The sequence below is a fragment of the Pezoporus occidentalis genome, unplaced genomic scaffold (assembly GCF_034315485.1).
Source record: "Pezoporus occidentalis ecotype Australia unplaced genomic scaffold, CSIRO_AGI_Poc_V1 ctg21, whole genome shotgun sequence".
Lineage (NCBI taxonomy): Eukaryota > Metazoa > Chordata > Aves > Psittaciformes > Psittacidae > Pezoporus > Pezoporus occidentalis.
In genome coordinates this window covers 2,368,603-2,594,860 of record NW_026913964.1, presented here as the reverse complement: position 1 = coordinate 2,594,860, position 226,258 = coordinate 2,368,603, and the positions used below count along the sequence as shown (strand labels likewise).

At 43.7% G+C, this 226,258-nt stretch overlaps 3 protein-coding genes across 9 annotated transcripts; 2 read left to right on the top strand and 1 right to left on the bottom strand.

Moving 5' to 3' along the window:
* Positions 1-33,364: 33,364 nt before the first annotated feature.
* On the bottom strand, positions 33,365-106,508 carry DCAF5 (DDB1 and CUL4 associated factor 5). Its single transcript, XM_062619201.1, has 9 exons — positions 106,252-106,508; positions 95,861-96,004; positions 91,961-91,997; positions 90,258-90,397; positions 85,920-86,049; positions 67,013-67,226; positions 53,166-53,232; positions 41,677-41,804; positions 33,365-35,198 (listed from the first exon to the last, which is right to left on the bottom strand). Exons 1-9 carry the CDS (start codon positions 106,463-106,465, stop codon positions 33,396-33,398), a joined length of 2,877 nt encoding a protein of 958 aa, XP_062475185.1. The 5' UTR covers positions 106,466-106,508; the 3' UTR covers positions 33,365-33,395.
* A 614-nt stretch (positions 106,509-107,122) lies between these two features.
* EXD2 (exonuclease 3'-5' domain containing 2) lies at positions 107,123-128,330 on the top strand. 5 transcript variants are annotated; one of them, XM_062619212.1, is made up of 10 exons: positions 107,123-107,506; positions 108,215-108,329; positions 117,752-117,893; positions 118,810-119,066; positions 120,090-120,213; positions 121,003-121,328; positions 124,254-124,360; positions 124,570-124,705; positions 125,451-125,807; positions 126,951-128,330. In XM_062619212.1, the coding sequence occupies exons 1-10, from the start codon at positions 107,395-107,397 to the stop codon at positions 127,165-127,167; spliced, it is 1,893 nt and encodes a 630-aa protein (XP_062475196.1). In that variant the 5' UTR covers positions 107,123-107,394; the 3' UTR covers positions 127,168-128,330. The 5 variants fall into 5 exon arrangements, with proteins under 5 accessions (XP_062475196.1, XP_062475197.1, XP_062475198.1 ...); XM_062619213.1 differs by lacking the exons at positions 107,123-107,506; positions 108,215-108,329 and adding an exon at positions 115,999-116,152 and having other exon boundaries at positions 117,486-117,893; XM_062619214.1 differs by lacking the exons at positions 107,123-107,506; positions 108,215-108,329 and adding an exon at positions 116,582-116,677 and having other exon boundaries at positions 117,486-117,893.
* A 22,049-nt stretch (positions 128,331-150,379) lies between these two features.
* GALNT16 (polypeptide N-acetylgalactosaminyltransferase 16) lies at positions 150,380-223,535 on the top strand. Of its 3 annotated transcripts, XM_062619198.1 has the most exons (16): positions 150,380-150,846; positions 185,561-185,733; positions 188,848-188,946; positions 194,835-194,902; positions 197,318-197,383; positions 198,356-198,477; positions 200,565-200,652; positions 201,377-201,461; positions 202,497-202,600; positions 207,002-207,128; positions 208,067-208,159; positions 210,141-210,224; positions 211,247-211,388; positions 212,743-212,859; positions 219,710-219,849; positions 222,278-223,535. In XM_062619198.1, the coding sequence occupies exons 1-15, from the start codon at positions 150,643-150,645 to the stop codon at positions 219,845-219,847; spliced, it is 1,710 nt and encodes a 569-aa protein (XP_062475182.1). In that variant the 5' UTR covers positions 150,380-150,642; the 3' UTR covers positions 219,848-219,849; positions 222,278-223,535. The 3 variants fall into 3 exon arrangements, with proteins under 3 accessions (XP_062475182.1, XP_062475183.1, XP_062475184.1); XM_062619199.1 differs by lacking the exon at positions 150,380-150,846 and adding an exon at positions 150,874-151,012 and having other exon boundaries at positions 219,710-223,535; XM_062619200.1 differs by lacking the exon at positions 150,380-150,846 and adding an exon at positions 153,614-153,789 and having other exon boundaries at positions 219,710-223,535.
* The last annotated feature ends 2,723 nt before the right edge of the window (positions 223,536-226,258 follow it).

Here is a 226,258-nt window from a genome sequence, read left to right as displayed (position 1 = left end):
TGGCAGTGGCCGTGGCTGAGGCTGAGTGATGTTGATGCTGAGTGGTGCCGGGCCGTGGGCCCGGGATGGGCCGGGAACCTCAGTGACGCTTTCGGGGCATTTTTGTCCCAGAAGCTCCGCGGCGGCAGGACGGGGCGTCGGTGCGCGGTAGCGGGCCCCTCAGATCCGCTCTCAGGGGCTGAGAGGCGCGGGGGGTGGCGGGTCAGGGCAGCACTGTGTCCCTGTGAGGATGTTTTCACGTGGCACAGCTGGTGGCCCGTCCTCTAGGCCACAGCCTTCCCGTCCTGCAGCCACCCCACTCGGAAGACAGCTTGCTCGTGGGGTCATACGGGTGTGTTCGCACCTAGGGTGCCAAAAATGAACTTATTTTCTCTTGTTCTTGACAGGTAACTGGGTCAAGGTTAGGATTGCCAGCACTGCCGGCCAAGACGTCACACCCGCAGTCAACAGCGGTGCACCCAATGAGACTCTCCCTGCGCCAGGCCTGCCAGGCATGCCTGCGCTTTCTGCCCACGGAGACCCTGTTTAACAAGAGAACGCCAAACGACAGTGCAGTTGGCTCATCTAGTGGCTTCCCAGGAGAGAGACAAACCGTGAAGGACTGTATGGATGCACAATTGTTTCACATGGGTTTCTGTCAGTTAAACTGAGTGAAGGGATTGAAAAAAATACAGTGGCATTATTAGTTTACCCCTGTAGTCTCGCAGACAAGAAGGATTGTATCAGTCACAAAAGTGAGAGGAAGCCCAAAGAAATGCCTCTCCACAATACCATCCAGGGCAGAGTGAGCTCGTGTCCCAGTTCATCCATATTCAGAGGAAACGGAGTTTGTGGCCCATGAATGTGGGAAAGAGAGGTGCTGAGAATCGACGGGAAGAGTGATGCAAAGCATCAGGTTAAGTTGAGCAGAAATGCTCAGCATTACGCAGGATTTAGACCCAAACTACACCAGTGAGCTCCTCTTCCAAAAGAGGGAAGTTCGTTTCCTGCTTGATACAAACACTGGAGGTGAAATTGGACATATTCTTTCACTTCATGTCATAAATAACTGCGCAGGCCATAATGGGCAGATGATCTGTATGGTACTGTCTTCATGTGTCATATGATGCTCCTTGTGTACACTTTGAGACATCATAAACACAAATACAACTGTCAGAGTTGTTCTGCACCTTTCAGAGACTTTGTATTTACCCTATCATGCATCACTTGGGGTAGAAATATTATTTAGATATGCAAGTACGGTAATAGCCATGATTTTCAAAAGTGATGCAAGATGTCTCCATTTTGAGAGCATCTGGGAAACCAGGCCACTCAGGGCATCCCAGCTCAGGGCAGCCAGAAGCAAGGAATCCAGGACTACCGGGCACCCTGGAAATCCTCCTGGATGCCATCCATGATGAAGTGCTGGGGAACGTAAAATAGTCCTGTCACTCTGGAGAGGTGGTAATGGACTTGAAAGAAACTTCCCTTGCTGTTCTGCACTGCAGAGAGGGGTGGATGATGGTGCTTTTTGAGAAGGAGAGTGGAGGACTTTACATTAAGGAAATATGTAAATCATTAGGGTTTGAAAAGAAACAGCCAATTTCTTACAATCAGTTGATGAACACCCAGTTACAGAAATTATGAACGAACAGCTACAGCCTGATCATGTAACAGCTTAGAGACAACAAATGTATCTAAAACTTTTATTATCTTCCTGTTTTTCTTATTTATCAAGGCACTTCCAGCTGGCGGAATCTAGAAGAATAAAAGAATTGGCAAGCTCTGGGGAAAGAGGGAGGAAGGAATTAAACACATTCCCTGTCCTGAGCTTTGTATTTTAAGGCAGGGGGTCCTCCTGCCTCCCCAGTCTTGTACTTTGAGAACCCACTATTGAAAGCCACTTTTCACAGCTCCGCAGATGTGGGGAGAGGTCTCAGCTGCCACTCAGTGAGGGAGGATATTCAGCATTTTCCAGGAGACGCTCAGCACCATGGAGATCCAAGCCCTGAGACATAGGGTAGGCTTCTGTGAGGCTGAACCTTCAGGACCCTGCCTATCTGGTTCCTTGGAGTTGAGTTATGAAGTAACTATTCCCATAGTTATAATGTTACTATTTTTAGCTGCGTAAAATACACCTAGTGATCTCTGTTAAGAGAACCTGGTGGTACTATAATGATGTTGATAATTGCCAATACCCCATTAATTGACATATTCCTTCCTGCACAGGACAGAGGATGGATTAGATGATTTAATGTACAACATCAGTGCAATAAAACACAATGAAATCAAGAACAACTGTGAGGTTTCTAGTGTGTTAGAGCCTCTCTCCTAATTGTCCCTGACATTTATATTTTTAACATCACAATTCTCACTTCCCAAAATTCTTACTAAATTTCTAGGAAATATCTTAATTTTTCTCTTCTAACACCATCCCAGCTCTTAGCTTTCCATGGACTCCTTTACAAAAGCAAGAGATTGTTCTTGGCCAGAGTTTCGTGAACTCATGGGCAATAGTGGAAGGGCAAGCAGGGGGAAGATTGTTTCTAAACTTGGGATAGTTCCCAGATCCACTCAACCATCGCCCTTGCAAAAAAACTGTACCAGCACCATGAAGGGGAAAAGACAAGCTCACAATGGGAGAAGGAGACACAGCAGTGACAGGAGCTACAGAAGCCAGTGCTGCTAATGGGAGAGATGCCCATGGTCATCTAGGGATAACAGGAAATGAAGCAAAAAAAGAACAACCACAGCAGTACTCTGGTTTTCCTTGTTTAGCCTCCTAGAGTTCTCCTCTGCACAAGATTGCTGCTGATTTCCTTGGGCTGTTAGTCAAACCTTGCTGGACCACATGGGTCACTAATATGGTCTTCCCAACCCAATGAAGGGAGAGTGGGCTTTTTCTAGGACAGTGGGCAGATCACTGTGGGAACAGTTGGATGTACATCCTACTTCTTCAGCCTGTAACAGATGAAAAGAGGAAGGACCCCAAGGGCATTGGGATATTTCTGGTTACTGTTTGCTGCTTTTTACTCTTTGTTCTTAGCATATTAGCTACAGGTCATGAGGTTCCCTGGGGAGATATCTGTTTTCTTGCCAAGAACATCCATAAGCTTCTGTAATGAGGCCCAGCAGGTGAGCTCAGTCACTGTACAACAATGAACAAGGCTGTGTTGAAGTGGCCCTTGACTTTTGTTTTGGGAAGCCTCACAGCCAAGTTTCAGCACTTCTATTCTGCAGATACTCAAAAACTTTTTAGCTCTGAGATTTAGCACTGGTTTTGAACTGCATGTTGGGCTCCTACTGTAAAAAATTCAACGAGTTACAGTCTTTCTCATAGCTTTTATTTCCTCAGTCCAGGACACATTACTAGTAAAAACTCAGTTCCTCTGAAGTGCAGATGTTAATTTGGTGGAGTTCAGTGGGGTATATTCCATGCTTCATGGGAGACTAGGGAGGGGAGTAGCTCGTGCCCAGAGACTGGGTAAAACTTGTGGTTTTAAGTGGCACCAGCGATAGCTGAAAATGAGGCAAAAAAAGGAACAACCAAAGCAGGGATGCTGTGTTTGGAGGAGAGGAGAAAGGGGCCTGAATGAAGCTCCCACTTACAAAACATATTCTCTCTCCTTCAGAGCCTCTTCACCTAAGTTGTGTTCCTCTTCTGCTGTGCCTTCACCATCCTAACTTCTCTTTCCCTTAATTTCTTCTCCCATTTACCTGAACTGCCAAAGTTGGCTCCCCAGCCCTGTACCCTGGCAGTAACACAACTTCTGGAACTGCACAAGTACCTAAAGAAGGTTTTATCTCCTCCTTCTGCTGTCTGGGGTCAGCCATGCTTGTTCAGAGCACAAGCTTTAAGGCGCATAGTAAGCATTTGTTAATGTTGTTTGAAGTGTGTCATTCCGAGAAAAAGATTTTTTTTTCCTCCTGTAAAAACCTTGATTTTACTTTTCTAGCAGACCAGATTGCTCCCTTTGCTTTGACATTGTCACTTGAACACTTGAACAATAGAATCTGGAATTATACCTCCAGTTCCATATTCCTGTTACCACACCCCCATTGTAACTATTTTCATCCCACAAGGCAAATTGAGTACTTGACCAACATTGCCTATGTACTTCCCTTTGTTTCCACCCTTCACCCCTGAAGGGGAAGGTGTTTGCTGCTCAGAAGTGCACAGGAGCATCATGTGCAAGTGAAGCAGGCTCAACTTGGGCAGCTGCTGAGCTGGTTCTGCAGATGGATGTAGAGGATAAAATCGTCCAGTGGTTTTACTAAACTACACTGCCACATTAGATGCCCATGAGACACACTGTGCAGTGAAATTACTGTCTCAGTGGGGTTAACATCCTTGTTCTATGGCATGAGCTCAGATACTTTCAGTCACCCATGGTTAGGGCTTCTCATTTTCATGTTTTACCTACTAGTTGCCCTGTACTGAGGGGTAGGTCTCTGTAGGCTTGCTTGCTCATCCCTTTCAGTTTTCTGTGTCAGCCTTTAAAGGACACCCCATTTCACAGCCCTGGCACTTTCAAATGGTCAGCCTCTGTCTGTCCCAAACAATAAGGAGGCTTGAGGAACAGAGATTCTAAAACCAACAGCGTTTTACTTGTTCCTACAAGAAAGAGGGAATAGATTAAAGTGCAGAAGAGGGCACACTTCAAATCAGAGACCATAAGCACACAAATCCCTGACAACTGATATATCCATGTACTAAACAAAGGCTTAATCTAGGCCGTGCTCAGTGCAGACTCTCCTGTGGAGGCAACTGAAGGGGAAGGGGCTGTCCTGAGCACAGGGGAAGCCATGGTGCAGCAGTGCCCACCTCCACAAGCAGAGCTCCGCAGGGCAGAGCCAACCTGTGCCTTTTCACATGGCCAAGGCAGCTGTGAAAGAAAGCAGAAGAGACTGTTTTTTTTCTGGAGACCGTGGGTGAAATCCAGGCTGGCTCATTCCTGGTGCCACCAAGGGGGAAGCTCAGATCTCAGTGTCTTGTTCTCACTCTCTGCCTGAGCAGAGCTTGTCAGATGATGTGCCCATGGCTTGCAGAAGCAAGAGACAGCATTTGTTGCTTCTCTCACTTCTTGCATAGCTACCTCAAATTAAACTTCCTACACACCAAAACTGCCCATGGACCAAGTGTGGCAAACTTTGGAGGCAAGTATTGTGAAGTCTTTCTGGAAAGAGAACAGCAGCAAGATGGTAGCAGGAAAGCAAGCACAGGGGTTGGTCTCTTTCCAGCCCCACCTTTGCACTCACAGAAAATCTTTTCCGAGAGAGTCGCTGAACTCTCATACATGTCGCTATTTAGCCGCAGCTTAAAAACTTCACTGAAAACCCCTTCCCTTCACTTTGACGTTCTCCATAATTGTACAAGTTTTGCACAAGAGAAGAGCCCCTGGTTGGAGACTCGCAGATTATGTGAAGCAGCCATGGGTCTGCTGCAGTGTACATTAAGCCTGCCAAGGATAACACCACAGAAATGGATTACCAGAGGGCTCAGTGGTCTGGTCACACAGCCCCTCCGTCCCGGGCAGGCTATGTATGCAGAGAATACAGAGAGCTGCTGTGAGTCCTCATGGTGCATGAAGTGTGTTTGCTTGCAATTTTTGCTCCCTCATGCAGGCCCAGGATGATCCCACAGGGGGAACCACAGAGGGCGAGGGGTGGTAGGAATCTGGTACAAAGCAAAATGTGTTACGAGCAGGCCAGGCAGCTACTGCCGTCTTTGATTTTAGGTGGAGGAGTTCACGGTGTGAGACGGCGTAAGTTTGCATTGCTTTGCTTTTAAGGCTATGTTAGTTATATGTGGCAGAGCAAACACAGAAGGAACAGATATCAGGATCTGGAGCAGGCTGTACTGTGTGTGGCCAGGAACGCCATGTGACTGCTGCAGCATGGCAAGGGATATGTGCTATGCAGGCTGATGTAATGCCAGGGCTGCAGCTCTCAGGCCTTCCCCTGGAAATCCATGCCCAGAGGTGCACATACACAGTGGTGTCATTTGTAGGACATGAGAATGAAGCCTTCTGTTCCCCTCAGGATTTGTAAGGCCATGGATGGAGTTCTGTGTCTGGCTCTGTGTGCCAGGTTTTAAGAAAGATACACATCAGCTGGAGAGAGTCCAAAGGAGAACTAACAAGAAGGCTCAGAGGTCTAGAAAACCTGACCTTTGAGGGGAGACTGAAAGAAGCAGGCTTGTTTAGTCTAGGGAAGCAAAAACTGAAGTGAGACACAGTAGCAGACCTCAAATATGCTAAAGTGTACTGTAAAGCAGAAGACAGTACAGCCATTTGCCACAGCCACTGGAGAATGTGAGAACAGCCAGGATAGCAAAGCAATTGAGGAGGCCACTGAAAGAAGCTGCTGAATCTCCACTGCTTGAGGCTTTAAAGAACAAGTAGAACAGGCATCAGAAAGGGTAAACTTCAAGGACAACTAATTCCACCATGAGCCCAGAAGAGCTGGGATCCCCTCCAGCTCTGCTTCATAGCCCTGCAACACAGCTTCAGAGGGTAAGACAGTACTACAAAGCAAAATCACATGATTGCAAAGAGAATAATGATGGAAGAAAAGTGTTTACAGCTTCAGGGATGTAAAAATGTAAAATCAGACATATGGAACCTGACCTAGACAGTTCCACCAGATGCCCATGTATAAAGCACATTGCAGCCTGACTGCAGCAGGAACTTAGCTGAGAGAGGTGACTATGGTGAAAGGGCCTGTGTGAAAAAAATACAACCACACTTTTATGTACACTTGCATGGACAAAAACTGCTTTAAATCCACTTTCAGCTTTCTCATAAAGGAAGTGGCAGTTCTCCTTTGTGTTACAACTACCAGCTAAATTCACCACGAGCACTCCAAATGCTGAGAAGGGATGCTTCACTCCTAGTTTTAGCATTGAAATGTACCTCTCATGGCCTCTCCACGTCCTCAAGCTTTTAGCATTGATTGTTTACATCAGTAGCAAAACAGGTCACAGTGACATGGGACTGCAAACTATATTCACAATCCATGCATGGATATGAGGCTGCAATGACACAGAGTTCATAAAGGGCTAAGAAAATGCAGATCCATATGGCTGAAGGGAGGTTGACCATAACCATTAGTCCACCAACATAATACAAGTGTTCTTAAAATTAGGGTTAGTTTTTACCTGCTAGCTGTGGTAATATCATCTGGTGCTCCAAAGGCTGCAGCTGAGCTTCAGGTGTTTGGCATCTTCTGTACCACACCAAGCCACCCACCTTCACCAGCAGCAGAGGTGGCACAGCTCAGCACAGTGTGCTGCAGAGAAAGAGCTTGCTTCTTTCAGAATAGCAGTTGATACAGCTGATATTCACACCAACAGCCTTTGAGGTATGCCAGATTTTTCCCAGCATATAGTGGTGCATCAGTGAGAGGTGAATATGATGCTGAGGCAGCAAGGCTGGGATCCAAATTCACACTTGTCTCAGAAGCTGAGCAGGACCCACACATTGAGCCTGAAGATGCAGCTCCATTCACTTGCCTTCCCAAAGTACGCTCGCTGGAGCCTAAAGCTGTCCATGGTACAAGGAGGGATGGCTGAGGGCTTCCCTGAAGAAGCCCCTTCATTCCACTTCTCTGGAGGGTGCAGGGAGCAGCTGGTGGTTGTCAGCATCCACAGAACAGGTTAAGCTCTTGTGCTTCACAAGCAAAAACTGCTGTAGAGCAATGTTTAGGGGTCATGTATACTTTTGCACACAAAATCATCTTGTGCTCATTATGCTTGTCTCCTAACTGGCTCATTCTCTTTGCTGTTTCTTCTCTATACAGTGGGAGCAACTGTGCACAGCTACCTCAAATCAAACCACACACAGTGCAAAGTTACCTCCTACACCAGAAAGCTTCTTATTTGGGAAGCAGCAGCAAACCTTATACCTTTATACTTTGCAGTTGCTCCACCATCAGAAAGGTCACATTTATGGAGCAATATATCCAGGGCTGTAAAATGGTGTTTGGAGAAGACACACACAACAAGCAAAATGCTGCTGGGCCACACCAACAGCACACAGCAGGGATAGCCACTCAGCAAAGCAAACTAGATAAGCTTCCTTTAATGTCTTCTTTTGTGGGATTTCCCCCTTCTCCCCATCTTCTCACATAATGTACACCTGTGATTTTGCTCGTAAGAGGAGCCTCCAAACCAGCATTGCAAGTTCTAGGCTTTCTGGTAGTCTTGTGCCTCTGTTGGCTTTTCTGAACTATGACTACTCATTGTGCCTTCCCTCTAAGCCTACTATAAAACTAGCTTTGAAATATCACAAGAGGATTATGAAATGCAAAGAGTGGCACTTTCAGACCAAGAGAAGGAGGCTCCCAGCTGCTGACTCTATGCACACCCCACCTCCACTCTCTGTGGCTGTAGCCCAGCAGTCATGGCCAGGGCTCAGAAGTCTCTTCGCTGTTCAGAGAGCTTGGCCCATGAGCAGATCCTTCCCTGTCCCCAAGAGCTCATCCCAGGGCATCCTGCTCCCCATTTATATATTCTGCTTCTTTAACTTTATTTTTCTCCCTGAGAAAGCTCCAGCTACTTCCTCAATAGCAGAGAGGGAGATGAAGGGGCTGAGAACTAATAAATAACATGAAGAGGTAGAACAGATCTCATGTTAAGCCTGAGGTTCGTCTGTCAAGATATCACTCTCCTATTTCTTTTGTTGGGCCAACCACAACCCCTGTGGGCATGTTTCCTTCCTGACCTTTAGGAGATGAGTAGAAAAATCTAGAAAATGCTGCTTTGGCTTTCTCCTGGTTTTGGCAGGATACATGTCAGCAGCCTTCCCTGCAGCTGTGCTCCTGCCATGGGAAGGACAGATGTGCTCCCATGAGGAATGCCTGGGAATCAAATTGTAGGATTTTATATGACTTCATTTGAAGCTTTAAAAGGGGGTTTAGTGCAATTGCTGTCCAGCCGAGCAGCTGGTGACCTGACAGGGTTCCCCCTGCCTAAGCGATGCACACAGGCTGGATCACTGCATTACGTGTGGACTGCACCCACAGTTACCCGCTCCCTCTCTCCCTGGCTCCAATGGTGGCCAGCACTTGCTGTAGGGACAAGAGCCAAACGCCCCTGCTCATCCTGAGGGGCCATGCTGCCTGCCCACCCCGGGTTCCCCCCGCCCTGCGCTGAGCCTGTCCCCAGGAGGTTTATGTTCACAGCCATGTACGGTAAGGCAGGCTCCGCGGGCCGCCCCCCGTCCCGCCCCGCTCCGCAGCACGGCGGGGAAGGAAAGGTGGAAACCTTCCGGCCTTGCACGGAGCGTGGGGGCAGCGGGGCAGCCCTGGAGGCTGTTAGGACCAGAGCTGAGAAACTGAGAGCTGAACGAAAACCAGGCGCAAGAGAAAGAAATACTGAGCGGGGAGCTCGGGGTGGACTGACCGCCCCAGACATCTGTGCTGTTTAAGTAACTGTCTAGGTAAAGATGTGCTGCTTTATGTGCCCGCCAGCACACAGGCAGAAAGCGGTGCTGCTTTACTCTCTGGAAACAGAAAGCTGTCCTTACAGCTCCCCTAGGCCTTCCCCTGCCGAAAAGGGAGAGCTACTTGTTAATATAAAGGAAGATGTGGTTTCCTCTTGAGTTACGGCCAACAGCAAACTCATCATAACTATTCCTGGCCAAAAATACCCCTAACGTCCCTACCCTACTCTCTTCACAGGGCAGAAATGAATGGGGTTTCAGCACTTGCACTTTCAATGGACTGGAGGCAGCCTGTTGGGGCCACAGCACTGGCTTTGGGAAGCAGAAGGCACATAAGCATTCGAGAGGAAGAACAATCCTGCCATGGCCATCAGCAAAATCATAACCATTCATGCTGTATGAAATAGAGGGTTTTAAGCATAAGAAATGCACCTCAGGTTTCTATTATCTGTGTGCCAGAGGCCAAATGCAGCACGTCTCTGACCCTATATATTTAGTGAGAGCAGTGCTGTAGAAGAGCTTGGCAGCTTTGTGGGTGCAGTGGGAGCCCCATCATAGGTAGAAGGGTTCAGGCCGTGGGGCTGATACAGTGGGACCCAGTTCTGTCTTGTCCTGGGCAAGTGAAGGCCTTGGGAAGAGGTTGTTGCAGCCTTGGCACATACCTAGCGCACATCCTCTGTCACTGAATCAGTGGCCCCATCTCATCTGGCCTACATAAGCTTACACTGGGTGGCAAACACCTGCCTTCCTTCAGTCTGCAGAGAAGAGCTGGCATCCATTTCCATGAAAATTGTTAGAGAAAGGCTAATGGTTAAAGGCTAAAGTGTCATCTCCTTATCCCCAGGTGGCAATGTGCTGCCTCATGGGAATCCTGTATTCCAGATGAAGGAAGGCCAAGCTGGATGGGGCCTAGTCAAAGGCATCCCTGCCCATGGCAGGCAGCTGGAGCTAGATGATCTTTGAGGTCCCTTCCAACACAAACCAGTCTATGATTCTATGAATGAACCTTACAGAGAGAGAGACGTGGCAGCTGCCTGTCATTTGGAAGAAGAGAGAAAGCCTCACATGCAGAGGTGGACTTGTGGCTGTTGTGTATCCTGATGCTTGACCACAGCCCTTTTCTGCTCTAAGACAGTTTTCCAGCCAAGATGCTTGTTACCAAGGTCTCCTCCTCCATCTTAGCATTTTGGCAATATGCAGCCTGGTATGTCATGCTTATTCCACAGCTCTGAGAAGCTGACCCCAAGCAGGCACCACTGACTCAAAGTCATTGGACAAGAAGTGAGGACATTCGCATCCAGGGAAAAGAGAAAGAAGAGAATGAGCCACAAGGTCAGTGTGCTGGCCTCTTTCTCCTTATCACTCATCTCTAGCTTTTCTTTTTTTTAATTACCTCATCTCACAATGTATCTGTACTGCAGTAATTCCTGCAATAACTCAGGTTGCAGGTATTTGGAAACACAGTTATAGTCGGGTCCAGCAGAAACCATCAACCATCTCCTATTGTTGATGGCAATGTACAGATCCTGGGGCAGAAAAATGGCATCAAGGCTTTTTCTCTTGCAGCAATCGTTGTGTAAGTTATGTACATTGTGCTCAAATGGTTACAGTTGGAAAAGTCAAGATAATGGAGCATTGTGCCTTGGAAGGTTCAGGTCGAAGGAGGTGATCCTGCCTCTCTACTCTGCTCTCGTGAGACCTCACCTGGAGTATTGTGTGCAGTTCTGATGTCCTCAACATAAAAAGGACATGGAACTGTTGGAACAAGTCCAGAGGAGGGCCACGAGGATGATCAGGGGACTGGAGCACCTCCTGTATGAAGATAGGCTGAGAAAGTTGGGGCTGTTCAGCCTGGAGAAGAGAAGGCTGCATGGAGACCTCATAGCAGCCTTCCAGTATCTGAAGGGGGCCTATAAGGATGCTGGAGAGGGACTCTTCATTAGGGACTGTAGTGATAAGACAAGGGGTAACGCGTTCAAACTTTAACAGGGGAAGTTTAGATTGGATAAAAGGAGGAAGTTCTTTACTGTAAGGGTGGTGAGGCACTGGAATGGGTTGCCCAGGGAAGTTGTGAGTGCTCCATCCCTGCCAGTGTTCAAGACCGGGTTGGACAGAGACTTGGGTGACATGGTTTAGTGTGAGGTGTCCCTGCCCATGGCAGGGGGGTTGGAACTTGATGATCTTAAGGTCCTTTCCAACCCTAACTGTTCTATGATTCTGTGATTTTAAGATTCCTTGTACTGTTATAATAAAGAGCCACAGTCACTCTCTACCCTGCCTCTTAAAGCTGAGCTAAAAAGAACATCGTTCAGGTACTGCAGCAGCCAGGGTTCTGAAAAGTAGTGATGAGAATAAATAGAAGCCTGGGGAGAAAACAAAAGTGACCTGGTCTTACTGTAAGACTAAGCATCTCTGGGGCTGAGTTTATGGCACTACCCTGTTCTTCTGAACACCCTTCCAACACCAGATGTTGGACACACTGTTCACAGTGCCGCAGCCTGGCAGAGAGGAATTGGAGGTGCCAAGGTACTGAGATTTTGTGAAATATCCTGATTATTTCTTATGAGGTCCCATTCCACATCCTCTGCTATCATAGATGAACTTAAGATGGTCCTGAAGATACACCACAGGCAACAGCCCTAGATTATAATCTTTCTCCAAAGCAACACCCACATGAAAGAAAAACCCTTGTGGCATAGTCTGCCTATCTGATTATAAAGGCAGTTCTTTCCTTTTGAATGGTAAGCAGTTTCTGAAGGGGAAAATGTGAAAAAATTCAGAGGGCTGCCAGTTGTGTAAAGTTAATTGACAATATTTGTATGTGAAATACAGTGAAATATATTCTTTTCTACTGCAAACCATTGCAACTACTAGTGTGCACAGTTCTGTGCTTCCTAGTGCTCATGGACATCTCAGATAAAGAGCCAGAAATATGCTTCTGAGAAACAATTCTAGTTCTCTGCCAATAGACCTCCACTCGCAGTGGATGAACCATATTTTAACCCCTCTCTCTGCTTCTTTCAGACACAAGTGTACCGTAAGTGTACCTCAAGTACCTGCTACTCTGACGAATAATGGGAATCAAAAACTAAAAAAAAGTGAGAATATCTGACTATGAACCTAAGGGATCTCACATGCAAATTATCCACTTGCAAACTGCTGGCAAAGCAGTGCCATATGCAGCTGTAGCACCGCACAGATACGGACTTGGTTGATGAAGGGTTTTTGCTGGAAAGTTCTGTCCTGGCAGCATTTTGTTGGGGCACCACGTGATTCTTAGCAGACAAAACTGGGAAACAATTTCCATCATAGTTCTGTGCACAGACTCTGTACCACACACTCATAATTTCTGAAGCATACAGCTTTGGGATTAATAATGTTTCCAGACTCTTTATTCAAGGAGGATTTTCTGCTAAGCAAAAAAGTAGTCAAGCTTTCCTCTCCATCCCCCTTGATTCCTCAATTGCCATTCTTTGAATGACAGACAATGCAAAAAAGTACACAATTGACATGGTAGAAAATAAATATAAATACTTCCCTATGACTTGAGCCAAGACAGACTCCATTTTGGATTTTGAAATGTACCCAGGTCTCTCTTGTCCTAAGTTCAGTTCAGCACCACTGCTTGACTTGAGAGGAAAGCAGAGAATATATAGGCTTAAGGTTATTGCAATATCACTTATACCATGCTTAAATAGCATCTGCTAATAGTAGAGCTGAGCAGAGCTCCCAGTGTGGTGGCATCTACATGCACACCTCCTCCATGCAGGGGCTTAGGCTGGGGTAAAGCTGCTGCAACAGGCTTGTGTGGGTCTTGCTGAAATATATAAATAACCTCACTCTTCTCTGATCCTGTTTTCTTAAACCGGCAAATTCACCACAAGTTACGTTGCTTTACCTAAAAATTAAATGTAAATGTCATGAGGTTGTCTGCAGGTGTCCGGTCTCTTTTTTGCCTGACGCCTGAGATCCCTGCAAGTGAAATACAAAGCAGAGGGCACAAAGCTCCCTGTTTTCTCCATGCTTTTGTGGTTTGTTGTCTCTGGACATTTGTCAGCACTGCACAATTACTGTGCTTCCTCTCCAGGGACAGTTTCCTTGTTTGCCCAGCTCTTTCAAACAGCTCCAGGGACAGAAAGCCCAACCCTTTCTGTATGACCACCACAGAGGAGAAGCGAGTCCCAGTCCAGCTTCTCTGAGTATGACCAAGGCTGACAGTGCCAGTGCTTCCTTTGCAGCGCAGCCATGGCACACCACCTCCGCTGATGCCAGCTGGTCTGCAACGAGTCCCCTGACCCTTCTCAGCACGACCCGTCTCAGGGCAGCTGCACCCCAGCCTTGGGCATTCTCTGGGAGTGACTCCCGTTTGCATCACAGCGTTTGCACTCAAGTAGTGGAAACGTTCACAAGGGAAAAAAGCCTGCACACAACACTAGTGGTAATTATGAAGAGAGCAATTAAACAAAGAGAGAGGGAGAAAGAGGTTCTGGGCCCAGTCCAAACTGTGTGTGCCCAGTACCAAACCTACCATTACCTTGAACAGGACTGAGTGCTGGCGTCTTTCTGATTCCCAAATAAAGGTGTAGAAGAGGCACACCTAGGATTTACAATAGCATTTTCTCTTGTACCTGCTTATCTGCTTTGTTCATTTATCTGTGACTTAGCATCTGTATTTACAAAATTCAGCCCATCCAACAGGTTTCTGGGAGCATAGCCACAGCGTCCTGCATACCTGGAGAACACCCTGAGAGAAGAAACCAGCTCCAAGAGCTTCTTAAACATCAATAGACTTAAGCTCTGCCAGAGCGTTGGTGGGAGAAATTAAAGAAGGGTGCAAACGGCTAAGAAATCCTTGCCACTGCTCTCCAGCCTGGCTCTGCAGAAGTACCAACCTCCTTGCAGCAAACTCACCCCTCCGGTCAGCAGGTCTGTTTCCCCGTGGTCTGAGCCTGCACAAGCACCCCAGAGACCCCCACGGCTCAGTGGCCATCACAGATATGGGTGTTTCAAGGCAAGTACTGTGGTGTCTCCTGAGCAGAGCCCCATGCCACATTTGCTAGCACCCTCTCACATTTGCACCATCCCCTTTTATTAGGCACAAGATAGCATTCAGAACAACCTGGTCCTAGCATAGGTCTCTATTTTCAGGTAAGCCTGGAATGGATGCTCTGCAGAAGGAACAGGGCCAGTGTCTGCCTTCCACCTCTCCTGGAAGAGCAGGAGCAGCATTCACTCTACACTTGTTCCTGCTGGGAAAAATTCAGGTCTTGCGTTTTAATCCCTCGCTAGAGACATGTCTCTCACTCCTTCCAGCTCCAGTAGGAAGGCTTGTAAAGAGCTACCACTGCAGGGTGCTGCCCTCAGGGGGGATGTGCACATGCATGGGCAGCGGGGTGGGAGGAACTGGCTGAGCCACAAGGCCGGGAGGGTTGGCTGGTGGGGAGCTGTGCACCAGGGGAGGCCCTGAGTGCTTCCCCGTGCTTTTCTTAAAAACAGAACCAGAAAACCACATCAAGTCCTGGGCTTACAGTGAAAAAAGAGCTTGAATCTCATTCTGGTTTACTGTTTGTGAAAGTTCAGGGCAAGTTTTTCTGCAGACCAGTAGGATTCTGTCCTTCTTGAGTACCATAGGTTAATCCAGGTTGGAAGGGACCCCCAGAGGACATCTCTAAGCAGCTCAGAGCAGGGCCAATTTTTATCAGGTTACTCAGGCCTAAAAAAGCATGATTCCAGTAACACTTGCTTATTCATCCTATCTGCTGTCTTGAGAGACTGGATGGTGTTTTTACCACATTTCAGTCATGCCATAAAAGCAGAAACCACTGCAGCTTTGCCCAGCTAAAGAGACATGTTCCAGTTTATTTTTCCCCCCGGTTTATGTAAAAATGGCAATTGGTAAGAGCCCAAACCGTCCTCAGCTCCAGCAGCACAATGGTCATCGTTCTGGGAAAAAGCAAGTCCTGCTGAGCCCCATTATGCTACTTCTAGTGGCCACATTGTCTTTGATAAAAATAACCCAGGGCTGTTCTTTAAAAAGCATGCTCTGAGCTCCTCAGGAAGGACAAGGTCACTTGACAAAAAACTGTGTCTGAAAGACAGTATCAGATATAGCACAGCCTCAGCTAAAATACTGCTGGTGGCTTCTGCTTGTGATATCTGGGGGATCTCCTTGTCAGAGAGTGGATCTTTGTCTTGGGGAACCTCCTGTCCAGAGAGTGTGCTTGGTCTGTGCTGCCTGGGGACAAGGTGAGCTTCTGGTCCTCCCTCACAGCCCTCTGGTTTTCCCAAGAGTCCTGTGTATTGTAGCTGCTTTTGCTGGAGTCCATGGACAGGGCAAGAGAAGCTGTGATGCCTGGCTTTCTATCATGCAGTGCTGGGTGGGGTTTAACAGCATCTGGGCCAAGCACTGAAACCAGGCAGAAGGCAATGTAGGGAGAAAGAAAAGCTGCAAAGAACCAGAGACAAGGAAGGAGGAAGGACATACTGAGGCCATCAGGTCACGTGCACCCAATAGGAAACTTAGCGGTGTTTGGGTCTGTCTGGTTTTAGGAATCCAGTCTTGCCTTCTCCATGGAAACTTATGACTATGTGGAAAACATCTGCTGCTTTGAAGGGAAATTTCTTGCTCTCAGTGTCACAAGTAAGATCTGGGTCTCTCCCCTGAATGCCCAAAAGGTGGATGACATTTCCCTCTGGTGCAAGACTGGTGGCCATGTGTCCTGCTGGTGGATTGGGCAGGGAAAGGGGCTGGCAGCTGCATCATGGTAAACAGGTAAAATGACAAATATGCAGAAGCAGTGGTACGAGGAATGGAAGCAGGAAAGTTTTGCTGGGAAGGATACCCATGGAGCATGCAGAGAGACACTGCCTAAAGTGACACGTCAAGAGAAGCTGATGACCATACAGGCTTCTTACAACTGTGCAAAATGTTTCTAGCCAGGCTTTGAGATGGGTATGGAGGAAGTAACTGGAATTTAATACTAGGCATGCCTGTATTCTATACCGAGAAGCAGCATTTTCCTCTTTGCTTGTAAACAAAATAAGCCATTTTAAAACAAAGGTTTAAATGATTGAAAAATCTCTTGTGGGCAAACTTTGTGGGTTTCTGGTAAAAGGAAAATGAACCATTTTAATAGCACAGCGTCTTTCAGCACTATATTTTAGGAGGCATGGAGGCTGATACTTTCAGGGAAAAATGCCTGAAGGAAATGATAAGTAACTGATAGATTGAAAGGCTTTTGTCAAAGTCCTCCCTCACTATCTCCCAGTTCAATGTCAAACAGAGGTCAAAAACAGGGCTGGCACCCTTTGAGATTCCCAAAGTCTTCAGGTTGTGTTGCTTTGCTCTACTGTCGGCAGATTCAAGCTTCCAGTCAAGTGCTTCTAAAACTGATGTTGTATTGATGTCAATACAATCCTCCAAAGCACAAATAGGACACACTCAAGCAAGCAGGCAGATTTCCAAACTGTCTGGCCCCTCTACACCATTTCCTCCTCATAATTCATCCTGCATGCTGTACCGCTGCCTTGCACATCTCCGGCTTCCTTCCGATAAGGGAGAAATTCTTCTTGCGTCACATGAACCTCAGTTTTATCGCCAATCTCTCAGATAAGAGGCTCACGTGAAGCAATCCTTGCTGTGCTCACATTCCAGCCTTCTAACAGCAGAACATGGAGCTCCCCCACCTTATAAGGATGAGTTTCACTGCTCATTCAAAAAGTGCTGCAAGTGCTTTAGGAGATTTCACAAGTATTGCAGAAGGAAACACACCTGGTATCCGCCCTTCTGCATTAGCTGGCAACCTGGCATTCCCTGGGTGCTGCTTTGTGAGCCTGAGCAAAAAGTATTTGGAAGGCTGTATTATATACTTCTATTTCTTGTAGGTAGTTTTTTGTCCCTCTCCCAGCCTAAGCCAGTGCTGACAGCAGTTTATACAGCAAGTCAGGAAATTTCTGCAGTGAATTGGGAATTTGTTTCGTAGATGGGAATTCACTTTCCCCAAAGTCTGCTCTCCTCACTGACGATTGAATTCCAGGCTCTGGAAGCATGTCTGCTACTGGTGCCTGAAGACCAGGCACACTAATGTGCTTCTATCTAGAAGAACCCCAAAGCATTCCTTTTTTACTATGTGTGAAGAAAATTGGAATGTAAATGTATTAACAAAATAATCATTGGCATTTAAAATGAAGCAGAGAAACCAGATGCTCTGTCTCCCTCTTTATGCAAACCAAGAAGTAAGTCTCCCAAGAAATATGGAACGGCCCATGTCGTGTGTAGACCAGGCTGCCTGTTCAGACTTCTATGCAATAAAATGGACACTCATAATTAAAAATACCTGGGTTTGGAAGCCGAGCGCTGGGGAGGAGGGAAATGACACCCTCTTTGCAGCTTATTTGAACATCCGGCTGCAACAATGAGTGATGCGCTGTCGACTGTTTCATCATGGGCCTTGCTGTTCTCATGAGGCTTCCTATTTCTCACAAGCCTCCGCACTCATTGCAAGGAAAGCTCAAGAGCAGAGCCGCAGAGGGCATCAGGCTCCCCTTCCACTGCTGGATGGATGCTGAGCTGTGTGGTGCTGTCATGCAAGAGCTCAGCCAGTCCCTCCTTTCCTCCTCTCTGTGTTTTCCTTCCAGATCCACCCATGTTTCCCATGTAGGTTTCTCAGTAGGGCCAGTAGGCCAAGGACAGACCTTGAGGGGTTTCACCAAGTGGTAGGGAGGCAAGGGGGTCATCTTTGGGTGGGAGTGAGGGTGGACTGAAGAGGCTGGAGGCAAGTGTCTGACTCCAACTGCTTCAGCTGAGGCAGAGGTCAGGAGGAGAGTAGGTTATTTTTAATAAAACCAACAACAGAGAAGGATCCATGATATTGCTCTTGAATGGAAACTATTTAAAGGAATAAATCATCACCATGGAAACTGGGAGCTTTGCCAGAGCAAGGCAGGAAATGAAGTTCAGTGAGAGATACCCGAGGAATTTTCAGCCATGATAACAGCAGTAACTGCTCATTTTGGGGTTGCAATTTTGGGACAGGGGACCCCAAGTTAAGTTCCTGAGACCATGGAACATGAGGGAGTCGATCGACCCAGGTGCTTGTGGTGGGATGCAGCATCTCTACAAGGTTACCCACCAGCACTGTGCATACCTGAGGTGGGACATGAGGAAGGGCAGAGCCTGCAACACAGCCTGCAAAAGGGCTTTGGAAAATAAAATTAACTACACAACCATTAGACCAAAATGAATCTAGAGAGTTTGAAAGCCTTGAAACATGTTATCAGCCTGGCTGCTTCTCTAAGTTCTGATAAGATCCAAAGGCCTGTTCTTTATCTTGAAGTCCTAAGAGGCAAGGACAAGAGGTTAGCTGAAAGGCAACAATCCTTTCACGCCATTTAGGAGTTCCTTACATCCCCCACAATCATCCTACCACTGTAGGGAAGATATGAATAACTCATGCTTCACTGTTGAAATTGATCATCAAAAATAAGCCCCCTAATTGCATAGTATGGCTTATACAGCTTACACAACTTATCAGTATTCAGCCTTCCTCCAGCCTTCCTCCCTGTGTTGTCAGGGAGGCTGACTCCTGAGTACATATCTTCACTCAATATGTTTTTTGCCCTTTTTTGAGTCATTTCCATGTTCAGAAGTCCAACCTGGGCAGCTGTCATCTCCTCCACTGCACTTGAAGCCAAGAGGATATGGGGCAGCTGGTCCATGTTGTTCTTTGTTGGGTGCCTCTTCAATGCACTTCCAACCATGGCTCAGTGTGCAGGCGGAACCAGAGCTTAAGGCACAGAAAACCCAGAAAAGAAAAATCCAATTGTACAAAACAAGCTGGAAAACTGACAGAGGCAGTACTCCAGGTGTAGTGGCAAGAAGGCTTAGGGAAGTCTGAATGAGGAGCACCACCAATGCGAGAAGAATCAGCAGACCCCATCTTCACTTGAGAGCAAGTGCATTACTTGTCTGGCCTCCTTGACACTTATCTTACTATTCCATTGTGTGACAGGAAAGTGCATCACTTGTGCATGAAAACCAGTCTGCAGTGAGGGTGCTGGCAACCTCAGAAGTGACCTTGATTCAGTCACCTGCCTGCAAGTCAGCCTGGAGGCTTGCTGTCATGAACATGTGTCTGTAGGCACTTTGAAATACATCTTGAGCAGCATTTCTTGGGTGTGATGGAAGAATGTTCTCTGTGGTCGATGTTTTCATTGGGTCTGATGCCAGTCAGATCCGAGGATTAGTCCTCAGTAGATTTGTCCTCCAGGTGGACTGAAGTGGAGCTGGGGAACCAGTTTGTTAGGTGCCCAAATGCACGGGGAGCTCCTTGGCTTCAGTGATCTCACTGCGCGTCTCCTGTCCCTTTATGGGAGCAGCAGCCCCAGCAGCACCCTGGAGACTCACTACACCAGAACACCCACAATGGTCCCTGGGACAGCAGGGCTGCAGTCCTCAGACCCAAGCCAAGAAGGCAGCAGACCAGACACAGGCTAATATTACTCTTCCCAGGGGTTCAGTAGGTCACTGCTTCATCCTGTGAACAACTCCAAATTTCAGGGCAGTGAGAGAATTGTTTATATTGGCTACTTGTATGAATGCTGGGGGAAAAAAAAAAGAAAAGGGTATTATGAGACTTCTGTTCTTTAATTCCAGAAAGAAATCAAACATGTCTAGACTGCCGCATGCATGTGGCTCTCTTCCAGGCTTCTCCCACCTGGAGCAATAAGCAGGCTGGAAATCCTCCACAAAAGAGTTTTCAACACCCATTTAAAAGGGCTCTCACCCCATGCACACCAGCTGGTATCGAACAGCCAAATCCTATTAGGAGGCAACATCAGATAGGGCAAACTCTTTCAGGCGGAGGTCACAGACAGCCTCTGTGGTTTCCTTGCCCCCTTCGCACAGCCGGAGATGGAGGAAGCAGCTGACAGCTCACCCATGGCCAGGGCAGGGGCAGCACAGTGGATGTGGCTGCCTGCATTCCTGCAGGAGCAGTACCCATCCCAGCCGCAGGTCCATGCCCAGGGGTGCACCCCTGCACCAGAGCAGATGAAACAGGGATGTAGTTCGGGACAGGGGGGGATTTTGCTGTAATCTGGTGAACTCACAATTGCTGCTGACAAGCAATGTCAGACCTGGCTGTGGAGAAAGACATTTTCCCTTTAGCTGGGAAACTGCCCAAGTTCAGACTTCATTCGTATCAGCCCACCGAGGAGCCAAAGGTGGGCAGGACCAGCAGCCAGGGAAAGCTCTGCCCTTGCAGCCTATCCAGCCTGTCCTCTGTGATGGAGCTGACAGCCAGGGAGGTAGGAGGCTGTGGGAAACAGTTAGCAGAAGGGACAAGGGAATTGTCATGCTGATTGAAGCCGAGGCCTACCTTGTCTGGAGCAGCCCCAGCAAGGGAGTTCAGAGGGAAGTGGAGAACTGTATGATCAGGCAATCATGAGACTGTCATGTAGCATAAGTCAGTCTTGGCCTTTTGGCCTCACAAACACTGAAGCTCAACTACCATGACTTACGTTGTGTTCAGTCTTCCTGCCAAGGCTACCAGTCTTGTCATTTTTCCCCTTGTATTGCAGGCAAGATCCTTCCTAAAATCCAGCTGAGTAGATACGTGTCCAGCAGAGGCTGAGGTGAGACTCCAAAGTACCTCCATAACCAGTCAGAGATGGGAACAACCACAGGAGCTGGCTCCAGAGAATACCAGGGCTCAATTGCCTCCCTTTTCTTAGCAGATGTGTAGAGCTACCTTTAGCCAGCTTCCCTGCATGTCCTTACTCACAAAGCTTCAGCGCTGCCATCATCATCACCGTCATCCAGACTATCCAGAGCTGCCAGGGAAATGGGATTAGTGTCCCATGGAAAACAGGGCCAGGGAATCAGGCAGTGGCTTTCACGCCTCTCTAGTGCCAACAAGTCCATACCATGAAATTTTCTGACATAAAGCAGACAGATACTTGAGAGAGGTTTTGAGATAACTGCACCCACAATGGTGAGGAGCTTCTGAACTCAGACAGAAGGTTTGGTCTCTGTATGAAATACTGTTTAGTGCTGGTGGAACGTTACTACACAGCAGCAGGGTGGAAGTAGGTCTAGGTCAGCAGATAGGAATCTTTCTAAAGCTATAAAACCTGAAATGAACAGGGAGCTGGGGTCAGACTGGATCAATTCCCAAGGGCTGGGCACTACAAAGGAAGAGCTCCCTGCTTGGGAAGGGGTGCTGAGCCTGCCTGCTGGGAACGTGCTCTGCCTCACCCCACATGGAGCTGGGTTTGGTCTTCAAGGCTGAGGGCATCAGCCAGCTGATAGGTTGGGCAGCCTTAGTCCTGCATGTACACCACATGGACCTGCAGCTTCTCACACAGGATAACGGTAGAGGAGATCTCTGGTAGTGCCCACTGGCCACAGCTCCCTGCTGCTCTGGGGAGCCCTTTGTCCCTGTGGGATGCTCATACCCAGGCTTTTCCTCCTCCTTCAGCAGGGCCAGTTCCTCTGCTGGGATGGAGGCCACCCCAGTTTGGCAGCAACTGGGCTCTCTGACACAGGAGGAAGACACAGGCTGCAGACGGGCTGTGCAGGAGCAGACGTTTCCCATCTGGTGGAGCCGACAGCTCTTGGGCAGATGGATAACACTGTGGTTACACAGATATGCTGTGTCCAGTCAGCTATTCATGTATAATTTAAGATGTACGTGGTGACATGCTTTAAGCCCTATGGAAGAATCCAAGCCATGTATGAGATTACCAAATACTTTGACAGGTTATCCCAGCTCACTGCCTCAGCGCTAACCATATCCCACCTTCCTTTCAGCGTCACTTCTCTGCCACTGTGATTTTCCATGGTTAGGAACAACCTGCACAGAACAAGGCAAAGAGTGTGCAATTATCATCATCATCATCTGAAACAGATTTTTTCAGGAAGCTGAGTAATTTCATCAGATACTCCCGTCTTCTTCTCCTGACTGCCCAAGGGCCATGCACCAGCAGGTCATTGTCTTGTTAGTGTTACGTGAGTTATAAAAGGATGAATGAATGATACCCATAATTTGATTGCATTTCCTGCATGGAAAAAAATAATTAGATTTATTTAAGAAAATAAGAACTGAGGTATTATTCATCATAGAGTACTCCTCTGGGAAATGTTACAGAGAAAAGGAGAAAAAGCCAACCCCAGAGTCAGCTCTTGGAGTTAAAGCAGTAACATTTCTCCAGGAATATTCATAGACCTCTCACTAATGCTAATTCAGCCTGCTCTTCTGTTTATGCAATGCTGGAAAGTCTGAGTGATTAAATCAACTCCCCCATCTCACTTTTCATGAGAAGGGAACTTAAATCACTTCGGTTTGCTGAAGATAATCAAGCACCACCTTAAACAAAATCCACGTTTTTGGAGGAAAACCCTTAAGCTGCTACTTTTCAGAGATGAACCTGTAACGGTGCATAATAACCTTAGCAAACATCACCAGGACAGTTTAGTGAATTAGTTTACTATTTCTCAAAGGGTTTGAGTGCTATCGTGGAAGTATAAAACAGAACAGTCAAAATACCTGCATATTCCACCCTTTCTTAGTCTGCCACCATGTAGAACTGGACATCCCCACGGGTTGTTCTCCAGAGAGCTGTCTGTGTTCATAGATCTGAAAACAGCAGTTGAAGACTGGACTAACAAGAAACAGCATGGGTTCAGCACAGTGCCCCTCAGAGACAGGATTCAATGATGTTACGATCAAATTCACGCTGTTACTCGGTCCTTTCCCATCTCCTCGTCTGGTCCTCATTTAGCACTGGTAAAACTCCTGTTGCCACCTGGCTCCAGCTGCCCACAGGGCATGGGCTGAGCAGCACATGGGGTGAGGGGACAGTAGAAAGAAACTGTAAAAGAGGAAGAATCACAGCCTGCCTTAGTGAGAAAACGCACTGAAAGGAGCTTTGTCTTTGTACACAAGGTAAATGCAGCTTTTACCTTAACCTAAAAAGCAGGTAACTGGACCAGCCAGCCGCAGTACCTTAGGAATGGTGCTTTGTGGACTTAACGTAGCTTCTGATGAATGCAGCCTAGTTACCTGACGTGACATTTGAAATGCACCCTAGTTACCTGATGTGACATTTGAAATGCTTTTTCAGGAGTTCCTCTCTCTGCTTGCCTCTCCAGTACATCAGGCAGGGGCAGGCTCACCTCTGCAGAGCATTATGCACTGCACCATTAACCTGCAGCAGGAAATGGAGCTGTTTAATACAAGGTCTACAGGGATGAATGCCTGTACTGCTAATGTCTCTGTGGTACACCCACAGGGGAGTCAGCATCACGCAGCCACCCAGCCACAGCGCTGTGAGCTGACTTTGCTCTGTGTGAGAAACCCCCATGTCTGACTTAATGGGCTGAATTGAGGTGTGGTGCTCCCATAAGCAGCTCCCAGCAGCCAGTGCCATCCCAGGCCTTGGTTAAGAAGCCAACACAAGAGATAGTTGAGCACAAAGACACAAAGCCTTCTGATTTGTCTTTTACTGAACTGCTATTCTTTTTCCTAAGAAATAGGCCTAGGTTTGGTCTAAACGAGCACTTATTTGGTCCCTGGTAACAAGCAATATCCAGGTCCTTCATCACCAAAGACGCTTTCCTTCACCAGCATCAGCCCTGCCTTCCCTCCCTCCATCCCACCCAACCCACCAAGAGGCTGCTCCCATTTATGCTGCCTCAAGAGTCACTGCCATGCTGTATAAATCAGCTGTTTAATCTTTGACAGGCCAAGTTCTTCCAAATACCAGCTCCTTTTATCATGTCTAGGATATAAAAGATACAGGTTCCTGCACCCTGTGGGACAGCATGCAAGCACAGCAGTAAAACTTTTCCATACACTTTAGTTTCGAGTGTGAGGACACCTCTGTTCTCGTTGCTGTAAGCAGGCAGCAGCTTTGGGGTTTAACCAATACTGCTATGGTAAGTGTGTTTAAACGGAACGGCTTGTGTGTGGAAATGTACAGCTATACATTTGCACAGATATACACATGTACAGGCAAATGAAAACACTCCAAGCCCGTAAAATGATTTTCCACTTGTGTCTGCTTTCCAGAGGGCTGAAGCCTGTGCTGCCTTCAGTTCCCTCAAAACAGGCATGGTCTTGGGGGGCCTCAGCAAGGACACAACTCATGGCACAATGCCTCAAGCACAGTTGGTCCCTGCACCCTGCTCTCAGCATTCAGCCCCATGCCCTGGCAGTGACCTGAAACCCAGCCTGGACAGGAGGGCGATGGCGGAGGAGCCATCCTGGCAGCCTTGGGGTGTACCATGGTGGTGGTGGTTTCACTTGAGGGTTGGGACTAATGAGACCAAAGCTTTGCAAGGCTGAGCCTGGCTGCTGATGGCACCTCTGGATGTTCAGGACTGGTTCACTACCCCACGTGATGCTCTTGGCCTGTTGACATCTGTGTCCAAGTGGCATGTAGAGATGCCCAGGTCTTTTGTCCAGTTCTCATATGGACCCATGCATATCAAGATGGTCTGGGTTGACCTATGCAACAGAGTCTGATCTGGGGTGGGCTGCTCAGCAGGAAAGCCTGCAGAGCCCTGTCCTCACTGCGTATCTTTCCTGCTTGTGCTACAGGCTGCAAAGGATATAGCTACGCTTGTGTGTGTTGCCTATTAATAAAGATATTAATACATCAGTACCCATTTCAGGCTCTGCCGTCCACTAAAAGTGTCTCTAATGATTCCCTGCTTGAGGTTAGTGCCGGCTTATGCTGCATGCACTGAACAGACAAGTTTGCTCTAGTTTAATAGATAATGTTTGGACCTTTCAATACTTAAAACACCTTTCCAGGAGCCCAGGTGTTATTGTGACTTCTACCTCTATCAACCAAACTTGAAATCTCATACAATATGCTTAGCTCAACACAGTCCATTTTTTGCCATTCCCTATCAGTTCACACTATTAGCCATGAGAATATTTTCCTGCTTCTTTTTTAGCTCTTGTCCCCTATTAAGCCTTTTATCATTTTGCCAGTGCTGAAAGCAAGCCAACGGGACCCGAATTAGGTCATCCCATTTCCACGACTACTTCCCAGTTCCCTAGAGCTCCTCTGAGCTCCAAGGCTCATTAATCCCGGACACCCCCCCCAACCCCCCGCACACTGTGTTAGCAGTTCAGAGACCTCTCTATGTGGTTAGCTGAAAACTAACCCCACACAGCAAGGGCAGCTGCTGCCTACCAGCTTCCCTGTGGCGGGGGCTTCTCACCGAGGGACCCTGCGCGCTGCTGCCCACACTTTTGCAGTGTTACCGCAAATGCCACTTCCACCTCATCCTAGGCAAACAATGGGTTCCTTCTGACCTGCGTTTAAGTGAACACCCCTCCTTCCCCTCTACTGCAAGTTTTTCCTTAAGACCTTTTTCTCCACTATTTGCCCACATTTCCTCATTCGTATCTATTGCAGTGAACTTCCCCTTTTCACTGTTTGCTAACAATAAATATGTATTTGATTATTGCATTTACTGCCCCTGAACCCAAGCTCATTTACAAACCACCAGTACCCAGCTCTCTTGGTGCGGCTTTTGGACTTTCTAGGAAAGTATCTTAAATCGTTTTAAGTCGGAGCTGGAGGGAAAGAAGCCACAGCTACCCTGGCAGCTGCATTATTATGCCGCTGCCAGCAGCAGTGAAATGGGATTTTTACATCCTGAAACCAAAAGCAAGGCTGCCATACCAAGCGGTATCAGCGAGGGAGGGAAATGGAATCCTCTTGACTCCCTTCCACTCCCTCCTCAAGGAAGCACTCCTCCATAAGGCAACGCTGTTGGGGAAGAGCCTCCTCCCTTCCCACTCCCCAGATTACAGGAGACAGAGCACCCCTCTTCCAGCTTGGCTCCCACCAGACATTCAGCTGCTCCTTGTGTGTGAACAAGCACACTAAACCAGGAGAAACCTGACAGCATTCCACCAGCTTTGGAAGTTGAACCGCTTCCCAGCAGCATGGACTGCCTGCCTCCATCCCAGACAAGAGGTTTCCCTGCAGCAGCAGTTTGATGCTCACAGATGCTGCTCATGAAACCATCAGCATCCTTCTTACTCAGTTTGCAGTTGGAAATGCTGCTTTGGATTTCTTCGCCCGCCTGTACACAGATGAAATCCCTCCTTTGGGGCAGTGTGACTGCTGTCTAGCATGATCAGCTGAGGATTTCACTGGGTTTATTCTTCACAAATGTAATCAGCTAAGCAATATAATCATTTTCATCTGGCAAGAGGAAAAGTAAAGTAGACATGCCCTGGGGCTGGAAACAAACGCTGACTTTGGAAACTACAGCATGAAACTGTAGAAATATCAAAGGTATTTCAGGCTCTGCAGCAGGAGACCTCAAGATGTGTCACTCGGGCTGAAACCTTCCAATGTTTGTGCAGAATTTCAATTTAAGAGCATAGTGAAGTGATTAATGGGCCATTACTCCCGCTGTCTGCTGCAATTTGTGTGTCTCTAGCAAGGTGATCTACTGTCCCAACATGTTCATTAACTGCCGGGAAGTTGGAGTACAAAAGACCTGTATCTTTTGCATCTATATCATTAGTGGAGGGAATGAGAAAGTACACCCTGCTTGGCCAAGTAGAGGGGAGATGAAAGGTGAAGGAGCCCTGGTGATGGATGACAAACGGCAAAAGTTTTGACTTTAAAAGTATGTGTAAGTAAATAAAAATCTCCATCTAGGGCTGTAAATTGCCTCCAGTGTTCCTCAGATAGATTATCCTAGCTGGTCAGCCATTTAGGAATTCAAAACATTGCTACAGACATTCCCGGCTTAAAAATAAGTTTTGCCTATCATCAGAAACATGTACATGCTAAAAAAAGCCTCTTGATGGAAAAACTAGAGATCTGCCCCACTGGACATATTGAATCACCTCAGTTCTCCCCCTGAATTACAGGAAATTTGGGACTGGTGCTGTTGTCATCCCTGTGCTCAGGCGAGCATTGCATGGCAGCGCTGGCATGTGTGAAAGGCAAACCTGGGAGCACTGAGTTTAAAGAGCGCTTATGAACAGCTTGAAGCATGTACTTCCTCTCATTCCAGGACTGTTGAAGCCTAGATTGCCTTTCCTTTCTCTCCCTCCAAAACTTAGGTAGGTGAGAAGCAGATGTTCCTCCTGCTTTGGAGAAAACTGTATTCCAGGATATAATCCAAGCCAAGAAATGCCAGATCCAGCAGTCATATACTGGCAATGTCACTGAAGCAAGGAGCATTGTGACACCCTCGGCCAGTGACAGTTTCATTTTTGCTTTCTAGCCACCCAATACTGCAAGTTTTTCTAGGTCCTAGAACAGAAAAACGTACAGGGCTTCCCAAGGAGACCTAGAAACCTCTGGAAGGGGAAAAGCAAGTTAGAGGAGGCTCCTGCCTCACACTGCTCTGTTCCTCCTGAAAGGATCCATTAATTTTCTTTCCTCATTTTAATAGGCTGCATAAAGATCACCCTGAAATGTACCCCCAAAACCTCCCTCCAAGCTCCAAAGGCAAACATGAACTAAAACCAAAATGCCTTTCTCTAGGGATCTTTCTTCAGCACATCACAGACAATACGAAGCTAAACCAGACAGCTGTAGAAAAGAAAAGGAAGAACCAGCTGGTTGGAGTCAGGGACAATCTTGCTGCTGACAGCCCTTCATAGTGTTCCCTGCAGGCTGCAGATGAAGGGTAATACATCCATGGTCGGGCTGTTCATAGCATGCTGTGAGGCCAGGGGCTTCTTGGCTTTACAGATCAGTGACCTTCCCTGCCCAAGCTAAAGTGTGGTAAGTCACTTCGGTTAACTCATTGATTAGGCTTTTAGGGGCTACATTTAGAAGCTGGTGATGAACCTAATTGGTGTTTAGAGTATGGAAGGTTTGTTTCAACTCCTTCCCTCTTCCCTGACAGAATTCAGTTCTGAAGCTCCAACTGTTTCTTTCTGCCATACATCCACATTCTCAAGAGTTCAGAATGTACCTCACAAGTATTTAACCTTAAATGGCAAGCTAAAAAATGAAAATATGCATCAGGTTTTCCTTGAAGCAAGTTTTGCTTCAGAGAAGCAGAACTTGACCCTTGTAGTCTTTGTTCTGGAAGCAGGACACTTAGACATGAGACTTTCACAAAGAGCACATAGTCTGACCCCTTTGAAATGACCAGACTGCAAACCCTGCAAGTATGTAGGAGCTGGTGGTTTCAGCTGTTGTTTGGGGGGTAAACTGCTGTAGCAATGTGGTCCAGGGGCGAATGAGCAACTCCTGTAGCATCTGGTCACGAAAGTGCTACATCTATAGCCAGAGGCATTGTCTGTCTGCGAAGCACCTGGTCCCCCATCAAAAGTTCAACTTCAGGCAGTGTTTTGCCTGTTTTTAGGAACATATGAAATGTTTTTACTCATTCACACCACCTACTTCCAAACAGCCAGCGTGCAAACGGCAGCTTCAGCAAAGGAGCAGCTCCGATCAGCTCCAAAAGCAGTGACAATGCCAACCTACACCTGTGCAGAAACTCCAGAGTTGCTTCCCAATACGCAAGACCAGAACTGAACAGAAAAATACCCATGAGAGACAAAAGCTGAGCCTGCCAGCAGTATCCCAGGACAGCTCACTGTACCTCCTTGGCTTGAGTCAGGCAGAATATGAACATCAAATTCAGATTGCTTATTTCCTACAACACACCAACATCTCTCTTGAGCTTTCACTGCTTTTGATCTGCACAACCACTGAAGAAAACTTTGGCAAACCTAGAACCTGCCATAGCCAGTAGGTTTTTTTTCATTGGGGTTTTGGTGTGTTTCCCCCCACCAAGAACTGACATTTTGTCAGTAGGCGTTTGAAACAGCTCATGTCCATATTAGTAGAGCACTAGGCAGGCTCAGTAGTGCACCCCAGCATAGCTGCAGGAGTGCACTATGGTTTATAAATTACGTATGTGTTAGAATTAGCTGATTAAAGAATTCCTGAGGAACTGTGTGCATGTGCACATAGTAATTCAGTTCTTGCAGCTATTTGCATTACTCTTTAGTACTCTGCAGATGCTGCAGCAGCACACTGAGTTTCCCAGGTCTGGCAAGGATACTTTGAGAATCTGAGTGCGTGAAAATGAGAGAAAGCATTGGATGCAAAAGGTACCTCTCAATAGCAGTGCCTGTAAAAAGAGATGAAGACTCACTAACATGGGGCATTTTAATTCAACAAAGTAATAACAAAAATACTGCTCTTGTCCACAAATAGCAAAATAAATTGTAACTACAAATGAAAGCATCCCAAGCCACATCAGATTCTGAAGGCCACAGTGAGCAAGAGACCTCCATCTGTTCACTAGGCTGTGATAAGACAGGAAAGTACAAGACCTCAGAAGCAGACCTAACTGAACAGATCTTTAAATATTTGAGGAAGTAATTTTCTAGCTACCAAGTGACATGGCTTAAAACAGAGATTAGAAACAGCTTTCAATCACTTATTCTACTGAAACTTACAGGAGAAAAATCCACTGCAATCCACTTTTAAAGAAAAGGTTCTGAAATAAGTTGTCCTTCCTAAGTACTACACCAACGGAGACAGGCTGAATTTCTGTCAATCAACTGGTATGTCCAAGGTCAAAGCCCTGTGCTCTTTCCTTCTCAAGGCAGCTGAATCTTTCTGCATGTGCTTTGCCTGCAAGAGCAAGCAACTGCAAAGCATCACCACCACTGAGCCGCTCACCCTGGAGAAGGCTCACTAGCTTTGGCAAGAGGATCACTTGAAAGGTGGAAGGAAAATAGTAGAAGCTTGGTTGATAAATCTCATGTCCTCCTGCATCTTTGAAAGTAGTTAATACCCCAGCTCAGAAAAGCCTCATGCTGCCCTGCTTCAGTGAAGAGCCAGCTTTGACTATCTCACAAACTCAGGCTGGTCTGATATTAATGCTTTAAACAGAGACAGCTGAAATAAGCAAATACATAGCTTGTGAGCTTGCAGGAATCTAAAAAATAGTCTTTGAAGATCAATCTTTCTCTGTCCAAAGTGTTCGGATGAGACGTTAAAGCAGAGTTTTCCTTTTCCACTGTTGAGGTTTTCTGGAGATGAACTGTACAACCTGGCCTAGCAAATTTCCTGCTGTAACAAGCTGCATATGCAAATAGGCTAATGAACAAGGTAATTGAATATTTATTTACACAACCTTTTCACTTCTACGTACATGGCACAGATTATTAGGAAAGGTGAAATTTTGTCAGATAAACTTGTAAGACTTTCCACTGAAGAGGTGATTTCCTTTCCCTGAAACAGCGGATGACAATCCCAAGCATACAGCAACACTCAGATCTGGCAGCCAAGGAAGCTGCCAGCACACAGCACAGCTAACAAAAGCAAGCAGATGTACAGGATCAACAGTGAAGCAGAGCAGTCTACAAAGCACGGCTCTTCTCATGGCTGTCTATCTGCAGCAGACACGCTGCTGCTTGCTTGCCTTTTTTTTTGTCTTTACCAGATAATGCAGCTTCCTACTGCTGCTAAGAGTTACTTATGTGAGAAGGTGAATCCACTGATTTGGAAGCTACAGTTCTTGCGTGCACTGAAACTTCCTGTGAACTAAAGGTTAAGATCACAACCCACCTTCCTCCTCCTGCTTGACATAACAAGCATGCAGGCAGCATGGGAGGCTGTCACTGGGAAAACCACAGCAAACCTTTACGCCCAGAGCCTGTAGAGGAGTATTAGCACCAAACCTGGGAGCTTTTATTCTGCTTTTGAAAATAAACAGAAGAACCAGAAAGTGAGACCACAAGGCACTTGAGGTAAAACTGAGGAAAGATGACTGTGTCACAGGAGGGTGGAGATGGCCATTCACCAGCAATCTGTGCATTCTTCAGAGCAGGGCAGAAGTGACAGCTGGGAATATTTCACAATGTAAAGAACTTTAACAAAAAATAATGATAATAAAAAGATTTTGACTTGTCAACCTCAAGATTTTGGCTAAATGAGCATTTACAATAAGGTGTTTATACAACCAAGGAGAACACTTCCATAGTGATCTTGATTGCAGTGACCTAAAATAAAATCAGTAAAGGACAATTTTCTCAATAAGGTAACAATGTATCAGCTTGTTGTTATTGCCACTTTCACCTGTGTTTGAAAACATTCCTTTCCCTTTTAGCCATCTTACTTGCTTCTTAAATACTCCGTCGTGTGCTTACTCCAAGTTCTCACATAGCAAAGCTGACCAGGCATGAGCAAAGAGCCTATGGCACACAGCAGCTCTAAGGAAATTCTTGAGCTTACATTCTTCATTCCCCTTCCCATGCCTTTCCCTCCCAGCATCCCTTCTGAAGCCCTCCTTTACTTTCATCATGCCTTAATAGAGCATCTTCCTTCCCAGGTACCAGGTAGATGTGCACATGAAATTATTATTCTGAGACCAATGATGTACAGCAGTGTACTGCTAGAGTCATATAGGAAGCAAGAATCTCCTGTTCCTTAAAACAATCTAGCCCTTCCTCAGCACTGGGCTTGAAAGCCTGTGACAGTCACTAGGGTCAAAAGAAGCCTCTTGTCAGCACTGCAAGGCACACACAGGTTTTGTGCCCTTTATAGGTAGTTTCTTTTCCCTTCACACAGATTCCTCTTACCTTGTTGCTAGGGAAGCAAGTGCAATTCCACCACTTTCAGCATATCAGAACTGAGGGCTCGCTAGATACTCCATTAAGAACAGGTCCCAGGCCAGAAAGGACTCTGTCCACCTGAACAGTATGTCAGTTCATGGTAGCTGGCAGCCAGAGCTATACTCTTGCTCAGGTTCCAACTGCCACACTTGAGAGTCCCGGTGTCCTCACACATGGGGATATTTCTCTGAAGCTCTCCCTTACACACACAACTCTATCAAATCCATCTACCTACCCATCTGCAGTTTTAAGTATTTGCGGCAGAGTGGTGTAAAAGCAATCCTGGTCTCCAAAGCCAGGCTTTTGAGCTTTGGGCTAAGAAAACTGCTAAAAAAACAATTTTCAGACTTTACCAAGTGTTGCTGTTAACATGCATCAGTTACATTATCCATCGTTCCGCTATTTTCAATTTGGCCTACTGCCTCCCCAGAGTAAGCACACAGGGGAAGGGGAAGGCACAGTCAAGATCCCAACACTCAGAGCCATATTCCTGATAATAATAATAATAATAATAATGATGTATTAAGTTCACAGAGAGGCATGTTTCAGTGCCTGATTTTTAAAAGCCCATGGTTAGAGTGAGGCCTACAGCACAATCCCTTCCTCTCATCAAACAAACACATTTTAGTATCATAATGGCACCGTGTTATTCAGGTCTCTTCCTTAAAAAGACAAAAAAAACCTACAAAATTGAATGTCACCATGGGAACAGTCTAAAGGTGATTTTTGGAAAGAGGCTTATTTCCTACAGCTTTTCTGTTGGCATAGAAATAATGTCACCAAACTGTACCAGAAGCAAGCACTTCACAAAGTATCATCTCTAAAGATACCAGTCAGTTCTGAAAACATCCTCCCTAATGGCTGCATTTCTTTAGTTTCTGAAGCAGAATAAAGGGCCCAGAAAAGTTTCCTCAATGAGAAACACACCCCAAGCTACCACCAGTGTGATTTAATTCAATCACTCTTGAGCTTGAAATGTGAAGCAAGTGTCAGTACTTAAGGAAAAATTCCTTCTTAGAAGAACAATTAAACCTTAAAGCAGTCATCCTGTTTGGCTGGCTGAATAAACGACACATGTTCACACAAGAATAAGTCAGTCAACCGTCTTAATAAGGATTTACTTTAAACAGAACCTTGTATGGGTACACTAGACTCAGTCTCATTAAGGAGTAAGTTGGAATTTTATACAGCATGAACCACTGGCAATCTAAAACAGACCCACTGAAGAATGGAATGGAGAATCAAACGCAATGTTTCAGACCCAAGCTCTATGTGCCTTTAATACTTTTGTTTTCCTTTTTTTTTTTGAGAGAGTGCACACTATGACAGACATTTGCATTTATCATGTTTTTAACTTCTTTTCTAAGGATGAACTTTCTGAATCTGCATCTTCCAACTCCACTCTGTGTCTTTTCAGTCCTCCGAGAGATTCAGTGCTCTCACTGCCTGTAGGATGCAAGTCAGCAGTATCCTCTCTTGTGCTCACACTGTAGCTGTTGGAGTCCATTTCAGACAGGCAGCAGTCTTTGAGCAAGGTCCCACCCACTTGTACAAGGTTGCCATTATCAGCATTTGAGTGTACCTGTAGTCCTTGCGTCACAGCCTCCTGCTCTCCGAAACTCTGTCCATTGCTGAAGCATGAAGGGTGCAGATGCAAATGGCCATTACTGTGGTTAACACAGGAGGTGTCGAGGCTCCTCTCCTCATGGTCATCAGTCTGGTTTCTGGGGCAGTGACCTGACATACTACAGATGGCAACAGCAGAGAATGGAGGGACCAGTGAGTGATGGCTTGATGCTGGTTGACAGTTCTGACTATTTTTCTGTTCCACAAGTCCTGCAGTCTGAATTTCTTCACTACAACTGTTTAGCCCTTTACAGTTAGCTTTTCCATTGAGCTTTTTAGTCTCAAAAGTATGCTCTACACCTCCACTGCTTGTGTCTTCAGATGTGTTTTCCTGACCTTCCATCCATCGCTGATTGTCACATTCATGAGCTTGACCATTACTAGAGTTTTCTATTAAGCAACATTCTTTTAAAGTTTCTCTGTTGTGGCTTCCAGTAGAAATAGCTGGGGAACCCTGAGGAACTACTGAACTCAAGTTCCTAGCATCTTCCTTATTTAGCAAGTGTGCTGCACTGTGCCTTCCACTAGTTCCTGGTTTCCCTTCATCATTCTCTCCATCTCCTCTGGAGGATTCACCATCTTTATTAGCTGAATACGATATATAAGAATAATGAAGCCATTTGTAAGCTTTATAAATTTTTCTCTCCACTGACTCACTGTCTGAACAAAGTGATGTCCTTTCTTTGAGAACTTCTTTGTTGGCTGAACTCCTTTCTGGTGAAGAAGCTGGAGAAGAAGAAAGATCATCCACTTTGATCTGGGGGTAATCATAGATGTCCTCACCTACACAGGGCGTCACACTCTCTGTGTTAGTACTAGTCCTTTCCTCCTTTTGCACCTTTTGTCGGCGCCTCAGTGCATTACGTTGCCTCATAGATGTGCGTCGTTCATTCAATTCCTCTTCCTCTTCTGTACTGCTGCTGCTGCTGGAACTGCTGGATTCATTCTCCTCAGGACTCGGGGACCGTGGCCGTGGGAAAAGGTCTGTATCTAGTTCTGCCTCACAGGTGTTGTCATCAGAGTCAGACTCATTGGAGAGGGCCAGGAGACGTTTATCCTGATACTTTCTAAGCGCAGAGAGCCGCTGCTGACGGGAAGCCACATCTTCTCTGGCTGAGGGGGATGCAGTTGATCTTAAGGCCCTTAAGTTATAGGCAGTTTCATCAGACTCTTCAACCACGTGTGGTGGGGAGTGATGCAAAGAGGTGGAGGACTCCGACTCACTGTAAGCAGAGCGTTCACTTACTCCTGCATGGAGCTGCAGGATTGTGCTCTCACTGAGGTCGCTGTCTGAGTCAGAACTCCAGCCCTCAATCTCCCGGCGCACCAGGGAGTCAAAAAAGGCCATCATCCGTGGATCTTCCTGGACTGACTGGTTGGCATAATCATGGGACAGACCACTACCACTGTTCAACACAAGACTGATGTACTCTTCATGAGTGTAGAGGCAACGTGAATCATCCTCAATTCTACCATCCAGATCCCCTGTGCAATCAGGCTGCTTGTAAGGGCTCCAGATCTGTAACAGAAAGAAGAAGAAAAATCATATGATGTTGACTTCATAAACTATTATATGCACTTGAAACAGAACAGTAGTTCAAATACCCAAAACAACTGCAAGTTGCAGATTGTTTTTATTATTATTTTTTACCCCTCAGATCAACACTTAAAAGTATTCCAGAGATGTGGGTTTTTTTATTCCCCTTTTACAAATGTGTTTTTCCTGAATCTACTTCACACATCCAGAATTTAAAAGCTCTCACATGGCAGATTATCCATCAATATCTCATTGTGTAGCAATTTCTCTAAAATTGCAGGGCTCTATTTTTATATAATAGGACATGCTTACTCACTAACAGTAAGAATAGTTTGTTGCCTACAATACAGTCTTGGCACTAATGAAGGCACTTGTTTCCCAGGAAACTAGAGTTGCTTGTGCCAGTGATGTAGAGTAACATTTCATCCAGCTTCATTATCAGTCACACCTGATCAGCCCAAAGGGAGCTGAATGTATGGAGGTGAAAAGCAGCGCTGCAGTACTCCATTTAGGGAACAGTTGTGAAGGAAAAGAAAGCACCCAACTTGCTCTCAAGATACAGCAACAATTTTAGGTGAAGGAGAAGAGCTTTACTGAAAGCTACTTTTGAAGCAGAGAGAGGTTAGTAACATTGCAAAGTGTAACAATTTCACTAATAGCAACAGCCTTGACTGTGCTGTCCATCTAGCCTTCTCTCCTTTTTAATGGTGTGGGAGGGAAAGGAAATAAAAACAGCCCAAAGAAGATATACCAATATCACAAAGAAACTGGTAATCCATAGAAATAACAGTTGGATCTACTTACCCTTCTCAGTTTTACTCACAGATTTGGGGGCAATAAGATTAAGGCATTCACTGGACAACCACTATCATATTATTCTTTATTTGGTAGTTAATATGATGCACAACACCTAATGTAAGCAGAGCTAATATGTAGCTTATCCACCATAGTTCCCTAGTGTTATGCTTATAAAGTATCTGATTTCAATCACGCTGTGGTTTTACCATGCTAACAAGCTCAGGGGAAAAAACCTCTATGCCAGCTGTCTATACCAGGTTGGCCTTTTTGGATAGACTTTGGCAAAAGCATCAAACTCTTTTCCCAACATAAATTAGTCAAATTTTGTTCCAAGCAAACAAAACCAATAAGAAAAAGTGTTTTGCCTGTGTAAACGGTATAATCAGCACTCATCTCACAGTTGCATAGTTAACACATGCAGCATAATCTGATACTACCATGACAAGCACTGCAAAGAGAACTCAAGAGAACGCCCGTAATTCTGTATTCACAGATATTTTCAGCAGTATACAATAAGATCTTACACCTTTAATATCAGAAGTAAAATGTAATAAATTGTCTTGCAGCTACGTGTTCAGTACAGTCAAATTTAAGATGTACAGGTAGCCTTTACTCTGGAATTCTCCCAAACTTGAATGCCTTTATTTTGCACCCTCTGTAATTTACAGTTAACAGAGCTTCTGTGTATGATCTGGCTATGTAGATAAAAGAGACACTATTCCAAAATTAAAGTGGGCTGCAGATACACCTTTTATCTGTATGGCAACCATCAAGCTGCCTTTCAGAGCAAAGGCAAAGGTATTTTACATTGCATTACAGTACATTAGCCTGTTCCTAGGAGCATGCTTCAATGTCAAGGCGTATTGGCTATTTGCACTTAATTGCCATTTTTATTTGCAATACTTATGCAAATTCTCTTCTAGTACAGTTCATTAATCTAATACTTGAAACCAGACAGTCTCTGTTGCTTGGTTTAAGTACTGCACTTACTAGACACATAGCTCAAGAGACAAGCACCAAGTTTAGATAAAAATAACAAAACCCAACCTAAGCCCACTATGTATAGTTTCATCAACCATACTTAGCCTTTTTGAATTTTTCAAGAGAACAGAAAGAATCTCTTCTCATCCTCTAATTACTTCCCATGCTCCACTTCCTAAAGACAACGTAGGAAAGAGTCCTCTCTCAGTGGATGCATGAGAGAGATTGTTGATCTGGGAATATATGTTTTTAAATGAAAAAACAAGAACTCTATTTGCCCAATGGACTATTCTGCATTGCAGCCTTCTTGACAATTTTACTAGCAAATGTTCAGTACCCTCTCAAAATGTCAGCTCTTTTCTCCTCTTTGTTCCACTACTTAGCAGGTCAACAAGTGGATCAGATCTTTCTGCATTTAAGCAGCATATACTTTTTTGTAAACGCTTAATACTGCGTACCTGGACAAGCAGGCTGGCATGCCCCTTTCTCAAAGAGTCTTAGGAGAATCAGATCGATTAATTAGGTTTTAAACCTGCTTTCATTTTAAGCAAGAGAATTAGAAAATTCTTAAGATTCTGTACGAACCAATATAAATGGAGAGGTAGTCTGCTCTGAAGTCCCTCTGAGACAGGCTTTTTTCAATGAAAAGTCATCTAAAAAGGTACATAAAGTATGCACAGAGAAACTCCACATGCTTGCTAGTCTACCAGATCTTTCTCCTCACTCTGCAAGCGTAAGAGAAAATACAGCAATGTTTTATATTTTAAAGAGAGCTACAAAGAGTCCATAGTGAGGCTTCTCCCTTCCAACACAGATTTGTTCACAGAGGAGTAAATAATAAAGAGAAGTCAAGGGAATTCAGGATGAATCTGTTTGTACAGTATCAGACGTCTCTGGAGACTGACATTGCTACTTCTTAGACGTTTTGCTATGAAGGAGTACAAGAGCCTGCCAGAAAGAAATCAGACTAAAAATCTGTCCTTGCCTTTAAACTGGCAGCAACTGGTCCAGCACACTCTGTGGCATCTGAAAGGCACTTCTTTGTAAATGGAATAACTTGGCCTTTTTCTCATCCTCTGACTGACACCATGTTGGGGAAGAATGCTAGCAAATCGGAGAAAATAAGTTGGCAAATCATCCCACTGAAGCAACCATCTATCAAGAAGTTCTTTCCCTGTCAGAGGATTAAGGAGCTGGGTATCACTCACTGATGCCCCAAGTATGGATATAAAAGTAGGATAAAAACCAGAGGAGTACAAAACTGATTCTCTGCTTCAGCAGAGATACTTCAGAGAGTGTCTTTGAATTGCTTGTATTCCATGGTAGCAACCCCCCAGAATTTAAAACAAAAAAGTAGTTATGCCTGTAGCATGAGAATAATTAAACCCAGCTATATTAGATGATCTGATTCAGAAGAGGCAGCTAGCCACAATGACATTAATCTGTCACCATAGCAACACTGGCAAATAGACTTTGCTGTCTTTGATACAATGATGGTTTTTAAACAAATGGGACCTTCAACAGTGGTGCCTAGATACACTGTATTCCATTTCCAATTAAAATCACTATTTCTTTCTGAAAATCCTTATGCACTTTTCTCTATTTTATCTTTTCTGTAACTTTCCTCTAACTCCATAACTCTCCATGCTCCTCCTCTAAGCCCCACACATCAAAGGGAATGCCTCATTTATTTCTTCTGCAATTAGTTTTTCTGCCAGCGCATCCCCATGTCTCACACAGTTAACTGAGGGGAAAGTGCTACTTTTCTGTTTTACATCGCTTTAGCTCTCATGGTGAATGCTTACTGCAAATGATAATTTTAGTTCACAGCTGTGCTTTTCTATTTTACTGAGGTTCAGCTTTCTGAAATGCAGGGCAATGAGCAATTCATCTGGGCTAATGTGTCCAGCACACAATATCTGGAGTCAAGGCTTCTAGTATCCTTTATTAATGAGCTTGTTGAGTCTTACTTTAGGTTTCTGAAACCTCCTCACTTAATATTCACACACACCCTCATCTTATCCATTGTATTCTTAGTCCTAGCAGAAATCAAACCGTAAACCACTGAGTTACTGAATTGTATTCCTGCAGGTTCTTTACAAAAAAATAAAACTAAAGCAAAAAAAATCATAACCACAAAGGTCAAAATAATTTTTGTGAACACTATTTATTTCAGCAGGGCTAGGCCTGAGATGAATTTGTATCTCATTTGCAATCAGCATTAAAATAGCAAGTGTGTTGGCAGAAGCACGTGGAAATACTGAATGGCTTGTCTGTATCATGCCTTGATGCTGGTGCTATCAGTTCTTCACTTCTGGAAGTACTAAATTTATGCCAGCTAGTCTAAAAATTTAAGGCTCAGACAAACAGCTACTAGCACCCATATTTTTAATTCATCACAGAGTTTCTATGATTGAAGGAATGGAATACACCAACCAGCCACAGTGAAGTTATCTTCCGTTATTTAATTCCAGAAAGATTTTTTGGAGACACTTGAAGGACAGTAAAAGGAAGGCCACTGCTTAAGGAACTGATTAAAACAAACAAAACCCAACAAAAATAGGAAATCATAAAAGAACCTAAATATATTTTTTATTTATGCCTCTTCCTCTTGTCATCTCAACTTCTCCAAGCAAGCACATCAAGCATTAGTATGGGAGAAAGAAAGCCATGCAAGGGAATGACTTGTGTTCCCAGCTGGTTTTAATGCTTTAAATAGCCCCTAAGAATGGCTGATGTTGTGTTTCCTGTTTTGCCCTTCTGCTAGTGGCAGCTACTAGTCCCCTGCTTATCTGTAGGAGTAGCTGGAATGAAGAAAAAACCACTATTGTATGGTCACTCACAAACCACTGTTCACTCAGACAATACCTTTAAAGAGCAAAGTCATGAAGATCAGACAAGGTATGAGCCTTAAAACAACCTGATCCCCAAAGAAGGCACATTAAAAGCTGAGGCAAAATGACATACAACACAAAAGGGTAGGAAGTTCTGGCTTGCTAACAAATTTAATACATTAAACACCTTTCCCTTAATTTATTTCTAGCCTGCAATGTTTGGGGAATTCAGTTCCTTCAAAACAGCTACACAAGTTCCATTGCACATACTGCGACACAACAGGAATTCTCTTCTAAGGAAGCACTCAAGCAGAGATGTCTTTGAAAGAGTTACACAACCTGTGACTGACGCCTTAATCGAACTAACCTTTTAATGACTAGGCAAACAAACCCCACCAAAATCCTAGCAGAAGTACACAAAAGCAACACAGGGGATGTTTATACCAATGCTAATCCAACAGTCAAAGCACACTCATGCAGGAAGGATTCTTAGGGTGAAGGGTCAGCATATCTAAAATCCAAAAGGAAGAACTCAGGCTGCGTGAATCAAGTTCCCAAAGCAAAAAAAAAAAATAGCCTCTGGCAAAACTGCTGTTAAACAGTGTCAGTTTGACTGCTTAGAAATTGAAAAATCTGTGAGCTGCTAACACTGCTCAGAGCACTTTCAGTCAAACCTGTCAAGAGGGACACAGATGAAAAAGAAGTAGAAAAGTAAACTAAAGGACCAGTGGAAGCAGAAGAGAAGCTGAATTACAGCCAGAACCCAAATGCTGATAGCAGCTGTAATGCAGGTGATTCAGCCCGTCAATGGGCCATGGTCCAAGGGTTTTAGGCCAATGCTGGACTGTAAGTTGTAGACTAATGAAAAGTTCTGTGCAGAACCAGTTAACTCAGTCAACTTGTAGCTAACTGAAGCATTTACTAATACTCAAATGACCTTATTTATAGCCACATGCAGGTAAGATTTTTATGAAGTCATTCAACAAATAGACGCAGCTTCAGTTCTCATTATCCTACTTAAAAATTAAACGGTTCTGGTTTCTTTCAACTTTTTGATAGACATAAATTATAGCAAAATTTTTATGGCAGCAGAATACAAAGTGCATTAGAGTAGTATAATCCTCTGCCTCCCCGCTCTCAACCTTTGTAATGAGAAATAACAAAGTTTTTGCCTTGCTTCCACAATATTGGCTGTCTTTCTTTAAGGAAAGAAAGTTTCAGAACCTAACCACATTTGTTATCTCTTTACATTCCATATAAGAAAGCACACACTTTCTAAAAATACGGTACATTGTTAAAGGATTCACAAATGAGACATTGTGGAAGGTACTAAGAGTCCTGTTTCCTCTGGAAGCCACAGAAAAGTATGTTGAATTGACTCAATGCAGAAGTGTGTATAAAAATTTTAGAAGGGCTCCTGAGGCAGTATTAGGCTAAATTCAGCTAGGGCAGGCTAAGGCATAACAATAATCTCTGGAGAGATTTTTATTAAATTTCAGCTCAAAGTACCAGAAGTTTTAGGAGATCATGTCACAGCTGTGACCAAACTCTTCTGAGAAGGACTGTTCACATGATACTTCAGATATGTACAAAATGAAACATTACAAAAATAGTTCCTTTTTCAAAGTACAAATCCAGGGAATCCCTTATCTGTAAAACTTTTAAGACTGAAATGTAGTTTGATGTTGAAATGCTCAATTAAAAATTTGCATCTGTTTAGCCAGCAAATGAGACTTGACAAAAGCATAAGATGAGAAGACAGGATGGATGTGGAAAACAACGGTGAGCAAACCAAGCATTTCTTCCTGAAATACTAAATGAACACATTTTCTCATAAGTTATCTTACCTTTATAATCTTTTCAACGCCAGAAGAACAGATCATGTAAGTGTGAGGATTAAACCGGACCTGGTTTACAATTGACCGATGACCTTTCAATACCATAAAAGCACCATTTACGACCCTGCCAATGCCACCTAGGGGAAAAACAAGCACAGATTGGAACAAATAATTAAATCTTCATATTGCTTTCATTCACAATCATTTAAAGCCATATTATATTTGACAATGCACTCCAGCTTTATTTTGCAATACTTTAAGGACTGTGCTGGCTGCGAAATTCCGATTTTATGAGCAATGCCTCTATGAAAAGCATCCTTCCTGCAAATTAGGGCTTGGAGGCTAGCTTTGATTCATCTAAACAAACAAGGAAGGTTTTTGACCTAATATGACAAGTATGTGAATAAGAACAACATACATCCTTAATGAAATCACCAGTGAAACCGTAGTGCCTAAGGCATGATGGTACTCGGTTTGTAAATTTGAAGCAGAGACAAATAAAGAGCTTGACTTTTTTAAATAGCTATACTCTTTTTTAGCTTGTTTGGGGTTTTGTTTTGTTTTTTAATCAGCAATTCATTACTGTCACAGTTGACTCTGGTCTGGCAGATAGGTATCTAAAGTAGGCAATCTTCAAGGCTACTAACACAAGTCACTACATTACAGCTGGACTTAGCATAGCATTCCCTAGACTAGGATCTACAATGACTGATTTCTGTGAATCAGGCTTAGAGAGGGACATGAAACAACATATCTGACCAGAGGGTTATATCCTTCACAAGGCAGGGAATTTGCTGAAGTGAAATGCTTTTGTGCTAATGGTAAAACCCAAAACAAGCCAGACAACTCTTCTGCTTGGTCACTGACTCTCACTGGGTCTTGCCAAAGCAAGAAACTCCCACAGCAATTTTTTATAATCATAGATTCACTATTAAAACCAATAGAAAGCACACCTGTGCACCTGAATGAACAAGTGCCACTCAAGATTGGAGTGTGTCACTCTTGGAACAAGTCCAGAAGAGGGCCACAAGGATGATCAGGGGACTGGAGCACCTCCCGTATGAAGACAGGCTGAGAAAGTTGGGGCTGTTCAGCCTGGATAAGAGAAGGCTGCGTGGAGACCTCATAGCAGCCTTCCAGTATCTGAAGGGGGCTATAGGGATGCTGGGGAGGGACTCTTCATTAGGGACTGTAGTGACAGGACAAGGGGTAATGGGTTAAAACTTAAACAGGGGAAGTTTAGATTGGATATAAGGAGGAAATTCTTTCCTGTTACGGTGGTGAGGCACTGGAATGGGTTGCCCAGGAAGGTTGTGAATGCTCCACCCCTGGCAGTGTTCAAGACTAGGCTGGACGAGGCCTTGGGTGATATGGTTTAGTGTGAGGTGTCCCTGCCCATGGCAGGGGGGTTGGAACTTGATGATCTTAAGGTCCTTTCCAACCCTAACTATTCTATGATTCTATGTCACAATTACCATCTTTGGTGAAAGGACACAAAACTTTTAAAAGAGGGGAAGTAAAAACTGAAAACCACTTCAGAGAAAAACAATCTTTCTATTCACAACTTCAAAGGTCACAAGCACAGCTTACAAAAAGTTAAAATAATTTAGCTTCTGTGCTACTTACAATTATCTGAACACTAAACAAGCAAACTTTATGTTCTTTATGCAACTAGCGAGCATGTGTTCAGCCCCTCACCTCTTTAAAAAAAGCACTCTATCCCTTCCACTCATTATAGGTACACTGTGAAGACCAGACTGAAGTGTAATGTGGTGTACAAGCCACGATAAAGATTTAGAAATGAGAAGCCAGTCATCCAGCTCCTAAAAAGCCTCAGATGTTCTTACTGCTTCTGGAAAGTGTTCTGTTTGCACAAATCAATTTTTGCAGACCAAACTGCACTCTCATGGCGCTTTGGGACAGAAAGATAATGTGCCTGAAGAATGGAAAAGAGATGGCGAGTAACTCCAAAGACCAAAACACATGGCCACTTTAAAGGCTTCGTATACAGAATGAAGTCTCATTTAAAATTAAGAAAACTTGAAGACTATCACCCCAGTTAACTTCTAAATATGTGCAAAGCTGCACTGTGTCTGAGCTACCTGGAATGGCTCTCTTACTTGGGTAGACTTGTATTTTCTGTAAAGGTTCAGAGGTAAGTTCCACCACTGGAGCAAGATTTCATCAGTGTAAGCAAAATTGACCAAGAAGTAGCTGAGACTGAGAAGTAACTGACTGGAAAGTGACATCATTAAATGTCAATTGGGCTCTTTTGATTTCTCTTCCATTTTGTGAAACTTTTCATGTCCTTTCATTCTGCTCACCCTGCTAGACATACATGACCACATTTATGGCTGATGGCAAGCTGCCTTACTCCCACAGCATTCCTTCCAGCCCAATCACAGCTGTCAATCTGACTGCGTCTACCAAGTCAGTGCTAGGCAGTTACATCAAGGCCATTCTCAACATATTTATCTTGACCTAGCAGACAAATGCTCCAGGAAAGAGGGCCTCAGGAATGACAAGACAATTTGCTTAGAGAATGTTTCCAAGTCTGTAAGTTATGCCTAAACCAAGTTTTAGCTATCCATGGACTTTAGCTGCCAGTACAGAACAAGAAATATGCCCTATGTACAAGACACAGAAGAGACAGAAATTAGACACTGAGCAAAAAAAACAATTATAAGGAAAATAAAATACAAATTTAGGGCACCAATATCTTGGGCTGCATTTCCAAGTCAGTCATTGACTTCTTGTGGTACTGTTAGCAGGGTGAATAAACCCATGGTTATTTTCCTAGTAAAACAATGAAAACAGTTGTTTAATACCAGAACTGTCTTCTGGCATTAAAATTTAAGCATTTATCGATACACTAAGAGCACTGGATAAAATGTACACAGCATGCCATGTCTAGAATGCAGCTGTCCCTAGGCTGCAGTCAAATTCAGCCAGAGTCTGAAGCTCAGAAAGCCAATCAAATCCTGGGCTGCATCCAGCAGGTCAAGGGAGGCGATTCTGCCCATGTCCTCTGCTCTGGTGAGACCCCACCTGCAGTACTGCATTCAGCTTTGGAGTCCCCAGGATAGGAAAGACATAGACCCATTGGAGAGGGTCCAGAGGAAGGCCACAAAAAAATGATCAGAGGGCTGGAACATCTCTCCTACAAGGAAAGGCTGAGCGACTTGGGGTTGCTCAGCCTGGAGAAGACAGGGCTCTGGGAAGACCTTATTACAGCTTTTTAATAAAGAGGAAAATGATAAGAAATACACAGAGAGACTTTTACTAAGGCCTGTAGTGAGAGGAGAAGGGGCAACAGTTTGAAGCTGAAATATCAGATTTATACTGGATATAAGGAAGAGTGGTGAGACATTGGAACGGGTTGCCCAGAGAAGCTGTTGATGCCTCATCCCTGACAGCGCTCCAGGCCAGGCTGGATGGCCCTTTGAGCAACCTGGTCTAGTGGAAGGTGTCCCTGCCCTTGGCAGGGGTGATGGACTTAATGATCTTTAAGGTCCCTTCTGACCTTAACTGTTCTGATTCTATAGAGGAACCCCAAAACCTTCTGCTTTAATAATGAAGTTCCCTAAATTCCTTTTAAGCTGTTAACAATAAAATCGGAGCACGGTAGTAGAACATGCTTCACTCTTCTTAGAGTGAAGCATGTTCTTCACTCTTCTTAGAGTGAAGCTGAACCTCCCTACAAAGCCCCTTAAAACATCTAACTGCCCAGTTACAGAAAAGTCCCATAGAAACAGATTACTGAAATTACAAATCTTAGCAGTCAGTTTTTTCTAGTAGTACGGGAGGTTTTAATCATTTAAGCCAAAGAGTACTGACTCCAGCAATACTCTGATAATCTTTGTATCAAATATAACAGACTGCCCCAGAACCTCATTTTTTCCTGATTCAATTTTTGTCTACCAACTCCTGTAATCTTAAGCAATGTCTCTAAGTATGTGCTTAACAGAGACTCTTCTACATTATTATCCTGACAGCGGTCCCTTCATTTTATAGTAGCCCAGCAAAGTTGGTACTGTATTACACGAGTATTTGCGTGGCAGACATATGCCTGAATCCAGACTTGTCTGGAATACCCCTGGTCTCTCAGCAGAGGCTTAGTTGTAGCCATAGAGCTTCTAGCCATCTCACAGTGTGAGTTAAGTTCCCTCACGTCTGCTGGCAAAAAAAAAGAAGTGCATCTGTACATTAAATGAAGGTTGGCCATAAACTGCTCAAATTCCTGAAGCCATCTTCCTTTTTCTGCATGCAATAATTTCTATTTCTTTTTGCTGTCCTCACTTAAACTGGTATTTTTATTTGTATTGTTTCAGCAGAATTGACCTCTGCTATCCCAACAACACTCAAATTTTGCTTTTGAGGTTTGTGAGGGTTTATTTAGGGAATGGGGAGGAGAGAGTTGTTTGTTTGCCTTTGAATTTAGTGGCATGCACAGGTCCTACAACTGTTTTAATTGGCAGCTTTTACATTCTTAACACAGTTACCATGTGTATAAGCAGTGTTTATACAGAAGCCATTAGCTTACATATATGTTATTAATAATATATATATATATTCTTTAAAAAAGTCTTAAAGTTTTCAGAGGCTGATTATGCTGATTTTAGAAGGTTTCTGTCTGTCTAACCTCTAACTACTGGAGCGAAGGAATGGAGATATACTTGCTGTTTTTGCAATACATTCCAAAAATTGCTATGCTTTGAGACAGTTCTGAGTAGCGGCTTAGTGTTCTAGCTGTGTTGATCAGAGCTTTTTTGGTCTGCTTTTATTTGATACACAAAGTGACATGTCAAGAAAATCTTCCTCTACGCCCTGCAAACAAGTGCTCCAAAGAGGGCAATACAAAGTCTCAAAAAATTCTTTAATAAAATTGTATTCCAATATCTGACCAGATGGAAGAAATAACTTATAAAAGCCTAAATCTGAAGTGTACATTTTTAAACAGACCTCCCCTACATGTGTTTGACAAGAAAACCATGGCAACACGAGGCCTATCTACAGGCTCCAACACAGACAGAACAAAGAAATAATACAATGCTATGAAGCAAGAGCATATGTCCACCAAGTTGCCCAAGTGATTACTTCTCAGTTGGCTTTATTACTTTATGTTTTAAATATTATGCTAATGAGACCCTTGTTAATTATATGGCTTTGTAAATATTTATGCAAATGACTTGACATTTCACATATTGAGAACATTCTGGATGGTACATACCAGTACATTTTAAAAAACACTAGTAAATCATAATGAAGGACAGTGAGATACTTGGACAGCAATCTGACTTCCATGCGCAAGCTCCACAACATGTAGTAGTGTTTAAAAAACCCCAGAAGAATGAATTATTTGAAGGATAAGGTAAAAAGGGAGGTGATATATTATTAGGAAAAGAGCCCTAGAGGCAAAATCCTGTGAGAATGTAGAACAGCCTCCAAACTAATGGAAGCGGCGTTGTTCCAAACATTTAAAAAACTGTCAAAGCACTGGAGAACCTGCTGGGATAAGGAGCAATCCTCTACTGGCTCTGTAACAGAGGAATTAAATGACCTCATTAAGAAGAAGTCCTTTCTAACTAGGACACTGAAAAAGAAGAAGCCTCACTGATTGTTCATATAAGGTAGAAAGACGTTCAACAGACTAAAGCATAACTTCACACAAGCCTTGTGAATTACTCAAAGTGCTGAAAACTCCTGAGAAGAACCAGCTGCCAGCGTGCCATGGCATACCATTCCAGTGTAGTACTTGGCACTACAGTAGAAAGATCATTTAAAATTAATTTGGTTTTCATTAATAATAATCCAGGGCATATTTAGACCGTAGACAATTGCCCTGCATTTGAATCCTATGAGGTCATGATGCACTAACGGAAGAGAGGTACCAGATTTTGGAAAGCAAATGCACAGCACAATACAAGCAAATACGCATAGCACATAGGGCCTCTGCTTTCAGTGCAGCAGATTATCTTTAGACTCCTTAAAAAGTCTCTTTCTGGTCACTCACACACCTGTATTTGTTTTGTACAATACACATGTTTTGCTCCTCAGAGACCCATATGCAGAGAAACTAGATTTAAAAACACAAGCACTTTTGCCTGAGAGCACAGAGCCCTGCAGCACCCTTCTAGTGACATCAGGAATCTGACTCTAGCTCTGGCAGTAGTCAGGGCAACTTCAGGTCTTCTCAGCAGCACAGGCAAAACTGATTTGGTTGCATCATATATGGGGCAAGAACGACAAGGGCTGGCCAACATTTTTTCTCTTCCTGGCATGCTAAGAGGAGACAGTTTGGAAGTGGCAACAGGGGACTCCAGCCTAGTACTTCTGCTATTACATGAGAAAGCAAAAAGGTAGTGTCTCCCCACAAGAAAGCAGCTCCAACTCATCTGCAGACTGCTACCTCTGTCACCTTCAAACCCACCTTCCACCTCCCAGGTAAGGTAAAGGATCAGCATGGCCTTGCAGAGCTTTAGCATAAGTAGAGGGAGCAATGGGCTGGCACTTGCTTCAGGCAACCTGCCTTTCCAGGCAATCACTCACTTGGTCTAGACTGCGCCCAGAACCAGCTCTGTGGTGGTTTCATACCTCTGAAGAGGTTCCAAAAGCCAAAGTAAAAATTCACATTTAAACATCAAAAGAACATGCAGAAAGCTGTAGTGGTAGTGGCTATTTTTGGAAGTATATTTTCTCCCTTATTTTGTTGCTGCTAAGTATCTGCCATATCCATCTACAACTTATCTATACCAACCCTCCCACTGCTGTTATCAGCAGTAGAGTTGAACAGCAATATAAAAGCTACGACAAATTACTATAGAAATAAACTTTGGCACACCCTTTCCTCTGCCCTCTTTTCTGGTCTGAACAGATTGCTTTTCTGCTCTGTTGTATAGGTCACAATGATATTTACAATGTTATTGGAACCATGCAAATTACCACCAACAGCTATGCTTTCTGAACCTAAAGGGAATAAATAAGTGAAATTATTACACAACTGATAGAATTTTTTTTTTAATGGAGGTGTGAAAATTGCTTGCCTGTGCATTTATTTTGTACTGGTAGCTGCAAACATGCTCAATAAGAGAAAAGAGCTTTGGTATAATCAGGTGGCTAGTTGCTGGGGACTAAGGCTTCTCCAGCCACTCCCAGTGCTCAGTGTTATCTTCAGCTGTCTAGTGCTAAATTAGATATTAAATACACTAAGGCAGTGAGAGAAACTTGTGGACGCTGAATGTGTCTTCCATGTGGCTACAGCACTCCAATGCACCCAACACTGCCTTGTTTTCTGATAGATGCCATCTAGCAGGGACATTTCCACAGGATTCTGGTATTTCAATTCACATAGCATGGAAACCAGTCTAAATTCCACTGAATACAAGAACCTCTTTTACACTGCCCCATGACTTACTTGCTGTGATAATCAAACAACTATGGTAAACACTGACCTGAAGGAAAAGACAAACTACAGTCCTGAAAGTAAACCAGTTTAGATCCCAAGACCATACCTCAGAAAAAAATAATATTTTTAAAAATACAAGCCTTCCAGAGAATGCTCCTTGTTTAGCCAGATTCCCCCTGCCCCAGCCTAAATGGTATGTATATATGCATGTCTGCCCATACATAAAAACCTCAAAAATAGCTAAAGGCATTAAGAAACACTTAACCATCTATTATTCATCTTCACCTATCAGTCTGGAACTTTGAGAACTTAAACCACAAGCTGCCTCCAGTAAGATAACCCTGTTCAAATGTCGTGAAAAGATCCGTTGCTGAATTCTTCAAGCCTAAAGAGGTGTCTGCATTTACAGTGACCAATGAGGAGAAAAAAAAGGGAAGAATTTCATCAGTTCTGCCAAAAATTGGTGCAATTAGTTTAGTAACTAGACCACAATGACAGGCCCTTTCTTGCTAGCAGTTACAGTCAAAGCCAGAATTAAAAAGAGACTCTGAAATGCACTTTGCTGTTCTGATTTCATGAAGTTTTTCCAAAGTCTGGTGACAGCCTGCTAACGTAAACTGAAGGATCCCCAACTGTCTTCTCAATCACAAATAAATATCATACCCCTCACATAGCATCTTTGAGCAATATTTCAAAAGCAAGAGACAAGCTCTGAGTTGCAAAGATGACTCAGAGTAGTGGGTGAGGAATGTAAATTCCATTTTGCAAAACATTTGGCCTACTAAGCCCTCTATTACCACACAAGACATGTCAGGTTCTGTCTTGAACAGGGATTCTTTACCAGCTAAGAGACTGTGTTTATAGGAGTTAGGTTTAAATACTACCTGAAGTGCTTATATATTAACAGTCTTGCTGGGCAGGTCACATTGGGCTGATGCCTCTTCTCACTTCTTTCTTGCCTTGGAGTTAAGTAAAAGCTGTGGAAATGCAGGACTGCCTCTGCCAGGCTAATGTATTAATTTTTCTAGAAACTCTACCCCTGAAGAAAATATGTATTTCATGTGTGTGTATATATACACACTTTAAAGAGGAAACTGGCTAACAAATTCACCAAACAACTGGCAATTACTTCTGCAGCACAGTGGAAAACTAAGTAGTACTTGGATGGAGAAGAAAGTGGAAAAAATGATCAAATTATTCCATCTTCAAGAAAAGACAAAAGGTGGTAAAAGAGTAACCATCCTTCTGGCATAGGAAATCCTGGCCTATTTAGAATAATCTAATATTGTGGAGGGAGACCACCAATGAAACTCTTCAACAGAATAGGTTCCTAAGCAATCTAGGAAATACCCTTTTTCATAGACCTTCCTGCCCTGAAGTAAACACTGTTTAATAACTGGACTGAACCACAACACAGGCAGTTTCCAACTGAGGAGGAGTGACTCAAGGCAACCTACTGGGAGAACACCTCTAATATATTATTTAGGGGAAAAAACAAAACAAACCCTAACCCATAAAAACAAAAACAAACAAAAAACCCCCAAACCACCAACAAAAACCCCACCAAACAAAAAAGAAAATCCACAAAAAAAAAACAACACAAAAAACCCCCACCAAAACCCAGCAGATCTTTTCATTTTCTCGGCGAAATACCAACATAGATAACCACATTCCTCCAGCTTGAAACATGTTTGCAATTGTTTGACTGGTGTTTCTTCCCACTTTACTTACCATTTGTGTAGCGATGTTACTTACGACTAGATAGCTAGGTACTTGCTGCACCTGTACTTAAGCAAACTATTTCGGAGTTATTTTTAAGGATGCAACTCTGTGAAAAGGTTTAGGCTTGCAAAAATTTGCTATTTACAAACAGCTGATGTAATTTAAATAAATGCTATAAATAGCAACATAATGTCTGAATTCAACCGGAAGGTAAAAATCAGATATTTTTACTTTAAATGCAAACCATCAGTACTGGACATTACATCATCCTCTCTAGTTTGTACAGTATTTTAAATGAAAGACCACATTCCACCCCCTTGGATCACATACCCAAAGACACTCCTATTTTAAGCAAGAACATGAGAACAAGGAGTGTTCCATTGAAGCATAAGGTTTTCAAGGTCTCCACATCCCTACAGAAAGATTTCTTTTCCAAGAAGGAAGCACAGCAACCTCTCTAGCTGAACAACTATTCTGAGCCACAGGATGAGATTCAAGAAAGCTTCATCACATCCAAAACAGGCACAACCCTTCAAGAGGTGAATGAAGAAGAGCTTCAATAAGCCCATCAGAGGTGACTTGGATGGCCAGTGAGTTACTTGCTGAAATTTCAGGTTTATCAAAACAGATCTTGGTAAGTTTTGCTAAAATGTTTCAGTAAGAGAACTGCTCAAATTACAAGAGACTAAGACATACAGGTTCCTACTACAGGGTCTTCTGCTCCCATTAAGCAACCACTGAGGGCACTTGCCAAAAAGTAACTCATTTTGTAACTGAGATGTTGCAAGTTTGCTGACACCCTACCTCAAGTTACCAGAACCAGAAACAAGAAAGCTGACCAAACCACATACGATGTTGTTTTGTGGTAATTCTAGCTACCACTCCTTGTGCAAAGGTTCCAGATAAAGAGTTTGTCATCTGCAGCTGCCCGGGGAAGAAGTTTTCAAGTGCTCCACAGCCAGATAAACACAAAATCTCAAATCCATAATTTACAAATGGAGTCTGGACAAGTAAAGAGACATGCATAAAATATAACCCTACGGTCCACACATAAAAACTTAAAGATAAATAACTGATTTAAATGTATGTAACCTTTGTTTTAACTAAGAGGAAAATCCATAAGTAGTAGTAAACCAGTGTCAACTGTTAAAGAGAATCATACAAATTCAAAAGGAAAGCAGGGAGAAGTCTCTGTAGACCCTATGCAAAAATAAAAGCCAAGGTACTGGTGTAATTAGCATGACCATCTTCAGGACTTCTGGACTGCAACATCAAATATTGGTTAAATAAGCAATCCAAAATTATAATGGCATTTTCCTCAAAACCCTGCCATTAACCAAACCTTTCAGAGGCCAGTCATCCTCTCAGCTGTGGATTACACAGCTATGATTAACAGCCTTTGAAAATGAAACAAAATATTTTCATTTTACCTCTAACACAGCTTGTAATTTGCTCTCACTACTGCTAAAGCACCTGAGACCACAGGATAGCACTCAATTGTACTTAATATCTCTAAAATGTACAGTTTAAAGTGTCAGAGCCATTAAAAATAGCTGTTAGTACACTTCCTGAAGTCTTAACTCTTTAAATCAAGATTCAACACCCTTCTAAAAAGCCCAGTGGTTTGTTTCAACAGAAAAGATCTGCTGACATTGTACAGCTTAGAGTGTTATATTGCCAAACCCTACACCATACTAAACAATTGACCAACTGTGCAATCTACAACACTACTATTACATCCCACACACATTGGTGCTTTTCTTTAACACTCCTCTCCTATAGTTTCACACAGAGCTGAGCTAGTGCTATTTGCTTAGCATGTCTGCCCCAGCATTGGAAAGGGCTGGAAGTCAAAAGTGGTGATTTCCACCAGCTGACAGTGCTCTTCAACCCAGAAAGTGAAATAGCATAACTGCTCTGCATTAGAAATCAGGTGAGCGGTTGCTCACCTGTGAAACCAGCACCATTTTACATTGCAAGCTTCATTACAAGATGAAATTTCCTAGCAACAGATCCTAAGTTCCTTGGTGAACTAGCTTAGATGAGTTTAGAAGCAGCAGAGCTGGTAGACAAGAGGGAAGAAAAGAAACACCCTGCTCCAGCCACAGCTCTTTCCCTTCATCAGCTCATCTAGAAGACTTAAATGATCATTAATGAGACAAGAAACATAATCAGCACAATAAACTATTCAAATGGCATTGGCCACTGTTATCCAGAGATTGGATTAGGCATTTGTAAACTCTCTCCATCCACCTTTCCTCAGAATTACCCTAGATTCAGAGGCTAAAACCAGGTATTTTTCAAAAAAGCAAACCAGTACTTGTCAGACACCTGCCCCTCCTCCCCCATATTCCAAACCAACAAAACTTACCTGCTTCTGGATCTGGAGGAATTCTCCACATATACAAATTGAAGTCATCAGAGCCCGAAAGGATGTACTGTTAGGAACAAAAATAAAAGCAGTTTACCACAAAGCATCACCTGGATCATACTGCTGATCAAGTTTCTCCAAACCAAAAAACAGAAAAAGATGATTTGTATCATTCTTTGCACCTTGCTGAACAACTTACCCTTTAAGTGGGGGTGACATACGAGCACAAAAACATTGCATTCATATAAACGGACCAAAAGTCGAAAGCGTATTTCATGTATCTAATGCCTACTGCCCCAAGTGAATGCTTCCTTTGCTAAACAAGGCTGTGGATTTTGGCTGTCTTTAATACAAGCATGTCTAAATCAAACTCTCCTATCTTGCAGCCTTCAACTCTGCTCTTTTTTTAATGTAGATGTCCTTCATCCTTTATTATCATCTCCTGAGCTACCAAGTAAAACTCCATCAAACACATACCTAGGAGAGTTAGCATGTCCATTTAAAAAAGCACAAACACATCTGGTTCGTTGGTCTACTAAGTCCATCAGAAGTCAGTAACTGAGGATAATCTTGAGCACTGAACAAAACCAAAGTTAAACATTCACTGGCAGCAACCTCAAGTGGTTTAAAAAACCCCACATTTATCATACTATTCATTTTTTTCCTGGTTATTGTTACTCTTCATAGATGAAAGGCTGCCCTTTTTCAACTGTGCATGAATGATAAGCAATCTACTGTACAGAAGTTCAGGCAATATGCAATTTGAAGTAGCTCAATATGCTACAAACATGCACTAGAATGACAGGTGACATTTGACATGGTTTAAGTTTACACTTCTCAGTTACAACACAAACACACTGCGCCTTGTCTCCAAGTACCTCTTCTCCAATAAACTCTACTCCCTGTCATTTATTTCTTTCTCAAATTAGAGATGAAATGATACGTTACAGAACCAAGGGCAGATTTCCAATTATTCCAATTATACTGGTACAGATAGCGTGAATCTCTAGCCCTCAACTGACTTAAGGCTTATGCTTAATCAATAATTTTATTACTAGGGTAGATGAAAGAGAGAAGAAAAAAAAAAAGAAGAAATGGAGCAAGTTTGTTCCTTTCTAACCTTTGATACGAGACAGATTTTTTTTGTTTGGCTCAAATATAACTGGTTTCTGTCTTTCATTCTCTGGGGATACATAAACTCATCAGGCAAAGTAACATCAAGCAGTGAGGAGACAATTCCTGGAATAACACAGGACTGAGAAGCAAATAAACAAAAAATATACACTAACACAGAGGAAATTGCTATAAATTTGCATATATTCTGTTTGCAATGCTAATTACATTAGTGCAGTAGTTTTAGACTTTTCCAGCCACAAAAATGTAATAACCAACCATTAAAATACCTTCTCTGGTTTCCTACTATCACAATCCAACCATTCTTTTTTCTCTTTTTTAAGGATGTAGGATGTGAGCAAGCACTTATGAATGCACTCAGCTCATTTTCTGACAGATAAGAAGCACTGATCAAACAAAAGTTCCTTTAAAATCTTGTGCACACTAGTTCTGCACCACCCACAGACCCATCCTTTCCAGCTAGAAAGTAATTTCTACAAGCCAACATGCTCAAGCACTCAGGCAATTTACCCCTGCCAAACCGACCTGTCAGTGCCAGGAATATGCACTTCCCTTTCATTTCACTGCTCATAAATGTTAGTCCACTGCAGGCTGAGCCACTGTGCCAAAACTACACAGATTAGGGCACTGTCATGATTTAAGCTCATATAGGCAACCTCCCAGCAATCAGAAAGAAAGTACCTCTAATGTGTTTTGTTACAGAAGTGCTACATGGAAAAAAAAAAAAAAGTCTTGTTTAAAGCCATAAAAATGTTGCCAATTGTTAGCATTTATTACCAAATTGTGTGGCTGAAGCAGCAACCAAATTGCCTAGAACATGTGGGGAAAAAAATGGAGACTCCCAAACCACCTAGAAAGCTCAGTATCTTGAATTTATACCTGTAACACTCTTTTTTAACAAAAAAAGTTCTAACAGCTTCTCAATATAGAGTCACTTAGCACTTTACATTATAAATCAAAAAAAACCAACCAACAGTGACAGGCCCTAAAATGACAGATTTCAGACATCCTGCACCAGGTATGCAACACAGAAAAAGCACATTATGTACATGCAGGGAATAAAGTGTCTGCGAGCTTCCAGACTCATTTGCAGAGAAACACACTGTGAGTTCTGAAAGAATCAATGGCCAATTCTCTAGGAAACCTGGCATATCATTGCCCACAGAACTAGAACATAATACCTGCAAAGACCACTGACCTGAGTATATTCTGTCTTGCTTTGGAGATAGCAGTGATGCGGACTAATGGCAATTAGCGCAACCAGGAGGTCAAAGACAAGTGATTATTCCCCTTACCTGGCACTTTTTGTGGCCACATCTGGAGCACTGTGTCCAGTTTAGGTCCCCTGATAAAACAGACACTAATAAATCAAAGAGAGAGTGGAGGAGGGCTGCTGGGCTGAAGCCATGTGACCTGTGAGGAAAAGCTAAGGAACTGGCCTTATTTAGCCAGAAAAGAAAGTCAAGGGACAGACCTCAAGAGTCTTCCACTGCCTGAAGGAATGCAGAGCAGCTTAGGACAGACTCCTGTCAGAAGCATGCAGTGGATGCTCAGGAAGTCGTAAGTCACAGCAAGGGAAATTCCAGCTGAACACAAAGGAACAGCATGGTCAGGAGAAGCGTAACAAACACTGCGACTCAGCCCCAGAAAGGTGGTGGAATATCCACCATTACAAATCTAAAATTCACCTGGGCAATTCCCTGAGCAACCTGATCTGACTGTGAGGATGCCGTGCTCTGAGCAGATGATCTCCAGATTTTTTTTTTTTCCCCAAGATTATAAAAATAAAGAGGGAAATAATTGTCTTGGTGGATTGGGGTTGTTTTTGGGGTTGGGAGGCAGGAAAGGAAGAGGTGGGCAGTGTCAGGAAAATGCCCATCTGAAACCTTTACACTCCATCACCCATCAGAGCTTCATGAACACTACAATGGGAAGACAGACATAGGCCACATAAACAGAGGCATAAACTGCAGTTCAGTAAACAAACTTGCATAAATTCAGGTGGTCATATCTGGGTGATTTGAAGAAATAAATCGGCAAAGTATCTTAAAGTAGTTTACAGAATCACAGAATGGCTGAGGCTGGAAGGGACCTCCAAAGGTCATCTGGTTCAGCCACCCTGCTCAAGCAGGGTCACCTACAGCCAACTGCCCAGCACCATATGCAGATGACTTTTTGACATCTCCAATAGCGGAGATACTCAATCCAACTATCTCAAATTGAGATAACTGCTACTTACTTAAAAGCACCTTGAAGTCCTTCTGCTTTATTACCATTCTCTAGCCTAATGACATCTGCACCAATCAAATACCCTCTGCCAAAGTATTCTGGAGTGAATTAAGAGAAAATAAGTAGGGGTGAATAAAGCATCCACATTGCAATTGATGTCTAGCCAAGGAACAAAGCTCAGCTCAGGATCTGAACCATTCTGAAGAAGGACTTATGGGTTTAATCTTGCAACCGAGACAGCCATCACTAAGTGCCAAAAGCACTTATCAAACATTAATTTATAAAAATCATCTACACAAGTTTGATGTTGTAAGCAATGGGCTGCAAGTTGCAAACTTTTAATATAAATATAAATTCAACTTTTGATAGTTAGCTCTGCCAATAATTATCAGAAATAGATCACAATGCACAAAATATCCACTATTTGGTAACCCTGTCATTCCATTATTGCTGCTGTAGCAGTCAGAATTGTTTTTCACTCTTTCCCTGTTAGGATACCTCTAGGGTACATATTTTGCTGCTGTTCTCACAATAAAGAATTAAATCCCCAAACGCATTTCTTTGATCCTTTTCTGTAAGTTCAGGTGATAGGGATCTAAGAAGTAGAACATGGCTTTTCAGACAAACCAAGAGACTGCCAGAAGCACAACTTCATGGCTGCAGCTACTGCATGAAAAATGTGCCTACTGAAGCTTCAAGAGCAGACACCCAAACTGCTGAAGCCAGAAACATGTCTCTTCCATGACATTTGAAAAAGAAACTCAACTCCAATTAGTATTCTTTGCACAAGACAATGGGAACCCAAGGCCCCTGGAGAGCACAGCTGGACTGACATTACTAGGACATTTACATGATCACCTGTTGAAATTTTTCTTTGAGGTATTATTACTGTAACAATAGCCAACAGTTTTCCACACTAGTTGAAAGCTGGAGAATAAGGATTGAGAAAATGCAAAAGTCAGTCCTCACTACTGGACATTTTAAAGAAGTAATTGTTATGAATTGCACCAAACCCTAGTTAATAGGGCTGAACTCCTGAGGGAATGGAGTAGACTTTTTAAAAAGAAGGAACAGAAAGGAAATAAAAAAGAGTTCATGTAAGGCAAATGAAATAATGTCATGCTGTCTATGCTCAGACTCTACTTTAATTGTGGCCAAGCATTTTTGGACCTGACTGGATGTGAAAAATGTAATTCCTAGAAGAATACCTTCTACTCACTTTCAGAACAAAAGCCCAGATAATGAAACCAGAGACAAGCCAGCAAGAGGCAAAACCATGCACATTCAGAGAGACAAATAAACGGCTAAGACAGCGTGTACTTCCATTCCTTCTGCCCTCCCCCTCAAAAGACAAACTCCAAGCAGAACATAACCTCAAGAACCACTACAGTGCTGAATTCTGAATCAGATCAGACACTATGAGAGGAGCTCAGATGTCTGGGGGGAGAGACCAATATTAAAACCACCTGTTTAATTGTCTGCATTTTTTGCTGCTGTATCTGACCATGACTTCGGAAATCAACATTCACAATATTCACATGAACATCGGATTAGATAGAAAAACAGTTGCGAATAATTAATATTGAAGTTTTTTTAGAAGGGAAGAATCGGCTTCTATGCCTAGCTGTTAGCAACAATGACAGGAAAAGGCTTCCAGATGACTCCAAGCTGCTGATTCAGAAGTTTGCCTTAGAAGGAAGAAAACTCTCAGGCGTGGTTAGAGTCTGATGCTGGAGAAAACACAAATTCAGTCTGAGCTTCCAGTACACATAAAATGCTTAAAATGAACTATCATTAGGAATCTGGCAGAATTACTTTGCTCCCCACTCTTCTCAATTTCTTTCTCACCAAGGAAATTAGAGCAGTTGATATAAATAAATGGAGATCTAATCTGTTGCAGCTATAGTCTTGTAACAGTAGCATTAGCACTGTGTTTTGCAGAGTACTACCATTGGGGATTTTATTTTTGTTCTTACCACTGCTAGTTTGAAAACTTCCAAAATCTCACAAGCTGCATTCCCTCAGATGCTACTGAATATGGAGTATTTCAATAAAATTCTATCTAAATCAAACCTTATTTTACAGTTTCCAACATCCACATTTCCTGTTTCCATAAAATTTCCTCTTGCTTACAACCTATATCAGAGACGTTTCAAGCTTTTGGCCCTAAACAATGGACCAGGAGACACAGATCATTTTTCCAAAAGTATCAGCAAGTCTTCTGAATGGCCCTACTAATTTAGGAGAGAACAAGAAGAATGTAGGAGAATTTGCCTTAAAAGCTGAAACCAAAAAGCTTTATCACCATATAATTACAAATGTATGAATGAGATCATGGGTAACGGTACAGAGATGGTAACCATTTGAAAACTGATTGCTGCTAAGCTACTAGCAGAAGAATGAGAGACTCAAATTCCACAATGCTGCTTACCACTTCACTAACAAGTCAGCTCCGAATGAGACTAAACCTAACTCTCAGTTCCCACTTACTTGAGCATATCTGTCCTTTCCTCAGAGGGGCCAATGAAACTTGGGGCAGAAAGATCAGAGTAGATGGAATCTTTCTCAGGCTTTTAGCAAGCTGTCTCTTAGCTTCTTGAAGTAATGCAAAATTCATACGCTGGGGAAGAAGCTCAAAGACATCTAACTTTGGAACAGTTCTGCTGGTGCTTTGCACAGCTTCTTTAAGAGACAGGATGTACAGTCCCTCCATATATTGCTTGTAATATAATGTAACTCGATGGTGGGGTGTAGGCTTTTACTTTTTTCTATGACAACAGATAAAGAATCTGGATTGGTGGCAGTCTGCTAGGTTGAAATGTTAGCTCCTCTCTTGAGCTCATGAGAAGAGCTGCCTTGCACTTCTCTGTAGTGGGATATGCACTTAGGAAACCACAGTTTGACTTGAAGCATCACATAAATTTGAAAACATCGATTATTTGTGCAAAGGAGATTGAAATTCATAGTAATCAGCACTTTGGAGAAGGAATCCATTTACACAAAGAATGTGAAAACTGAACGTTTTTCCAAAGAGGAAAGGTTTCCTAAGGAAACAGGGCTTATGCTATTCTGTTCTTTGTGGTATCTGTCTCCAAGACCTTTCAAGCCTAATGGCCAATTTCAAATCTGATAGAGGACCTGAGGGTTCCAGAATTATGGACTGCCTAGAAATACTAATTTTACAAACAGGCAGGCATGCAGAGGAGAGAGAGAGACATTGTAAGTAGCTACTGAGACCAAAGCAGTACTATAATTTCACCCCCTTACTAAATACCAGGAAACCCAAATGGGATTTTGTTGGGCATCCTTGAGCCCAACAAAATCCCAATGATATCACTGCAATCTGCTTCTCATAAAACTATTTCAAAGGGGATAAGAAAGGAAACTATAAATAAATAAAAACAAAAAGGAAGAAAGGTCGCCTCATATACACATATATGCTTTGCGTGTATATAATATAATTGTGAACAGGGGTCTTGCTTTACATTACATATTTTGCATGAAAAATGTCTGATGGAAAACAACCAGGGTTTTTTTTTATAGCTGCTTCTGAGCCTTTTGTGATGCCAAAACTGCTCTACACATCTTCACATCTTCCTTATAAATGAGATTTCCCTTGCTAAATTCTCCATTTTTAAAAACTTCAACTCAACTTTTAAAAACTTCATTTAAATACTTCATTTACCATTTGATGAGAATTTAGTGTTAAGGCTACAGATAGAAAACCCACAGATTTGTTTCAAACCAAATTTCTACTGTTAAGACTAGCCACTGACCAGAGGGGAAACGAGGTAAGGACACATCTATTGAGGAGGTAAAGACTTCTTCCTATTCAAAAATCAGCAAGCAAACACACACAGTGGCAATCTGGTTCGGCAGTTAGAACAGTAAAATACCATACAAACTGCAATCAGACATTCAATACATTTCTTCTCATTTATGTATTTCAACCTTTCACCTTCTATAGGGGTCTGGTGGTGGCAGTACAGCACAAGAAAGCCAATTCTGAAATGTGTTTTGGAAAACTTATGGTTAAGAAAATAATTTGCTAACAAGAAAGGATACTTATATATTTTTTTATCCTCTGCTTTCTAATAAATTCTGGGTTGCAAATTGTGTCTTTTGTACAGTATTTAACAAATTCAAAGAGTAAGCTACTACTAGAGATCACAGCACTGTGGTATTAAAAAACATGTTTGCTTTGAAAACAGATGTCTTTTTTCATACTAGCTAGGACAGCAGCTTGCAACCTGTACTGTTTAAGACTGTTATTCAGGGAGGTTGAAACTGGCACAAAAAAAGAACTTAAAAGTTTTCCATCTCGGCCTGAGAATCAAGCAGTATGTCCAAAGGCTTTTTATAACAGAAACTTGTTCCTCAGTAGGTAGCATGCCTATCTCATGAAGTGGGAAAAGCTGTGACACAGCAGACTGGAAAAACGCTAATTACTTCTAGTACATAAAATTAAAAGCCAAAAATCTGTATTCCCACTCCCTAAATCCCTAATCTTATAAGGAGCCAACTCTGCATGGGGCAGTTTTAAATGCTTACAGAAGCATCATCAGGAGCAATCCATCAACATTTTTACAGCTGCCTTATTGCCAGTCAGAAAGGCCATAACAGCAACTTTATTCATGAACAAAAGCAACTTAGAAACCTTTACTGGAGATTTCTATGGCAAGGACAATACTCCTATTACATTCCAAACAAAGCAATAAGTTTAGCTGAGCGCATGAAGGAGACTTTTCTGTACATGGCTGAAACTGCATGTACCTCAATTGCTCTCTTTTGTCTTCTTCAGCCAAATGTTATTTTACTTTTTTAAACACACATTAAATCAAATATTCCCTTAGTCAAAATCCTTCAGAGTTCAGTCATTTTTTCAGTATCTAGACAAGGCCTAGTTTTAACACCTCAAGAAGCACTGTCAAGTGAAGCACCTTTCGTGTGTCATCTTCAGCAGTGCATTCCTGCTCACTCTTCTCTTCCCTCTCCCCAGTTGTGCAAGGGATGGTACTGAACTGCAGATCTCCTGTGATGCGCTATGAGGAACATGAAGCCTGCAGACTTCAAAGTCTTTCTAGTCAGGGTTTCACCCCAGCAGAATTTAGCCGCAGTATAGGTCCCTTCAGGCTAATGCATTACTGTCCAGAGGTCTAAAAACATCCCCCAAGGGCTTACAGGAATGCAGAAGAGACAGGAAATGGGGCTGGCAGGATGTCCCAGGGAATGGGGGAAGAGGCAACCAGAATTAAGAAGGGTTAAAGAAAACTCCCAGCCTTCTGTCAAGACTGTGACTTTGAAGAGACTTTTCAGTATGACCCTCCCATGTCAATTAACAAAAGTAATGTGGAATAAATAAATAAATAAATTTCATAGCCAGGGAAATTACTTGTGTATGTATATTTTAGATCTATGTAATGTTATGCATATAGCTGGGATTTAAAGTACAATTTAGATAAAGTAAAAAACCAAAATACAACTTCATCAGTAATTCTTAGAAGAAGCCAATTTAAGACAGTAAGACACTGATTTCCTTTTTATCCAAGCAGAGCAACATTTTCACTCTAAGTGCTTTTCATATAATAAGAAATGCTGACTGCAGTAAGCTACTATTCATATAGTCTTCTCTGTGCACAGGCAACTCACAATATATCTTTAGAAGAATAATTTACTTTTTTTCTATTTAGTTTTTAAAGCTAGACACAGATAAGTACTGCTTACTGAGATAAATGGCCGTTAAGTTAGATGACAAAAACCTAAGAACACAGAAGAAAAGTTTCATTTCTTTACAAACGCAATCACAACCATTTAAAACTCCTGGCACCTATAGAGCTAATCCTGTTCCGGGAAGGGTTACATTCATGTAGTAAGTCTGTCTTGCTAAAAACCGGGTTGTCCCTAACCGGAGCTATTTAGCACACAGACTTCAACATAATGAAGGCTGTAACTTTATAGGGAGTTGGAGCAGTCTGCAGAGCAGTGCATTCCTATACCAGCATAATGTCAACAGAAAAGGCTGAGTGGTGATGTAATGTCTGAGGGCATGCCAGAGTCAAGAGACTTTTTGTTTGATTCACAGGGTACAAGTTATTTCTCCCCACCCCCACCTTTTTTCAAGGAGGCAACAGGAAGTTGATTTTACAGCTACAATAATACAGTTATAGAGCTTCACATTATCTGCACAGTGAAAAACAGGAATGAGCTGTTAACATTCATCATCATAACACAGGCAACAATTCTTCAGCAAGAAAAGCTTTTGGTCTATTTTAGTTTGAAGGGGGAATGGTGGTTGGTTTTTGCGGGTCTTTTTTTGCTGCTGCCCATCACCATGGCCTCTAAGGCTCCTACACTTAAAAACGCATGTGGGTACCTGAGGTCCTTCAATACTTCCTGTATCCTCAGATCCAAGAAGATATTTTTCCATGGGAGTCTAGCAATTAAAAATCCTCAGTAATTAAATAACATTTCCCAAATTCTAATGCTGACAAGAAGAATAGGAACTCCCCCAGTCCACTGACACAACTTAAGATTTTCACTATTTTATGATTTGTATGTAAACAAACAATTGTGCACACAAGGGTAAAGTCAGTGGGAGTCAGATGCGTAAATAAACTGCCTTCAAAATTCTGGGCCTGGATCCCTGTACCAGAAGGATGGGTAAATTATGCTTTCAAATAAACCTCTACAGCCAACAGGGAGGGAGTGGGCAGCTGAGAGTCATGCTTGATTCATCCAGCCTATCTCACCCTTCCTTCCCTTCCACAGCTGTATGACTCAAGTGAACTCCTGGATAACGCACATGGCAAACAATTTTGAGTACGTTTATCTACCAGTACCAGAGCTCTCTTAAAGAGAAAAGTCAGTGTCATGTGAATGAGGTCATTACACTCAAGACATGTACAAAAGAGAGGAGCAAATGGAGGTAACCATAAATGGGTGCAAATAAACCAGCACTTAAATATTGCCTCTCAAGCTTTGGTATTGTAAGAATCAGCAAAAATCTGACTGTGGCATTCCTAGGAAAATTTCTTGCGTGTACTATTCACTGCTACCGCCTTCACACAGACTAGGGCAATAATGTTTCTAGAGGAAAACAACAGTTTTCCTCTAGAACAGTTCATCCTTGCGAGATTCCTGTCACTTAGCTTGTGCTACAACCCTCACATCCAAAATACCTGCAAAAACTCAAAACCACCTACGCATTTCAGAATGTGTTCTTTTAAACTTAAAAAAGTAAAAATAATTTAGTTTAACAGGTGAATCTTTCTGAGTTTTATTCCTTAAAGCATTAATGGTATTTCATTTTTCCTTAAGAGGTTTCAATCTACTTGCATCACAGGCACTCCAATAAAATGACCTGGTATGAAATCACTCCCCTCTAGAGTAAGGAGTTCTGGATACACGTCCTGTTGAGTACCTGTCACGATTTGTGGGTGCTAAAAGACAATACTGAGAAAACATTAGTATATGGAGCCTACCTGCCATCCACAGACAAACCAATCAAAGTGTTCTGCAACTAGTAGTCTGTGCTTTATTTGTGCAAAGAGATTGTATTAATTTAACACACATACCTTTGTCAAAGTAAGAATAACACATCTGATCATTATGGGAACTTATGTATTTAATTCCTTAAAATATGAGGGTGATCTCTAAGAGAACTCATAGGCTGTGCGCTTGCAGCTTGGAATCTGTTAGTTTTTGCCATATGAAAATCCAACAGCTTCATATAGAACATGGTGTTACTTACCTTCTATGTAGATTTTCACCACTATGTTACAGCAAACTTCTAAAGTCAAGTACTAAAACACTAACGGCTGTTGTTTTTTAAACCCTGATGGTCTTGATTTACCAGAAAACTTTGTGTAAGTAAACCATCTTCCCTGTACAAACTTCGTGGAAAGATTAGCAAAGGCCGTAGTTGTGAGGAGCTAAGTCTCACAGCACTGAAAAGCCACCTCTTGATCTCTCACCCACTCTCTGACACTTGCCAGAACCCTCTGAGTATCATGTAAGTCTTTAACCCAAAAAAAAGAAGTGAATACTTCTGCCAGGTTGGGAAATTGAATCAGTGAAAGGTCTTGCATCACCTCTGCTGGGTGAGAAATGCCACCCCCTTTCAGCAGTTCACTGTTTTCCTTAATGCAACTACATTCTAAGCACTGATGAGTTAAGGATTTCTAAGCATTGATAAAGTAAGGATAGCCCTTTTTTGTTAGGGTTAAAATATAGAATAGAAACACAACTTCATCAGATGAACTATCCGTGCAGACCACACATAACAGATTTTAAACACAGGAGAGTCACACTTTTAAATTACTATGCTCCGTTATCAAGTATTAAAACCTAACTATTTAAGACAGTTTAAAAGGGAAAAAAAACAAAACAAACCAAACCACTGAGACATCATTCTAATAAAGATTAAAAGAAAAATCGAAGACAGAAGAAAATCAGAGGTACAGTGATGGAAAATTTCTGAAGAAGCCTTCCTACCACAAGCGCCATTCGTAATCTGAACACACCTTTCCTATCTTTAGATTCCTCCAAATGAGCCTTAGCCCACACAAAGTTTTGATCCTACAAGGAAATACAAGCAAGGAATTCTATTAAACTTACTTTGCACAGATCTCAAATGAAAGACATGCGTTATCAAGGCAAAGCACAGCACTAGTAAATGGGAAAGGGGGCTAGAACCAGACTAAATTTGAACCAGATTTATTTCTTTTTCTGGTGAATTCTGATTTGCAGGGGGAGTCTCGTATACATTATTTCACACTCACAAAACTCACCAAAAAGCGGAAGTATTCTAGTTGTACAGAGGGGTACAACTCAAATAACATTTTGAGGTTTTTTTTACTCATCTTGTGTATCTTATGGCAGGTTCTAACTCTAAACTTCTTTTCTAGATACACCTGGAATTGGTTCTCTGTAAAAGACAATCCCTAACGACTATCCCCAGTGTTGACAATCTTAGTCAGCTGAATTTGAGTGTTACTGCACAGTTACAGACGCAGACAGCTGGGCCACATGTTGGCATTTTCTGTCACTTCATTATCTTTTTTCCTTTCGAGTTAGATGATAGGTACAAGCAAGCATCTAAATGTCAATTTCCATCATCTCTAATATTCCGTATTAAACTTCACCTTCCATATTAGCTTCTTACAGCATTTATAAGGGTATATAAATGCCTGCCTTTGCTCCAATTTCCAACTGGCTAGTAGTGTTATGTGTTGATACTTATCCAAACAGAAAGTCCATCAAGCCAAAAGAGTATCAAGGGGATTTAAAAAAAAAAAAATGCAGGCTTCTGAAGCACTGTATCAATCTAATACAGAACAGCCATATTCCTCCCATTAAAACAACACCATACTCATAAGAAAATGGCCTAGAAAGCACAACAACAGACATTTTTATCTTGACCTTCAGAAGAAGCTAAACTATGTGTCAGAATGTACAGGGGCCTATTCTGACTTCCAAGAGAAACATGTCATCTTTAGGCTGACTAAATAATGGGCCATAAGTCATCAGCAGCTTTCTTCTTAACCAAGACATGTGTTTGCCCATTCTTTATAGTAAATCATTCTATTTTTTAAAGATAGTTTTATTATTATATTTTCACACTCCTCCTGCCAAAAACTATGTAAAACTCTCAAACACTTCTCAAGTTCAGTGATGTAAATATATTTCCTACTTGCAAACTGAAAGAAGCTCAACTCTGCCTCCTGCAGCAGCAGCAGCAGCAGCAATAGAATTAATGACCAAATTCTAATGCAGGAATTTTACTGATGACAGCTAATAAGTTTTCAGATCTTAACTATACTATCATGGCTTAAAAATACTTTGTTTTGTCCTTAAGTAGAGTTAATGGTTATTAAATACAGCTGTCCAAAGACAATATCCAGTTCTAGAATCATACAAACTGCTGTTAGTCCCTTTATGTGACCTACCTGTGTTAAGTAGCAGACACAGAGTCCTGCCTCAGTGAAGTAACAAACTATTCCTTCCTAACCACCTGCCATCACCACTTACAAGATCTATAAAATGATCAAGTAATATAGTATTAAAAGAGAAACTTAACAATTTGAAATAAGAATCAGTAACTCTATAAATCCACAATATCTATGTTTTGTGGGATTGCCTCTACTGCACTAAGCTATAGTGAAATGCAAGGAAGATGCTTGCTTATCGTATGTAGATAATGTCTATCCATCCTTCTAAAATCATATTAATCTGACCTAAAAAGCCTCTGCAAATATTTTTCTTGTGATCATCACCTTTCAAGAAAGTACTGCATCATGTCAAATAGAAGTAAAATTTATCACATGCTTTGGTGTATGTTTTCCTTCTTTCAGAGCCTACATTGCCAAACAGTTCTGAGGTAAGCCTACACATATCCTGCCTTCTGCTTCATCTCCCAAGCAACTTACAGGTGTTTTCAAACACTAATGGAAACTCTGGAGACTGAGGGCAGTATTGCTTATTACCTGATCACGATCACCTGCAAAACAGCAGCTCTTCATAGTACATGAGTTGAAGTACCCTTGGTTGTCAAACTGGAAGACAGGCAGCCGACAGTGAATGTCGTAGAGGACTGGGGGAAGGCGCCGACGCAGTGCCAGCAGCTGGGTTCCGTTGCTGTTGAACCGGACACTCATGGCACTCTGAAGGGAGAGGTTTCCACCATAGCGGAGCAGCGAACTGGGAAAAGACAGCAGAAACAAGTGAGGTGGCATTAAAGACAAAAGAATCTCTCCGACCTTACTGAGTCATTCCAAACAAGCCCAGTAAACTATAATCTTACTTTGTGTAATCTTACTTTTAATTTCTGCTTCGAAGCATCAATTCCTGAACAAACTTCATTCAAAACCTGAATTGCAAACTATCAAAACACTAAAATAACAATATAAGGTCTTCAGAAGGGTAAATTTAAAGACTGTGAGTAGTTTTGTTAGCAACAACTACATTTCCCACATAGGGACAAAGTTTCGCAGAGTAACCTTAGCCTTAAAAAGACTGTTCCTGTACTTCTGGGACGCCTGCATTTGAGACTGACCCTACCAGCATCCATCTGGTGCCTGAATCCAGCCAGCCCAAACTTTTTTTCCTCTGCTCTGGCACCAGATGGCATTTTCTCTGATAGCAGATACTCTGACCATTGTATCACTTCTGCTTCTATTTACATTTCTACAGGCATAAGAGGATGTCTGAGTTCTACAATCAGTTCCAGGTGTTGCAAATAAAAGGCCAGCTTACTAACAAGTTACTGCAAGAAATGCTAAACCGAGTTACCTAGCTAATCTCAAACTTGCTTCGTCAAAAATATTGCCAAGTGAGCAAGACAATTATTCTACTATGTGACACCTAAAACCCTCATAGCTGAATTTGCTAGTCTCCTTGTCCCCATAAAAGGCTGTATGATCAGAGCTAGAGTATTTGTATCAGCTCTTATTGACATATACAAGACAAAACCAATGGGTCACAAATTTCCAGGCTCTCTCTTTAAAACTATAAAAGAGTATGGAATTTGTTCCATCCAGGAACCTAAAGGTAATCAAAGCGTACATGAAATTCAACTTGCATTGTATGGGCTTTCTGTTTTTTTCGAAGACTTAATTCAATTCCTGTGCTTGAAATAACTGTGTGTATGGAAAGGGAGACAATGAAGGAAGAAGACATTTTATCCCTTTTTTGTTGGGAAAAAAAAAAAAATCACTAAAACCTCCTTGAGCAGTACCAAAGCTTGACCTTTTGTTAACAGGTTTTGAGCAATCCACATCAAATATTGTTAAGTGCTGTGATTTTTATGCACCTTCTGGATCAGAAAAGGCACAAAATTTGCAGATCCTACAGGGACATTCATTCATGGACTTTTAATGCATTATACTTTCTGATGTAGCCCTCTGTCTCAACATTTGTCAGAAATGAGTCACTCAGCACGGATGGAAAGCCACATTCCATGCAGGTTGAAGCATGAATCCACTGCATGAGACACTGTAAAGTTAAAAACTATTCTTCCTAAGCCAGAGTTAAACAAAACCAAAAATAAAATAGAAAACTCTGCACAACAGGCACACTAAAAATAAACTGCTCTCATACACGTACACTTTCTGACCTGATCAGTCAAAGCCAGGGTGCTGCAAAAAAATCAGAAGTCACAGTTTCAAAGCCAACTAGTAAGAGCTTCGAGCTGGGCACCACAACTTATGAATGCCTTATTATCATGAAGAGTCCTGCGCTCTCACCCCTGTGTGCATTTTTCCAGGCAAAGCTGCTGAGCTTCTCTTAACAGTGTTCACAGCTTTTAATAAAAGCATGAGAAAATTTAATACTAGAAACTGTAGCCTTAGAGACAAGGATTTAGGATCCTCTCATCAGCCTAGTTTCTGTTAATCAAGATCCAGGAAGTACTCAGCCATCTCAAAACAGTCAGGCACTAAAAAAAAATAAATTAAAAAAATCCAACCCAAACAAAATCAAAACACACCTCCCAACCCACCCCAAACCAAAACCACCACAAAAATTAAACAAAAAAATCCAACCCAAACCCCCAAACCAACCAAACCTCCACCCCCAAAAACACGCAGAAAAAAAAAAGTATTGTTTTTCTATGAAAATATAAAGGTTTTCCATCATGGATAGGAATACCGTAACATGTATGTACCAACTAGACTTAATGTTAAGGTGCAGTCACTGCTGCAGCAAGGTTAAAGCCCTCTTCCTTATTATCAGTTCAACTCCTCAGTGTAAACCACAACCTGGAATTCTTTCCTGCCTACAAGTAAGGGAGCCTAGCAGATGCCCCATCCTTTCCACTCTTCAGGCAAAGTTTCCATGGTTACTATCACTATGCCCTGTCTGAAATATTCTGAGATTATATTTTGCAATAATAGTGGTGTAATATCAAATTAGTTTCCATTCTGTTTACAGGTGTTTTCATTAAACTCCTACAGCAGTCAAAGCTATCAAACACCTCTTGGAGGTGAATGCTATATTGTGTTTCAGTAACTTTAGTGTAACAAAGCTTTAACAGAATATTTTATTTCAGAAATTAAATGAAGGCTCGAACTTCAGAAATTATGGTCATACACACACATGAAAAGGCTAGAATTAAGGCGCTGTGCAGTTAAGACCCCTCAAAAGACCAACAGCTTTGCCTACCTCATACCCTCACTTCACACGATTCAGCCCCACAGGTAATGGAAATACAGCTTGTGCTGCAGTTCCTTGAATATTTGGCACAAAGGAAAAAGAAGTAAACCAAATTAAACAAACAAATGGAAAAACCCAAACAAAAATCCTGAAACAAACAAACAAACCCCACACTAATAGAAAAGTGAGCTAAGTTTGGCTATTAGAGAAGGAAATACTAAAATGGCCATTCCTCACTCATCAGACTCTATAGCTCAAGTACAGCAAAATGCTGCACTAAATCACAAGAGAGTGGTTTTCCCCACCGTGCTGTGTCCTGCTTGCTTCCTCTATGCCTCTTTGAAAGGGTTTATTAAATTAACTGCACTGCGTTTTCCTTTAACAAGCTATGGAAAGAGGCAGCAGGTAGTCAGCTGGGGGTGAGGAGAGACAAACTGACACCAGAACCCCCCCAACATTTATTTCCTGACCTAGAGGAGGGAGTGCAAAGGAGGGAGTGCAGCTCATGGCCCCATCTTGGTGAAAAAGCTAGGAACTTAGTTCACAAACAGAGGACATAAGTAGTTAGCTGACTCCAAGAAAGAAGCTAGGGGAAGTTATTTTTTACAGTATTATACCAGTACTACTACTCATTAGAACTAAAGAGGATGTCTGAATCAATAAGCTCTAAAGATCTTCAAACAAATCAGAACCAGTTTTGCTCCTTTTCCCTTTTTCTGGGGTGGGAATGGAAGAGGAAAGGGAGGGCTGCGTTTAAGCATGTTCAATGTTCAAATGACTACCTCCACTTTCTTGGCTGCATCTTGGTGCTGCTCTATACCTTTCTTTAGTCAGTGCTACCTTTGGATTTTTTCCACACAGGATTATGTGGGGCAGTGTAGACATGCTTGGATTATGTTGCTCATGCCACTTCTAATGGCTCCTTATTGCATGCTATAGCAAAGGAATTTCAGAGGCAACACCTTCTTGCACTTACTAAAAAGTTTACTGACACATCAAACTAAGTGCAGTACTCTCCTCTCAAAGACACAGGACATGACAGCTAGTGAGAAATCTGAAGACCATCTTAAAAGAACAACTATGAACAAGATGGGTGCCCCTCCTGCCAAAGGAATTATCCTTATGAATCCAGACCCAGACTACTCTGGGATTTTGTCTGCTTCCAAATTTGGCTCATCCAGCCAGCTGTGGAATGCTGATATTGTCTACTAGCTCTGGAAGCAATACAGAGAGAGAGGGAGATACGTGCACTTCTGAGTTTTTAAAAAGGTCATCTTGGGTGATTAAGAGAAATACTAAGTCCAGAGATGGAACAGTAAAATGCAACCAAACATGCTGGAGCTGAAGGGAGGCTGAGGAGGAAGAGAATCGACAGTTATATGCAATATGGTCATTTCTGTAGTTGGGTATGCTGCACGCAGGCAGCAGTCAAGTGTTAACTAAATACCAGCTCAGGCAAACAATGGAAGGCTTTCAATCCAAGAGTAGCACCACTAATGTAAATACATTTCTACTGGCAGCTAGTAGGGTGAGAGAAGAAGTAAGTCACGCTTCACTCAGGATGTGCAGGGAAAGTCTGTACCTGAAACAAGCGTTTCTCTCTCCTCGTTTCTTCCCTTTTCTAAACAAAAAAGCTTTTTCATCCTTTTCTGAAAAGTTGACTGCCCTACTGGTAAACACAAGTGTAACCCAGGCCATTCAAAAGTTAACTTGGCAACAGACAGTGGCCATTAAAACCACGAGATTAGTGTCTTGGTAGAAATAAAATAAAAGCAGCGTGAATGACAGCATCAAATAGAACCATTAAATAAAACCATTGAATAGTTTCTCTTGATAAGCTACAAATCTGACAACAAAAAGCAGCACAGAAACTGTCCCTGGGATATGAGTGCCATTTAAGAGGGAGAAGGAAGGAAGGAAGGAAGGGAGAAAGTGTCAGCATCAAACAGCAATGTGTGAAACTAACTTAATGAAAGAATGAACTTAAAAGGAAAAAATAAATTTAATGTTTGTAACTAATACACATCATTGCATACAACTGTTTTTGTCAGCATTTCTTTAACCACAAAATTGAGGAACTTTGAACTATGCAAAAAGAACTGGAATGAAACTTGGCAAACAGAATCTTGGCCTGGAAAACTTCAGAAAGGTTTGGGTTTTATTTGGAATAAAGTTATTCTCTGTGTGTAAAAAAACCCCACAACTCTTATTTAGTCTGGAGCAGACACTTAGAAAGAGCCAAATAACCAACTAACAAACTAACCAAGCAAGCACAGGATCAAAACATGGAAGGTTTTGAGATTTTTTTAAAAGCAGGTTACAAGTCTCACAGAAATCTCGAGATAGTTTCTTTGAAAAGCAGGTAAATCCTGGCAAAGCATATGGAGTTTCTCTACATGTATTCAGAAGTGTTAACAAATGTGAAGGAAGTCCATCAGTGTTCTTAAGATTGAAAAGGTACAGAAACCATGCTCAGGATTTTCTCATTTCTCAGTAGCATGCTCGTTTTCAATTATATCATCAGTATTTCTGATTATTTCACTACCTTTACAAGAACTCTGTTCAAGAACTACATCCCCCAGAATCCTTAGCAGGAAGTAAGGGATATTTGCCTGCACTTCAAAGAATAACAAAATAAAATAAAGGCTGTGCATTGTTAGCCAAACTGAACACCTTAACTTTCCTTCAAAGAGGACATACAAGTAGAATGAACTGCATGCACCAAAACTGGAAAAGTAGGGAATATGGGGTGAAGTTCTGCATGTTCAAGAAGATGTCATTCCTTCTGCTCTTTCCTGTTAGGGTCAGGATTATGTAATTTAGTATAAAAAGGAATCCCTCATCATTAATACATTTTCATGCACGGCAAGCTCTAAGGTGAACAGAAGCTTCACCTTCCCCTCCAAACCAGGAGGGCAATAATTTATTAGTTTTTGGTTTTTCTTTTTAATAAGATTCTTATCTAATAACTTCAGAATCTGGTGCCTTAAGAACGTCAGACATCACCAGATTTATGTACCCAGAGAAGTCAGACCACGTAACAGCAAAGGCTTGCGTGGTTTGGCCCTTATGATCTAATTGAATCACTGAATGCTAACGTTGCTTCACCACTGATCTTAGGCAGCTCTCCAGAAAGCATTATATTTTCCTTTATTTTGCCTTCATTCATGGGAAAAAAACGTACAGAATTTCAGCATTTTGAAGAAGATGACAAGAGCAAAGGCATAAAGTAAACTAAACTCTCCCCCTCATTTGTATTACTTTTATCCTTCTAAGACTTAAGGCTTTTCTGCCATTATAGCGATTAAACAGTAGCAAATGACAATACCCCCCCCCCCCCCCCCCCATTTGTTTGAATGTTTCAAATCCTCCTCCAGCTCTAACATTTATTTTGGTCTTATTACAGACCTGTTCCCAAACATTCTCACTGTTCTAGGCTTGTCCTCACTGCAGATCTGTGAGTCAGCAGGCACAAGTGTCCTGTTCTCACTCTCTGATTGAATCATCCAGGTGTTACTGTAACCTGAGTAATAAATGAGATCTTGTAGACAGTAATTTTGCAGGAAAAGAAAAACAAACAAAATAGCCAGGTTAAAAAATAAAAGAAAGTAGAGAATATGAAGTAAAAAGCAACTGTCCAACAACCACAAGTAACCTAGCAAAATCACCTGATCATTTTCCTCCTTTTCTAATCTGAATTCTACAGCTGGAGCCCATTATTCAGCCTGTTCAGAAATAGTACCTTGTAGGATGGAGTACAGACTGTGAGAGAACACTGCACAGAAGAATCCAGCAAAACACAAAGGAGTAGCTTCCATCAGATAACCAGAGAAGCTGCAAATGCAGCCAGACATGGCATGAGAAGATGACCTTTAAGTCAACAGAATGAACAGAAACTGTTTCCAAAACGAAGCACACACCAAAGTCAGTGTAACAGAAAGACCAAAGATACCAGAGAACCATAACTCAATAAAATAATCTGAGTGTGAAAGTTGGTAATTCCTCCTGAAGGGTAAATCCATTTTCACACCTTAGTGTCTCTGCAAAAGCAGCCACGTATCAGTACTGCAATCCTATGAAGCATTTTCACCTACACACGTTTCTGTGTCGGGATTCTTCTATTGCATTAGGAAAGCTGAGTAACGGCAGCCACAGGTTTGTTCTTTCATCCAGTAATATATATGCACTCACCGCCCTTCCTTCCCCCAGCAAAGCTGCACAGAATTTTAATTTAACAAAGCTATAAGGGCTGAAATTAAAGAACAGCAACATGAAAGTAGGCCTTTCTTTTGACAGGGAAAGTGGCAAGATCCAAGATGCTCCTGCAGAAGCACAGTCCAGTCTTGAATCTATAAAGTTTTTGCCTCTAACAGGTACAAGATGAATAAAAATTATTATATAAAGCTAAATGAATGCAACTGCACACACAACTTTGGTCTCATCAAGGTGGTTCCACCAGCTTCCCAGGGACTGATGTTTCAAAGTCTAATTCCTTTGTGTTACAAAACGGTTGAAGTAACATTTCATATGTTCTCCCATAAACGCACTAAAAGGATGCCTCCCTTGTATTCAGTCACCAATAATTTATTTTGTTTTACTTTTTAAAAGAAAAAATGGCATCTCTTAATTCTTATTTTAATTCCCCTCTCATTGAAATGAAGCATAAAGGTCATTAGTATAAGCCTAGTACGATCACAGATCTATTTCCTCAGAAAGCAGGCTACCAAAAAACCTTAGAGCTTCGTCTGAATGACAGATTAATACTTGATACTTATAAAATCTGCACTGCAAGGCCAATGCTTTACATTTCGTATTCTTGCTTTAAAAAGACTGCTGTGTTCAAGAATTTCAAAACTAACAAAAAGATTAAGCATAATAAGGCTTTTGTAGGAAGTATTCCCATTCCTTGATACAGGAAAAACTGAGGGCAAGAGAGGTCAATCAACAAACCTACCCAACACTGTGAAACAAAACCAGGCTTCCCGACTTCTTGTTTACTGCATGAAGCTACTCACGTTCTTGAAAACTGCAAACCTGAACAGCACTGCTGCTTCTGGGAGCAAGCTGGATCCCACAGAGGAAAGGGACAGTACCTAGCTTAAAGTGCCTGGCCAGAACCAAACCAGGCTAGTGTGGGCATGACGGTAAGTGCGAAAAAGTTTAATCTTCTAATCAGAAAGTCCCCATGCATATGATGGAGGGCTAGCCGCAATGGATAATGCGATTTTTTTTCTAGTGGTTTGAGAAAATTAGTAAATCAAGACAGGAAAAGCTGAACAGAAGAGTCGCTATAGCCCTATCTGAGGTCAAAAAAGATTTAGAAGCTAAACTGCTAACAATACCCATTTTCATTTTACAACTTGAACCTCAGTAATCCAAATTTCATTTGTGTGCCTGATCAACAAATCTGCGGATGCTGCAGTAAAGACAAAAAATCTTCCATTCTGTCATTGAAAAAAAATCAAAACCAAACAACTTCAAAGATCTTTAGTTTGCACATCAGTGAATTAACCTGAATACACTCCACTACAGGAAGGATACCAGCATAAGCACAAAAAAGGCTAAACTAAACCCTCTATCCCAAGAGAGGCTGACAAGGTTAGGCATAAAGCACAACTGCAAATGAGATAGAGTGTGTACATCTAAAACAGAAGCGAAGTGAGAATGCCCATCCTACAATACCATCCTAGTTAATTCTGCAATAAGGAGAAGACAGAAAGGTGGGAAAAAGAGACTACAGCACCTGCTTCACACACCTGAATACCAAGCAGCATTCAGCAGACTTGCACACTTAAGTATTTCCAGACTATTAGCTAGTGTTCACACCAACAACAGAAAAGAGCACTTGCTTCAAAGTAAAAAGTATCTAGCAATGAATTCACTGATTTACATCTTTCGCAACTTTGGTACATTTCTGTCTTTCCAAGGGAAAAAGAAGAGAAAAAAAAGCAAAAAAGCCTTAACTGGTTCAAAGTGGCAACCACAAAAAAGGAGGCCATATGCAGCAAAGTACTCTTCCCAGCAGAAATAACACTCAAGCCATCAGCATAACTAAAGGCTTAATGACTGTCACCATCTCTCTTTGCCCAAAGTAAAAAAGGTTTATTTGTGAATACATCCTTTTTTCTTCAGTGACCCCCTACTGGAGACACAGAGGGGACTAGGCTCAGATGTTTCTAACAACGGAAGAAGTAATTTGATTTTGGCTAAATCTGTGTCAAACAGTTTAGAGATTTATTTATGGTTACAATGAGGAAAACAAAGAAAAAAATACTGTCACTCATCCAGATGCCATTAGCATTCAAAAGTTCCTTCAACACAACCCAAAGATTTCCAAAAAAGAGTAAGTCAATCCCCATGAACTTAAGCAACAATAAGCTCCCTTTCTGTGACATTAAAGGGAACTTCTAAGAAATAATGGAAAACAAACAGTGGTGGTGGGGAGGGAATATCTAAGTTTGGGTTCTATGTTATTTGTGTCAAATAAGCCAAGTTGAACTAGGTCAGGAAAGCTTCAGATTCTAGGTTGAGACACAGATCAGTTGAGCTGCCTCAATAGCACAGAAGCAAAACTGATGAGGATGGTACGTGTGCAGGATGAGTTGTATTTCCTGACTCGCAAGAGAAGAAAAATAGTTATTTGAACTATTTCAGGTGGTGTGGTTGACCCATACTGGTGAGTGCCTAAACAGCACTTAAAATTTGTTATACTTTAACCTAGCCAAATGAGTTACTTTAATGAGCACAAAGTTAGTAAAAATTCACAACAAACGGTTCAAATGGGAAGGAAAAGAAAACAAACTGATAAGCTTGACAAAGAAAAAGTGGTTGCCAAGATACACATTTTTCCTGAACTCAACAATAGAGTGCTCTGCTCAAAGCAGGACTGCAGAGGTCTCCAAACAACCATGCAGCATACTTCTATTGCACTGAAAGAATTTGAACAGTTGGTTGCTAATTCAGTGATGTAGAGGGCTCCTCCATCTGCAAGGGCTTTGGCAATCCCAAAGCACAGGCATTAAAAGTGGTTAGAATCATGAGCTTCTTTCCTTTACACACAGTGTCAAAATGCAAAACAGTCAAAGAAAAACCTTAAATCTCCACATACTATACCTTCCATCCCACTCCTGTCACCATCATGTAACATCTTATTAAAAACCCGTAAGGAAAGACAATTACAACCAAAGATGCTACTTTGAGAAAATTTCCAATGCACCTGTTCTAGCCCCTAAGGAGCCCTGAACCTCACTAAACTCATTGTCAAGAGGCAAACCCTGTAGTTACCCCCTTCAGTTCAAATCCCCCTGCAAACAATCATCAATACTGGATCCCACAGTTGTGCTTCCAGAAGCTCAGTATTTCACAGTACTTCAGCCAACATACCAGACATCCTGGTAACACACAGATAAAATTAGGCAACAGCTACTTTTTAGAGGGAGCTTAGGAAGGTAAGCTAGAAAGAATAAAACTCATCATGTGCATGAGTATGTCTCAGAAAATAACTGCTCTGTTCTTCTGGTATGATCTTTAAGGATTAAATACCTTGAAGATTCAAGCCGGGAAACTAAAATCGGCAAGAGTTGGAGACCTAAATCTGTGGAATTAGTTATAATGCTGGTTTTATGACTTTAGAATACCTTATGCATCACTACACAGGTTTTCTAAAGTCCTCTCTGTGCAACAGGCTATAAATATCACCTGTGGTACAGAGCTGCAAATACTCATCTTCCGTTCCTCCCTTTCTCTTGCACTCTCACCAATCAACAACAAAAAAACAAACCCAACAATATAAACCCTGCCTTTATTTAGAGGTAATACTTAGCCCTCTCTTGCAAAGATGGTCAATTTGACATGTAGCTAACTAAACTGTGAAGAGCTATTCTCAAATTGCCTGTAGTTGTGCCAGCTACCACTTCTATCTCAAAACCGACAAAGGACTTGTGAACCTGAAACCTACGTTTTCCAGTTACACATCATCATGTCTACCTAACATAAGCCCCTTTGCAAGACTTCTACATCCTGAGATTGAGTACAGAGATATTCCATATCCCTCCATAGAAAGAAGTCATGTAAACCACATAATACATAGTGTTTTCCTCTTGCCATCAGAGACCACTGATCCACAAACAACACCTTCTCCAAAAGGCTGTAAACTAAACAAGTGAAGCTATAAAGCAAGGCAATCAGAGCCAAGAACTGCATTTTCAGAAGTACTAAGTACCTGTGATTTCCAACAGATTTGGACCAGAAGTTATGCATTCAGTACATTGTTTTAAAAGTTAGATTGTGTTTTCATGCAGCACATGACTAAGGAGAACATGTAGTAATTAGCACTTGGCAGAAAAAGCTCTGCTCAAGACAAAGACTTTAGAGAACAGTCAGTTGGAGACCAGCAGCACAGTACACAGCCACATCCTTCAAAGCCCTCCATATACCAGCAAGATCAACTTACCCTGACATTCACAAGCACTGCAGAGTCCTACCTCAAGATCCTCATGAAACTAATTAGTCTGTCACAGGGAAGAAATCTCCATCTCTGTATTTTGCTTATTATTTAATGATCTACTCACTAGTGATTCACTGATATCTAAGAACAGGTATTCCTCATCCACAGCTTGGGAATTTGCTTCTTCTGAATTCTCAGTGCAGGAGGCAAATTTCTTGATGGGTGTTTTTTTGAGAAAAGAATATTCATTTAATGTAAGCTAAAGAAGTTTGCTTGAAAAGGCTCTGAACTGCAGTTACTCCTCAGCCCAGACAAAGAAAGACAAAAGTTGAATTAATGTTCTTGTTTGGCTTTGTCCATAATATGGTGATGGAAAACACTGAAATTAACACTCCTTCAACTTGGGCTTATGACTTGTATGGTCAAGTTAGCTTTAAAAATATGCCATGAAGTTTACAATCACCAAGAGATACCAGGTTTGCCTGGGTGGTCAAGTATTTTTTAATTCATCATTGGATTTTTTGAGTACACTGACTTGTGACTATGCAGACAGCACAGGCCTCCTGAACTTTCAGACCCTTAAAAAGGTCTATTGCACATAAGCATTTCTACCTCACTCAGAGCTTGAATGCAGCCCTTGAATTCTGGGGACAAAAGTTTCCCCAGAAACCAACACTCAAGACTGGTGTCCTAGAACACTGTGTTGTACTGCAGAAACATGAAAAGTTAAGTGTCAAGTAGAAACACTCTCTCCTTGTAATTTATTCTCATGTGACAGGCAGCCTTAGAAGGTAAATCACTCACAACTTTGGTTATGTTTCACCTCTTCTACTTTATAAAAAGCTACCAGGAATGCTTGTAAGGAACATGCTGATAATACAAAAAGGGAAAGGTTAGTTTAGCAAAAAAAAAAAACTTAAGTAAAACAGTAATGACACAAACATCTGAACATACCTAATAGTTCACTGCTCCTCAAATGAGGAAGGTCTTGTTTCCTTCTTATCTCCTATTCTCAGTCTTACAAACCTCCCCCTCTCTTCTCCATCACCTATATTACTCACTGGATCCTCCCTGAACACAGTTCAGCTTACTAGGCCGTAAGAAAGCCAGGAAGCTTTTCTAGGTTAGTTTTCTAACTTCTGAGCATAATGAGTTCGCACAAAAACCAGGTCAATCACAGAATTAGCGCAATGGACATAGCAGGAATGAGGGCCTGGGAGTTTTTAGATAAGTCCTCCAAGACTCACAAAAATGCCCGAGATATGCATTTCTGATACTGACTTGGCATTTCAACTGCTGAGCTGGATGCACAAATGGTTCCCATCATGTAAAAAGCTCAGGCCCAGTACTCCCATTGCAAACAGAAAACACTTATGTGAACAGACCATTAGTAGCGTGAAAAGCAGTTTAAAAGTATGTGATGGTCATTAGGAGGACAGAACAACAACCAATAATCATTTTGATCTCAAAAGCTTCCAGATTAGTTGATGCAAGGGGTGGAAGGGGGAGGGAGGTGGAGTGAGAGAGAGGGAACATAGAGAAAGAAATAATTAAGGGAACAATTATCGTATTTTCTTAGGGGGAAAAGTTGCCTTTTGATCTCAGTAAAAAAGGAGACTGGCATGGGGCTGTGTGGAAAAGGGAAAACATGACTACCTAAAAATAGCTTGAGTTATACAGTCGTTGCTTGAAATATATACGTAAGCCGACTTGCTGAGTTGCCCCCAGCAATTCTGTAACAATAGATACTTTGTTGAAACAGTTTAAGATGAACGGACTTGCCTTTTTTGATTTTCTTTATACATGCACAGCTTCCAGGCCCCATCTAGTGGTGCGAGTGCCTTACAACAGCCTCACTAATCAAGACCACGCTTTAGCTTTTCGATTCAGTTTTCAAAAAGAAACAATACAGTTGGTTTCAGTTTAACTTCCACCTGAAAGAATGGCAATACTCACACGTTCTAAAAATAGAAAATAAGACTTCCAGAATCACTAGTTAACTTGCAGTCATGCTGAACTTACTGGTTCTATTTTAACGCTGCTTCACACGCATTTTAGAGGACCCAACACACCACATTCAGATCTTACTAGTACACTGGGGAAGAAGGGGAGAATTTTGCTGAACCAAATCTGAGACAGAAAAGATATCAAGCTGTGAATGAACTCTGGGAAAGAGCAAAACGAATCCGCCTCTGTATCCTGACTCAGTCAGCACGACTAATCAAATTATGACTATTTGAAGTGAGCTAAACTTTTCACAATTCAGAACTGTGCAACTGTGTCTAAATTTCCCCATGCATGCCAAGAAATGCTGTTTTTTTCAATTATCTTTTTCACTGTAGTAGCCAAGCATAAAGCACTCCCAGGTTCCCATCAGAAAGTTAACCAATTTCACAGTATATGAATAAAACTTACTCATAATCAGGACTCCTTTTTTAAACCCTAAAAATATTTTAATTTGTAGAGGTGTTTAGTGTTGCCTGACTAAATCAGCAGATAAAAGCAACTCTCCTGGCTGGAGGTGCATAACAGCAAGCTGAAATGGCTCAACTGGAAAAGAGCCATGTATTTTGGAGAAAAAACACTCATGTAAAAATCCTCAAATTTTCCAGATAAGTAGATGCAGCTCATTTGTTTCTGACAAGCAATGGAATCTATATCTGAATTCCCTAACCCACAAGGATATCACAACTCCATTCAAGATTTTGAAAATTTAGAGCAATTATTTTAAAACTGCACAGTTAGCCATATTCCACTGCCAGACAAGTTTAGAAGTTAACAGCATATCACCCCCTTTCTGACAGTGCATCATCAAGCTGAACAAAGTTAAACTGTACCTCACCTGAGGAACCTCTGCTGATTAAAACCAGGAATTCAGCATCAAGCCTGATGCCCTTCAAATGAGTAAAAGCCAGCTCAACACTGTGGGCTTATCAAACTATTGAACTATTTTGGTATTACTGTACCAGCGCTGCTGGCCAGAATACAAGTTACGTGAAGGCATTGCTAGCTACGCTATTGCTGTTGGGCTAGTCTTCAGAATTTCAGGCCTTTCATTTGCTTTCTGGATTTTGCAGGGAAGCAGCAGCAGGATTCACCAGAACAGTCTTCAGTTATGAAGTAATCCAAGTAGTGGCTGCATCAGTTTAACTCTGCTTCCACTGAGAGCTGACAAAGAACTGAGAGCTGACAGAGAACAGGACAGCTGGAACAAATGAGTTTTACATGAAGTATTATACTAGATTATACTAGCCACAAAGTGTTAACTATATATAACCATTTCCTATATTGGAAGAGTGCTGTACCCCTTTAGAGTGCTTAACCCACTGGAAGTTATTGTTCTGGCGATCCACAGCAAACATCTAAAAGCACCTACTCTCCTCATATATCCACATATAGGAGAATATTCACATATTGTCCTTCTTTCATGGACATTCAATCCCTGATCAAAACCCCACTGCCACACATCATGATGGAACAGCTAAATTTTCACCTGATCTAGTAATTTCTGCTGGCACCACAGGTGGAATGATAAAAGTGAAAGACTTCCACGATGCCCACAGTATTGTGAAGAATTACATCAATACTGAAGGAGGAAATTCTCTTGACAGCTTATGGCATAAAATAAAGTCCCTCAAAAGTGAACTTAATGTACAGCAATGGAAAAAAAAAAAAAAGGTAGACTAGGGAAGGAATGGACAGATCTAGCAATTTTATAATGTAACTACATATTGTGCTATTCACACATATCCCAGCAAGGTAGTACTTCATGCCCTCGCCTCAAAAAGCCTTTATCTCCTCATCCTTCCTACAACTCAGGTATTGTTACATTTTCTTGGATACTGATGATAGTATAAGAGAGAGCTACAAACCTGTAGAGAAGGAAGGATTTCCACCATTAGCAGACTTTTTTTAACAGTGAGGAAAGAGCTGATGAAGTAGCCCTTCTTTGCTGTGACAGCGGTTCTGGCACACAAGCTACCCAGGCAGCTTCCTGTTTATCCCAAGACTATGGAGAGCTTCAAGGCTGTTTATCCCATTCTGCCTATAAAACTGATCAGCCAAAACGGTTCTGGCACACATCTTACCTGCAACTACACTTTGTGTCCTTTAATAAGGATACAGAAAATATGCACAAACTCCCTCAGACCAACTTCAGTTCTAAGTGAAGTCTATCACAGGTATTTCAGCATCGTGTGGATTACTTCATCCTTAAAAAAAAACAAACCAAAACACTTCCCCTCTTCCTTCCCCTGATAACTAAGGTCATACTGTATTTTCCCCAGAACAGACTGTAACGAACTGTCCTGGTTTAAATCCAGTCAGACATCTTGTTCACTCACTTCCCCCCCTTCTTGCCCTCCCCCTACTCCTGGAGGGACAGAGAGGAGAACTGAAAAGAATGCAACTCCCACAGGTTGAGATAAGAACAGTTTAGTAACTAAGGTATAACACAAATCACTGCTGCTACCACCAATGATAATAATGATAAAGGAAATAACAAGGGAAGAGAATACATCACCTCACCACCAGCCAATCGATAACTTGCCCAACCCCCCCCAGCCCGACCAAGCTCTGACCTATACCTCCTCTAACCCTGCAGTCTCCCAGCCCTTCCAGGTAACTCCCAGTTATATCCTGGGCATGACGTGCTGTGGTATGGAATACCTCTTTGGTCAGTTTGGGTCAGGTGTCCTGTCTCTGCTTCCTCCCAGCTTTCCCTCCTCCCTGGCAGAGCATGAGGCTCACAAAGTCCTTGGCCAAACCAAAACATCATTGTTATCAGCTCTGTTCCCAAGCTGAAAGTCAAAACACTGCACTGCACCAGCTACCAAGAAGGAGAAAAATGACTGCTACTGCTGAACCCAGGACACAAACTGAAACCCACAGATGAAAATCTAAATTCTGGCTTCCAGTTCCTCACTGCAGTGAGAATTATACTTTAACTGATCTACAAATTCATAAAATTGTTTCCTCCTAAGACAAAGTGAATCACCCCAAATACATTAACAAATCAAGATCTGTATTTCTAGATTAGCAAAACAGATCTGCAGAGACCAGTAAGAGTTTTGGCAAATGCTCTGTTACTTTATTAAAGACTAAAAGTCCAGTCTAGTTTACTTAAATATGAGGGACGCTGGCTTCGGCAGCCCACTAGCAGGACACAGCTCAGTCTTCCCTGTTTCCTGGGAACAAACTGCAGTGGCAGCAGAGTACTTCGGGCTATTTTCTTTCCCTCAGCCAAACACCCCCTTCTCACCATTTTTTTGGGCACATCTCTGATCAAGCAAAGAAGGAAATCTGATGGCTGTTCCAGAAAAATGGCAGCTGAAACTAGACTTACTACCTGCATTCATTTAAGTCACAACTTGCTCAGCTGAAGTCTGAGGCTGCAAGCATCAGCCAACAGCATTTACTCTTCAAGGAGCAGCCTGTCTCTTACTATTCACTTTCCTCTTTCTGAGCACTCTGGGAGGAGCAGGCTGCAGGCAGGAAGCATGTGCCTATTTTACAAAATGCACCACACCTAGTAGGTGCAAATGCTTTAAATTCTGTGCTTATGGGAACAGCTGCATGGTATGTGCAGCTGCACAATAAGGGTGTTGCACACATTCCCCAAAGCAGAGAAAAGGGGTGTGACCTATCCCCCTTGGAATTTCAGCACTATAGTTGCAAGGTATGGTATTTGACTATGGCCATTGAGTCTTTTAATTGGAAAGATTTACTTTGATCAGATTAGGACTAGAAACAGGTAGCACTTGTCCATCAGATCTAAGCCTACAAGCTTCCAACAATTTAATTTATTCAAGGCCTTCAAGACAACCCAGAGGTTATAACATAAGGAAGCCTCGTTCCTCTCATCAGCCAAAAATAATTAAAAAAAAAAAAAAAAAATCAAAAAAAAAAAATCAATAAATTTGTTTGAGTTGGAAGGGACCTTAAAGCTCATTCAATTCCAACTCCCCCCACCATAGGCGGGGACACCTTCCACTAGACCAGGTTGCTCAAAGCCATGTTGAACCTGGCCTTGAACACTGCCAGGGATGGGGAGGCACAGCTTCTCTGGGCAACCTGTGCCATGTCTCACCACCTTCACGGTTAAGAATTGTTTCCTAGTATCTAATCTAAATCTAGGTCTTTCATACTGGTGCTAAACCTGGAGAAATACGAATTACTTACCAAGAGGCATTACAATTCTGTTCTAACTACTTTGTATTTGGCATTAGAAAGAACAATTCCACAATACAGCTAAAAATGTGAGCCCTTCAGTGTGTGAGCACAGACTCTTATCCCATACACATGTAGCAGCCACCCAACAAGTTCACAGCAAGCACTCTGCCTTTTGGTTAAGACTGAGGAAGAAGGGAGGACACCATTTAGACTGGAGATCTTCTGAGCTTCCATGACCGGATATAGCTGCTACCACCCCAAGCAATAGCTCATCAACGTTTTTACATATAAGCTGTAAAATTTTTGGAGATCAAAGTCTTAAGGACTAAAAAAGGTGCTATTTCTATTAGAAAGGTAGTGTTAAAATTTGTAAGGGGAGAATTCCTTAGTCAAGTAATCTGCTCCTGCATTTATCAGTGTTAATGCTTGTATCTTTAGTGATACTTAGAATAGAATAATAGAATTGTTTAGGTTGGAAAAGTCCCTTAACATCATTGAATCCAACATTTAACAGAGCATTGCCAAGCCCACCACTAAACCATGTCCCTCAGCACCACATTTACACCTCTTAAATACCTCCAGGGATGGTGACTCAACCACTTCCCTGGACAGCCTGTTCCAATGCTTTACAACCCTTTTGGTGAAGAAATCTTTCCTAATATCCAATCCCAAGCTCCCCTGGTGCAACCTGAAGTAGTTTCCTCTGGTTCTTATGCTATAGAAGATTTTTAAATAGCCAAGGCCACTGCAGCATAAAACAACTACTACCTATCTTCCCTTCTTTTAACTTTTCTGAAACGATCCTTTCTATGCTTAGACTAGTAACCAGAAACTTGTAAACACAAAAGGGGGCGGGGGACAGGTGGGGGGAACATTTACTTGAAGTGCTCCATTTATTTTTTGATTGTTACAATTAAAAAGGAAATTACTTCCAAAATCTGAGAGACTGTAAAAATACTTCAGCAGAAGCTTAATCTCTCATGCATGCCAAACTCTGGTATCAGACATTGCACACTTCCACTTTAGACCCAGTCTAATCACACTTCATGATGCAAACTTATTTTCTTCTTTTCATTTGTTTAAAAACCTGTGCAAATCTGGAAGCACATTATGCAGCTGTACTGATTTCCTAGGTTATATAAAGTCATATAAAACTCTTAAGCACTGAGTATAAAGCTGCCTTGACCACAGTCTCAAATCAGCCACTGAAAACCGAGCTGGGTAGAAAAAAAACAGACTGTAAACCAGGCAGTGCCCATCACAGTTTATTCCAGCAAGCCAGTGCGAAATATAATGATGAGAACTTGACACAACAATTCAAGTTAATCTGCAGTGGTGAGGCCAGGCAGGCTTCCAAAAAATCACTTACCTTAAACATTGAAGATCTAGCCCCATTTTAAATAAAATTAGGGTTTATGTATGAAAAAGAAAATTAATTATGCAAAATAATTCAATTCAGCTCTACTAACATTGCTGCTAACTTTGGTCTGCATTTTTTCTTATCATCACATGTTCTGAATTTAAGGAGAAAAAAAAAATAGAAAGAAAGAGACAGACAGTAGTATACCACCATCTCTCAAGGGAAAGAGATAGAACAGCATAAGACAAGGACAGCCAGATCATACCTCTGTGGTTTACGAATATCCCAGAGTCCTACACCTTCCTTAGAGTTGGCAGTAGCCAGTAATCTGGGTTCTACTGGATTAAACATCACACTGTGAAAGGCTGACGGGTAGTGTGCCAAGCAGAAGGGCTCTGTTGAAAAAATTGAGAATTCATACATAAGAAGAATGGATACAACTGTTCAATGTAATGAGTTTGGCAGCTTAATAAGGAAACAGCATAACAAGATCTGAAGATACAGAGACATGTTCAAACCATTTCTCAAGCTGACACATCCGAAGCAATATAAAACCTGAGGTTTTAAAATCCACCCACATACATTAACTTTGTCTAAATATGGTAAAAGCCAAACACTGTATTTCAAAACACCATTTTGCTTATGGAAGGTTACCAGAGTTTAGACCTAGCCACTCAAAGACTAAGTATTTGAATCTTCTTAAGGTTCATGACTAAATGATCATCTAATAAGGACTATGCACAGGGGGGCTTCTGAAAGCCTCCTAGTTTATGTATGTCTGGAAACTTCCACAGCCATTGATGATCACCCAAACTGTAAATGTAACAGCAATTGCTTATATGGAAGAATAGTATTACAAAAAGTTAAGCAAGTTTGTATGGAACTCAGCTCAAAGCTGCCTACCATAGGGAAAAAGAGGCCTGCTACCTCTTAAACACTCTCTCCATAAAGAATGGGAAAAAGCCTCAAATCTGTCATCCTTCTCTGTATCTTTCTGCTATTTTTAAGGCTTTAGACACAGTCTAATTCTCTTTGCTATGTATATATCCTTTGGTGCGCAACTACCTTTCACTCAACTAAGAAACCAGAATCGATGCCTACTTTGAGCCAGGGATTAGGCCAGACTTTTCAATTTAGTTTGCTTTGATGCAACCACTGTGTTGCTCATGTGCCTGGGAGACTCTCTTACTGCCCTTATTTGAGCTACTGTGTCCAGGCACCTCTGGCTCCACAAGCACTTCCAGTGGTACTTTATTTTCCTTCCTTGTATCCCTTATTAAAACATAAACATGATTAAAACAGACAACACTCCTAAATTCCCTTCTGAAACTATGTCCATCAAGCAACTGAGACAGAATTAATATTCACTTGTCCTGCCCCATCTGTACTCTCCACTTATGCTCCATTACCAGCTTTTTGACACAGGGACTTTCGCTTTTTAGTGTTCATTTGACAGTGATCAAAACAAAGGTGTCTGACCATGGCTGAAGGTCCCTTGTGCTCTCAATTACCATGGAAGGCAAAGGTAAAAGAAAATACAGTAGCAAACTTTTGTTCTACCAGCCTGGCCAACGGCTTAAAGACTGTTGTTGGTCTGCCAGCAGCTCCAAATTGGGTTTAGCACCAAAACTGACCTTATACATTTCCATCATCAAATAAAATCCCTGCTGGTACATAAAAGGCTGTGTTATTAAAATGGCAGCCCCCACTGAGAAGCAATGGCCTGCATTAGCTGAGTAGAGAGACAAACATCAGAATCCCAAATAAAGGAGTTAGTTTTTAAAACAAACTTTTAATTTGTATATTTATGTTTAGTCAAATCAATGTCACTAATTACCGCTGTTTTCCTTCACACTTTAGTATAAATAGCCTGGTCTGGTCCCACAGTTTTCCTCTAAGATATCAAAAGTTGCCATTCAGCCTGTCAAAGACAGATTACAGGAGCTAAACTAATGAGCACTCAGACACTTCAATGAAAGATAGGGGGATTACTTTTTTATTGTTCTTTATGCTCATTCACAATTATAGCTCTTGCACTCTAGAGTATGTAACTGTTTATCAATGGAGAAGCTCAACACCATCTCTAGTAGAAATTAAAAATGGGTTTATAAAAATTACTGCATAAAATCAATCAGAAGCAAAAGCCAGGGAGAAACAGAAGGGGAATGAGACTCCCTTTTCCAGCTTCTTTTAATGCACTATTTCAAAAGTAACTAGGAGGTTATTTGTACGATTTTAATGAGCTGGCCACTCAGGGGTAACCAACTATACTCACACCAGCAGGCACAGTGCCTATTCCCATGAAAATACCATTTCAGGCTCGGGGATTACCCCAGTGACAGCATTACCCTGCAGTAAACATTGGCAGAGCTTACATATAAATGCTGGCACAGGACCCCTATATAAGCATGCGAAAGCCCTTTATTTAATATTCAAACAACCTAACACACTACTCCAAAAAAGCCCCAAATGTATACTTCACTCCATTTTCACTGGTGCAGCCTTCTCATTCAAAGTCTCAGAAACAGTAAAAGCAGTAGGAAGATTTAACTATGACTCACAAAGAAGGACAAACCTGATTTTGTACAAATGCAGAAACACAGATCAGACTGGATACTGAGCAGCTTCATATGGATGCATTTAAGCATCCAGTTCTACCAACGACTGACATCCATTGTCAGCAACAGGTAGCTCTCCTAACAGAGACAGATCTTTATGGTATAGAGTTCAGAAGGTAACAAAGGAGCCATTTCTAATTTGGAAGCCATATCAGCGTGTGCTCTTATCACCTGGATATTTTGAAAACAGAAAAATTGGGATGAAGTGACACTTGGTAAATTTACCTTTACCAAAGGTAAATTAGTCACATGAGACTAATTTGAACTCTTTCTCTGATAAAGTAACCAACCTTTTATACAGAGGAAAAGTAGTAACTCAAATGATGACTAAATTCACATCTGGTGTAGTATCAAGTTTAGCGACAGGCAGTTGGGAATAGCAAAGAGAGTTACATGGGGTAAGAAACTGGCCAAAGCAAAGATCAGAGTTTACTGTGCTAGTAAGGGACTTCTGAGCAAGAAGGGGGTTATTAATGAGTTTCTCAAAGGAAGAGACATTATAGATATTTTTATTAAAATCTGTGATTTACACATACTATGTGCATTATTTTGCAGAATGTTTCAACATCATGAAACAAAATTTAACAAAAGTATCAGATAGGAAAGAGATATCACAATTGCACAAGAAATTCAGACTCACATTAAGAACCAGACTACTGAAAACTGAATGCTGTGGTAGTACATTTCATTTTTAGTTTTACAAAGGCAATATGCCTGGGGTAGGAAGGGCATCAGTAAGCAATCTACTCTGAGTATTCTGATGGGGCTTACCAAGAAAGACCTAATTCTGCTTACTCACATTCAATAAAGCCCTCATGATACAAGTGGGTCTAAAAGACTCCTGTGAGACTATAAAGAATGTCTTGTTTCCCCTTTCATTTCCCAGTCAAAAACAGACAGAATCACAGCCTAGAAAATTTATGAAATTCATGAGGTATGGAGAAAGCTAATTCAGTTAAACAGCAACTCTGGCCCAACAACAAATGTGTACAAATTCCTACAATATACATAAGCTGGATTTCAGTGCCAGAAATAATTTTCCTGTAAGACCAGTGGAAACTATAAGTTGAGGCAATTGCATTTAATCAGTTTAGAAGGAAAAAAAACCCCAACAAACAACAAAAATCCCAACCAAACATAAATATTTTACCTATGAGGGAAGAGAAACAGATTCTGTACTCCTGCAGAGTGCTCAGTTTTAAATTCTCAGCTTTGTGTTCTTTAGGATGGGGTAAACTCACTACTTCATTTTCTGAACTATAACTGAAGTATTCATATACTTAAATTCAATTACTGAAGTATTCCTCTCTAAATTTATGTAGCTACAATTCTAAATAAAGATTATTAAGCCTTAAAACTGCAGCTGTAAAAACAGATTTCAGTGTTTTGAGAAGCTGCAGGTTTGCTATATAAATCAACAGTATTCTATTCTGGTTTAGAAAACAAAGATTGAAGTAATAATTCAACTTCCCTGTTATCACGTAAGGGCTCTAAGTTCCATAAAACCAGAAAACATCATACATAAGAACAATTCTCAGTGTCACAGGGAAGTATATAAATAGCTTTGGAAAATTATTCAGATCAAAATAACTTCTTTCTAAACATTCAAAGTTTTTTATCCCAAGATACATATCCCCAAAACAACAACAAAAAAAATCCACATTCCTAATTCAAGGTTAGCAAGATATTTTTTTCTGAAGAAACATATCCTCTACTGCATCTTTATTCAAATTAAAATTTATTTATACCAAGTTCTATGCTAGCCTGCTAGTTCTATGCTGGTACTTCAAGAATTCAGTTAAGGCATTAACACCGAACTGTAAAAACCAGGGCTTGCCTACAGCCGGCCACAAGAATTATGCCTCACTTTCACTCTTCTCCAACACTCCCTATCTTGACTGTCCCAGAAAAATATTAACTTTTCCCTTCCCTGCCTTGCTCAAATTCTTCCTCAATCAGTAATATTTTCCATCTAGAGATCTCACCTCCGTGGGAAGACTCTCGGATGTCCCAGATAAGAACCCGGCCATCATCTGATGAACTAGCAAAGATGTTGTCATTTACTGGGCTTACTGAAAGACCATATACTGCATCTTCATGGGCAAACACATCCAAGGTCTCAGTGCTGGAGAAGAGACACACAATATTATTATTCTTCCCTCTTTTACTGTTGTTTTAAAAAGCAAAGTATTTACAGCTGTATTTACCAGCAATACTAAGACAGACAGATGATTCTGGGATTGCTTTATTTCTTGAGAATACATTTTGTACAGAATCTCTCATGGAAACTCCACAAAGACATCCTACCTAAAATTGCTGTTTTCCCCATACAGCAACTGATGCACTTCGTGACAGACCTACTTCTGTCTCATGGACCGACTAACAGAAAGGCCAAAAAGGTAGTAACAGAAAAAGTCATTTAAAAGTATGAAAAAAACCAGTTGCTAGACCAAGTGTTATGATTCAAGAATTCAGTCTTAACTTTCTTCTATAGAAATTAATCAAAATTCAGCATGTCAGACCAGCAAGGTTTCTTTCAGAAGATCACACATAGAGCCTTAGAGGAATGAATTCTGTACATTAGCACACCTGAAAAAAACCCTCACCCTGATAACAAAAGCACATTAAAAATACATACAAATAAAAAAAAGACGTTAAAACATCTAAGCAAGACACAGCACTAAGCAAACAACATAATATACCTAAGAAAGCATTAGAAGATTAAGACTAAGTTACTTTTGCTCAGCTCTCATGTACAATTTATACAAGTAGATAAGCTATGATGGAAGGCATATGGTACGCTGTACGAACAATTCAATGCAAAAGGCTTTGTACTAACTTAGCAATAAATTAATCTAAATTATGTTAACAAGCATTCAGGCAAATCAGAAACATCTAAGGCTTTATATTTCTCTGCTGTTACATATATCTCTTCCTCCACCTTTCCTGCTTTTTCTTTGTACTGGATTTTCTTGAGTTCATGCTATTTAAATGGTCATTGCTTAAATATGTTGAAGTTACTGGTACAGAGCAAAATTTTAATTTTATGGTTTTTCCACTTCAAAAGCAGTAAGCACAAAATACATGATATCCAGAGAACTCCAGTCTCATACATTACCACTACTGTATTAATTATATTTTGACTAACAGCCTAATTTTGATGTAGCACCACAAAGCCTAACTCCCAACTGCTTTTCAGTTTCAGTAAAAAGTATCAAAATAAATATACTTCACAAAAATGTGGAGAATCAGGCAGCTTTTAAAAGTTACACAGGCTAAGTCATTTTCTCCAATAACAATACAAATCTTAAATACAAGTCATGTGAGTGTTTCGAAAAACAAAATAAAAACCCCGTATGTGCCACAATACTTGCATATGTGCCAGAATAATCTGGCTCTGTATCTACTCAGAACCTACTATGATGCCTGTAGGAGAGCATATGTATTTAATAACCATTCTCTTTACCAAAGTCAAAATGAAGCAGAACGCAAATGCTGACAAAAAAAACAAAACCAACAAAGGGATGATGGGGAATAGTTCATTACAGATATTAATTCAGATAAATAAAAAGCATGTTTCAGAATTAAAACACTGTTCCTCTCCCAGAACATTAATTTAAGAAGTGCCTCCAATGAGTTGACATTAAGGGAGCTCTTGAAACAGTGGAAACACAAACTGTGTATTTACCTTTCAACATCATGGAGTATAACTTGCTCATCATTGCCTAAAAACAGAAATATAAACACTTAACATCATGTTTCAGTGGTTAGAAGCATTACAGTGAAAACAAAACAAACACAATGAATACTTTTTATTTTCCATTTCAAAAAACAAAACTGAAGCAGAGAGACCAGTTCACTTGCCAAGCTGTCAGCCCCTTTGCTCAGTTATGTGAAAGGCTCCATGTGACACTTTCAGTCATGATCAAATGCACCAATTCATTCCATCTGGTACTACTCAACAAATAATTCTGCTTAACTGTTACTGACCATTCTTTGTTCAGCTTGAGCTTGAGGTCTGGGACATATACAGTAAATAGAGTATCATATCAAGCAGCAGAACACCTTTAATTTGCATGTGAACACATCTTTCTTCCTGCTCAGAGGATGCTCCATAAGAAGATGATGGCAAAAAGAGATGCCATAAGCAAAATGCACTGGGCTCCCAGCACAACTGCCACCAATACACACTGTCAGCATTCAGGGTTTTGCAACCACTAAGAAGGCATGAACGTGACTGCCAACATAATTTCTTTTGTACTAACAAAAAACAAGCCAAGTAACCAGACAATCAGGTCACTTTTCTTTGATCACATCCATTGAATTCAATGGAAATGAACCACATGCATGTAGACTAAGAAGGTCACAGCTACAAAGTAGTTTCACTGGCTCATGCAGTGTTTTTCAAACATCAGCAATAGAATATTTCTTTAGTCTCTGCGCTGAATATTAATTTATCCAACTTGGCACCTCCTCTTTAGAAATATTTAAAGAGACACACATTTATATTTAAATCAAACGGGAAAAAAAGGAAAACAAAACAGAAAGCCACAAAGTCCTATTTTTATGTTCAGTATGTCTTTGTAGTTGTTATATTAAGTTGTGAAGCCTTCTTAACATACACCAAAGCCAGAGGTTCATAAAGAGCAAGATTTCATGTTATGATTCTTAAGTGCTCAGTTGACTCAGTTCTCATGCATCTCATACACATTTCAATCATATTCTGTCCCAATAGAAGAAATATGAGAAAGTTTCTCTTTGACTAATGAGGTGTGAGATTCTTCTACATCCACTTGCTCTTTGCACAGGGTCCTAGTTAAATCGTGCCAGCCTTAAATTACTGCAGTAGCTCATCTTTTCCATGGTGCAATAAACAAGTCACTTATGTGCAAGTGTCCTTTCATCATTAATTGCAATGGAAACTGCCCATTATGCATTAAAGGTGAGGTTTCTACCTAGTAAAACTACTCTAGTGCCTACATATTTCACCAGTGAAAAATGTAGCCTAGTTTCTCCAGTGACAAAATTTCCCCCAGCTGAGGAAACTGTGTAGAGAGTGAGGAACTCCTGTTCCTCACTCTTTATGCAGGATGAACACAAGAATCATTCTAGATGGCTGGCTTCAGGCCTCTCATCATCATGGGATCAACCTTCCCTTCTACTGCAAGCTCCAAAATGGAAAAGAAAGAATGAAAGGAGGGGGTGTGTAGAACAACCACTGCTTCTCTCTTGTTCTGTGTGTTGGAGAAGGTGGTGACAAAAATCTAACCACAAACTGCTTGGTTGCTTCTGGTAAGGATTTATTCTTGCAGAAAATGTCACTGCTCTTCAGCACAGGGTTCCCATTAAGAATGTTTAACACAGGAGAGTGTGTTCTTCACTGAGAATAACTGTAATTGTACGTGTGACTCTTTCCATTTATAATCTCTCATTTTTGTAACTGCAATCATGATGACCAGAAAGAACAAGTATCTGTCATTCTATTATACCTGTGAGGATGAAATACTACAGAGCAGAGAGATAGGAGCATAGTTTAGGTGGCCTAAACCTCCTATCTGTCACATCAGGCCTCCACAGAAACACAGTCAGTCCCCTGTAGGTTATTTCAGCTTTTCATACACTTAACATTAAATGCAAAAACAACAACAACAAAGTCCATGAAGTTTACTAAGAGGGGACAGAAGGGATCTTTTGTTTCAAATGCCGCCCTACTGTGTAAACAGAGAAGGGCAACACTGTTCTTCAGGGATGGGAAGTCCTTTGGTATCTTGAGACAGGTTTTTCTCTAGAAATTATGTGCAAAACACTGTCCACTCAGTACCTTCCATTTTCATAATGGCTACATGTGGTACATGCTACACATGCGGTCCTTCAAATCAAAGAGCTCTGAAATTCCTTGGATACAATCCAGTATGTACTGAAGTGGAAAATCCTCTCTCCTCTGCTATCAAGAGCTGCTTTAAAGGAAAGGTCGTCAGATCCTGTCATCAGTTGTTGGCAGCTTTATTTAAAGAATTAATTGAGTTCTCTTTGCCTTGTGCTACTTTCCATACTCTTAACACTTAGGGATTTTTTTACAGTATTCTAACTTCCATGATTCGAATACAACTCAAATTTCAGTACAGGGTGGCAGTGACAACCAACAGATCTTAGGACCCACAATTCTTTCAGACCTTTTAAGAATCTCCCAGAACACTGCTGAGTGAATAAATATAGTTAGTCCCATTTTACTGACAGAGATAAAACAGATGGTACATCTAGGCCATGCAGCAAAATGACTCTTTACATGGGATCCAAGAGTCAGACTCACAGCCCTTGTAGACGAGCTCTGTGAATCTTGGTGGAGCAGCTGAAAGAGTTCCTGACTCCTCCAGTGGAAATAATTTCTGGCAGAGGCATAGTGTATTTATGCAAACTGGAGGAGGAAAAAAGAGATGAGAACGGCCAGTCTGTCTGTGCATCAGCTGTCACAGCTCATCTAACCTGGCATGTTAGCAAAAATCCACCATAATCAATGACGTACATCTTTCACTGCAGTGGCAAGGTACAACCAAACCACACTGCTGCCCTCCCTGTGAAAACAGTAGCCACTGACAGCAGGGCCCAATATTAGAGGGTTAAGTTAGAAATAAGAAAATACCATTACAGTGGGTGCAGCAAAACTTGGCATAGTTCATTCCTTGAATATTCATGCAAGGTTCCATTTGTCTGAATTCAAACTAAAGTAAAACAGACTCCAGCCCAAAATTTCATTGGAATCACTCATGCAGATACACTCATTCTGAAGAAGTGTGGATTGCTGTCTTTCTCATAAAAGAGACAGCAACCCCTAAAATCAGATGATAGGCATCACTATTTTACATTTTTAGGGTTTTCTCCACTTGAGAAGTGTATCTATCATTTCATCCTTAAAATCTGACACCATCTTAAGCTCTGTCATGCCTTTTTTCCAAAGGGATGTTACAGTTTTAACACAACATTGAAAACCAAGCAATGAAATGAACTGAATTAAGTTTTCTAGTAAAAAGTGGGTTTATATTTAAAAAGATAAATAACAAGGCAAATCAGAGCCCAATGTGCCAACAGTTCTGAAAGACAGACACTTACCTAGTGAGGACAGAAATGAGGTCTGATAAAAAAATGATCCACTAATATATGGCAACAGCCCTTCCTTAGCCATCTATGGGTGCATTAAAATCAGCTACAAGCAGCAGAGATTTTTAAGCATCAGGCTTGAGTGCCAGAGAGGATGCAAGGGTCTGTTCTCAGCACAGATAAGACAGAATAGTCAAAGACAATGTTTCACAGTCTGTTGCACAAGAGCAGACTGGACCCAGGATTCTCATGATAACTCAAGACATGATGCACTTACACCAGGGTTTGGAAAAGGGAAGCATGACAAGGTTGAAAATGTGCTAGCTAAAGAATTCCCTGCTCCCAAAGAGCCTTCAGCTGCTGATTAAGGACACTTTCAGATCCTTAGGGGACTATGGACCTTTCACATGGGGCAGGATCTCACTCAGGGCTTCTACTCAAAGGCATTCACAATGCAAACTCCTTTGAAATCAGCGTGCTCTTCCTTCCTTACCTCCAGAGAACACTTTTGTATTGCCACTGTTGAAAGCCAGGCAGAAGATATTAGAGTGATGCTCCCCTTTCAGCTGGACTGGTTTGACTCTTGAGTGGATGGCTTCTTCCATATGCCAAAGTAAGACTCGGCGGTCATCCCCTCCTAGAAGAAAGAAAGGAAATGCACATGACTGCCTGAACCATGTGTAAACTGATGACAGACAAGCTACTTTGCCATTATTCATAAAAGGCTTTGCTGAAACCCTAATTAGCATTAAAAAAAACTTACACCTCACAAGGGTTTGAACATACAGACGCGCATTTACATCAAGATGCCATGCAGTCAGGTATTCAATTAATATTAACCAAAACAGGAATCGCCAGGCCAAATCTGGATTAAACAGTTGCCATTCTGCCAACACACAGTGATAACCTGTAGCAACCTGGATATTTTACCGGTCTGTACAATTCTGTGGCAAGCTGTACATGAATTACATGCCAAATTAACATATGCATGCTGGCAAAATGCTTCTACACCAAATCATTGTAGCCAGCATCTCCTATGTTATTCATAAAACAGGAACTTTTTCTCCCCCTCTCACTGACAACTGTACTTCCTCTAGCAATCTACAAAGCCATCACAGCATATGTTGGCTACAGGACTGACATGTGGCCATAAAAAGATTTTACTTAAGCATTCAGAAGTTGTCAGTGTGCAGTTGTCGTGCTTCCAGATTTGTAAAGGTTAAGACAGACATTTCTAAAGTGAACTCCCAACAAAGCAAATAACTGGGGAAAAGAAGTTCAATTCTCTCCTGCTTTACAGCTTGCTGTACTACTTCTAGTTGCTTGCCTAGGCACAGTTCTCAGGTCAGAGCTCTATGCACAAATAATATTTAAGTGCCTCTTTCTGTCTGGTAAACAATCAGATATAAAATAAATATTAGACTCTCTTCATGGTTCAATTGCATTAAGCACTTTTTATTACAAAGAGAAAAATCAAGATACAACTGTACTGGACAGCATTCAGCATCAATCTGGATGCCTATAAAAATCTGAGTAAAGCTTCTTCAAGTCAGACTCAAAATATTTTTTGTGCCTGTGTTTAATCAGAAACTAAAGAGAACGGCATCAGAAGTTGAAAGCGCCACTAGAAACATACTAATTTCAGTGAAAACATTTTACTGCCTCTATGCTAAACTGAAAGCATAAACTCGGCACCTTCCGAGCTGCCATCGAGAAGGAAAACAGACATGAAATAGAGACAAAAGGAACCTGAAATTAATTGCTCTGAGGTTTACTTCAAGAAGAGGTAAATGCATAAATAAAAAAAATTACCGTTAATTAGATTTCTTAAAACTTTTCACATCATGTGATGCTATGAAGTTTTCCCATAGAACTGAGTTATGTCAAACACCCTTAAAGTTAACGGTTTCCCAGCCTTTAAGTTTCCTAACAGATTTTATGACAATCACTTTGATAGACAGTACAGCTGCATGTTATGCCTACCCATGCTCCATGAAATTGTGTATTCCTCCTCCTGATTTTGTGCTTTACAGAGCAAACACGAATACATGATAAGAAGATTTGTGATGCGTTTGATAACTGCTGGGACTAAGAGTCAAATGCAATGGCTCCAGAAAAACTCCCAGTAATTTATGGTCAACTAAACTGATGGGAGCTTTGATTCCTTTCTGTCTAGAAACAGGGAAGCTGTACTTGCACCTTAGTGATGCAGTAATAAGACATGGAAATACATGAGTGCTGAAACATATGACCATGTTTGTCATGCTAAAATAAAGAAAAGATTGTCATACTTAAAGCGGTTTCTTTCTAAAGCCGTCAACAGCCAGGTCTTAAAGATATCATTACCTGGCAAACAAGCAACATTCAAGGCTGGTGAACACCAACAATGCCACTACAGACTACATTTATTGTTCTTCAAGGCTTCTGTAAAAGACACTCTGGGGCAAAATATAGTATCATACGGCTGATGTTACCATAGCAAACCAATCTGCAAAACCGTTGTAGTAAGTCTACACAACTTCCTACCTGATAGCACAGCCATCTAGGTGTCTCACTTTGATAGCAAACTCATTCACTTCCACTACCCATTTAGTCCAGATATGAACAAAAATAATGAAGATATCCAAAGACAACAAACATTACTGTAGCAAGATAAACTGCAACCTGTGCAGAAAAGTCTTTGACAGCATCGGAAGTTCTGCAACTACCTGCTTTTTTGCAAGTTTCTATACCTGAGTGCCCATTTCCTCTTCCTCCAGCTTAGAAACAACCCTTCCTACTGAATCCAAATGTCCCTCTCTTCCCAGACACGTAGATCTCCATGAGATTTTGGCAGAAAGGGCCACACTATTGCATATCCAACACTACAGCAGTCTGAGAAGTATGTTTGCCTTTTTAGGTCTTTTAAATGCTCCCCACACTCACACAATTCTGTCCCTTCTCAATCTATGTATTGTCTCGCACACACTTGTCTTTGAGAACTTCTACACCCCCATTTCATGCCTTAGTTTTATTCTTATACTCCACTGAAATAGAGAAGTTTAATAAAATGGTAATGTTAACTGGGATGGAAGTGTCTCCCCTTCTAACTCCAATTCAGCTTCTCCAAAAATATTGCCGACTTAAAGGCCAGATCCACAAGAAATAAAGTCTTACTAATGAGTCCAGCCACAAAGGAGGATTTGTGGTGGAAACAATCTGCCACTTCTACATCCTCACACAAGAGAACAAGTGTTAAGTCACAGGCAAATAATACCTAAGAAAAAGCAAGTCTTATGTGATTGAAACCAGGAGAGGTGCAAAACAGCAAATGCAGCTTCCCCTACCAAAACCTGACTCTTGGAGTAAGAAGGAAGAAAGAAGGGAGGCAGACATGTATGGACAGGTACACAGGGAGACAGCAAAGAAAATGTGACTATATAGAGCTTTTACACTCCATTAAAAGGTACCACGACTCATGAGACACAAAGAGCATGCACATTATGCAATGTAAGTCTGAGAATTATAGGAAACTCTAGGCCTATTTGTATTTGTTTTGTACAGCTGATCAGTGAATACAAATTAAGATGCTTTGAATTTATGCTGGATTTATTGTGCTACAACATGCGAAGCTGAAGCCACTCAACACTTTTCAAAAAGCACTATATCCACTGCACAAACTTGTGATGACTTCACAATGCTCTTGCAAAGAGAGTAACTGTGTACGGTAAGGGTATGTTCCTGACATGACAGAGTATGTATTTACAGCAACAGGTTTACTATGCATCTGGTAAACCTAGAATTATGGCCTCATATGAAAAATACCTCAGCCACCAAGGCTCCATACGTAGATTTTCTAGAAACTGAAGTCCCACAAAGTCTTAAATTTGTAATTTTGCAGTTCATGGTGTCAGAAGTAATAAATTTGACATCTACAAAGTGGAAGCAGCTTCACTTCCATCCTGTTTTGCTGATTCTGACAATTTGAAAAGCAAAAGTTTGTGTGACTCATCTAAGAATCACACAATGCCATTCTATGGTTACTTTTCAGAAGAAAACCACACTTTATAAGATCTAATTAGTCAAGTACTTCAGCACTCATTATGGGTCAAACCTGCTTCTATGCTCAAAATCAAAGCTAGACAGGAAGAGAATTAGGCCAAAGAAGTATCTGTGGTCAGAGAGGCTGGAAATTTTATCACCATCACATTCTCATGGGACTCTTGGTGTACGTACAGAAGAGCACTATTCCAATTTTCTGTTTGTTTGGTTTTGCAGGGAGTTTTGTTTTGTGTGTTTTTTTTGTTTGAGGGTTTTTTTTTTTTTGTTTTCTGGGTTTTGTTGTTGTTGTTTGTTTCGGGTTTTTTTTGTGTTTTGGGTTTGTTTTTTTTTTTTTTTTTTTTTACAAGTGCACATGGACAAATATTACTTAAAAACACATTTCTTCCCTTCCCCAAGTCACTGGAATACTTTGTTAATGCTTTGGGTCTTCTGCCTAATTTTGATGAGAGACAGAGGAAGATTAAGGAATTGTACACAGAAGATATATAACAGCTAAAAAGAAAACTTGCATTTCAAATCTTGGGATAGCTATCCAGAAATAGATTCTTAAGTAGACAAACACTTTGTGTTCACCTTTGACAATCTTCTAGCTCCCATGGACACAAAGTGGATCTCCCAGAATAATTTAAAATGCCTCATCTTTATGTTTTGCCCACTTCAGAATGGCTTGTGCATACCCCAACATGGGGGGGAGGAGGAGAGTGTGTTAAAAAAAAAAAAAAAAGGGGAGGCTGCCCCCCCCATACTTTCTTTTGTTTTGTTTTAAAGTAGTGTAGACAAACACTATAGGTAGAAAGTGCCTGTTCTAGAAAACTGAAAAGGTCCCAAATGACTCAGCATAGCTTATTTCTGCATGAACAGGTTACTGCCTCCACAGTTCCCAAACTAAAGCATTCTAGTTTTGCCCGTTTTTTGTAAGAGTTCTTCAAAAAATAAACAAACAAACAAACAAAAAGTTTACTGATCTGGATACCTTCTAAACAGGTAACTACTAAATTTATATACAATTCAATTTGGAAGAAGAGTCTACCTAACAGTAACAGTGCCCTACCTGTAGTTCAGAACTGTTCTTATTAGTCCTAAAATGATTCAAAGGGGTCCAGAACATACCGCTGCAAAAATAAAAAAAAATCTACTCTAAACAGTGTCTGCATAGCTCACTAAATGCGCTTTAGCTCTCATGTGCTAACAGAAGCACTTCAACATCATACCAGTCAGGACTTTAAAACCACAGTTTTAAAGTGCATTAACCTTGCTGATCATGGAAAATGCTAAGACCACTACTCTCTCTTCTTTGTCTTCCATATATGAGGCCCAGTCACTGAAGAACCTACATGGCAAGTGGGCAACACTTCTACATCATATCATAAAAGATTAATCTTACTGCTTGTATCTACTCAAGAAGTTGCACAAAAAGTGGGATTGGACAGTATTTCAATGTGTTGATCACTCAGCTGACATGGACAAAAGGCCAGACTGTGTCAGAATTATTCCCAGTAGGTAGGTATCTAGCTGTTCTTCTGTAAAAAAATATCACCACACCCTCCTTAGGCAGCCTATTTCAGTGCTTTGTTATCCTTTCCATTAGGCAGATTAACTGAATATGCAGCCCCAAGGTGCAGTTTGATGTTACATATAATCCCACTCCCCCTTGCCATGTGCTCCTGCTACTTCTCCCACTGAATTCAGTGGTGAAGCAGCCAGCAGGCAAGTAGGTTGAAGCTGACCCGACAGAAAATCAACTGTCAAAGGACCTCTCCCTCCCTATTCCATCACACCCTTTTCTGAACTATCTCAAGTTTGGCCACATCTTCTCAAAGTGACCAAAATCAAGCACAGTGCCCCATCTGAGGCCCTGACAACACCAAATAAACCAGGGTTTATCACGGTGGATGATACTTACATTGATATCTACTATCACATTTGAATACTCTCCTACACGACTATGGTCTCTAGTCTCCATACTGTAATTGTAGAGTTGTCCACTTTCATTCATGTGCTGCAGTTGGCACTTGTTCCTAGCAAATCACATGACATTTTTCCCCAAGTAATGTCTCTTAGTTAACTTTAAACCCTGGTATCACCTTTAGATATTATAGTTTCTCAGGCACTAATGAAAACATTGAGTAGTAACTGGACCCAAGATCCCTCCTCATACAGAATTCTGCTTGGTACAAAGAGACCAAAATCACGACTGCCCCTCTTTAAAATATTTGATACGCAATCCTCTTACTTTAGAACTAATATTCCACCACCTTTGCTAAATTCCCCTGTTTATGCTCATACTCCTTCAGATTTACATGGCAACCAAATGACAGATGAATTTCCAGTACTTTGTTACAGCCCTACAAATTTATGATCATAGAAGAGCTATTGATTTTGGCATTATCTGGTGAGGGAAAAAACATATGCATGAATTAAGTAAGTCTCAGATTACAGTACTTCCCAGAAGTTATCTTGAAAGCGCAGCTTAAAGTAGGGGAAAAAAAGTGGGAGGTTCTGATAAAGATACTTATGTTTGTAAGAGATAGCAGGCATGAAAAGCGACAGTCAGATAAATAAACAGGAAAATATACCCACCAAACTTGAGGATGGGAGAAAGCCTATTATACAGACTAAGTAATGATGATTTTTAAGAATTTAAATTGCAAAAGTAGATGCTTGGCTTATCTGAGGGAAGAAGTCAGTTGCATATCATTGCATGGTGAATTTAATTTCCAGTCAGGAAAAGTCGCATGTTTCTCAAACTATTAACAGGAAAATAGGATCACCTAGTATACAGTGTTACAAAAACAACAAAATCTTTCAACTCCATCCAGAAGCTAGTTTCACTAATTTCAGCCCACTTATGTATTTCTTTTATGTTAAGCTTTCCTCTTTCCCTGTGTCAATTCTATAGATAGGTCTTCTCTGCTTCTCACATTACATCTTCTCTCAAGTACTCACCTCCTCCTTTAATTTCTCTCATTTTTCTTTAATTCTTGTCCTTATTCCTGTCCCTTCTTCCAGCACTCCTGCCCCAAAACATTAGTGTCTGCCTCTCCTCCCCTCTCCAAAGTGACACTGTTGAGTTCCACACAGGTACAGCAAAAGTCTACAAACTGGCCCCCAACCCAACCTGTTGACCTCAACTTTTTTACTTGAAAACATGTTTAGAAACAAAATTACTCGCTCTTAAATGTGTGATCGCCAATACAAGATTTAAAGAAGATACCAAAAAGTTTCAAACATGCTTTCAAAAGGCCTGCTGAGGCTTGTCTACACAGAAATGCTTTCCAAAATCCTAACAGGAAGACTATCTGGAATTGTAATGTAAACCCTGTTTAAGCAGTTTGAAATGTTTACTGAAACAGTAATCATTAGTCTTACAGACTTGCTTCTGGAAGACACATTCAAAAAAAAGTGGGACACATACCTAAGGAAAGCATTCCAGCCAATACTGATGAAAACAGCACTAGCATGTTGAAATGCAGGCTAGCATTTAAACAGCATCAGTATAGCCACTCCAAATGCACTGCATCAGCTGTATTTAAAACAGCTCTAACAAGGTCTAAGTTGTTAACAAGTCAATTAGCTGAAGCAGACTTCTCTAGGTTAAGAATATACATATTACTTAAGACTGAACAACTGAGAAAGACTGCTTGCACTCTCCCTTTTCACACACTCCAATATCCCTGTTAACTCGCTTAGCTGCTACAAGCACAGATGGAAGCATCTAACATCTCATCCTTACCTCAGCACACTGACTATTTTGAGGGAGGAGAGACCCACATGCCATCTATTCTAAGGCTTTATCTGCATTTGGAAGAGTCTGAAGCAACTCTTCTAGAAACTTCAGATTAGAAGCAATTTACACCCTTCCTATATCTTTCACCTGAGCACTCCTTTTCACTTCTTTTTTCCTTTTACTATTTCTCAGTTTCAGTATTAAGAATAACCTGGAAAAAAAAAAAAAAGTGGTTTGAGTGTAATTTTAATGAAGCCTAGGCTTACAATGACATGAAATTTAACAGAAAATCCATAAACGTTTCACATTTTCTTATTCTTGACTGAAGAACAAAGCACCTGCCTGCTGTTGCTGTCACATAAAGCATTCTAGATCTTATGGTCACAGATAATGTAAAACTTTGTTAAGAACAGTTATCATAATTACACCACTTCGTTTTCTCACAGCATCAACGTAAGGTCAGATTTAAGGCAGTCTGCTCTTAATTATCTCAAATTTGTGCACTGTTAACACATGTAACTTAAGCATCCTCTTCCCACCTCTGCCTTTTTTTTTTTTTTGGACTTGCTCCCTAGTAATTTCATGACATTTAGGACAATAGAACTCTAGAACCACCTACCTCCTATATGTGGGGAAAAAAGCTTACCCTGTAAACGTTCTATAGCTTTATGAGAAGTTACAAAATTGAAAACTGGACATAGTTGAAAAGCTTTCCTTTTACCTACGCTTCTTTAGATGCCCACTTGATGGGGGATCTGCCTCCGTTCCCTCACTGCACCTACCTGACTGAGGCAGACTGGACAGAATTAATTAATTAAGTCCATTCCAGCCCTCAACTTTTGATGCTTCTACCTACAGAATGGACATCAACATAAGTAAGTCCATCAATGATATGGCAAGCCCTGAAGTGTCTCCTGAGCAAGAAGAACAGAAAATACTGATGGTTTTTCCATTACTTATGGAAAATAAAAAAGCAACAGCAAATGCACTTGAGCTCTCTGTAGCGCTTTTTAAGCAGAAGTACATAGTTCTACTTACTACTGAAGAAGGACCAGCAGAAACCAGCATGCCAACATTAGCACATCTGGGAACTTTACAAGACATGAATAAGTGTTCCCTTCCACACACATACGTGCATATGCATGTATATGTACATTCACAAGATAAATGGATGTGCATCTCAATAGTTGCATATGCACATAAAGAATCCCTGACAGTAATACCGGGATCCCTCACGGACACACTCTAGAAATCACTGGACTTACTTTTATGCTTCTTCAGGTAAGAAAGTTAAATTTAGGAAGGTCTCAGTGTATCAGCTTCCACTCTGTGTTTATGTGGTGTTTTTATTCTGCCCCTGCTTAAAGGCAATCAAACACCCATAATAACTTTTTATTGAATTCCATTATTTCTGGAGTTACAACAGATAGTTTTGTGCAATAGAGCCCGTCTCCCCCAGACACCACGGCAAGTAAATAAGCAGCCTGCTCAGCCATACCCCATCACCTCCTCAGTAGCCCCAGTCGCTACTTACAGCCCAAGAGAGGATGGGCAAGCAAACTCGAGACTCTCTTGCCCACTCTCCACACCCTAACTGCTAACCAGGCCATTAACCTCCTGCACACCGAAAAAGCACTCTCAACAAAGCTGCCACTGCCTTATGCCAAGGATCTCTGCAATTTCCCCGAGGGCCCACAGGACACGGAACGGGCCGACCCCGCGGCAGCCCAGCCCCGGGGGACAGAGCTGCCGGCAGTCCCAGCCCGCGGAAGGGCAGGGGAAAGTCGGCCGTTCCCTCCATCCCGCTTCCCCCGAGGGCATGGGGAGGAGGGGACACGACCCCTCCGCCCGCGGCCTGCAATGGGCACGGCGCAACGCGGCCTGGCAATCCCCGGGGCGGCTATGCAGGGGCAGCCCCTCCCGGGCTGCCAGCCCCCTCCCCACAGCCCCGAAGGGCTCAGGCCCCTCACAGCGAGGAGCGGGGATCCCCGGCTGGGTGGGAGGGGTGCGCCGCGGCCCCTCGGGGCCCGGGCTCCGGGGAGCCGCGCCGGTCCGCCGCGGGCGTGATAGGCCCTCGATTCCCCGGCCTGTCGCTAAGAGCCGCCTGAGGAGAGCGCGGCCTGCAGAGGACGGTCAGGCCGCGGCCTGAAGTTGCCTCCTTCCCCCACCGCCCCTACGAGCCCAGAGGCGGGGAAGGAGGAAGCGGCACCTGCGCCAAGCGCTGCCGGGGTGGGGGGAAGCAGGCAGCCTGCCACCGAGCCCCGCAGCCCCTCCCCGGCTGGAGGGAAGGGATGCTGAGCCTTTCCCTGTCCTCGGTGTCGCTGCTGATGTCAAGGCTTCGCCTCCCTCCTACCTGACAGCATCCCCCCTGCCATGGCTCCCTCAGCCCCGGGCAGGCAACAGGGAGAACCTGAACCCCTAAAACATCTCTACAGAAGTACCCCCCCCCTCTCCAAACGCGCCCTGCAAGGGGAAGAAGGAGGAACAAAACAAACCCCTATTCCCCTGCCGCAGAACAAGATGCGGGGATGGTCCCAAAGTGACCAGGCCCTCAGTTAACCCGACCCGGTTCCCTGCCCGAGGCCGGGAGGGACCGCAGCCCACCTTCCCCCCCCCCCCCCATTCCCTCGGGTGAACTCCGTCCCGCCGCCCGCCCCCCAGCAGCCACCGCTGACCCTCCCAGTCCCCGGTGCGCAGGCCCGGGGCACGGCGCGGACAAATGTCAACCGCCGCCGACAGTGCCTGCTGCGGGGCTGATATCCTCCGTTGCCGTGTCGTGTCCCCCCAAAATAGCAAAATCCCCTTCTAAGGGGCAAAACAGATGAACCGTCAAATAAAAGGGCACCCCCGGCTCCCGCCCCTAGCGCCCTGGAAACACTCTCCGAAAAACTTTGTCCAGGGCTTCCCAGTAACAGTAGAATTTAAAACCTGTCAACCATTTTAGATCTCTACTTGGGAAATACTATTCCCGGGCACCGGCGGGTTTGAGGAACGACTCTGAGCGGCGCCGCGGCTCCCCTCCCCCCGGGCAGCGGGGGGGGGGCGGCCGAGGAGGAAGATTCTTCCTAGGGAGGGGATGGCGGGAAGGGGCGAAGGACGGGAAGCGTTCGCTTTACCTGAGACCAGCCACTGGCCTCCATTGTTGGAGAATTCAATGGCATTGACACAGCCGAAGTGGCCCAGGAGGTCCTTCTTGTAGAGGTTCCTGCAGCCCCGCAGGCGTCTCCGCTGGAAGTCCTGGGTGAGCAGGGGGTCCCCCTCCAAGCCCCGCTGGGACAGGAACCCCACCACCGACCGCATGCTGCCCCCCCGCCTGCCTCTCCTCTTCATGCTGCCGCCTGCGCCGCTCCCCGCCGCTCGCTTCCCCCGCCGCCCCTTCCCCTGCCGCCGCCTCCCCTCCCCCGCTTCCCCCCTTGTTATGGTTATGATGATTTTTCTTTAGCCAGCCATGGCAGAGAGGTGTTAGACACTCCGCCGCTTCCTGATCCCGCTGGCTCCTCCCCGCTCCCCTCAGCAGCTGATCCTCAGCTGCAGCCCGCGCCTGCTGGCCCGGCTCTAACGTGGCGCCGCCGCTTTTTAACTCGCTCCTGTGTCGGCGCGGGGGGGGGACGGGTACATTTGCTGCCCCGAGGGCCTGCAGGAGGACGTTTCCCGCCGCCACTGCCTAAGGGGGTGTCCCGGCTGAGGGGCCCGCTGCCGTTAATGGGCCTGCGGCCGGTGGGAGGTGGCGGCGGTGGCGGGAGGGCAGGTGCTGCCGCGGGCGGCGTCCATGATCGAGGTGATGGGAAAGGAACTCTGCAGAGCCGCTACCGGCCCGCCGCGAGTGCGGGGGGTTCTCGCGGGCCCCGCTCGGAGGTCACCGGAGGGAAGATGAGGAAACACCCAAGTGCGTGTGGTCTGTCTGCCATAAATGCCGAGAGATTTCTGCAGGGGTTCCAAAAATTATGTCTTTAGATTTTTTATTGCTTTTTTTTCCTCTTTAAGATAGTTATCATGAAGGTTTTATTACTTGTTCTCTCCTGCTCCCACCCGACTAACACTGAAAATAGGGGAGCTGCCCCTTTTCTGAAGCTTCAGGAGTCTGTTGGAAATACAGATGAGTTTTACCCTTCAGTATCCACAAAACCCCAAAAGGCAACCCGCTAAACAGGTGGAACTGATCTGTGTCGTCCTTCACTGCTTTAACACACCAGAACCTGTGTTTGTGGAAAATCATCTTTTGTCTTTCACGGGACCCTGTCCCTCACAGGTAATACCAGATGACATGTAAAGACAAATGTAGTGTCACTCAAAGTGTGATATCCATTAGGTGCAGCCTGGAGCCCCCAGTTCCTCCTTGCAGTGTCCAACTGCATACTCCCTACACCCAAGGTGAGTTGTCGCGGACCTGCAGCTTGAAACTTTCAGGCCTGTATCTCCCCACTGGCACCAGTACCTGGGGAAGACAGTTTTGGAAAGTGAGGAATTAGCCTGCCAGTCTTGACCTTCTCTGTGTGAAACTGCACCTGCTGGGAATTAGGAGTCTCCAAACTTTAAAATAAACTAGCAGAAAAACCTTCCTGCCATAAACCATGGTGTAGCAACATGACTGAGTACTGTTAGATCGTTGCCATGTTCCAGTGGCAGCTTTTCAGTAGAAATTGACATTATTGCATTATAGAGAGTCAGTTAAGTGCTTTGGGATTCTTCTTGGTTAAGATTACAGAAAGAAAGTGGAATCTTATAAACTGTGCTTTTTAGTTTACAAGGCTAACTTTTAGCATGTAATAACAGCAAATGATAAACTTTTCCAATTAAATTAAAATTTAAATTCCAATTGAAAATTGGAAAAGTAAGAAAATACAAAAACATAGAACACCTGTTACATTTCAACTTATATATAATTTTTTTCTATGTGATATTAATAGGTATAAATACCAGAACTTAATTACAGGTATACTAATAATTTGAGAGGAATATCCAGACACACTCTGTTAACTGTTTTCTATTAGAATGATAATTAACAATGTTAATATAAAGTGAAAACAAGGAACAGTTAAATCTCTTCTGTGTCTGAGCTATATGAAGTTTTTTTTCTAGTTACAGTTGCTGATGGCCAAATATTGCTATGTAACATGTCTAGCAAGCTTCAGTATAGGGAGGCAAAGACCCTGTCCATCGGGATTTGTGTTTATTACGCTAGCTTCAGACATAGGTAAATTGCATTGGTATAAAATCACATTTTATAGCTCTTCTGCTTTCATACCATGAAATTCTGCACCATTACAATTATAACTGAAACTGTTGCTCACATCTGAATTCCCAACATAGGTAAGTGGCATTGCTTTTTCTACCTGTAGACTCTGAACTGTCTTCAGCAGTTTGCATTCCATTTTCTTCTTTCATTTTCATGCAGCACACATCATCATATATGATCTGAGAACTGGCCAGAAATTCAGTACGGAATCATAAAATCATAGAATGGTTTGGGTTGGGAAGAACCTCAAAGATCATCTAGTTCCAATCCCCCTTCTGCCTTCCACTAGACCAGGTTGCTCACAGCCCCATCCAACCTGGCCTTGAACACTGTGGCTGTCACTTTTATTACATGTGGTTCTTTTTTTTTTTCCTTCCTTCCTAAAGTATTGTTCACATTGGAGAACTTTGGTTTCTGTGTTGAAATAAACAGGTGTAGGAGCCTTCCGTTTGAAATGCAGCACAATAAAATCTTCAGTGCTTTTTTTCCATGTCCCAGATCCGGTCTCTGGGAAAGCTGTGTACTTACATGACCAAATAGAAATAAAAATATTTCCTAAACCCCCAGTCTTAGGTTTTTCAGGAAGGATTTATCTGAGGGTTTTTTAAAATCACATTTGTAAGCAGTCAGAAAGAAGATGATATGTTGTCAGAATTTGAAAGAAAAATAATAGAAGGCTGCCAATCTGTTCTGCTAAATGCAGTATTTTCTCACATGACCATACAGGATTTTGTGTTGTTTTTTTTTTAAAGTGTTGGTAAGCATTCTTTTCAGTCTCTGATTCTTTTGTTTCAATTAATTTTGAATATAAAGAAATTAATATAATGACCTATACTGGTAACATTTTCCTTTGAAAAGGTTGTGTTGCTGTGTTAATAATGCCAGAGTGCTGTAATCTCTTCAAAACACACACACTCTTGACCTGAGTCATGCTGAAGTAGTACCAATGAAGCATCTTTTTCTGCTTTTAATAGGAACCTTCTGCAGCTTGGAGTGGACTTGAGGTGTAGACAGTACTTAGCCAAACAGATTGGACTTCATCAAGTTATGTTCTGTTTGACATAGTAGCACATGGGGTGCTGGAGTGAGACTGAATGTCACAAACCAAACTGGATGGAGTCTGGCCAAACTCAATGGGCAGAGTAAGTCAGGGTCTGTTTGAACTACTTGAGCAGCTTAATTCTGTAGGATGCTTAGTTTCCTCCATGCCTCAAAAGCATCATGAAGGAAAGCACAGACATATTTTGACTGGACTTTTAACAAGTGGGCAATAGAGCAGAGAAGTCAGCTATAAAGGAAATGGGAGATAATGAACAGGGTGGTGATTTCCTATAGATGCTCTTGGAAAAGAGGCTAAGTGAATAATGTTTGACCCAACACAGAAGAGGAAACTAGCAGAATGCTTCAAACAGGGAAGTGATGTGGTCAGAGTAACCAAGCTTGGCTTGTGGTTCCTAGTTGCCAAATTAGTTGCTAATTCTCAGGCTGTGCATAGTCCAGTCACCCAGCAGTACGAAGTTGATTTTGATCAGGTATGGCCACGGTGTTACATTGCTCTCACATTAGCCTCTGCCCACTGTACAGAGTTGTTCCGCTTCTGGAAGGACTAACAATACCTGATCTGGTTTTAATGTCTGCTGGGGTACAAAATTATCCCTTCAACATTTTTTTTCTGAACAAATTTGAATTGGCAGAATGAGTTAAATTGCATTAGTGGCTTCCATTGGATGGCTGTGGTGTGTTTGATCATTAATAGGAGGCCCACAGTTAGCCTTGCTCTGTTGTCAGACCATGGCATTTACAGTAGTTGATGGCTGTTTTGTTACATGCTGTGTTGGTTAATGCTGGAGGGAGAGATATTGGGGCAGTCTAAGTACGGGAGCAAGAGATCAAAGTAAGGGCGTTATAGTTGCACAGATGGATCAGAGTACTTTGTCTTAGAGAAATGTAGAGCTAAGTAGAAGAAGCCTAAAATTTACTTGTACTCTGGGTGAAACCCTGGGGGTTTCAGTGAGAGCTGGCAGTTGACATACAAGCTTGAATGGTAGGGAGACTGGTGATGATACACACAAAGCAGATAATAAGAGGGCTTTTAGTGAAGAGAAGGAACCATGTTCTAGTTTTGGTGAGCTTTAACTTCCTGCTAGTCATCCACAGAAGAGAGAAAAAGGCTATGATTTGGGTTTGGATAGACAGAGATAGCTCTGGGGAAAGACACAGATCTGTAAAAAATCTGCAGAGATTTTAGTTGTGTTTGTATTTCAGATGAGATAACTCAGAAATAATGTGGGAGGATAAAAGGAGAAGACTAAGGATACAGCTCTCTTGAGAGTCTGTCAAAGAATACTTGGAAGGAAGGCTTAAATAGGTAAAAAGAAAAGGTATCAAGTGAAGCATAGTTGATTGTCTCAGGTCAGAGAAGAGCTCTGTTGAACTACTGAATAGCTTTGGTTAATCTATAGTGGAAGTGGGAAAGTTTGGATACTGATGTCTGTGGGGTGAATCCAGAAGAGAGAAAGTGAGCAGTTATTAGGAAAGTGGGGCTGAGTCAAGGCTGGTATGCATTTATTTATACTTTTTTTTTTTGAGAGGAAGTGGAAACAAAATGAGGGTAAACAGAGTAAACCAAGACAACTGTGTCCTGGGTTCATAGGTAGCAGACATTTTTCTCCTTCTTAGTACCTGGTGCAGTGCTGTGTTTTTGACTTTCAGCCTGGGAGCAGTGCTGATAACACTGATGTTTTTAGTTGCTGCTCAGTAATGTTTACTCTGACCAAGGACTTTCTGAATCTCATGCTCTGCCAGGGAGGAGGGGAAGCTGGGAGGAAGCAGGGACAGGACACCTGACCCAAACTAGCCAAAGAGGTATTCCATACCACAGCATGTCATTCCCAGTATATAAACTGGGGGCAGTTACCTGGAAGGGTTAGATCACTGCTCAGTTCGGACTGGGTATCGGTTGGCTGGTGGTGAGCGATTGTATTCTCTTCCCTTGTTATTCCCTTATCATTATTATTGGTGGCAGCAGCAGTGATTTGTGTTATACCTTAGTTACTGGACTGTTCTTATCTCAACCTGTGGGAGTTACATTCTTTCAGTTCTCCTCCCCATCACCCCATCCCTCCAGGAGTGTGGGAGGAGGAAGTGGGGGGGAGTGAGTGAGCAGCTATGTGGTTCTGAGTTACTGGCTGGGTTTAAACCACGACAAACTGTCATATTTTAGCCATATAATTTTTTGAAAAGATTTTTTCTTATGGATTTTTTTGCCTCCAGTGGAAATTAGATGGCTTCTGATCTTTTTTCCTTTTGCTTACTAATTTTAGGGACCAGAAAGTGGCAGAAGAAAAAGCATTGTTCTCTCAAATGCCCTGCCTTGGAGCTGGTCAGCCAAAGATGTTGCTTTAACATGTGGCTGAGCCCATCTAATGACTTGTGGGCACTGAAGGGTGGCTTTATCCTTATGGCTACTTGTTCTGTCCCTTTCTTTGTGCTGAAGTTGCTATTATTTGGACCCGCTTGTCTGTTGGTTTTCTGAGTTCATTTGGCTCATGGAAGCATCCCAGCGAGTGCCAAAATCACCACAGACTAGTTAGGACTGCCCAGCTGGGAGTGGAGTTTTGGGAGATGGGGATATCACCTTAGCTGCCCAGGAACTGTGAGGCTTACTTAGTGTGCATTCTGGAACTGAACCACTAGGGTAACTTAAGCAGCTTTTCAAGAAGTGGAATTGTGAAATCACTCTCTCTTCCAACATCACCAATGAAAGAGTTGTCAATTAGTGAAGAAATATGTTGATGATGATCAGTGTTAATACAACTCATCCTCATGGGATCAGTCTGGCAGCTCACACCTCTGATCAGTTTTTTCAGATTCTTTGCAAAACCTGCAAACTCTGTCAGATCCCTGCAATAAGTTACTGCTGGTTCATCTTTTGGTTTAGGATGTAGTTTCACTGAGATCTGGCTCTATGGTGAGCTAGTTCAAGGAGTTAAACCAAAAAAAAAAAGCCTCCATTTATTTGCTGTGCTAGATTTCTACTTGCTTAATTCCTTGAATCAAACTGGCACCAGTGTTTGCAGAAGTAAGGCAGTAGAAAAATGCCTACAGGTAGAAGGGGGAAGCAGAACGGCCTTTTCAATGGGAGCTGAATCTTCTGTCTGCCTTGTTGCAGTATGAAACTCCACCTTTAGGATGTGGCTTCATAGTGGATTGAAACTGATCTCATTCTGACTTTTTGATGAAAGAAGCAGTCCTACTGTCTTGCTGGTACGAACCCTGCTGAAACAAACCCTGCTCAGAATGACTTGCTTGAATATGTAGTCATGGGGTTCCTAGCACGGACACAAGAATGATAAATCACATTAAGACTTGAAATGTGAGTCTGGCTTTCTTCTGTAGCTTGGGATGGAGCCCCAAATAGAGGGTTATTAATGAGCTAGTGGGGACTACATGCAGGTCTCTGCTCATTGTCTACTAACAGCAATTTGAGTCTTGACTGGAGTCTCTTTCCTTTGATATTCTATGATCATTGATTTTCCTTTGAACACTAAGTCATTTACCTTGGTCTTCTCCCTGTTAAAGGATGAGCTAATGCAATTATAAATTATTTTTTTTTCTTTTCTGTGATCAGCAGAACAAGTGAAGCCTGGTTTCCTATGGATTTGTCCTGATGTGGCACTGCTGTGTGGATTCTCATATGTATATTAAGCAGCGTCTGCACATGCTTGCCACTTTATCTGTGACAGCTTTATTAGTATCTGTTTCATCCATTTGGCTTTGCATTTCACAGAAGTTACCTTTGTGCAAATTTAGATGGAATTAGGCAACGGCTTAAACATGCTTTTTTTTTTGGCAAGGAAAGGGAAGAAAGGGGACCCACAGGCAGAAACATCAACAGAGACAGTATAATTGCAAAAGCTTTTCCTTGGGAAATCAGGCTAAAAATGAGTCTTTTGATGGAGGCCTCTGCTGAGATCTCAGATCAAGCTATGGAGGGAGAAAGAAAAGTAATTCTTGCTGTTTACTACATAAAGGTTTCCAGTAACCTGCTGCAGCAGATTTCTCATAAGTCAGGCTACACCACCAGTTAGTGTTTACTCACTTGGTTATCTTCTCATCTTCAGCAGTGTCCTCATCAGGCTTTGGGTACACTCATGCATCAGTTGCTTTAATTTATTTTTGATTTAACCTTTATACTTGAATAAATGGCTATGTAGGTAGTAAGACAAGCTGTTAAAGAGACTTGTGTTTACAGGACTCTGTCAGTGATGCCATGAAAAACAAAGGGTTTAAAGCAGCCAAGGATGCAATCCTGTTATTGTAGAAAAGCTAGACTTGAGGGTTCCATTACATAGCATCTTCTCTATGAAACTTTCACTGCGCAATAAATGCTGAGGTATTTAACTCTTTTCCTCTCTTGTAACCTTACACTTAAGCTCCTATTACCTTAGAAACTAAAATAAACAATCTGTAAAAGGGAACACTGGCCTATTTTTCTTGGTGGATGCCAGTTTATTACAAATAGATCCAGCTATGAACAAACTTTGCAGGTTTGTTTGGATTTGGTTGCTATTCTGAGCTCATTTTGAGCTCTGGTAAGAGTTCTCATAAGAATGCCTTGCCTATCCCTGAACATGGCAGCTGGATCCTGGGGCCCAGTCATATTGGCTTCCTGGGTCTGCTTCCAGTCATCTAGGCCTTGAAATATGTCTGTTATGTCCATGGATGTTGATTCTTTTTTCCCTTGAACTAGTTTACAGCTGCATCAGTTGTAAACTAGTTGTAAACTAGTTGTAAACTGCATCAGTTCCCTGATTCTCTGGCCCTGTCATTACAGAAATGCTGGAACAAGGGAGGAGGGAGTGAACAGTCAATCAGGTTGAACAAGAAACATGGGACTACCCTTCCAAATGGCCATCCCGGTTTATGCTAGGTTACAATGACCTTGTAGAACAAAGAACTATATGTTGGGAAGGGGTGAGAAGGAGTGAATGGAAGAAAGGAGGAACATGTCCATCTGACTGTGGGAACTCATGTTATAGCCAGACAGCTCCAGCTTTTTCTCCTGAGAATGCAGGTGAAGCACTTTTCTTCAGAGCATGAGTCATGTGATGAGCGTTCGCGTAGCACTGGCTTCTGCTCACTGATGTTCATTTCAGCTCATCAGCTGTCTGTGCTGGATTGGATCTAGAGAATGGATGGAGATGCTGTGGCCAGGTTGTGACCATAAGGCAGATGCAGACCTCCCCTGCAGAGGAGAACGAACCAGAGACTTGTGATTACTGCACTGGGTGAGATTGCAATGCTTTATAACCCCAGTGGATAAATAAAACAAATGGGTAATAATTTCTTTATTGTACAGCAAGATTTACTACCTGAAAGCTGTAACTTTCAGGTATAAAGCATTTATACGTTCTAAGTACAGACACAAGTCAATGGAAAACAAGTTTTCCCCACCACCAGTGAGACCTGACATAATTGTACCATTCTGGTTTAGACCAGGTCCTTAGAATAAGTAGCTGTTTAAGCTCTAATGGCCTGGTCAATTTATTTCTGATAGGGGGAAGGTATTTTCTTATTCCAGAAAACTTAGAGAAGCTTTCTGGAAACCAGCTGTTTTCCTTATTTGGTACCAATTGGTCCCTACCTCAGTCCTGAGATTTTTAGAAAAAAAAAAGAGGGTGGGGGAGGAGAGCAAGCATTCACCTACAGACAGAAAAAAATACTGCTGCTGTAGATTTTCCCTGAAGACAGCCATTAGCTGCTTTGTTGCACCCCCTTGGACAATCTGTCTGCTAAATGCCAAGTCTCTGCTAGGGAGATGATTACGTTCCAAGCAGTGAAGTTAAAACAAAATGAGATTTGATGCTGACAGTCAAATTGTCTAAGTAATTTAAAGCAGTATTTCATGTGGTTTCAGTGTCTCATCAGATGCATCCAGCTGGGATTCTAACAGCACAAATATTGGGAAATAATGGAAAATAGAAAGAAATTGGGTGCTCAGATCCTTTTTAGTTGCAATGGAATTTGGGATGGAAATTGTTTGGTTTATGACAATCTTGACCTCAAGACTTTATGATGATAACCCTGAAGGTGGCAGCTGGCTGTATACCCGTGGTCCGTATGTTGTGGTGTCATTTTTCTTAAGTTCACAATTTTCCACCCCGACACGAGCTTTGCCACTCTTATTCCTCTGCTAAACTCTTAGTCTTTTCCACTTTATCCCCCCCCCCCCTTGTTTTTTTTTTTTCCTTCCAGTTTGCTGCCTTAGAGGCGGCTATGATTTGCTTTTCATTTTCTGGTCTGCCTTTGTTCTTCGCTGCCTTTTCCCTGGCTCAGGCTGTGCTTCCCGGCTCTGAGGCGGCTCTGGCTGCCCTGCGGGCCCGCTCCTGGCCGAGGCGGGGGGTCAGTGCTGATTTCAGCGGCAGACAGCCTCCGCCGCAGCCTTCTCTTCGCCCATCTATCTCACGGTGCTCTCTGGGCCTTGGTGGCCCACAGAGCTCTTCAACCCGCGGGTACGAGCGGGGGCCCTCAGTGACCGAGGCAGCAGCCCACATTGCGGGCTCGGCATCCGGAAGGTGGCCTGATGCTGCGGGGCAAGCCGGACTGGTACCCTGCCTCAGCCGCCCGGCCATCAGTTGCCGTACAGCATGGCGGCGCCCATACACGGTCGCACCGCCGGGAAAGAGGAAGCTTCCGCTTCTCTATGCCTCCCGGTGGGCGCGGCGACTACCCAGCGGAGGGTTCCTGCTGCCGGAGACGGCCGTTCCGCACACACGCAGGTACCGGGCGGAGAGGGCAGAGGGTTTTGTGCCCATCCCGAGGGCGGGCCGCGTCGTGTGGCGCCGCGCCGGCAGGTGCACCTGCCGAGCAGGCCGGAGGGCTCACCGCCTGCTTGCAGCGCGCCGAGGCGGCACCGGGGCCTCTTTCCTGTAAAACCCCGACTACGGATGGAACGGGTGGCGTCTTCGCCCCGGTGCTAAGGGGAGTTGTGGCCCGCCCGCACCTGCCCGCATCCAGAGGAGCCCTCCGCTCTTTCCGTGGGCGTCCCGGCCCTGCTTCCCGGCTGTTCCCCGCACCTCGTGCTCGCCGCCCCGGGGCCGCGTCCCTCCATCCCCACGGCTGGCGGCCGGGGCCCGGCCTGCGCCGCACGCTGGGGCTGAGGAAGGAGGGTGTTGTTATATCGAGGCTTCACCTGGCGAGGTCGCTGTAAGCGGGCTATCATAGGGCCGCTGTTTACGCCTGCATTCCCCGCTTTCCCAAGAAGTAGCTGCTGTTGGGCCTGCGGAGGGGGAGGCCGGCCATAGGTGCGGGTGGGCTTCATGGCTTTCGGTCTTCTCACTCGCTTTGAGAAGTGAGTAAATTATCCATGACTTCGCAAGCATTCAGGCAGGTGTCTGTGCCCATGCTCTGAAAGCTGATGGTGGTTGTGCAGGGCTGTAGTAGCATCATCACCCCAGCTTCTGTTTCTGTCAAACAGCGTGTAAAGGCAGACCTTTAAAAATAACGTGGTGGGTCGGAAGATGGGGATGCAGGGACAGGACTGATTCCAGTTTACTGAAAGGGAACTAAGCTCCTGTATGATAGAGGGAAAGCTATGTTATAAATAGATGCTGCTTCTTTAGGGCTTTTCAATGTCTGAAGAACCATTTGACCTCAGTATGGATGTGAATGTAATGAATGGACAATGCCTATTATTTACTAATGCATGAACAGACATGCTTATTCTGCAGTAATTTTGCCAGGTTTAGCTTTATGTTGATCTGGTCCCAAACAGAGTTAAAAGATGTTGATAATAGCCCTGGCTAGCTCATTTTCAGAATGTCAGTCTGTGGAAGCATCCAGTTGCACCAGTATACATCAGTGGATTCCTATTAAGGTTTTTGGTGCTGTGATCAACAGCAGCAATTCAGTCTCATGGTATTGCTCGGCCCACTGCCACAGCAGTCCGTCTCCTTATCCCCCAGTCTGTCAATGCGGGGCCTGGTCCTTTTCCTATCAGGATTGCAAGCTGTGGCTAGAACGTTGTTATGATACCAGTAGGTGTGTTTAGTATCTCTAAACACATTTCATTAAGTTGTCTTTAACTTCCACCTCTCTCATTTTTCTTTGCAGGCCGTGATGAAATCCTACAATGTCGCTTTGAGTAGATGAACTGAAGGGGGCAAAAGGGGGATATAGAAAATGCCCAAGCAAACAGCAGTGACAATTACTTTGGCAACCCTGCTGGGTGTTGCTGTGGGGGGGCTGGTTTTGTGGAAAGCAGCCCAGCGTCGAAAAGGAAAAGCATGCTGTAGTAGTCAGCGAGAGGAAGCATTTATAAACTCAGGAGATAAGAAACTGATTAAGACAGAGGGTAAGGAGGTGCTTTCCTTCTTCAGATCTTCCACATTTTCCTGGGTAGAGAGGATCCTTGGTGCAGATGTAATGGTAGTTTCAGAGCAGGAGGAGTGGGATCATGCTGAACCTTTGCTGAAGAAGGAGCTGGAGAAGTGGCCAGTGCTTGGAATTGATTGTGAGTGGGTGAGTGATCAAGAATCGCCTCTCCTTTGGATTGCAAATTGCAATGGGAAATCATTGAGGGTGGAGTGATTCCTTTCCTTAAATGGATACAACAGGACTGACTGTTGAAATTGCCTGTGGGATGATCTATCATGACAGCAGGGAAGTAGCTGCTGATTTTGATTGTTCTTACATTCAGGTGTGCTGGCTGCAAGTTACTGATTCACTAGTTGTATTCTTTTCCTGAACTCCTGTGATAAATCGACTACTAAACATAGTGATAATTGTATGTCATTATGTGTTTTGTACAAGATCTCTTTAGAGGTGATTTAGTGGAAGTGACTGGGGTTTACACTATTTTAAATTCTGCTATATACTTAAGAAACAAATTCTTAAGAGTAATAAATCCAAAAAGGAGGATAATACTGATATGTAGATACAACTCGCTTGGGCTACCAGAAGGCAAAGTTCCTCTTCTGCTTGTACATTTGCCTGTGTGAACTCTCAGAACAGGCTTTGAGCCATTTATAATCCTGGCTTTGCCATTATTTTGGCTGGAAATTTATTCACCACACGGTCTTTAAGTATAAGCCACAGTTAAACAATGTGTTTGCCATTAAACATTTATGTAGTGGGTGCCTTTGTGCTGATGTGGATTAAGAAATGTGTCTGATGTCTTCTACCAGCTCAGCTATGAGGGGGAAGGGGGAAAGGGGGAAAGTTTCTTCTGTGGGAGTGTGGCAAGAAGTAGCTTGGTAGCAGTAATACTGTGAAGCAGATCACATGATTTGAAGTAAAGTTTTAGAGGTGTGTAACAACATATGACTATAAACTGATAGGTCTTGCCCATCTTCAGTGGCCTGTTTTGCAATTTGTTCCAGCTCCAACATTGCTAATCATACTGTAGCCCAGACTCTGATTTTTGTCTTTATTTCAGGTATCTGTGGAGGGAAAAGCAAATCCTGTATCCCTCCTGCAGATGGCTTCTTCCAGTGGCTTCTGCATTCTTGTTCGATTGCCCAGGCTTGTTGCCAGTGGACAGACTATTCCAAAGACCCTGTTGGACATGATGGCAGATAGTGCTGTGTTGAAAGTTGGAGTAGGATGCTGGGAAGATGCTTCCAAGTTACTTCATGATTATGGTCTTCCAGTCAAAGGGAGTGTGGATCTCCGTTATTTAGCCATGAGACAGTGGTGAGTGTCTGAAAACAGAAGCAGCTCTGCTTGAGCCATCATCCGAGTTGAAATATTTGTAAAGTAATTTGCCTGTGCTGGATGGTAGCAGGCAGGTATGTCTGGAGTTCTCAGAGTGGTTTTAAAGGGTGGACACTGACAGCTGGAGCCCAAGAACATGCCATGGTTCTGTTCTATGGTCTTAATGGAAATGAAATCTTCACAAAGATTTCGTATGTTCATTGTGTCTGTTAGTCTTCTCATGGAATACCCTTATGGACTTTCTGAGTATCATGCTTCAGCTTTTAAGACCAGACACAGTGATGTAGCATAGTGAGAGTCATCACCATGTCAACAAATGTTTGAATACATGGCCTGGAAGTATGAGGTAAATGTGCCAGGGGCATGCAAGTGTAACTGTTTAATTACAGGGTTTCTTGAAAAATGGCTAAATAAACCAGCTCCAATTTTCTCTTAGTAACAATGTTTCCATTGATAGGTTATAATAAGGATGCCATTTCCTCATCCTTCATTCTTTCTTAAATAAAATGTTTTAGTTGGGAATATTCTTCACATACAGTATATGTATGCCTGGGTGTGCTGGAACATGGTTTGCTGACCTGATGGTGCCTTTTTAGCACTGAGGATGGACTTGTCTCTAGTGGCCAGGATTCCTCTGAATTTTTCCTGACTGTTACATTCCTCATGAATCCCTGGGGCAGGTGGTCCATCACTCTACATCAGACCTCCTTAGTTCAGAAGTGGGTAGTTCAAAGACAAGTACTTCAGCCTTAAACGTTACCAACTAACTCCCAGCCTTGCCCATTTTGCATGTAGCAGGCAGTAGATAATTACTAAAGGAAAGGACAGAGGGGAGAGAGAGGGCCTGTGGATCTTACAGGCAGCTGTGTGCTGTTTCAGTGGGAGTCATGCATTATGTGCATTGTGTCTGGCAGGTTGAGGGTGTATGAGGCAGTGTGCATTTGCATGGATGTATCGTTTTGGTTTTAATATGTGTGTTTCACTTTCTTTGTTAAACTCAAGGAAGGATCTACCTCACTGCCTTAGCCTAAAGTCTTTAGCTGAAGAAGTCCTGAACTGCCCACTTGACAAGTCTCCTCATGTGCGTTGCAGCAACTGGGAGGCAGAAGAACTGACACAAGATCAGGTGTGTCTTCCACTTCAACTGAGTGTTTTGGGAGAAAAAGCAACCTTCTTAGTAGAAAAAGAGGCATTACAACAGGAAGATCCAAGCCTTCTTCAAGTTCTGCCTCAAAACCTAATATGTGTCTATGGTCTGAAGTTGAATTCCAGACTGTGCCTTGCATTTTGCATTTTCGTCCTTTTCCATGAAGATAATTTTCTTCTGTTCTGGGATTCTTGACCCTTGTTTTCCTTTAGTCCTTAAAGATCTGTAAGGGAAGATCCCTTGAAGAAGTGTTCAAGCACTCAAAAACCTCACCTTTTTATTATTTTCTTTTCTTCGATCTATAGCAGTCAGTGCAATATTAGAGACTGGAAGCCTTGTTTACCATATCTAGTCCGTTATGCTTTCCCTGATTGCCAGTTTTCTTTGCAGTCAAGCTGCAGATGTGTAGAAAATCAGTGACCGGTAGAGGGAGTGACAGGATAAATAACCACACTGATGATTCCTAGACAGTATGTCAAAACGGAGCTTTTTATTCGTTGGCAGGGGCTTGATGGAGTGGGAGAGTGCATAAGGCGTGGCTGACTTTTATTAGTCCTTTGCAGTTTCTTGGGCCACCCATGAGTATTTCAGGTCTCACTGACCCTAAAAATGTGGGTTGTGGTGATGTTATGAAGGTGTCACTCAGCTGCCAGAACTTGTGTGAAAATAAATCCAGCTTCTGGCTTTACTGTGCTAAGTGCTAAAGACTGATAATGTTTTGGAGCATTTGGTGTTTGTCAGTATCTTGATGTCTACACTTTTCTGCAGGTTCTCTATGCTGCTAGAGATGCTCAGGTCTCAGTGGCTCTGTTCCTCCATTTGCTGGGATTTGCCAGCCTCCCTGCTATCTCTCAAGGTGAAAACTCTCTTGCTGCTTGGGAAAAAGCAGTGAGTAAATGCCGGGGCTTGGTGGATATTCCTTTTAGAGGAAGAAAGAGTGGCAGCACAGGAGAGGAGAAGAATGGAGAGGGACGTTCCCCTCAGAAAACAAAGAATCGGAAGTCTGCAATGAATGGCCAGCCTGCTGGCAGTCAGCAAGTGAGAGATCCACGAAGGCAGAAAAGAAAGCCTCTGGGTGTGGGATATTCTGCACGGTAAGTCTGTGACCTCATTTTACTCTTTGCACTGCAGATGGAAAACTTTGAATGATGCATCATGCTCTATTAATTAAACAGAAGTGGATTGTAGGAGCTGGGAAAGCAAACACAGGACCTAACAGTCATGGGACCCAGATCCTGTTTCTTTTTTTCTCATTTCCCTTTAGAGGTGGTATTGAAAGCAGAGGCAGGACTTGGATCGCTACTAGGTCATGAGCAGGTTGAAGGGTTGTCTTCAGCTTTTGCCCTTTCTTCTCCTGTGGAGGCATTGGTGGGAGAGCAGAGTCTCGGCAGCAGCTGGCTGGCAGTCTGGGTGGCAATTACTGCCCAAACAGCTGTGCCTTGTCTCCTTCAGGGAGAAAGCTAAGGTTAAGAGGGGTGAGACACATTACTTGAGGTGCTAGGAGGCCCAGGAAAGAACAGTCTGTGGCAATATAAAACCATTGCATTGCTGTATTGGCCAAGGAGATGGAGAAGGGAAAGCTATTACTTTGGCCGTGCAGAGGGAGCTGTTGCTGGATTCAGGATCACTGTCCTGCAGGCAATTTTGTGGAACAAATCCTAAATTCTTATGGCCTTTTGGTAATTAATTCAGTCACTATTAAATTAAAACAAGTTGGAGAAGTCTCTTTAAGCTCAATGCAGTGGAAGATGCAGAGAGCGAGCATGTTTGGTTTTGTTTGGATACAGTCTGTAATAAAATTTATCACTGGATGTGGAAACTAAAATTGTAATTACCTTTTGGAAGGAAAACCAGTCATTCTAATATTTGGTTTCTCCTTTTCCAGTTTATTGGATTGGCAATGGAGACATTTTGATATAGTCAATAATATTGATTTCATTAGCAGTCATTAATGGTATTGTGTTATATACAGCAGTCCATCCAGATTTATTTATTTTTTAAGTTGGAGCCCGCGTCAAACAGAACAGAAGGACTGCACCTCACGGGAGGATTAAAATTTAAACAAAATTGCATTCCAGCCTACATTGAGATCTCCTCATGTTTGCTTGTTGATTATTTTTAACCATGCTTGGCTTCATGAGAGATCTGTAGACTCACTGGTTTTTATAGCATCTCTGCCAGTGTGGCTTTGGTCTGTAGTACAACTAGATGTGATTTCAAAAGTTATTTTCCACTCTCTCTGTCTATAAGCCTGTTCAGTTCTAATGTTGTTTCATTTTGAGTTGGGAAATACTTATCATGGTGATTGAGCTGATCGATGTTCAGTGGAAGGAGACCTCCTGTATTGTTGTTTTGTTGAGTTTTTTATCCCCATGGACCTAGAAGAAATCCTTTTTGTCTCATTACATAGCCTGTGAATCAACCCTTTTATCTGGTGGTGCACTGCTGAGTACTTACTTCTACATTGTTGCTGAGGAGAAGAAAGGAAACTTTTCTGCAGTGTGCTGTGACCTGTCTCTATCCCTGGACAGCTCCTTCCAGTGGTCCTGGAGCCCAGCCAGCTCCCCTATTCTGTTTTTGTTTGAAGGAGGTTGCTAGAGTAAGGAAATATTTTCTGCAAAATGTAACCCTTCCACACACTGCCACAAATCACCAGAGGTTGCCCAAACAGGGCTTTTCACCAGTAACGATAGGCGTACATGTTTCAGAGGGCTTCAGCTCAGCTTAGTTGTTAGCAAAGACATGTGTATTTGAGTTCCCAGTGCTGCAAGAGCCTTTTTGGAGCATTTCTCCTGGATGAATGAAGTAATTGCTGTTCACACTAAGTTTTGGAAAAGTCATCTTAATAAAATATTAAAATATGGGCTAAGGCAGCTGATCCTTGACACTTCCTTGCCTATAGTTTGACACAATTTGAGCTTACTCTAGGTCATTGTCCTTCCCGACTTCAATTCTGTTTTGTTTTCTAATGTACTTTTTTGTTGGTTGGTTGGTTGTTTTTTTGGTTTGTTTTGCCTTTTTTTTTTTTTTTAATGCTGTCATTATTAATGGCAGCTTTTGAAAACTAGGATTCAGAGTTGCAATTCTGGTGGTAGCAGGAGAGCAAAGGCACCTTACAGTCAGTTGGTGAACCCCAGGTGAGTTTTTAGATGTTCTGCTTCCCTTACCAGCAGCCTGTTATCACGGATGGAGTCATGCTCTGGACTCATAAGAGAGAAGCAGCAATTATTGATATAAAACAGTAAGCTAACAAAGTTCAGTGGTAAATGCAACAGTGTTTTAACAAGTTTCAATGTTAAGGTACACTTGATTATTTCTGGCAGAGAGGATAGGGTCAGACAAAATTGCAACAAGGGCCTCTCATTGAGTGATGAGGTTCAAAAAGGATCCCTTTGCTTTCTAAACTCTTTCTCAGAGAGGAGTGTAGATGTGCCTGCATTCCATCCTAGTCCCAGACTTGATCAGTGGTTTGCATCTAAAAGATTATGTATGTGCAATCAATCCTTTATATCACTGAGCTAAAATTTCAAGTTTAGCATGTTATTCATCAGTTACTGAGAATCTGCTGGTGCAAGGAATCTCAACCTCAGGGAGTAACCTTGAGGGGCATCCCTACTCGAGGGGAGATCCTGTTGTGCAGTCTGCTGCCATGCAGGAATGCTCAACAGGCTCTGGCCTGTCCACTATAAAGTAAGAGGATTGACTTATCTTTGCATGCCAGCAAGAGGTCTGGGTGGCTGATCCAGAGAGCCCTTGGCTACCGTGTTACTATACATCTCCCAATGTCCTGGGTAAGCTGGATGCAGCCATCACACCCCCTACTAATGGTTACGGATTGGTGGGGAGGATACTGCCATACCTGTGCGGTGCTCAACAGCCTTGAGTGTGTGTTTAGGGGCACTCCTGTGATTTGGAGAAGCTTGCAGGAATTGCAGTGTGGAACACATGGCTATAGAGAGCTCTGGGTTTTTTTTTTGGCATGCTATTATAGTTGCTGTAATGCTGCCTTTGTTTCATAGGAAATCTCCACTGTATGACAACTGTTTCCTGCATGCTCCAGATGGACAACCCCTCTGCACTTGTGATCGCAAGAAGGCTCAGTGGTATCTGAACAAGGGGATTGGAGGTGGGCATACCAGTTTTCCTGTTGGTATTTGAAATACAGATGCTTGTTGTTGTTGTTTCTTAGGTAACTGGGCATAATTTTTTTATATCCTTTCTTATTGGAAATACTGTTGGGGATTCACTAGGTTGACTCTTATGTTTTAGCATCTTTATTTTAGCTCTCAAGTATGAATTTGTCTGAATAGTCTGTGTCTGCCTTTACCCTTTCAGAGCTAGTTAGCACAGACCCGTTTGTTGTGAAGCTGCGGTTTGAGCCTTCGGGGCGTCCTGAGTCTCAAGTTGATTATTATCTAACAGTCAAAGAGAACCTGTGTGTTGTATGTGGCAAGAGAGAATCCTATATCCGGTGAGTTATTTAGTGGGAAAGGAGAAAAATGCATCTTTTAAAGCAGGTCTGAGGTCTGCCCCTCATTTGTAACCCAGAAGCTTGATTAGCACCTGAAACATCATGCTTGTACACATCCTGGATAGGCTATCACTACTTGAATACTCTGTAGTTGTATGTGTCTGGGTAAGTTTGATGGTGAACAATCCAACCTTTCCTCCTCTTACAGAGGCAGGAAGTATCAGTCTTTCTCCAGTATCAGGACAGAACAAAGTATATGGAACATGTACATGCTGCAGCCTGAATGACAGGGCAGCAATATGCCAACACCCACTGTTGTGATGGCATCCCCTTCTGAAAATAGCTGTAGTATTCCTTCCACTACTTAATCCTTAACTTTTGAAAGGTTCAGGTGAGCCTGAAGCCCATGAGGTCACAACAGGTGACATTTTGCGTTTGCAGCTACTACTGTTTAGGTGGGAGGTATGCTTCTTATAGAGCGTTGCTTTATTTTAATTTTATTTTTTTACAGTATGAATCACTTTTTAAAAAAATTGAAAATGGTGAATTTTTGGAGGAAAAAAAAAATGCAGAAAACCTGTAGAGAAAAGTACAGATCAAAAGAAGTTGCATAGCCGCACTGAGGGTCCTGACCCCAATGATCTTAGTTTTCCAGACTTTTAGTATTAGTTGACCCCTTGTGGGCCAGGAGGGGAAGTAACAGGTCCAAGCAAATGTGATGAACTGGCTGGTTTGTCTTCCCTAGGAAAAACATTGTTCCTCACGAATACAGAAGACACTTCCCTATCCAGATGAAGGACCATAACTCCCACGATGTGCTCCTACTCTGCACATCCTGCCATGCCATCTCCAATTACTATGATAACCACCTCAAGCAGCAGCTGGCTGAGGAGTTTGGTGCACCCATTGGCTCTGAGGAAGGTGTGCGTCTGATGGAGGACCCTCTGCGCAGGCAAGTGCGCTCCGGGGCCCGAGCCCTGTTGAATGCAGATGGCCTGCCTGACCCCCGAAGGGCCGAACTTTTGCAGAGCATCAAGGACTTTTTTAACACAGAGAGAGTCACCCCAGAGATGCTCCAGGAAGCAGCTGGTCTGGAAACCAGGTACAACAAGCCCATCAGTAGAAGTAACACATTAGTCGTTTATGTTGGCATGTAGCTTCAACAAAAAGTTATCTACATACAGAGCCTTGGGTAAATATTACTGTAGCAAAACAAAGAAAATCCAACAGGATGTGCAGAGCTCAGGATCACACATGTTGACTTCCTTCCCCTCCCCCCCCAGGCTTTTTAATGAAAATAGGACAAAACCCAGTGCTGGTCTCCTTGGGATTTTGGTTTTGGGATATTTTCCCTAAAATAATGGTGTCAGGTTAAGGAGTGTCTGAATTTGAGACTAGTAGGAGTTTTATCTGCACAGGAAAAATGAAACTTTAAAAGCATAACTTTATTTCTGGATTTATAGTACTTTGATACATTTAACTAGAAAGCAAGTATAAGAAGAAGGTAATTGTGCTGTAGCCTAAGGCTCTAAGCAGACAAGAACATTTTGTATTTCTTACTCTATATTTGTTTTCCTCCCTTCTCAACCCAGCAATGGTCTGTGAACTGCAGCTCTTGTTTCTTCCTGTCTTTCCCTTTCTCTTCCAGCTATCTCCTTCCATTCTTGCTCTTCATCTTTCCTTCCACTGTTTTCTACTTCTTCTGAAGCACAGATATCAGGGAGGGAAACTGAAAGACAGTCATATCAGAAGTCTTCTCTCTTTCTCAAAGCCTCTCCAAATATGTTTTTTTAACTAGTACCTTGTCTCTGCATGAAGTCAGTGTTTTCTTTTTTATGCTCACTGTTGTTTGTAATGTGCCAATGTTGCAACTCAGAACCTATCCAGGCAGGGAATTCAGAGGCAGAATGACACTCTGTCGTGTCATATGATTCTTGACTTGAGAAATTTGCAGTCTGTCTCCTGAGGAGCTTGTAATGGACCTAAAGAGCTTTGTTTAGTTTTGCTATAAAAGAGGAACACTTTCTCAGTTCAAAGAAGCCAGCTTCCCAGTGTAACAGTGTTCCAGAAAGCAGTCTGGCATTGAAGCAAAGCTTGAAACTCTCCCTCTTGGTTTGCTTACCATGTGTCTGTAATTAAACTCCACAGCTGAAAGTATCTTCGGTGTCTTGCTGTTCACTGGAGACAGGTTTAGAGTCTGACAGTGGGCTTTGTGTGAAAATAAACTCTGCTTGTGTCCTGGCAGGATCTGCAATGAGAGCTACATGCCACATGGACTGAAGGTGGTGCAGTGTTTTGCTAAAGGAGGCCTGCGCTCCCTTATCCAGTTGGAGAGACGCTGGCGGCAGCATTTCTTGGACAACATGCAGCCCAAGCACCTTCCAGAGCAGTGGTCAGTAGACCATAACCACATGAAGCTGATTCGAAAGTATGGGGAGGATCTTCAGATTGAGCTGTCGTGAATCTAACTTCCAAGACTCTAGATAGTATCTAATGGACATATGTAACTGAAGGTGGAAGAACTGTTTTTATTTCTATGTCTCCACTAACATCTGGGCCTGGGTTTGCAAACTGGCAACAGTAGGTCTGCCAGATTTGGCATCTTATAGAGTTAAATCCATTGACTTGAATTTTCAGCTGGCTGAGATTTTTTTAATCCTGGTCTGTCACTGACTAATTCAGTGCAAGAGTGATATGCTTAAGGGAACTTGTCTTCTCAAAGTCACTATGGAGAGTTATTTTGTAGCCCCCAGGATGTCTGATGCCTCCAGACCATTTCTCCTAACACAGAACACAATATATGAACATTTCCCAGGTTTTCTGGCAGGTATATCTGCGCCCTTGAGGCCCTTGAGACCTTGAGAATCTCCTGATTTAAAAGTCTTTCTTTGCTTTCAGTGCAGTTGTACTCATATGAGGAGTTCTTGGAGGAGACTGCCTGCCATAGAGAGGTTCCTGTTTGGAAGTGGCAAAGAAACTTTACCTTTTTTTGCAAATTCTGAGCTGTATCAGAACTGCAGATATAGGCCTCAGTGAGTTTCGTGGTGACAGGTGCCTGATGAGAAGAGACATTCCGACTCTGTCAGTATGAAACCACCCATGTCAAGTGTTTTCTTAAATAGCTTCCAGCAACACACAATGTATAGAAAAAATGTTCTTCCTTAATTCCACTTGTCTGTCACAAATGGGTCTTGGTGGGTACCTTTTCGTATCAGACTGAAGTGAGGTCAGGGGTCTTAGAAAGGATGAGAGGAAACCAATTTCATTTAAATACCAGCATCTTTTAAGAGGTCAGACCACGTGTGGCAGAAAACTCAAGAATCTGGTGTTCTGTTCCTGGATTTGATGTGTGTGGTGGTGAGCAAGTCATCTTCTCTCCATGCCTGTTTCCCAGTCTCTAAAATGGGACTAGTAATACTTACCTATCTCACAAGATTGTTGTGGGGCTTAAGGAGTTAATGTTTTTATAAAATGCTTTGAAAATATAAGCTAGTATGTGCTAATTATTACTGTCATTTTTTAAATGTGCTGTTGTCTGACATTCTTAATTATTAATGTTTTTTTAAATGGTACTAGACCTTAATTATATATAACTTTTAAAAAATACATACACTTTTCTGTGAAATCACTTGTGATGATTTTGATTGCATGAGTGTTCTTCCCTGATTGATGAAGCTATGCTCAACTTTTATAGGTCTCTCTAAAGAAGTTTCAGTAAAACCCTTGTCATACTTGACACTACTGCATATAGCACAGTTGATCCATATTTTAGTATAATTTTGGGCAGAATCCTGGACCTGCAGTGATTGTAGCTGAAACTCTCCCGTATCAGATAGTTCAAGAAATTTTACAAGCCAGGGGTGAAAAACCTGTTTGTAAACAGAGACCTTTTGAGATAAGTAGGAGCTGTAAAGAAATGGTACATTAATGCCATCCCAGAGGAGCTGCAGTAGCAGCCTGAGTACAAGGAATCAAAGATTCATGATAAGTACTACTTATCACAAAGCTGCAAATAAGACCATTTTCATTATAAGGGCAATTTTATTCCTTTCCTCTATCACTGGCAGGTCTTAACGAAAGCTGATCTAACCAAATCTGTCTCTGTGCTCATTCACACAGCTGATTATAATCTCAGCAAGAACCTCCTGTCTACAACAGCAGCTTGAATAAAACTATTTCTCTCCAAAGCAATTTGAGAAGTGTTCAGATAGTGCTATCTCCTGTCTTCAGTGCCATTTCAGTGGTAGGAGCTTGTTGCATGGCTCAGAAGAACTCCTTTTCAACAATCAAGAGTACAAGGTGTCCATCTCACTTCTTCATTCTGCTTGGTTTTTCTCTCTTTATTCCGATGTTGAAACTTCTGATAAAGCTGTCCTTGTTTAATGGAACTGATGGGCTGACCACAGGGCTGCTGTTTTTTCTGTTTGTTGAGAAAAGTATTGGACTAGAGGTTCTCTAAATTTAAAGGAGTCAGTGGTATCATTCTAGAGTTTTGTGGTTTATTTTTTCCAAATAACTTGCTCAGAAATTTGCAAGGGAAACTTCCTTTATAAATATTTTGTTAACTAAAGTTCTTTGTTTTTTGTAAGGTATCCTTAAACTTGCATCATTTTAAGTCAACCTGGAAGAGGAGGCGAAGTGATACATTTCTTGTGCAGGAATAGATTATTTTTATATGATTGTGATTTAAAATTTTCTGCTGATATATAGGTAAAACTTTCTTGTATGTCTTCATCACTAATTATTGCATTCAGTAAAAATTTGCTCTTTTAACCAGACTTACCACCGTTGAAGCTCTTTTTTTCTTCTTCACATACCTATCTTTTCCTGTATCTTACCCTGTCTTTATGAGTCCATTGTTTCTTACAGTAACACTTGGATTTTACCCTTTGGGTTTCTCTTTCCAGTGCCTTCCCTGATCTGTCTGTCAGAGGTCAGCTGTGGAAGAGCCCGTGCTGGCAGCAGTACTGTACTTCTAAGCAATGTGATAACAAGTTTGCTCAGATACATTTCAATTGTTTTTCTGAGGCTTTCAGTGGATTCAGGTGCTGTCCTGGCCTGGTTGTGCTGGTCAGTCATGATGGCTACAGATCTACATTTTTGAAATAGAAAAACTTAGATTTTGCTCAACCTGAGCATTCATCTAGGTTGCCCCAACTATCTTACCTCCTGCACTAAACCATGCACATCTGTCTGCAAAGGGAGAGAAGTGCCATGGCTCTTTGTGTGGACTGGCTTTCACAACATGGAGTTTTTCTTTCTGTTACTTATCTATATTTCTAAGTTTGCCCAAAGTAGGAATTCCCTGCAGCACTTGCCTCCATCCTTTTTATTTTTCCAGTATTTTGCCCATGTGAAACATATGTGCTTTTCTAAGAATATGGCTGGGTATGTATTTCCAGAGGCACCCCTTTGTAGTGGGACTACCAAGATAAACTGTGGCAGGTTAGCTTGCCTTCCCCCATGGGCTACAGACTGATTTCTGGCTTCCCAACACTGTGGTTTGCCTTTTTTTTTTGGCTTTGTGTTAACTTCGACATTATTGGATGGTGAAGGAATTACCAGCTGAGCAGCATTTTTGATTGGCAGTTGGAGGTGCAGTAAGCTGGTGCTGCATTTCTGAGCAGACCATCTATGACATGTTAATTATGCTGCTGACAGACTTGGCATTTGGAGTGCCTTGGATTCCTCCTTTGACAGTCTTTAAAGGTCCCAGCTGTCACATCCATGACTGCTGTGACTGAAGACAACATACCCCTGTGGGCTTCTTGCATTTTTCACTGTTTGGTATGCACTAATGGCATCTATCTTCCTGTTGCATTTCAATTGCTCTGGCTTCCTAGGGAATACCTGAACTCCACACTACCTGTAACATGTTTTTGGTGTCATTTTTCAGTGAAGACAATGTGGTTAGCCTTGAGGAGTACCTCATCGCCTCAGCCCTGTGCCTAGATGCCTTTGAGGAACTGGGCCTTTTGCATGTGCAGAGGGAGCCTCTGAAATAAGGAATCAACAGGAGCCATTGCCAGTGTCCAGTGTTTTGTACTGATTTAGAGGCACCTCCAGTCTGAACCAGTAGGTCAGTTCCCATATCTGCTTCTTGATCTCCTTCTTTCCGGACCCCACAGTATATATGCTTCATTCCCACAGTTTTGACACCAACTGTCAACCCCTTGATGTTCTCTGAGAATAAGGGCCATTTTCAAGGCCTTTCTCTCATTTCTACATAGTGCTATGTTATTGACATAAGGGCTTTCCCTACCCTCAGGAGTATGTTTTTCTATAGAAAGGGAGAGGCAGTTTGAGTTAAGTGCAAGCAAGATGTATCCAACTTTCTCTGTGAGCTTTCAAGGGAGTCACAGTGTGCCCTCTTGTATTAGTCCAGCATCAAGGGAGTTTTGTTGAATGCTTTTACAGATAGACAGGGTAATGCAAGAGAACCACCATGGTTAAGCTTAATAAGGGGAAAATACCCCAAACCTAACCAAAACAAGAGAAAGCCAAACAAATGTGCAGGAACATAATTTCCCATATTCAAAACAGATTTCTCTATCACTGTGAATTCCACCATGAAGAGCAGGCACCTGTGGCAGGGATTTTCTGATCCAAGATTAATGTTGCATCTTCCCACTGAACTATCACAGTGCTTGTTTCTGTCTTGAATTAGCCAGCATGATACTAGCTGGAGTCTCAGTGGTGTTAGTCGCCAGGAAACAGCAAAACGACATTTCCCTTATTTTCCTTTGCAAGCTATTGGATAAGTTCAGTTTCTGAGATGGGGGTAGTAAAGAGAACTGGGGAAAAAAAAAAAAAAAAAGAGAATGGATGGAAACTTTTACTGTAAAATAGAAGTGTTGTCTTCAGATAACAAGAAACCATTTCCTTGTGCAGGGAAAAACTCCAGCTTCAGCTATAGATGATATAAAATATGTCTTCTATCTTTCTTTGCTTAAAAAAAGGAAAGATTGTGCGGTGGCTAAGGAGCAAAAAAGAGAAAACATTTATATATCTCAGCACAAATTTGACAAGTCTGGGAAAAAGATACTAGGCAGCTGTCAGAAATGCAGTTTTAAGAGAAAAACTGCCTGTCCAAACTCCCTCCACAGAAACCTGCTGCTCTAAGGAGCTGTTTCACACTGTAGTGTGCTCTGTGGCTATCTGGCATGTATCTCTTTCACACTGATTAACAGCAAGTCTTTTCCAATTGATCGTCCTTTGAAAAATGCCAAATAGTACTTTGCATCAGCTGAGATCTGCCAGTTGCTCTTCCCTTTTTCCTCTGTGTCCTGTCCAGGACTTTTAGCCATAGATGAAAGCAGAGAGACTGATTGCTGGTGGCATGTGAAAGAGAGTGGAACCCCTGTCAATGCACTATGAATAAAGAAATAATTATCCCTACTTCGCTATCAAAGGCTACAGAGTCCAAATCTGAGCTGTAAGTATGGTGTGTATAATTTTATGTCAGGCTTTTTGCTATTTGGATAATGTTTTCCATATGTTTTAAAAGCATTACACAATCTTCTGTCCCTCTCTGTTTCTCCAGTAAAATATGGGTAGCAATGCTAGATGTTGTTAAGCTGCACATCTCAAAGCACTGTGCTGATGTCTTCTTAAAGACCAGCTCTATTTTACGGATATTTACCCCATGTTAGAAGAACAGTCGGTCCAAGCAGTAAAACTGGAACAGAAGAAATACTTAACGGAGCCCTGGAAAAAGTCAGACCAGACCACCTGTCTCTTGACAAATTGGTTACAGGAGAGAAAACTGCCTTCAAGTACATGTTCCATGCATGACAGCCAGAGGTGGTGCTGAGTATTAGACCCTCAAGAATATGCAAGTATTTTTTTTTCCCTTTGCCTTATAAATGGGCTTTAAGACTCTTAATGCCACTCCCCACTAGCTCTATGCCTTCAGTTCTGCTCTGAATATTGCCAGTGTACAGTGAAATATTAGAGGGTGCTCTTGCTACCAGCAGTGTGGAAGCCCTCCTGCTCCAACTTCGTACGAAAAAGCCAAGAGGTGGGGTAAATACAGGTAGATAGCTATAAGGACTAAAAAAGGTGGGTTATCTTTATTTCACTTACTTAGCATAATCACCAGTTAAATCCAGAAGAACTTCCTGCTAGCCATCACCTTTTAGTTGGATGTGTTTCACTGCCAGCTGTAGCTAGTCAGTGGGTTCATAGCAAAAGCTGTTTACTTATAACAGGCTGCAGTAGGGGACAAAGAAAAGTAATTGCCCTAGCTACAGGTTTTCACTTGGGTAATAACCTCAACCATCTGTCAGCCTGCCCTACCATAACCCTTGAGGGAAAGGACCTGAGGGAAGCCTAGGTAGGTCCTTGTCCTCCTTGCTGCCTCTTTTGCTCAGGACCTGCCACTCTGGAAGCTGAGCCTTGTGCTCTGCTGAAGACACCAGCATGGGAATATGGCTCATGAGTAAAGGCCAGAAGAACTGAGTTTCTCTAGATCAGGGGAAAAAAAAACCTGAGGGACAAGGAGATAAATAAGAAAAATATTGTGATGAAGAGGGGAAGATTTTTGTGGACTGTTTTCTAATCTAGCTATGACAGGAGGTTATGGGCTTAAAAGTTCAACAAAGGAGATTTGGGCTAGTCATGGAGAAACGCTTCCTTATGGTATACACTGCTTCATGACACAGTTCACATCTCTTCCTTACAAGCACAGTGACTGTGCTCCCCAGCTGCAAACCATCTGTGCTGCCCACTGACAAACCTGCAGGTGATAAACCTGAAATATTTTAGCTAACTCTGTCCATGGACATTCTGCTCCCATGTGCACTATGTGCCCTTCAGTCACCTGCTGCCAAGACTGACAGGCAGTGCTTCTCTCTGAACTGTTTTAATTAATGTGCGCCTGCTCTGGATTTTTATAGCTCTTAAAAAGTAGCTGTGAGTGGTATCTCTTATCAGAGGGAGGTTTTATGTCGCTGCTGTGAAGGCTGCCATTGCTAGGGCTGAGGAGGTGACCTTGGTGTGTGTTCCCCCCTCTTCGCTCCTCGCATGCTGTGTTCACGCCACCCTTTGCTCTTCCTGTCAAATGCTTCAAAAAAGGGTACATGAGCCAAATGAGTTTTTTCTTGGAAAATGCACCTTAGTAGCTTTCCAAAATTCCCTGCTCCCTCAAGAAGAAATACAAAACCAGATCTCCCAGCCTGAACAAACTCTCTCTAGCTGGTTAAGCGCTCATTATTTTAAAATCTGAGGGGATTCTTCACTTAGGGAGACAATGGAGTCAGTACCCTCACCAGCCTTCTTTTTCTGTAAATTCCTGTGAGTTTGTTGGGGAGAAGTTTTTTGTGTGTTTGGTTGGTTGGTTTTTGTTTTTTTTTTTTTTTTCCTGGGAAGTGGAACTGCTGTACAAAGAAACAAACGGTGCTGGAATCAAGATGGGAAATACATGCCAGTAAAACCAGCATGATCTTCTCACTTCTGTCCTTACTATACTTCTATCCTGAGCAAAGATGAAGGGGGAAGCCTGGAAAATGCAGTCAACTTGAAGGTGATTTCAAAAGCCATGGGGTGCTGTGTCTTAGGCACACTGCAAAAAAATACCCTAAATGGTCCACGAGGACAAGGATGGGGATGTAGCAGTTGCTGTACTGGACTGAATCCAAAGTCTAGTTCAAGACAATTTCTCTGACTTTAGTGGTCAGTAGTGAGAGCACAGTTCTCCCCAGATAGCTTGTTTTTCACACTTCATATTTTCAGGGTAAAAACTGATTAATATTTCTTATGGTAGTTTGAGGAGAGCTAGGCAGAATTTTTCTAGCAAGTATCCTATCAGCAAGATGTGCCTGCCTTGCTGGGGATGAGCTCTGTGGTCAGCAAGATTTAATTTCACCTTCCCTTCTCTGAACACCTGCCAGTGAGTAGACTTTCAATGAGTTGGCTGCCTGAAAAATATCAAAGTGGCCACACATGCTCCTACCAACACGAATTCCCAAAGTGCATTTAGGGTTTGAAGAGGGAGGAAAAAGACCCTGATTGAGACAACACCACTTCAGCTGGCTTCAGAAAGGCTCCTGTCAGTTAACAGAGCATTTTACAAGGAAAAACTTCAAAGTCTTTACGTGGGTTGATCTTCAAAGTACTCTATTCTCTAGCTGACTCTTTATTTCTCTTAAGGATGAGAGATGCAGGTAGCAATGGTGAAGGTAGTAAGGGGTGTCTATGGAATGAAGCACTGGTGTTCAGGCAGATTTGGTGGTAAGCTACACAAGCTATTTTGCGTGTTTTAACCCTAAAGACTTCTATGCTGTATGTGTGCTGGTTTGTAAGATAACTTCATGATGATCCAGCTGGGGAGATGAACAATAGTGGCAAGAAGACAGAGGAGCAGATATCATCTGTTCAGGCTTGAAGAACACCATGCTGTGCCTTCAACAGTGAGATACTTAAATGTTAATGGTCCTTAATAGCTATGCCAACGCATGCCCACTGAGATGCATCAGGTGAACTGTTTTCTAAGCTATTACAGACTGCCTGAAGAGGACCCTCTGCTCTCTGGATGCATCTATCTCTGTCATGATAGCCAGAAATTTAGACCTCACTTAGATGGTGTTAATTATTATTTTGGTTGGTGGTGGATTTTTGGATGGTCCTTTTGTTTATCTAATTGAATTTGATCTGCTGCTGTCAAGGGAGGTGCCAAGGTCTGTTGTGTGGTTATAGCTCATTCCCCTGGCAATGCAGTGCTATAAACACCTCTAATCTGGCAGCTGGTCCATCCTGAGGGACCTGCACTGATTTAATGCTGTCAGTGTATTTAAGCAGTATTATGAATCAACAAGCCCCTCTTTCTTTTAACAGCGAAAACATGGTAAACGACTTTTTTTTCTAACAACAGAGAATAAAAGGCATTAAATCTGTGTGTCTCAGCCTCAGGCTCCTGGTTAGGGGCATTTATGTACTGCTGGCAGCCTGGACTCCTGTGTGACCCAGCAGACTTGTACAAAGCCTGCTGAGGAACTGAGCACTGGAGCGTCACTGAACTGGTGTGGGAGGTTGTCACAGCACAGGGGGCTAGCCTGCCTCAGGAGCAAAGGAGTAAGTGGTGGTCCTGGGGAATGGAGCTCCTCTGCTTCTCATTGCAGTCATTACAGACTTTACAGTTGCACCTTGTGCTTCTGTTGCTGTTAATTTCAAATCAAGGAGACCCAAAACACACACAATGAATGTAAATGGCTCACTGCTCCCTCAGACAGCTCCCATGGGGAAGTCTGTTCTCGTCATTTCTAAAACCTCAAGTCCCTAGAAGGAGCTGCTGGTGTCCCAGTAGGTGCATGCTTCAGCAGATGAGGTAGTGGCAGGGCAGTGCACCTCCAGAGCAGTGTACCTAAAAACAGTGTAACAGTATGGAAAAAATGGTTCCCACATGCAGCAAGAGGAGAAGGAATGCACAGAAATAGAGTTTGGGGCAGTTTAAGGAGACCAAGCTGCTGTGCAGGATTTTCAGAGCTGCAGCTGATGGGTTTCCAGATAGGGAAAGTGCTTCCCTTAAGTTATGTCTGCCTGTCCCACTTCTTCATTTCTGACCTCCCTGGCATGTATAAACTCTATTCTGAATCTCACTCAAAGCTGTGAACTCCTGACTTCAATAAATCCACAGCAAGGCATGACGCATGGGCTGAGGTGAAGAAATGGCAGTATCAGCGGAAGCACAAGATCAGAAGTACCTGCAAACCCTTCCAAATCTCAGTGTGCTGCTTGTAGCTCATTTATTGACTTCTGCTCAGTCTGAGAGCAAAAAAATGGGCACCTGGATGAAAGTGCAGAGTCTGCCTCCATTCAGCTCATGGAAGGCAATGCCAGGTCACTGGTTCCAGTGTTTTATTAGTGGAAGAAATACATCTGAGCCAAAAATGAACTGCAAGTTTTGTAATTTATACTGTAGTGGCTGGTGGCCTAACTGTGCATGGAAATTCGGGTGCACCCCAGTTCATGATGAATGGGCAATGTCTTAACAGTCTGATACCATTACAAATCATTTCTGTTGCAGATTATTTAAGACAGCTTCAGATTTAGATGGATATGGTGCTAGTTGCACACCAGATAATAGCCAGATCTTCTATCATCCTTATTCCTCTCCCCTGGTAGCCCAAATTCACCAACCCTCAGTTTTGTCCTGACTCAGCTTCAGTAACAGCAATCCATCTTCTGTTCTCCCTCTTCTTCCCTACCATACACCTAATGTTCACTCACCCTGGTAATTGGACTTCCTTCTCTTCCCAGGAGCCTTGTCCGAAGCAGCCAGGGCAGGGCTGAGCATGCCCATGAGAGGCTTTTCCTTATAACGTATGGGTCACTTGGCTGAGGAATTCCTGGCTTTCCCCAGGATCACTCATCTGGTGAGCAGTGTGTTGCTGTGGCTCCCTCTGAGACTCTGGGAGTTTGGACTTTAATTTCCTGATCCATCAGACATATTTCATTGTAATTCCCATTTGTCATTCTCAGCTTTACTGATTCAGACCTTTCATTTCCCACTTCCTTACATCATAGAAGGTTGTCAACCTGTGTTATTCAATGACAGCTAGTTTTCTGCCAGCCAGTAGAAAGCACTTCTCTTCCTTCACTGTTGATTACACTCTTTGCTTTTTCTTAGCTCTGTTTTTTTGATCCAGGCCCTATGAAGAACCTATGAAGGAAGAGAAGGCAGTAGGAGGGAGGAGATAGAAATAAACAGAGTATTTGCTTCTCCTTGCCCATTAGGGATTGCATTTTTTTCTTTCGTGACTGTGGTGATTGTTCTCCATCTTCTGTAAATCTCCATCCTTCTCCATCTGTTTCTTTTTGACTCAGTCGATCTTCCCTTGCTGTGTTGCACTTCCTTCTCACTGCTCTCCTAGCTCTGGTGCACATACAACATTTCTGACAATGTCTCATGTCTGCTCTATAGGGGGATGCGCAGATGGATTTGTCCCATAGTTATCACATCATTTTGCACTTTACCACATGTGAGCTGGTCACAGGCTGATGAGGGCCACTCCTCCAGGTTCAGGTGAATGTGAAGGCTGCAAGGGCCATGGTGAGATCATGGCCACACAAATCTGTACTCATTTCAGTCATGAGGCAGCCTTTAAGCTGGTCTTATTTGATGCTTTCAAATCAATTTAAGACACAGCTCAAAGCAAGAGGCTTGAACTCATTTAAATTACCCTTTAAGCTGCTGTGATAAAAATGGCATTCAGGCCAGGTCTGGAGGAGCAAAGTCAGACATACAGGAGCTGACATGTGTGTGCTGGACCAGGTCACTGGCTGTGCATAAGGGGCATCTGGCAGTTGTCACCAGCTTGCCTGCAGTGTCCCACCAGCTCTGGTTTTCCTCTTGGTGCACCATTTACAGTGATGTGTCCTTAAAGTCAGCTAAAGTCAGGGCACCATGCAGGGGCCATCTTCTGAAGTGCCACATGAAAAATATTTGAGGATGCTCCTGGCAAGAGAATCTGGCTGGGAGCTGCTGAGAAGGGACCCTGGCCCAGGCCAGGGCGAGAACTGCTACCCTTGTCCTTCACAGTGATCCTCTGCTCCGTGCCCTGGGCTCACCCTGCTCCACCCTGGGGACATGGTTTCCTCTGCGGGTGGGGAGAGCACCTGGTGGTGGTTGTGGCAGAACCCCTGGACTGCTCTCAGGGGCCTGCCTGTGTTAATGAGATAGCTTTCACCTGAACATGGCTGGCAGCATCCTTTTACTTATTTACATGCCATTAAAGCATGTTTGCCTGTTTGAGGTCTGATTTCTCTCAGTGAAAAGAGAGGCTGAGGCTGGCCAGGGATGAAGCATACATTTTCAGGCTCTCTTGTGTGTTATACTGCAGTAATCACAGTCCTTCCCTAATTCATCATTGTGCAAGCATTTTTCATCCATTTGGATACATACAGACCCAGGCCTGGGAGGGTTCACAATGAACTTGTGTATGGGATGTGATGAATGGACTAAAATATAGGGATAGGTCTGCCTATGGTTGTAATGCATAGCCATCCCTGGCTGCAGCAGACTAAGCTTCTCCTTTCCAGTAAGTCCATGGAAAGGGTGTAGGTACACTCCCAAACCAGAGTCCTCACGAATGCCAGCACCTCAGGTTTGACCGTATCTCTCCACACCCCTCACACAGAGGAAGCTTTGTCTCTGAAATCTCAGTTCTGCCTTCACATCTGACCCTGCTTCTGTACTGAGTGAAACCCTACCCTCTCCAGTCCCAAATCCAAACCCCCACAGTAAGTCTATACCTGGCAGGCCTGGCTTTAGTGTATTAGCTACTCTGCAAGAAAAAGAAGAGCTGGCAAAGGAGGGGAGAGTAACTGGCTTTCTGATTTACAGATGCTTTTGTTGTAAAGCACCTCAAAAATGACAATTTACAAGGGTAGTTTGTGAGAAACAGAATGAGCCTCCACTGGAAATTTTCACTCCACTTTTCTCCATATCTTCCAATTTTTTTCCTGTTTGACAAGCATTGCTATTTGTATGCTGTAAGAATGAGAAGCAGGATTTTCCTTGCACGTACCAGAAGGGCTTAATCTCAGGCTATTCCTTGAAAATAATTAGCTGCAGCAAGCTCTGCCTCATCTGAGAGGTATGAAATGTGGCTCTTCTCCTTGGCACCCCTGCTTAGAGTGCAATCTAATGAAATTAGATCTTTGCTCTTGAACAATAAGCCATGTTAAATTTGGATCTTGGTCACACTGTGAAGGCTGGAAGGGAAAGAAATGCCCTGGGAGATTCTGTAAAGGCTAGACGTGGGAGCTGGATTTTGAAGTTAGGCTTCAAATCTGAATTTCACAAGGGTGATAACAGTGGCTTCTGGTGGGACAGAGCTGGGAGGGCACAGCCCCCATCTTCGAATGGGGCAAATCCCAAACACTGCTTGTATGGCAGCCTTCAGAGACAAATGAGGATGCGATGTTTGGAGGGCAGAAGAGATAAAATAAAAACCAGATAAAAATCTACTTGAAATGTGTTTTGTCCTGGATTATCCTGGGGAGGGTGCAGAAGTCCCTGAGGGCTGGAAACCTGTCAAACCAAATATCTACTTTAAAGCTTGGCAGGGACCAAATGGCCCTATGAGACACAGCTGTCTTCCTGTTGAGCTCCTCCTTCTGTCTGATGATAAAGGAAAGCTGGTGCTTCCTTCCTTCTGTGCCTGTCTGCCCTCAGCTGCCCTGTTAGGAGCCAGGCAGGGAAAAGCTGCTTCTACATCACTGAAGACAAGGACATAGGGTCTGCTGCTACCCAGCCAGGGCAGAAATGTGGCATGCAAAAGCCCAGTGGATGATTGATGTTTGAGGTGCTGCGATGGTGGGGCCTGGGCTTGCCCTGTGCTGGAGCTGGGACAGAAATTGGATGAGCTGGCTGCTTAGTAGCAGGGAAAAGCCAGGTTACAGACCAGGGAAGACTAGTATCATCTTGATGCATAACTGTCTGCAGGCTGACACTGTGCACAGCTGTACATGGGGCTTTAAAACTTGGGCCTATTGGTATGGTTATTTTTGTCTGTATAGAGTTTACAGTGCTAAAACAACCTGTAAGTAGGCTTCAGCAATATGATTAGAATTGCTGCAAAGAGCCTTTTTCATCCCCTCTTTCTGTGAGGAAAGGTACATTGCAGCAGATGCATTTGTAGAGGAATTAAAAGCGTGAGCAGGTATATATTTGCTAGAGACAGTACATTTCTTTGATCTTGCTGTGACCTTCAGACAGATATGGTCAAGCTTGCAATGGCTTTTAAATCCTGTGAGAGGTATTTTCCTCTTCTTCAGATAGCACCAGAGAAAGGAGCATCTGCTGCAAACTTGAAACTGATCTAAGAGTGTGAAACACATGTGCATGCATGTGATGATATATCTCTGCATCTGAAAATGCTGCAGTGATGTGCTGAGCGTCTCTGCAGGCATGCAAGCATTCAGATAAAGGAGTACCACTTCTACTCACAGTGGCTTAAGGAGTTTCTGCCATTTCTCATTCCTTTTTCTGGATGTTGTGCTCCCACACTCTTCATTGCCATGCCCTATATTCAGATACTGGAGACAATTATGGGGAGTTACTTTTTAAATTATGAAACTTCTTACTTCATAATTCCCATCCCCCTCCTATGCAATAGTGCTGGAAGTAACTTTGTTCAGCATTTTCAAAGCATTCACCTTTAGGGAGGAAAAAATATTTGCCCTAAAATGTGGAAGTTTGAAGAATATGAATCTGACCTTCACTATTACTATTACAAATGTAATCTCTATTACATTCTTTTATTATACAGTGCATGTTAGAAAGATATCTTCCTAATGATGAAGTACCTTGCTTTTCAAGGGGAGACAAAAAGTTTCCGTTTGGGGAAGGGAAGGCTGGCTGATAGGGCAAAAATCATGGAGTCAGTGGATAGAGGATGGATGAATGGGTGAAGCGCCATGCACCAAATACCACTGATGGAGGACCAGAATGCACCTGGTGACACATGTAGGAGGTTCTTTTACAACATATTAAAGATAGTGTTGTTGTACAATGCGTAGTGAAATGTTGGACCTTGCTGGTGGACAAAGACTCTACTAAGAGGTTAAGAAGATGACATTTTCTAGTGGTCCTTCACGGGATATCTATCACAAAACATACTGGTATTGGGTGTGTTCACGGTGAGGCTGTCAGCTTGGGCACGAGCACTGGCGAGATTTGGAGGAAAATTCTGCCCTCAGGTTTGCATCTCCAAATGTCCTTCCATTGTGTAGGGCCCAATCTGCAGATAAGGGATCCCCATGTGCCTGCTGCAGGACTCAGGGCTGGAAAACGTCTGCAAGTGTGGAGATACGAAATAGGGGTAATGTGAACTCAGTTCCCTAAAGTAATGTCCTCAAACACTCGTCACCTTCAGATGGAGCCAAGTGCTCACAACACCTCACAGCATCAAAGTCAAGCCATGTGTACCTGTGCTGAGATGCCAGCTGCCTTCAGGGAGGTAGTTTCTGCCACCACTTCTCCCTGTCAGTGTACTTTTTGTGCTTTGTTAATTCTGGGTTGTGATATCGTACGGATCAGCCTGGCTTTCCTGTCCTCCTGCACTGTCTCAGGACTTAACCCCAGTGTGGGACAGAAACACTGAATACTAATACTGAAACCCCAATAAAACAAATTAGACGGGCTGAGCAAAGAGGGGTTGGGATGTCACACACAGGCAGCTGACTGACTCGCTACTACCAGAGGCTGGGGTCTGGAGCTGTGCAGGGATTTAATCACCAGGTCTTGCCAGGCAGAGCTGTTGCTTCTGAAGATTTCGCATCCAAAATGACCAGACCTGTATATCCCAGTGCAAGGGGTTCCTATGGTGGATGACTTCATAAAGTCATGAGAGGACACCAGTTCTGTTTCTGCAGAGCTTCAAAATAAGTTAGCGGCATGTTTGTGGAAGCTTGGCAATACCTGGATTGTTGTTGAAGTGACGGGAAGGAAATTGAAAGGGGTGCTGCCAGCTCATGCTGTGTACCTTATTCTTCAATCTGAAATGGTGTTGTATTGATGGAGTTGTCTGTGTGCTGCCCCATGGAGTGCCCTGGTGTCTTCCAGACTGACATAACCACTTGCCGGTCTGCTGCAGGTCAGCAGTTTTTGTTGGTTGCAGTTCCCCTGGGGCTATAATTTCAATAAATACTCTTGCCATCCTTGAAGCCCCCTTCACCCACATCCCTTGGAGTAAAGATGTTCCAATATAAAGCAGATGGAAAAGGCAGAAACTGATGAATCTTTAATACAGTGTTCATCTGCCTGGATCTTGCTGCTAATGTTACAGTGATGCCTGATGTCCTCTGGACTCTAGTCTTTTCCCTGGCCTTTTTTATATTCCTCAGTTTCCACCTGGAGATGGATCTCAATCCCTGCAGGCAGAGGTTCTAGGATCAGGCTTGCTGCATGGGCACTGTGGTGCCTCTGGAGTTGACTAATTCATGGCTCCTATTTCTGGCCTCCCCTCAGCCTGGAGTTTCTCACACTTAGTGCCAGGGCTGGAATGTTTTGGAAAGTTTTCCATTAATTGTCTAGGCTATTTTGAGCATTAAAGCTTCAAAAAAAAACCCAGTACATTGCTGTGACTTTTAGGAAAGTTGAGCATTTTTCATTGCACTCAGCTCAAACACAGCCTGCTGTAGGGTGCAAGCCCCTTTTATGGGATGTGTGAGAAACTGGGTAGGATATTTTTCACAGGTTATTTCCCAGATTGGCATGTTTACATGTGCAGTTCCTCTTTAGTGAAAGACAGGATTTTCATCATTTGCCGGATGAGCATTTCAAGCTGCTTCTGCTTTGCAGCCAACAGCACTAACCTGGTAGCTACACTGAGCTGTAAAAGCTTTGAATTTCTATGAGGATTAAATTGCAGTTCAGGTCATAGTGCTATGATGTGCTGCCAATAAAGGAGAGCAAGTTGTTGTCAGATCGTAATAAAAAGATTTTATTGTTAATTAATTCTGAGCACCAGAAAAACTGCTGCGTGCTTTACCATAAAGATGGGAAATAAATCCTTGTCCTGGAAAGGATGCAGCAAGGAAGAGAAACAAATGATTTGGGGTGAGAAACAGAGGTAAGAAAAGTGGTAAGAAAGAGAGTGAAAAATTATATCAGGTTGATTATAAGTGGATCTTCTAGTTAAGAAATTGTATTAATATGCAATTATTGCTACTTAAATATTTATTCTGTTTCTGAGTTTTTAAAAGATTGCACATTGGGTCCATGAATTGTTTCTGTGGGGCTGATAGCTTGTCCTGGGGTCAGCAGTAGCAGTCATGTTTCTCCTTCTTGATAGCTGGTGCAGTGCAGTGTTTTGACTTTCAGCCTGGGAACAGAGCTGATAACAATGATGTTTTGGTTTGGCCAAGGACTTTGTGAGCCTCATGCTCTGCCAGGGAGGAGGGGAAGCTGGGAGGAAGCAGAGACAGGACACCTGACCCAAACTGACCAAAGAGGTATTCCATACCACAGCCCGTCATGCCCAGGATGCAACTGGGAGTTACCTGGAAGGGCTGGGACTGCGGGGTTGGAGGAGGTATCGGTCAGAGCTTGGTCAGACTGGGGGGGGGCGAGTTATAGGTCGACTGGTGGTGAGATGTTGTATTCTCTTCCCTTGTTATTTCCTTTATCATTATTATTACTGGTGGTAGCAGCGGTGATTTGTGTTATACCTTAGTTACTAAACTGTTCTTATCTCAACCCATGGGAGTTGCATTCTTTTGATTCTCCTCTCTTTCCCTCCAGGAGTAGGGGGAGGGCAAGAAGGGGGAGTGAGTGAACGAGCTGTCTGACTGGGTTTAAACCACAACATAGCTCCTGCCTGATTCTGCCATAACTCCACTCCTCCAGCTGGTCTTGCAGTGACAGACAGGCAGGTTACCTGGCTCAGAGATGGTTAATGGAACCATCTCCCAGAGGGAAGAAGGGATGTCCTGAATTCCTGCTAGCCATCTCTGAAGATTTTCCTGGCTCCTCCGCACTGTCAAAGGAGATCCATCTTGCACTGTTAGCCTTTCAGCAGATGTTTTTTCTTTGTACTTGAAGAGCCCGAGTGCGGTATGGAACTGTTAATTACAGCTTATCGGGAATTATTCTCTATGCTCTCATTTTCATTAAGAAACATGCTCATGAAAACAACGTTAAGGTTACAGTGACCTTAAGCAGCACATAAGACAAAGTTGTTTAACTACACAGCTGAAAGCAGCTATAATCCTGGTTCCCAGTTAACCATGAGCTATTTTCCTTAACTTGCCCCTCAGCCGCTCCCCTCCACCACTTCCCTGTTCACACGCTGGCCTATTCCGATTGGGCACGAGGATAAGTTAAGGATGGAGCTGCTCCCAGGGGAGGCATTTGTCTGTCTGGCCTTTCCACAGTGCCTGTGGCCATGGCATTGGTGGTGAAGGGCGGTAGATTACCTGTATAGTATCAGGCTCTAGGCAGGTGATGATCAAGAGAAGCTGTTGGGCTTCAGGTGTACCTTGTAGTTTCCCTGTGGTGACTGAGGTCAAAGATGTGGAGGGTGATATACTACCTGAGGCACAGCAACATGGATTTTCAGAAGCCCACGCACATGCCCATGCCCTCTGACCAGCATGAGAAAGCTTCTTCAGCCAAGGAGCGTACTTCAGGCAGCTTAGGAATTTGGACCGTGAAGATGAATAATACAGAAAATGTTTATTTTTCTTATCACAGCCATGTGGTGGCAGACGATGGCATGACCCATCTTGGGAATGCCAATGCCATCTTGGCATTATGGTATGGGTAAATGTGTCAGTGGTCTACAGGGTTATGATTTGGGTCTGTATAAAGAGCATGTTGAGATGTTATGGTCAGACCACCAGAGTGGCCTTTCATCTGTCATGGGCAAAAGACTTCAACTCTTTCTGCCTATTCGGACAAACATTTCCTCTTCTCCCTCGTTTTCCTGGAGTTTTCCTGAATTGAAATAATGGGTGAGCTCTGAGTCCTTTCCCTCCAACAGGCAAATTGCTTTCACTGGCTCCTACTCACCTATTCCTGACTGGGAAGCAGACCATTGACCCTGCTTGGGAAAAGACCAGGAGCTTCACCAGGGAGGGTGAGTGTCCAGACCATGGATGGCCCAGAGGAGGAGGAAGGTGCCACTTGGTTCAGAGCAAACCCCCCTGAATGTCTCACCTTCTCCCAGGCACCCTGTTCTGCCTATGCAGAAAGAGCTCCCTGTGGTCTCTTGTAGAATATGCCTGAACAGAGCCTGCTCTTCCCTTGCACAACCTGCCTAGGAGCCATGACAGAAGCTTAGCTAAGAAAAGTGTCAGAGCTGTCTCAGCTGTGTGTGTGTGGATGGGCTTTGGAGTGAGAATTAAAACAGGGCACTCCTGTGGCTGGAGGGCTATGGGGAGCTAAGCTGTGTTCATGCCCTTGTTCCTTTCGGCTTCAAAATACGTGACTTTCTTGATGTTCTGTCTGTAGCACTTGCAGAAAGTAGGCAGGAGCCCAGCTGGGTGCACAGTACTTTATGCAAGGTGGAGCTCAGGATGGCTGTGGGCAAGAAGAGCAAGTCCTCTCATCCCAGCAGGATAACACGCCACTCTCATTTCTCTCTGGAGCATGATCTGCTCCAGCCCCTGAATCCTAATGCTATTTACTTTAAATGCTCTTAGCTAAACTCCGGATGACTTCAGACTTTTCCAGAGTCTAGACAGACCTTATGTTGCTGTTTCAGATGGCACTTCTGTGCCTGGAGGCCACAAATATAGCAGACCCGGTTTCTCAGATCAGAGTAGTGCTAAGAAAAACCTTTTGCTATTCTCCAGATGTTTCATAGTTGAAAGCTCAGTTACATTTTCTGTCAGATGACTGCAGAAACAGCCACTGTCTCACCATAACTGCAGAGCAGCCACACTTCATTTTTTCTGATGACAAGTCCGGACGATGCTTGTCTTTTCCCCTGCAACAAAGATGGTCTCAATTTTATCAGGGGAATTTTGGACACCAGATCTGTTATCCTAGATGTTGTTATCAAGGCTCTCAGCCAAAGACACTAAAATGGCTTCTCGAGAGCACTATTCAATATTCATGGCCCTAGGAGATCTCTTTCCTTTGGAGGTGATGCTGACTAGGGCCTTAGTGATTATAAATTAAATAAGGTTCTCAAACCCTACATAAACTTCCTCCATGTAGCCAGTCATATTCCTCCCTCCCCATTCCATATCTAGATTACTCACCAAATACTAAGCCTATGCTTCTGTTAAAGAATCAGCTACCTGGATTGTCAAGGGGTCCCTTATATTATTCCACTGTACAAAGCTTATCACAGAATAAGAAAAGACTTAATATCTCTAACACGGAACAGCTATAAAGGAAACTGAACACAGAGCAAGTGTGGCGGTGGTGGTAAGACCCCATAATTCTGCTGTGAGTTTTGTATAATCTTGATTTGTTCAGTTTATTGTATTATGGTTCTCAGGTCACTTAGGGCATTTATGGAATTATCTGATGCTTTTGGAAAGATCAGCAGCTAAGTATTATCACTGTTAATACTCATTGTGTGTCTACATTGCAGGTTGTGTTGAGTGGAGATCTCTGTGCCAGACTGCTTCTGGTACTCCTGTTATCCATAATGGGGCTGGCTCTAATATCTGCATGCAACATCACAGCTTACAGTATAGCTGTACTTGAACAATTCATATTGTCAGAGATCCCTGTTGAAACATAAGGCTAGAAGTGTATCATCTTTTAAAAAGAAAGATGAGATTCTGGAGCAAAGCTCTGTGGTCAGAAGTGAAATCATTGCAAATTCTGGCTGCAGACCATGGGATCTTGGGTACCAGTAGTTTAGACCTGGGAGCTAGTCATCTTCTGGTGAGATATTTGAATCCTGAAGGTGAAACAACACTGTAGAGACACCTTCAAAGCATGTGGAAGCCTGGTGCTGCAAAATACGTGCCTTTTCTGCTGCGAGCGTGCTGAAGGTCCTGCCTCCTTCTGGTCAGCTAGAGCTTCATCAGCACTCCCTATGCCCTTCCAGCTCAAATAGGTCCCAAAGCTTAGGCAATGTTAATAATGGGTCTCTGCAAATGTATCTTCCCTCTGCTGAACTGGGAACCTGTGGGAAAGTGTGAGCTGTTGTGCCAACAGCTCTGAGTGTAGGTAACTCAGTGCTTTTGCTGTGCTTCACTGGGGTCCTCGACTAGAGCCTCTGCTTCACCTAAGCTTCACCATCCGTCACTCTGGCTGTGTTTCTGCAGGAACAACGCTGCAGAAACATGGAAGAGAAGAGAGTAAAAGCAACTTTCTCCTATGAGAAAGACTCCTTGAACTTCAGCTTGTCCTTCCTACATCAGAGCTGACTTCTGTTTGGGGCTCTGCTGAGGCCTACAGAGTTCTGCACTTGTTTCTGGCACGTACCCATAGGCCATCCCTTGAAAGGGACTTGGGGTCTTCAAATGAAAGGGTTAAATGATCTCAGCTGTATTTTTCTTGTAATTAAAGAATTGTGTTACTGAAAGAAAGCAGTGATTCTGCACAGGAGGGTTCCTGTCACTTGTGTAAGTTGTCAGCAGCCCACATTACCCAGGTAGTACAAGTAAACTCAATTTTGGTGGTTTTTTTTTTCTGTGCTGTTTTCTGAACTGCTGGAAGTCCTCTGGGAATAACAGGATGTGATGGGGACAGAATAGCAAAAAGGGCTTTGGCAGTGTGTTTTGCAGGCATAAGAAAGTGCTGCTGAGAGCTTGGGAGCCTCTTCCCTAGGACTGTGAGCTCGTTAATGACAGAGCACCCACCAGCATGCAGTCAGCTTGCAAAGCTTGAGTGCAAGCTGCTTCCAAGAATGAGGGCTAGCTGGGCGCAAGCACCTGCCTGCTGAGCTCTGCCATGGGCAGTGCAGTCCTGTACAGCTCCCTGCACATGTGCAGGTCGAGTGCCAACATAACCCCATCTCTCTGCTGACACATGGCCCTGGGCAGTGACTGCAGCTCTGAAGCACAGTGGGACCAGATCGCTCTGCTCCCTTACTCACCTGAGAGTGGTTTGTACCCACTTAGCTTTGGGGTTGATGGCTGCTCCAGGCAAGCGGAGGCTTGGGGCCAGCCCTAAGAGTGTGAGCCTGTACTGTAGTGGCGGCAAATGCTGGGATTTACTAGCAGATGGCAAATGTTATACTGCACTTGCAAAACTGGAGTGGTGATGCTGTGAAAATAAAGGGCTCCTCCAGCCCTTGTCCTGCATAGGGAATAAAGTGTGAAGTGTCTTTGCCCCAAAGGTGGTGTCTGCTGTGGAAAGGGAAAAGTCCCTTTCGCTGTACCTGGCAAATCTGAGAAGCTGGGTTTCTGCTGAGCTGCTGATGCTGGGATCACCTTGCAGGGGACTTCTCAGCTGTTAGAGACTTAGCTGAAGCTGAGATACTTGTTGGGTGAACATCACCACCAGAATGATTGAAAGTGGTGAAGTGTGGTGTAGGGAGGCAATGGTGACAGCATGGCAGCTTGTAGAGTGCATTAGCAGGAGGGCAGCCAAGGAAGAAAATAAATGGCTGGAAAGCAGAATACTTGGGAAGGCAGGAGAAGGTGGTCTTTTCAGTTCAAGTGTTGGGGCAGAGGGTTTTCTCCTGTTTCTCCCACATTTCTCCATCACTGAGTGATTTGCTTTTCTGTAGTGAATTTCACAGAATGGTGAGAAATGACTAAAAAGGAATCAAGCAAAGTCTGTTATGATCTGCACAATGGTGAAAGAGAAGGCAGTGTATGGGGCTGGCTCTGCTGTCAGAGGGACTTGGACATATCCTTCTCCCATCTCCTTCCCTTTTCTGAATCCTGGACACAACTCCTCTGCCTCACTTCATGTCCCTCTGCAATCCAGGCAGCTGCTGCATCCAAACCCACATAGGAGAGCAGCTGCCCTTTTTTTGTAGGACTGTGAAAGAGACAGAGAACAGTGGGAGCTCAGCTTCCACAGGTCACTCATACCAGTGGGCCAGACATGGGCTGGGGAAGTTTGGGTTAATTATGTTTTTGTTGACCACTTATAGGACTCTGGTTTTGCCTTGAATGTCTCCAACTTCCCCTTGCTGCTGGCTGTGATCAGATGGCCTGGGAAGCTGCAGGTGGTTGATGAGTTATTGGGGAAGATACCTTGGAGGATGTAAGATGCTTTGTAACACCTTTCTGTGTTGGGAGTGTAGTGTGCTGTGCAGGGAGGCTGGTGTGGAGCCACGATGCAGACCTGGGAGGTGATGGTCCTAGCAATAGCTCTCTGTCCCAAGTGTTAGCGCAGTACAAGTCTGACAGAGTACTGTGCTATGCTTCATGGAACAAGCAGTGTGCAGGCAATCCTGGAAGGACAGTTTAGCAGGGCAAGTTGTAGTTACATTTAGAGGGATTTGGCTGGGAAAAGGAAAAAAAAAAAAGAGAAAGCAATTTAGAAGCCCTGCTCCCATTTTCTGTACGGTAATTCAAATCCTCTCACCCCCTGCTCAGGTGCCTTGGGGGCGCTCACATTTTCTAAGTGTGTGTTTTTGCTGGTAGTTTTCTTGGTACCTCCTCCCGCCCCCTCTAACCCTTAAGCCCTAGTTGCACAGCAGCGGTACTGTGCCTGAACGTGACTTGGTTTCACGAGGTGGATGGTCTGTTGCCTAAACTGCCCCCAGGGCTGGATTAAATGAGCTTTTTAACACTACAGCGTTGGCAGTGACCTGTAATGCGGAATTGTATCATCCTTGTCCCTCCACTGCTTCCTTTCCTGCCGGGCTCCAAAGGCCTTGTGGCTGTAGCACTCACCCAGACACCCAGCCCTTGTGCCCACGTGTAATCCTGGGTGGTTGCATGTCCATTGTCAGCCCAAGAGCCTTCCTTCTGTGAACCACTACGGCTTCAGAGTGAGATGCTTCTGGGGATGTGCCCATCTCTATGGAGCGGGCATCTAGATCCCGTATACTATGGGTTGCTCCTGGTGTGCTCGCTGGTCACCAGCCTTATGACACAGAGTACTCTGTGGCGGGCGCCACCGAGCGCAGGGGCCTGGGCTGTCGGTACGGGAGAGTACCTCGCAGTATCACCGCGTCCCCAGCAGCTGCCTCGTGGGGCTGAGCCGTGCCACCCGCCGGCCGCCGAAGTACCCGGTTTCCCAGAGCTGCGCCGCTCCAGCCGTAGCGCAGAGCGCATCCTCAAAGGCTGCGGAGCCGGCCGGCGGGCAGCGCGCAGCCCCGGCGCCCATTGCCGGCCGGGGGCTCCCCCGCCGGCCAGGCCGGGAGGAGGAGGAGGCGGAGGAAGCGGCGCGGAGCCCTCCGCCCCCTGCGGCGGAGCGGGGGGGCGAGGCGTTAGGACCAGGAGGCGGCGGCGGCTGGGCGGTGCGGGGCCAGCCGTTCAGCCGCCTCTCGCCTCTCCCGTCGTTCCTTCCGCAGCCGCCGCTGCCCGTCGAGGCAGCGCTTCCAGGCTTCCCCGGGCCGCTCGGCATGAGGAGGATCAGGGCCAATGCCATCGCCATCCTGACCGTCGCATGGATCCTGGGCACTTTCTACTACTTATGGCAGGACAACAAGCCCCGCTCGGTGGCCGCCGGCAGGTCCGCCGGCAGCGGTAGCGGCAGCTCCCGAGGCGGGCAGAGGGCTGCCGGCAGGCTGGAGCTCCGCCGGGAAGAGAGAACCATCCCCCTCATCGTGAGTGAGCCGCGGCCGCACAGCATCCCGCCCTGCCGCGGCGGGGAGCGGGCAGGGCTTCGGGCTGCTCTGCCTTTGTGGCAGCACCCGAGCTTGTCACCATGGCAGCCGCGACAAGCGGGGAAGCAGGGTGGGCAAACCCCAGGGGAGGCGAGCAGCGTCGTGGGTAAAGTATCTGCGAGTTGCCTCCTGTCCGCCGGCTCGCCGGGCACGGCTGCTCCGGCTGCGCGGCTGTCCTTGGCCGGGAAAAAGGGAGGGTGAAACGGCTGGAAGGGTTTTGGTTCGCGCTCAAGAGGCACGTACTTTATATACATGCATGTGTAGTGTATATGTGTGTGTGATCGCAGGTTTTCCCATCACACCAAATCAGAGCTGTGACCTCTTGCAAGCCCTTCCCCGGCAGCTGGGCTCTGGGCATCGGACAAGGGATGCAGGCAGCATCACACACATACTGTGAAGATGGTACCAGCCTCTGCCTTGGCTCCCTCTGCTTTGCTGCCAAACGGGACCAGGGCGCAGCTTGCAAGCCGGGTCAGTTCTAAGCCAGAGACAGCAGCCTGTGAGTGGGGCTCAGGGCAGGTTTTGGGCAAGGTGGGAGACGGGGGGAGCCCCTGGGGCTCCTTCTTAACCCACAGAGTCCTAGTGATGACCTGATGTGCTACTTCAGATTTTCTTTAAAAGCCCCACTCCCTGCCTTCACTGGGTGTCTGTGGACTCAGTAGGGTGACAAAATCAAGCTCCTGACTTAAGGATGATGAGGACCTTCCTGCTCTGTCCGTGGAGGAGGTTTGTCCTCCTTCAGCCTGTGTAACAGCAGCAGTAAAGCTCTCCCAACTACGCAGTAGCTTCATAAAAATAAACCAGCCCTTGGAGCAAAAGTGCCTCAGCAGTACCATTCCCAGGAGTGATCCAGCTGAAGCAGTTCGGGAACCGCACTGTGTGTCACTCTTTGGCTGCAAATCCATTTATCAGCTGGTTACGCACACATGGAAGGGAACAAAAGCAGCAACAGCCTGGTTGGGGTTGGACCACGGGCTGGGGCTCTCTGCATCCTCCTTGACTGACACTGGAGGGTTTTGGCCTGTGTCTCTCTTTCCCCCACCTGTAAAGTGGGGTGGCAGGTAGGGGTGTGGGTTTGGGAAGCCTGTGAATGTCTGGGAAATGCTGGGAGAGCATCCCTAGCCCTCGGGTTGCAGGGTGGAAACCCTTCAGCTGAGACCCTCAGCCATGTCTCGTACCTGCCAAAGCTCAAAAGTCAAAACTGAAGCTTTTGGGCAGCTGCTCATTAGGGCCAGGGGCTGTCAGCAGTTGTGGCTGCTCTGCTGAGAGTCCCTCTACAGAGCAGGACTATGGAAACGAGCACAGTGCCTCCCAGACGAGGGGCTCTGTGTGGGTGCTGTTACTGCCATAGCCCTTTGAGTGTGCTGAGAAATGTTTTTGAGCTGGCCGGGGCTGAGTTGAACAAACGGAGGATTTGGAGCACTGCTGACTGTTGGATTCCACCTTAGCAGAGGGGGAAGCTGTCCCTGAGCCCTTGATTTCTTATGCATGCTTGAACATGCTGCTCTGGCAGTTTTATTTCTCCGTTCTCCTGCTTATCCCATCCATTTTTATTTTTTTTTTTTTACGGCATTTATTTTACTCCCTCTCAGAGGGCTTGTGAGGTTACATGAATCCATATAGTCTGCTAAGTATATTAAAGCCCTCGGGAGGAGGATGCTGTGGCAGTGCCGCACGTTGTTATGTTGCTGCTGTTGGCGAGAGGCGGTACATGCTCATGGCTAACCACAAAGCCTCTCATTACAAGCTATAGTGCAGTGTGACAGCCGCTCCAAAGCTGGTCCGGCTTCCCGAACAATGTAAAGCATCCCAGCTCTGCTCCACACCTGAAATCCCTTTGTGGGGAAATATATTCATCCTTTGCCTCTTCTGCCCCTCAGCCACTGGAGTATGCCAGCCCTCCTTCCCCTTAAGTCTTGGTCTGCCTGGCAGGTGGCGGCTGGGACAAAGGAGGAACCTCTCCTCAGGCACCTGACAGTGGGGCATGGTGGAAATATCACATCCTGACCTGACCTGTTTGCATGGAGAAGGGAAACGGGGGTGGGGGGTGGTTTCTGGTGTTTGGGCTTCCTCTCATGCATGCGGAGTGGTTTCCTAAGGGTTTGGTGGGTTGCCATAAGACACAAGCTGGTAAAACGCAATGTGTGCGCTGTTGTAGCTGTGCAGTGGCACGGCTGTTGGAGAGCCTGGAGGGCTTCACTGCGATGGAAAGTAAATAAGCTGTCCCAGCACGGCCTCTGCCTGCACTGCTGGGTGGAAGCAGGGAACTGACTGCAGGCAGCATGGAGCAGGAAGGTTGGCAGGGGTTCAGGGAAATCACCCCTTGTGAGGGATGGTACCCGGCTGGGGTCTGAGCAGTTGGTCTTGTGAGCCGAGTTGACCGTGTGAGCCTGTGGGGCTATAGCTGTGCAAGCGGTCCTCAGCACGCATCCCTCTCCAGTTCCTGGGTGCACAGCGTGCGGGCTGAGGCACTGCCCACTGCCCTCTCCCAGCTAGCATGGAAAATGTGCTGTTTCAACTGCTCTGCTGGAGAAATGTAGAGCAGCAGCTGTCCTTTTGCAGTGCAGAGCCCTCAACCCTGAGTTCATTCCCCGCAAAGTTGAATTGCTTGACTTCATGTATAATGGCAGTCTTGTGTAAGAGAGGAGGCGTGCCTATGCTCCGCCTGCTTCTCGTGTCCTCGGCCTCCTGCAAAACTGCCCATTTTGATCCAGCTTTTGGTTTCCTCTGCTCTGCATGAGTGATGGTGTTGGAGTTCAGGTTTGGGCTCATCTGCAAATAAGGGTGACTCATGTGACTTACGGGTCTCTGGAAAATATTTTCTCAGTTTTCTAAAGTTGGCTGCTTTTCTGTCTGGGAAAAAGAAAAAATCTTGTCTTTTGGGTGAGTCCAAGAGTTCTGCTCTTGTGTCTGTGCTGGGACACTTCAAATCCTGGGCAAATGATGGTGAGTTGCGTGGCTTCTAAAACTTGAATTGCTTGCTGGCCTTGTGGGCTTTTTCATTATCCTCTCCCAGTGCAAAAAATAGAAATAATCCCGCGTACAAACTACAGTCAATTGCAAGTCTGACTTTGAAACTGGTTTCCTGTTGTTGACCTCATGTTTATTAGCACAACTTTAAGCTTATGATCCGAATTCTGGAGTCAGCAAGGGAGGTCTGACTATTAAAGTTGGGGCAGAAGGGCTCTCAGAGATCTAAGTTCCAGAAATAGCTTGTGCATTAATAGTAATTCTCCAGATCCCTGCTTTATATCCAGAAATCTTGACATGTACTCTCTGCAGCAGCCTCTACCCAGATGGGTCCTACAGATGCCAGAAATAAACATGCAGAAATTGATAAAGGGCATGGCTGACTACGTGGCACACTGAGCCCCTGCATGCTTTCCCTTCCACCTGGGGTGGAAGCACGAGTGAGTATCACAGTCCTAGGAATGCATTTTTTCTCTGGATCACAGCATAGTTTAATTTCAATTAGGAGGAGGATCCCTGGACCCTCTAATAGTTGGTTTGTAAATTGAGTGTTTCTGGAGGGTGGACTTCTTCCCTGGGCTCTTCCCTGCCCCTCCCAGGCAGCAGGTTGCCTCCTGCTCCTTGGAAATTTCCTGGATTCAGAAGCTGTGCAACACGTGTTTTGGAAGGACATTGGCATCACTGGCTTGATTTCCACACTGCATACAGGCACTTAATCATTCACTACGTGCTGCTTGTCTGCTTTAGCATGGTGCAGACATGGGCAGAGCCCAGGACTCCTGCCTCTGAATATTGCATGACCAGATTTTCCTCCTGTTTTTTTTTTTTTAGCAGGAAAGCAGCGATGTGGCTGGGAGATGGTGATAGAAGAGTATCATCACTTAAATGCTCTGAATCATGTTAGGCTGGTACTCAGTTGCTCTTTGGAGCAAGTACGCTGTCTCTTATCTTTGTCCTGCCAACTTGTGTGACCCGTGTAGCTCCTTTGTGACCCTGTTTGGCATCTGAGAGACCTTGTGCTGTAATACTGGCTCAGACCGCCTGGGCTCAGCTCTCCTGGCTCCCCTCTACTATGTGCTCAGCTGTATAAAATGAGCACAAGGGAGATGAGATCAAGGCATTCTTTTCCCTTGTAGCAAAGGGTTTCCAAATGCTCTGCAAACACTGCTGAACTGAGAGTCACCTGCCTGTGGTGAGACAGTGAGTGGGAGAATCCTCTGGGATGTGCTGCTGATAACTGAAAGTGTCTGTAGGCATCGAGCAAGTTGGTGAGGAAAGATGGCAATCCTTTGTTTCTCACTCTTGTTTAGCCACAAGATAGGCAGTGGCTGGGGTTTCCCTGCTTCTCTGGGTAGCCAAACTGTTGCGTTTACCCACACTTGTACTCGCCACTGTGTAAGACTACCTTGATGTAATCGTCTTCAGACACCGGTAGACTTGGCCAAACTGCACTTGTTTTCTGTTGCATTTGGCTGTGGGTACCTGAATCCCATGGAGCAGGTGCGGCTGATGTTCACTGTTCGTTTGTGAATTATTTTATTCCCATTCCTTCATCACATTCCCTCTGTGTGCAGCTTTCAGGGATGCTCTTTTCATCACAAGTGGGATAAGCTGCTTATCATGGATCAATAAGTGATACCACTTTTCAGGGACTTGTATCCCACAGGGCTCCTGCATGTGTGCCTGCCAGAGGCAGGTCTTGCAGGCTCAGAGATCCTAAATAATAATAACAAGAGGGGTAAGAGCACTAATTCCTTGCGTTGACATATTGTCAAGTTTGTGAAGTACAGGTTTGATTTCATGGCCTGCTGTGCTGTGGAGAGAGAAGGCCTAATATTTATGAGATGCCACAGCTCACTTCAGCAGTCTCCTTACTGTTTGACTCTTACGAGGTTGCTCACTCTGGCATCTCCTGCCTTTTGGGGCAAAGATCAGGAACGTGGCTATATGGGTTTCTTTCTGCTCTTATGCTGGGTGGCTGTGTGTTGGGGGGTGAGGATTGGCCCTTAATACTTGGGGGTTTATAGCAGCTGCTTCTGCTGTGACCAGACACCTGCAACACTGATTTTGTTGGGTCCCTGTGGATCGCTGTTACGGCAGATGAGAGGCCTGCGCCAGCTCCCTGGGAAAGGATGACTTGTTAACTATTTCTCCAGGGGTATTACTGCAGCAGGAAGATTCAGTGGCAGTTTGACAGCTTAATATTTTATTTACACTGTTTATGTTTTAAAAATGTGGGAACGAATGCTGTTTGTTTAAATGGCAGAAAACTATTTCATATTTAATTTTTGCTGGTGGCCCATGTGGTGTATTAAAAAGTAAAATAAAAGAAATGATTCACGATAATGATGTTAATAAAATCCAGTTGGCAGCTTTGGCTTTAATTGTTAATCACAGTGACAAGGTAGCTGCAGTGAGGTAGCTGGGGCTTGGGCAGCATGGTGGTCTGGGCAGCCCGGCATGGTGTGCAGGGCAGCTCTCCTGAAGATGACTTCTTTGTTTTTACCATTTTGTTCCCACTAAATAAGTGGGTGAAGCAGCTGCACATTGTAGCAAGCTGAAGCATTCTGTCAGTGTGCAGCTGCTTCCCCAGTTAGATTCGGTTTTGTGTGCACAAAACTGTACTAAGATTTCAAGGCTAAAAATTTAGCAGTGTTTGAAGGAAAGAGAAGCCTTTGACAGACATCTCGGGTCACTGTTTGCTGAGGTTGAAACTTGGCCAGGAGCTTCATCCCAGAGTCAGGAGTCACTTGAAATGCAAGGGGAGAAGATGCGGTTTTGTTTCAGCAGCAATGAGCTGGGGCTGCTGTGTTGGAGTGTTGAAAAATGACTTAATTATTCCTAGTAGAAGAACATGCAGCCTAGCACAAAGGCAGTGAAATAAACAGGCAAACCTGCTGGGGATGAAGCACATGGGTCAGTGGGGGACCCTGGCTCGCCTGTGCCATACATCATCTCCCTTCTGCAGGGAAAGCCCCAGAGTAGAATGTGGCCGTGTTGTATCTCTTGCTCTTCCTTGGATCTCCATATGATGCCAGACAGTTGGCCTTATCCCACTGCATCCCAGTGGCAGTCCCAGGACCACCTTCTCTCTTTCCTGTTTCAGTGGCATATGCAGCCCCCTTGTGCTCCTCCAGCCTTATTTGTCAGCGCCTGTAGTAAGGTTGTAGGCTCTTTGGGGCTCGTCATGTTAGTTGTCAGTGCTGTTCTGTCTGTACGGTGCCAAGTGCAGAGACTGTGATCCACAACACATACCGTACTATTGCGTTAAGGTGAAGACATAACTAAAGAGAGATCCTGGGAGCCAAGCTGGCTTACAGACTGAGCTGCAAACTCAGCTGTGTCTAAGTTTCCTCAAAGTCTAAAATGGAGCTCTTATCTGCTTCGCAGGGCTTCTGGGAGGCTTAGCTTGCAAGTTTTCAAGCTTAAACAGGGGAGACTTAGGTTAGATATAAGGAAGAAATTCTTCTCTTCTCACCATTAACGAGGATGGTGAGGCACTGGCACAAGTTGCCCAAGGTAACTTGTGGACCCCCCATTCCTGCCAGTGTTCAAGGCCAAATTGGATGGGGCTTTGAGCAAGCTGGTCTAGTGGGAAGTGTCTCTGCCTGTGGTAGAAGGTTTGGAATTAGACGATCTTAAGGTTCTTTCCAACCCAGACCATTCTATGAGTCTATGTTGTGCTTTGAGCATATAGGTAATTTCTTGATGTTGGTAGAGCCTGAGCTTTTGATAGACAGTTCATGCTCTCTTTGGAGCTGCTTTCTTTCAGCTATTTCAGGGGCATCGTCCCTGCAGAGACTCAACCTCTGCAGTGGCAACGCAGGTCCCGCAGCACTGCTGGTGTCTAAGCCTCCTGCTACTCTGGGACGTGAATGAAGCTGCCACGTGGGGCTGCCCCTGGGAAGGGAAGCTGTGTTGGCTGGTCAGATGATGCTTGGCTGGTTGTTCTGCCATGATGGAGCAGTAGGGTTGACTTTGCAATTCAGGCTTCAAGGTGTCGTGGTCAGGACTCTGTTATAGCATGGGAACTGATGACGTTTGGCTGAAGCTGCAGAACATTATCTACTTTAACCTTCTGTTTTCTTTCTCCTAGCTCCCAACTTTTTCATCTTGTAAGCTGAAATGTGGTACCTAGGAGGAGGCTTTGTTTTAAAGTAGCAAGGAGAGAGAAAGCAACTGTGTTGCAACCTGCATCAGCCCTTTGATGAGCCTGGAAGGGGAAAAAGAAAGGAGTATTTTTCTTGCGTTTTTATTTTGGATAAGCTGGATCTTGAAACAGGCACAGCTTGGCTGCAAAAGTGCTCCTGCCCAGTGAAGGTGACTTCAGAGCTTCTCTGAAAACGTCTTCCTGCAGGACAAAATTAGAAAACCCTGATGCTTTCCATCTGCTCGCATGCTGAGTGCCCTGAATGAAGTATTCAGTGCCAGAGAGTCATGCTCAGTAGTGCCATGCTGTACTTTTGTGCCTTTTGGTATCAAGCATGCAGTAAAAAGACTAAAAAATGAGGAAGTGCACGTAAAAGCTGTGGAAAGCAGTGCAGCTCCTTGGGTAACTGGTGAGTTAGTCTCCGAGCATGGGAATGGGGATACAGTGGCAGTGTGAACGGGAGCCACCACATCCACGCAGGGAAATTTAGAAATTTCTGTGCTGCTTATGTAGTTTCCCAAAGTATCAGAGTTAGGAAATGTGACTGTTTCAAGTCTGCTCACTGCAGACTCCTGGTGCTCAGTGATGTGATTGTGCTGTATTTCCCAAGTGCTGTAATATGCATGTGTGTGTTTGTCTGTTTTCTTTATACCTTTCTGGGAGATTTTTGGGGGGTCTAGTTGTGTGGTAGGCATTACCAGCTACACCAGGCTGCTGATGGAGTAGGATGTATGTGTTACAGAACCTTCTGAGATGTCCTGGTTTGGCTGAAGTACCGGTTTTGCGCCCAAAGATAGGGCACAACCTCTCAAAGGGATCTCTGGGTGGGCTGGTATGGGCAGTGACAAGCAGGTAGAGTATAACCCTGTCCCTAGTACAGGCATGCTGAGTTCCCATGTCCCTGCTGGTGCTATGCTTGCTTCTCTAATGTTAAGGCTTTTGGTTTTCTGTTCAGGAACTGCAGAGGTAGCTCCCCTGGCAGTACCAAGCGCAGGCTGGGGGGACAGTCATGTTTCTCCCAGTGCTTGGAGTGCAATGTGGTGTTTATACTGAGGTTGAGTTCGCAGCAGAAGGATGGATGCTCTGCAATGAGGTAACCCTTTCCAAAAATGTGTTGGAGCAAATCTGAGCTAACTTGGAGTCTGTTTGCATCCTCTCTGCATTTGGGTGGTCTAAGTCTGGCTGTGCTGCGCCCTGGAATGCCAGATTGCTATGCCGTGCCTGCTAGCTGGAGTGTTTCCAGTCTGTGCTGGGAAAACTGGACCACACTGGCAGGGCAACCCCAGAGAAATCTTGGGAAGGGCTAGGAAATCAATGGTGTTTCAGGATTAGCTGTATATTCATTGAGTCAGGCAATGATGAGGTCAAGTGAGGTCTAGCTTTGGAGAGGCTGTCCAAGCACCTATCAAAACCTCCCTGTGGCTGAGCATGAAAGGGTTTTAAGTCAGTGGTTGGGCTCCTGCCTCAGATCAGGTTCTTGAACAGGCACAAATCTCGTGCTACATGTTAGGTGAGCCATGAAGAGGTGGCTTACAGTGAAAGTAAACACTGTCCTTGTAGTGCAGGATGAAGACTGAGTCACACTGCGTAGTAGGAAAAAGGTGCTGATCTGCTTGCATCCCTCAGCTTACAGCATTATTAAAAATGGTTATTAATTGTGAATTATTTATTCATTAATTTTCTTGGGCCCAAAGCCTCACCTTCAGGAACGATGTGCTGGAGTTGAAGGGAAATACAGTGAAGTGATACAAATGATTGTGCTTGGCAGGGGTAATACAAAAGGTAGGGTTTTCCTGCATTCTTCTTTCTGCTGCCCTTCAGCTGTTAATTGTGCAGCTCTGCCCTTTGTGGTTGGTACCAGTCTGACCTTTGCTGCTCCTTGTACCTGTGAATCAAGGGGGATACCTGAGTGCTTCTTGAATTTGAATGGAAAGTACTTCTATTGAGATCAGAATTTGCTTTAAGTTATTGGTTCAATATTTTTCTTCCCAAGATAAATTCCCATATCACTGTCCCATATCTGATAGGGGTAAATTGGGATGCATTTTGGTCATTGCCTGTCAGTTTGGGCCCTTTGAGAGTCAGCTGGCTGTATCTCTGTATGCTGGGTGAGTGTGTAGCCCAGCTCACAGGTGGATGTGCATCTCTGTAGCTGACTCTCTGTATGTGAGAGCTTTGTTTTGTGGCTCTTCAGGGTTAGGAGAAAGAAGCAGGGAGATGTGTTGAATAGCAGACTTTTAGGGGCTGCCCCAAGTGTGCCTGGATTTAGGAGTCGCCTTGCCATCATATTCCAAGCAATTTGCACATCAAAGTCATGCAGCCATCACAGTAAGTCTTGCTCCTGGTCCAGTCTCACAAACAGCCTGTGCTGCTGGGTCCCTCCTGATTGTCTGGAGATCCCTTTTTGTAGGGGTGTTTGGGTATCCAAACTGGATGCTTTTCTGTGCAAGGCAGAATGTGAACAAAAGACAGCCTCTGTCCTGGGGAGTTTATAACTTCCCTAGGCAAGTAAGATGATGGGTTGGGGGTAGAAAGCATTTTTCCCTCCATTTCCCTGATGTACAGCTGAGATTAAGATCAATCTCTGCTGAATGGAAGAAAGGGGTTGGGGGAAGGTACGTTCATTACTGAGACCTGCTAACTTTTGGTTATTAACCATGGAAGCCAAGACAGCTTGGGCATTATCTGTGTACCAGCATGAATTCAAAGAATTTGGTACTGGATTCCAGCTACTACCTGGAGATGATTAAAACAGTTTGTCTCATGGTAGCTGCTGCCGTAACTGACTGTACCTCATTCTTGTTAGGGTTTTACACTTTGCCTTGGTAATTCATTTGGACCACCTCCTCACCCCTTGTAATTTGTGTGTCAGTGATGAGTTGGTCACCTAAACCCACTTTGGCACTTAATGTAACCTGGGGGGGCTGGAACAGCTTGGGGGGAATTAATTTGGCTTGTGGCTGGGGGTGTGTGTGGGGACATTCCTCCCTCCCTTAATCTCCTCAAGTGCCAATAAGGTTTTACTGTGCATTTCTTTCTGCATGTTCATTTGGGGAAAGAAGCAGGATTTGGGGCTAAGCTGCTGGGAGCAAGAGTGGGGAGATGGGTTATAAAAAGCTTCCAAATGATTCCTCTATGTGCAAATGTTAATCATTAAACGTGTTACTGCTTAACAGCATGACTTGCCATGTTGTGCTGCCCCTCCAGGCTGAACTGGAATAAACCTCGGGCTGTTTGCTGAGCTCTGGGAGCTGGACTTCAGCCTCTCCCACCTCAGCCCTAATACTGAGTGGTGTTTGAACACTCCTTTCGTGGGCTGTAGTGGCAATCTGCGCAGCAGTGGGGCTCCTTGGGGCTGCTGCTGCTTCTTCAGTCTTAATTCTGCCTTTGGAGAGTTAAATTCTCAATCAGGGTAAAGTGAGGTTCCCCATGTTATGTTGTTTTCAATGCCGAGTGACATCTGTAACCAGTGTCTGGATTCTAGTTCTGTGCTCAGACCAGCAGTAGTTGCTCTTCTGGGGAAAAAAATACACTGTAGGCACTTCAATAATTCTCTCTGCAGAAGAAAGAATGGTCTCTCATCTGGGAATACACTTCCTGGTATCTGTAGTGTAGCAAATATTTTTCATCTTGCTACCAAGTTCTTTAAGCAGATAGATAACAGCAGCATCAGTACCTGCATGCTGAAACACTTCCATGCCTGTCTGGTGGCACAAGTTGTATGAGGCAATACCATCTGATCAAGTATATGTCCTTTTTGCCAGAAGTCACTAATAGTCAAATGCAAGCACAAACAGCAGCATCTCCTCTTGTAGAAGCAGAATTTTACAAGGGTGAATTCAGCTGGTTATACTAATTTACCTCCAAATAAGAAACTGGGGGGGGGGGGCAGACTTGCTCTTGTTTCTTGAATGTCTCCATACAGCACTACAGGATCAGGACAGAACTGGTTCTTCAGAGTGGCTCTGCACTGTAAGCAGAAATGGGCTTTTTGGAGTTACTTGAGGAGAAAAAATATCCAAGATAGACTGAACCCCCTGATGATTTAGAGTAAATACCTTTGCTCCTGAGAAGGGTGAGTGGAAAATCCTCTCCTGTTTGGTAAGGCCACGCATGCTCCCTGTAGGCTGTGCTTCCAGGAGAGTGTTTGCAATTCTCCTGCCAGTTCAGTACCTCCAGTATTACCAAAGCACATGTGAAAAAAACTGCATGGAATGTCTTCAGTGTCATTTAGAGGGAAGCTCAGCTATCTGTTCCCCAGACAGATGCCAAGTCTAGCAAGGAGAAAAGTATTTATGCTTTTAGTAAGTGTTGACCTAAAAGAACTTGTTATTGTGCACTGCTCAAAAACCTCTTAGTTTTAAAAAGTCTCTCTTAGCTTTTAATTAAATTGATTTGGTGCCTTCCTGAGAGTGTGAAGGTGGTCAGCAGTCCCCTCCTTGGTTTGCTGAACTAGCAATGTCAACTTGGAAGTGGTTTCTTGGTGTTCCCTGCAAACGGGAAAGGCATATAAAGAAGCATGGGGTGCAAGGACTTTTGTCTTTGGTTTGTGCTTCTAGTGTAGGGCGATATGAATAACATTAAAATACATTTAAAATGTTTGCTTGTTTGTTGAAGTGTGGATTCTTAATATTGTCTTTCTTACCTTGTCACTTCAGCTATTTGAGTTTATTAGCAAAGAAGAAGGGCTGTAGTTGGCTGTTGTTTTGGGTTTTTTTATTTTATTTTATTTTATTTTATTTTATTTTATTTTATTTTATTTTAGGTGATGTTTGCATCAGTGACAGAAAGTGGAGGTGTTAAAATAACTGTATCATCCCAGCAGCCTTCCTGCAGATGCTGCCTGCCTCCTGCAGTAATGGCCCACATTATCTCTTGGAGCCTCTTGTTTGTCTGGGGAGGTGCAGAAATCATCCAATAGCTCTTCCTTCCCTCCATCCCATTAAATAGGTTGACAATATGATATGCAGGATGCACAGCACTGTGGTTTTAGTTTGTATTGAGGCAGATTGAGTGCTGAAGGTCTAAAAACAGAAGGAAATACTATCTAAGGATGCAGGGATTATAGAATAAGATTCAGTGTCACTGGACTGGATGTGGCTGCTTCTTGTAGCAAAACGAGCTCCTCCTTTAAAGATGTGTGATTTAGGAAGACTGCTGTTAGAGGGGCCTATCTGCTCCTTCAGAGATAATTTAACAGCCTCCCTTCCATTCAGGCAAGGGAAATGCCATTGGCAGAGTTCTTCCTTTTACGTTAAATGGCCTGGCTATACGTCATGGCCTAATGATGTTACCACAGAGCAGAGGATAGAGGATGGTTTTCCTTGAATGTTTTTTTGCTGTGTGGGAAAGGGGCTGCTCCCATCTGATTCAGCTGCTAGGCAGACAGATTTCTCTCTGCTGGTCAATAAAAAGAAACTGCTCTTTTATACACCAGAAACTGGGGTACTGGCTGCTGTATTTATGACAGTTTCTAGGGTCAGATTAGTTAGGATTTAGATACTGCAACAAGCCAAGGATCTATTTACTAAAGATGTACAGGCTGAGCATGAGTCTGTATTTCTATGTTAAACAGATCTGTAGTAGCATCTGCTCTGCCCAATGGTTTTTACAGAACAGTCCAGAGACAGTACAACAGAGACACTTCAATTGGTGCTTTTAATAATGAGCATTTTTTGCATTGACATGTCTGGTGCACTTGACTCTTTAGAAACGTGGTAAGCACTTAAGCATCTTCTTTTACAGATCAGCAGTTTGAGAGAGGCTCGGGAAGATTAAAGCCTTGATTTACACTGATTGCTCAGGTTCATTGACTTTCTCTTTGAATGTCTTTCCTACTGGGCATTTGACTGACAACCCCTTCCCTAGAGCTTCAGTGCATGTCCAGATAGTCATGGCTCTTTTGGTGGGGGGAGAGGTGCATTAAGGAAGAGCAAGGTCAATATACACTGCTGATGCACTGTGCCAGCTTGCTTTACCCCCAGGGATGGCACTTCTCTTTTTGGGGTGTCTTTGGAATGCAGCATTGAGAGTGCTCAGGTCTCTGTTTACAAGTGTGACATATTGCAGTTCTGTAGGCACTTACCATAAGTGACTTGAATGAGGCAAACAGTAATGAGTTGTCCAGGGATGGTTCATTGGCTCCTGCCCAGCAGAAGGAAAAGTGTCTCTGCGGTCTGTGCTTACCTTAGCTATGCAACTGAATTTTATCCTCAAAGCAGGTTCCTGGTTTGGACAAAATCCCTCAGGTGAGGTGCATGCCATTTGCACAGGGTTCTTTATTAGAAGAATTCATCATTGGACAAGCTGGAGAGGTGGACGCATGCAAACCTCATGAGGTTCAACATGGCCAAGTGCAGCATCCACACCTGGGTCGGGGCAGCCCTTGGTATCAACACAGTCTGGGGATGAAGCGATTGAGAGTACCTCAGAGGAGAAGGACTTGGGGGTAATGGTGGATGAAAGATTGGGTATGAGCCAGCAATGTGTGACACAGCACAGAAGGCCAATTGTATCTTTGGCTGCATTCAAAGGAGCATGGCCAGCAGGTCAAAGGAGGTGATTCTGTCCCTCTGCTCTGCTCCTGTGAGACCCCACCTACAGTACTGCATTCAGCTCTGAAGTCCTCAGTACAGGAAAGACATGGACTTGTTGAAGAGGGTTGAGAGGAGGGATAATAATCAGAGGGCTGGAACACCTCTCCTATGAGGAAAGGCTGAGAGAGTTGAGGCTGTTCAGCCTGGAGAAGAGAGGGCTCTGGGGAGACCTTATTGAGGCCTTTCAGTTCTTGAAAGGGACCTATAAGAAAGATGAGAAAAGACTTTTTAGCAAGGCCTGTTGCAACAGGATTAGGGGTGATGGTTTTAAACTGAAAGAGGGGAGATTCAAGTGGGATTCGAGGAACAAATTCTTTACACTGAGGGTGGTAAAACACTGGCACAGGTTGCCCAGAGAGGTGGTGGATGTGCCATCCCTGGAGACATTCAAGGCCAGGCTGGATGTGGTTCTGGGTAACCTGATCTAGTTGAAGATGTCCCTGCTCATTGTGGGGGGGGTTGGACTAGATGGCCAGTGTTGTAGCAGTTGGGTGTACCTACACCGGTATAGGGCTAAATCCAACTCCATCTCTTTCAGAACGTCGAAGTTGCGATTTTTCAGCTGCTTCTGTCCTCTGAGCACAAAAGCTCAGTGATTAGTGGTATTACTAAATAGGAGATGAGTTTGTCCATGTGTTTAATTAAGAGCTGCCCTTCAGTGAGTGCTCTATTGCAGATGCTTTCTGCACAATTCTTGCACTTTTCTTCTGGGACTAAAGTGTTAAGCAATCTTTACCCCCTTGTCTTCTGTGCTTTCATGTCATGAGTTAGGGCTGAAAGTACCTCTTCTGCCAAATACAATCTGATGGAAGGTCTCGCCTGGAAGATTTATTCATGAGAGTATGATGTTTTTCAAGTTTAAGTGGGCATTAACTTGGAATTTAAAGGAATATTTCAAAATTAGGGAGGGTGGAACAAGCGTTTCTGTCTGTCCTTGCTCTCAAATGTGCAGTGCCTATCAGTCTCAGAAGAGGAACAAACTGTTGTGGAATTGTTAAGAACCTCATGAAAGCAAAGTGCAAGGTCCTACACCTGAAGCAGGGCAACCCCAGGCACAGCTACAGCTTGGGCAGAGAAGAGATTCAGAGCAGCCCTGCGGAGAAGGACTTGGGGGTGCTGGTCGATGAGAAAATGAATATGAGCTGGCTTCAGTGTGCGCTTGCAGCCCAGAAAGCCAACCGTATCCTGGGCTGCATCAAAAGGAGCGTGACCAGCAGGTCGAAGGAGGTGATCCTGCCCCTTTACTCTGCTCTTGTGAGACCTCACCTGGAGTATTGTGTGCAGTTCTGGTGTCCTCAACATAAAAAGGACATGGAACTGTTGGAACAAATCCAGAGGAGGGCCACGAGGATGATCAGGGGACTGGAGCACCTCCTGTATGAAGACAGGCTGAGAAAGTTGGGGCTGTTCAGCCTGGGGAAGAGAAGGCTGCATGGAGACCTCATAGCAGCCTTCCAGTATGTGAAGGGGACCTACAAGGATGCTGGAGAGGGACTCTTCATTAGGGACTGTAGTGGTAGGACAAGGGGTAACAGGTTAAAACTTAAACAGGGGAAGTTCAGGTTAGATATAAGGAAGAAGTTCTTTCCTGTGAGGGTGGTGAGGCACGGGAACAGGTTGCCCAAAGAAGTGGCAAATGCTCCATCCCTGGCAGTGTTCAAGGCCAGGTTAGACAGAGACTTGGGTGACGTGGTCTAGGTGATGCATCCCTGGGGGTTGGAACTAGATGATCTTAAGGTCCTTTCCAACCCTAACTATTCTATGATTCTATGATTGAAGAGTCACTGACTTGTGGGGCTGTGGTGCCTTCTCTGTCCAGGAAAAAATAGTAATGCTCCCTTTTCCTCTCCAACAGTATTGCAACAGAATAGTTTCTGTGCAGTTTTTCAAATGTCTAACTTGTAGTTTGGGGGCCCAGACATGAATCATTTTAGAATCTGTTGTGTGTCTTAGGACAAGTTACAGACCCTTAGAAGAGATTTTAGTTAAAATAGGCAAGAATTTACTGACCATCCATAGCTTATTGGATTCCTCCTTGTAAGATCTCATGTACAGCACTGAGGGTTAATTATTTAATTATTTGATTCAACTCTTCTCTAGAAAAGTTTATTCCTTAAGATGTGAGTAATGTAAAATTGCCTCACTGGCTCAAAAAAAGCATAAAACTTGGTGTTTAAAGTGGGTATTGCCAGGCAGAGAATGTTGTTATTGGATTTTAATTATAGTGCAATATTTTTCTTTAAAAAAAATAAAAAGTTGCATTCAAACCTTTAGTATCTGATGGAGAATGGAAGCAGTTAATTAAGATAAATACTTTGGGTTTGAGATTTGTAAGGCCTTTCAGATGAAGGACTTAGGTAGACCTGAAAGTAGGTGTTTTATGAAGCTGTTCCCTGTCTTGCAGTTCTCTCTTTGAGCTGAGAGGGAAAGGGGGTGTTAATCACTTCCCAAGGGCTCTGCAAGACATTGCTGCTGTCTTGTGAACATCAGTGATTGTGTCCTTCAAAACATCTGTCTGGGGCCATGCAGCTGTGGTAGCTTGCAGAAAGAAGCAAGAATATTTAAGAGCCTACAGGCACTTATTTTACTGCTCCTCTTGCTCTGTTAAGGCACTAATCTTACTTTGCTCTGTAGATTGCTGTGCCACTCCTCCAGATTTTGCGCGCTGCTAGCAGGCACAGTGCTTGGGAGGTCAAGAATCACAGGAGAACCCAGTCTTACCAAAACATCCCTCCATCTGTCTGCAAATGATGTTTGTTTTTCCTTGCTCCTGAGTACTGCCTCCCTTTTGGGCTGTGAAAGAGGCAGGGGCTGAGCCAGTACAGCCCTATTATACCAGAAGGAGACAAGGGCCCTGCTACATCATGAGAGACCTGGGGGTAGAGGTGTCATCTTCCAGTAGCAGAACTGAGAAGACAATGAGGGGTGCAAGCTGTATTTGGAAGGAGTGTAGGGGGAAACAAGAGGAATGGAGCCAGGTTGGCCTGCACCAGTCACTTGCTGTGGTCCCTGAGGAAAAACATTTTACTCTGTTTCCCACTGATATTTGTACTCAAGGTTGAAGCACTTGCATGGAGGTGATTGGTTTACTGCAAAGGGAATTCTCGTTGTTAACCTGATATTAACCAGGGGCTGTGAGAGGGATGATGGCTGTCACTTACCTGGTAAGAAGGAAGTGTGCAGTGAAGGGTGACATCATCAACTAAAAGAAGTTGAGGGAGTTCCTTCCCCTCTTGGTTTAAAACTTGTTGCTTCACACAGGTTAAAACAGTGCTCTGGGAAGAGATTGAAGGGGTGAATGAATGTGTAAGAAAACAGAGGATAGGGATGAATGTTCTACACGTGCTTTTCCAGCTTGCTGCTTCCCTCCAAAATTTATTAGTCATTTGGGGAACTGGTTCTGCATATTGCTTTTTATTATCACAGGAGTCATCTATTAAAGGCATATCTGATGGATGATGCAGTGCTTGTATGAGCTTTCATCTGTTAAGATGCTATCAGGCTAAAGATAGTCATTTACTGGGGAGATGTTGCGCTCAGTTCAGTGCTGAGTGGGGGGACTGGGTGTAAAGGTGCTATTTGGACTATCAGCTCTCAATTCAGCTCCAAGGGCTCCAGGAGCAGCCTTGCTGGAAATATTCTTGCAGTTCGAGCCATGGGCCTACATGCTGGCTCCATAACCCAGAGGGTGAATATTAACCTGGTGATAGAAAAGCCTTACAGACTCTGATTCAGTGCATCTATGTGAAATGGAATGGGGAGAGCTTGCTGGGTGCCAGGAAGGATGGATAAAAGGAGTCAGTTTGGAGGGGAAGTATACTGCAATATGGTAAGAATGGACCAACTGTGTTTCCTTGTGCTTCTTCCTCTGCACTTTAGACTGCAGAGAACAGTAGCTCTTCAAACATCCCTGCAGATTTTCCTTACTTTCAGATGAGGAAAGAAAGGAACAATCAGTTTTTCTTTAGGAAACCTGAGGTGTGGTTATGTGCAGTTTCTGAACAGAGTTGTCTGGGAGATGTGTGTGTGTGTTACTTGTGTGGGTGTATACTGACAGCCTTGAGGTTCATGTTGCAGCCCAGCTATGAGTGCCTGCTGTAATGATATTATAATTGTGATAACTTAGGGAGACTTTTTTTTTTTGTACAGAAGATTTTCATCATCTTTGTAATTATTTTCTTATTTTGTTTAAATTAGTGATTCACATCTAGTGTTTTTCCTGCTGCTGAGGAGTATGAATGAAAATAGTGACAAGCCATTTGACCTGAGCAAAACCACTGGAGGTCAGAGGAAGCAAAGGTCCATCTTGGACACCTTTTAAAAGCCCCACAGCTATTCTGCAGAAAGGGCTGGTGGCAGGTGGCTCCAGAACACAGCTACCTCTCTTCCTCTGGGGTTTCTCTTGTCTGGGACATCCCTCAGCAGGACTTGGGAATCCAAGAGCTGGGATGAACCAGGTTACAGTCCCTTCTTCTGTGAGGGTGGGCTTACTGAGGATGGGATGATTCCTGTGTTCATCCTCTGATGAAGTCACCAGGGCAGCAGTGACTTGCAGCCTGTAGAGCCAGCCCTCTTTAGTGGGAGGTGATCTCTGAGCATTGAAGCCGAAGCTCCACCATCTGAAACTGGTGAAGCACTTTCAACTCCATTGATTAAAACAGCAATAAATGAGCATTTGCTTGTGGTGGCGAAGTGAAGTTGTAGTACCTCAACCCATGAGATTGTTAGATGTTTCCATATTCCTAAGTTAATGTGCCTCCTTGAGATAGGTATCTCTTTTCTCTTGACACCTATCATCATGTTTCAGATCTGGCACAGTAGGATTTGAATTGTGTGACACTGGTTAATGCAGAGATATAAATTGTTACTGCATTGCCTTCACCAGGGTGCATAGTCTGTGTCAATTGCTCTCTCCAAGGCAACCATTTCTGAGGCAGTCCATCACACACTACAATTTCGCTTTCAGTGAGGAAGGTCACTTACTTTTCTTCAGAGAAACATGATTCCTTCCCTAATCTATAATTAAAGATCAGTGGACTTTTGAAAGATACCTTTCTGATTTCCTTTAATAAAATTATTCATTCTGTGGTTCAGCATGACTGAGAGATATATATCATCTCCAGGCCTTTAGCTTTGCTGTACAACCCTCTACTGCTTGCGCTGAAGGACTGTCTGTTCATTTGCAGGAACAGACCTGGGCAGTTATCCTCTGTGAACCAGCATACAGAAATGGGTAACGTGCAGGCCTAGCAAATCAGGAGGATACGTGTGCAAAAATCACTCCATTTTATGATGTACACACCTGACAAAGATTTGATGCTTTGAGACAGTTTTCTATTGTTTAACCTAACTGCTGGTTTCTAATGAAAAGTGTGCTGCTAAGATCTTCCATTCCATTTAGTTAAGGCATTGGTTGCTAAAGGGTCAGCTTTCCCAAATTATTCTTTTTTAAAAATAAAAGTAAAATCTTGTGGCAAAAGGGTACCTTTCTTCCTGCTTCTGGAAGGATTCTCCCTTGGGTGTTCTTGACTGTGAACATGACCACAGTTAGTGCTATTTGGAGCAGTAAATGTCTGGCAGTCCACTTGTTTCATCTTTTTCAGATTCTTTGGAATAACCTATGAGTGACAGGCTGAAACACAAGCTGTTGACCAATGTATGTTGATATGGAAGGTCTGGAAAACACCCTTATGATACTTGTAGGCTTGTGTAGATCATTACCAGACCCTGGAAGTAGGCTCTAGCACTAAAGGAAAAGTTGGATTTACCTTATTTGTTCTTGTCTTGTAAGCTGCTTTTGGCTGAACTGTTTAGGGGGGAAGCTGAAAGTGGATGCTCATCTGATGCTTGTTCTGAGAAAAGCTAATCACAAGAGCTCCCAAGGAGGTAAGGAGGCGCAGTAGTGTGGTACTCAACAGCGTGGGTAGGTAGCAACACCGCGCTGAGTGCAGTCATCAGAAATGGCTTTAGTGAATGAAGTGGGCTGAGTCCCGTAATCACAGTAGGGCATGAGGCAGGAGCTGAACATCTCCTCTCAGCGTCCTGCTCCCAGGCAGCAGGCCCTATTGCATGTGCAGCACACTGCAAGTGTTGATTTCCTTCTCACATAACTGGGAACTGGCTCTGTTTGCACTGGATAAAAACCTAGCATTAAAAAAACCAAAAGCATCAAAACAAACTAAAAATTACTATGGTATTGCTATGGTAACAATCATCTAGAAATGTAGACAGATCTCTGTATCAGCTGCAGGCTTGGGCTTTATAGCCTGTGCCCTGGTGATTGCATATGCAGTCAGAGACAGAAATGGTGCTGTAAAGGGAAGCAACAGTGGGTTTATGACACCATGGGATCTTTCCAAATATGACACCTACTGCTCCCTCTGCTTGAGGCATGCTAGGAGTTGGGGTTGTCTGTCATTGCTTGTTTGCTAGCCATCCAGGCAATGAGAGGTGAGGGGCCAGCACTATTATGGCTGATCAGAAATTGCTGATTATGGGATTACCACTGGAATATCCTGCTTTTTGAGTTTAAGAACATCTTGGCCTCTCATCGGGTTTTGGGAGGACTTTGACTACTGTCCTGGGTTCAGCAGTAGCAGTCATGTTTCTCCTTCATGGTAGCTGGTGGAGTGCTGTGTTTTGACTTCCAGCCTGGGAACAGTGCTGGTGATACCGATGTTTTCGGTTGTTGCAAAGTGATGTTTACCCTGACCAAGGACTTTGTGAGGCTCATGCTCTGCCAGGGAGGAGGGGAAGCCGGGAGGAAGCAGAGACGCGGCGCCTGACCCAGGCTAGCCAAAGAGGTATTCCATGCCACAGCACGTCATGCCCAGGGGTGGGGGGTAACTGGGAGTTACCAGGAAGGACATGGGCTTCTGGGTGGGACTCGTTTCTTGGCCGGTGGTATTGTATTCTCTTCCCTTGTTATTTTCCCTTATCATTGTTGTCGGTGGTGGTAGCGGTGGTGATTTGTGTTGTACATTGGTTGCTGGACTGTTCTTGTGTCAACCAGTGGGAGTTGCACTCTTTTGATCCTCCTCCCCGTTCCTCCAGGAGCGGGGAAGGGGAGAGCCCCGGGGGGGGTGGGCTCTATTGCTCTCAGCCCGGCACCACTTGCTGGGAGTGAGTGAACAAGCTGTCTGGCTAGGGCTTAAACCACGACAACTACCTGTAGAAGGCAAGTTCATTTTGCATATAATGTGTCATTTGCAGCTTCCAGCAGCACATTCAATGACAGCTCAGCTCCTTCCCTGGCATGGAGTTTAGTTGTGTGTGCAGTGGCTCTGGGTTTTGCTTTGTTTTCACTCTTGTTCTCCATTTTCACTCTGTTATGGGCAGTGTTAAAATCAGTGAAGTAGGAGTGGAGGTACCAGCAGCAGAGAGCTTTGAGTTTCTGGCTGAGATGGACCGGGTTCTCCCAAAGCCCCTTTAAATCATGGGGTGTCTTGATAACTCTGCCACCTTCCCTTCCACAAGCATCTCCCAAAAACCACAACAGTATTGGGCAATAGGACAGGAGAAAAAAGGTAGGAGCTTCTACCAGGACAGTTATGGAGGTGTAGGGCACCTTGCTATGACTGTGAGGTCTATGAAGACCTTGGCTTCCTGAGAGAAGACCTGTCCTGAGAAGGCATGAATTTGAAGCGGAGAAAAGACCTCAAAATGCTGTCTCCTAAAAGAGGTCTTGTTTCTCTGCAGCCCTCAGAGGGATGATCCTGAAAAGGAAGCTGCTTCTTGTAATGAAGGACTTTCTGGCTTGCTGCTGCTTTGACTCCCATGAGTACCGACTTGTAGGCTGATTCTTCCTGACTGCCACTTCAGGCTTCAAATTTGTTGAAGCTGCTGAGTGTGAGATATCACTAGGGACTTTATCTGGATGCTTTTGGAATGCTGCTTGTTTCTGTTCTACTTCACATGTGGTTCAGAGGAGCCAGGGAAGAACTCCAGGGATCTCAGTCCTTGGAGTCCCTGTGTCAGGGAGCTTGTTGGCATGTAATTATGTGCAGTCTTGCCATTTACTGCTTGCAGTGGACATGCATGCAGATAGCTTTGCTGTGTGCTTGACTTTACAACCTTAAATATTCCTTTTAATATTGGTTTGAGGGGGAAGGGGCAAAAGCTGTATAAAGTGATATATCCATTGGCAGATAGTGAATAGCCCCTTCATCAGCTCACATTGATTAAACATCTGTTAATTAGGAAGGAAGAATGAAAAATGCTGTCCTGGCCACTGACTGGATCCTGAGCCATGAACGTTACTCCATGGGCGAGAGAGCTGCTGTGCGTGCTCTGGCTCACACCCTGCGGCTGCAGAGATCTCCCCGGCAGCTGTCTTTGTGCTGGTCAAAAATAGGATTTGAACTGTTAAACCTTTTTCTTTTTTGTTTGTGTTTTCAGTAGGAGGTGCTGCTCTGCTAAAGAGTGTTGCCCTTCATTGACATTGGGTGTGCTGCTGGTCAGACCAACTGCAGCATGGGTGGGATAGACTGCCTGCAGTAGGGTGTGCAGGTGAATACACTGCGTGGGAGCTGTCGGTCCATAGTCCTGTCATGTTCAGACTCATAGAGAATACCTGTTACATCCAACCAGCTACAATAAGAAATGCTTACACCGTACATACTCAGTAATGCAGAACTAGAGGCTAATTCCTGTTTCATATTTACCTTTCATGTAAGGGTAGGCCTCCTGCATCTTGTTCTGTCTATAACAGTTCTTTCAAGTTTTGGGGTGGTTGGTTTTCTGTTTTAGGGTATGTGTTTTGTTTATTTTGTGATACCTTTGGTGCTGTCTGTCTGCATTCTTGCAACCACAGCTCTGCTTTTAGTTTTATGAAATATTTTTAAACCTACTTAGAACAAACCTCTCAGCATATTTCCTTTGTTCATGTTCGCTCATCTCTACATTCCCTTCTGGAGCCAGAGATGCTAAAGCCCCACAAGAGTGAGCCAGAAATGTGAAGAATGTCTCAACATCTTTTTCTGTCTGGGACAAAATGAATTGTGTAACAGACCCCATGTCTCTAACAAGCTGTATTGCATTTAATCTTTATCTTGCCACTGCAACCTCCAGCTAGAAATGTATACATTATTTGTCTTCAGGGTAATGAAGGCTTTTTAACAACATATTAGTTAAAATGGTTTCTAAACATTAGCTATTTTCCAGGGCAAATAGAGATTTGGAAGAAGGAGAAGGTTGGTGCGTTAAGCAGTTTGATTTTATCAACAGCTCATAATAAAATCATGAGTGTGAAAAACTGGAAGATAGAGGAAAACTGGGGCCTCAGTAAGTGCTTTCTGTGTGTTTGTTTCTCTCTGTTTATATTTTTGTTGTGGCTGAATTCCTGTCCTGCTGATGTCACTGGGAATTTTGCCACTAGATTTCACTAGTAATTTACAGCACATTTAGACTTTTACATTGCGTTCTTCTAAACACAAAGCCTCTGGGCTTCATGCAGCTCTTGGTGGAGAAGAGAAAAGCAGATCTCACTGAGCAGAGCTCATCCTCGTGAGCAACCCTGTGGTTTTCATGGAGCTGGGACAGGACTGAACGTGTCTAGTTTAGCTTTCATTCATATTTAGGAAGGCTGCTGAAGACCCAGGCAAGATTCTTTGACCATCACAGCACTGGTGTCCTTTCGGAGTTGTGCTCTGGGAAGCAGAAGGTTAGCATCGCAGCCCCAGTTGTCAGAAATGGGCGCCCACATTTTTGTTACCACCGGTGCATGAGCTTTGAGTTTGAAAACTTGCTCACAGAGTGGCAGCTGCTGAGCTGGTGGCTGGGTTGTGAGCCAGCCAGGTGTGATGGGGTAAGCTACCAGGAGTACGGTCTTCATGTGGTGTGAGGAAAGGGAGACTGGGCTGCGAGGCTCTGGGAGCTTTCCAAAAATGAAATTTGGGCAAAACCTGACTGGTTACAGAAAAAAATGTCAGGCATATCTTTTAAAAAATGAACTCAAAACCAGCAGCTCACATAATCTGCCTGATCACACCTATGGTTTACCCAGGCCAAAAACCAGCTAGAGCCTAAGGTTTCTGTAGCAGTGTTATTGCTGACCACAAACATTTGAAAATCAAGTTTTATGTCCTTTATCTTCACCTTATGGGGTTTGAATTTCTAGGTACCCAGGTTTCTCTTCTGCAGCCATGAAGGCAAAAACTGTCCTTTCAAAAGAAAAGCTATGGGTTCTCCTAACAGTGGAACCCAAGAGTTGCATCCTCATGTGGCTCACAACAGGACTGTGAGCACTGCATGCGTGGAGTCAGATGATGGCTGCCTTTTGTATTGGGTGGGGATTGATAGAGTAATCTATTTTAAAGATTCTTGCTGCTCATCACAATCATTGACTTTGTTTTGCTGCAGTTTGCACCTGCAGAATGGGACAAGTGGCTGTGTGAGGGATCGCGGTGCTTTGTGCATGGGGAGAGCTGTGTTTCCGTGGGCAGTGGTTTTGACCATACCTGTCCTAAATGTATTTTTGTGATGCCCGCTTCAGTGGTTCTGCTCTTCTGTATGAGCCCAGCTCTTTCCTTGTTGACAGCGACTAAATGACAGAGCAGAGAGGCTGTTGTGGAGGCCTCTATTAATAATGTGATTGAAGTCTACAATGACAGAGGCCCATGTAGCATAACACAGGGTTTTTTCTTATCTGACAGGCATATATGAGCCCGTTGCATGATTCTCATTGGTATGCATCCTTGATTAAATTTGCTATTGGGAAGTGAATTTAATGCCTTTGCAAATGGAGACCCAAGCAGGAGCAGAGCATGGCTCTGAGGGTCTTGTCAGTTCAAATTGATTGCTGAGTTCTGGAACTGGAGCAATGCAGTAACTGAAAAATTAATCAATTAAAATGGAACATCGTTTGGCTCCTAAACAAAATGCCAACAGCCTGATACTCTCAAATCTTTACTGACAAATAAACAATGAGTTTTTCCTCTATTAGAAGACAATGTTGCATGCCTCAGGGCTGAATGCACAGAGGGAGAATATCTGAGTGAACAAGGCCTTGTGCAGGAGGACTCATTTTTGTAATAAATCGTGGATCCATCACTATTGCCACTACAGAATGCTTAGAACCTCCAAAATACAAGCCTGCGGAAGGTCATTCTTGAACTTCTCTAAGAAGCCAGGTCAAGATTCAACAGCAGCATGAGGAGTTACATATAAGTCACCCCGTTAAGTGCTAGTTTGGTTGTCGGTTTACAGATAAGTTGCATTTTTGGACTGGGCCGGGCTAACTCTCAGCCAGCGAGCCCTGCCAAGAGCCTTTCTTTGTGATGTCCCAAAGCGAATGTGAGGTGAGGAAGAGCTGTGTGGAACATTGTGTAATTACTTGACTTGTCAAAGCTCTGTCCTGCCTGAGTGTTATTTCCTGGGAGCACAAGCTCCACGCAGGCTCTGGGGCGGTGGGCCAGGCTCCAGGAGCAGCGTGGTACTGCAGCTGGCACAAAGGCAGGAGTGTGGCTTCCTGAGGGCAGACTGCCACCCGGCTCTGTCTGCAGGGTGTGCCGTGCTTCCCACCTGCGTGGTGCAGCCATCTGTGAGAGGCTGTAGCAGCATCTATCTGGTGATTGATAAACAAGGGGAGAGAGAAGAGAGTTGGTGAGGAATTGGATAGTATTCAAAATCATTCCTGTCTGAGCAAGATCTACTTACAGAAGCATGTTGAGGACAAATCTTTCCTTGCTGGGAAGTGGGGATAGATTCCTACGTCCTGCTGTGGGGCTGGGTTTGTCCCTGGTGGGGGTGTGAGATGCCCCCTTGTCTTCATGGCTCAGCTGCGCACATGCACAGTATTTCTGCAGAATGTGAATGTTGGCTCGCGGCAAACCCACACTATTTTATTCTTAATCTTCTAATCCTGATTTAAAGCTCTAACTCTTGAGGATGAATGATTAAAAAGGCAATCCAACTTCCTTTCTCTAGCCTTAGCAAAAAGCCCTCGAAGCATGATCTTGAAGGCAAAGCAAATGAGCCCCAAGCTTAGTATAATTAAGCATTTGAATGCTTTGGGTGAGCAATGCCCAGTCCTCAGTGCTAGCTGACCTCTGCACACCTCTTGGGTAACTAGTCCACTGGATAACTTGGGTAACTGCTGACTACGTTAGCAGCTTATGAGATCTAAAGTTGCTTTCTCCTCTGTGAAAATATCTGTGGCGGCATCTGTCACTCTAGACAGTTGTGATTCACTGGGAGAAAAAGGCTGAATGTAGGTCACTTGAGTTGAGAGGGAATAGATTAGTACATCAGAACAGGAGGCACATATGTTGCATCTGTTCAGACAGTGTAAGTGGGGGAGTGGGAATAAAGATACAATTTATGTGACTGATATGTTTAATGAAGACTTAGACCACCCTCATTTGAACTGTCTTACTGGCTTCACAGCTCTACCAGGTAATCAGGAGGACATTATCTGTCTTAATTCAGAATACTATATGTCAGTATGTCATAATACAGATGATACTATAAATCAAGGTTCAGGTAATGCCAAATACTGTATGTCAGTCTGTCATGATAAAGGTGCTATAAATCAAGGGTTAGGAAATGCCTAAATGGACACTGAACATCTAGCACTTAGAAGACAAATAACAAAACACTGCTCATTTTTCTTCTTTATTTTAATAATTCAAAATCCCTTGGAAACCAGGGCATATGAAGACTGGGATATTTTTCCCCAAGAAAAAAACGCAGCTTCTCATAGTGCCTTTTTTATTCTAAAGGACCTCGAAACACACTTTTACAAACTGTGTGTATATAATCTTTAGCAGAACAGTATTCCTACATACAGCAACTAACCTAGATGGCTTTTGTTAAGGAGGTTCGCCGTGTGATACTAAACAGATGTCTGAATGCAGACAGCTTCATGTCCATGTGACCATCATTTCTCTGTACAAATCCTTCATTCCCAGAGGCTACCCTTTGGGATCTCTTTCTGACAGTGCTGCTGTTTTGGTGTGGGTACAAGCACGAATTGCCTAGTCCCTTAGGTATTCTAATAGTGTACTGTCATGTCTGTCTTCTTCTTGATGACAGATGTTATCATGCATATTTACAGATGGAGAGAGGTGTGCTTGGAAAACAAGTGCTGTTTCAGGAAAAAAACAACCCCCACAGACCTCACACTGCTCTCTCGTTCTGGGATTCAGTAATTTTAAAGACCATTCCCTCACTGTTTTTCAGGGTTTTCCTCCACATATTGTTTTTCTCCTGGAGAAAAATATGAAAGAGTAAAGGTTTCTATCACCAAAAAACGGCAGCGTACCTGTCACAACAAAATTTGCCAAATAGGGAGTAAATGGCTCATACTGCAGGATATGAGATGAAGATCAAATGAACGTAGAAGCCAGATGTATATGTATCTGGACATGCAGATGTTTATACAAAATCAATGTATATGCATGTCATAAATATATTAAAACCAAAAATGTTAATAGTTTTTCAGTTTTGCATAATGGGCATCTGTGTGCATTAGACTTCAAACTGAGGGAAGGAATAGGCCTTGGCAACTGCTTCACTTCATCTAGGGTCTGGATTTCCTCAGAGCTGTTTGGAAGAAAGTGCCCTCAGGCATCTATCTTTGAAACCCTTTTGGCTTCCACTGCTGTGCTTTACTCAAGACTCCCAAAAACAAAAGACTAGAAGGATGCCCCAGGGCATCATGTCCCCTCCCTGCAGTTATGGGCAATGTCTTCCTGCCTCTGGGCTGCTGAGCTAGAAAACTTCGTAGGATCCAGCTTTTGCTAACTTCTCAGGTCTGCTCAGGATTAAATAGCTGGGTCAAAGATGGACATACTTTATAGAAGTCATCTGCTGTATATCTATATATGCTAAATGTTTGTTGGCCAGCAGTAAAGCATGATAAGTGCCAGTATCCTACACCTGTCACACATGAGGTTGTATAATAAATTCCAGCTTCTCAGGTTATTATTCTACAATGAGTATACACCAGGACTGTACTCAGAGGGAAATCCAAGTTGGCATGATTTATGTATGGATTGGTAATCTGCATGGGGGTGGAGAGGGTTTAGTTTGTGCTAAAGCCAGGCACTGGATGTGGAAGTGACTTGTTTGCATGCAGTCTGATGCTGAGCTCATATAACCAGCATGGCAGCCTGTACCCCATACTCCCCAGGGCTGTTGTCTGCAAAATGATTGCAACTGATGTGTGCTGTGGTGCTGGGGCTTGTGCACTGTGTGCTACTCACTTTTGGCTGTTCCCCAGCTGTCAACCCATGTTACTATACATAGAGCTGGACATAGTGATCCAGATGTGCTTCCTGGAAGCATGTCTTCCTCCTGTAGACAAGGACATGGAGGGTCAGGGTAAATATCACAAGAAGGAAGCTTCTTCATCAGCTTCACTAAAAAGATGGCTAAGTAGGATCATTAAGCAGAGGCCACTTAGCTTCCCCAGAAGCAAGGCTGTGATTCTTACACATGCAAGCAAGGAGCTGGGTCTGTGGTAGGACAGACACCACCTTTCTTTATGCTGAGAAATTGGATGTGGGGAGTGGTGGTGAAGCTATCAGAGAACCACTGCTCATGATAAGAGGTACTAACTTAATTGCTTTTGGGGTTCGGTTTGTTTTTCTTTTTGCTGCTCCCCCTTGTAAAGTTCCACCGCATGGTTTTCCCATCCTGCGTTGCCTACTTGCCTCCCCCAAACTTCCTGAAATACCAGTTTCTCAAACCATGGCAAGTCTGCTTGAAATTTATGGTCAAGGCTTGTCTGTCAACACACTGCTGTGACCTCTAAGTCAGCAATATCCTGTTTCTAAACTCTCCACACTAACAATCCATGTCTGTGACAGACATTATAGGAGAGTGTGATGTTCACCTCATCTGGGATGTAAGCAGTAACATGGAAAATGTGGTGCCACCTTCCATGTCTCTTGGAAGAGGCTCTGAAAGTAGCATCCAAAAATTGATGAGTAGGGGAGAACATTGCTGTGGAAACCAGACACAGAAAAATAATTGCTTCTCCTTTCTTGCCTTATGCAGGATTTCTACCTTTTCAGGCCAGATGCTTGAGGACACTTTGCTTGTCAACAGCTCAATGCCTGGAAAAACTGTGAGGAAGGATGAGAAGAACAAAACAGAAAGTATTTGGTGAAATCCTGTGACTTCCCAGCCATGAGACAGGGATAGAAAGAGTTTCTCGGGCCTAAACCAAAAGAGAGCAGAGATGCAGTCTTGCAGAGCTGGCAGAGTTGCTTCTGCATGCACAGAAGGCAATAAATGCCAGGAGACAGTGGAAAAGAATAGAGAGGTGGAGAGGCACCTTGGGCAAGCAGCAGGCTTTCGCTGCTTCTCACTCCCACCATCCCTTGGCAAACACAGCTCTTTCACAGGGCCTGGAGAAACCCTGAGCTGGCAACCACGGCCTTTTCTCAGAGGACATTGAAAATAGCCTCTGCTGGGGGCTCACCACTGGTCTTTCCTGCTCAGTTTTGAACTGGCAGCATGTCTCAAGATTGCCCAGCGTTGATGGCAGTAGAAAATCTCTTGTGCCCTATTAACTGCCTATGGGAGCTGATCAATTCAAGTAGCTTTACTGCTTCCATTGTGTTAGTCCAGTTTGTGCAAGCTACAAACAAAACATCCAGATTGGTCTCTGAGCTCCTCTGTCAGCACTTGCACTTCTTGAAGAACAGAGATGGTTCTATTTAGCTATGGTAGTTTTTATTAACATTTCATAGCAGAAGTTCCATAAGAGCATGGTTCCTAAACCACATTTACAATTAATTTACGCAGTTAAACAAAGCATGAATAAAATAAGCCCTGTGCTGTCAGGCACAGCTTTTCTATTAAAGTCTTTTGAGCAGTTTTCCAGAGAAGTGTACAGACTCTTTCATGAGACATAACAAGAGCCTTGGGTGCACTGGGATTCCTAAACCCAGCTGGAAATGCAACACACTCTCTAAAACAAATCCTCATGGCAACAGGCCTTCACAAGATACTATCTTGCATATTCAGCTCATCAAGAGTAGCTTGCTCCTTGGGACTTCTTGCAGCAATCAGCTGTGCTCTGTGCCATGCATAGCCCATCCATGTGCCAGCATATGGGTCACAGAGCTGAGCAGCACCTATCTCTTAGCATCCCCAAGCACTACCTCACTGCACAGTACCACCACATCTGATTGTTGGTAGTGGTGCTGTGCTGTCCTGTCTTCTCTGGGACATGCCTTCAGATCTCTGGAACAGCGTTGTGGAGCAAGTGGAGTGAGCCCATGGAGCAAAATCTCATAGGGTGCAGCCCCAGCAGCTCCCCTGTGTTTTACAGAGGCGACTGAGCCCTGATCTTTGCTATGAAGGAAGAGGATTTGCTCAGTCAGCAATCCAATGGGCTGAAACTGACATTAAACCAGTTCAGTAGGGAAATGTCTGCTGCGGGAGGGGTGGACTTGAAGGGCTGGTGGGATGGAGGTGCTAGCAGGGCTGGGGTGATGGCCCTGGCAGTATGTGTGGCTGTGGCAGCAGGGTAAATTGAAGATGGCTTTAACCGGGAGGAAGGTTTGGCAAGGTTGTTACTCCCTGGCTTGCTTTGTGTCCATATTTGTCAATTAGACCTTCCTGGTTGGTCAGTTCTTCCAGCTAAAGACACTCACTGGGGATGGTTTGTGATTGAGTTTCTGTTATGGAGTTTGACAGAGCTAACACGATCATGAAAATGAGCTTAAACCAAAAGAGAAGCTTGGCAGTCCCCTGCTCCAATTTGTTGTATTAGCTCTAAACATTTGCAAGAAAGATATGCAAGAGCTGCAAAGTATATGTCCTGTCATACAAAACTGCTGTTGGACTAGTTTTACAGTACGTGTAAAATGTTTAATTGCACTTACCTTTGAAAGTTTTGCACACCTTACTCCAGTAAGTAAAGACTCCTCATGACTGTTGGAGTACGGCTATCCCTTTTTCACTTGCCCAAGCCTGCTGCTACAAAAAGGTATCTTAGAGCCCTAAAGCCCCCAGCTGCTCTGGTTTAGTGTGACTGTTTGCACGATACTGGAGCTGGGGTGCCTGTGTCCAATGACAGACAGTGACAGTGCACGGAGATGAGTGGCACTGTCGATATTATAGCCTTGTTCTTTCACAAGTGATTAGGACTAGACGAGTATCATGGTGCTAGTTGAAAAATGAGGCTCTCAGGTTTTCATAGATGTGCGTGGCATTAGTTCCTTTCCGTTAATCCCATGCTTACAAAGTTAATTTCACTATTTGAGTTGTTTCTGGTCTCTTGAGCCATGTCAAAACACAAATAAGAATGTGCTTTCAAGAGCAGAAGAGGATCTCAGTCCATTCTGTTACTGAAAAGGAGTATTAGACACTCACATTTCTAGTACCTATTTATTTCTGCTTTCACATAGCAAATTCTTTTTTGGTCTCTCACAGAGCATCAGTCGGAAGGAACTGGGCTTTTCTGTTCCCATAACTCCCACTTGTAGTTCCAGCCTCAGGCATGGAGGTACATGTTCTGTAGCTGCATAAAGGATTTATGGGTATGGAATGTCCTGCTTATGTGATAAAAGACTTGACCCTGCAATCAGCTGTACATCCTGTGCCTTTAATATGCCTGAAGCTCATATGTGTTTATATTGACCTCTTCCTGAAGTGAGAGGTGTCAATGTGAAAGGAGAGGAAAAAGGGGGTGGATGTCAGTCTACCCTCCTCAGAGGATTTGGCAGGGGACTGACTACTTATTTCATAGAGAACCTGTGCTGCTTCTGTCAAGTATGTTTTGAATTAATAACGATAGATGTCCTGTAGCCAACCATCTATATTCTAGGAAAATAATCTGATAAAGCAAGTCAGTCCTTAAAGGTAAGTTTTATATTCGCTTTGCCAGGCTTGTTCCTGTCTGGGCTCCATTCATGATGGTGTTTGCTTTCTTCTCTTAACCTGACATTGCTGTTATGTGGTTTATAATGAGCTATAGTATCTAGGGCTTTTCTGCTACCTTGCTGTTTCTGCCATGTTTTGTATTAACACGGACCTGATGAACTGCAGAGGTCTATGGTGCCCTTACTAAATGGCATTTATTGTTTTCAGATGTGGGGTTTTTTTCTGTGGGTTAGATAATTTTGAATTCTAATGCTGTTTCCAAACATATCTGACATTTTTGCTGAATTTCTTATGGATATGACAAACATGCTGTCTCAATATCCGAAGTGCTTACGAAAATACTGTATAACACTGGATCTAGAGCAAACCCCGAAGACCTGCTCTCATGATAGCCCTTCTGCTCTGACAGTGAACAGCTAGCAATTCTGCCCTGACAGTGACTTTCCAACCAGTTACACCCATTCTGCAGTAGTTTCATCTAGACTACTATTTCTCTACCTTGCTAATGATAATATCTTACCAGCCTCTATCAAAAGCCTTGCCAAAGTCATGATGTGTTTATCTCCTGCTCCTCCACACCCTTAAGACTGATTACTCCATCACAGGAGAAAATTAGGTTGGTCTGACATGTTGTGCTCTCTGTCAAATCTCAGTTGGCTCCTATTTATTACCTTGTTATCTTCTTGGTGCTCACAGATAGATTGATATTTGATTGCTTGTTGATTAGCTGTCTTTCAGGAAGCTGAAGCTAGGCTCTCTGAGATATCATCCCCTGAATCCTCCCTTTTCCCTGTTTGAAGAGAGCACAAATTGATGCTAGCTGAGATAAAAGTGAGAATTGTTCTTAACTGACAATTAATTTCCAGTGCTCTTTTTTAGCTTTATAAATTTGACATAGAAGTAACATGTGAACTGTAGTATCTAGAGAAATTGCCCCTAAAAGTTCAAATTTAGATGTGTCATGGCCCTGAGGGCACTAATGGACCTTCCTGTCCCTGCCCACTCCTTGGGGCTCCCCCGACCCTGCCCAGGACCCCAGGGGCTCTCAGCTACCCACAGCCCTGTGCTGCCAAGCCATAGGCCCTGCCCTGATGCCCCCCAGTTGCCCTACTCCTGTCTGATGTGTAGGATGATCCCTGGCTGCCAAGTCCTGCCCTGAGCCCTGCTGTGGGGAGGTACAAAAGTAATTATTTTCCTCCTTGTACTGAAAATTAGACTTTCAAGGGAGAGTCTAGGCAGCAGGCTGTGAAATCAGCTGTATGGGGTAAACCTGTATGCAGCAGCTTAGTTGTGCAGCAGTTGAATAAGCTTCTTTGTGTTGAAAGTAGTGGTGAGCTTTTTTTTTTTTAAACTGTGAATGGTCATTTGCCTTATTCTTGTATGGTAAGAAAGGGACACCTGAGCGTCAGGCTGACCTTGGCTGTATTAGGCATAATTTTATGGACCACTCTTTTTTTTCCCCCCTCTCTGTATTAATCTTCTATCCAACCTTCTAACCTTTAGTTTGTCTTCACTCTCCAATAGCTTCCTTCCAAAGACCAGCTTGGCAAAACTTGCACTCTGGCCATGGCTAGCTAAGCTGTCACTAATTTTTGTACATCAGTGTTTTGCAGAGTTTCAGTTCTCTCTGTCCCATTTTCAGTGCACTCAATTTGCTGTGTTTCTCATCTCAGCAGACTGAGTTCAGGGCTTCATTGAGTTGTCCATGGGGACACTCAGATCTGTAACCCAAGAGGTCACGGTTGTTTGAAATCCATCAATATGTATGAGTAATTCAATTTGTATCTTCTAATGTTCATTATCTTGCACTTCTCTACACTGAATTCATTTGCCATAATCTTACCCAACTGCCTGGTTGTCCTATGCCTGTCTGCACTGCAGGGTAGCCCTTCTTGGAAAAAGGTGCAGAGATGTTTCTTCTTCTAAGCTTTCTTCTGCTTAAGGAATTTGCCGTGGTGCTGGATCTCTTGAGTTGTTTCCTAGCCCACTAAGGTGGCTCATCCAAAACCCTGTGTGATACTGGGGACCAGTGCCTGGTCTCTTGCCCTCTAAAATTCCTAAAAGGAGCCTTATAGTAGAAGGAGAAATGTAATCGAGCCTAGTATTAGAGGGCTATTTTACAGAGAATGATCTCAAGATCTGGGGATTATCCAGCGCTTTGGATAAGATGTGAATGTACCAGAATCCATCTTTTCCAGCACTTTCAGGGAGCTCCATCTAGCACTTCTTTGTACAAAGCTGGGAGCACTTTATGGCTTCTTCATGATTCTGTTTACCAAATGCCTACCATAGACAATGTGTTATACTTTTACTGTAGAAACAGTCCTGATTGCTTTAGAAGCCAGTATTTTGCAGTTTCTAGTTTATTTCCAACCAGAATCTTGTATCTAAGAGTTCAGCATGGGCTACAACTGTGCCTGTCCTCCCTCTTGGTGGCCCTAGTGAATGGTCTTCAGGGGCTGGCATTGCACTGACTCTGTGGCCTAGGGAAGCTAGCAGAAAATTAGGAGTAAAAAGGGATGGCTCAAGTGTTTTAGCTCTTATGTGGAACTGGAGACAGTCACATGCAGCTTCCAGCTTTATCATGGACTTCTGTGGGAGTGGACAAAGCTGGGCAAGGCACAGCAGGGAACCTGTGAAATCAGCTGCTTGTATGTGATAGTCATTGCTGACAGACTGTAACTGGTTTTCCTCAAAATACCGTGTTTCAGCCACATTGGCTGGAGGTTGCTTTCAAACCTGTGTTGCCTGGGAGGGTTTCCAAGCGGCTGCGGTCTTGCACATTCTGTGCAACAAGTGCTAAAGGGAATTTGGCTCTACCTACGTTATCAGGAGCAGCAGGTGTCATCCCAAGCTCAGTCAGTAAGGATAGTGAGGCCTGTGATTTTACTTGGAAAGGGCAAATATAGCACTACACCTATGAAGGTTTCCTGCTTTCCTTTCCAAGCTTTTGTCTGTAATGCCTTCCCTTTTACCTTAGCCACTTCCAGATGTGTGGAAAACAACCTGCTTTAGTGTCTGTGTATCGGAACATTATTACCTGAGTCTAAACATGAGCTGGGTGTTCTCCCTAATGCTCTGATGGTTGTCTCTGCTCTAGATGACAAGGGCTCCCCAGAGAGAGAACAGCCGGAGAGGTTTTGATGAGAAGGCTTACCTGTCCTCAAAGGTGCTGAAGGCTGGAGAAGACCCCTACCGCCAGCATGCTTTTAATCAGCTAGAGAGTGACAAACTCAGCAGCAATCGGCCCATTCGGGACACCAGGCACTACAGGTACCATGCAACCTTGGTGTGGGGAGGCCACTGCCTCCTCCTGTGTTGCTCTGCAATGTTGACAAAGGGTGGTTGGGGGTTTTCTTCACCAGCATCCATCTGTTTCTTTCCTGTATTTCACAGTTAATCTGGAAAGGTCTCAAATGTGAAGAAACCCTTGACTAACTCAGTGCCAGCTTGTTGCTTTTCTAGCATCTCCTCTAAGGTCCAAACATCATCTTGATGTTTCAGCACAGCCCCTCCATTGCAGATCAAATTGCTCATCTGACAGTTGTTTGCAAAACTGCCTTCAAGCTCATGGCTTCCCTTAGTGACCCTCTGTCCTGGCTGTGAAATATGCCATTGTTGCAGCCTTGCTTTACTCTGGTGTTCTTCATGTGCTGTGCTCTGGCTGGCTGAAGCTAGTTTGGTGCCTTCTTTCCAGCCTGGACACGATGGTTTGGATGAAGTCTGTTGGGTGAAGATAAAACTAATGGCCAAATAACAGTGAATATTTCATGGCTTGCAAAGTGCTCATTGTTCTGTCTGGTTTCACTGAGCATGAATTTATTCTGCTGACTAAACTCATCCTTAAATTGCTGATAGTGCTCAGGTAACTATTTTGTAGTTTCTGGAGCACAAAAAGATAATGTTGTACCTTGAAAACTGTAGGTTTGATAGTGATAGGGCAGTGTAAAACAGCCTACTTGACAACAGATTAAAACCAGACACAAGCTAACAATATCTGTAATGCTTGTCTATTTGGGCTGCAGCCTAAACCCTACCAAGGGTTGCAAAGCAAAACTTCACAGCCACTGGAAATAGGAAAACAGGCATCTAACCCGATTGAAACTGTGAAAGGGATGTTAGGAGACCTAGAGCTTTGTGAGGCTGCCCTCACTGACAGCACTCAGTTGCTTTGTGAATGCAAGCAGTCACGACCTGGGTTATGAGATCAAAGTTTTGTGCTCCTGTTCCCCAGCATAGTCCTTGGGATTGGCTTTCTAATGACTCAGAGGCAGAGGTATCATGTCCTTGATTACTGACAAGTCTCCCTGCCATGCAGAACTGCTGTTTCGTTAATCTGCTGTTGTGTTGTGGCCTAAAATCAGCTCGCTTCAAAGGTGAATTACTGTTTAATTTGATCCACGGTAGCATGCAGAGCATGTTTTTTGTGAAAAGCCTTATCTATGCACTTTAGTCTGAAAAAAAACATACAGGTGATTCCCTGGAAATGTATGGCCGTTTCAGCGCCAGCTTTGCAAGGATTCCCTTCAGCAATGGGGAGTCCAAAGTAGAGTATAATCAGAGCAGTAAAACTTATTTTTGTGTTCTTCCCTTTGGCAGAGGTGGCAGTTTGGGAATGAAGGAGCTGTGTTTGAGTACCTTGTCTTGTAAGACTATTGGAATGGTGGCTGGGGTGGCAGTTTAGGATTAGGACTTACTTCAGATGAAATAGAATCATAGAACTAGGGTGGAAAAGACCTCTATGATCATCAAATCCATCTTTTACCCAGGACTGCTAAGTTCACCACTAAACCAGGGCCTCATCTACATGTTTTTTGAACACTTCCATGGATGGGGATTCTACCACTTGCCTAGGAGGGGAGCCTGTTCCAGGGAAGTGGTGGAATCACTGTCCCTGGAAGTGTTAGACTGTGGTTTGAGAAAAGGCCATCTATGTGTCACAGATGGACCTGGCTCCCCATTTAAGGAGTGAGAGGGTCAATAGGTCCCTAATATGTCACTTTTTCTTCAGGCACTCAAGCAAAGGTTGGCATACTTAACTATACATCCTACAAGCTCCTCTGACCTAGCACGTACCTAGGTTTTGATCCAAAGCAAAGAAAGGGTCAGCTTTCAAGCACGGACTTTGTCCTTGTCCTCTGTGATGCTGTAAAAATGCTGAGTTTTTGAGAAGAATTCCCCAAATAACATATACGCCAGCATTTTCTGCTTTTGCACTTCCTGATGCCCAACACAGTTTATATGCATTACCTCATAGAGTTGTTTTAAAACAACAATAAATGTGGTATGTCTCCTGTCTGGTCTCAGGTTTTCCACTTTATTCTTTATCAAGGTTTCTTTATATGTGTTAAAATTGCTGAAAGACACTGCAGTCCACTTAATAAAATCTTGCAATGAAACAGTCATAAACCAGCAGGATTGAATGTGATGACAAGAACAGTAACAGGTTAGTAATAGCCATAAAAGAATAGTAAGCATATGTGAAAGGACAGGTAGTGGTTGTAAGAACTGAATTGTATTTTTCCCAAGGATGGATTCAGTCTATATGTGGCCTTAAGCTGTTAAACACACTAGGCCACAATTTCAGTTGCTCTTCATTGAGCAGACCATTAGTGCACACTAACTGCTGTTTGACACTGGCTTGAAGCTAAGAAGACAGACACTCTGGAGGAGCAGATCAGCCCAAATCTGCCATTCTTAGTATCTGCCACAGTTGGGTCCAGGGTTCACATCTGTGAGTTGTTCTCCCCCAAGAGTGTTTGTTCTCCATAGGGTATGTGCAGCCCTGGTGCAACCAGCCCTTCCTTCCGAGTATGAGTGTATGCACCTAACATTACACTGTCAGATGAGAAGATGAGAGGAATTGCTTTCCATTGCCAGCTGAGGTATTAGTGTTGAACTTCTGCAACTGCTTGATGCAAATCACATTGCTAGATAGTGTTCTCCTTTCTGTTAAGTCCAGTGTCCAAACAATTTGAAGTGCTTTATACAGTGATGCCTTGGTGTGCCAGCTCCATGCATCCTTAGCATGTACATGACCTATGCAAGAATAAACAAGACTTTACATGAATCGCAGGTGAATCCAGGGACTAGAGCCCAAGATGTCGAAACTTTGTTCCCCATAAAACTCCATATGCCCTCCTAAGCATGCAGCGTTTGAGTTTAGGTATCACAGCCTCCAAACTTTGCCTTTCATCAGGCACAGTTCTTTTTAAGTTCTGCCAGCCTTGGTGCAGGAGCTGCTAAGGTCTTCCTTGCTGCAGCTCAATTGTGCTGTTCCTGATTTTAGCATATTACACTCTTCTCCGCTAGAAACTCTAGGTACATTGCTGCACTAGCTGCAGGTGGCTGATGTTTGTCTTACACTTCTGCTCCTCTGTGTTGCAGGTGCACTTCTGTACGATATGACACAGACTTGCCAGCTACCAGTCTCATCATCACCTTCCACAATGAGGCACGCTCTACCCTGCTCCGCACAGTGAAGAGGTGAGTTCAGCAAGGGTGCTGGGCACAGATGATGGTGTCTGGAAGGGCACTGGTGGAGGGCTAGGCTTTTTACAGCAGATAGCCAAGCAGGGTAGCTGTAGTTCCCCAAGTGCGTGTGGTCTGCCTTAGAGTTGGCCCACTCGGACGGGTCAGGGGCTTGAATTGGCACTGTGGGTGTATCTTCAAAGACAGGGTATCTGCAGTTAGCCACTGCATAGCCTCTATGGGGAGATACATTGGTATCAGAAAAGGGTCTACTGCAGGTGGGAATAGAACTTGGTTTGGAAGAGTGAGGGGGAGCCAAAGGGGACACAGTGTGTTGTTAGTTGTAGCTAAGGAATGGGGCTTGGGAGGGACTGTGTTCCATAAATAGGAATAAGCAGCCTGCTCCCTGCTAGGGCACATGTTGCAGGAGCTGGGGCTGGCTCAGTGAGGGCAGGGGCACAGCTCACAAGTCTTTCAGGCAAAAGGTGATGAACTTCAGGTCTCATGGAGACTGAGCCCTTGTTGTCTGAGCAATTGCTGCTGAACAGTTGCTGCACCTCATGGTCCACCAGATGCTCCCTGGGCTTTGCACACAGGCTTTGCCGAACCTGCAAGACACTTGCTATCTTGTACCTGTGTTTCCTCATATCTGAGTACTGGCTGTGGGTGAATCTAACCAAGTAAATAGGTGGCATAGGGCCTGTCAGCATCCCCAGGTAGACAGAAGCATGCAGTTATCTGTACCACAAAGCAATGTCCCAGCTGCTCCTTCACCCTCCCCCACTTCCATCATCCCTGCAGAACCCGTGAAGGTTCTTTTCATTTTAGTTTTTACACACAAAAATGCCATCTGCCCTCTCTGACTTTTCAAATAATTTCTCAAAGGGTCTCTAAAGTGTGCAAGTGGGCCCAGAACAGCCTGTGGAGGCTGAAGGAAGAGTGAATTGTCCGGGTAGAAGGTTGAGCTGACGGTATCACTAACAAATGCATTATTCATCATCACTACTTCTTCCCCTGACATATCCTGTGGGCTTAGAGAAATGTGCTTCGTGAATAAATAACAGGCTTTTTCAAGTCGGCCTTATGGCTAGAAGGCTGGGTTTCTGTCTTCCAGGTTTGGTGCTGCTGTGCTTCCAGAGACCTCTATATATTGCATTAACACATTTTGCCTTTTTACCTCTATCATTTCCTTCTCATTTGAACCGTAAAATGAGTTCTACAGAGCCAATGTTCAGAAAATGAGCAGATTTGTTTGGAACCACAGTGCTGCTAGGGCAACGGGAGGAGATTTCTGCCAATGACAGCAAAGGTCAGACAGTAAACGGTTAGGTGTTCAGAAACCATGGTAGTAGGATACTTAAGAAAATCTTAAGGCACTTAATCAAATAGTCAGATGCCATGATAGTTAAGATGATATTCAGAGCAGCAGTAATGCATAGAGGGGGAGACTGATACCCAAATCCTATGGAGGTGAGGTGTACTAATGAGCAGATGAGTGTTGCTGATGCATTAAGATACTGCTTGCTCAAAGCAAGGTCAACTAGAGTAGGTTGCCTTTGCCTACGCCTGATCAGTTTTTAGTATCTGCAAGAATGGAGACTCTGCAATCACTCTGAGCATTCTCTTCTCAAGGCTAAACAACCCCATTTCTTTCAACCTCACCTCATACATCTGATGCTTCAGACCCTTGTCTTAGTGGTCGCTCACTGGACCTGCTTCAGCATGTCCCACTTTTTCTTGTCCTGGGAAGCCCCAAATGGACACACCTCTCAAGATGTGGTATTACCAGTCTCTCAGATGTGGTCTCCTGCAACCCAGAGCCCCCAAAAAAGACCTTGAAAAATGGATAACCCACCTTTTCAGATTGGTGCCTTCAGTCCTGCTGCCACCAGAGGAGTGCTGTTGGGAGGAACTGGCTGCACTCTGCTGTGAATGGTGGGGTGGATGGCATTACCTCCCAGACCTCTGGTTACAGCTGGAGTCTTCATTACCAGATGGTTTATAGCCAGTGCATGTGATTGATTTACTCCTTGCTTACATCAAATGGCAGAGGTATCTATGATTTATCCCTGCCTGACAAGGGATCCCAAAGGCTGAATTCTTATTGGGCTCCAGAGTATTTCCAGTGTCACAAAACCAAGCCTCAGCTAGCAGCCTTGTCTTTGAGGCATGGGAGGTTTGACAACCATGCACAGAGGTGAAGGTTCAGGTCATGGCTGCAGTGATAGAAGAGGCATAAAGCTAAGTCTCCCTTGTATGTTGACACTGATGTTACAGAGGGAGATGAAGATTTCACAGTGCTCTTCAAGACCTCTTCTGTAACCTGAGAGTCCTGTCTTTCAGCAAAACACATTTGAATGCCAGGCTGAGTTACTGCTGTGTATGTAATTATTGCTCAATTCACATACACAGACAATGCACCAAATACCGTGTAATTAGTTCGCAGCACTTTGGGATAAGTCAGCTATCAAAGGAACTGTTCTGTTCCATTTGGTTTTATGACCTGGCTGTGTGTCTGCAGAGAACCACAGTGATATTAAGCAACAGGAGGCATAAATTTGCACTGCCTTCTTACCTGATGACTAGTCAGGCTTGCAGCTAGTCATTATTTCTATATCCATAAGAGGTTTCTTAAGCCAGGTAGAGCACGGTTATTTAGATAATTAGAATTAAACATTTGAGATGCATCTGGTGAAAGTCAAATATGATTCCACTGTTATGGGCCTCTTCCCAAGTTTAATTATCATAATTATGCTAAGGGAATGCTGTAAGAAGTGGGGGTGGAAGAGGCCAGCTGATGGAAATAGGCAGCACTGAGCAAATTATTCTATGGCTGAAAACCTTTAAGAGGCCAAATCTTTAGAGGTGAGCAGAATAAGTACTACCAGTTGAAGTTTTCATACCCGAGATCTTTGCAAGCGTGGCTGTCGAGTGCCTAAACTTGAGCATTCAAACATCATCTATAAAACGTTGGGAAGTTCTTGGAAGAAATATATGAAAAGGGTACTGGAATTGAAATGATGTAAAATTAGAACTCGGAGAGCCTGTATGTGCTCCCCTGAGTCAGATACTATCTTACTGTGTTATTCTGACAGCTCTGAAAGGTAACTCAGCTAAGTGGTAATGCTGGTCTTGGGAAGTGATTCAGGGGTGAGGCTCCTGCATCACTGTTCATTTCAGTGTGATCTAAACACAGCAGCTGTAGGGACCAGACCCTGATATTCAGACCCTTCTTGCTAACCCCCACCTGCATGTATGCACACAAAGGCTCACATAAGCACCTCTGGCAGCTCAGCAGCTGCTAGGCTCTCCCTTCTGCCCCTGGGATCTCTGCTGTTGGGTGGAAGCAATAGGAGTGATGTGCTGCTGTTGCCACTTGAGGATGGGAGAGATGTTTGTGTATGAGGGAGAGGGGAAAAATAGAGTAGTGACTCTGTGGAGAAATAACTTCTTCTTCCAGCACCCAGTTGCTTGTCTCTCCTGGTCTCCAGAGGCAGCATGTGCTGCGTGCCTGCCTGCTGCTGTGGGCTCCAGCCATCTTCCTCCTCTGCCTGAGGCAAGGGCATCAGGACCTGCTGCCCAGCCTGAAAGCTGCCAGAAGGACCAGGCCAGTGCACCAACAGGCCATGCTGACCCAGGTCCTACGGCCCCATGCAGGGAGTTGTTCAGACTATTCGTTTTCAGTGTAGTGGGAGACAACTGGTTAAATATATCCAGCAAGAGAATAAGAAGGGGAGTAGGGAAAAAACAAAAGGGAATGGGCTATCCACCAGCACCTGTAAATATGCCAGTTCAAATGTCTCGTTGCTGGTGTCTTTGGTCCTGCAGGAGATGTGTGTCAGTCAAGAGCTGCTTGCCTGCATGATATCTTTTCCTTGGCAAGACATATCTGTCACTCTTAAACCAGTGACATCCTGCTCTCTTTCAGAAATAACTGTCACTCAAAAGGCATTTTGTGTGATTGATATTTGTCTGATTAGTTATTAAGCAACACAATCACTTCTTCTGCGGTGACTATTCTTGCAGAAGGGAAAATTACCTGCTTTGTTGTATGGTCCCTTTCTTTATTTTTTATTTCAGTAAGTATTGCAGGGACTGTTTGGTTTTGGTGCAAATGTGAAGGTGAATAATTAGGCTTTAGGTCAATGGACTTGAACAGCTGTCAGTGTCTATGCAGACATCCTGTACAAATTCTAATTAAAAGGATGCTGTCATAGTGCTAGAGCATTTGGTATAGCAACTCATTACAATCACAACTCAAATAATGGCAAAAGAGATTATTTTGGAACAAGGGAAAAAAGGGTGCTTCTCTGCTAACATCGGAATAAAGGAGATTATCTGTGAGCTGATGAGGAATGGATGTATTAGCAGAGGCGAGAAACTCATTGGCAATGCTGACATGGTGTCATGCAAGAGCGTAAAGACACTGATACTGCGAGAAAAGGCAAAAGAGGTAGGGAATCCATGAGATGAGGGGGGAACAATCTGTGTTTCTGCTGTAAAAGGCAATTGTCATTTCGACTTTTGAATTCTAATAGCATTTTGTGCCTAATAGTAATAGATTATCATGCCAGTCTCTGCATCTCACTGAAGTGAAATACTAGGATTACTATGTTTCTTGTTAAAAAGATAAGCAAGACAAAGTGGAAAGAAGATTAAGTACCTTTCCCAGGGATTCACAGCAAATTATTGCAGAGCTGAGAGAAGAACTGGGCATTGAACAATTAGCTGTGAACTCCTTGAGTGTTTTCTCTCTCCTGGGGACTTGGTGGACAGGTGAGGAAGAGAGAATGAAGTGTTTGCTCTCTTTTCTTCCCTGGTTGTGTTGGGCTGGAAGACCTGAAACTTGTGGAGAGAATGTGAGCATTGCCAATAGTCAAGCTAGTGGGAGAAGGTGTAGAACACTATTTTACAGCCATTACGCGGCAGGATGCAGCCTGTCTGGATTGATTATGTTTTGCATTGAGCTTGCACTGACAAGAATTTCAGTGCAGGCCACCCTTGTCTGTAAAATATGCAGATGACGGCTATGCTGGGAGAAGCTGCAGTTATATCTGCAAAGAGGGACAGCATCCACCTTCCACCCCACCATGCTGGAATAACCAGAAAGGTATGAGCCAAGAGAAGAAAATGAGGTTCAGCTTTGAAAAATGCAAGTTAAGTCATCTGCAGACATGCAAGCCCAAAATGCAAATACTCTCAGAAATGTATGAAGCAGCAGAGATCTGAAATAGAGAGGGATGTGGTACTGAGCAGTCAGGATTTTGCTGTATGAGACAGCAGAAAACCCATCCAAACTGAAGAAACTTTGGCTCTGTATGCAAAGCCATCAATGATGCATCTTAGCAAGATGGTAATTTATTTCTCTATAGCTCCATTCCTGGGAGTATGGGATTACTCTTTTTGTCTGTTTCCTGTGGATAACAAAAAATGCAAAAAGCCAACAATTTTTCTCCAGAATTGCTCAAAATCAGAAGAGCAGGTGCACTGAAATGAGATGGGTTGCTAGGACTAGGAGGACAATGTTTGCCTCTGTTTTTCATATTAAAGTTTGAATAGCTGTTGCCTTGGGGTGCCTAAGTGTTACTGAGCAGTCCTGTTGAAGGCAATGAGGACTTGCCTGTGCATAGAGGCATTAGAGGAGGCTTGAATATGCTGTGTAACTGTGGTAAAACCAGGGGACGAACTTGAAGAAGGTAATGGAAAATTAGTTCAAGCATTTTAAAGAAATGAGAGGTACAAAAAGGTCAGAATCAAACCGCTCTGACTCCAGGGTACCAGAGCATGTTAATCTCTGAGGATGTGAAGAACTCTGTGCAGAGCCTGGCAGGTGGGAGGTGTATCAGTCCTACATTGTCATGGCAGCTCACAAAGATTGTCTTTTTCCTCCCTGGGTCCTGCAGTGTCCTGAACCGCACCCCTCCCAGCCTCATCCAGGAGATCATCTTGGTAGATGACTTCAGCTCAGATCGTAAGTATGGACCTATTTCTGTTGCACTTATTTCTTACCTTCTGTTTTTCCTGGTTTTGGTTGCTCTGTTCAGTCCCCCTCCTACAGAGAGATTCCCTCTTGTCTGTATGCAAGAGAAAAAGAACAGGAAGTTTTCCTGTGTTTAGCTTACATCCATGCATGGCAGAGGCCAGAGCTTCTTCACCTTTTTTTCTTTCCATTGGGTCTGTCCTTTCTGTCAACTTGGCAGTTTTGGCCAGGTTGCCAGAGATCTTTGTATAGTTTCAGTATGCATCATACTGTGAGCTGTTTAGTGCAGATATGTATATAGCAAGGGTGCACATGAGCAGAGTGGGAAATTACAAACCAAGAGGGAGCAAGAACACACTATGGAGCCTACAGAAAATTGCTGCCTGTGGTTCTGCAGGTAAACTGGGATGAGAATGCCTGCCTCTGAGATAACCAGGTGTCCCTGTGGGAGGCCATGGAAGGGTAAATGCTTTTGACAGCACCATACCTTCTCCTGCAGCTTGGCACATGGATGGAGTGTCATCTGCATGAGTCCACCAGACCTGCAGACTGGAGGCTATGGACTCTTTCCATCTGTACAGTTGCTCTTGCTCCTGGCTGTTGTGTAGTAGTGGTGAGGTGGTGGGGACAGAAGACTTCTTGCTTCTATCATGATATGCACTAGATTCAAGGACAATCCAGTTGTGTGCCACTTATAATAATTGATAATTACTCCTTCAGAACACTTTACAGATAGCTGAGAATGCCCACCTTGACCTGCTGAGGTAAGGAAGCATTGCTCTTACTAAATGCTTATGTAGCTTTGGCAAATTAAAAAATAAATAAAATCTAAAGTGGATGCTGACATTAGGGATTTAAGTTTCTGAGGGCCTGGAAATGTGATTTGGGTAACATCTGAGCTGCGCCCAGCTCAGCTGTTGGAGTTGGGTGCTCCTGAGCACTTCCAACAAATAACCACAAGTGTTCCACATTTAGCACCTAAAAACTCAGTTCTCAATGGCCAAAGTTTCCAGATCAATACTGATGGATTTTTGGTACCAGAAACTCCGATTTAGGCTCATAGGAAAATAGAAAGATTTTCAAAAAGCTCCATCCCATGACAACTCTCATTTTTTCACTGGCAGCTGGATATGTGTGGATGCAGCTACTCCTCTGAGGTACCTGCATGGAGGCACTTTAGAACATATTTGAGGTCTGACACTTTGCTTTAATATCCATCTCAGTCTCTCCAAAGATACAGAGAGTCTGTCAGCTCTGGCAAGGAGTTACAGTTAGAGTGATATGCTCCATTAGAGTCATTCACCAGTTAGAGGTGAATGACTTAATGTGGATTCTTATACCTGAAGTTGTGACTTGGCCAAGATGAGTGTTGCCTTCCCTTATAGCAGATGTCCAGCAAAATCTTCATGCTCTGTAATTAAGAGCACCTTCCACTTCACTTGGATGATGCAGCAGCTGCCAAGATGCCCACAGTTTTTCAGATTGCCCATATCCTTGAGAATGGAAATGCTTGTGCAGGAACATGCCAAGAGATGCAATTTGGGTAATAGTCTTTGCATTCTCTCCAGAGCACTCAGTCTGCAGCAGAATGACAGAGGGAAAGGGGGGGTAGCGAGATATGAAAGGAACACAGAATAAATATGGAAGCTGGGGTGAACTTGGTGGAGTAAGGAAAAGAGCAAGTTAGAAATTGTTATTCCTATGACCTCTGCTAAGGCAGGAATAGAGAGATGATATTTGAGAACTAAAGACTCAGAGCTCATTGGTAAGCTGGGCCAGAGCCAGGAGCTGTTCCTTCCCATCATCTTTCCTGGGCAATGTAAATGTGGGATGCCGCAAGCTGCCAGCACAGCCCTCGGTTAGGCATCCATGTATTAAAGTAATGGTGTCTCCAAGGAAGTGGGTCACATCCCTGTGGTCTTTATCAAAAGAATTCAAGCAGAAACTGCCCCCAGAATAAACGGTGGGAAATGCCCCGATGAGCTGTTGAAGGCAGAGAGCAGGTGAGATAACTTGATATGACAGGACATTCTTTTACTTAGCACTGGTGATTTGTAGCCCAGGCTCCCTACAGTCCCTCTGCTTTATCAGTGCTTGGTGCCACATTGCCAGCACATGTCCCATTGTTCTTGTGAAATGCTGAGTGCAGGAGGGCAAAGGCCTGGCTGCTCAGAGTATTGGGAAACACAGGCTCAGCTGTCCGAGGAGGGCAGCAAGCAAGTAGTGCTCTTCTGTGTGCTCTTTAGGCAGCAAGATTAAGGCCATCAGGCTGATTAATGTGATGTTAAGTGAAAGTAGAATTTCCCCTCCTGTGGAGAAGCAGGAAAACAGTTAATTTGAGCTCTCTGTTGAAGCCAAATAATTCATGCATGTGTGCCAAATGTGCGGTTTTTTGCCTTTCCTAAGCTGAGGACTGCCATCTCCTTACCAAGATCCCAAAGGTCAAGTGTCTACGAAACACCCGGCGAGAAGGTGAGTGTGGAAAGCTTTGTAAGTACAAAGATTGTGCAGGTTTTCCCACATGGCCCGGTTTGCTTGCCTGCTGCTTACATGTTGTTTCTTATGGTTACAGCTTGTTTTTCAGTATAAGGATTTGTTATCCTAGTTTGGAGGCTCTGTGGAGGGAGAACCTGGCTTATCAACTCTCAGGCTTCAGGGCTGTCATTTCATACTTCAAGTAATAAGAAGTGGTGTCCAGAGGCCGTGGCTAGAACAACAACTACATTTTCAGATCTTTATAAATTTAGATGCAGATATAAATCCTGTCCTTTCAAACTCAGAGTTTAACAAGCCACCAAGGAGATGTGGAAAAAGGAAAAACAATCACATATATATCATAACGAGTTACAGTTATGGGAAGTTATTTCTCCTGTATCTCCTATGTGCATAAATGATAACTCTGACTTTCTGAGCTGCTCTTTAGTTTGACTCACATGTGCTGACTTATGTCTAAAATTGCTGGTGCACAGCAGGCCTGGAGCAAGGATCTGGAAGGGGAGACAGGAATCATTGTTTAGTTCACAAAGAACATCTCAGGTAGTGGGATGGCCTGTAAGAAAGTAAGGAGACATCTGAGAGCCAAGTTGACATCTCTGACCACAGGGCAGAATAAAGGACCAACGGGAATAAAGCAGATAAGCAGTAAGAAAGGCAGCAGAGTAGTGCTTGGTCCTACGGAAGTGGTGAGAGGAACAGTAGGGTGCTCTAATGGCAGAGACACTGAGAAGGCAGCAACAAGGTACCAGTGGGGAGGACTGGAAGGGGGTTATCATCACAGCAGGAATCAGATGGAAGCTCAGTGGCATGGACAGAAGTGACAGGCAAAATCATTGTTGGTGTGCTGCTCTTTCCCTGTGATAGCTGCACACAATATTTTCTCAGAAGGATGCTCAGCTGTTTCCCTTCCTAACCTTCCTGCTCCTCTGTATCCTTTCCTTACTGTAGGGCTGATTCGTTCTCGTGTGCGAGGAGCTGAAGTGGCTGCTGCTGACATCCTCACGTTCTTGGACAGTCACTGTGAAGTCAACAGTGAGTGGCTGCAGCCAATGCTTCAAAGAGTAAAAGAGGTGAGCACCATGTCCCTCCCTGGTATGGATGGAGCTGGCCTGCCTTGTGCTGGTGGATCCTCTGCCCTCAAATGCCACCAGCAGTACTGGTGAAGAGAAAGCTTGCCCAGATACTCCTCAGGCAGGCTGTTACAGAGTAAGGTACAGCCCGAGCTAGATGGGCAAGAGATCCTGGGTGGGCTAATATATTCATCTGCCAGTGTGGTGGGGCAGGAGGTGCTGAGTGATGGGATGCAATGGTGAATGCTTGAACCACTGCAGTGCATCAGCAGGTGACATGAGGTACTGTGCTTCCCAGTCGTGTTAACCTGTACATAGGATAGCCACTTTGGCAGCACACACTGTGAAACTTTTCCATGGCTGCCATCTTCCCTCTCACTGCTGGACCTTCCCGTCTGCCTTGTCACTGCCAAAATCTTTCTTCCATTAGTGCTTCCACTGAGCTGCCAACACATCCCACCTGCATGTAGACAGCTTCCTAGCACAGAGTAGCTGCCTGTGAGCGCAGGGATGTCCCTTTGCTGGTTCACTTGGCAAAAGATTGATGGGAGGCTGGAAGACTGAAAAGGAGACAAGAATATTGGCAGCTGTCACCCTGATTGTACTGAGGGCTGGAGGGGCAGGCATACAGGTCTGCTGTAAGAGCAGACTGAGGAGAGGTGATGGGAGAAGTCACAGCCATGCTTGCAAGTGGCTGAGATTTATCCTCTCCTCTGAAAGGAAGATGCCATGGATTAATGTGCCCCAGGAGAAGGGCTGGAGGCTTTAATGCCTTGTATTTATGTCTGGTTGGTGTAATATGAAGGAGCGGAAGAAGGTGAAACTTCAGGATTGAAGACTTAAAAGCTTCTGCTTTTTAATCCTGCTCAATAAATCTTCCATGTCAGAAGCCCATAAATGTTTATTTTACTACTGCTCTTTAAGGCAAGCTGCAGAAACAGCAGCATAGGGGTCCCTAAGCAGAAAGGACCTCTCTAGTTTCTTCAGGGAAGGATCTGAGATGCAAAAGCTTGGGTGCTAACTCCAGTATTATTTAGTGAGTAGATTTCAAGTCAGGCTATTTTTGACCCACTTCCTATATTTCTGCTGTGCATCTTAATTCAGCTTTCAGTCTTACACTACCCAATCCTTGTGTCAGCTGGCTGGATCAGTGGCTGGAGCACCAGGTGGGTGCTTGGGGGCTCAGGCTGGGCAGACATACTCCAGCTGTACAGCCATCCCAACATAGAGGGGAATAAGCTGTGACCTAGGACGTGCCATCCTGGCCAAATGTGCTACAGCAGAAGGAACCAAAGCAAAGCACAAAGTGAAGGTTTAATAGGAAAGACACAGAGCTGGCAGCTACCCGGTAACAAGATGCTGTTTCTGGCATTGCCAGCTGTTTCATCACATATATGAGTTATCACAAGACTGTCTTTATTGCCCTGTCTCATGATGTTGAAAAATTGTTATAATCCCAACTCCTACTTACTAAAAGGATTGCAAGGGAAAACTGTAAATTTCTATACCCTTAATGGCAATAAAGTATTCCCAATATCTTAATATTATAATTACTTTTTCAATGTACAATATGATTCTTATGTATGGGGTCTTGATTCATAGTACTAGTTCAGAAGATGCTTTATTAGGGGGTTAATAATTTCGAGGCTGATTATAATTTTATTATCATTATAATAATTTATTAACATTTATTTATCTTCACTATATTATTTTTCATTATTGATGATAATTCAAGAATGGCTGACCAGAAGATATGTTGTCAGTAGATATCAAAAGCAAACACAAAACATCTGGGACAATTATTCATGCTCTGTGACTTGGGCAGGAAGTAAAGAGCTGTTTCTTAGCAGCAGTCCTGGCTTTTGGTGTCCCAGGCTCCATTCCCCACATCTGTGGCATGCAGCTGGCTAGTACTGCCATGTTTGGATGTCTTGGTCATGGATCCCTTGCTCAGCTATGAGAACTGTACTGGAGAAGCCAGACAAAGATTTACATGTGCAGCTTTGTGTTTTCTGATCTCTTGCAGCTTTGCCAGACATTCAAGGAAAACCAGACTCAGTTTTTTTCCCTTTCTTTCTCTCCCTCAGGATTATACCCGGGTGGTGAGTCCAATCATTGATGTTATCAGCCTGGATAATTTTGCCTACCTGGCAGCATCAGCAGACCTAAGGGGAGGTGGGTATAATGAGTGGCTTCTGTAAGTTAGGCCTGAGGGATGGTGCCTGAAAACTGATGTTCTCTTCATCTTTCCAACAAAACGGAGTGATGGTCTTTCGTTATGGATTCTCTGTCCTCTTTTACCTGCAACTGCAACAGCCTTGCAGTTGTTCTTGTGGTCACCCACACTGACCGGTACTTTTCTTCCTCTTCTATGGCTGAGGATAGCTGCTCTGCTGCTTGCCTCCTAAAGGCTACTCGTTCTGTGGCTACCCTTAGCACCAGTATAGTGTTAGTGACTGTGCTGTGCTCAACTATCCACCACAAGCCAACTATAAATAAACTATAATCTTGAAAGATGTGATGCATACCGTGATCTGCAGGCTTTTCTTTGCAAAAGACATAATGTCCCACATTGAAGGAGGCTTTGATTAAAGCCTCACGACTTTGGCAGACAGAGAGGTGTTAAGGCAGATTGGCCAAAATGCGATTGCATCTCACACTGACAACACCCTTCTGAAGATGTGGAGTGGAATTGAGCAGAGATTTATAATGCTAAGGGATGCCAGACAGAAGCTGGTGAATTCTATGTTAGGGTAGACTCTTGCCATTTTGGGTAGACTGTGAGGGAGGTCAGGAAAGCAAAGTAGGGATGGCCTGTGATGTAAAGGTGGGGACTATTGCTGAAGCTAGTAGAAAAACAATAACCAAAATCTATTTGATGGGTTTTTTTGCTTCTCAGGGTTTGACTGGAGCCTTCACTTTAAGTGGGAGCAGATTCCTATAGAGCAGAAGATGTCCAGGACAGACCCAACTCAGTCTATAAGGTAGCCGACGCTGGACAGTGTGCAGTCCTCCAAATGCTTTTACTAAGTCTTTACCTGCATGGCAAGGAGTGCACAGGGATTGCCTTGCTGAGGACAGAATGCCACAGTGTTCTCTCGATGTCAACAAACTCTTCATGTTGTTTTCTGAATGTATTGAGGTGTATATCCTAATTCTGAGCATATTACTCTCTGAATATTGTAAGAAAGCAATTATATACTATCCTAGGCTTGCAGGTGTGCCACCTCTTCAAGACACCGCTTCTATATGTTGGTTTTTGTGGTCTCATTCACTCAACAGTCTGAATGCCTCAGAAATCCCTTTGGGGGCTTTTAATTACCTCCATCTTCCAGGTGAAGAATTAAGGAATGAAGCAGCTAAACAGTCACCCAGCAAGTGTAAAGCAGACCTGGCAACTGAATCTTGCTTAGTAATTTGGGTACAGAATTTTTCCCTTCCTCCCCTAAAATATGCATGTCCATGGACAAAAGAGATTCTGTTGGCTGAACAGTTATTGCCAGCTTGGCTGCGGTGTACGTGGCTCTCAGGAATGTAGAATGTGACCAATCCTGATATAGAAAGTTAGTGTTTGTCTGTATAGGCAGACAGATCCCTGTTTGTAGCATAAAAGTATCATTCCTCTTTGTAGTTTGCGACCCTCTGTTTTGTACTCCAGAAGCAACCAGCTTGCTAACAGAAGAGCAGTAACGTGCAGCAGTGACTCTCACACTGTGTCTAGTAGATGAACACAGTCATGAGACAGTGCTGCTGCCATTTCTTCACACTCTGTGTATTTGTATAAATGCAAAGGATGCAGCGTCACTTATGTAGTGCTTGCAGGACCATGCAACAAAGGCAGGAAAGTGAGGGGGGTCTCAGAAGCCTGCTGCAGGTTCAGGTCCCAGCTCTACTATTTTCCTTTTTTAAATGAGATACAATTTGTCAGGCCTGGACAAATTGCCCCCTCTCTCAAATGAAAATGGTGGTGCAGCATATATTTGTGATTATTTTGTATGGGCATTTGTTTTCTTTTCCAGAACCCCTGTCATAGCAGGAGGAATCTTTGTGATTGACAAGTCCTGGTTTAACCACCTGGGAAAATATGATACTCAAATGGACATCTGGGGAGGAGAAAATTTTGGTAAGTTTAGGATGTTTCAGGAGAATGACACACTAATGCAGAACCACTTCCCAGTCTTCATTGCCTACCAGAACCTTCCTTTTAAGCGATCTGATCTGTATGTTGGTGTAAGGCTAGGGACATGGTCAGGTAACCCCTATGTTGGTCAGAATTCTGTCGCTGTCAGCTTCAACCAAAGTGAACGGGACATAGCTTTTTGTGATTAGGGCTATCACTCTCCTACAGGCATATGCACTGGTGTTTCCACAGTATGGGTATGAAACAGGAGCCTCCTGTTATTTAAATTATTGCTTGTTTTTGGAGAGTATTCCTCCAGTTCTCCACTTGACAGTCTGTGTTGTCTCAGCTCTGAAGTAGACGGTCCCTCATATGTTCTCTTCTTACTCCTGCTCCTCTTTCCCAGATAAGTCTGGGTTGCTCTCCCAGCTTGATAGGTCAGAAGGATATTTTTTCCTAGTAAAACAAGACTTTCTATAAGTGGAATTCAGGTACAAAAAGATTCCAAATGAAAATATTTTGAAGCAGGTTAGGGCATCACAAGCATCTGAGGAATTCAGAGGCCCAAAGTTGTCTGTACACTGAAGTGCTGTTATCTTAGAGGGCATGGTGCTTTAGCCCATCTCCTTGCACTTAATTCCAGGCACAGGTATTCCATTTATCTTTCTTTGCCTGGTGTGAAGGGATGCTGCAATGTCACTAGGTGTTAGTGACAAAAGGAAGAAGAGTATCAAAAATAAGTTCATGGATACTTCAAGTATTCTGTGCATTCATTTAGAAATGACGCAAGTGGAGCTGAAGGGATAAAAGCCTGTTGACTGTTTTGCAGTCAACTTAAATAGACTTTTCTGTAGCTAACACTGCCCCCCAAAAAATCTGTTTTTACAACTTCCATAAATGTCACAGATTTGTAAATAAAACCCTTTAAAGAACAATTATATGCTGTTTCCTAGCACCTGAGGGACCAATTAGAAAGAAAGAAATAGTCAAGTAGAGGGAACTTTAGTGTCTCTGAATACAGCTGGGAGAGCTGCCTCTTTCTGAAATCCTCTCTGAAACCAGGAATGTTTTTGGCTGATAACAGAATATCAAGGCACTACTTTTTAAAAACAAAATATCTAATAATGAGTGGCTGTGTTCTCTGTTTTCTGAAGTCTTACTTCAGGTTATGATAGTCATGATTTTTAACAGAGATATGAAATGGGGCTGGCACTGGGATCTCAGCAGTGCTGGTAGCATCAGCTAAGCACTGTAGGCAGAAGTCAGAGGCATCCTTTACCAACAATGAAGATCCTCTCTCCTGACCCTCAAACTCCTCTGCACAGCCAAACTCAGCTTCATGCTGTCACTAGTCCTACTCCAGCTGCAGAGCCAGACATTGACCATCCTGCCAGCCTCTGAGCTGCAACTGTGTAGAAGCTGTAAAGAATGGAGAAGAATATTTCTTCATGCTTCTGGCTGTCTGCTTCTGCCCACGTGGGAGCCCAGCCTTGCTGTCTGGTGTGCATGTCAGTATCTTGATGCTAAGCAGAGCTCTCTGCCGTAAGTGGCAGTAAATTACTTGCACACCCACAGCCCTTCTTGCAGGTAAAGCTGCTTAAAACCTCCACAGAATTGCTTCATTCTCCTTCAAATTGCTCTCTCAAAGCCTGGCAGCGGCAGGGCTAGGCTGTGTGGGACTGGCTTCCCAGTTTTGCCTTGAGAGGTTTCCGTGTAAATTTGTTGTCCCCTATCCTATCCTGTACCTCCACTCTTCACTTAAGGAGGGCAAAGCTAAGTGCACAATGCTTTTTCATGTGGCCTGTCCATGAGGTGCATTGCCTCACCACCACTGTGATGAGGGATATGGGAAGGTATTTTAAAAGCAAAACAGACTACTTTTCCATTTCAAAGCTAACTTTTGTTCAGCTCTTCAGCATAATGTGGGGCAACAAATCAACCAGTGGCTTTTACATCAGGCCTGCTGCTGTTGCACGTAAGAGGGGTAGAAACCAGCCTGTATTTAACAACAAAAAGTACTAATCTTTGTAGTATTCAGAATGATTAATTGACCCATTGGGAAAAAAAAAAGCCAGTTTTCCATATTTAACTGAAAACTAGGTTTTGTTACATGTCAATCATGTTCTGAAACAGTAGTTTTGCTACAAATTACAATTTTGAGGGGAATGAAAGTGTTTGGATAAGGTCACCATTTGCGAATGAGGTGGGAGGGTGGTTCTGACTAATTTGGGTGGGTGAGATGGGCCACTCCCTGCCCACAAAGGCTATTTTTTAATCAGCTTCTTCTTTGAAACTTTTTTCCATGAGGAAACAGGATAATCATCACCATCATCATCATGATAAGAGAATGTATGGCTAGGGCACAAAGCCCAACAAGCTCTGCACATACTGCAGATACACAGAAATGATCCAGCCACAATTACCAGATGTTTAAATGTCCTTCCAGCTGGGTGTGAGCTGATAAACCCTTTTTTTTTTTTTTAACTGTGATGGGGAAAAGCCACAGTGATTAAGTCATTTAAAGCACATATGGACCAGGTCATGTCCTGGAAAATACACAGCAAGAAGTTCTCCTATGCTTTCCATCAGCAGATAGATGAAAGTCCTTAATAAGCTATGTTTGATCTCCATTTTCTCTTCTGCATTCTTTTGCCCCTTCTTTAAAGTTTTTCATCATTTGCAAACCTGGACATGCGATCTGTCTGTATGCCTAAAATGCCAACATGGCATGAGGAATCCTCCCTTGAGAAATGGACTCACTTTAAGTTACACATGCTAGATTGAGAGTTTTGTTTTTGTTTTAGGCTGGAGTGAGTCAGAACCTCATTCCAGGAGGGCAGATGCCAGCTGGACACACTTCCAGACAGAAACTCATATCTTGGCCTTTTTTTTGTTGTTTTTAAAGCCCTTCCTCTCTCAGAAGCCTGAACTGTCTGTTGAAAAGAGGCTGAAAATAATAAGCTCTAGGAAAGAGTCAGAAAGAGACTGACTAGTAGGAGCTAGTAAGAAATGGCACAAAATAGTCTAATAAAATGTTTTTTTTACTTAGAAGCTATTTTGAATACACCATCTTCTCCCCCCTCCCCCCCCCCCAAAAAAAAAAAAAAAAATAAATGCACTGTTTAAACAACCTTTCCCAAGAGCTAGAGAGGAAAGCTATGGGGAAAGGTGAAAGTTGGGAAGATGTGAGTGTGTGTACATGCTTTGAAACAGTCATTAGAGCTGGATGCATAATTTCTTTTTAATTTCAAAACATGAGAGCCCCATAATTCAGGCATTACTGGAGGGAGATCCCAACTGAGTGAAGTTTTTGAAGTAATCAGTTTACACAATCTGAAACCATTTTGGTAAGGACTAGCAAACTACACAGGTAATTTTCATTTTCCTTCTTCTTTCTTCTCTTCTCACCACCACATGAAACACAAAGCAGAAAGCCCCTCTGGTGTGGCAGTGATTAAACTTGCAAGGACAGTGTATAAGCTTGAGGGAGGTCACATCTCTTCTGTGATGCAAATAAGCACCTGTACATCAAAGTTCTTCTAATCCTTTAACAAAACCTTACATTTAGCTTCAGGACCAGCTGGATTTCTTCAAGTAGCAGGATTCTCTCTGTATTTTTATAGTCACACTATTATTAGAGTGATTTCTGCCCTTAGCTCCCCCAGGAGAGTCAACTGGTGACAAACTATAACCCAGTCATCCAGTTTATTTTGGGTTGAGGTTGTTTTGGTGGTGTTTTTGTTTGATTGATTGATTTTTTTGTTTTGTTTTAGTTTTGTGCTTTAGTTTTGGGTTTTTTGTATGGTTTGTTTTGTTTTGTTTTTTAAATAAGAAACAAGCAGGACAAGAACAACAAGCTACTGTAGGGTGGATAACATGGAGGTATGAGGGAGAGGACTCTGCTCTAGACATTGTCTCACTGCCTATGCCCTGATCTTATTCTCATCTTTCTCCTTGACTCCTAAACTATCTTTCTTTCTCGCATGATTTGCTTTACACAGGAAGTTCTTCCTTTTTTCTTCCATCCATGTGCAGGGCTGGAGAGTTAAAGTCCAAAACAAGGTGGGTGTGGGGGTGATCTCAGTGTGTTGTCAAATGCCATCTTGAAGGCCTGACAGCAACCACAAGGACCTGGTCAAAGGGTCTCACTGAAATGCCCAGGGGACCGAATTGAAAAGTAGGACTGGAGAAGGCTAGGAAGTGTCTGAGCCACAAGGGTTGCCTCCATTTGATCAAAGGAAGGACAGTTTTTTCCATTCTTACCATGCCATTGCTTTTCCTGGTTTTGCTGTTGGAGTTAATACATCTAGATCAGAGGGGCAAGGTTTTCAGGCACGCTACTGAATTGCTCTTCTTGGAAATGCTGCCCATCTGCAGCTGTGTGACTCTTGGGATCTCTTCCAGAGCTATCTTTCCGAGTGTGGATGTGCGGTGGCAGCTTGGAGATTGTTCCCTGCAGCCGAGTGGGACACGTGTTCAGGAAGCGCCATCCCTATGACTTCCCAGAGGGAAATGCATTGACTTACATCAAGTAGGTGTTGGGTAGTTCCTGGTAGCAGCCAGGTCATCTAAATGTTGGTCATGTCTAAATAAGCCTGAATTCTTTGTTGTCTTTCTGCCTGATGACAGAGGAGAACAGCTCATGGCTGAGCATCTCAGGGGAATCATGACTTGCTGTTTCCTGTGAACAAAGCCTGTTCCCTTCTCTGTTGTTTGTATTAGTGCATCTGGCTCTTCCTCAGCCTGCAATGGAGGCGGGGGAGCAGTAGCTCAGAGAGAGAACCTGGCCATTTGTAGATATTGCCCTACGACATGTCCCTCTGTATCAGCAGTCATCTCTGTTGTCTCTGAGGTGCTTTTGAGTCCAGAGATCTTACTGAGCTGCATGTGTTCTGAGGCAAGCCCTAAGGACAACTTCCACTGCAGGACAGGTGGGAAAAGAAAAAAGATGAGACTAAGTGCTTCAGAATGAGGGCAGCTGAGCACTGGTGTAGGGCCCTAGAGAGGTAGTGAAATCTGCATTCTTGGAGATTTCAAAAGCTGACCTGTCAAGACCCTGAACAACCTGAATTTAGTCTGCTTTGGGCAGGAGGCTGGACCAAGTGATACCTAAAGATGCTTTCCAAGCTGAATTATTCCATAGCATTATGCTAATCTGAGGAAAAGGATACTGTAAAGCAGGGTGATGGTGACCCTCACTCCAGGTGTCTCTGCAGAGGAAGTATGTGTGAAAAAAATCATGGTAAGCTGTGACTTAAAATTTTAACTTCTGAAATGAAGCAGCCTTGCAAGGCTTTGTGGACTTAACACATTCAGCCTATATCCATCTGTGCTGCCTGCTGGTTTTCCTGTGGGACTGTCCCGCACTCCCTCCTGACAGGCCTTGGTTCTGCCCCACCCAGTGCTTGCTTGCAGGGAGGACAGGATCTCCAGCAGCACTCAGCAAAGCATCTCCTCATCCCCTTGCAGGAACACCAAGCGCACAGCAGAGGTATGGATGGATGAATACAAGCAGTACTACTATGAGGCTCGGCCATCTGCCATTGGGAAGTCATTTGGAAGGTAAGGTGCCCCCAAATCTTGGTTGGAGGGCTCTAGTAAGCCCCATTGCTAGCAATAAATAAAGTTTGGATCTTCTCTGGGGCTAAGTGTGGAGAATAGAGATGCTCTGAATGGCTAGATTGCCAAGGAGGGTGCAGCTTGAGTGTCTGGCTAACAAGGTTTACTTCTAATTCACTTTATTTTCCCCCCACTGACCCTGCCAGACATTTTAAGTAGATAGACAAGAATATTTTCTAGCACAGTATGCAGCTGCCCTGAAAATGTGAGCTATGCAGTTACTGGAGCTTGATCCAAAGTTCCTGTGCAGATGCAGAACCCCAAGGCAAGCATGGCTAGCTGGAACATAGGGCAGGTTGCACTTGGCACACTCCCCTCTTTGCTGGTGGGTGGTTTGTAGGGCCGGAGAGAACATGGCCCATGGTGGGACATCTCATTTAGGAACACAACCTGGTTGTAACTTGTCTTTATCACCTTCTGAATCCACTTCTGTATAGAATTGTGTTCTTTACAGCACCTTCACTATAGCTGTCTCCAGGCCATGTGGGATTTGCTGTTATGGGCTTAAGCATTCTTTGTGACATTCTTTGTATCAATCAGCGATTGAGACCAAGACCTGGGATGAGGGGGGAGCTTGCCCTCTGTGCTAACAAACCCCTATGACTCCCAAATCAATGTAAAAGTCCCAGAAGTGGTCTGCATCTGTGGGTTCTATCTGTCAATGAGTAAGTGACTATTTTATCAATGTAAGGACTTGCCAAATGTGGTTGTATCTCAAATGTGTAGCTATGTGCACTGGGTAATGATGCATCTCCTACTTATTTGATGACAAGCAGGTTTGGTCTGACCTACACACTTTTTTGTTGTACATTGTGCTTTATTATCATGATGCATTACATATTTTTTGTACAAATAGCTTTGCCTACCTAATTTATCTGTCCTTGAGCTGACTGCAGCAGGTGGACTGGGGCCAAAACACAAGTAAACCTGCTGCTTGTGAAGGAAATATTGCATATTGGACATGGATATATTGCTCATGTGTCTTAGGGCCAAAACCTGAAGATATAGTTCACACAGACAGCAGTAACAGCCCTATGAACCTGCATTAAATCTAGATTTTAGAAATCAGATGCCTCTGACACCATCACTGTCAACTGTGCCTAAAGTGGACCCTTCTTCGCCACAATTTTTATGAGAATATAGGATCTAAGAACATTCTTCTGAGGTATGGGCAGTACAGTGGCCTCTCTGGGCTGAGGATGACAAGAAGCATGGGTACAGTTAAAAGTCCTTCCCAACACACAAATGTAGTGTTATAGTTTGAAGAGGAGAGTCCCTAGTGTCACTGCTCAGTAAGACAGCTTATGGGAAGCCCTTTTTGTCAGCCAATTAAAGCCAAGCAAATCAGCAGTGGGAGGACTGCTGCAGCAGACAGTTACTGAGATGTTGAGTTAATTTCCATTTATACTCCTACCTTTTCCCAAAACTGCTTAGTAGCAAATAATGATGTTCTTTAGGTCTGAAACCCAATCTGAGCCTGGAGCTGCTGCCATGACCTAGAGATGTGCTCTAGCATACACAGGCAAACTGTTGGTATATACCTGAGCACAAACACTTTCTAGGCCTTTTCAGGAGCAGATTGCTGTGCAAGTTTCATGGTATACCTACCACTCAGAGGCAGAAATGCTTTCCTGGTCCTACAGTAGTTTTGTAGGACCTGGGGTTTACCATCATTCTGAGCCAATGGAAGTGCAAGAATTGTTCTCTGAAGGTGTTTGTCTTCCATTTCTATTTCCTGCCATTTGCCTCTCTCCTCCTTTTCACCTCAGGTCACTGCTAGTGCTCTGAACCCAGCAACAACAACGTGGGAGGATGAGTAATGGGAAAAAGTTGTATAGTCTCCCTCAAACCTCCTGGCCAATCTTCATTGTTCCCCTCCCTCGTGTTCACTACCTTATCCTCAACAACCTGCCTGTGTTTCCAGTGTTGCAGACCGAGTGGAGCAGCGTCGCAAACTGAACTGTAAATCCTTCCAGTGGTATCTGGAGAACGTCTACCCAGAGCTCAAGTGAGTCACTTCTCTGCTTGTAGAAATCTCTGAAGGAACTAGGAGGTGGGTCACAATGAGAAGATGAGCCTTGGTGGCAGCGGGCAAAAGAGAGACTTATGCTTGGAAAAGGTTTTCATCTATTATTCCTTTTGGTGAGAAACCTGTGATTTTATGGATTGTATCATCACAACAACCCTGCAAAAGGTTTGTTGATCCTTACTACTGGGAGCCCTCTGCTCTGCCCCACACAGCTGTCCCCCAAAGATGTGCAACAGTGGTTTTTTTCAGAGGTGTGGGGTATAGACAAGTAACAGAGCATTACATCCCTCCCAGATAAGGCTTTGTCTCTGCTTTTTGAGTGCTCTGCCTGGAGGTAGTTGAGCCAAGCAGAGCCGGACAGCCTCAGTGCAGAGGTGTGGGTGGTTCAGAGAACACTGTGGTGGATACCAGAACCAGCTGGGCTTTCCCTACCCCAGGTCAGGATGCAGTAGTGTTGTGTCATTGCTCTGCTGGGAGGTAGCCTGGGAAGAGCTGTGTTGTTAGCACTTGCTAGTTAACACACCCTGGCAATGCATCTTTACATCTCAGTCTGTAGCGAACATGGGTTGAGGCTAAAACATTCAGCTGTAGTCTGGCCTAGACAGATCTTGCCTCTATTGCTACCAATGAGATAGTGAATATGTGCTAGCACTGGGGGAGGAAGACTCTAGAAGGAAGCAGAAACAGGGATAAAGCAGTGTGGATATGGCTTTTTACTGGCAATGGCCTCTGTCGGAAGAGACATCCCACTAAATTGCCTGGGGTATACCTAAAGGTGCTGTTATGCTGTTTAAAACAAAATGGTACCAGCCCTTTGACCAAGTTGTCCTTTGACTTTTGCCTCCTCCAGACATTTCCAGGGGACAGTTTGATATAGTTCATTTTCTGTCAAATAAAGGGGACTGTGTTTCAGTCAGGGGCGAGACACTCCCTTCTAAATGTGAAAGTGCTTTGGACATTTCTGTTTATGAAGTGCCATGCAACTGTCATTTTACTTCAAGGATTCCTGAAAAGGAGTTAATTCCAGGAATAATTAAACAAGGAGGAAACTGCCTGGAGTCTTGGGCACAGGATACCACAGGAAATATGTTGGCTGGCATGGGAAACTGCAAAGGGACAGTGAACAATCCACCTGTCTCTCAGGTAAAGCAGGCTTCAGTTTGGTGTTTTGCTGCTGCTTCTGATCTTTTTATTACCTGGAAATTAAAAGGCATCTCTGGCCTTGGTGGGTTCATGCAGAGGTGAATGAAGGAAGAATTTGAACCTGTTAGTTCAATAGTAATGAACCTGTTATTTTAATAGTAAGCAGAAAAAGAAATTGTGCACAACTCTGAGCTCTTCTGGCTCAACAGGTCCAGCAGTCAGGCTTAGAATAGGAAGGTTTTCATCACTCAAAAGCAAAAGGTAGCACTTGAATACTCAGGGGCGTCACTAGTCTGTTCAGTAGGCATGCTACCAGGACTGGAGTCATGTAGCTGTTCCCGCTCAGAATGTTGCTTGGGTGTGCACTGCTTCATCATACAACCCATGAGATAGGGTCCTGGGGTATGGCTAATACCCTGGCACATTGGTAAGAGATTTTCCCAGGATCAGAATCTTTTCTTGGACTATCAGTTCATCTGTAGCTGCAGATGGATGAAATGATGCTGTTTTACAGATGTGTTTCAGTATAAAGCCCAAATAGAGTTTGAATAACCAAGACCTCACATGTAGTAATTTGGTGCAGCTCTCCTAACTGCAGTGGAGCTGTGCTGGTTTGTATCAGCTGAAGATCGGCACTCAGCCTCTTTTGCTGACTGAAAGCAGCAGGGAAGCAGCTTGAGAAAGTTAAAGGTCACAGTAGGATATCTCATGCCAGAAAATACATATTCACATCTGTTAACTGTTGGAAACTAGTTTGCAGCCAAATTCAATATGCCATTCAATCTGACTCGTTCTATGCCGTTACCATTTGAAACCTCTGAAACTTATTTCATTTTTCATTTCTTCCTTGGGGAAAGTATAATATTATTAGTGGATTGGGTTGGGTATCCATCTAGTGAGAGGAGGGAAAAATGAAGTGGTTTGTGCTTTGTGTGTGCCAGTGATGTATATTAGCCCACGGATACACTTGCACATGTTTTGCTTTGCTTGATAATCTGCAGGTGCCAGATACCTGTTACAGAGCACGTCTCCTGTGTAAAATATGCAGAAGCAGTTGCATGTCATGTAAATCTGGCTCAGAGTCCTCCCTGCTTTGTAGGTGGGGAGTTGCATGGGGTCCAAGGTTAATCAGGCAGCTCAGGTGCTTATGAGAGCCAGCTGCAGGCTTTGAAATTGTCATGATGCACAAAGCCTGAGCATAAACTTCTGATCAGGTGAAGACTGCTGCTGGGGGTCTTTGGTGAGAGCTGAACAAAGGATACAGGTTTTGAAATATCTGATAGATCACGCTTTTCCTTCCCCATCTGATCACCATTATGATCCTAATAGAACCTTTCTTTTTCTTATGCCGAAGGAGTGGGTATTCAGTGACCCCTTAATTAGACAGCAGGACAAGTGTATTTCCATTACCTCCTTCTCTACTGGCTCTCAAATCACATTGGAAGCCTGCAATCAAAAAGATGGCAGACAGGTACGTAACTGCACCGGTTTTTAATCCCTTCACCAGTGTTCCTACATCAGTGCAGCCTGCAGGGATGAACCTGGTACTATCAAAATATATAAAAGTTCCCTCTAACTTCTGCATCTCCCTCTTTGGTGTCTTTTATAAGCTCAGATATATGAGATTGCCTGTGACCAAAGTGGGGAGCACAGATATTAGTGTGTGGATGTCTGCTCTGCCTGGGCCCTCAGCAGCATGGGTAGCTCCAGCTCAGTTGCACCCCAGCCTCACTCTTGGATACATTTATGATCAGCCAGACTGATGTATGGATGGACCACAGCATCAGAGATAGGTAGATAAGAAGCAAATGCTTTGAAATACCCAAGGGAAGGGTGATGTGTGCTATCATCTGTTTACTTATTTAGAAGTGAGAGAAATGTGTTCTTTGTGCTGTCTTTGGGCATGTGAACAGGCATTTAAAACTGAACATGTGCAACTCACTTGAGAAATACTGACTGACAGAGCACCATATATTCCAGACTAACTGCTCCCTGAGGGAAAATACACAGCAGCAGTCATCCCAACAAAATGCAGTTCTGTGACTCTTATGCTGTTTCCAAGATGTCCACCCCTGGTCTATCAGGACAGATCAGTGATTTTTGCCTTACAGCGCTAGGTAGAGATGGCCTCTGTGATGGCCAGGATGACCTCACAGAGATGTGATGTGCCTTTTTGTCAGAATTGGGCAAAACCCAACAGGTGACAACACAGCACTAGCGGGCAGTGGACTGGGCTTGTTTCATCCCTAGTTCCTGTGCTTTCCTGTACATCAAGAGAGAGCACTTTTTCTGTCACCTGAGGCTACGTTGACTCTGTGTTTTCTGATACATCTATTGTTTTGATAACCCAAAGGTAGGAGACTGCTCAGCCTGTTGCCAGTCCTCAGCAGCATCCTCTTTTGTCAGTACTTCTTAATGCTACAGGAATCTCTGAACTCAGTTACTTCTGAAAGAAAGCACTGAAATCCACTCTTGCCCATTTATGGAAAGGCTGTGTAGACATTCCTCTGGAGAGCTGGTTAATGCAGAAATGTCTTGAAGAGTTGTCACCATGAGCACGCTGGGAAAACTCTTGAGTTTGGATTAGCCTTGCAAGGATATCCCAAGTGGGCTGTGCTTGCCTGCTCTCTTTTCTTGTTGGCAATCACTCACCCCCTTGCTGTGTAATTAGGTCACTTAGCCTCCCCTTCGGAGCCTTGCAGCGTTTTCCTCCCTGGCAGCAGAGGACTTCAGCAGCTGCCAAAATCAGCTGTCTTTCCCCACCTCCCCTCTCATGGAAGTACAAGAGTCCCTTGAAGGGGGGTGGAGTCCAAGCACTATAACCAGAAGAGCGATTAATCCACACTTACACAAGCAGACTGGTTCTCCTGCTGGAATAGGATTTATTGAGCCTTGATGTGTTGATTATATACAGGCTCATTATAAAGACATGCATACACGCTTAAGGATGTGAGCTGTTGTTTTCCATTACCTTATGTGAACAAACTGCACTTAAATCAAGGACTTGACCTAGCAGATGATTTGGCCAACTGACTGTAAGCAAAGATTTTGTTTAAGCATTTCCAGTAATTACAGACTGATTTTAATCACAGCTGCCATTCCAAACTGCCTTGTGGCTGAAAGGGTGAGGTGGGAGAAGTGCATTTGAATTTTTCTTCTAATTTAGGTTGAAATGCTCTGAAATGTCAGTTTTTTTTCCGGAAGTCCCACACTGCCATTTCAGATTTCTACTTATAAAGCCTGTTCTACTTGCAATGCTTAAGCTTGTTGTGAATGCTGTTATGGTCCCTCCCTTCTGTAAACACAACAGTAATTGTTAATACTGAAATTGGATTTTAATCAGCTAAAAGTTTGTCACCTTTGCAAATTATCCTATTCTCTCTCCTCCTGGTATCCAAGAGGTTGACTTTCAAGGAGACATCCACTGCTGTAGACACTTTATAGTGTGAAATGGAAGAAAAGCTGGAGGGAGTAAATTTCTCAGTTACCCTGCAACTTGCCTGTCTCCCTGTAGGTACTCACAGCCCAAAGTGTTTTCAAACTATGCATGAGTGTAGCCACTCCTCAGTTCAAGTGGGCTTCTCAAAGTCAGAGGAGCTGAGAGGAGGAAGAGGAGTTGAGCTACTTCGGAGAGGTGGAGGTGACAAGCAAGAGCCCTGAGTAGGTAATCTGGGTGGAAGGGAAGCCTGGCAATGTGCATCACACATACAGTACCCTAAGAGGAGATAGTGACATGATGAAAGCCCAGCTTTGAGCATCTCTGGGGTCACTGTCATCAGAGGTCTGTGGTGGGAGATATTTGGGCTTTTTTTGGATCTAGATTTCACATCTATGAGTGATGTAAAAGCAAGATTCCTGACAAAAGATGGGGTACATGGTGGCTTTGTTCTTCACTGTTACCAGAGTAGGTGGGTTAGATCTTCATGACAACACCATACAGTTCCTAAAGTTGCTTTCTGCTTTCAAACATATTGAATCTGTGCACATGCTACAAAGCTGTTTGTATTAAGTACGTCCACAGGGCAGATAATTTTGTTGTTATTTTTGAGTACTAACTACAGTCCATGTATGTAATAGTCTAGCAGAGGCTTTGAAGTATTATGAATTTTATCTGGAGTATTGCCTCAAAATAAGTCTAAAATTTTGCAAGCAGGAAGATACAACACAACAGTCAAAATTTAGATGACTTTTGGTTCTGTCAGACTATTCTCCCTTGGGTTGAAAGGAACCAGGAGCAAATTTATTTGGCACCATGATCCCCTTGATCATTCAATAGCAACAGCTGGCACTGCTAGCAGAAGAGCAGCCAAGAGCTATTCTATCTAATTACAACTAGATTTCAAAACAGATGGATGTTATCCATAATGTTATTTGGAGAATAGTATTTTTTAGTTGAATGCACAATAAGTTATTGCCTTTAGCTTTGGTTTTGGCTCTGACTGACAGTGGGAGTGGTGTTTTAATTTTTATTATAATGAGGACAAATAGCAGGCAAAGTGAGAGTCAGACATTTAAACAAGAGAATGGAAATGAGAAACATTGGCACAGTATTTCCCAACAGAATAAGAAACATGCTGAGAAATCCTATTAAAATACTTCATTAAAATGTGCTGAAGGAAGGAATGTGCCCCAGCCTGAAAATGAGGACATCAAGTTTTCTTGTGATACAAACAGTATCTGAACTCCTGTGTGCCTTTGGATGTGATTAGGGAATTTTTCCCACCTTGCTTCTCAGTGTATCCTATTACCCAAAGTGCAGAGAAACACAGCTTTATATAGACTATCAGAAAAGAGAAGTGAAAATATGGCTGTTCTGGAAGCACCTGACTCAGCGTCTTCATGGTAATAAGTAAGTAAACCAATACTGGCATTATGCCATCACTTGAAAGCAATTTTCAGGAGACAAGCATTTCCCTCAATTGTGATTCCTAGTTTTACAAACTGAAGTGCTCAAAGGGGACAGTACTTGCTGGATGCTGGGGTAAGATTTTCCACGCTCTGTCTGCTCCTCTATTAAAATTGTAGTGTTCGTTGTCTTCAGCACCAGATTCAGGCTGCCCATGGCTCTGCAAATACATTCAATTCCGAACTGCAGCATCCTTGGCTATTCCAATTATCAGCTCTCCTTACATTTCTGTGTGAAGCTTCTCAGTCCTAATCAACAAAATTTGCTCTTCTCAGCTGTGTTTCGTGAGCTTGACCAACAGTTAATTGTATTATCCCTATCTGCACAAGAAAGGGAAAACAAGGAGGATTTTCAAGCCAAAATTTTTCAGACTGTGCAGTGCTTTTATCTTCCAAAAGCTTTCCTTCCAAGTGCAGGCCAGTCATAATGTCTGGGTGTAGGACAGGAGAGGACTGCCTGAAATGTTTGGTTGTGTATGCAGGAAACGTCTTCTCTGTTCATTTGTTTTTCCTAAAGATGGGCATCAACACTGTCATTCAAAAACTAGCTGTCCAGGCTCTCCCTGTGGTCTGTGGAGAAAGCTGGACCCTTCCAGAAGGTGCCTGTGCCTTGGCATCACTTCCATAAGTATGTCACCAGGTGACTAGTTTAGACTAAGTTGTCCAGCTCTGAGGTGGGTGACAATGGGAGATGAGCATCCAGTCTCCAGTTTCCATGCATTCTTACTGCCCACCATCCTCAAGGGTCTGAGATATGACATGTCCCTGCAGGGCTAGGTGTTGAGCTGTCCTTGGTAATCCTGTGGTCAGTCAGGCAGGGGGGTCTAGTGAAAGGTTTAGGTGAAGTCAGGGGAGTCACTCTGTTACCTCACAGAGGGCAGCAAAGCACAATTTCTGACCGGAAAGGGAATCCAGCATTCTGAAGATACCACTTTCATGTGAGATGAGGAACTCTACTTTGCCTTTACTGTCAGTATGCTTTATAATAGCTCCATGTATTACACCTTCCTGCAGCCCAGATGAGCCTTATATTCATCTTTCTGTCACTTCTCAGTGTTCCTCCTCCCCCTTTCCCATCTTTGACCAACTTTCTTTCAAACATAGGGGTATGGGATGACTTGAAATGCTGGGCTTTCCAGTGGTGTGATTCACTGAGAAGTGGATTGATTTGGTATACTTTGTTAGCAGCAGCAAACGTGCTCTGGTGAGTGTTTGCAGGTGGCCTGCTGTGTCTCTTGCTGTTGACTCTCCCTGCAAACATCACAGAGGTTACCTGCTTAGCATGAAAAGATGATATGGCAGCAGGTCTCTGATCTGATTCCTCTGATCTGGAGGAATAACATGAGCAAGCCTCCCAGTGGTGCTAATATTCTCCTGAAGATCCATGGGGAAGAAAACCAGTGTCTCTTAGTAATTGCCTTTGCCCTCTATCTCAAATCTTGTAACAGCATACTACTTTGCAGCAAGGTCTTCTGGTCAGCTACAGGGTGTATGGAACAGTTGGTTGGCAGGCGTTTTCTAGCACGTGCGCAAGGGAAGGTGAAGGAGAAGGCTGGGAATTCACAAGTACACAGAGGCAGGGAGAAGGTGGAAGTCAAGGAAGAGTTTTCCTTTGCACAGCAGGAGACGGTCAAGAGGCTCTTCATGGAGGTGTCTATGATCCTGGGAAGCAGTGGTGGGGAGATCATTGTGCAGAGATTGTGCCAGCTAGGCAGAGTGCACAGCTTTCCAGAGGAGAAGACCTCCTGCTTTCCACTCCATTCTTACAGCTTCTGCTTTATGGTATTAACTCTTCCTCAGCTCTTTGGGGGGAGATTTCTGCCAGATGAGAGCCAGATGGCTCTGGGATCTGTGTAGGCAGGGGGTTGCAGCAGCTGGTGAGGGCACTGCAGTGCACAGATTGCATTGTATCCTCCTCTCAATCCTCTTTACACTCCTTTGCTCCTTTGCCTATTAAACCCAGCTTCTTGCTGTGCAAACAGCTCTCCTTCAGTGGTATCCTGTCAGATAGGGCTAGCAGTGCTGGCAAAGTGATCCTGCTGTTGATACTTAGTCTTGAAAGGATATGTGATACAGGAGCAACAGATTACTCTGGGCTTTGCAACTGCCCTTGACCTCTAAGAAACATGACCAGCACACAGATTTGGAGAAGAGCTGCCAGCAATAGCTGAACATAACTGGATATCTTAAACCACACAGCATGTGGCAATCTGTTTGCCATGTTACCCAAGAATTAAAATGCTTGTAGGTTTTGACGTTGCCTGAATATTGCAGGACTTTTTCCCCCTTTGTATATAATTTCTTCAACAGCCTTGAGGTACATCAGTGTTGTCAAGCTCTTTCTTTTTCTTAATCAGTTCCATGGGTTAGCCAAAACATCTTCGTAATATTCCTAAGCTGTTTTCTGACCGAGGGCCCAGACCCTGATCCTAGCTGAGTCATCTGTGTGACTGGAAAGAGTGATGGGAAAATCTCTGGAGCCTGGAACACTCAATCCAATGACCTGCTGGTCTCAGCCCCACTGGAGGGAAATCGCCAGCCTCACGTGTGAGATCCCAAGTCTACAGATTCATTTCTGCTTCTTTTCACTGTCAGCCACAGTGGTCCAAGTTCTTTCCAGCAGGGATGGAAGCTACAGCCCTTTCCCAGCAGAATTTGCAATTCAAGGTTAGGACGTATGTTTTGTCCTAGAAAGCAGCATGACCAAAGGAGACCTTCAGGAAAGGGTTGCATGTGAAGCAGGGTGGATATGCTCTGAGGGGAGCAGACCCAGAGGACAGCACTACAGAAAGCAGAGCACTGTGTTCAGAAAAGCTGTCAAATGGACAGTTACAAACTGAAATGTTGGCAAGGCAGATAAAATTATGAAGAAGAGCCAGCTAAAAAGAGTACAGAGCTATGAAGAGATTTCAGTGTAGGGCTGATAAAAATCTTGAGAGATGAGGTGACATGGAGGGGAGACAGATACAATTTAGTCAAGCAGCAAGAAGTGTGATTTTTCCTTTCTATGGATAGATTGCTTTTCATGTTGGATGAGCTTTCAATGCTTTGCTTTCTATGGGTTGGAAAGGAATCATAGAAGGTTTTGACAGGTATCTGGGTGCCTAGAGATACAGGACAAAGAATGGCAGGGAAACTGTGGATCTTAGATGCTTTTGAAAATGCCTCTACTTGCTGATGTTTGTGTTGTAGATTCTTCTGAATATCTAGCCCTATAATTCATCTAAACTCAGACTCCAGGTGTGGTTAATACAGGAAACCACTTCTTTAGAGATGCTGCCTATGCCTAGATTTTCAGTCTCCCCAGTTGCTGGGATTTACCTGAGGTTTATGCTCAATCTTTCTCCTGCTGCTTGGAGGTACAGTTCTGTGGTGAAATTGAAGTAACAGCATGTCTCTTCTCTGTCTTCTTGCAGAAATGGAAGATGAAAGGCAGTTTCATTCAACACTTTGTCAGTGGTCTCTGCCTGGAAAACCAGACTGGGAGAGTGGTGACCAACCCTTGCCAAGCAGGTGTACCTGGCCAACAGTGGGAGCTGCTACAAGCAACATGATGGTAGCACAGAGATCTCCTTTTTTCTTTGTGCATGAGACTTTGGGAACAGAGAGGGATCGGGAAGGGAGGAATGGTTTTGTATGTCTGACCCTAAATGTTTTCATTGTGCCCATCAGCAAGCCATCATTTCAGCTGAGTACTTGTTGTTTCTGAGCTTTTCAGAGAAGCTGGGAGTGAGAGGGATGAGGAGAGTTGTTGAAACCTTCCCATCTGTTGTCTTAAGTTCTCCTTTGTAGCTGACGTCCATGCACAGCTGCACCCAGAAAGGGGGGAGGACCCAGCCAAGCACTTGGAGTGACCAGAACTGCCCTGCAGCTCTCCCCATCCATCCATTCCTTCCTCTGCATGCAGAGTCCACGACCTTTGGTCCACCAGATTAGACAATGCTTGTACAAACATTGGTACCTCATTGGCTTCCCTGGCTTTTTGCTCTAACATTGTGCATCATTCGTGCATGTGTCTCTCTCTCAGTGACAACTGGCCAGAAGAGCCATGATGATAAGTGGAGGGCTGGGGAGGAACTAGAAGACCCTGGGGGCACGTTTGTAACCTCTTTGTGGTGGGCCTGTTCCTTCCTCTGCCTGTAGTGGGTGCTCGACAGCCAAATGAGCTGAGGTTGGCATAATGTCGACAAGAGCTGGAAAAGGGACGATCTGTTTTAGCAGCATAATAACCAGGGATTGTTTTGGGGACTATTTTCTGTTGAATTCTTGCTTCCATTATTTTATGGGTGGAAGGCCAGCCCTGCCTCCATGAGTTATCCAAACCTGCAGGCAGCCTGCTGATCTGCGTTCCGGGTACCACATTCCTGCAGAGCTGGTCAGAGATGGGTGCTGACGCTATCGGATGCCAGGGAAACTGGGAGTGCTCTCTGGCTGCTTCTCCTGATGCTAATGGACACTGCCTGCTGCACGCCACGGTGAAGGTGATGCACAGAGCTCTATGTGCAGCACTCGCTGACAGTGCCATTGCACTTGGCCCAGGCCTATGGCAGGAGCCCACCCAGTACCGCATTGCATGAGGCAGAAAGGGCAGCCTCTAGGTCATTGCAGGCATCCTGCTGCTGTCTGGCCAGGAGCACAGCTTCCTCGCTGGCTCTCCAGCTCTGCATGGAACAGACCCCAGCATGACAAGCCACCCAATCCCTCTCTTTTTTCCCCCTCTCTCTGAGACAGAGGAGGTGAAAAGGCCTGGGGCTGCTCAACCTGGGACACCCAGTTCTCTTTCCAATGGGAACCATGGGCAGGTTAGTTGGTGAAGCTGAAAATGCCCCCTGCACAAATGTTTCCACAGCACAGGCCTGTCCAAGAGATCTCTCTTTTGTGTTCTGGAAATACCAAAGACAACTGGTGTCTCCAGCTAGCGTCCCAGTCCTGCTCCCAGTTACCAGTCAGCTGTAGCCGAGTGTGGATTTTCAGACCTGCCAGGGGAAGTTTACCTATTCCAGTAAAATAATCCCCACAATTTCACCTTTTCCTACAAGATCTGTTAAATTTTCCTCTTGGAGCTAGGTTTTGTAAACCAGCCCTCCTCTCCAAGAACCTGGCAGGGGAACCAGATAGCCGGGTGACCTTTAGTAGGCAATTGCTTGCCCGCATCCTTTCTGATCTGGTGTAGAAGAAACAGGATATTCGTTTGGATTCTGAACAGCTGGCTGCTTTTGATCATGTTTGTATCCCTTTATAATTCTTTCTCCTAGCTTGGCATTAGCCCCAGCAGTTGACAAAAGAACAGATACTGTTCTTCATATGTCATATGTGCTCAGAAGTGCTTGTGTGAGAACTGGACAATTCGTTTTCTGTTCTCAGTTCTTTTATTTAAAAAATTAAATGCGTCATGTGGCCAGAGCTTTCTTCCTTTTTCCCCCTTCACTTTGACATCAGCTCACCATCTTGACACTGATTAACCAGATGAATGAACTGCCCACACTGTGAAAGCTCAGAAGGCAGCTCCCTTTGGTCCCAAGCTTACTGCATTGTGCAGCTGCATTTCTGTGTGGGAATGGGGGGACCAACCCTGCATAGATTTCTCTTTCCCTGTGTAGAGGTGCTTTGGGCCTGAACCACTAGGGCCAGGAGAGAGTAGAGAAGAAAAGGAAATAATCTTATGAATAGAAAGAGGGCAAAACAGACAAGACCGATGAGTGGGGAGAGATGCCATCCTACTAGAAACTGCTTTTTTAAGCAAGAATATGAAGGAGATGCTACTTCCAAAACAGCAACATTAAACATTAGGAGACAGACATAGCGAAGTTCTCACATACCTGGCTTGAAAAAGATTAATGCAAATACAGATGAAAGACCATTGAGCGGGTACTGTACTAAAGTTCTTTATAAAATGCATCCTAAGTGGACCATCTGAGCTTCCCCCATTTCACCCTCCAGCAGCCCAAGTGTTGCAGCTAACAGCATGTTCACTCCTCCACCAGGTACTGCTTCCTTCCTCCTTGCTCCCACTCTGTGTGTGCAGCTTTTTTGCAGTTCCTTCTTCATAACCATACTGGGACCAAGACCCAGCTCCTCTGCAAACAATTCTCCTGACGCTGCAGACCACAGAAGCTCTGCTTACATACACTCTCCAAGCTCTGGGCCAGCTCTTGTTCAAAGGGCTCTTGTCAGCACACTAGCTACTGCCCTTGACTTTGTGCTTAGCTCCAATGTTGGAGGCTTCTGACTGCTCCTGGAGCAGAGGTACCCAGACTAGCTGTGTTGATTTGTGCCTCTCTTCCTACTCCTCACCACCTGGCAGAGTGTGAACTGGCATTATCTGGGGCTGTGAGCTGGGGCAGCTAAAGATTTGACACTGTCCTTCTTCAGATGTCCTAGCCTTGGGATGAAAAGGGAAAGGTGGGCATATGCTAGATGTCAGTAACTTATATTGCTCCCGGCATTAGGGCCTGCCAGAGCCCTAACTCTTCCTGGTTTTGGACATGTTCTCCTGAGGTCACCTCTACACGGTTTACTTGTCTGTCATCTAAAGCACTGCTCACAGGACATTCCTGTAGGCTCAATGCAGACCCCTGACCTTGCCCCACATCATCTGGTAGCCATTGGTTTCCAATGGCTTTTAGCAATTGCTAAAAAGGTGGTGGATTACAAAAGGCTGCTTTCAAATGTGGCCAAGCTAAACTTCTCCTCAGAATACACAAAGTCTTGTCCAAAATCAATATTGGTATATTTTCCATTTCCCTTGCTCTGAAGGAAAAGAGGAACGAAGTTATCTGTGCTTTTTTCCCCAAGGTCCATGCAGTGCCATGTTTTAGAAAAGGATTCTGTTGAGTTTTTTTGAAAGCAAACTGACTGAGCCCTCAGATTTGGCCCAGTGATTTGTTTCTTTAAGTCAGAACAAACAGCTGCTCACCCTTGTTTTCCTGTTTACTTTAAACAGCCCCCCAGACTGTCAAGACAGAGCATTTGCATTGTTAACACCTCTCAAGGAAGTCGTTGTTGTATCAGATCATCTAATGTAATTTCATGTGCTGTGAACCAATGCGGGTTTATTTAAGAGGAGCTGAAACTGCTGTTGTACAGAAATCAATTCCAAAGGGTTTATTTTCCCCACTCAGTTGTAAGTTACACTTTGCCAGATGTAATTTATGTGGAGCCAAGATTTGTTTTCCCTTTTCTTGAAGAAAGCATGTACCAGAATCTGTTTAATGCCTGGAATAAAATCCACTTTGAAACAAGTGTTTCAGCCTGTTCTTATCCCCCCTTACTTCCCATCAGAAAAAAACCCTCCACCTTTTCTTGCCTGGTCCCTGCCTCTGTCTCTCACTTGGTTTGTGTCCCCAGACACGCATGCCACAGTTCTTTGCATGGGTTTCTGGGTGGCTTCTACAGTGATACTGCAGGAGCTGGCAGAGCTATTTCTAGGATACGGTGGTATATCAGGTGAAAACAGTGAGAAAGTTCTCTTCCGATGGCTAGGCAGGCAAGTACCCTTTCTAGTAAAAATTAAGAGCAGTGGGGGGAATTAATTCTTCCTGTTATTCCCTCCTTAATCTTTTCCTTAGGCTATAGGAGAAGATTAGTAAGGCTGCCTGTTCCTTCCTAAGCCTCCCAAAGGTCTGTCTTCTGCCTCTAGCTTGAGGGCAGGGAAGCATCACCACCCACAGATGCCTCCTAGCACATTGGCTAAGGCGTTGCTAAGCCTTGAATACTGTGACTCCCCATGCAGGCTGGTAAACCTTCCTAATCTCACTTTATTAATAAAAAAAGCCCAGCCAGCAGTGTCAGTGTGGAGGCTTTGAGTTTAGAATCAGAGCTTAACTGCCTTAGTTCACCCCAGAGACTTTTTCAAACAGGGATCAGCTGGATCTGCCTCTATAGTTGTGTCAGAGCCTCTGTCTAGGGAAGAAGGCTGAAGGTGCATTGGAAGTTATGGGGTGTGGAGGGAGCCAGTGCTTCCCCATGCTGCCTGGTAATGTATCTGATGTTGGAGTGCTGTGGGAACTTGATAGTTAAAAAAGACAAGAGATGGGGCTTTCTGTCTTACTGCTGCTTCTGTAGCAGGACATCAGCTGGGCTGTGTCTCTGGAGTCCTGCCATGCATGCCTTGGGTGATGACCATCAAAGTGCCACAGCAACCAGGAGGTTTCTCAGGCTGTAATGATGGCTGGGAAGACTTTAAGTAGTCCTGTCTAGGCAACAAAATACTGCTCTTGTGAAGAGACAAACTGGGGGGGGGCAGGGCTGAGGCTGAAGGAGAAATGGGTGAGGGATGGGTTACCCTCTGAGGAGGATAGGGTCAGGCATGCAGTGATCTGGCATATGAATGAGGTAGGAGAGTTTGGAGTAGAAATAGTTGCATCAAAATGAACTAGAGCCAAGTGGGGGGGGAATTATAGGGGAATAAGTTCTTTGCAGTAGGTTAAAGCCATAGAAGCACTACATACACAGCAGTCACTCAGTTGGGTCAAAGGCAGGAAATGCATTGTCTCAAAAGGCAAATGAAGTGTTGTTTGGATTGGTTATGTTTGGTTGTTGTGTTTGGGTTTATTGTTTGTTTGGGTGTTTTTTTTTTAGGAGTTTGTTTGGTTTGGTTTGCTGTTGGTTGGTGTTTTTTTACTACTCAAATAGTTCATTTCAGCACCCACAAAGCAGGTTATTTTCCAAGAAACAGAGATGTTCTCCAGACTACGCACAGTAATAAAGTTAGGTGCTTGGAGATCTGAGATCTCCTTTTTCTGCAGTCTGTTAAAAGGAACTTGCTTGATACAGAGACCTTATGCAAGTGTCTCCATTCTCAAAATCCTCTGCAGGTGGGCTGCAGGGCGTGTGGAGGTTGGTATCTCCAATCCCTCTGATGTGAGCTCGTCAGCATTTTAAAAGTACATGCTAACTGCAGAAGCACCTGGAAACCTGACTGCTGCTCTTCCCTCTGTCTCATACTCCTTGGCCAACACAGCTGAACAGCTCCTGTATCCTTCCCTCTTATGGGTCCTGAGATTCATTCCTTTGTTGTGACTTGTGAGCATTTTCAGCGGAAGCAAAGAAGCCCTGGAGAACTGCAAATGTTGAAATCAGATGTTTAGGTATACCTAAATCAAATCTTGGTTCCAGTGTTTATTTGGCTTCTATGGTAGCAAAAACTCAGCAGTGTGCTGCCCTGTGAAAATAATTGGGGTGTTTGCAGCATGCTGAGCTTCTGGCTCTGCTTCTCTGTACCCATTTGTAGGCAGGAGGTATTGCCCCTCCACCACTCGGGTGCAAGGTAGTAGAGTTGTCATCCACAGTTCTAGGGTTTTCTTTCTGTAAGGTATTTCACAAGCACCTGTGATACAGTCCAGAGCTCTGTCAGAAACACTTCTGTGCTGCACTGTGTTTCAAAGGTGCTGTTGGGCAACAGGAGGTGAACAACCTTTTGCTTTTTTGACTGTCTGCACCTGTTTGAGAAATGCTGCTTAAATCTCACCAGTGACTGACCAGTAATTAAAATCAGGCGAAAACAAGGTAGCATTTCTGTGCTGGAAATTACACTGGATAAGCATTCAGACCTGCCTATTTCTGAGTCAGGGACAGCCCATCCAAAGGGAGAAATGGAGATAGCAGCTTCTGCTTGACATTGTCAATGAAACTTGTACTTTACAAGTGTGAGTCATTAAAATATAAGCCAGCTTCATCTGTACTGCATGGTGCAGTAAGAAAAATGAGAACAAGTGTAACAAAATAATCTACTTGGGACAAAATTGTGTTTTAATGAGATTTTGGTAGAAAACAGGTTCTCTGGTTTTGATTTCCATGGAAACTAGTACAGCAAGGCTCTTTACCACTGCTTGCAGTGGGGCTGTGTGTAGCAGTAGTAACAGTAGTGTGTGCTGGGTGATGAGCTGGCCAGTGCCTGTGGGATGCTCAAATTCATGAGCATGAACTGAACTAGGTGGGATCACTGACCCAAAAAGCTACCCATG

What these genes read in the sequence shown, in the direction of transcription:
- GALNT16 (XM_062619198.1), top strand. Translation starts at nt 150,643, where the DNA reads ATGAGGAGGATCAGGGCCAATGCCATCGCCATCCTGACCGTCGCATGG. An exon ending in GACCCAACTCAGTCTATAAG is followed by an intron (nt 201,462 to 202,496) that starts GTAGCCGACGCT and finishes TTTCTTTTCCAG; the next exon opens with AACCCCTGTCATAGCAGGAG. An exon ending in ATCAAAAAGATGGCAGACAG is followed by an intron (nt 212,860 to 219,709) that starts GTACGTAACTGC and finishes GTCTTCTTGCAG; the next exon opens with AAATGGAAGATGAAAGGCAG.
- EXD2 (XM_062619212.1), top strand. Translation starts at nt 107,395, where the DNA reads ATGACATGTAAAGACAAATGTAGTGTCACTCAAAGTGTGATATCCATT. An exon ending in AAGAACTGACACAAGATCAG is followed by an intron (nt 120,214 to 121,002) that starts GTGTGTCTTCCA and finishes ACTTTTCTGCAG; the next exon opens with GTTCTCTATGCTGCTAGAGA. An exon ending in GGTGTGGGATATTCTGCACG is followed by an intron (nt 121,329 to 124,253) that starts GTAAGTCTGTGA and finishes TTTGTTTCATAG; the next exon opens with GAAATCTCCACTGTATGACA.
- DCAF5 (XM_062619201.1), bottom strand. Translation starts at nt 106,465, where the DNA reads ATGAAGAGGAGAGGCAGGCGGGGGGGCAGCATGCGGTCGGTGGTGGGG. An exon ending in TTGCAGGTGATCGTGATCAG is followed by an intron (nt 53,233 to 67,012) that starts GTAATAAGCAAT and finishes TGTTCCTAACAG; the next exon opens with TACATCCTTTCGGGCTCTGA. An exon ending in GCGTTGAAAAGATTATAAAG is followed by an intron (nt 35,199 to 41,676) that starts GTAAGATAACTT and finishes TTTCTGTTACAG; the next exon opens with ATCTGGAGCCCTTACAAGCA.